This window comes from Carassius gibelio, chromosome B14 (genome assembly GCF_023724105.1).
Source record: "Carassius gibelio isolate Cgi1373 ecotype wild population from Czech Republic chromosome B14, carGib1.2-hapl.c, whole genome shotgun sequence".
NCBI lineage: Eukaryota > Metazoa > Chordata > Actinopteri > Cypriniformes > Cyprinidae > Carassius > Carassius gibelio.
Window position 1 is genome coordinate 19,308,415 of NC_068409.1, and position 288,358 is coordinate 19,596,772.

The 288,358-nt window shown below is 36.6% G+C and overlaps 6 protein-coding genes, 1 long non-coding RNA gene and 1 pseudogene across 14 annotated transcripts in view; 5 read left to right on the forward strand and 3 right to left on the reverse strand.

Moving 5' to 3' along the window:
- Positions 1 to 32,656: 32,656 nt before the first annotated feature.
- Positions 32,657 to 34,416, reverse strand: LOC127971840 (neurogenin-1). The gene is made up of 2 exons (XM_052575091.1): positions 34,012 to 34,416; positions 32,657 to 33,902 (listed from the first exon to the last, which is right to left on the reverse strand). Exon 2 carries the CDS (start codon positions 33,890 to 33,892, stop codon positions 33,266 to 33,268), a length of 627 nt encoding a protein of 208 aa, XP_052431051.1. The 5' UTR covers positions 33,893 to 33,902; positions 34,012 to 34,416; the 3' UTR covers positions 32,657 to 33,265.
- Positions 34,417 to 44,731: 10,315 nt separating this feature from the next.
- Positions 44,732 to 47,122, forward strand: polr2g (RNA polymerase II subunit G). The gene is made up of 8 exons (XM_052573629.1): positions 44,732 to 44,891; positions 45,287 to 45,396; positions 45,473 to 45,632; positions 45,733 to 45,783; positions 45,863 to 45,928; positions 46,008 to 46,079; positions 46,184 to 46,217; positions 46,403 to 47,122. Exons 1-8 carry the CDS (start codon positions 44,880 to 44,882, stop codon positions 46,414 to 46,416), a joined length of 519 nt encoding a protein of 172 aa, XP_052429589.1. The 5' UTR covers positions 44,732 to 44,879; the 3' UTR covers positions 46,417 to 47,122.
- A 930-nt stretch (positions 47,123 to 48,052) lies between these two features.
- eef1g (eukaryotic translation elongation factor 1 gamma) lies at positions 48,053 to 55,248 on the forward strand. 2 transcript variants are annotated; one of them, XM_052574784.1, is made up of 11 exons: positions 48,197 to 48,272; positions 48,721 to 48,761; positions 48,836 to 48,994; positions 49,084 to 49,147; positions 50,020 to 50,162; positions 50,245 to 50,388; positions 52,021 to 52,150; positions 52,864 to 53,083; positions 53,173 to 53,345; positions 53,541 to 53,665; positions 54,956 to 55,248. In XM_052574784.1, the coding sequence occupies exons 1-11, from the start codon at positions 48,209 to 48,211 to the stop codon at positions 55,112 to 55,114; spliced, it is 1,422 nt and encodes a 473-aa protein (XP_052430744.1). In that variant the 5' UTR covers positions 48,197 to 48,208; the 3' UTR covers positions 55,115 to 55,248. The 2 variants fall into 2 exon arrangements, with proteins under 2 accessions (XP_052430745.1, XP_052430744.1); XM_052574785.1 differs by lacking the exons at positions 48,197 to 48,272; positions 48,721 to 48,761 and adding an exon at positions 48,053 to 48,181.
- Positions 55,249 to 71,331: 16,083 nt separating this feature from the next.
- On the forward strand, positions 71,332 to 102,615 carry ahnak (AHNAK nucleoprotein). Its single transcript, XM_052574702.1, has 11 exons — positions 71,332 to 71,615; positions 79,119 to 79,167; positions 82,076 to 82,137; positions 82,438 to 82,594; positions 82,842 to 83,047; positions 83,206 to 88,194; positions 88,303 to 88,942; positions 89,075 to 89,971; positions 90,128 to 93,090; positions 93,226 to 94,479; positions 94,588 to 102,615. The coding sequence occupies exons 4-11, from the start codon at positions 82,438 to 82,440 to the stop codon at positions 102,613 to 102,615; spliced, it is 19,134 nt and encodes a 6,377-aa protein (XP_052430662.1). The 5' UTR covers positions 71,332 to 71,615; positions 79,119 to 79,167; positions 82,076 to 82,137.
- Positions 102,616 to 103,907: 1,292 nt separating this feature from the next.
- On the forward strand, positions 103,908 to 138,373 carry LOC127971585 (kelch-like protein 4). Of its 4 annotated transcripts, XM_052574698.1 has the most exons (12): positions 105,187 to 106,761; positions 106,863 to 107,540; positions 122,160 to 122,327; positions 123,502 to 123,638; positions 123,849 to 124,045; positions 127,622 to 127,834; positions 127,987 to 128,158; positions 129,223 to 129,447; positions 132,798 to 132,960; positions 135,727 to 135,939; positions 136,594 to 136,765; positions 138,066 to 138,373. In XM_052574698.1, exons 2-12 carry the CDS (start codon positions 107,122 to 107,124, stop codon positions 138,123 to 138,125), a joined length of 2,139 nt encoding a protein of 712 aa, XP_052430658.1. In that variant the 5' UTR covers positions 105,187 to 106,761; positions 106,863 to 107,121; the 3' UTR covers positions 138,126 to 138,373. The 4 variants fall into 4 exon arrangements, with proteins under 4 accessions (XP_052430661.1, XP_052430658.1, XP_052430659.1 ...); XM_052574701.1 differs by lacking the exons at positions 105,187 to 106,761; positions 106,863 to 107,540 and adding an exon at positions 103,908 to 104,146; XM_052574699.1 differs by having other exon boundaries at positions 105,187 to 107,540.
- On the forward strand, positions 130,789 to 130,905 carry LOC127972000 (uncharacterized; annotated as a pseudogene).
- Positions 135,819 to 197,083, reverse strand: LOC127971588 (uncharacterized). Its single transcript, XR_008156876.1, has 3 exons — positions 196,494 to 197,083; positions 194,024 to 194,107; positions 135,819 to 135,961 (listed from the first exon to the last, which is right to left on the reverse strand). It is a non-coding gene; the product is annotated as an uncharacterized LOC127971588 (long non-coding RNA).
- Positions 197,084 to 215,729: 18,646 nt separating this feature from the next.
- LOC127971387 (protocadherin-11 X-linked-like) overlaps positions 215,730 to 288,358 on the reverse strand; it is a 189,182-nt gene continuing 116,553 nt past the window's right edge. For all 4 annotated transcript variants that reach the window (XM_052574369.1, XM_052574368.1, XM_052574371.1 and 1 more), the window contains 2 exons: positions 282,034 to 282,235; positions 215,730 to 220,411 (listed from right to left, as the gene is read on the reverse strand). In XM_052574369.1, coding sequence (XP_052430329.1) covers positions 220,014 to 220,411; positions 282,034 to 282,235 — 600 coding nt within the window. In that variant the 3' untranslated portion in view covers positions 215,730 to 220,013. The remainder of the gene's footprint in view (positions 220,412 to 282,033; positions 282,236 to 288,358) is intronic.

The following is a 288,358-nucleotide window of genomic DNA, read 5'->3' on the forward strand; positions in this document are numbered from 1 at the left end:
ATATTAATAGGCTTTGGGTGTGGTGAAGGAGTAAAACAGGATTATGTTTGGTTATGAGCCTGGCTGAGGATCAGTCAATCAAAAGTGTCTTCTTTAAGAGTAATCTTATTATCCATGCTTTCACCTCCGAAGTCACCTTGTCATGGAGATGCCTCTCATTTCCTTTAAGATAATCTCTCTCTTTATGTCCAAATCAGTCAAATATGGGGTTATTTGTAGCAATTATCTGTTCCCTTTAGGTAAATGGAAAAAAATGTATTGTCATCATGATGTCTGATGATATGGATTCGATTGTGTACTTCATAAATGGCTTATGTAAAAGGTTTTGAAGGTCATTTTCCTGCATAACTAAAAGCTGAAGCTGGGTTTTCATGAAGCTGGGAGACACTGAGCTCTTTTATGAGATACTAACAATTAAATGTCACCAATTTCATGGACTACTCAATCTTTGTGATATTTGAATGTTCCTCTATAAATCAAATGCCTGACAAAGATTTGGCAATATCAGGCACTTTCCATGACCTCTGATTTTATTTATTTCTACCATTAGAAACACAAATCTCATGTATTTGTTACAAGAATTATTAGGTATGGTTTACTAAATTATTGCCATAACTCATTTTGGTAACATTTTATTTTAAAGACCAATTGTCACTATTAACTAGCATGCATATTTAAGCATATTGCCTGTTTGTTAGCACATTTTAATGCATTATTCTGCATGACCATATTGTAGATCCCTTTATCCTGAATTTAACAACTACCCTACTAAGCATTAATAAGCAGCGAATTAGATATTGATGCAAAAGTCATAGTTAATAGTGAGAATTTGACCTTAAAATAAAGTGTGACCCTTATTTTATCAATAACTACAGACCATTATTTGGTCTAAAACTAGTTCACCAATATTGAGTAAGCTTAATTTATGCTTCATTTGCAATCACATTTAATTTTATTTAATTTTTTATTTAATTTAATTTAATTTTATTTCTTTCTATCTTTACAAATATTAATATTTTGTCTATATTGATATATATTTTCCTGTTATTGGTCTTACTAAATCACACAAAGCAGGGTTCTTAACTATATTTAAACATGTCCCAAAGATGGTAAACCTTTTTGAGGTTGATGATCAACATTTATTGTTACATCTGAAGGCTACCTCTTTCATCTGTTGAAGTTAATTTTTTTATTATTATTATTTTATTATTATTCCTGGAGCTATTTTGTGTTGTGTTTGTGGAAGTATTTATATATTATGCATGTTAAGCTTTGACAGTGTTTTCTAGCGTTGCTTTTCTAATGTTGCCTCTTCCAAATGTGAAAATCAATTTTTATTTTTTATTTTTTTAGTGAGCATTCAGCAGGTTGGGAGTGGGAGCTCTTGTTTGAGATGCTTTGTACTTTGGGGGTCTTTTCTAGGGAAGAAGGGACAGCAAAGACAAGCCCCGACAAGAGCTTAGGGGATTAAGTTCATTCTCACTGCCAATTCGTCACCTTCCCTGTGCCCTCTGCTAGGGCTCTCAATGTGCTGCAGTGTTTTGTGGTGGCTGATTCACTTCAGTGAACAATTATAAGAAACCTCAGCTCCTCCAAAAGCAGGAGGAAAAATATCCTCAGGGTTTTAGTCCTTCATCGAGTACAAGAGGACAAAAAAAGCTCTAAATCATGAAGTTGTATGCAAGCTGCTCGGGCCGCAAGCCCAACAATGTTGAAGTCTAGAAGATCCTTAGTGAGCCTTTGTTCCAACGTGTCACTTCTGTACTTCCTTCTGTACAAAAAAGCTGATTATATGAGGATTTGTTGTCAATCTAATGCTCATGTGACCGAGAAATCACGGTAATATCTCTATATCTAGATGCAATGAAGTCGAACCGTTCGAATGCTCGACTAGTCTCAACTTTTCAAGCGTTTCTTTCTCTTTGAAAGCTAATGTTGAGATGATGGACAGTTGTGGAGTGATGGCACGGCTCGGTCTTCTTGCACTGGGGACCCTCTTGTGAGCAAACACTTATTGTTGAGTCTGTCTGTGTATGAGTACCCCACTCTGAAAGGATTCATTGAGTCCATGGATGAGTAACCTCGGGCCGCTCGTTCTTCAAAAGGATCCTCTAGTGTGTCTTTGAAAGCAGACTCCTTCAGTGTGAATCTGAAGGGGGACTCTACACCCATTTAACAGTGTTTTTGGAGTAAGCTTCACACTCGGGGTGTATGACCCAATAGAGAGGTAGAAGCTAGAAAAAGGTGAAAAAACCGCAGGCTTACCGCAGAACAGGATCTCGTTTCAGTCTCGAGGACGTGCTCCCTGTTTCCGAGCCCCAGGACAATTGGGTGTAATTGGGACTTTTGTCTGAGTAGCATTGCATCAAATACAAGGGAGCCTCTCGGATGACCGCCATTATAGTTGTCCTTTGGCCTGGCAATTAGGATTTAAATCAGATGGTCACAAACCAAACCCTTAACACTCGTTTAATATGACCCTGGAGTACAGTCGGACTGATTTTGGGCGACACTAGTAATCAAAACAACAAAATACAATGGAGTCTATAAGTCTTAGTGGGGACATAGATGCAGACAACAATAATTACACAGTGATTAGCCTATGTAAAACCAACAACATACTGCAGCAGTTTTAAAGATGTTTTCTTTGGATTGTTTGACTACTCCAAAGAGAAAATAGCAAAATAGAACTAATATGTAATTAATTTGTTTCCTGCTAGCTAACTTTCCAAAAATCTGTCTCTAACTCTAACTTTTTTCCAATGTTGATCTAGACAAGTACATGGAAACTATTCAAAGTTACAAATGAAATATCTATGAACATATTCACATGAGGTAACCGGTTTACTGCTTTCTAGTGAAAACACTCCTTTAATATGACAAGCTGCACCTCAGAATGCATGTCAGTTGGAAACATTGAGCATTATGAACGAGTTTGTAGCTTAAAGGGGACATCAGATGCAAAATTCACTTTTACATGATGTTTGAACTTAAATGTGTGTTGGCACTGTGTGTACACAACCACCCTATGATAATAAAAATCCACCCAATGTTTTTTTAAATCCCCACAAATCATAAGCACTTTCACAGATCAAGTCATTCACAGGTTCTTGGCAGAGTGAGCTTTACTCAGGCCCCTCCCACGATTGTTGAATGACACCTCCGTTTTAGCATAGACCCGCCCTGAGTGAGAACTAAACAGTTTTCAAAGCCGGAGCAGATGTAGACAAGATCATAGCTGCTAAATATGCAGTGTATTACATTTGTTTTTGAAGGGAATGCGCCCCTCAATCTACCTAAATGCATCTATGCTCGCATGAATCATTCTTGATCCAGATTCACCAAGAAGAAGTTCTTTTTTTATTATTAATTGTTGCAATTCGCCTTTCCTAATAATGTCTTAGTTAGCAGTTCTGTGCCTAAAAGTTAACAGTCTGAGAGAACTGCTTGCCACCCCACGGAAGAGAGGGGCGGGGTTAGCAGAGCTCATTAGCATTTAAAGGAACATGCAATCTAAGGGCTCTGGGAAATGTTGTTTTTGAAAATGTAAAAAGGGTAATATTTTACACTGCCATTGAGACATTTTAACCAAGGTATGTTACAGACTTTTCATTAAGACCCTAAAGAATCATACCAACTTGTGGAAAATGGCCATACGATTTTGTAAATATAGACTTATCTTAAAAAAAAAAGAAGCAAACAAACAAACAAAAATAAAAACCTTGGAATTATCCTGGCACCTATTGGTGTGGATGTAGCATTGTGCAAAAGTTTTCAGATACCAGGGACGCTGTAGAAAAAAACAATAATGTCAGAAATAATGATTGACTTCTGTGAGTAAAAGTGTCTGATAAGGTATTCATGAAATAAATGAAGCAGTACTTCATGTGATAGCAATATGGCAGAAGACCTGGATGTCAATTAAAACTTTTATTAGGGTTCTGACTGACTACTCATTATCTCACATGATTTTTTTTGGCAAACCATTTGATGATAACAAATACAGAATGCACATAACAATAATGCAATTTAGGAAGTCAATGTAACATGTATAAAGCAGGGGTGAAACTACACTTTTCACTCCACTCATTTTCATTCATATGCATGCAAATTATGGTAAAAATGCAAGTTCTTGTGAAGAAGTGTCAGAATTTGCTTTGTTTCAAAGTTCAAGTTTGGTGGTAGTTCGGTAAAGACATGTGACCAATAGAAAATTAATACGGCACGACACAACCTATTTTTCTTTTCTTAAATATTTTATCATAAGTTACTAGTAAGTTTCAAAAAATAATTACAAAGAAACTGCAAGTAACACATTTAATTAAACATGAAATAGTATTTTGTTGTAAAAGTCTTTATAAACAAGATACATTTTCATAATAAAAAAAAAAAAAAAAAAAACAAGCCTTAGAGCGTGATGTCATATCATCACAATTTCTTGTGCAACTGCACGTCAACAATCAAATAAGTGAATTTGTTCACTAATCATATGTGGAGGTATCAGAGCACCTACACATTCTTCATGATCACGTCATGTGTGCACGCTAATGAGTACAATTCGTCTTTAGTTATTCGAAGACCGAACCTCCCCAACAAAACAATTGCATCCTGTTAGTTGCCCCAGTTATTTAAAACAACTTGAGCTTGTTTAGATGCGCCCGAGTTATGCAAATCTGCATGCGGATGGCATTGTTGCACACATATATCCCTGGAGGGATGAGCCTGTAAACACCACGCCGGCATTCTTCCCTCGGCCCGAATTTCCCCCTCAGCACCCAGTCGATAAATAAAGGCAACGTTAAAGGGGTCTAATCCCGGGGATGACCCCGCTTTGTCACGTCACCTCTCCAGAGCTGAAGGGGGGACGGGTGGGGAGAAAAATGGGCAAAAACGCTCCACATTAAATCCACAACAGTGCACGTCTAAGCTGTCACCTCTGTAAATGACCTCAGGCCTCGAATGGGGAAGACAGCAGAAAAGGACACACTTTATAACTCGGGCTCAATTCAGCCCCGAAGGCCCCACCTCTTATTTTGGCTGCACAAAGTGTTGTTGCCGGCTTCTCCGTACATTAATCTTCAACCCCCCGCTCGCCCCCCACCCTCTCCACTTGGACGGCTCCCTCTATTGTAGCCCGGCTCATTGTAATGTGAGCCTGACTTCATCTCTATGCACCGGCAGGCAGGACTGTCTTTTCCTCTGTCCTGCTCTCCCCCCTCCTTCGCCTCGTACCCCTGCCTTAATTGCCTCGGACCACCAGTATGTTGCGGCTGCAGATGTCTCTCTCCTTAATTTGCGTAGAGAGCACAATCAGCCCCATCTGCTGCAGTTTTTCCTTTCCACCGGCAGCCCCCCTCCCTGAAGAAATCACCTCTGCTCTCCCTTAAGTCTCTGCGGTAAGCCCCCCCTACCCCAGAGCCAAAAAAAGCCACAACTCCTACTCCTCCTAAAGAAAACCTTGTCAGTGGGGCTGGGATTGAAAGCCTATCAAAAAGCTATAGAAGAGTGCTTTGCTTCGGAAGGGCACAATCGAGGGTTGGTGTGAAATGAGGGCCCCCTACCAGTTTACTTTTTTTCCAGCGCTGCTCCCTGTCAGGCCTCTGAAAGAGACTCGGGCTGCAGAATCGGGGACAGATGGGAGGACTTTAGGGAGGAATAATCAGAACGCGCCATGGCCGATAAAGGTAGTGCGTAGCGCCGTTGTTTATACAAAACAAAATAAAGTACACAAGCATAAATCCTCTCAATGGGCCGTGTGACACTCGGCCAAAGGCGAGCGGGCAGGCGGGCTTTGGGGCGAACGGCCTCCCCCTGGACTTGCGTCGATTCTGCGTTGTAGGGGAGCAAATGCAGATGGCGTGTAACAAGGTGGGCTTTTCATTTTTTCATTCTTTCAGAGTTGACATATTAAAAAGTTGTCAAAGAGAATGCAAAAGTAGACAGACAGGGCAATTACTCTTAAAGTGACAGATGAACAGAACAGGGATTTTGACTGACATCTCCACTCCCGAATGCCCACAGATTGCATTGGAATGGACACTGAGAGTTGGGAATGATTGATGGTGTATTGGAAGAGAAGGAAACTCCCTTTTTTGTGCATTTTCATAATTTCCAGAGACGACTTTTGTTGTGTCAAACAAAGCTCTTTCTATTTTTTTTTTACTCAGCTAAAATCAGCGTGTGAGGTGAGCGGAGCCTCTGTCACCCGTGCAAACCCTTATTATGGAGGGTTCAATGAGCATTTGTGTCAGTTCATGTGTGCAAATGATTCTCTTTTCTTCGTTTTATTTAAACTCTAATTCAAAAGATATTGAGGACGTTTGTACTAATTCTTGCAGATGACCGGTTTGAATCAATCTGTCTGAGGTCTCGGGGAGTTCTGACTGTGGAATTATGTACAGATGGATCATTTGTATGTAAAACAAACTTGTTGCACAGCACATAGACACAAAGCAGTTCCTGAAATCATGTGTGTCAAATGTATGCATTCTAATTTAATAACTCATATAAGTAACACTTTATTCGATAGTCCACCTTAGACATTTTACTTTAAGTTTGCAACTACTTATTCTGCTAACCCTAACCGAACAGTCTACTAATAGTCTACTATGAGTTAGTTGACATGTAGTTGCAAGGTTACTTACAGTCAGTTGAATGTAAAGGGTCAGCATTACTTACAAATCATAGTCCATTACTGAGTTAAAATTTCAAGATAAAAATGATTGCATTTCACATTTTAGGTAACATACTACTTAGGTAACAGACTACTTTTTGATTGCTTTTAGATTGCTTTTCACCTAACATGTTTATCACATTGAATTAAATAGGATAATCTTGTGCCACATTGATATGAAAATACAAAGACGTTCTGAATGTATATAAGCGATAGGCAAATTTTGAAAGGAAAATTTAAAAGATGAAATCTATATAATCAATAAATTATGAATACGTTATTGCTATTGTGTGAGTAATATGTATGTAATAAGCTAAAAAATATTTGTAATGCAATCTGAGTACTTAATGTTTGCAATTTTATTGTGTAATCCACGTTACATTTAATCAGTAACTAAAGCTGGACTATATATGAATATATATATATATATGTATATACACCTCAAACATTTACCAATTTTACACACTTCAGGAACATTATGTTCAAGTAAAATTGTCGTTTCTTAGTCAGTTTGTTCTCAGTTAGATGGTTTTGTGTAAAGGTGAATAGCTTTTTATTTCTCTGCCATCTGTGGAGGGTTTTCATTTGCATCTGTTTCATTGTTTCAAAGATCAGCTTCTTTTCCACATTTGAAGATTTTCGAAAGCTTTGTTAAAACTTGGCAAATTAGCTTTGCAATGGTTTTAAAATGTTTACAACTTGCTGTATTTGCAATTCTAAATCAGCCTTAATATGTCCAGATGTCTTCACATACCATTAGCTATTTTTAGCTGCACTTCAAGCATGCCAGTGCATATGCCTATCTGTGCTCACATGATTTCTTCCTGGCACTCATGTTTGTGATTTTCACCACTCTGGCACCAGCACCAGCTGGCACAGCATAGTCCCCTGACATTGGTTCGGTAATGTAATTAACAAATAAAGGACTCATAACTATATACTAGCCACATTCTCAACCCCCACAGGTAGCATCGTAATCTCTTTAAATGGTGATATGATAGAAGGAGTGATATGATAGAAGCTGCCTAAAGCAAGACTAATGACATTTGTGCTTGTTCCTCAACTTGCTAAGAGCTGAATGCAGTTTTGATGAAATATAATCCATGAAAAAAATGCAATTCATATGAACCTGTAGCCTGTCTACATACAGGGACCCCAAAGTATTTAGACACTTAAGACATAAATCTTACATTAAACTTCATGATGTTTTGTTTTGTTATATAGGCCTACTACTATTAAAAATCCCTTCTCAACAAAGCTGCATTTATTTATTCATTTATTATTTATTCCTGACAAATTTATATGCAATTGTGAACAAAGGTGTATTTTTAAGCATCATTGCTCCATTCTTCAGTGTCACATGATTTTTCAGAAATCATTCTAATATGCTGATTTGCTGCTCAAGAAACATTTCTGATTATTATCAATGTTGGAAACTTAAGCGGTGCTTAATACTTTTTGTAAAAACCATAATACTTTTTTTTTCAGGATTCTTTGATGAATAAAAACATTCTCAAGAGCAGCATTTTTTTTTTTAATTGAAACATTTTGTTAAATTAAGAACTGCACCTTTGGTTACTCCTGTAAGATCTTGAGGAGAACTGACTTCATACCAGGGTTATTATTGTTAACTAAAATTAAAACTTTGAAAAACATGTTTATGAACTGAAGCTGAGGCTAAATAAACTGGAAAATTTAAACAAAGTTAGAAATATTAGCCTGGCACCTAACTAAAATACATTCAAGTAAAATTAAAATGTAACATACAGTATACAATTGAATTCAAAAATATGAATGAAAACTATTGTGTATAAATAATAGAAAAATACAACGACTTCACATCCAATAAAAATGAGCTAAAGTCCAGTTGATCAAAGATGAGCCACTTAATTGTCGAGTCAGTTTTGCAGAGGAAACTTAGTTTGTTTAATGCAATGACATTAAAAACTACTTTGTATATGGTTCAGATAAAAGCCTCTTATTTCTAAATGGTCTAAGGATCATGATAAGCAGTTTTTGAGCTGTATTCCTCCAGGTGCTCCTGTCAGGGGAGTACAGTGCTAATTGTGCAGCTTTCCACGCTGGAGCCCGCGTGTCAGTCGACGTCTGGCGAGGGACAGCGGGGACATGCAGCACTTATAGGTGCGAGTGGCACTGGCGCTCATAATAGAGGCTCAGGCCTCGGTCTGTGAACCCCCTACAGAGCCCGCTTCGCTGTGAAGCACCGCCTTTAGTTTGCCATTTATTTACCTTGCTTACCCAAGCCATAGTGGTGAGAACAATGAGGTCTAGATCAACAGCTCCTTGAATGGCTGCGGCTTCTTTATCCTTTGCCTCTGAACACTGGTTACCTCCGAAAGCCAGTGATTAAGATCCCAACGGGCTATCTGCAGTTCAAAAGCACAAAGAAACTCCACTTATCCAATAAAGAGTCCCACACTCTGCATCCCTATATAGCTTGTTGCTGTTAAATATGGTACTGTGAGTCTTTACACACTTCAGGCACAATTGTTATGTTCAACTTTGGATGCTTTTTCATTTTATTATACCATCTAAAACTATGAAAATCCCATCACAAAAAGTGGCATGATATTAATTTTATATTTATCTATACCACAGTTCTGGTATACTAAATATGCCTGGTAACACTTTACTGAAAGCCTTTATGTATAATGCATTTTTAAGGGTTATTAAATGATATAATGCATTATAATTATTCATAATGTTTGTTGTGATAGATTATACCTTGTCGTAAATAGTTACAACTGAATTTAAAATGCATAGTGTAACAATGAATTGAAAGTGTTCTAATGTAGCCTATTAACTGTGGTTACAATTATTCGTGAGATTGTACTAATACATTATAAAGTGCATTACAAACATAATGTTATGCATAGTGTTCCTGTAGCTCAAGTGGTAGAGCATTGCGTTATCAAGGTTGTGGGTTCGATTCCCTGGGAACACATGATCTTTAAACATTGATAGCCTGAATGCACTGTAAGTTGCTTTGGATAAAAGCATCTGCTAAATGCATAAATTTAATTTAATTTAATAATGAATGCATTCAAACCATTTTTATAATGCATCATGCATAAAGGATTAAAGTAAAGTGTTACCACATTTTTTTCTCACCCCAAGTGTCAGTGAAAATTCATAAATGATAAAATATATAATTTCCTTCATACAATGCATAGCCAATAATTTGAAATATACATGATGGAAATTTTTTTTAATAATGTATACAATTTTAAATAATTTAACATATATTATAATATATTTTAAAATGTTATTTATTCATGTTATTCAAAATGTGTATGTGTGTGTGTGTTTGTGTGTGTGTGTGTGTGTGTGTGTGTGTGTGTGTGTGTGTGTGTGTGTGTGTGTTTATATATATAAAATGATCTATTGTGTACCGAATGCTGCCATTGTGTTCTACAGTTATTATTGCTCTCCACAAAGTTTGTTAATGCAGCACAAGTTTGTTTCTGTGATATTTGACGGCTGAATATTGGATTTTGGTTTGGCTGCATGGGGTAAAGGGAGGTTTGGGAACCGGCGGTCTCAACCAGCTGCATGGCAAAACGCCGCCCATTCCCTGCTCAACAACAAAAGATGAAAGCGTGTCCTGCTGGGTGGCAAAGACACCAGGTGACTAGAGCAACCTGAAGGGTGAAGCCCAATGTTCCCTAATGCAGAAAAAAGCTGGGTCCCATTCTATGGCCGCCATTTAAGCATCCTGCAAAGGGGAGTTGTTTCCCCAGCTTTTTAAACATGTCCACATAATCCTTTCCCTCTCTAAAGACACAATAGAATGGCAAGAAGCTGGCACCACTGAAGACTTCCATAATAAAACCAAGCATTCTGGACCAATGCACACAGCTCGGGTTTCACAGGGGGAACCGGGATCTGCTCTACACACAGAAACATCCTCCTTTCCAGTGTTGATTTTATCGATCTGTCCAGTGACAAAACTGTATATGAAGTAAAAAAGGAAAATTTAAATATCTGATTTTTTACATTTTAATATTAAAATATAATATAGTATATATTTTTTTATATAATATGGTATTACAAAAACCAGCATTTGATTCAGTGGAAAATATTTGTAGTACAGCACTAGTCAGATTTTATTCCAAGATTCTACCGTAATAATTGTTAAAATATTTAACTATTCTTAATGCAAGTATTTTTTATGTCTCAAAAATATTAATAATAAATTACAAAAATAAACGTTAAATAAAAAGTTAAAATATCATGCATAATATGAATAACACTGTTTATAAAATTACATAAAAGCTTAGTTTCTTTTTTGCTTTTTCACTTTTTCTTTTAAGTTTGACATGCTGAAAACAAAATAATTATTTTTTTGTATTCTATCATTAATAGTGCTCATGAGAATAATAATTTAAAAAACTACTTATACAATCTAATCTGATATTACTAATGTATAAAAATGACATGCTATACCCATAATACTGAGCTAACAACAACTGCTTAAAATAAACAGCCAGTAAAAGTGAGTCGTCCAAAGCTTCATATTTTGGATGATTTTTGTCTTTTACGACTGGTCCCACAGTGTGGAAGTTCCAGAAATCCCCACAATATTCCAGAAAATTCCAGAAACTTCTAGAACATTCTCATCCTTGCAAAAGCAAAATATCTATGAAAACACGCGGAATTAGTACAAAAACTGATATGTACTAAACCAATGTTTCATTTTCTTTTTTGCTATATTGTGTAATAAATATAATTAAATTTTCATTATCACACATGTATTGTGTTTGCTTACACTATGAATTATAATAGGCTCTTAAATATTTTAAAAATGTCTATAATAAAGATTGCCAGTGACCTTTTTTCATTTTTCTTTGGCATTCCAGTTTTGAATTCCTCATTGCTTCTAGCATTGAATCTTTGAACTTAATTCAAATCCACATGAGATAAAAAAAAAAAAAAAACGAGAACTTTTTCAGACATGACATAACCAATATTGGTGTTTCCATGGCATCAGAATTGTTTGCAGGTTGTGTTTACACAGTGCTCCAAATAATGGCTTCAGAAGCTCACACAATAATCTCGACTTGCAAAAGGAGTTCACAATTGTTACCGATCATGACACTATATCCTTTTCTCCATTCTATATTTATTTTCTTGCATGTCCACATATTGACCATGCTGTCTCTAGGACTTTATAATAAATACCATTTTTTAAGGTGTTATGATTAAACATACTTCAAAAATAAAAAGCACTAGTACAAGTCAAAGATATGATAGGAGGTAAATTGAAATAAACATATAAGCAAAACGATAAGTTACAAAAATTTGACAGAACAAGAAACACCGGCTTCACAAACAAACATTAATTTAAACTTTAATTTAAATTAAATTAATTATATTCTATGTGGAATATATTCTAGTAGATTAGAAGTAGATAAATTCAGCCCTCAGGGGAAATAAGAAAAGAACCGACTGTAATTTAATAAGCAAAGAGATTCATCACATTTACAGATATTATTTTACCTGGTGTCAGTATAATGCTCATATTATCATCACTTTAATTGTTTTTAATATTTATTTTAAGTTGGCATTTATTGTTGCTAATTGATATATTTAACAGCTGATGCATTAGAGGTGGCATTTATATTCTTAAGGGAAAACCATTTAAAAGTTGTTATTTTTTTATGGTATTTTCTTCAATTGCAGGGTGGATTTTTTTTTTTTTTTTCATATCAGAAATAGGCCCTTACACTCTTAAAAAAAATAAAGGTTCTTTATTGGCATTAATGGTTCAATGAAGAACATATAACCTTTCAGTTACATTTCAGGTTCTTTGAAGTGAAAAAAGCTTGATTTATAAATGCTAACACTAAAAAATTCTATGAAGAACTAAAAAAGAGGTCTTCAATGGCAACATCCACAGTTTTGGAACATCATTTAACAAGAGTGTGAGGTATGAGATGCACATTCTCTCTCTCTCTTTATTTTTTTCATTTACAGTTTTAACCAAGACACTTTGAACTGAAAAGATATACTGATCAGTGCAATAGAGAGCTGTCAACATACAGTAAGTTGTTGTTGTGCACTTTATATAAAACTACACAGCAAACCTTCATCTTGTCATTATGTCACAGCAGAAGTGATGACTCCCGAGCATTACCCTGTGAATGAGAGGTGGCAGGTCTAGTTAGGTTGTGAAGGGTATTTGGTAGCATGTTAATCATTCTCGTGACAGAGCACTGGCCAGAACCCATCAAAAGCCTGAGTGTCAGGTCCTCAGGGCGAGTGATGGATCTCACCCCTCTCTGAGCCTCCAGAGGAGTGATCCGCAGTCTCCTCTGGCTTTACAATAATGAGGACAGGAAGCTCAGTTTGCAAAAGAAGTGCTACGTCAAGAGTGGAGTGGGTTCCTCAGTGCTGAATAAGAAAAAGCGAGGGCACGATTGATCAGCAGCTTTATTGATCATCGCTCCCACTGCTCTCCCAATCTGGAGGTGGAAGCGGGACAGCTGAGGCGTCGCACGAGTGTCTCACCCCAGGTCCTGTCCTCGCTTTGCATTATTCCTCTGACAGGAGGATTGAGAACGCTCTTTAGTATGCACTGGAAATAGTAGGGCTGAACAAACATTACAACATAAACTGTATGAAATAAAACCAGGAATACAGGGTCGGACAAAGTAATACAAACATTTAATTGTCTGTATGTTCTCTTTACTCTTGTGTTACATAATTATTTAATTGAATAGCTTGATAAGCAAATAAATAAATATACATAGACATTGTTTTGGCTATATTTATAGGCTCTCTTTATTTATAGTATGGTCACATATTGAATCTCATATCAATGGTGAAATATTTAAATTGGTCTAAAATACATCACTTTGCTTCTTAGAAGTCATGCAGTTTGTAACAACTAGAAAAATGCTTATTTTTTATCAAAACGCTCCTCTTATTGACATGATGTCACTGACATCGACACAAACATAGTTAGCTTAAGTGATTGTAAACAGTCTAATATGTCAAAGCAGAACTGTGCATAAAGTCAAACACAGCTGACAGCAACAATTTATCATCAAACTAAGTGAAGGCTACACATGAAACTCACCTAGAACAATGCCTTCTAGCGGAATTCTAAAATAAAAAAATAGCATGATTTTCTTGGTGTATAAGTCATAAAATATATAATTTATCTATAAAAAGAAGGATTATTGACATTCACTTTTTTTGAAGGGCATTTATTTTCATGCATGTTCATCAAATGTGAGGCTCACAGCATTTTTCTGGTTGGTCCTTTTCTGACATTTCTTTGAAACATTCAATAGATTTTGTAACATTTTGAATGTCAGCATACAGACCCTGATTATTCAGCCTTTTTTGGCCTGTCCTTAGGAATCACCAGACATCTGTTAACTAGTGTAACTAATCTTGAATATATACATTTCATGTGAATTTCTTACATTAAACTTCTTACATTAAACTTTTTCATGTGACACTACACTTATTTTGTTCCCACCTTGTACGTATGTGTCTGTTTTTAATGCAGTTAAAGACTATATAAATTCAATTTATGTTTGACATAAAAATATTTTCTTGGTCTACACAAGAAAAAAAATATATAAAACAAACATCAATCACAGATACGTTTGAAGACCTGAGGCTTTATTTGTATTCTGTTTAAAGTTTGAACTCGAAGGTCCAGTGTGACGAATCCCCTGAACCGCGACAAAGAGAACTCGTCTTGCCCATGATATGTGGTCTCAATTCATTTTCCACTTTTTTAACTGTGGAAAACAGAGGTGCCTTTCCAATTTTACCATGTACCATTTACCCCTTGCTTCATGTGGCCTTTCGCCCTGATCTCTCCCTCCCCTCCTTAGTCCTTCCAGCATCACAGACCTTGCAATAATTGCCGATTTCTAACTTCCCCTGGAACTAATGTGATAAAATCTAAGAAAAAGACAAGGTAGACAAAGAGAAAGATGTAGCCCTGGGCAGGACGGCTAGCAAAGGTCTACGCCAAGGCAACAAGTGCCTTTGGGACCTAATGGGATTTTCAGGGGCTTGCATTGATCTCCTGCATGCCCATTCACAGAGTCTTTTGGCAGCCGGACGGCACACTTCAGCCCCCCAGCTCTCCCTGGTGCGCACCGAGAGGCCCCCCGTGCAAAAGCAGATCAGCCGCTCTCTGAGGTCACAGCTACAGGTGATACTAATGGACAGAGGATCTGTTATTAGTGTTCTGCATACGGCACAACTCACAGATTACACTGGGCATGGAAGAATTAGATCTCTTAAAGGGATAGTTCACCTAAAAATGTAACATGCTGTTAATTTACCCTTAGGCCATACATGGATGTAAGTGACTTTTTATCTTCAGTAGAACATTAACTAAGAATTTTAGTCATGTTTGAGAATATCAGGGAACTCAAAATGAATTCATGTGGCTCCAGATGATGTATTGAGGTCCTATGAAATGAAACTATCAGACTGTGCAACAAACTGAACACTATATAAATCATTATTACCTGCAATTAAAAGCCTAATGCAACTGTAAATCCAAATCTTCTCTGCAAACTTCGTTTCTGATTCAAATAACTGATTCATCTGTTCATTAACATAATCTTACACAGTGATGTAACGTGTAGTACAGAGGTGGCCCTGAAACACAGATTATTTGATTAGTCATTAGAATTACGCTAAAAATTGCATTCTTTGAAATATAGCATATGCTTTGAAATGCTCTGAAAATTCACAATTAAACAGTGCGATTGACTGATGCAAACATTTAACGAAATTAAAATGCAATGAAGAAATGTCTTCAGAGTGGTGGTATTCACATTTGAACAGAGCAATTACCTCAAGCCAAGTCTTGAATGTTACCATAACAAGAGCGCCAACACTTGTTCATTCATCAGTCTTGCCACGTCTGTTGTTACAGCATGTACTGTATATAGACAAGTGGGTTCATTCTTTGCAGCGAGGGCTTCCTTTGTATCTCTGACGGCCACAGAGAGAGCTTCAGGGCTTGATCTGAGGGTGGGCAGAGTCGCCGGGGACGGGAGGGGGAAGGGAAGGGGGCCAGCAGCTCTGTCAGAAAAATCTTCAAGTGGCAAAGCTTTTCAAAGCTTTTGGATGCCCCTCTGACCTCACTGTGGACATGCTTAGCCCTTCAAGGAAATGGAGAGGGATCTAGGGCGTTCTGTATTGTCGTCCGAGGGAAGCAGGGTTCAGACTCGCATGACTGCCATTCCCCAAGGAGCGGTCGGGGTGAAGACCCGGCTCAAAGGTGAACCAGGGGAGTTGTCATCGGACACATGGGAGAAGCCGAGCAGCAGAAAGATTTAATGTCCGCAAGGCGACCTTCTTGTTTTGCGAGGCTGTAATACACAGCGCCTATTCTCTCTTTGTTTTACTTTTCCTTGTACAACTGTGTCGTCCCTCTATATCCTTCTCTTATAGCAACAAAAAGACTTTCAGTGAATTGAAGCTGTATTTTCAAGCTTGTAGGTCAATGGAAAATATGGAACATAGAAGATTCAAGTTAAATTTATTTGGTAGTACTTTTCAAAGCAGCTTTATTGAAGGTCATACTCTGTAATGCCTCAATGTCTAAGGATTCAGCTCTTGTTTTGGATGTTTATTCTAAAATGTATCGGCATCTCAGCTCATCTATGGCTCCACTGAGAATCTTATAGAACCTTTCCATTCCACAAAAGGTGCTTAAGATCTTTAAGATGTTCCTCACATGAAGAGAAATTGTTCTTCTGTAATTCTGTGGTGCTAATTATTAATGTATTATTTATTTTCATTTGGCATCAATATTTTGGTAAATAGGTAAGGTACATTTTAGAACTTCTATCATTAATTATGAAACATTTGTTTAGTACAGATAAGCTTTTCTACTAATTGTGATTTTTTTTTTTTTTTTTTTTTTTTTTTTTCCTTTTGCAAGAATGGGAACATTCTAGATGTTTCTGAAACATTCTCAAATATTCTGTAATCTAGAGCTTTTTGGAACTTTATTTTATATTTCTTATGTTATAAAACTTTATTTCAACACTTTTATATTGTAAAACTTTATAAATAAATGAATGAATGACAGATTAGATTGTCAACATTTTAAACAAAACCTTTATAAAAATTTCACTCAGAAATTGCCAGTAAATTTTATGAATAACTGGCAAGTAACACACCAAATTAAATGTGAAATTGAAAGTGTAAAGATTGAAATGATATTTTATTTTACAAAAATACTCCAATAATCTTTGTTTAAAATTACTAAAATAATTTACAGTCTAAATGTTTATTATTATTATTATTATTATTATTATTATTATACTGAAATAATTTTGGTGTCTTCAATGTTCACTAGTAAATTTAACAAAGAATAACAAAGAATTGGCAAGTAACACATTAAATTAGGCAACACATTTTTAATTAAAAAGCTAAAATGATAATAGTACTCTTTTAAAACCTTTTTGCAATTTTTTAATATATATATATTAAATTAATTTTTTTTTGTATAATCTCAATTTCACCCCATGTCAAATAAAATGCTGTTAGCTTGTTGAGTTGCTCTGCTGTGAATTTTCTCTCTTCTCTGCGGTTTGAGGAAAGATCATGGTTGAAGCAGGTGTTACACACTTCTCTTTTATCAGCCAAATCAAACAGCCACAATCCCCAAAACCAGCCGCAACACAGCAACAAATGTGCAACAGTTGGCTATTTCCAACTTTAAACTCAACAGCAAGGTGAAGAGTTAAAGTTGTGCTCCGTCTTCTTTGATTTAACCCTTGCTTTGAGATACTGCCCAGTCTGGGTTCATCCCTGGCACGCCAATAGCTACACACAAAATGCAATTAAAAGAGGCTGCCTTCTCATTCTCCGTTCCAGACACTTTCACTCAGAGCTTAATCCATCCCCCAGCTTTAAGACCCTTGTGTGATCTGGGACACACGGTTCCCATTCACACCGCTTCATCCTGCTCTTTTGTGTTCTTAATCGTTCCTCAGTATTAAGCAGCCTTGGCAGCCCAATCCCCTTACTAACACACAGCCCTGGTGCTTTGTTAGGTCCAGCACATCACCCCCATCCTCTGAGCTGCGTGCTGCCCCTCTCCTGCCTGAGAGGCTCTCCTTCACTCCGCATGGCTTATCCCATGTCCCTTCACGTGCCCGTTGTGTACCCGCAGACACAGAGAAAGAGGCGACAAATAGCAAAATCTTCTTCATTGTTGTTAGTTCCTCAAAATCCTCTCATGCACTCGCAGATATGCTTAATGTTGCACCTGAGCATCATATCTGTGTTGTTTTCTTTGCAGTCGCAATATTGATTGCATCCAATGAATTATATTGAAAACATTGCAAACATCGTTTGTCAGATTAAAAAAAACAAAAAAACGTTCAGAGTGAATTGTGTAACTACCACAGAAATACTGTTCATTTTGTACAGCAACATTCATGTTATTTAAAAATGATGTAGAAATTAATACTTATTTAGCAATAAACCGCATGACTGGATGAAATAAGTGAATAAAAAACTAAAATGAAAATAAAATACATATTTGATAATGGAAAACACACATTTGGTGTGGAAAATATTTATTTAATATTTTTGAAAGAAATCTCTAATGCTCACTTGATTAATTTGATTATAAATAAAATAATTTATATTGAGAATTGGTTTTATTTGAATATATTTTCAAATGTAATTTATTCCCATGATTTATTCAGTGTTACAAGGCCCCCTTAGAATATAATCTAATATATGTGATAACTAAAATTGTGTGGAAACTGTAGTTTCTATTCTTTTTGCTCTTTATTCTTTTTTTCTATTCTGTACTTTTTACCTTTCCATTCTGGACTAAGTGTCTTATATAACTTTAAGTTAAAAAGAACAGAATTTAATTAAATAAATAAAAATTACTGTCACCTTTGGAAAAAAAAAATCAATTTTATGCATCTTTGTGGAATACAATTAGTAATTATCATTATTATTATTTTTATTTTTTTAATATACTAAAATCTTAATAAACTTTTGAATGGTATTGTAAATATTTCAGTGTATGGTATAATTCAAAGTGAACAACTGAAATTCATTTTTTTTTATCATGCATTTACACACCGGTGGATCAGACTTGTTTAAGAATACTGTGATTAAAAACACACATTTTTTTGCAAATCAGACATCTGTAAAGCATAATATCCTTTTCTCGCTTTATCGTGAAAGCCTGCGCGACATAAGTATAATTTTCAGGTCTGATTTAGTTTCGAAGCACTTTTATTCCTGAGTGCCATTAACCTCAACGAGCGAGAAAAACAGCATAGAAGATTGTAAAGCCATTAAAAGAATATTTTCGCCTCTCTTTGTTTTTATTCCCTCTGTCGCTCTCCAAGTGCTCCTCCACACAACTCTCAGCCACACAAACAAATGCTAATCAGTCCCAAAACTTTACATAATGTAACTCGGACCCCTATTTTAGAACTGGGTTGAATGGCTCTTAAAGGGGGCCTAATTAATCTAAGTATAGAGGCAATAGGCCCTCTTGGAATTTTTTCCCTTCTTTCTCTGTGCAGAAAGAAAGAAAGGGATCAGGCCTCCCCTTTCTGTCCAGAGAGGAGTCCGCCTCATTCAGCCATTTATGTTAACATTACTGAATGTTATACCCCGTGGGTGAGCAGAATCAATCACTCCGACTCTGTCCTCGTTGCTTTTTAACTGTTGTAAAATGTGCAGCGGTGCAAAGGCGTCCAAAGATATATAGCAATATTCGCAGTGGTTGTGGCCTGCACGTTTTCAGCAGCTAAGAAAGCCTGGTGCTAGAGTTGTCAGGTGCTGGGGCGACCGGAGAGAACAATGGGAGAAGAGAAGCAGAAGGCTGGAGATGAATGCTTTTGGTAAATCAGTAATAGAGCTAAAGGGCATAGCCTGTGGGGAATTTGCTGGCTTATAAAAGAGCTTTAAGAGGCCTTCATTCATATGGACCCAAAGAGATTTGAATTGCCCCCTTCACAATCACTTGAAAGGCAGAGCTCAGGGTGTTCCGAAACAAAGTGGAAATCACGCTGCCTTTCAATGGCTCTAATAAGCTTTTAACTATTTTACATTATAGCGTTACCCTCTTCATCTCCTCTCCACGAGGCATTGTTTTGCCATGTAGCAGGCCAACTTAAACGTCTGATTTATACTTTTCGTCACGGTGCATTTAAACGAAGAAAAAAATTCTCAAACCAGACGCGCGGTTCATGTGAATGGGGGTGATTCAGCTTGATTTTATAAGGTAGAAAATGGGCTTCATTATTTAACCGACTGCTGGAAAAGAAAAAAATACAAGAGGCTTCAGTTGTCTAGATGTCGTGAATTGTTTTCGTGACATTTCGTTTCGCACAGTGCATATTCGCTGTGATATCTACAGGCCTTTCCGATAAAATCAAGCTCGCGTATGTGCATTCGGTCACAGAAAAGCCTCTCTATGGATATCAAGCGGCCCAAAGGCCATGAGTCACAGACAGCATCTCTGTTGCCATGGTGGTTTTTATTGCCCTGGAAATTGCTCCTCTCCACAGTCTGCAGGGGTCATGGGTTCAGCCGGAGACTGCTGCACCTTCAACTTCTGCACACCGCAGCAGGGCATGATGGGAGGAGAGCCGCAGAGACGCACAGCCAGAGTCCTCGCCCTCTGGATGACACTCTGAAATTTGGGGATCCCTCGGCTGTGTGGACATTAAGAATTTCATGGTAATTGTTGAAGACAAGGAGGAGGGCTTGACCTCCGCTGGCCTTATTGAGTTCTCATAAAAAGCCCATAGCCTGGGCCCATTGATGCCCTCAGACAGTAAAAAAACAAGATTGGTCTTCTGAGAGGAGTCGTGATGTGGACCTAGCGGATTAGAGCATGACAAAAACACTTTTACATTTATTTTAATACTGACTCACATGCCTATACTTATCTTTTTAGTTTTGGAGCTCTTTCCATATGTATGTTTGTGAATGTTTATGTACATCTGTATAAGTCGTTTCGTAAAGCACCTTCGTAAAGCATAATGTGGAGATTGTAGTCTTTTCATAATATCACTAAACACCATTATGATTTGATTAGCTGCCTATCAAGATTGTGAAATGATTTAATTGGCTGCTTTGAAAGGACACTTCGTGGATCGGATCCTTCAGTCATCAATATTCAGCATTCCTCAGGGACCCCTTGTATTCTCTCTGCATTTTCAGACACATGGTTGAATGTTTTCATCTGATTTCAAAATTCAGCTTTGCATCAAAGGAATCAATTACATTTTAAAATATAATAATATGAATAAATTCAACTTATTATCATTAATAAATAAATAATACATAAAATGTAATAATAGTTTAAATTGTAATAATTTTTCACAGTCTTGCAGTTTTGATTGTATTCTAATCAAATAAATGCCTCTGGTGAACATAAGATTATTATTATTAGTAGTAGTAGTTTTAAAGAGGACCGCATTTCATTTTTTTTTTTAATTGGATCCACAAGCACATACACTAATTAAACATAACCATATGTCTTTATTTATTAACAGATATTATATGAGGGAATATAAAAGATAGTCAAGTTGAAAATATTTATAAATATATATATATTTTTTGCATATATGTTATTTTAAAGTTCCATAAAAAAAATCATATTGTTGACATAGATATTCAGCATTCCTCAGGGACCCCTTGTATTTTGTCAAAAATCTCAAAAACATTGTTTACATGTATATATCATTTGATTTCAAAATCAAATTAAATGAAAAATGAAAAATGTGAAAAATGCTTGAAACCATAAGTATGTATTGTGTTTAGCTCACAAAAAAAAGAAAAGAAAAGAAGAATTTCAAAAAAGTATTTTTTTTTTCATTTGTATAGTGTTATTTGTATATTGCTTTCCTAAACACGTGATGTCTTGTTGTTTTCAAATGTTCAAGTTATTTTCAAATTCTATATAGAAACTATATTATATTATGTATATATTATAATATATAAATATAATTATTATGGAGTGGGCTTAAAACCACCAGTTAGCAATATATACTATTTACGATGTATATGCATATGTTACATGATTTAATTCTGTAAGGATTGTAAGGAAAAAGGATAAATAGGTAACACTTTAGAACACAGGGAGTTTTCCCTGAACAAACTCCTAATTTGCTGCTTATTATAGTTAGTAAGGTAGTTGTTCAGTTTAGGATTAAGGGATCTAAAATGGTCCTTACTATACATCCAATATGCAGTGCTTTAACAGACATCCCAACCTGCAAAAAGTCATTTCAGGGAGGGAGGTATCCCGAAGAACCTCGTCCACTGCAACTTTAAACAGGTCTAAAGAGTTTGTTGTTTTCATGTAGCCTTGGCAACTAGCCTGAATAATATGCAGATGAAGTGAAACTTGTCAACTCACCTCAACATGCCTTTTGCAATCATTTAACCCGCCATGGGAAATGCTTGAGCAAGACTGTCATTATGTTTTACATCTATAAGGGGTACACACACTTTGGTGTAGTCTGCCGTAAAATGTGTTGTATACTTTTTTTTTTGTGGCACTCTCCCTCTGCCATGGTGCTCCTGTTTCTAGATAGACATAACTGATTAATTTTGTTCGGGAGAAGAGATAAAAGCCAGCCCACACTGACAATTGATTGGTTGATTTGCAGAAACAGGCCAATCAGGATGCTCTCTGTCTTACATGCTTTTCGCAAACACGCACATTAGCACACACACGCAAGGTCTCTCGCTCCCTCTCCCTCTCTGCCCTGCGCATGCGCGCTTTGGCTCGCTCGGTCTAGATTCCGGGAGATTTTAACTAATTTGCGGGTCTCAGGGAGCCGCTTTCAATATGCGGGAGACTCCCGGAACTTCCGGGAGACTTGGGATGTCTGCTTTAAGTGGGCCGGTATGCACCGGTACTCAGTACCGCCACTTCCAAATATAGCTCTTGAGCATACCGCCACCTCTCCGTGCGTCCAGAACGTGCTTTTAGCGTACCGGTACGCTCATTTGGACATCTGTTTTAATAGAGGTTTTAATCTTTTGCCTGCGCTGACGCTTTTCAGAGCGCCCTTCACAATGCCACGCTTCCTAATTCGTCCCACCGGGAGCAGAGACTACATTACCCATACACCCTTGAGTTTTACAAGTGAAAAGCGCATGCGTCGCTTTTGTTGCTGTCAGTGTCAACAACTCAATGTGGCCGGAGAGGGTGTGTGAAACGCGTACACTCAGACGCAAGCTAATGAAGTAATGCAGCTCTTTCTAAGGGTATTTTTTCAAAATCCTTTTGCACATTTTATTTATGTTCAGTAGTTCTTTCTAGCTCAAGCAAACCCACAAACTAATACAATGGATTTATTATTAAGGTTGCCTGTTGACTGCTGTATATAAAACCCCTTCAATATAGTTGTTGTTACCTCAGCAGGGTAGTCATCAAAAAAAAAATCGCTATAATAGAGTATAGGTGTTGTGCCCATTTTCGACCCCCTGCCGAATTACTACCTGCCTTGTTCAAGTTGCTACCGGATTGCCTAATCCTATCCTACCCTACCATTTGAGTCAGTTTGGGGATCGCAAATCATTTGAGTCAGTTTGGGAGTTCGGCGCGGGATCGCGAATCATTTGAGTCAGTTCGGGAGTTCGGAGCGGGTTCGCGAATCATTTGAATCAATTCGAGAGTTCGGAGCAGCTTCGCGGATCATTTGAATCAATTCGAGAGTTCGGAGCGGGTTCGCGAATCATTTGAGTGAGCTTGGGAGTTCAGAGCGGAATCGCGAATCATTTGAATCAGTTGTTGATCGCGAATCATTTGAGTCAGTTCGGGAGTTCGGAGCGGGTTCGCGAATCATTTGAGTCAGTTTGGAGATCGCAAATCATTTGAATCAATTCGGGAGTTCGGAGCAGCTTCGCGGATCATTTGAATCAGTTCGGGAGTTAGTAGCGGATTCGCGCATCATTTGAGTCAGTTCGGGAGTTCAAAGCGGGTTCGCGAATCATTTGAGTCAGATTTTTCTAAGAGTGTGTTGTCATAACGTTCACCTTGGATATTAAAAATGTTTCTTTTTTGAGACCCCAGGAGCCCAAATTCAGACCCAGAACAATAAAACCCACAGAAGAGGTGGGAGTTCAAAGGAGGAATCTTTATATTAAGAAACTGCAGGGAGAGGAAGAGTAGATATAAATCATGATCTGCAAGATTAACCACAATATGATGTGATCGACCACCTCAGAGAAAAACAGTGTTGAGCTGCTGCAAGAGCTTTTGAAGCACAGCAGCTGTGGTCAAAGATCTCTCGTGTGTTCTGATTGGTGGATGATGATGATTAGTGGATAAAGACTATAGCAATCAAATAGTGAGAGAGTGATCTGCTCACCTGGTTATGTTCGTGGATGTTTTGATGTGGAAAGCAGTTCGGAATGGAAATATTGATACTTATTTGTTAACAACTTACCTTTCAGTAAAGTTTGGGAGTACAAAGCGGGTTTGCAAATCATTTGAGTCATTTTGGGAGTTCGGAGTATGGAGTGTGAATCATTTGAACCAGTTTGGGAGTTCGGAGCGGGATCGCGAATCATTTGAGTCAGTTCAGGAGTTCGGAGTGGGGTCGCAAATCATTTGAATCAGTTCGGGAGTTCGGAGCGGCTTCGCGGATCATTTGAATCAGTTCGAGAGTTCTGTGCGGGTTCGCAAATCATTTGAATCAGTTCGGGAGTTCGGAGCGGCTTCGCAGATCATTTGAATCAGTTCGGGAGTTCGGAGCAGGTTCGCAAATCATTTGAATCAGTTCGGAAGTTCGGAGCGGGACCGCAAATCAGTTCGGGAGTTCGTAGCGGGTTCGCAAATCATTTGAGATTCTGAGATTGAGATTTAGTACTGCTTCAGACTCTGAGTATTAAAAGAACACGATCATAATCAGCTGACTTGCTAGCTGACATCCCACCAAGCCGGAATGATTTCGCTGGAGGTCAGACGCAAGCTAATGAAGAAATGCAGTAGCTCTTTCTAAGGGTATTTTTTCAAAATCCTTTTGCACATTTTATTTATGTTCAGTAGTTCTTTCTAGCTCAAGCAAATCCACAAATTAATAAAAGGATTTATTATTAAGGTCGCCTGTTGACTGCTTTATATAAAACCCCATCAATATAGTTGTTGTTACTTCAGGGGATGAGGGGAGTCATCAAAAAAAAAAAAAAAATGTATTGGCTATAATAGAGTACCGGCACCTCTTTTGGGCCACATAAAGCACTGCTATTATGCAAGTTAATAAGCAACTAGTTAAGAGTGAGAATTGGTCCTTAAGATAAAAAAAAGTCAAGTGCTTATAGAAGGCTATAACCTTGAATTTGAATTGTTTCCAGCTGGTATTATAGTCACCGGTTTGATACATGCTTGCTGAATGGCATCAGTCACAGCTGACAGGTGATATGATCAGAATAGCCTCTTACCACCAGATTGATTAATTGGATAGTTATCTGTGATTCCAGGTCAGCAGAGAGCAGAGTGAGACATCAGTCTTACCGTGGCATAGCGTTGGTGCAGGTGCAGGGTCATGGAGAGATTGAAGACGGGGGGAAAGGTTATCTTGCGTAGCACTGAGAGGGGAAAAATCACATCTGTTTATCCAAAGCTGTGGCTTGGATTGAATTTCCCTGATTTTTATCTGGAGTCTCGGAGGAGCTGCCTCTCCAGTGGGAGGGGGGTGAAAAAGCCATCTATTTGCAGGGAATCAAAGTTTGCGTTCCAGCAGCTGCATGGCTTCGCTTTTGATGGAAACTTTCCTGTCGCCGTGGGCTCGGGGGCATGGGTTGTTCCTCTGGCCCTTGAGGGAGATGGAGGGGGCAGGTGAGGTGCAGGTGACAGTGCGTGGCCATACCGGTGCGAGCTGCTCCTCCTCTAGCGGTGGCCACTCCAGTCTAATCAGACAGCACTTAACACAATCTGCAGCTCTTGTAACCTGCTGCCCTCCACTTTAAAGCCACTTTGAGATGCATCCGTTTCAAGCGCAGTGCTAGTGTATTGGCATATTATGATAACATCATGTGACTGATAGCTAAACGAGACTGCTATCGAAGTAAATTAATTGTTTTAAATTCATTAAAACAAATTCATTAGATTATATATGCTACCATTCAAATGTTTTGGGTCAGAATGAGTCAAAAACATTTTTGTTACTTTTTATCTTTTTTTTTCTATTTCAAATAAACCTTTGTAATCATTTTCACAGTATTGCAGTTTTATGGTATTTTGATAAAATAAATGCAGCCTTGGTGAACATTTTATGTTTTTAAAAAAGAGGTACACATTAAAGGAAGGATTAAATTGGATCCACAAATATTTATATGTATGTATAGTTAAGTCAAGTGGAAAAAAATAATGTAAACATTCTATTTTTGTATATATAAAGTTTGACACACACACTAACACATATATAAATAATAATATACTGTGTGTGTATATATATATATATATATATATATATATATATATATATATATATATATATATACAGTATATAATGGCAAAATAGACTATGTTTGACAGGTGCAATATGCCAGTGTGTCACCGGCCTAAGGTTTTCAAAAGGCATCACGCGAGTGTGAACATCACTACAACTAGGAAAAAAACAATATTGTAATTCAAACGCAGCTCCCGTCTGCATTTAAACAGACCTTTGCTCTTATTTCCGATTGGTCCAACGCTATAACGAAATCTGAGCAGGTCTAAAAACTAATATAAAATAATAATAATATATATATATATATATATATATATATATATATATATATATACATATAAAACATATGCACATGTACAGATATTACTATGGGGATTTTGTTATAAATGTATGTTCATCTAGAGAATGTACGTATGTGAAATATATGGCCTTATAGGTAACATATATGGCAATATAATTTTTGATATAGGAAGATCTGCTCCATATATTACATTTCCACAAGGGAGTCCACATTAAAAATTTAGAATTTGTCCTTTTAAACATGTAAATAATCAAAAATGCTTTAGGAACAAAATAACTTCCTGTTAAAGAAAAAGTCAATTTGTGACAAATGTCAACTCTTTTGTACAGATGATCCGATTGCTTCCAGTAAGGCTCAAAATGCACCGTAGAGTTTATATTATCACATGAAATGAGATTTGTCATATGGTCACACGTGAAAAAGTCTTCACAAAGGTACGAATGGGGATGTATGCATGCATGTGTGTTTAGAGGCTGAGGCAGAATGTAGGTGTGTGTTGGCGGCTTTCCATTACAAATGAAGACAAGATATCTTTACATACTGCAGGCAGCCACTTGGAACCGGCAGCCCTCGGGCAAGGGCCCTCTGTGTCTTTGTCTGCCTCTCGTTCTAAAGTGAACTCCTCAGGATGGCTTCTTCCTCGGGTTATGGGTGACATATGCCTAATCTACCATAGAGGAACATCTGCACTCGCTGCCTCAGTACAGGTGTATGTGCTTCTCAAATGACTGAACCAATGAGGCGACCACTGCGCCAATGCATTATGGTGTCGCCAAAGCACTAGATATACAAAATACAACCACTTTGCATTAGTGAGTGGTCACTTAAGACACAAGAGCCCAGGTGCTTTGAAAGTTCAGACGTATTTTTCAGCTGAACTCTTTGAAACCAAATTAGTAGTTTAGATTTGTGTATTTTCTGAATATCAATTTGGGCTTGATAAGATTTGTAGTCTCTTAATCTTGCAATGGCTGAAAAAATATAGTGAACATTTCTGAAGTATTATTGCATTTTAAAATAACTGTTTACTATTTGAATCTATCTTAAAATGTAATTTATTCCTGTGATGCAAAGCTGAATTTTCAGCATCATTACTCCAGTCTTCAGTGTCACCTGATTCTTCAGAAATGTTTCCAATAAGCTTATTTGATGCTCAAGAAAACATTTATTTTTAATATCAGTGGTGGAAACGATTGTGCTGCTTGGAAACCATTATACATATTTTGTGCATTATAGTTACATCTCTTTACTATCACTTTTGATCAATTTAATGCATCATTAAATAAAATATTATTTATTTCCAAATAAAACAAAACAAAAACGCAAAACAAAACAACGACTTTTTTTTTGGCTGAACATTTTAACATTTACCCTTCTGAAATTACATTTATTTAAATAATAGAATTTATTAATTTGTCCATCTTCTTTTAAAATATCTGTTTTGATGTACTCATATGTAATCTTAAATTTAAATCTAATAATACAGACAAAATACGAACCTCTTGATATACAGATGTTTACTTTGAAATTTAAACAAACAAACACAAATAAATAAATAAAATGATTTAGGGGCATAATAATACCTCACATTTCTTACAGTATGAATTGCACTTCTCAGTGTTTGTCAAAGCACCCGCTGAATTTGCTTTCTTCTGCATTTGCAAATCAAAGCGATGACCTGCTGGAATTAGCATCCCAAAAAAGCGAGTGTTGATTGAAGGAAAGGTTTGTATGCTTTAGGCTAAATTCACCATTATGATACATCCATGAGAAAGCAGCTTTTGCTCCTAGCAAGAAATAAAACACTAATGGACTCATTTCCACCTTCATAAAGTCCAGTGGAAAGCACAAAGAGAGGATGCTCAAAGTGTATGACAGGATGAGTCGAGCAGCCTGTGGCAGAATACAGTTGGCCGGGATTGAATCCTCTGAAGAAGGCCAAGAGGTCCTTTGACTTTTGACATTCCGGGCACTCGGTGGTTCCACTCCACGGACAAGAGAAGACAAAACAAAGGTTGAACCGTCGTAAAACTGACTGTAGGAGGATTCAGAGGGAGGGTCTGGAGAAGTGGGGCTTTAGTTCTAACAGACAAAGCATATAAAGTGGGTTTACAAATTGAGAACAATGTTCAGGAATTTACAGTGTGATCAATACTCTCCCATTGTGACCTCTGAAAGAAGCGAATGAAAGCCCTCTCTGATGGCTTTCTGTTGAGCTAAATTGTTTTAACTGGAATGTGGATGCATAAAATCTACCTGTTAATGTAACATTTACTCAAAATCTACAGTAAAATATAAAACATCAATTCCAGGATCTTCTTTGCTTTTCAGAGTACATGGCCAGAAAAAGCAGTTTTTGACACCTGTCTCCCGAATCAGACTTAAACTAATCCTCTATTTTCCAAACAAACCATTAGCTTCCCTAATGATCCCGTGCTGCTGTTCTCAGTGACTTCAGCTCCATCAGAGCACAGGGTGTGAAGGTTTCTGTTTAGGTGCTAAAGGGAAGGATTGCACTGATCTAAAGGTGAGTTTTGCAGAGGGCAGGACCATGCCATTTTCAGCACTCATCTGTTAATCTCTGTTTAGGAGAAGGCCCCAAACAGAATTAGTCACAGATCTCCAGGGTTCAGGAGAGCAGCCTACAACCCAAAACAAGCAATCAGGCCTGCCTGAGGAAAAGGAAGAATCCAAGCACTGCTTCTGGTCAAGCCTTTACATTCTGGCCATCTTAATAAACATTAAAAATGCCTAAAACTCTGCACATTGAGGCATTTCTTCCTTAAGCCTTATGAATAAACACCAATTGGTCTTCAAATATATAGGCCTATGTAAATGCATTTTAGTATTAAGTATTAAAATTTACAGATATCTTTATATTGCTTTATATTTATTTATTTCTTGATTTAAATATCTCCTCTCATCTCTTAAAATGTAGTTAATGACAAAGATTATATAATATAAATGGTTTAAGTTAACTTTATAAATGGGTCTAAAAAACAATGATTAGCTTAATGTACAATATGAAATAAGGATTAAAATTGAATAAAAATAAACTAATTTGAATTCAAATTAAAACAACTGAATAACTTATGTATATAATGGAACTTTATTAATAATATTATTTTAAGAGAGAGAGAGAAAGAGATCAGGGAGAATTATTATTCATAATAATATTTAAACAATATATACATATATATTTATTTTTTATTATTATTATCATTATTTGTATTTTTTGTAGTATCTTTTCAGAGCTAAAATTTCTTGATCTCCTTCATCTTATAGAATGCAATTCATTTGCAATTCTTTTTATTAAAAATATCACATTTCATGTAATCTAATATTTCCATCACGCTTTATGATATGATCATGATCTTTTTAGTTTTGGCTCCCTAGGCTGTCTCTAATCCCCTTCCCCTCTTTTCCACCTTCTGTTTGTCATTAACTGGCAGTTATAGTTTAATTGGCCCTTGCTTTGAGCTTTTTGTGCCTTCGTATGACTCTCTGGGGTCTCTGGTTAAGTTTCCACTGAAGAGCCTCGTCCATCTTCATGCTGATTCTTTCTCCTCCTGCTGTGGGGCGATTTTCTCCTCTTAGTGATGCTTCCTCTTGAGCTTTAGAGACAAGACAGATGCTGCACACTACTCTCCAAAATGTTGAAGTATTCTTTATAAACATCACAAGTAAAATGAAAGCATGAGTGTTCGTATTCAACAAACATATTAATGATGAACATACAATGAATGCAAAAACCCACTAACCAATGTATTTCATCTTTTCTATTGCAGCCTGGAAATTCTAGAAACGTGAAAGGTTCTCAAAATAGAAAAAAAGTCTCAGAGATGCAAGCAAATTTTATATTTTAATCTTCATTGTAAAACATTATCAAAATATCATACAATTTTGAATCTACAACCAGTCTTAAAAACTACTCAAAACATGATTAAAGTGAAAGAATTACATCCATTATCCTCTTTTACTTCACTGCATATGTGAAGGAATCTTGAGACGGAACCAGTTTTTCCCCCTTTCTTTATGTTCAGCTAAACTATAGCTCTACATCTTTTCAATCACTTTTCACTGAAGTGATACAAGTGATATTTCTGACAGAAGTGAGGTCAAGTATATGTACCTCCCAAGGCATAATGTCTGTCTCTGAAGGGCTGCGATATGTAGCTGTGTGCAAATAGCTGTACAAACATGAAGGCTGTTTTGATGTTTTTGTGATCGTTGACATGGGAGGCCATCTCCTTGGGAGGTGAGGGGTCTCCTGCCCTTGTGTGACCTGTGACCCGAGTGAGCCCTTCTGCACTGATACAGGCTTTCAGCCCTTAGGGAAGGGGGAGAGAGAGAATAGCACTCATCTGTATGAGTTATTCTTTTATCTTTGATATTCTCTGTGTTAAAAATGAAAAAATGTTCTAAAATACAAATATATGAACCGTCAACCAACTTAGCCATCAAGAAAATTTTAAATCACAGTTTTCACAGAAATTCCAAAATACTGGCACTTGCTAATATGATAATATGCCCTTCATATGTGTAGTTGTGGATGGTGTGTTAAAGAATATAATAAAGAAAGAAGAGACTGCAGGTGCATTTCTGAGGGCAGCAGTTTAAAGCTTATGCCGCTGTGATTGAGAACAAAGAGATGTAGTCATAATGTCAATGCAGACATAAATTGTGAAGGAAAAGGCGCTGTTCTTTGAAGTCCAGTGCTGATTATTACTTTTGTGAATGAGCTACACGACTCCGCGTGGATGTTTGATGTGCGGTGAAGGTCTGTAAAATGAACTTCTTGAGAGGGTGATAAAAAATCATGCCTGTGCCCCTTTTTCAAGTTTCAGCTGGCATGCGCCCTTCCCCGAGGCTTTCAGCACGCGCTATTATACTTGTCTATCCCCGACACGTGCAGATACAAGAGCCTTGGCTGGACCTCATGCGGAACTCCCAAATAGAGGATTTAACCTGAACCCTTTCAGAAACCAACTGATCCACACATACACAACGTGCACGGAATAAAAACTCTCAGGGAGCCAAATTGGATGTAGGATTGTCTGCATGAGTTCCAAAAATAAGCAGAATATATTTCTATAATTTGCAGAATTCTATAATAATTTGTATATCTATTTTTATTAAAAAAAGAAGTGCAATGGATTAAGGAATGTTCGTACATCTGATTACTATCTGAACTCACATATGATCGTAAATGAACTGGTGTTTTAGAAACTTCTATCATTGTTGACATTTTTAGAAAATGATGTAAAACTGCCCAAAGTGTGTGCTTGTTGACTTACTGTTATCAAACTGTATTTTATGAGAAAACAAATTTCATTAAATATAGGCTACAGTGTCATAAAACGGGATTTTTTTTTCAAATAAATAGTAGGCTATGAATTACCTTTTAACTGACTGATAAAATATTTATCAAGATAACAGTTATAATTTTAAGGTACGTTTAGGCTATATTTAAAATCCACTTACAGTATTAAGCACTAAGTATGAATCGGTTATTTTGAATCATTTGAAATATTTTATTTATTTATTTATAGCGTTGTTTTAGTGCCAATTTTTTTTGACACAGTGCCATTTTTTTGACACAGTTTTTGTGAACTCTAAGTCACAACGTGGCCTTCAATTATCCACCTGTGTTATTATTCATACATTAAAATTAACAAACAGACCTCAAATGGGTCGGTATCCTACATTTTCATTATATAATTTCATAAATTTTAATGAATTATGTTTCTTTTGTTATTATTATTATTATTATTATTATTATTATTATTATAAAGGCTGCAGAGTGGAACTTTGAAAGACCATTGACGTCACGTGCACTTGTAACAATAAAGATTTACAATGTGCACATCAGTTGACGTTTATATTTTTGAGATGACTAAAACTCATTTCGATGGTTTGATGTAATCAAGCGCAACCGTGTGTAAAATATGCATTAGCAGTTTGCTTGACAGATTAGATGATGCGTCGACTTTGTGTCTCCGATCTATACCCATGCACCTGCTGCATAACCGTTATTTTATTCGCTGTGACCCAGAGTGACGCTTCAGTGGATGTGCTCATTAATGATGTCCATTATGTTGTCAGACATTGCTATGAGTTGTTTATGCATCTCAGTCACATTAAAAAGAAAGAAAAAAAACAAGCACATAATTTTTTTTTGTAAAAAAACATTATATTTATTCGTACAAACACGTTTGCACCAGATTTATATTTTGAGGTAAATACATAATAGAATAAATCTCTTTATATACAATAAAAATACAATAGCATAGGAAAGCAACAGGTTAAATAAATAAAACAAAAAGAAAGTGGTGGGAAAGCAGTCGTAACTGTACTCTGCTTCGGATCAGCCAGACAGGAGAGGTTTCTTCGGGTCAAAATATATAATGAGTAAGGCCAGATCTTTGTCTTGTCCATTCAGTCTATTGTCACAGCGTTGAAACTGAATTTTCACGCTCGTTTTTCTGCTTTATCGCTCTACAAATTGTAATATTGACTTTTCACCTTGGACTGCAAAGGCCAATCTGTCTTGGTTTAAATTATCATTTTCTCTAACAGGCGTTTAAGGTCATGCTCCAAAGAATGCGCAAAAGTGCAAAGGTATCGGAAAAGGCATCAATATCGGTGACAAAACGTACAAAAATAAGAACATTCTCATCTGTGAACTGTCGTTAAGGCAAACAGTGAATACCTAATGTTGTGTGCTCTTGGTTCTATTAGAAAAGTAACAGCAAAGTCCTCTGATTTTACTCTACACGCTTCTGCACACTCTATACAGACATGATAAGAACGCTTTGAGTCACATTAATAGACGCCAGGCACGAAGTTGTGGTAGCTGTAAATTACATTAGTCTGCAAGTATCCAAAATCGTCCATGGCTGCGGGGCTGCCCGGGTCTGAATTGCAGTAAGACGGGGATGAAGACGAGGAGGATGCTTCGGATGGCCAGGAGCAAGAGTCCCCTCCGGGGCTGGGCGCATCTTTCATGCAGCTTAGTCCTGGCAGCAGCAGGGCAGGGTCTCTGGGCTTGCTCTGCCGCTGGTCTGCGATCCGGATGGTCTCGGAAAGCGCCCAGATGTAGTTGTGAGCAAAGCGCAGAGTCTCGATTTTGGTCAGCTTCGTGTCGTCGGGAAAGGCAGGCAGCACGCTTCTCAAGGCATCCAGGGCGTCATTGAGGTTGTGCATTCTGTTCCTCTCGCGGTCGTTGGCCTTCATCCGGCGGTTCTTCTTCACCACGTGCACTGTGGCTTCGTTCCTGGCGCGCCCCCTGCGCCTCTTTTTCTGCTGGAGCTCGGCTGGAGACGCAGGCGGCTTGCCGCAGGAGGACGCGGGGGACGCGGAGTGGAGGCTGCTGCGTGAGTCCTCATCATCCGTGTGCGTAAAGGAGTAGTCGCAGCTTGAGGTGTCCATGTCGGAGTAGACAGTCTCCATTATTAGTAACCTGGAGAAATAGCAAGATTCAAGTTAGGAATACGCGAAAAACAAGCTCAGAAATTATTCCAGGTTATCTGCGTGCAGCACTGAGGCTGCTTAATCCTGCCAATACACACCTTATGTGGACTGGGAGATGAAACTGGGTGCTCGAGGTCTTGCAGAGTCCTGCAGATAGTTTGTGTTGAAGTTTAAGGCACGCGTCTGTCTTGCTCTTACCCCTCAATCAGCTCGTGCGAGCTTGTGAGCTTGGCACACGACTGGCCTCACCTGCCTTATATACCCTGGTGAGACAATGGACGTACCCCCCTCGCTTTGGCATTTTTGTTAAGGATGAATGAATGGTTTGCATCAGGTCTGCCCCGTGCCGCACGACCATCTCATTAGCATAATTTATGCCCGTTGTTTGTTCGCCCTCTGAAGCGTGCCTGTAATCACCTCTGGCCAATCAGAGAGCCGGAGAGCTGGCCAGCCACGCGAGCAGAACTGTTGCTATCTGTCCAGCAAGCCCAGTTTAACTTAAATCTCTGGAGGAAAATGAAAAGAAATGACAACACAGAGTGGCCCGAGGATAGAAGACAAGTTTTTTATTTATTTATTTATTGCATTTTGTTCGCTAAGCAATACACATAATTATTTTGGTTTGATGCAATATTATAAATGTGACTTTTTAAAAACACATTGTTTATTCCACACAACTAAAACAAGGTCAAACGTGTTTATATTTTAATACTTCAACATACAAACTTTTTTTTATTCGTTTGCAAAAAGTGTACTTTACTCAGTGTTGCCTATGTTACCCAACCGTTTATGTCATTATGATATGTTAACATACCAACCTATTAGAGTTGATAAATCTTTTACAGAATATAACAGTTCTACCCACACAAATAAAACACTAACTATTTTATACTAAACAATACAACATGCTTGCAACATAAAATATGTACATAATATACAATGTATTAAGAACAGAAATGTAAAATGAAGTTAAGCTGGTTTGGGCAAAGCGTTCTGCAAATTTTAATATCTGTTCATAAAAAGAAACAAAAACCATAAACCATTCTATAATAAAAGGCATTATTTTAATGCACAATGTTTAACTTCTAAAACGTTTTCACGTTTTACAATACATTTATGTGTTTTTTATATATATAATACAACATTAATCTTTAAATTACATTATTTCCCCCTAAAATAACGTTTTCTGCTGTATATTTCCCTTTATTCCACCCTGCTCGCAGCGCGCATCTTGAGTAATAACTCACAAGGAGAAAGATGCAGTTCAGTCAAACTGCTTCACTGTGCCCAGTGCCTTAAGTTTTATTTAAAGACATCTTTATGAGACAGCCATACAATTGTTCATTAATTATTCCATTTATTCAATTGCAAGCAGCTCGCCCCTCTTTGGAAAAAAAAAATGAAGGGGCACTATTTAGAAATAGTTTGGGGAGAGACCTGCGGCGCCTTTCTCCGTGCGGTATTATGGCGATAGAGGCACAGTCATTTATAAATAATTACACAATGTTTAAAGTCTCCAGGCATGTATGATATATCAAAGCGATTATAAGGTGAATTGTTCTATTGTGCGCCTCTCCTCTCTCTTCTTTTCAGCTCTATACGTCTTGTCCCCCGTCCAAAATCTGCGCCTCTGAGCTTTTGTCACTCTTTTTCTCGGCCTGCGACACTCCAATAGCATTATTCTTATTCAAATAGTCCCAGCGTGAACAAAAACACCCCGCTTCTGAGGCACGTTTGTGCTTTCGCTGGCATCAAGTGAAGCACAAGTGACTAGATGCATCATTTTGGATGCATAAACTCACATGGACTCCTAAAACTTCTCAGAGACTCATCAGAACGTGCTTTGAATTTAAACAGTAAATTTAAATATGTATTTTTTATTCACATTTGTTATATGTAATGCATTATATCGGCGTGCTCTTTCTTGACCTGTTTACGCTTTTATGGCGAATGCATTGGTTTTAAAGCCCCTCTGATGGAGGTCCAGACTGGGGTGATGGGGGAGATCGATTTTACTATTACAACACCAACCTGTCAGTAATAACTTCAAAGAGGGAAAACAGCTTGGATGGCTATTTTGCTTCCAGTCAGAGCATTAGCGATCTGGTCTGGACCTGGCACTTATTGCTCTTATAAAGTCATAAAAAAGTTATTGTTTTACAATGTTACTTAACATTACTTATTTCCACAGAAGTGATGGATGTGTCAGGGTTTTTTTCCCCCCTCTCTAGAAAGTGGGCGGTGGGGAGGAAGAAGGGCTTCGCCCACAGCTGAGAGATGTTGCCAAGGAGATTTTGACAGGATTAGGCACAAGTGCACGAGACCTGATTGCATTTCAATGGCAGAAACACGTGAGAAAATGAAACAACTGAATTACTTAAAGAGGGTCTGATCTGGACCCCGAAACAATCGTGCACGCTGCACATTTGAAAAAGAAAGCAACGCAACGCACGCGGTTAAGGGTCTGCTGCGAGTAAATATGCGAGCTGAATAGACGTGATATATCAACGCACAATGGCTATTGCAACATTAAAAAGCGAACAGCATTAAAACGCGCAAGATTTGCATGGCAGGTGTGGAAAGGTGCATTGCTCTTGGATTGGCATGTGACGTGTGAGGCGCAGAACTCTCTTTATTCGCAGGGAGAATGGTCTTTTAGTTTATTTTATATCTGTTTATGCAATTCGAATTAAAATTCAATTTTGCATTCGGCCCAGCATTAATCCCCGGGTATTAACGCGATTACTGTTCGCAAAAGATCTTTGAGTCAGAAAGTCTGATAGAAGTTTTCACATGGTAATCCCCGGAATAATCCTTTCCCCTGGCGCTGAGGCAGGACCGGGGCCAGAGGACCTTTTCTCCTTCTTCAGAATTCAAGCAGGGCAGAATAGGGCCATTACTTTTGAATGATAATTAATTCCTTACTCCAGTGCTTCAATTGTACGGGGATACCACACCCCAAATAAGAAAATCACCCCCACGGCCTCGAGAAGGCCTTCAGAGACTGAACATAAATTCTAGGGTTACAAAATTTAAACATTCATACATCCAAATTTTCTCTTTTTTAAAATAACTTTTTTTTTAAATAACTGGTTAGCTACTGCATTTTGTGCTGTATTTGCAAGCAAAATTCTAAATTTGTCATATTTCATCAAAAATGTCTAAGTAAATATGCAGTGATTTTTAATATTAATTACTTTACAAAATTACTTTTTATATTTTATTAATTTAAAATGCATAAAATATTTGTAAACATCAAAAACAACATATTACATTATATTACATTATATTATATTGTATTATTTACAAAATGAATATTTGTAATTTATTCAATTTAAAATACATAAAAAAATTATTAAACAACATTAGGTATTAAATTATATCATTGATTTACGAAAGGAATTTTTGTGTTTTTATTTAAGTTAAAATAACAATAACATTAATTACATTTAACGTTATTATTATGATTTAGACGTTTAGAGTGGCATGTGTCCTTTGTCTGAAATGCATGTACACTCTTAAAAATAAATGGGCCTAAAAGGTTCTTCACAACGATGCCATAGGAGAACCATTTCTGGTTCCACAAAGAACCATTCAGTCAAAGGTTCTTTAAAGAACCATCTTTTTCTTGCCTTTTTTATAATCTGGAGAACCTGCTTTCTCCACAAAGAACTTTTTGTGAAACAGAAAGATTTTTCAGAGGTTAAAGTTTCTTTATGTAACCATATACATGAACCTATCTGTTTGCCAAATACACACACACACACACACACACACACACACACACACACACACACACACACACACACACACACAGATATATATATATATATATATATATATATATATATATATATATATATATATATATATATATATATATATATATATATAGTATTTATTTACAAGATTTCAGAACAGGTGCTATTATCAAAATGCAATGGAATCTCATTACAAGCGATGTGAATGTAAATTTTCGTCTCTCTTTGTGAGTCAGACACATAATGTACCAGTTCGTGAACCTAGTACTATCAATCAGATGTCCAAGTCTAAATACAAACCCTACGGTGGGGCATTCACTTGTCTTGGTGTGTTTGTGCAAGTGCATAATTTACCTCTAGTTTACCCTGCATCAGCGCTAACAATGAAAGCTGTGTCTCTAAAGACTTTATATTTGAAAGTAACCAGGGCAACTCTTCGGTAAAATGAGAAGAAGCTTTGCACAAGCTACATCAACGTAAAAAGGGAGGAAGTATACAGCCATTCCCTGACTAATGATAAGTTCATACACCTGACCTCACCAGACTGTTCCATGCATTTGACTTTTCACTTAGCAGACCGACTTTCTCTTTTTTTTTGCAACAAATATTAGGCCTATTTATTTACGCATACACATTTTTTAAGTACAATTTTTTGCTTTATTTATGTTTCTACATGTATTTCTCCTCAGAAACATAGGTTGAGTTGATGGCATCACTTGTAGGTGTTCAAATCAGCCATATGGTTTTGAGTGCAATAACTTGAATCTCTGGCCAACAATGGAGTAATTGAGAAGGGAAAGAAGTCTGAGCTTGACTCGACAAAGCTGCAAAAACTCCTTCTTTCACTCTAATGAAGCTGTTGTCTGGAGATTCTGTGTGGGGTTGGGAGGGTGGTGGTGGACGTGATTTGTCATACAATCTGAATCTTTAGGAGGGCTGGAGAAAGACCTCCTCTCCATATGTCTGCTTATTTTGCATCTGAAAGCTACCTTCGGCGAGAGCAGGGAGAGGGGGAAGGAGAGTAGTGCACTGAAGCTCAGGAACAGGGTTTTCTTTCCTTCAGATCAACACCGGAGAAACTACGGCTTTACTCTCAAAAAAACAAACAAAACAGAAATACATTTCAAAACAGTGTGTTGGTTGAAACAAGTGACAACTGTTGTAGGTTTGCTTAGAAATGTTTTGTTTCTTTCACATAGTTGTTAAAAAATGACAGCTAAAAACAATAATATCTTTAACTGGTTTCATTCAAGTCAAAAATATTATTTAATATCACTAAATCAACCTAAATGCATTATACCAACAAAACTACATTTTATGGGTTAAATCGAAGTCTAATTCAGTTGCAGGTCAACAATTTTTTTCACAGTGTATAATATTTTTTCTATGTTATAAAACAGTCACAGATAATTAAGGAGAAAAAAAGCAAATGAAAAAGGTATATGAGAGTTTTGCATTATGTACTTCTTTCCTTTGAAGGCAGAACTTACTTCTGTGTCGATTAAAATATAAATTATACTGTAAAAATATATATATACTTTTTAAAGTATATATGTATATTTTATATATTCATTTATGCATTATGTGTTTTCAAAGCAGAATATTTGTAAACATTTACAATAATTTGTTGATGTGTTTACAAAAGTGATAATTATATATTATATAAACAATTATATATTTCATGAAATAATAATATATATATATACACACACATATTGTTTTCTTTGGAATCTGAATTTACTTCTGTGTTGCAGAAAGTGATGAAATATACATATTTATTTGGCTCAGAAATTACTATACATTTTTACTGATTTGTTGTTGTGTCCATAAAAGTAATAATATAATAATATTCTAATAATATATTATATATATTTCATGGATTTATTTATTTAGTTAGTTTGCTGAAAATGTTGCATATAATCATATATTTTAATTAATCATATATTTTATTCATTTATTATTTATGCATATGTAGCTGTGGTTCTTTTAAATGCATAATTAATTTCTGTTCTGCCGAAAGTGATTTAATACAATGTCAGTCTTATTCTCAGAAATAAACATAAATATAATATGCTAAACTACATTTAATAGCCCAAAACACCTTTGCTGCTACTTTAAGCAACTTACAGAAAATTGCATTTCTAATGCTACATTTCACAGCACAGTTGTTATGTTTCTTTGTATTTGACTGATAATAGATACTCAGTCAGTCAAGCTTCACTGGAGAACAGGTGCAATATTACTTCTAATGCAGACCTCTTTATAATTTAGATTTTCAGCATGGACTTGTGCTTTTATATACAATTAATATGTGATATATAAGTATGCTTTCACAGAGCTTGTCCAAAATGACTTAATATCTGTAAAATATTTTCTGTGCATTAAGTGAATTATTTGAAACTGATGAATGACTATATGAGTTGATTTATAGGTATGGCAAAATTCCTCAGAAATAGAAAGAGGGACTATGAAGGCTTTGATTAATGAAGGCACCAGGAATGCCATGAACTTGTGACTGTGAGGACATCTGCAACCCTTTTATAATATCAAGGCTAATGCGATGAGTGCCAGCTCTCTGCAAGAATGTGATGTGGACAAAATGAAGAAATCCCCAAGGACCGTCTTGGATTTGGACTGTGTGCATGATGCAAACCCCATCCAGCGTGCTCAGATATTTGTGGACATCTGCCCATGCTCATCAACATGCATGGCTTTAGTCCTCGGCTATCTGACCTGCCTCTGCAACAATGGTGAGACAGTCTGATCTATAGCACTCCACTGCATTTGCTTTTATTTGCTTGTGAAAAGAAGCTTTTAAAATTTGCTTTTAAAGCTAAACAGCAACATAACTGCAAGGACACCTTTCAGAAATCTTTTCCTGGATTTGCACATATAAGCTTTATTTGTCACATGACATTTAGGCCAAGGGACCTCTTTACACGTCACACGTTTCGTTGCTGGCTTAGCCTTTTATGTTATAATGATCTTAAAGTATATATTAAAGTAATAATTACAGTTACATCTAGTATAATACTTTATTTATTTATTTTAACAAGTTTATTAATGTCAGTCTTTTTCTTAGTTTAGTTCTTTCCATACTACAACGAAACCAGTCATTAGTATTTCTTATTTTAATAAGGACATGGGAAAATGAAGAGCATGAAAAGCCAAAAATGTGTTGCTTGGCACAATTTCCGCACTAGTTTCATTTTGGAAGACAATTAACTCAAGTTTAAGGGTACATATATAATCCTTTCTACATCTAGAAACTGCGCATTCATATGAGGCATTCATATAAAACCAGACCCTAATCTGTTTGTCCCGTTAAAACAACTAAAAAGTTTCTACAATGGTCGTACAATGCGTAGCTTTGGAACTGCAGTGACCTCTTGTGGTCAAGTTCTGCCTTGCATTGTATGTGTAAGCGTTCAAAACAAGTCTTGAGATTTTAAGACAAAGTTTTGATTGAGTAAAAATCGAAACTAATTGGGAACAAAAATAATAATAATAATATTTATAATAATAATGTAATTAATGTTTATTTATTTATTATTATTATTATTATTTTATTTTTATTTTTTTAGATAATAGGCTTGAATAAAATATTCTATATTGCAATTCAGCAAACGTCACTATCATGTGTTTTAATATTTACATTCCACTTATATATTTATTTTTACATAATTCGTTGAACAGATTTAAAAATATTTAGTTAAAATAAATAATGATTTTAATAATAATAAAAAATAACACAATATTCAGTTGCGCCACATGGCAACATTTTAATAAAAAAAAGTATAAAAATTGTTAAATGTAGCATTAAATAAAATGTATGAAATAACGGACAGAAATATCAATTAAAGCGTTGACAAGCAAGAAGTAATATCCTTTCGGCCTTAACGCAGCCCAGGGGCGGCGTTAGGGGTGGGCTAAGGGGGCTGGAGCCCCGAATGTTTTCAGTAAAGCCCCGAATGTTTTTATTACCACCATGCCATCAATGAGTTTTCATGCCCAATAAAGTAATTTATATTAGAATTTAAATAAATAAATAAATATCTCTCGACTCAAGTCCACAGTGTCTGTAAATTTACCCAAGTAAGTACGCGTCGTCATTCACATCCGACGAAAACCGCCCACTGATTCTAGTGCTTTTAACTGACATGTAAACTGGCCAACCATCGATGAGCGTCTGTACGATCCAGCCAATGAAGTGAGATCTTTTGGAGTCAGGCGATTTGTTGGCGCGTAGTATTTTACTAAATCAATTTATTCGAAAATTAAAATGGATATTTCAAAATTAATCTTCTTCTTCTTAAAAAAAGGAAGTAAAAACCCCCAGCCAAAACACTTGAATGCCAAGATACAACAGCTTACTTCAGGTATCTGTAACTTTTATATTTATTTTTCGGTTTTAAATTGTGTCTGATTTAACGTCACATTTTGAACATCGAACAGTTAACGGTTGCGCAGCACAGTCTGTAGGACACACACACACACACACACACACACACACACACACACACACACACACACACACACACACACACACACACACACACACACACACACACACACACACACTTTTTTTTCTGAATGAATCATCCGTTTCTAACGAATCCATTGATTAAATGACTGACCGACTCACTCATTAAGGCAGTGGCATGCCGCCACCTAGTGGCAAAGTACCATTCTAATTTTTTTTTCATAATTTCATATTTCTGTAGCCTATTCCAAATTGTACATTTGATACATTAACCTTCTTATGATTATTTATGAAATTTGTAAGTGCTGTGTAAGTCCTCCTTCAAAAATATAAGCGTTATAGAGCCCTGCGTTTATAATTATACTTGGCTTTAAACACAGAGATAAAGTCCTTTGACCGGTATATCTTTATAGAGTAAGAGTATGTCAGTGCACTGCTTCATGTTTGCTTCTTATCCCTGTTCTACCAGGACGAGTGTAGCCAGTCAGGCTTGATTGGAAAATAAAATAAAACAGAGACAGAGACAAAAAAAAAAAAAAAAGTGAGATAGAGACACAACATCAGCATATGTGTCAGGATACAAGGGATAAACTTTAAATAAAATCTTTTAAATTTGTTTTTATTGTTTTTGTATATTTTAAACTAGGTTAATCTTTCTGATTTATTAAAATAAAAAGTCACATACATGGATCTCCACTAACCCTAGAACCATGCTTCTGACAACAAACTGTTAGAAGAAAGGGATCATTGGGGTTCTATATAGAACCATAGGGTTCTTTACTCAACTCCAAAGAACCTTTCATGCTAAAAAGGTTCTATAATGACAAAAAAATAACCCTTTTGGCACAAAGGGTTCATATCTTGAATTTTGTGATCATTCACATGCATTCATAAATTCATTTCAATACAACGAATAATGCAGTGAAAGAACGCACTCAAAATGCACACGCGCACTAGTATGACTTCATCATGTAACTTTAAATTAGCCTAGATGCATGCACTTTTTAGGCACGATATGTTTAGTTTTTGAATATACTTGATACTGTTAAAAGGCACATAATTAAAACAAAAAATACTAGTTCACATTTCACACCTAAACAAGCGTGGAAAATGTAATTATAGCTACTAAATTAGTTACAAATGCCTATCCATATACAGCTGATTTACGAACCCAAACTGACTCAAATGATTCGCGATCCCGCTATGAACTCCCGAACTGATTCAAATGATTCGCGATCCTCAAACTGACTCAAACGATTCGCGAACCCGCTACGAACTACCGAACTGACTCAAATGATTCGTGATCCTCAAAATGACTCAAATGATTCGCGATCCTGCTACGAACTCCCGAACTGACTCAAATGATTCGCGATCCCGCTCCAACTCCCAAACTGGAGTCAGATGACTCAAATGATTCGCGATCCCTCTACGCACTCCCGAACTGTTTCAAATAATTTGCGATCCCTAAACTGACTCAAATGATTCGCGATCCCGCTACGAACTCCCGAACTTATTCAAATGATTCGCGATCCCCAAATTGACTCAAATGATTCGCGATCCCGCTACGAACTCCCGAACTTATTCAAATGATTCGCGATCCCCAAATTGACTCAAATGATTCGCGATCCCGCTACTAACTCCCGAACTTATTCAAATGAATCGCGATCCCGCTAAGAACTCCCGAACTGACTCAAATGATTCGCGAACCCGCTACGAACTCCCGAACTGACTCAAAAAATTTGCGATCCCAATATACATAATGCTATAAAAGTGTGCACATTGAGAGAAATAAACAGCAGATGTTCATGTTAACAACTTCTTTAACTTGAGCAAACGCTGCTAATACACATACATGTTATAATAGTAAATAAAACAAAAAATGAATGTTTTAATGCTACTGATTAAAAATAAACGATCCAGTCGAAAGTCTCTGCTCATCATGATAGGACCTGGATCAGTGAGCTGCGTCTCGGGCCGATGACGTCACTTCCATGGAGGCATGTTGTACACGCCCCCGTCCATTGACTCCGCCCCCACGTCAAAAACGGTGCCACAAAGAGTGACGTGCAGAAAAGTGAAGCGCAAAGGAAAAATGGTATTGCAAGCTCAAACTAGACTGACACACAAAATAAAAGCAGCTGCAAATAAATTAATAGATATGACCATGTAAAATATGTATTGCAAAATCATTTCGTGCTGTTTAATTTGTTTTGCCATTCTTAATTTTTGTTTGCAAAAAGCAAATGTATTTTCCTCAATACTTTAAATAAAATGTTTTAAATTTGTTTTTATTGTTTTTGTATATTTTAAATAAGGTAAATCTTTCTGATTTATTAAAATAAAAAGTCACATACATGGATTTTTCTGGGCTAAGCCCTGGATCTCCACTCACACTAGAACCACCCCTGACGCAGCCTGAGAGAAAAACATTTAAATAATTAATCATGTTTATTGCTAGAACTTTACAAAATACGTTTTATTTATTTTTTTATTTTTTTTTTTTACATTTGAATAAAATAAATGGTTGTTTTATAAAATGAATATCTCAAGAAATGTTTTGTCTCTTCGAGGAAATTGACTTTTAATTTGAAAAATCAACCGGAAACACTCTTGTAGCTGGATGCATGCTTTTGAGTCTCGGCGCCTTAACACGCAGAAATTAATACCTGCCGCTTTTTTAAATTAAAATCGAGATATCTGGAAGATAAAAAACTTTTAAGAGATGTTTTATCACGTAAGTTCGTAATTGTTTCGATTTTACGTGTAAAAAAACACGTTTGTTTCTGTCATGTATAGTATGATGCTGTTTTGTCTCGGCTAACGTTACCTGCACACTCACTAGGATTAGAAAATATTGGATGTAACGTTATATGATATTTTTGTTATTTGATAAGAAAATACGAATCAGTCAATGTAACTGTTAACGTAAACAGATCCTATATACGTACATTAATGCATTAATTGCATTTACTTTTATGTGACTTTTATGTGTCATGATAGTTATGAATTTCTCTCTCTCAAATTTATATATATATATATATATATATATATATATATATATATATATATATATATATATATATATATATATAATATTTATTGTTGTTTTCGAAATATCCATCACAATAGATCTCTTTGGAGCATGAGATTCTCCTGCATCCACGATACTTTGGACCGAATCTTTTGAACACTGTCAAGCAGAAGCTGTTCACTGAGGTGGAGGGAACATGTACTGGGAAGTAAGTCTAACAGAAAGTACCAGATCATGGAATATTACGAAATATGAATCTCACATGTCTCTCTTTTGTTCCACAGGTATGGCTTTGTTATCGCAGTAACCACAATCGATAATATCGGAGCAGGTGTTATCCAGCCCGGCAGAGGTTTTGTGCTGTATCCCGTCAAATACAAAGCCATCGTGTTCCGCCCCTTTAAGGGAGAAGTTGTGGATGCTGTTGTCACACAGGTTAACAAAGTATGGTTCCATCTTATTTTCATTCTTAGTTCATGTAGAGCCTTACTTGCACAATGATGTTGAATGAATATAATGTTTTTCTCTCTTTCTTTATTCCCAGGTTGGACTCTTTACAGAAATTGGCCCCATGTCTTGTTTCATTTCTCGTCATGTAAGTTGTTTATATATGTAAATATATGTGTAAATCTCAGTCGTAATTGTTTTACATCTGTGTTTTCTGTTATATCTAGTCTATTCCCTCTGAGATGGAGTTTGACCCAAACTCAAATCCTCCGTGTTATAAGACAGTCGATGAGGTAGGATTCAATAAATCAGCTTTATGAAACGCTTCATTGAGGATAATTCTTCGAGCCCTCCATTTGTTTTCTTCAACAGGACATTGTGATCCAACAAGATGATGAAATTCGACTGAAGATTGTGGGAACTCGAGTGGACAAGAATGATATTGTAAATTACTGTCACTTTATTTATATTTAGACATTTTCAATTTGGATATAATTCTAAAGGTTATTTAATTATTCAAATATTTTTTTTTGTTTCTTTTTTATTAGTTTGCCATTGGATCTCTCATGGATGACTACCTGGGTATGTATCTCTTGTAATGAAAACATCTGTCACAGCTGTGTTTACAGTGCCATATCTTTATTGATTTATAATTTACAATAAACCTTGTACCTGTAATATCAAAAATATATCAAAACAGATTCTTTCCATTTTATTTCTAACTTATGTTGTACTATTGTCTAAGAGTTTTATTCTCATTCTTCTAGGTCTTGTGAGCTGATTCTTCTGCCAAGAATATAAGAAATATGATACTTGATGCTGTGGGGATCCTTAATAGTTTATGTATATACTGTAATTATTTTCCCATTGATTTGAAGTTGTGTTTTTGTCTCCCCCCTTTTTATTGTTATATTTTATAGTTAGTATATCCATAGTTTTCCCATGGCAAGAGTTCAGTTGTGGAGAAGCATCAAGTTAAATGGGAAGAGCATGTAGCTCTATGTGATGGAAAGGCTTTGAATTGTTTGATTTAAATCTCATCAGCCGGGATCTTCAGATATTGAAAGATCCTGTGAGCAAAAGCAATTCTCAAGCATGTTATGGAAAGTCAAAGGTATCATTCATCATATTTTATCATCTCTTTATTTTGCAAGGTCATTTTTAAACATATTTTTCTAAATGTCAGGCAGTCTGTTCTTGAATATATTTCTCTTTTGTAATACAGCACTCCTTGTCTCCGTCTGGTTTTCTTGTTTAAGTTATTGCTTGTTCTGTGATTAATACACACTGCAGTGAGCATTGCTGATTTTTGTAAATATTTTGATATCGGTACCCCACTCTGAACGATATTATTGCAACAGCTTTGAAGGGAACATTTTTGTAATTCAAACTTTCTTTCATGATAGTCACACAGTGGCTGCCTACTGAAATATTTAAAGGAATAGTTCACCCCATTAAATTAATAAAATAATATTTACTTACCCTCAGGCTTTTCAAGATGAATGTTTTTTCTTGGAAACAGAATTTGGATAAATTTAGCATTACACTTGCTCTCCAGTGGATCCAAGAGCAATCACCAAGATGCCTAATGAGTAAGTCATAGGCTGCTTTGAGTCTGAATATAAACTGGTCCTCTGGGAAGGCCTTTATAAATATCAGAGCAACTGCATTTACTTCCCTTAAAAAGGACATTTACAGGCTTGTAAGGAGTTGCATAGTGTCTATGCCAAGATCAACTTTTTTTTTCATGTTTTGATTTTATTAGAAAATTTGAAGGATTATATTATTTTTTACAGGCTCATGTGATATGGCTATGCTCTTATTGATATGAAAAAGTAATTAAATCGGCCAAATATGTTTAATATATATATATTTTAATTCTAATCAGAATGGTAGGATATAGTCCTACCTATTAGATGATTTTTCACTTTTATAAAAATAACTTTACATTTTATTTCCTTACTTTCTCGGATTGGAATACTATGCAGTGAATAAGCTTTATAAACAAAACGTAGAATGAAAATATTCTATTCATTCATTCATTCATCCATCTATTAATTCTATTTATTCCAAAATGAGACTTCTGCCTGAATATCAAAAACTATAACGATGTTCCCTAAAAAAAAAAAAAAAAATGGTAATTTATAGTTTATAATTTGTAAACAAGTTAAAAATGAGTATATATTTCACAAAAGGTGTTACCAAAAAGGATCAAGAAAATTACAACTCATAATACATTCTAAAGAAATGCACAACGTGTCTTTCTTTTTTTAAGCTTCTTGCGTAATTCAAAAGAGATCCATATAATTTAATTTGGTTTATAAATATCTTTAAAATATTGCTTATATTTAGTTCATTTTCTCACAAGATTCAGATACTTTACAAACAAAATAAAAAATGTATAAAGAAGAAGAAGAAGAAAAAAAACACGTCCAGCTCTCACTTTTACGGCTTTATTACGAGTTATTTCTGCGACAGGCCTGGCCTATACGTCAGCACCGCGCGACCCGTTCCTCCTTTCTCTCGTCCTGAAGATGGCGGCAGGGGTGAGTAAGATGGGAGAAAACCCTCAGATGCCTTATATCAGCACATCTCCATCCACAATCACCTCATTATCACGGCAATCCGTGTATCTTTGTACGCGCTTGTTGAGCCGTATTGTTTTAAAGCCTCTATTGAAGCTGTTATGATGATTATTTTTGCTGTAGCTATTCCCCACACCCCTTTATAAGGTGGTCAGAGTGATGACGGACATAAGTGCCACGTTTCTCTTTCTTCCCCGTCCACGCCTTTAACTCTCCGCTTTAAACATTGTTTAGATGCCAGAGTGTCATGTAATGTGCAGTTTCACATTAAATACACGAAAGCGAAGCGCGTGTATCAGCAGCGCGAGATGGTAGAAAAGCATAGCGAGCTGAAGGCATTCATTGTGCGGCCGTCAAGGAAAAAAAAAATACATTTTTAAACTATTGATATCCAGTTCTGAAATCTATGGTTGATGTCAAACAGTTTACGAATAAATGTACTGAAACATTCAATGTTAGCTGTATATTTGTTTAACAAACCGTTAGGTAATTTATTTCAGGTAAAGTGCTGTGTAATGCTCTGAGAGTGGTCATAATGAAGGCACAGAGTCTGTGTTACGGATGACTAGCAGCATCAGTTTCAGCAGTGTGATCTCAAAGCTTTTGTTTCTGCAGACTCTCTACACATACCCAGAGAACTGGAGGGCCTTCAAGGCTCAGATCGCTGCCCAGTACAGCGGGGCTCGTCTGAAGATTGCCAGTGCCTCCCCTGCCTTCACCTTTGGGCAGACGAACCGATCCCCTGCTTTCCTCAGCAACTTTCCCTTGGGCAAGGTTAGTATTCTCCTGCCTTTTTTAAATTTTTATTGCACATGTGTTTTTGATGTAGAATGAATGAGTTAATGCTGTTCCTGTCTATTTAGGTTCCTGCTTACCAGGGTGATGATGGCTTCTGTCTGTTTGAGAGCAATGCCATTGCTCACTTCTGTAAGTATGCTTTATATGGCTTTTTTTGTACTTGGCCACTTCATGCATTTCATTTGATTGGATAGCGATTTGTTAAAAGGCCTCCATTTGCACTTACACAGAAATTTTTATCCTCAAATGAATATAAAACCATACATTTCTTAGCTCCTCTGATTTCAAAATTAAAGGCTGTAATAGGAGAGAGAGCATGCGTTCTGCAGTTTTGATGAAGACTGTGTGTTGAGCATTGGGATGCGAAACTTAATATTCAGTATTCCTGAACTGATCATAAATTCTATTGTTTTTAAATGAGGGTGTATAAAGACAGAAACTGATGTGAAAATCTTCTGTATGCCGACTGTAATGCATGCATTTGTAACTCGTATACCAGGAATTCAGATAGCTCATTGTCTTTTATTAGAAGTGTAAATATAAAAAGGCAGTCAAAATATGCATTTATTTGTTGGAAAATTAGAAACATTATTACTGCCATTTATTAATTGCATTTTTATGAAGCAAAATTTGCTGATAATTGCTTGCGCGCATGATTTGCAGAAATCAGCCAATGCCTACCACATGTTTTCAGAGAACGTGTATTATAATAATTTATGATCCATAAATATTTGTTTTATAGGCGTTTTTGCACTTATAAATATTGCATTTGAATTTAATATGACCTGCAGTTTTCCTTTTTGTGTGTGCATTGATTTTTTTTTATTTTATCAACCGTTATATGTTAACATTTTAAATGAGGTCTCGGGTCCTTTTCCCGATTAGAGGAAATCCCTGAAGTGGCCAAGTGCAAAGAGATGTATATATGAACTATTGTGATGCTTTAAAAATTGTTTAGTGTTTTATTGCACACAATTAATGCTGCTGTTTCCTCCTGACAGTGAGCAATGATGCCCTTCGTGGCAGCACGCCCCAGGCCAGTGCCCAGGTGCTGCAGTGGGTCAGTTTTGCTGACTCTGAGATCATCCCTCCAGCTAGTGCCTGGGTGTTCCCCACCTTGGGCATCATGCAGTTCAACAAACAGGTTAGCTTTGAATATATTTATGTAATGGGTTCATCTGTCAAGAGTTGTTTTTTTGTAAGTCTGCATGCTGTCTTGTTTGTAGGCCACAGAACAGGCTAAGGAAGAGGTGAAACGTGTCCTCGCTGTCCTCAATCAGCATTTAAACACCCGCACTTTCCTGGTTGGGGAGAGAATCAGTCTGGCCGACATCACTGTTGTCTGCTCTCTGCTCTGGCTTTACAAACAGGTGAGTCTGCAGGGGGCTATGAACCTGAGCGGTGACCAGGTTATATTAATTGGGGATGTGGATTCACAAAATAGGCCCATGTATATCTGATCTTGTCTTAGTACACCTGAAACCAGTTTTATAAAAGCTTTAGGCTAGTTTTAAGTTTTTTTTTTTTTTTTTGAGACTGTACATAATTATCTAAAATGTTTGTATTATGTAGACTAGTCTGATTACCCCATTGATAATTCTATGTAAATAAAACAGTCTTAACACAGAGTCTAAGTTTATGGAGCTGGCCTCTGATATTAGTGATTTTTTTATTTTTAGAATATATTTATTGAAAGTTTAAAGGGACAGTTCACCCAAAAATGAAAATGGTCATTACTTGCCTCATTTCATTCCAAATCTGTAAGACCGTCTTTTATCTTTGGAACACAAATTAAGATATTTTTGATGCATTCCAAGAACTTTCTGAGCCTCCCATAGACAGCAAGGATCCCAACATGATCAAGAAACTTAGTAAGGTCACTGGTAAAAGAATTCTTGTTGACATCAGAATATAATTTGTACGCAAAGAAAACTTTTTTTTTTTTTATGGGTGATGGGAGTTATTATGCGAATTCGGAGACAAATTATTGAAGTTGTTTTCTTTGAGCTCAAAAGGTATTCTCGTGGCTTCATAGAATTACAGTTGAACCACCATTGTCACATGTTGGGCTCTATAAAATCTGTTTTATTTTTACCTAAATTACATAAAGTACAAATTTTAATTCATTTAATCAGTTTAAAATTTTCAGGACTACCTTTACAGGTCTGTGTATGTGATATGGTGCTAGTTTTACTCATGAAGTGACTCTCAGTGCAGTTCTGGAGATGTTGTTCATGTGTTTACGTCCTCAATTTCCGTGAGCGTCGTGCGCTTTACTATTTGAGTGGTAAACAAGACCACATATCTGCACCATTCATTAACAGAGACGTGCAGAACATGCAGGATTCATATTTAAATCAACTTTTGCGGCTTAATATTTAAAAATACTATTGATGCATGTCGTGATTTGATTTTAGTTTTGCGATCTGTTTGATTAATTCAAAATATGACATTCTGTGACTTTCCGCATTAAACTGTAAATTGTTTCTATGACTGGATTCATCCATGTTTTCCGCGTCGTGGAAATCATAGGGCCCTACACATGGATTAATTTAATGATGTCCTCATGTTTCTGAGCCTTGATCGTGTTGGGATCCTTGCTGTCCATGTGAGGCTCAGAGAACTCTCAGAATTCATAAAAAATATCTTAATTTGTGTTCTGAAGATGAACTAAGATCTTATAGGTTTGGAACGACATGAGGGTGACTAATGACACAATTTTCATTATTGGGTGAACTAACCCTTTAAAACTGATTTCTTCCCATTTAAGCTTACTGAAGAGGCATGAAGATTCGATTTTAAATGGTCATGTCCTGTTATGAAGTTAAATTTTTTTTAAGGCAATAGTGTGTCTTAATAGTTTTTTTTTTTGAATGTCATTTGTTCGTCACTCATTGGCTTGTTGAACCGCTTTAATTTTCATTCATATGTTTATTTGGTCCTCAGTAATCTGTACAGGTTTGCTGTTTGCTGATGTCATATTGTGTCTTTTTGTCTTGTAGGTCCTTGAGCCTGCTTTCCGTCAGCCCTACCCCAATGTCACCCGCTGGTTTTCGACCTGTGTCAACCAGCCTCAGTTTAAGGCTGTTTTGGGCGAGGTCAAGCTCTGCGAGAAAATGGCTCAGTTTGACGGTATGTTTCTCAAATCTCCTTGTGGTGTAGTCTTTGTATTTCAGCTTGAGCTTGAATTAAAGAGGGCAGAAAATCATCTGGTATCAGGGTTATCAGCACCAATGATGTTTTCTAAATCCATAATACATAGGTCTTCCTAAAATTGTGACACAGCCTGAATAATGTTCTGCAGTGATTCACAGTATAAATAAAATATTAATAAACCCTATAAAATTGTATAATTGTGTACATTCTAAAAGCAACTTAGAAATTCATTTAGATTATTATCTTGCTTTTCCCTGTTACCCAGAAGAAAAAAGAAAAAAAACACTCATTTAAAATGTAGGCTTTTATGTTTTGTATAGGCTTTACATGAGTTATCTTATCAGTATTTGTAGTGCAACAGTCATGTCATATCCCTCTTTCCTCAATGCTTTTTCTTTGAGGGCTTTTTTCTCACGTTTTAACAAAGATTACGTGATATTGAAACCAGTAGACCCTTAAGCAAAATTAACCTGAAGCTCTACACACGGCTTTATTAAGGGAGGAGTTGAAGTGTGCATAGAAATGTGGTTTAATGGGGTTTTTTTGGCTTCAGAGAAGATAAAAACTTGCATAATGAAGCTCAAATAATATGCCTCATGTCTTCTAGAAGCATGAATAATAGGGCATTTTAATATCTTTCTCTTCATGGAGTGTAAGTGTGCTTTTATTTAACATCGTCGTTTCCTTAGCTAAGAAGTTTGCTGAGATGCAGCCGAAGAAGGAGGCTCCTGCCAAGAAGGAGAAAGCTGGTAAGGAAGGAGGCAAGCAGCAGCAACCGCAGCAGGAGAAAAAAGAGAAGAAAAAGGAGGAAAAGAAAGCCGCCCCTGCTGAGGAGGAGATGGACGAATGCGAGGCTGCATTGGCTTCTGAGCCGAAAGCCAAGGACCCATATGCTCACCTTCCTAAAAGGTACTTTTGACAGCTTCACTTTAGAAATAGCTGCTTTCTGAAAGTTTATTTGTGCTCTAATGAGTCTGCCTTTGTGCTCTTGTCACTAGTTCTTTTGTCATGGATGAGTTCAAGAGAAAATACTCCAATGAGGACACCCTGACCGTGGCGTTGCCTTACTTCTGGGATCACTTTGATCGCGAGGGCTTCTCCATCTGGTATGCCGAGTACCGCTTCCCTGAAGAGCTGACCATGTCCTTCATGAGCTGTAATCTTATCACCGGTACGGTCGGGTCACATTGACTTCTTGATTTCATTTTGTTTTATGTATCTCTCTCTAAACAAAGTGACAGAAGCGTTCTTACTTGTTCTCCCAAGTTTGTTCTTTTCAGTTCAGCATGAACTAGTTGCGCAAGAGTGTAGCATTGCATAGTTTTTTCCCCACAGTATTCAAGTACACTCTTGCTCTTTTTCTCAGGAATGTTCCAGCGACTCGACAAACTGCGTAAAAATGCCTTCGCCAGTGTCATCCTCTTCGGCGCGAACAATGACAGCTGCATCTCTGGAATCTGGGTCTTCAGAGGCCAGGAGCTTGCATTTACTGTGAGTGATTTACATGCATCCATAACCATGTATTTTGTCGCTGTATGTTTATAGATAGACTCGGGGGCAATCATCTTATATAAAATGTAAGATAAGATATTGCAATAGCTGCAGATGTCAGATTGTGTAGTGTTTCCCAATCAGTAGGACTTGTTCCTTTTCTTCAACAACAACCCAAAAGTGTTACTGGTTTGCTTTTAAAACCAAAGCTTCCTTTCCCTTTGAGACACCTGAGCTTTTGTTTCACAGGCTTTGACAGTCCCACAGGTGATTTTGTATCTGGTTTTGTGAAAAGTTTTACTATCCACATTGTTAACACTTAATTTTTTCAGAATGAACTGAATGTTAAAATCAAAGGTTCAATATTCATAATTGAAAACTGTCATTATTTTATAGTTTTATTGATGCAAAATCCGTTAATGTGTTTTAAAAAATATATAAATTCAATGCATCACATTGATGAGATCAGGTTTTACAACTGCCAGCCAGATTAGAAGCTTTTATTCCAAGGCGCATGTTGAAAACTGAACTCCAGTGCCTTGCATCATATTTGGGCAAAGCACAGAGTAAGTGGAACATTAGCTGCTTTGAGTTTTGGCCAAAAGTGACCAAATAATCTTTCCATCTCAACACAGCTGCAGTGATCGCACGGAGTAAACAACCTCAATATCTGAAGTCTTTCACATAATCTAGTGTTGGTAAATAAAAACCAGCACACCGCTGAAGCATATGTTCTCCGAGGAGGAAAACATTCCCTGTATCTTTTGTTGATGATGATTCCAATCAAAGGAGCCAATCTGAACGCATTCCTCTGACCATAAAAAAAAATCACCATCAAAATTTAAATAAAGGACGTGTTTTACTGTTTTGTGGTTAACATTGGGATTGTTTGGTTGCCAGACGGCGCCCTTAATGTCCAGTATGAAATATGGAAGCTGAAGCAAATCTAGTAGATTCACTGTTCGTAATAACTGCACCATGGGATAATCAGGCTAATTGACTGCTTTGGATTTGTCTGTTCATTTGCAAATGTGCTTCATTCAGTCTTGTGCAGTTACATCAAGTAGATGGTGAACTGTGTATATTTTGATATGGTTAGTTTGCTTGTTTTTATTAAAAGTTGACCGAGCAAATCAGTTGTCTTCAGCATGCAACCACAAACAAAATGTAACATTTCAAGTATAACTGGCATTGTTTCAAATAAAATTGTTGAGCAGGTTTTTTTTTTTTTTCAGCAAAAATGATTTAATGTTGTTTTTTTTTTTTTTTTTTTTTTCGTCTCTTTTACAGCTGAGTGAGGATTGGCAGATCGACTACGAGTCCTACACTTGGCGCAAGCTGGATGTGGACAGTGAGGAGTGCAAGACCATGGTGAAGGAGTACTTTGCATGGGAGGGGGAATTCAAGCATGTAGGCAAATCTTTCAACCAGGGCAAGATCTTCAAGTGAGAACATCTTGCACCTAGTATTTATCATCAATCAATGGACATGAAAATTGTTTGCGAATCCCATGTAAAGGCTTTGAGCTGTGTCTGAACGGAAGACTTGAGTTGAGAAAAATAAAACGTTTTTTTTTTCCACAACCCCACTTGTGTTGGTTTATTTGTGAGGAGTGTTTATATAAGAGACGATTCTGGTGTTGCTTTTACTCGCAAATCTTGTTTTTCTCAAATGCTTAAGCGTGTTTCACTTCACTAGCAGTTATAAAATGTTTTATAAATGGTTTATGGTGCGATTTTGCAAGCTTTGAACAAGGTTGAAAGTATAAAACGTGCTTTTAATTTGGTAGCGCTGGTTTTAATGTTCTCGGAAAGTCTTTTTCCACACTGCGTGATGCTCTCCTGGGATCTGAGATTGAGAAAGCTTATACATTTTGATGCTCTCCTTGAATCTGGAAGTCATTGAAACTCTGGAAACAAAATGGCTTCTCAGCCATTTAATTAAGAGAATGTTTGCCTATTTGGACTTCTGCATTTGGGAACAAAAATGGAAAGATTGCTAAAAACCACCAGAGGGCGCCTCAGGTCACGGATCGCATTTGATTTGATGCCCTAATAGGGACCTAACAAAGCCTGTGGAATGTTAAGCATAATTTTATTAAACTTTAGATAGGCTTTTTTCGTCTCTCTCTCTCTCTGAGATGTATCTGAAATACAAGTTTTAGCATTCTGCACCCTGAACTCTATGCAAAATACTTGGCATATTTAATTCCATTTCAGAGTTATGTGAACTTTCATGTATTTAATTATCTGTGCATGAAAGTACATTACATTTAAAGTCTTCGGGACATATAAAATCTGGCTCTTTACCACGGGTATTTATTTGCAAGCATCTATTGCCATAGGCTAGACTTTGTTGCGAAATTGCTGTAACTAAGGAAAATGATTGCGAGCATAAGCTGTTCAAACATGTCTATATGTTCTAATGCACCACTAGAATTGCAGTTTTTCTTTTTCTTGTGACAGGATGTGAAATTACTCATTCGCTATTGTCCTTGCACACACTTCTGTTGGCATAGAAGTATGCTGGGTTGTCATGTTAGTTGACACACCTGAAGTAAGACTGTATAAACTTCAGAAGAAAAAAAAAAAAGAGCCACACCTTACCCATGGGTGTAACTGGTAACTTATCCTTTTATTTAGTTTCCAACGCTTCAGTGATTTCATGTGCTTGAATCTGGTAACTAATCCTCTGTATTTCATATTTGAAAAAGGGAAGGAAAACAAGCTTGATCCGTGTGGGAGAGGTAAATAACATGGCCTGAAATTTGCTGTAGGTACATTAAACACACACATGGGGGAGCAACGTAATCATATCTAAGAGAGATTGATTGATCTTAAGTAAATATTTCAGCAAGTAGGTCTACTCTGAATACAAAAGATGTGATCACTTTAGTGCTGAAGAGTTGGAGTGATAAAATTCTTCAGGAGTGGTTCATCTGCTCAATGGGGAGCACTCACTCAGGGTGTGGCCTCGGCTCGAGCACAGCTGAATGCACTGCCCTCACTTAACCTTGTACAACTAGGAGTGTGTTAGCAGGACGTTGTCACACACTCATCGCTGATCCTATTGCATGCCTTTGAAGAGTACAGACATTGATTTCACCCACATGTTCTCAGATAAAAGCAGTTCTGTGGACATTTTGTATCTTGTGATGGATGCCTGATATTGCAACTCCCTGGAGTGTTTTGTTTTAAGCTGCATATATAGTTGCATATATAGTATCCACTGCCCATGAATTTTACAGACATTTGTAAAATCCTGTAACACAATGCAATGAATTTAAAATGTAGGTAAAAAAAACCTGTTAAAAATACATATTGTAAATATGGTTTAGGCTTGTTAGTATGAGTTAACTGAATTAGTTAACATGAAATAACAATGGAAAATACTTGTAAAGCATTTATTAATGTTAATTTTCAAAATACATGATAACATTTAAAAGTTGTATTAAATAGTATATATATATATATATATATATATATATATATATATATATATATATATATATAAAAGGTTTTCTTTGAAATCTTTCATATACTAACCTGAAGGAAACACGCTTGTGTTAAGTAATCTTTTTTGGATATGATTTTTATCGGGTTTTTTTTGTATTATATTTTTGTAAAATGCTTTTTATTTTATTTATTTTTATTCATTTATGCTGCCCTTTTGGCCAGGACTTCCTGGAAGAAGAGGTTTTATATCTTGATCAGACTAAAAAAAGCCTTTTTTTTTAAATAATGAATCACCGATAACACGAACAGTTCTATTTGACTCATGTTAAAGTGTATGTCAAAATATATATTTTAAATATATTTTAAAATGTGATTTATTCCTGGTGCAAAGCGGATTTTTCAGACTATAGTGTCATATGATCCTAATTTGCTGGTCAAGAAGCATATTAATATTTAAAACAACTATGCTTATGCAAATACTTTTATGAAAATTATTTGTTGTTTTGTTTCTTTAGAATTCTTTGTTGAACAGAACAGCACTGATCCTAAATGTAAACCTTCTGTAACATTACTGTCACTTTTGGTAAATTTAATGTGTCCTTGCTGAATAGGAGTATTAATCTAAAAACAATATTCTTTTTCATTATGATCACCTCTTTATTTGTAAACCTTTAATTCTGTCTTTTCAATAAATTACAAGTCTTACAAGTGAAAATAGGATCCGTGTTAGGAAACACGCAGAAACATGAGAGTGGGGAACTGGAATGTTTGCCAGAAAACCTCCTCTTCCTTTGTATTGGTTGAGAGTTTCTGGAGTCTGAAGGGTCAAACTAAACCAGATTGAAGAACAATACGTGCTGTAATGCCAACAGCAACTGCCAGCTCCCCCTAAAGTTCCCCAGCGCTGTTGCTCCCTCCCCGACTCTCACAACTCCTTCCGGATTGATTTTATTAGGCTACACCAAGTACATGTGACAGAATGCTACAGAAACCAAGAGGCACCCAAGGTCTTATTGTGCATCAAAAAAAAAAAAAAAAAAAAGCTTGGTATGCCGCTGTTTCACACATCTGGAACGAGTGAGGTCTAGCAGCGGTTAGGAAAGCAAACCGTGAAACACTCAGCCAGTGTTTGCAGAGTTTTTGAACATGCATCACAATGGTAACTCGAGAGCATTGTCCTGATACAACAGTAGTGCCATGGCAACAATGAGTCAGTACTGAAACCTCAATTTAAGATGAGGAACATAAGTACAGAAACCAGGCTGTGAAAGCGTATCATTGAAAGTGGTTTGTGCTACAGTGTGTTGATACGAGAATTTTCCCCTGGAGTCAGTCTCCATGCTTTTCTGCCAGGAAAAAATAACCACACCATCAGCCTCACCAGAACTCTGCATAGAACCTTATTCTTGCAACTCGATTTCATGCAAAACTACATCATAATGTAACGAAATGCATATGAGAAGGTGAAATACTGCTTTTAATTTGGATACATTATGACGTTTCTTAGTGTAGACAGGTATGTGTATGAGTTTTAATTGTGGCCTGCATATTTTTATCTCCTCTGCTGATGTGCAGAAGGAATTTTTGGCATTCCAGTGCAGGGGTTAAAGGTCAGAGTGCCAAAGGGAGGACTATGAATGTTGCTGTCAATCACTGAGAACCACACCCAAGGTTCATCAGTACTGTATCGGATGATTTCAACTTCTATAACATCCCTTTCAGAAGTTTTAAAATCGACCAACGCCTCTTAACGTGTTGGTTAAGAAAGTAACTGGATGATTTTCATGCAGGGCTTTGCAGAAATCAGAAGGGAGAGCCAAAACAGACAGCCCCTGCATTTTTTGACAAGAGACCCCATACATAACTCTGCAGGCTCAGATTACTATTGAGGGAGGTGGAGCGTAGACACTGGTTTCACCCAGAGCTCCTACAATGCTCAGAAATGTCATGCAAACTATAGACTATACTTTTATCATTTGTGTTTGATGCAGAAGGCTGAAGCTGGAACTGGGTTATTTTCCTGGAGGATTTGGCCGTGTTTATTTCAGGAAAAATGTGTAAATCACAGCAAAGTAGTTTTATTTTTATTTTTTCATATGCACGCTATATTTAAATGCTCAGTTACTGTACAGTATTATAAAGTATTATATAAGGATTACACAATAAATCCACTTTGTAGACCGTGTCATAATTCACACACGTCATGGAGTGAAGTCACAACAAAATATTTCATAGTATTTTTTTTTTATGCTTAAGCTAAATAAATATTAGTGGCCAAAAGCCTTTTTTTGCATCACAGATTATTTTATGAAAGTATATCTTTGTATTCAAGAACTTCTGAGAGTTTGTTCATCTGTTTTTCCCATTTGCTCTTTTTACACTGACTGTAACTTTATATAGATTAATACAATCTGATACAAAAAATATATTTATTAAAATAATATATACTGATAAATGTAACATTCACTTTAAAGGGTATGAAATGACTAGATGCTTGGTTGATGGATGTTGTGGAAAGCTGAAAATATGGATATTTAATTTTAAACATACTTTTTGTCACTTAATGTCATAAAACTACTTCGCTAAGTCAATAATAGTACTGATAGTGTCGTGTAAACAAACCGATTCAGCTTAGTGAGTCATTTAGACGATGGAACCACTTCAAACTGAAACTCGATTCACTTGCAAAAACCAGATCAAAAGCATGTCATTTTTGAATTTTGAAATTGCTTGAAATGATTTTTAAAAGCATGTAGTGATGGGTGAAATAGAGCTTTTTCGAAATTACCCATCAGTCAAACCATTACGTTGCTAAATGAATCACTGTTTTGAAGTAGGCCTACTCCAATCGGTTTGAGTATTGCAAATTATCTGATTCAGATCGTGACTTCGGAGTACGTAACACGAATCATTTAATTTACATCAGGAGTGCGTATCGTGAATCTTTAGATTCATATCGGAACTTAGGAGCTGGTTCACGAATCATTTCAGGAAAAGATGATACACGCTCTGAGTCGCAATCTGAAATTATGGTTCGCAAATCATTTGATTTATATTGATCCTCGGGTGCATATCAAGGATAATTTAATTCACAATCATTTGAATCAGATCTGAACTTCGAGGCATGTATCAAGTATAATTTAATTCACAATCACTTGATTCATATCGGAACCTCGGAGCGTCTATCGTGAATCACTTGATTTAGATCGCAACTTGGGATCGGGTTCACAAATCAGATCAGAACTTCGAAGCGCGTATCCCAAATCATTCAAATCAGATTGGGACTTTGGAGAGCAGATTGTTTGCGAATCATTTGATTTAAATCAGAACTTTGGGGCGAGTCTGCAAATCTTTTCATTTAAATAGGATCTTCGGAGTGGGCTTGTGTATCTTTTGATTCGGACTTGGAACTTCGGAGCAGGTTTGTGAATCTTGATCCAGTTCGACACTTCGAAGCACATAAATCATCCATTAAAGGGATACTCCACCCCAAAATGAAAATGTTGTAATTAATCACTTGGGTTACTCATTAACCCACTCGGTTAGTGACCAATGACAAAGGGGTTTAGGAATGACATGGGGGTAAGTGATTCATGACAAAATTTTCATTTTGGGGTGGAGTATTCCTTTAAGGCAGTGCAGTTAAAAGAAAAGAAAATGTAAATAAAGAAATAAAATATACCTAGATTCAAATCCCAATAGCATTGACCATGGTTATAGCTATTATAGTAAAAGTGCAGTAACCATGTTTTTTTTGGCTGAATTATTCTTTGAAGGATATGCTCACATGTAACAGAATATATAACCTAAACGAAGCTCTCTTTATGAATTTTGAATATAGCTATGAGATGACATGAATATGGTCAAAGGTCTATCATAAATGCAAAAATGTTGGTGTGGTTTTATTAATTTTACATTGACATTTATTTATTTATTAAAGTATTTATTAATGTATTCTAAACCCTAAGATGTTCTTTTTATTTAAATTTTTGATTTTGAGTACCAACATTTCATTGTAATCTCAGAAGGGTAAATTATAAAAAGAATGAATCATAAAAAATGTATTTTATTTCATATGAAGTTTTTACATCCCCTTGGTTCTCAGTATTGTGTGTTGCCATGCAGTGACTGTTTTTTTTTTTTTTTTGTAATAGTCTTGGTTTCCTGGTACGGTCTGCATGTGGAGTTTTTTGTCTTCCTTTTTCATGGCCTTATGTTGTTGAGATACAGCTTTGCCACTAAAGAGACTCAAAAGACTGCAAACCATCACTGATGCTCAAAGATGCAACAGGATTTTAAATGGTAATGTGTGTTAAATTATTATTTTGTCTTATGAAATATGCTTAATGTCTGTTATGCAGCTTATTTTGTGCTTTGCTAAATTAAAGTAGAATTAAAAATATGCTAAGGATCTTACAAATTATGCAAGGGCTGTGTAAAATTATAAGCACTGTAGTTCATAAAATGATAAATGATAAAATCATATAACTGCCTTTAGGTGTTAATTTATGATATTGCTCAGTTATTATATAGCAGCCTTTTATATGTGTTAAATTGTTTTATTGCTGCAGTAGAGTCTGAGCCCTCATAACTGCCGGTGCTGTTGTCTGCATCACACTCTCATTTACAGGCATGCAGCATATCAGACGTTTCATAGGTGAAATAACATGGACCTCAGAGGAATCTGTGGTTCTCACACTCACCTTTGATGTGTCTACCATCCGTCTACAATATGCGGTGTATATTTTGGGATTGACAAGGTTAAACATGTTTGTTTTAGCTGGTTTAAAACGGCAATAACCATGAAACCACAGGACCACATTCTTGTGTGCCATTAGGAATATATATTATGTTATGGTACACATGTATTGTAAGGTAAGATAACCTCCCTTGTGAAACAAAAACATATGGGAATATACTAGAAAATAAAATATAATGCAATATATTAATGTATTTTCCTACATGTGACCTTGGACCACAAAACCGAAATTAAGATATATAAGTTATCTGAAAGCTGAATAAATAAGCTATAAATAAGCATTGATGTGGTTTATTCAGACAATATTTGAAAATCTGGAATCTGAGCGTGCAAAATAATCAAAATACTGAGAAAATTGCTTTTGAAGTTGTCCAAATGAATTCTAAGCAATGCACTAATTAAAAATTAGGTTTTGATATATTTACAGTAGGAAATTTACAACATATCTTTATGGAACATGATCTTTACTTAATAAACTAATGATTTTTGGCATAAATGAAAAATGTGCCTCATGTAATATACAAGTACAAATACATGTATGTATCACAATACATTACACATATCTTCCTATGTAAATGCGAACATAAACAGTACATATATGTTCAAATATATTTATATTGAGTTTTCTTTTTAAAGTGGCAAATCCTTATGTATTATTCAGTATATTGTAATATGTTAACACAAGATTTAATCCAGTATATTTTTTTTATATTTTTTAATATATAGGGAAATATATTTTCTGTGTGTAAGCTTAAACCCTTGTGTTAAAAATATATGAATTAATAAAGCAGTATGATTTTATTTTATTTGTTTAAAAATATTAATTCTTTAGCACATTAGTTATTTTGTAACTTTGTACTATGTAGTCATATACAGATCAAATAATTCAGTAACGCTTGATTGTATATTTGCCTGTATTTCTGTTCATTTTTCCTAAAATCTTTAATTAACAGTAAAAATGGTGTTTAATTAAAATAACTGTAAATTGTATATTAATGTGTGAATATTAAATGTTAGTAAATCTTATTATACACTCCCACCAAAAAAAAAAAAAAAAAAAAAAGAAGAAAAAAGGTACAAGCACTGGAGTCGTACTTATTAAACTCAAAACGGTACATTTTTGTTCTGTGACACAAAATATATAGTACCCAAAGTGTATATTAGTGCATATAAATACCTTTCAAAAGGGTCACGCTCGAGTACAGCTTTGTACCTTTTTTCTGAGTGTATATAAGTAAATAATTCTATAAACTGCTGGTTTATTTCTCAATCATCTCAATACCAGGCTTTTGTTATAAGACCTACTGTTAATGTACACATTGTTCTGCTGAGAAAAGCTTGCTTGTCATTCCTGTATTAACTTGAGCATGAGTTTTGAAACTCGCCCGTGGAAGACTGCGCTGTTGAAACGCTTCACAACTATGAGAGGAATGTAATAATGGTTGCCTACTGCGTCTAAAAACAAGACAAAATGGTATACAGTGAAGTTAACATAAAGAGTGCTGCCATGGGGCCGAAATAATGTGGATCATGTCTCCCAGTCAATAATTATAGCGCTCATTAAATAAAATGAACAAAAGCATATCACTGTGGGACTGAGTGTCTCACCGTATGACACAGAAATGCATGTTGTGAAAAGTTTAAACAGCCTTACTGTGGATCTCATAACAACGTATCCCGCTTCTAAAAGCATCTATTTGTCGTTTAGCTTAAATATTAAAAGGAAATGAAACTGTAGATCAATAGATATGTGGATTTTTATTTTTAGCTGGAGCAGCTTTGAGGCACTTTTGCAACCTGTGTGGCTAGAGGTGTGAAACAAGCCGCACTGGTTTTTAAACACAAACCAGTGTTAAAGCGTTACGGAGGCACGTTTAGCAGAAATAAAATCACTTTCAGACTTTTTCGCCTGTGCTTACACCACATTGTGACTCTGCTAGCTGCACAGCAACGCAACATGTTACTACTTTTCAAACATTTTGACATGCCATATTTATATACACACCGGGGATCGCCATGGAAACATCACTTCAATAACCTTCCCCCTTGCTTATTATGTTGCCATGGCAGACATCCCAGAATAGTCCTTTTCAGTTTGTCCCTCCCTCGTGTTTATGACTCACGACCTGCAGGGGAAACCACAATTCAGTCTGTATCTCATGATGTTCCTCCCCTACATTTGCTCTAGAGATTTAGTACTGGATCTCAAAGAGGGGAACTCCATGAAAACACAAAAAATGTGGCTATGGAGACCGCGGTGATCAAAACCATGCGAAAGGGGGATGGGGCTAGATTTGTTCTACTCAAGAGAGTTTGTAGTATTGCATAAAAGCATATACAAATCTGTAACTAAAACTACAAATTATCAGCCATTTGGCCTTGTCACATAATTATTGTTTCAGAATGTCTGTTCTCATACAGTACTCATGCAAAAATGCCCCAATCCTTCGTACTAACAGATGTGCCAACTGTAATAATAATAATTGCTGTCTTCAGAAGTAGCCTACATACACAGGTAGCCCACACCCTTGCTGTGCAACAAGCCCTCCCACAAAGAACAGGATGGACCTATTGAAAACTCAAAACTTGGTCTTTGTTTGGTGGTGTACTCTAGATACAATAACCAATACGTCTGTTATGCCTCAGCAGCGCTGAAAAACACCTGGCACCTATGTGTGTGGAGTCAACAGTATCTAAATTAATATGCACACCTGTATGTTGAAAGGGATGCGTCTTTTGAAGTAGCGCATGCAGATTATTTTCAGCGGAGTGAATTTATATATATATTTTTGTCTGACATTTATAGCTTTCGATAATAGCTTAATAATGTGAGAAAATATACTTAATAAAATAATAATAAAATAAAAATTATATATATATATATATATATATATATATATATATATATATATATATATATATATATATATATATATATCATACAAATGTTTTTAATTAATTTTTTTATTTAATTGTTTAATTGTTAAGTCATATTAAAATGTCAGATATTTTAAAAGTAAATTTCAATTAATTTCAGATTTTTAAAAACATTTTAAATATCTGTAGGTAGTTATCTAAAAATGCAAGATTGCAGATGTTTTAAAAAATGTCTATAAATACAAATGATTGTAGATAATATTATTGTAGGATCAAATCAATTGCAGATATTAAAAAAATATATTGTAAATATTTGTAATTCTTTTTAAATGGCAGATATTTAAAATACATTTTATAAATTAATTTAAAATTGGTTGCAAATATTAAAAAAACATGGAAAATATAAAAATTTAAATAAAATAGATAATTAAAAAGATAATTTAAATTTAAATAAAAAATATGAATATATATATATATATATATATATATATATATATATATATATATATATATATATATATATATATATATATATATATATATATATATATATATATATATATATACTGAAGAATATATATATTAGCAATGATTAATTAAATAATTAAATTAAATAATGATCATTATTATTACTATTAATTAATTACAAATATTTAAAATACATTTTTTTAAATAAATATATTACATAAAATACACCCATAAAATCCTTTACCTATTAATTTCACTGTATCTTCTAATCATGTTTTCTAATTCTACCATCTGCGTTTGGGGAACCAAAACTACCCATCAACTGATCAGTTGTGAAAATTTTTATATTTTCTAACAATGCAACTTTTATTGCTTGGCTGGGCAGGACTATGATTTGTGGCCATAGTGCGGCTGTGGTGAGCATCAATGACAGCTTTCAGGCTTTATATCAGAGAGTATGGGTACTCCCTTCAGTAAACTAGCTGTTCTCTGATTTACAAGTAAAAACACAAGCAAGAGTGTTCATTTGAGATCACTTTGTTCTGCTCTGTGTTCTTTAAACTTCAAATAAAGTGGCTCCTCTTATCCTCCAGAGTTGAATCCCAGGACACACCCAATAAATTCATCCTCTCTGCCCCTCCTTGTTCTTTTCCCTTCCTTCGCTTCTCGGTATAGGGCTGCTGCGTGCATTGTAGTCATAGGGGATGACTCACCCTGACACACCAACACTGACTGCTGTTATTCACACTAGTTCATACAGGCAGACACACCTATGAACCACTCACCAGGAAACACCCGTTCCCACATATCCTAGTATTCAACTATTGAGATATTTTTCAGGACTACTCCAGCAACGTTGGGTAACTCGCTTTATCCAAATGAAAAGCATGAGATCCTCTCGTTTAGGTCACGGTGACTAATCTCTCAAATATGCATTTGCCTCAAACTGCAGAGCTTTGGCCATTTCATGTCTTTTTTTTTGTCTCACATGGTTTTGAGCTCTGCAGAAAAGCATGACTGTTTTGTTCCTTGACATTCTTCGCCTGTTTGTGATCCAAAAGTTTTTATTGCATTGGGGAGACAACACTCCTACACCGATGATAGAAAACACTGGAACTTTTGCACACAGTTCCAGTCGTTTCTCGACTCAAACGTTTTGTGTATTCTTCTGGTTACAGCACATTCAAGATGGTTTTTAAATACTGATTCCTGCAACTTAATTCTTGTGTATTACCACTTATTTACTCAAAGCAGCACGAGCCCCTCCCTTTGTTCCTTCACTGGGCAGACAGTATAACTCCTTTCTGGTTTGGAGATTTCATCTTCTGCTTACCATTACACAGCCCTGAATATGGGTGTGACACGTGGATTTGTTCGCAAGTGCCTCAGGGTTCTCTCTCTATGCCTGTCTTTCTGTCTTTCCGTCTGTCTGTTTGCCTCAAAACCGACCGACCCCCCCCCACCCCCACCCAGAACCACATGTGCACACCTACGCTGTTTACCTGCATTTCTGGCGTGAGCAATATCTGAGGCAGCTGAAATAGTTACTTAAATGAAGTAACCACAGATGTCTTACTCAATCAAATTCGAATTAGACCTTGTGAAACCTATTTTGTGAGATTAGGGCAGGTTAAAACGAAGCAGAACTATTGTAAAGAGAGCAGAGAGAGGGTTGTGGAGGAACATGTGAGATGATTTGAGAAAAGCAGATTTTTGATGGGAATGATTGATTGATTGATTGATTGATTTTGTCGCTGCAAGGTAAAACCTGCAGCAATAGAAGGCCTTGCAGTACACATAACAGAGAGAACTGAAAAAAGTGTCAGTGGCACGGTATATAGATGGAAAGTCTGTTGAGTTTTCCGGGTCTTCCAGGTATCTCATCAGCCATGCAAATCCTGTGAAGTTCAGTTGCTTCAGGTTAGGTACTTCACTTTTCTCCTAGGTTTACTTTTTATCTAAAAATTCCATACATTTTAAATGGCTAAAATGTATTTTACATATATGCTTTTTGTTTTAAACCGCAAAGGCCAATGAAATATATTTTAGAAAAAGAAAAAATATATATTTAGTTTCAACATTCATATTACAAAAAATATTTAAAAATGCATCTCGGAGTAAACAAAATAAATTTTGTGAAAAGCTATTTTTTTAATATATTGTAATTTTGTCTTTTTTTAGAACATTGTAAAGGTATTTTTATTAAAATATGTTATAAAAGTGAAAAAAAGTCAAGTGACATACAGCCAAGTATGGTGACCCTCAGATACTCAGAATTCGTGCACAATGAGCACACACCCGCAGTGGACAGCCATTTATGCTGGGGCACCTGGGGAGCAGTTGGGGGTAAATTCACATGTGTTATTGAAGTGTTCAATTTTATTGGATTGAAATATGCAGAGGGCAAAATATATATTTATTATGCATTTAAAAATATATTTGTATATTTCAAATACATATCACAAATATGCAAAAAATATATTGGTTGAAAATATATTTACATAAATATGTTTTGAAACATATTTTAGCAAATATATTATCTGCATTGTTTTTTATTTAAAAATATACAATTGTGCTGTATGGTTGTGCAGTGGGTGTGCATATATATACAAACACACACACACACACACACACACACACACACACACACACACACACACACACACACAGAGACATACATACATAATAGATGAAGGGAATCCATCTTCAAAAGTTTATGCTCTGAATTGCACATTATTGCTTCTGTGAACTGTCACAAGTTTGCCTAATTAATTTTAATTGAATACTAGGTTTGTAATGTTCAGTCTTTATTATTTGAGTTAATTAGGTTCATTATTCTATTTATTACATGTATTTTGTTTGTCATTATGACCGTCTGTAATTTGTGTCGGGTTTCTTACTAATAGTTTTTCTTACTTATCAATCATAATATTAAATGTGCTAAATAGGAAGAGTTGATAATACATATTCAAATAATTTCAACTGTAGGATTTTAAGAGAGAAAGAGATGAAGGTCCGCATTATTGTAGCAAATTCCTGTGACATTATTCTTGCTTTCTTGACAACAGGGTTCTGACTCATGATTATATAACCTTGTAGAAAAAAATACAGATTGTATTTTAGCGTACCAGTGTTATATTGTCATTTAGGCCTTGTATGTTTCTTTCAATTCCTTTTCCAAACAGCAAACTGAATTATGATTAGAGAAGGGAGAACTGTCTGATCTGTTTGATTAGATGTCTTTGTACCTTGATTTAAATGAAATAAAATAAACAAATTATTTATTGCAATGTTAACCTTTTAGCAAAAAATATGCACAAACATCATTTGGCAAAATAAATAATACATAACTAAATAAAATAATAATAAACAATTTTAAAAAGCAGATTTGCACTATAGCATTTTGAACAGATATTAGCAAGAAAAATATTTTACAATTCTAGAATAAGCATTTATTGGAAAAAGCCAATTTGTCTAAAAAAAGTATTTCTAAAATTACTGAAAAAAATATGGGCAAATTAAAATAGTTAAACTTAACATCTGATCGCATATTATTTAAATCGTGAGTAACATCAAACATTTTACATGTAGAAAACGAAATGTAAATGGTTTAAGATTAGAATACTCAACACCTAACAAGCTTTGAAATATTCTTGATCATGTTTTATATATATATATATATATATACATTACAAACCAAAAGTTTGGACACACTTTCTCATTCAAAGAGTTTTCTTTATTTTCATGACTATATAAATTGTAGAGCCACACTGAAGGCATCAAGGGCTATTTGACCAAGAAGGAGAGAGATGGGGTGCTGCGCCAGATGACCTGGCCTCCACAGTTACCCGACCTGAACCCAAATCGAGATGGTTTAGGGGTGAGCTGGACCGCAGACAGAAGGCAAAAGATCCAACAAGTGCTAAGCATCTCTCGGGGAACTCCTTCAAGACTGTTGGAAGACCATTTCAGGTGACTACCTCTTGAAGCTCATCAAGAGAATGCCAAGAGTGTGCAAAGCAGTAATCAAAGCAAAAGGTGGCTACTTTGAAGAACCAATATGACATATTTTCAGTTGTTTCACACTTTTTTGTTATGTATATAATTACATATATAATTCCACATGTGTTAATTCATAGTTTTGATGCCTTCAGTGTGAATCTACAATTTTCATAGTCATGAAAACTCTTTGAATGAGAAGGTGTGTCCAAACTTTTGGTTTGTACTGTATGTGTGTGTGTATATATATATATATATATATATATATATAAAACAATTGATCCAGTCATTCAGCTGCAGTGATCAATCCAATGGTCTCAAAGTGAGAATGAAACTCTCCTCAGAGATTTACACTGGATTTTCTATTATGAAAATGGTATGGAAATGATGCCGGACTAGCTCAAAGCCAGCACTATTTCCATGTTTACAGACACAATGAACACATTATCAAAGACAAAAGGCACTTTTTCAAATGTCTACAAATATTTGACATTTGTCATTAAAAATAAATCTTATAAAACAGGCTTAGCAAAATGCCTTACATAAACTCTCATAAACAAGTCCTTATACATTAATTCAAGCTTTTTTTTAATCAGAAGAACATGAAGGCTTACTGCATGCACTGTATATGGAGGAACTGCTCTCAGTGCTGTATTTACATAAGTAAATTGCACATGTAAGTTGTGCAAAATGGCATAAAGTGACCAAACATACCAAACGTATATACACATTGCACACTACAGTAAGCACAAGCATTATAAAACATATGACAGCTCAGTATGCATACACAGGACATTGTGGAAATGAGAATATTAACAAAACAGAATGTGATATGAAGGCTAGTTATCACATGGGATAGTCACAAGAGCGATATCTCAGCAACCATAAGATTTAAGGTCAAATTACACAAAAACATGTTTTTAATTTCTTTCTTTCTTCTTCTTCTTTTTTTTTTTAGAAGGGGATTAATGTTATTTGTACATCAAGTTCAGGGGTGTCCAAACTTTGGGAGGGCCACTGTCCTGCAGAGTTCAGCTACAACTTGCCTCGGCACACCTGCCTTGAACTTTCTAGTATGCCTAATATAAGAGCTAATATAAGTAGCTGGTTCAGGATGGAGCTAAATTCTGCAGGACAGTGGCCCTCCATGAGAATTTTCCTAAATTCTATTCTGCAAATTAAAATTTCATGTTTTTGCTGTATCTGTAATAATGCTTATTTTGCTACATGATGGTGAATGTGAATGTGCTAGACCATTGATTCGTTAGCTGATAAAGTCAAATAACAATAACGAGGCCATCAGTAAATTGTTAAACGATTTGTGCAACAAACACATGAGTTTATGATCACGATAATACATAAATTAATCAATCAATAAAAATAATATTATATATAAAAAAACCTACATTTTGGAATATCAAGCAGCATAACGAACTGAGTTTGCACAGGTAAAATAACGAAGTGATCAAGTTAACGACACCGGAAGCCCGCACATTATAAATAAAAATGACCACGCCCACTTTTACATTACAAATAAAGTGGACTGAGCAAACAAGTGAGCACCATAAAACCAAACATTAATAAACACTCAAAGATATAATGAAAACTATTTTTTCCTCCTTACTAAGATAATACGATCATGTGCCACTTAATCACATGATACTTTATTTTATGCATTAGTTTGCAAGATCGATGTCACACTTTAGTAGGCAGCCTTCTGTAAATTTAAATCAATTTCTGTACAGGTACGTAGGCTGCCTTAACATCATGACTGTTTCGTGACAAAAACTATTTCCATCATAAAGTAGAAAAAATAATATAAAATCACAGAACACGCCTTTTATAGGTTCATAAATACACTTAACAAACTGTCTCAATAAAGATGTGACAATTTGCACCAACCTGATAATTAAATTGGCTCTTGTCCTAAAAGCACAGTTCAACCTTTTAGTTAAAATCTGTTTCCAATCTACATTCACGTGCTTTATCGCTGTGTTAAACATACATGTCACTCAAACAGTGGGTGGGCTGGGCTAAAATGATAATGGACCACTCCTTGCTCCACCGTTACCCCCGCCTTCTTCTCCAGAGAAGTACTCCACAGCCCAAGCCCAAATTCTGCCATTCTCCATAGCCCGGAGTTACAAGCACACTGAGAAAACCCAGCACGAATGTGAGAGGAAAAGAGAGACAGAGAGAGCAAGTGACAAAGTAACTAATAAAACCAGAAAAAAAATAAATAAAGTGAGGCTTCGCGCCTCGAGAAAGAACAAGAGTATACACGAGTACGTTCAAGTTTAGTTTAGAAAGCGTGGTGGAAAACTTTTCTGGGCTGTGGCAGAAAGCTGTGGACCGCGGAAGATGCCAGAGCAAAGGTGTTGAACTTTAACAGGTACGTTTGTAGCTATATATCTCTTGAAGTTACTTAGTAATGCAGTTTTGGCGTGCGATGCGCACGTTTAAAAAGTAGGTTATTTTTCCAAAGTACTTCTCCAGAGACTGCTTCTTGACTTAGTATATGCTCAACTAGGTATAATAACGTTATATAATCGCTTTTTTTTGCTTTATTGTGTCAGCTCACAATACAAACTGTATAGTTGGACATGAAGAGGGTTGGGTGGGTGTGTTTCTCTATCTGCGCATCTGTTGCGCACGTTTTTTCCCCAACTATACTAAAGTTTGTCATTGTTAAGAATCAAGCGTTTAGTTTCTTAAACTTGACTTACTAAATCACTCTGAAGAAACAGGATTCACAATTAAGGCAAATTTTCTGGGGTTTTGCATGTCATGCAAAAGATACACCCAAGTTAAAACAGTGCAACGTGGATAAGAAGGTAGCCTGACTTTGGTTGCATGACTTTGCCCACGCTGTAAAATAAAATAATATAGTTGGTTGAAAAGAAAGCTATCTACTCATATTTTATTTATGTATTATTATGATTATTTTTGTATATATATATATAAAATTATATACAGTGAATAAAACTCGTGTCACGTTTGCGTAGATTTATGTTTTTCCCCTTGAAAATGAGCATTATCCTGCCATACCAAATCTGGTCATAGCTCAAGATTTTTGGACAACGTCATCACATATTCTACACTGTGGGTGAATTGTTTTCTCATATTTCACTCTTTTTATATATATATATATATATATATATATATATATATATATATATATATATATATATATATATAATGTTAATTTATTGGAATCATTCATGTTAGCCTTATAAAATGTGATGGTTGGTTTTAATTTAGTTTGCAAGTCTTTTAACTTTTTGCCTTGATTTTCTTAACCTGGAGCCCCAGCCAGGGTGTGGGTAGTGAGTAAGAGGGGTGAAGGGAGGAGGGGGTAATGGAATGTAGTGGTTTGGAAAGACTTACTAATTGAAACCAGGTTTGAAGCGCACAGGGAGAAAGTAAGGCTTGCTATTGAGAAGAAAGAACGAGGTGTTTTATTCACGCCAGACTGCGGCATGACTTTAGATATGGAGCTGTTTTGCAGTAGGATGACAGAAATTTTGTTAAAGAATAAGAGAATGAAAGGTATAGATAAAGCGTAAGGAGGACAGCAAGGGGGGAGTTGCAGATAAGCGCTGATAGTTTGGAGATGTGTATGGATTGTTGACATCCAAAAAATCAGTTTTGCAGTTTATCTGATCTAAGCTATCTTTTGAAAACATTTGTGAGCACATTTTTCATCAGAGGAACATTCGGAGCCCATCCCCCTTTGTCCTGCCACACCCAAATCTTTCTTCTGTAATTTCAAGACCGATGAATCTATAGCAGACTAAAGCAGTCGAACAGTAATAATGTACAGTTTTAAAGTTGTGCTAGAGCAACTTCAAAAATAAAGTTAATTTGAATTATATATATATATATATATATATATATTTATTTATTTTTTATTTTTTTTTTATTTTTTTCTGTATGTGTTCTCGTATTCATGTTTAGCAATTTCTTTCTACCTTGGTAGTATTTGAAGGTTACAGTGTGTTTAGTTTAAAACAGAACAGAGTGCTGCTTGCTTATCTTGATTGTTTTAGGAATTGAATGTTAAATATAAACAAAGTTTTAGAGTCCGTCTGTCATTTTCTGCTGCAGGATTGTCCTGGAAGTTTACAGCGGAGGCAAAACTTTCTCCTCCTCTGTGTTGATAAGTCTGGTTAGTGTGTACTCTATAGGACCATCTATTCTAGTGTGAAACGGAAAGAGCCTGGACTTGTGCACACTTCCTTTGTCATTTCCTTAAAAGCTTGTCGAGGACTTGCGGTGACAATGCCAAGGGGAGGAGTGGCAGGCTTTTGTAGCGGAGCGGTTCACTTGCTGTTTGTTCACTTTCTCACATCTCAAATCTTTTTGATAGTTTTTTCTGTAAGGGCACCGAATGAAAGAAATCAGTTCTCCGTGAAATTGTGATGATGATTCATCAGAGATAAGTTGTCAGCACGGTGCCTCACAGGATGTCGGGATCATTTGAAGAGTTTTGAAGTATGAAGCCTGAACTTGTATTATCTTAGTACATGTCTTCCTGTTCAGGCAGACCCTGGAGTTCTCATCATTCCATGGTTGAGAAATACTGTCTTGAAGCTAAAACAGAGACATTGGACAATACACTATCTGTTTGCCAATATGGCTCTGAGTCAGAGTCAGGCATTCATATTTCATCATTTTCCATATTGACAGAGTTGTGTTGTAAGAGTTTGGCACACGTGCTTTAATCATTATTTTTTTTATTATTGTAATTGTTGGCATTTCCAATTGCCATTTACTGACTTTTTTATTTTTATTTATTTTTATTTTTTTATTTTTTTATAAATAAGCCTACTTATTATTATTATTATCATTATTATTATTATTATTATTATTATTATTTAAAATATTTTTATGTTTTTGTATTATCGCAATGTTGAAATTAATATATTATTTATTCTGCTTTTTGGACCTCAGATGTACGTGTGCCTATGACTCATGGTAAACTGTACTTCCATTATATTTATGCAATTCAATTTAGATTACTATATTACATTTGTTGTCAGCCTTGAAATAGAAGATACTGTCTGCGTTTCATTAAAGTTTAGTATCCCATGACAGTAAGATGGTTAGGATTCAGTGTCTTTTCAAGGCTGTTTGTTTTTGGCTTGACTTTGATGCTTCAATTATGTATGAGTCCTCTTGTTTTCAGATGGTTACTTTTAGAAATGACGTGCTTCATATTCACAAAACATAATTTAATGAAGCAGCAAGTAAATGGGTTATATTGTAGCCAAGGCGAAATACATGCACCAACTTGCGTGACATGTTATTTCCTGTTAGCCACACCTGGCTTTGCTGCATGATATAATGGATTAAATGTTGATTTAGGTTTATTGTGTACTTTTAATTGACCAAGTACATTATGCAAGTTTGTTTACTGCTAACTAATATTACATATCAATGAATAACAGTAAAGATATGCACTGCAGTGACACTTGATATGTTTTCTTGGTTCCAGTGAGTGATGTAAGAGCAGCTTGTGGATGATGAAAGTTGCACACCTATTTAAAAATGTACTTTTTAAGACAAAGTACATTGCATGACTGTAGTTTACTAGTTCTAATGCATTTCAAAGTGTGCTGTAAGGCGATTTAATGATCGGCATGTCTTGACGTCGAATAAGTGTTTGACTACAGCTCATACTACATCACGCCATTTCAGTAATGTAGGTATGCACATTTACTTGTTTACAACACACCAAGGATAGTGACTGCAGAGGTTAGATGGTTCCATGTGCAATCTACGTGAGTTTGTTTCTAGTTGAATTATAGATAAGCAGAGAGATTGTTTCGGACTTATTTGGACGTTTCAAACACATGCCTTTTCACTTCTACAAAGAACTTGGTAGTGGTGACACAGACCTAACTATAAAACCAGCTGATGGAAAATGAAATATAACGCACTCCGAGCTGGTAAGAGAACCACCTTGCCATCAGTCATTGCTGTGTATTTGATTGCTGACTCATATCCTCTGACTCGGTTTGAAAAATCCTGTTAACAGGATAATCAAACAAGTCAGAATAGACAAAAACGTGACTCAGACTCAAGTGAAAGCCTTTAGCTAATATACATGTATCTATATGTATACGTTTAAGACTTGATTATGTTATTTAATGCAGTTCACCACAGCAGGTTTTTATGGTTTTATCTTTGACTTCTGTTTGTTCCTCTTAATAGGTGATATTTCCACAAAAGATTGAAAGCGTACGTCTTTGCACGAGAGTTTGGTCACTTGTGGTTTTGAATTGAGCGCATGTGGAAGTAAAAGTGGAACTTTTAACCATATGGTAATTATCCGTTTTCATGTATCAGCTCTCGCTTTGTCAGAAATGAATACTGAGCATTTAATGAAGAAATATGACTTGCACTTGTTGCATTAAAATTTGTATCCTGTAATTTGCTTTGGAAAAACGTGTCTGCTAAAGAGCGAGCAACCAAGCAACTCCTGTAGGCAAAGCCAAAGGCCACAATTTATGTTATTGCATTGTGCAATGGCTGACTATGTGTGTGTGTCTCTTATTAAACATTACAACCCTTTAATGGAAAAAGTGTGGCATGAAACGCTTACAGTGGCTTTTCTATAATTAGTGGTCTGGTTGTTTGCCCAACAATTCTATCACTTATCTAACCCGCAACGTTGCTGAATCTTTATAAATGTAGATTCATGGTTGTGCAATATCTCCCATTTACAATGGAGCACTAAGAGCTTTTAAACTTTTTTTTATGACCTGTTTTGCTGTGCATTAATCAGTGTCATGAGGCGTTCCTATTAGTGTTTACAAAATGTGGAAATCTGCTTGGTTTAAAAAAAAAAATTAAATGACCCTTCTACATTGGCTGTTAGTTAAAAACCATGAAAGAATCCCCTGTTTTTGTACCCAGCTCAGACCCACTGGGTGATTTGAGTGGTTGGGTAGAGAGTAGGACATTGCTTTGGAGTTAGTCACTGCAGGAGAGGCTGGGCTCTCTTCCAGTTGGCCTGACGGCTCTATCAAGGAATGCGTGTGACTGGAGGCCTGGGTGGGGCTCGCAGCTCACTGTGCGATATGTGCGGGCTGAGAGATGGTGTGTGTGTAGTTTCTCATTGTACGAAGGGCGTGTCCCCTGCTTAGGATTTGCGTTTTTCTGCCGTCTGTGTTGTGCCATAAACTCTGCTCCTTTTAGAGTTGCACAGTTGTTGCCAAATGACCTCTGCCAGATGGAAGCGTTGCGGTGTCGTCTAACACATTTTTAGTCCTGTGATTGTGGTCACATTTTGTTCTAGTCTTTTTCATGCCTAACAATACGAGCTATATATAAGTGTATATATTCTTTGAAACTGAATTTTTTGTCCTTTTTTTTTTTTTTACTTTAACTCTTTCTGAAATATAACTTGCGCAATAAGTTGTAAATAATTATCGCTGATCGTGTTTGTAACATGCAGTTTTGCTCGGCTGGCTCCACCTTTAGTGAGGTGACAGCAAACTTGATACAACTAAGTACAGGGCTCGTAGATGTCACCCGGTTTGAGTGTACACAGCTGCTCTGCCAAATGTTGTTCTTTGCAAACAGTGTGACAGCCTCGTCCAGACTGGCCTTTATCAGAGCAAGCCCATGACTATTTCAGTCACAGCTCAGAAATAACCATCCGTTAATGAAACAACAGGGTAGTGAGAGGTTCTAGCAGTGGTTTCCAAATAAGACGTTGGAAGGAGAATTTTTTTTTTCTACCTATGCTACTCCACAAACCTGTGAAGAGCGGTTTACTTTAAAATAGCTGGTCATTCTCAAGATGTATTGTAACTCCCCAGATGAATGCTTTTGTAAATATTTAGAGCAAAGGTTTGCCCATCCTTTTTGAATGGGACAGAGAGGTACTTTAAGTTTTAAGTTGGGATAAATATACAGTGTCCTTGGGGCAACCTTAAATGATTACTTACTACAGTTGTTTTCTAAACGGTGTCCATAACAGTGGAATAGTACTGAAGAGAACTGATATCAGGGCAGGCCCCCGCAAGCATGTACCTGTCTGAGCTGATTCCAGCATTTGTTTGCAGTGCTAGTGTTACATTAGGACTTTTCATGCTTTTCTGCTGTAGGGGAAACCTCTCAATTTCAAGTAATCATATCTGTGATTTGACCCAAGTCGTAGGGTTTTATTACATTTACATTTATGCATTTAGTAGACACTTTAATCCAAAGCAACTTACAGTGCATTCAGTCTAAATTTGTTTTTTTTTTTAGCAGTATGTGTGTTCCCTGGGAATTGAACCCTTTTGCGCTGATAACGCAATGCTCTACCACTGAGCCACATTATTATCATTCTGAGTTATATTAGTGTCAACGAAACCACATTTCATTGCTCTTTGTCACAGTGTTCACAAAAATGCACATGTATCTTGTCCTGTCATGCATCGTTGCTATAAATGCCTGAAAGACATGTTTATGAAACTAAACAAATTCCCAACATTTCTCTAGCCTGGACTGAAAGGCTTTAAACAGATATCTCTTTGTCCTCTGCATCCTCCATGCAGAAATTTTCAAACGCTAAATTGGACGAGAAGCCACGGGACAGCTTCAAAGGCCATGGAGTGTGAAGGACAATTCAACACTTCACAAATTTAAAGAATGTGCATGAGAGCTAATGGCGCTTGCTCTTTAAACTTTTTCAGTTGCGAGAGTATTATTATATTAGGTGTTTTCGTACAAAGTCATTTGACTTAGTCTTGACGAAAGCCTCACAGCTTATGAGTTGGAACAATTGAAACTTATAATTTTGAGTAACTAGAAAGTACATTATTAGCGCAAATAGTTCTTGATAGAGAGTAGTTGTTTCCCACCTGAGTTGACCATCTAAAACTTTTTATTAAATGAAACAATAATGGACTGAGGAAGATAAGGGTAGAAAATGAAGTTTGATAATTTGGTCCGGGTGAAATTAAATGAGTGAAATCACTGCGTAGTTTAGCCTCCAGTGTCTTCAGCTATAACCTTGTGACTTGAGGAGCTTTTAGGCGATCAAATGAGGATTTGCACATGATGTTTGCTTTCCTGTGAGAGACACTTACTTGAACTTTATTTTAAGTGACAGTTTCATGCCATTGGCATGGTTATTATGAATGGCTTCATTCCTCTTAGGTTTTTAGTTTACGGTCATCTTGAATTACTTCTTAACAATAAGCACAGCAAACAAATGCCTAGATGAGAGTGTAAGAGTTTGACTCACTCATATGCATGTGTAAGGCAACAAAAACATTTCAAACACCGTAATATCTGACAGTGACTAGCAATTTCACTCTGTCTGTAGCTGCTCAAAAAGATTCCCAGTGTTTAGAGCACAGGGTGGATTTGCAGCCATGTGAAGCTGAGTTTATTTTGAGGGAGTGATGCTGTTAATAGTATTTAACAGTAATTAGTTATCAAACTTGATATTTAAACACAAAGGTAATTGTGAATTTCAGTTGTCAGACTAGTCAGATAATAATTCAACAGCAACATCCAGAGTAAACGTTTAAGCTTGTGCAGACACGTGTACACTTCTGTCTTTGGTTCGTGCAAAGGAAAACTCCCCGTCCTGTGCGCTCGTATTGTAACTGTTTCAGCCACTGTCGCCCTCTTAGGGCAAACCAAAGTATAAATCCAACTAGGGTGGGGCTGCATTTTTAAAGGAAATAAGTTCAGTCTGATCCACTAGCTTAAGGTCTCAAAACCATGCGAGCAAAACTATTATTATTATTAGACTTTTTGCTTTAAAAGATAAAAGTGTGATACTTGAGTTGAATGCACATTTTGTAATTGATGGTTTTGGCATCTGTCTATTGATGAATATTTACTGATATTACATCTGATTTCCCTCTCCTTTCTTGCTTTCTTTCAGAATATAGAGGAAGACGGGAGAGAGTTTCAGCATTAGCCTTGGAAATTCAGTAGGTTCCCTTATCTATTAGTTTATGACATGCATAACACATTTGCTTTGACAATGGATTGACTGAAAGCATAAGCAGTTACACCCACTTGTCATTCAGCAAGAATTGGTGGGTGTATGCTATATAACCTAATAATGATTAATATGCAACAAGTTGCAGCTTGTAATGGTTTCCCTCCACTTTTCAGGTCCTCTTGGTCCTTTTTTTTTTTTTACTAATGTGATTAAAATATGTGGGATTTCCTTTTTTTCTAGTTTTATTTAAATCTTACACTCTCCAGTATGATGCTCTTTGTTGCTAGACCTCAAAGTTTGATTTGCTTAAAAGGTCCCGATTTCAATTCAAGAGTTCACAAAGATGTGTTCTATTTCAGTGCTGAAGTCTTATGATCGTACAAACACTGGAGATATTTTGAAGCGTCTGCTTACATGGATCATAACAGATCATATGATTTTGGGTACGAGCCATCTGCTTTAAGCAAGTACCCTACAGTAATGCTCTGATAGTGACATGGTTTATACTCTTGTGAAAGCTAAAGGATATATCACTTATTCAAAGAAAGATAATCTGTGCTACACTTGGTGTCAGAGTTGTTTTGAACCCAGTCTCTGTGGTTAACAGAAAGTAAGGGTGGGAAATGAATGTGTTGGGCAAAGTTAATGTGACTCTACAGCCTCTTTGGTCCATGATAGTTACATGTTTCAAAGACACATCTGCCTTTTATCCTTTTTTTATTTTTCATTTTTTCTTACCCTCCTACTCCATTTGCTTCTCCAAAAGCGCACTCTGAGGAATCTGTCAGATTTGTGACAACAGCCACTGTGCAAATAGTACCGTGGACTATATAGGTTTAAAAAAATGTATAGTGGTAGAGGAATGTTGATAGAGAGGGAGTGGCATCATGTTAAGAGGCAGGAGACAGACCAGGCTGGGAGAGAAATAATAAGCTTTTGCACTGCTTGCTAGGGAGTTCTTAAGTACACAGCAATGTAGGTTTTCCCCTTTTCCTTTTGTAAATATCAGCTTTAGCCAACAATAATAAGGCACTCTTTAGGCTTGGGTTTCACAGCTTTCATGTCCCATGTGTAGCATTTCTACCCCTGTGGACTTTCACTGGTTTCACTGAAATTACATTGATGTCTTAATGTCTATTAAATGAAAAATATTGTGCATTATTCTGTTGCATGTGATGCTGACCAATCCTCTTTAAAGCATTTAGAATTTGTTAACAGTCACATAATCAATGTAGATTTAATATGAAACTAACCTTTGTCTAATTCCAGTTACAGCAACAGTAAATATTAAATTATTGTAATTGTATTACAATAATTTAATTGTATTGTTTTCTCCTTAGTGTTGTTTATAATGTTAAAATTGTCTATTATTTAAATATATAACAGCCTCTAATAGTGCTTTAGTATAAATAGAATATGTTGTGTTCAAGTCAAACGGAGGGAAGCACTCACTTACAGTGCATTCAGACTACACATTATTTTACCAGTATCAAAACACAGAGTGTGTATATTTTTAAATGCATATCTTGATCTTGCATTTATCTGTTCAACTTTGTTAGTGTTTAGATACTTGCATATAGATGAACTCAAAACTAATAGACTGACTAAAAGGAACTTTACCAATTTATTTACATCTCTGCAATTCCTTGATAGCTGCTGAAATAATTTTTATAGAAAAAAAATAGATTTAACTTTATTTATCATTAGCTTCATGAATTGTTGAGTTGCACCTAAGACTTTAATGTTTGCAATGTGGTTTTCTCATTTTATTTTGAGTGTGTACATTCCTTCAGTAATCCACTAAGGTCAGGGTCAGGCTTATTTTAGAAGCGAGTATACTTACTATTTTTAATCAAGGGAGCATTTGGATTTCCTGAATAACGCATACATCCCACCAATTCATGATCACATGAGACAAAGCTTTTTCCATTTGCATTTCTTAGACTCTGTATGGCATTCTGGAATACTTTATTCTGACAGATCAGTCATGTTATCGAGCAAACAGATATTTTTGTGTAATGAGGGTTGAGCTATATTTTTGGCTGTTGTCCATGTCAACATAATGAGACTACTACTCTTATCTTACTTGGCAACAAAGTGGGACTTGGGACAAATTGACTAGACAGCACTTGACTTGAGTTCTGCTTAGATTTTGGTATAGCAAGACATTGATTTATTTATTTGTATTTTTTTTCTTTCTTTGTCATTGGCAAATGTTTCCATAATTAAAATAAACTAGTGCAACACATTTGCCAATGTGTAGTGAAATATGAATGTAGGTGTTTTCATATCCAAGAGGTCCTGTGTAATTACTGGGGGGATGATTGTGAGTGGGTGATATCTCTGAAACAAAGAACTTTCTGTGTTGAAAGCTGCAATGGCAGGCCCATGTCAGCTAAAAAAAAAAAGCTAAGCTCTGAAGAAATATTCATCAAGGAAAGACCTCCCAGCTCTTCAGGCAACAGTCTGATTTTAATTTCATGGGCATCAGATTTTTAGATAATTAGATACGTTTAATCTCTGTGTTAAACTGAGCTTAATGCATGTAGTGACAGGTTATTACTCTTGATTTAAAGCTTTCTCTCCTCACGCGGCTTAGTGCTTTGTTTTGATGCTAAAGAAAACCATGGTATAAAGATAACTCCGTTCTTGCTAGAAAGATGTAGTTAAACCACTGTTTAAACCCCAAACAGAAATCATGCTTGTTTACTTTCACTTTGTTGGAGACTATATTGCCATCTGGTGGTCCCAATTTGACTCATTTACCGTTGTTCAAAAAAACAACAAAAAATATTATTATTATTATAATATTTATGTATGAACATACTGTTAAACCTATCTGTGAAAGGTTAATCTGAATGCAAGACACTAACTGTCTTTTTCTTTTTTTTAAGGAAAGAACAAGGGCTGACACGGTCCACACTAGGGGACAGGTGAAGAAGTAACACATTTAGAGGTATACAGAATGAAAAGTTAGATGTGATTTAGCTGTGATGTTATAAGCTATATGCAATTTACAGCAAAGCACCGCAATTTTCATTTTATTTTTTAAAAATGTTTTTACATTTTTCAGTTACTGAAAATGCTAAGCACTTTTTTAACTGTTTAACTGGTAATTTCTCTTCAGAAAAAAAACTTATGATCATTCAGCTTGAAACTTTATAATTGTCACCATTGTGTAATTATTTAACTTGATTTACTCTTTCATTTGTGTATTTTATCGTTTTATTTTATAAATTTCTCATTTATTTATAAGATGGCTGATGAGCAGGACACAAGGGAAGTGCTTTTCCCACAGTGGACGGGCACTGATAAGCTTGGTCTCACCATAGAACAAAAAGGTCAAGGAGAGATTTTTGTCAAAGAGGTGAAAGATGAGTCCCCTGCTGCTCATACTGGAAAAGTATATGAAGGTATGAAGTAAAAAAAAACCTGCAGGTTGTAATGTAATGTGCAAACATTTATAAAATTCGAAATTTTTAAATACTGAACATTTCTCAAATGTTTTGATTCTCTGAAAAACATTTCTCACACCATTTTGGTGTTTTTAAAAGATTTTTTAATGAACTAATGATCATGTAGGTCTTCCAGATATAATTTATCTATTGTAATTCATTTAGTTTGAATTTACCATATACTGTTTTTTTTTTTTTGTCACAGGTGACCAAATTGTGGGGGCCACCATTTACTTTGATAACATGAGCTCAGAAGAAACGGCTGAATTATTAAAGACTCTAAATCGACATAAGGTTGGACTAAAATTACAAAATAAGTCTGGAGACAGGTCGCCTTGCCGTTCTCCAATGGGGACATTGTCACGGGAAGGACGTGGAGGGTTAGGAGGTTCTAGTTCAGACATTCTTCTGGTAAGGTGGCCTCGTAAATTGTAGATGTTAGTATGATCAGTACTTCAGTATTTAACAAACTACATTTAACTGAAATATTTTACACATATCTCTCTTACATATTTTTTTTTTTAAACAGAAATGACATGTTATTATTTGTAATATTCTATTTCCTGTAGAGTGGGGATGACGAAGACTACAAGAGAATCTACACTAAGAAGATTAAACCTAGGCTAAAGTCAGAGGATCTTGCTGAGGGTGTTGATGTGCGCACAGAACGTCACAGCAGCACAAGCAGTGATGGTTGCACCATTACTACAATCACTCGTCGAATAACTACCTACACTGTAGACGTGCCTGGGGAGACTAGTCAGCAGATTGATCACTCAAGCCCTGAGTTCAAATTTCAGGTCTTGCAGCATGAGCAGTCGGAGGGGGATTCTACTCAAATTAGATTACCACATAGTAGCCTTGTTAGTGGTGCACATGGAGGTATACAAATGGGGGACATAACTCTTAGCGGTCCCCATGTCACTGGCTCCACTGTGAAGCACTCTAGCACAGAATCTGGAAAAGCAACAAGTGAATTAGATGGTAGTGGTAAAGAGATTATAATTAATGTGTCAGACACTGGACTGTCAGGTGGTAGAGGACAGAAGGGGATAGAACATTTTGGAAGGACTGAAGCTTCTGCAGGTAGTAGTGATCTCTCTGGCAGAGTAACCATGGGGTTAGACAAAGACATGAGAAATATTTCTTCTCCATTGGAAACTGGTTTTAAAGCTTCAAGTATGATGGGAGGAACTGAGGTTCCTACAGTAAAGGGCCCTGTTCTGAATACTCGTGTTTCAGGTTTTTCCATTAGTGGAGATACAGGGGGCAGTATTGGCAGGGAATCTTTATCTGAAGTGCGTAAGGATGGGTCTGCTGATAAAACCAAATTGTCTAAAGTTACCATAGATGTGCAAAGGCCCAAGGAAGTTCAAAATGTGGAAGAGAATTTTAACAATCAAAATCTTAAAGATATTAGTCAGAGAGGTTTCAGCATAACTGGGAATCAAGAAATGTCAGCTAGGGTTCAGGAACCTGATACAGTAGTATGTCTACCCAAAGCTGATGTAAAAATCACACAACCAGATATGGATGTCAGGGGTCTAGAGCTTCACTTCAAAGGACATGAGCCTACAGTCAAAGATGTCAAATTTGATGCGCCATCAATCACTGGTCAAATTTCTATGCCAGATATAGATTTAAATCTCAAAGGACAAAAAATGAATGATGTAAATCTTGCTAAAGCCAAAATGGAGATTAAAGCACCAGATGTGGAAATCAAGAGTCCAGAGTTTAATGTTGAGAAATCTGAAGTAAGAGTCAGATATCCCGAAATCAAGATACCACCAGTCTCCGGTTCTAGGATTGCAGTGTCTGACGAGAACTTAAATGTAAAAGGGTCAACATTGAATGCACCAGATGTTGACATCAAAGCTTCTGAGGTTGATATTGGAGGACCTGAGGGAAAAATCAAGGGCCCCAAATTCACAATGCCGTCGATCTCTGGTCCAAAAATTTCTATGCCAGACGTTGACTTAAATCTGAAAGGTCCTAAACTGAAAGGCGATGTTGACGTGTCCTTTCCAAAAGTGGAAGGAGATATTAAAGCACCAAAAGTTGAAATTAAAGGCCCAGAAATGGAAGTATCTGAGGATGGATTTAAGATACCAAAGATCAAAATGCCATCATTCGGAATGAAGGGTACAAAACTGGAAGGTCCAGATGTAGATGTGAAAATCTCTAAAACTGATATTGACATTAAGGCACCAAATGTGGACATCAAAGCTCCAGAGGTTGACATTGAAGGACCTGAGGGAAAAATCAAGGGCCCCAAATTCAAGATACCATCAGTCTCTGGTCCAAATATTTCTATGCCAGATGTCGACTTCAGTCTGAAAGGTCCAAAACTGAAAGGTGATGTTGACGTGTCTGTTCCCAAAGTGGAAGGAGATATTAAAGCACCAAAAGTGGAAATTGAAGGCCCAGAAATTGAAGGACCTGAGGGTGGTTTTAAGATGCCAAAGATCAAAATGCCAACATTTGGAATGAAGGGTCCAAAACTGGAGGGTCCAGATCTTGATGTGAAAATCCCTAAAGGCGATATTGACATTAAGGCACCAAATGTGGACATCAAAGCTCCAGAGGTTGACATTGAAGGACCTGAGGGAAAAATCAAGGGCCCCAAAGTCAAGATACCATCAGTCTCTGGTCCAAAGATTTCTATGCCAGATGTTGACTTCAATCTTAAAGGTCCAAAACTTAAAGGTGATGTTGACGTGTCTGTGCCCAAAGTGGAAGGAGACATTAAAGCACCAAAAGTGGAAATTGAAGGCCCAGAAATTGAAGGACCTGACGGTGGTTTTAAGATGCCAAAGATCAAAATGCCAACATTTGGAATGAAGGTTCCAAAACTGGAGGGTCCAGATGTTGATGTGAAAATCCCTAAAGGCGATATTGACATTAAGGCACCAAATGTGGACATCAAAGCTCCAGAGGTTGACATTGAAGGACCTGAGGGAAAAATCAAGGGCCCCAAAGTCAAGATACCATCAGTCTCTGGTCCAAAGATTTCTATGCCAGATGTTGACTTCAATCTGAAAGGTCCAAAACTTAAAGGTGATGTTGACGTGTCTGTGCCCAAAGTGGAAGGAGATATTAAAGCACCAAAAGTGGAAATTGAAGGCCCAGAAATTGAAGGACCTGAGGGTGGTTTTAAGATGCCAAAGATCAAAATGCCAACATTTGGAATGAAGGGTCCAAAACTGGAGGGTCCAGATGTTGATGTGAAAATCTCTAAAACTGATATTGACATTAAGGCACCAAATGTGGACATCAAAGCTCCAGAGGTTGACATTGAAGGACCTGAGGGAAAAATCAAGGGCCCCAAATTCAAGATACCATCTGTCTCTGGTCCAAAGATTTCTATGCCAGATGTCGACTTCAATCTGAAAGGTCCAAAACTGAAAGGTGATGTTGACGTGTCCGTTCCCAAAGTGGAAGGAGATATTAAAGCACAAAAAGTGGAAATTGAAGGCCCAGAAATTGAAGGACCTGAGGGTGGTTTTAAGATGCCAAAGATCAAAATGCCAACATTTGGAATGAAGGGTCCAAAACTGGAGGGTCCAGATGTTGATGTGAAAATCCCTAAAGGCAATATTGACATTAAGGCACCAAATGTGGACATCAAAGCTCCAGAGGTTGACATTGAAGGACCTGAGGGAAAAATCAAGGGCCCCAAAGTCAAGATACCATCAGTCTCTGGTCCAAAGATTTCTATGCCAGATGTTGACTTCAATCTGAAAGGTCCAAAACTTAAAGGTGATGTTGACGTGTCTGTGCCCAAAGTGGAAGGAGATATTAAAGCACCAAAAGTGGAAATTGAAGGCCCAGAAATTAAAGGACCTGAGGGTGGTTTTAAGATGCCAAAGATCAAAATGCCAACATTTGGAATGAAGGGTCCAAAACTGGAGGGTCCAGATGTTGATGTGAAAATCCCTAAAACTGATATTGACATTAATGCACCAAATGTGGACATCAAAGCTCCAGAGGTTGACATTGAAGGACCTGAGGGAAAAATCAAGGGCCCCAAAGTCAAGATACCATCAGTCTCTGGTCCAAAGATTTCTATGCCAGATGTTGACTTCAATCTGAAAGGTCCAAAACTTAAAGGTGATGTTGACGTGTCTGTGCCCAAAGTGGAAGGAGATATTAAAGCACCAAAAGTGGAAATTGAAGGCCCAGATATTGAAGGACCTGAGGGTGGTTTTAAGATGCCAAAGATCAAAATGCCAACATTTGGAATGAAGGGTCCAAAACTGGAGGGTCCAGATGTTGATGTGAAAATCCCTAAAACTGATATTGACATTAAGGCACCAGATGTGGACATCAAAGCCCCAGAGGTGGACCTTGAAGGACCTGAGGGAAAAATCAAGGGCCCCAAATTCAAGATTCCATCTGTCTCTGGTCCAAAAATTTCTATGCCAGATGTTGACTTCAATCTGAAAGGTCCAAAACTGAAAGGTGATGTTGACGTGTCTGTTCCCAAAGTGGAAGGAGATATTAAAGCACGAAAAGTGGAAATTGAAGGCCCAGAAATTGAAGGACCTGAGGGTGGTTTTAAGATGCCAAAGATCAAAATGCCATCATTCGGAATGAAGGGTCCAAAACTGGAGGGTCCAGATGTTGATGTGAAAATCCCTAAAGGCGATATTGACATTAAGGCACCAAATGTGGACATCAAAGCTCCAGAGGTTGACATTGAAGGACCTGAGGGAAAAATCAAGGGCCCCAAATTCAAGATGCCGTCGATCTCTGCTCCAAAGATTTCTATGCCAGATGTTGACTTCAATCTGAAAGGTCCAAAACTGAAAGGTGATGTTGACATTTCCGTTCCCAAAGTGGAAGGAGATATTAAAGCACCAAAAGTGGAAATTGAAGGCCCAGAAATTGAAGGACCTGAGGGTGGTTTTAAGATGCCAAAGATCAAAATGCCTTCATTCGGAATGAAGGGTCCAAAACTGGAGGGTCCAGATGTTGATGTAAAAATCCCTAAAACTGATATTGACATTAAGGCACCAGATGTGGACATCAAAGCTCCAGAGGTGGACCTTGAAGGACCTGAGGGAAAAATCAAGGGCCCCAAATTCAAGATTCCATCTGTCTCTGGTCCAAAGATTTCTATGCCAGATGTGGACTTTAATCTGAAAGGTCCAAAACTGAAAGGTGATGTTGACATGTCCATTCCCAAAGTGGAAGGTGATATTAAAACACCAAAAGTTGAAATTGAAGGCCCTGAAATTGAAGGACCTGAGGGTGGTTTTAAGATGCCAAAGATTAAAATGCCATCATTCGGAATGAAGGGTCCAAAACTGGAGGGTCCAGATGTTGATGTGAAAATCCCTAAACCTAATATTGACATTAAGGCACCAGATGTAGACATCAAAGCTCCAGAGGTTGATATTGAAGGACCTGAGGGAAAAATCAAGGGCCCCAAATTCAAGATGCCATCGATCTCTGGCCCAAATATATCTATGCCAGATGTTGACTTCAACTTGAAAGGTCCAAAACTGAAAGGTGATGTTGACATGTCTGCTCCAAAAGTGGCAGGAGATATTAAAGCACCAAAAGTGGAAATTGAAGGCCCAGAAATTGAAGGACCTGAGGGTGGTTTTAAGATGCCAAAGATCAAAATGCCATCATTCGGAATGAAGGGTCCAAAATTGGAGGGTCCAGATGTTGATGTGAAAATCCCTAAAGCCGATATTGATATTAAGGCACCAGATGTGGACATCAAAGCTCTGGAGGTAGACCTTGAAGGACCTGAGGGAAAAATCAAGGGCCCCAAATTCAAGATGCCGTCGATCTCTGCTCCAAAGATTTCTATGCCAGATGTTGACTTCAATCTGAAAGGTCCAAAACTGAAAGGTGATGTTGACGTGTCCATTCCCAAAGTGGAAGGAGATATTAAAGCACCAAAAGTGGAAATTGAAGGCCCAGAAATTGAAGGACCTGAGGGTGGTTTTAAGATGCCAAAGATCAAAATGCCATCATTCGGAATGAAGGGTCCAAAACTGGAGGGTCCAGATGTTGATGTGAAAATCCCTAAAGCCGATATTGACATTAAGGCACCAGATGTGGACATCAAAGCTCCAGAGGTTGATATTGAAGGACCTGAGGGAAAAATCAAGGTCCCCAAATTCAAGATGCCATCGATCTCTGGCCCAAATATATCTATGCCAGATGTTGACTTCAACTTGAAAGGTCCAAAACTGAAAGGTGATGTTGACATGTCTGCTCCAAAAGTGAAAGGAGATATTAAAGCACCAAAAGTGGAAATTGAAGGCCCAGACATTGAAGGACCTGAGGGTGGTTTTAAGATGCCAAAGATCAAAATGCCATCATTCGGAATGAAGGGTCCAAAATTGGAGGGTCCAGATGTTGATTTGAAAATCCCTAAAGCCGATATTGATATTAAGGCACCAGATGTGGACATCAAAGCTCTGGAGGTAGACCTTGAAGGACCTGAGGGAAAAATCAAGGGCCCCAAATTCAAGATGCCGTCGATCTCTGCTCCAAAGATTTCTATGCCAGATGTTGACTTCAATCTGAAAGGTCCAAAACTGAAAGGTGATGTTGACGTGTCCATTCCCAAAGTGGAAGGAGATATTAAAGCACCAAAAGTGGAAATTGAAGGCCCAGAAATTGAAGGACCTGAGGGTGGTTTTAAGATGCCAAAGATCAAAATGCCATCATTCGGAATGAAGGGTCCAAAACTGGAGGGTCCAGATGTTGATGTGAAAATCCCTAAAGCCGATATTGACATTAAGGCACCAGATGTGGACATCAAAGCTCCAGAGTTTGACATTGAAAGACCTGAAGGAAAAATCAAAGGCTCCAAATTCAAGATGCCATCAATCTCTGGCCCAAATATTTCTATGCCAGACATTGACTTCAATCTGAAAGGTCCAAAACTGAAAGGTGATGTTGACGTGTCCATTCCCAAAGTGGCAGGAGATATTAAAGCACCAAAAGTGGAAATTGAAGGCCCTGAAATTGAAGGACCTGAGGGTGGTTTTAAGATGCCAAAGATCAAAATGCCATCATTCGGAATGAAGGGTCCAAAACTGGAGGGTCCAGATGTTGATGTGAAAATCCCTAAAGCCGATATTGACATTAAGGCACCAGATGTGGACATCAAAGCTCCAGAGGTTGACATTGAAGGACCTGAGGGAAAAATCAAGGGCCCCAAATTCAAGATGCCATCGATCTCTGGCCCAAATATATCTATGCCAGATGTTGACTTCAACTTGAAAGGTCCAAAACTGAAAGGTGATGTTGACATGTCTGCTCCAAAAGTGAAAGGAGATATTAAAGCACCAAAAGTGGAAATTGAAGGCCCAGAAATTGAAGGACCTGAGGGTGGTTTTAAGATGCCAAAGTTCAAAATGCCAACATTTGGAATGAAGGGTCCAAAACTAGAGGGTCCAGATGTTGATGTGAAAATCCCTAAAGCCGATATTGACATTAATGCACCAGATGTGGACATCAAAGCTCCAGAGGTTGACATTGAAGGACCTGAGGGAAAAATCAAGGGCCCCAAATTCAAGATGCCATCGATCTCTGGCCCAAATATATCTATGCCAGATGTTGACTTCAACTTGAAAGGTCCAAAACTGAAAGGTGATGTTGACATGTCTGCTCCAAAAGTGAAAGGAGATATTAAAGCACCAAAAGTGGAAATTGAAGGCCCAGAAATTGAAGGACCTGAGGGTGGTTTTAAGATGCCAAAGTTCAAAATGCCATCATTTGGAATGAAGGGTCCAAAACTAGAGGGTCCAGATGTTGATGTGAAAATTCCTAAAGCCGATATTGACATTAAGGCACCAGATGTGGACATCAAAGCTCCAGAGGTTGACATTGAAGGACCTGAGGGAAAAATCAAGGGCCCCAAATTCAAGATGCCATCGATCTCTGGCCCAAATGTTTCTATGCCAGACATTGACTTCAATCTGAAAGGTCCAAAACTGAAAGGTGATGTTGACATGTCTGCTCCAAAAGTGGCAGGAGATATTAAAGCACCAAAAGTGGAAATTGAAGGCCCAGAATTGGAAGGTCCTGAGGGTGGTTTTAAGATGCCTAAGATCAAAATGCCATCATTCGGAATGAAGGGTCCAAAATTGGAGGGTCCAGATGTTGATGTGAAAATCCCTAAACCTGATATTGACATTAAAGCACCAGATGTGGACATCAAAGCTCCAGAGGTTGACATTGAAGGACCTGAGGGAAAAATCAAGGGCCCCAAATTCAAGATGCCATCGATCTCTGGCCCAAATATATCTATGCCAGATGTTGACTTCAACTTGAAAGGTCCAAAACTGAAAGGTGATGTTGACATGTCTGCTCCAAAAGTGAAAGGAGATATTAAAGCACCAAAAGTGGAAATTGAAGGCCCAGAAATTGAAGGACCTGAGGGTGGTTTTAAGATGCCAAAGTTCAAAATGCCATCATTTGGAATGAAGGGTCCAAAACTAGAGGGTCCAGATGTTGATGTGAAAATTCCTAAAGCCGATATTGACATTAAGGCACCAAATGTGGACATCAAAGCTCCAGAGGTTGACATTGAAGGACCTGAGGGAAAAATCAAGGGCCCCAAATTCAAGATGCCATCGATCTCTGGCCCAAATGTTTCTATGCCAGACATTGACTTCAATCTGAAAGGTCCAAAACTGAAAGGTGATGTTGACATGTCTGCTCCAAAAGTGGCAGGAGATATTAAAGCACCAAAAGTGGAAATTGAAGGCCCAGAATTGGAAGGACCTGAGGGTGGTTTTAAGATGCCTAAGATCAAAATGCCATCATTCGGAATGAAGGGTCCAAAATTGGAGGGTCCAGATGTTGATGTGAAAATCCCTAAACCTGATATTGACATTAAAGCACCAGATGTGGACATCAAAGCTCCAGAGGTTGACATTGAAGGACCTGAGGGAAAAATCAAGGGCCCCAAATTCAAGATGCCATCGATCTCTGGCCCAAATATATCTATGCCAGATGTTGACTTCAACTTGAAAGGTCCAAAACTGAAAGGTGATGTTGACATGTCTGCTCCAAAAGTGAAAGGAGATATTAAAGCACCAAAAGTGGAAATTGAAGGCCCAGAAATTGAAGGACCTGAGGGTGGTTTTAAGATGCCAAAGTTCAAAATGCCATCATTTGGAATGAAGGGTCCAAAACTAGAGGGTCCAGATGTTGATGTGAAAATTCCTAAAGCCGATATTGACATTAAGGCACCAAATGTGGACATCAAAGCTCCAGAGGTTGACATTGAAGGACCTGAGGGAAAAATCAAGGGCCCCAAATTCAAGATGCCATCGATCTCTGGCCCAAATGTTTCTATGCCAGACATTGACTTCAATCTGAAAGGTCCAAAACTGAAAAGTGATATTAAAACACCAAAAGTGGAAATTGAAGGCCCAGAATTTGAAGGACCTGAGGGTGGTTTTAAGATGCCTAAGATCAAAATGCCATCATTCGGAATGAAGGGTCCAAAATTGGAGGGTCCAGATGTTGATGTGAAAATCCCTAAAGCCGATATTGACTTTAAGGCACCAGATGTGGACATCAAAGCTCCAGAGGTTGACATTGAAGGACCTGAGGGAAAAATCAAGGGCCCCAAATTCAAGATGCCATCGATCTCTGGCCCAAATATCTCTATGCCAGATGTTGACTTCAACTTGAAAGGTCCAAAACTGAAAGGTGATGTTGACATGTCTGCTCCAAAAGTGAAAGGAGATATTAAAGCACCAAAAGTGGAAATTGAAGGCCCAGAAATTGAAGGACCTGAGGGTGGTTTTAAGATGCCAAAGTTCAAAATGCCATCATTTGGAATGAAGGGTCCAAAACTAGAGGGTCCAGATGTTGATGTGAAAATCCCTAAAGCCGATATTGACATTAAGGCACCAGATGTGGACATCAAAGCTCCAGAGGTTGACATTGAAGGACCTGAGGGAAAAATCAAGGGCCCCAAATTCAAGATGCCATCGATCTCTGGCCCAAATATATCTATGCCAGATGTTGACTTCAACTTGAAAGGTCCAAAACTGAAAGGTGATGTTGACATGTCTGCTCCAAAAGTGAAAGGAGATATTAAAACACCAAAAGTGGAAATTGAAGGCCCAGAATTTGAAGGACCTGAGGGTGGTTTTAAGATGCCTAAGATCAAAATGCCATCATTCGGAATGAAGGGTCCAAAATTGGAGGGTCCAGATGTTGATGTGAAAATCCCTAAAGCCGATATTGACATTAAGGCACCAGATGTGGACATCAAAGCTCCAGAGGTTGACATTGAAGGACCTGAGGGAAAAATCAAGGGCCCCAAATTCAAGATGCCATCGATCTCTGGCCCAAATATCTCTATGCCAGATGTTGACTTCAACTTGAAAGGTCCAAAACTTAAAGGTGATGTTGACATGTCTGCTCCAAAAGTGAAAGGAGATATTAAAGCACCAAAAGTGGAAATTGAAGGCCCAGAAATTGAAGGACCTGAGGGTGGTTTTAAGATGCCAAAGTTCAAAATGCCATCATTTGGAATGAAGGGTCCAAAACTAGAGGGTCCAGATGTTGATATGAAAATCCCTAAAGCCGATATTGACATTAAGGCACCAGATGTGGACATCAAAGCTCCAGAGGTTGACATTGAAGGACCTGAGGGAAAAATCAAGGGTCCCAAATTCAAGATGCCATCGATCTCTGGCCCAAATATATCTATGCCAGATGTTGACTTCAACTTGAAAGGTCCAAAACTGAAAGGTGATGTTGACATGTCTGCTCCAAAAGTGAAAGGAGATATTAAAACACCAAAAGTGGAAATTGAAGGCCCAGAATTTGAAGGACCTGAGGGTGGTTTTAAGATGCCTAAGATTAAAATGCCATCATTCGGAATGAAGGGTCCAAAATTGGAGGGTCCAGATGTTGATGTGAAATTCCCTAAACCTGATATTGACATTAAGGCACCAGATGTGGACATCAAAGCTCCAGAGGTTGATATTGAAGGACCTGAAGGAAAAATCAAGGGCCCCAAATTCAAGATGCCATCGATCTCTGGCCCAAATATATCTATGCCAGATGTTGACTTCAACTTGAAAGGTCCAAAACTGAAAGGTGATGTTGACATGTCTGCTCCAAAAGTGAAAGGAGATATTAAAGCACCAAAAGTGGAAATTGAAGGCCCAGAAATTGAAGGACCTGAGGGTGGTTTTAAGATGCCAAAGTTCAAAATGCCATCATTTGGAATGAAGGGTCCAAAACTAGAGGGTCCAGATGTTGATGTGAAAATCCCTAAAGCCGATATTGACATTAAGGCACCAGATGTGGACATCAAAGCTCCAGAGGTTGACATTGAAGGACCTGAGGGAAAAATCAAGGGCCCCAAATTCAAGATGCCATCGATCTCTGGCCCAAATATATCTATGCCAGATGTTGACTTCAACTTGAAAGGTCCAAAACTGAAAGGTGATGTTGACATGTCTGCTCCAAAAGTGAAAGGAGATATTAAAGCACCAAAAGTGGAAATTGAAGGCCCAGAAATTGAAGGACCTGAGGGTGGTTTTAAGATGCCAAAGTTCAAAATGCCATCATTTGGAATGAAGGGTCCAAAACTAGAGGGTCCAGATGTTGATGTGAAAATCCCTAAAGCCGATATTGACATTAAGGCACCAGATGTGGACATCAAAGCTCCAGAGATTGACATTGAAGGACCTGAGGGAAAAATCAAGGGCCCCAAATTCAAGATGCCATCGATCTCTGGCCCAAATATTTCAATGCCAGACATTGACTTCAATCTGAAAGGTCCAAAACTGAAAGGTGATGTTGACATGTCTGCTCCAAAAGTGGCAGGAGATATTAAAGCACCAAAAGTGGAAATTGAAGGCCCAGAATTTGAAGGACCTGAGGGTGGTTTTAAGATGCCTAAGATCAAAATGCCATCATTCGGAATGAAGGGTCCAAAATTGGAGGGTCCAGATGTTGATGTGAAAATCCCTAAAGCCGATATTGACATTAAGGCACCAGATGTGGACATCAAAGCTCCAGAGGTTGACATTGAAGGACCTGAGGGAAAAATCAAGGGCCCCAAATTCAAGATGCCATCGATCTCTGGCCCAAATATCTCTATGCCAGATGTTGACTTCAACTTGAAAGGTCCAAAACTGAAAGGTGATGTTGACATGTCTGCTCCAAAAGTGAAAGGAGATATTAAAGCACCAAAAGTGGAAATTGAAGGCCCAGAAATTGAAGGACCTGAGGGTGGTTTTAAGATGCCAAAGTTCAAAATGCCATCATTTGGAATGAAGGGTCCAAAACTAGAGGGTCCAGATGTTGATGTGAAAATCCCTAAAGCCGATATTGACATTAAGGCACCAGATGTGGACATCAAAGCTCCAGAGGTTGACATTGAAGGACCTGAGGGAAAAATCAAGGGCCCCAAATTCAAGATGCCATCGATCTCTGGCCCAAATATATCTATGCCAGATGTTGACTTCAACTTGAAAGGTCCAAAACTGAAAGGTGATGTTGACATGTCTGCTCCAAAAGTGAAAGGAGATATTAAAGCACCAAAAGTGGAAATTGAAGGCCCAGAATTTGAAGGACCTGAGGGTGGTTTTAAGATGCCTAAGATCAAAATGCCATCATTTGGAATGAAGGGTCCAAAATTGGAGGGTCCAGATGTTGATGTGAAAATCCCTGAAGCCAATATTGACATTAAGGCACCAGATGTGGACATCAAAGCTCCAGAGGTTGACATTGAAGGACCTGAGGGAAAAATCAAGGGCCCCAAATTCAAGATGCCATCGCTCTCTGGCCCAAATATATCTATGCCAGATGTTGACTTCAACTTGAAAGGTCCAAAACTGAAAGGTGATGTTGACATGTCTGCTCCAAAAGTGAAAGGAGATATTAAAGCACCAAAAGTGGAAATTGAAGGCCCAGAATTGGAAGGACCTGAGGGTGGTTTTAAGATGCCAAAGTTCAAAATGCCATCATTTGGAATGAAGAGTCCAAAACTAGAGGCTCCAGATGTTGATGTGAAAATCCCTAAAGCCGATATTGACATTAAGGCACCAGATGTGGACATCAAAGCTCCAGAGGTTGACATTGAAGGACCTGAGGGAAAAATCAAGGGCCCCAAATTCAAGATGCCATCGCTCTCTGGCCCAAATATATCTATGCCAGATGTTGACTTCAACTTGAAAGGTCCAAAACTGAAAGGTGATGTTGACATGTCTGCTCCAAAAGTGAAAGGAGATATTAAAGCACCAAACGTGGAAATTGAAGGCCCAGAAATTGAAGGACCTGAGGGTGGTTTTAAGATGCCAAAGTTCAAAATGCCATCATTTGGAATGAAGGGTCCAAAACTAGAGGGTCCAGATGTTGATGTGAAAATCCCTAAAGCCGATATCGACATTAAGGCACCAGATGTGGACATCAAAGCTCCAGAGATTGACATTGAAGGACCTGAGGGAAAAATCAAGGGCCCCAAATTCAAGATGCCATCGATCTCTGGCCCAAATATTTCTATGCCAGACATTGACTTCAATCTGAAAAGTCCAAAACTGAAAGGTGATGTTGACATGTCTGCTCCAAAAGTGGCAGGAGATATTAAAGCACCAAAAGTGGAAATTGAAGGCCCAGAAATTGAAGGACCTGAGGGTGGTTTTAAGATGCCAAAGTTCAAAATGCCATCATTTGGAATGAAGGGTCCAAAACTAGAGGGTCCAGATGTTGATGTGAAAATCCCTAAAGCCGATATTGACATAAAGGCACCAGATGTGGACATCAAAGCTCCAGAGGTTGACATTGAAGGACCTGAGGGAAAAATCAAGGGCCCCAAATTCAAGATGCCATCGATCTCTGGCCCAAATATTTCTATGCCAGACATTGACTTCAATCTGAAAAGTCCAAAACTGAAAGGTGATGTTGACATGTCTGCTCCAAAAGTGAAAGGAGATATTAAAGCACCAAAAGTGGAAATTGAAGGCCCAGAATTTGAAGGACCTGATGGTGGTTTTAAGATGCCAAAGATCAAAATGCCATCATTCGGAATGAAGGGTCCAAAATTGGAGGGTCCAGATGTTGATGTGAAAATCCCTAAAGCCGATATTGACATTAAGGCACCAGATGTGGACATCAGAGCTCCAGAGATTGACATTGAAGGACCTGAGGGAAAAATCAAGGGCCCCAAATTCAAGATGCCATCGATCTCTGGCCCAAATATTTCTATGCCAGACATTGACTTCAATCTGAAAAGTCCAAAACTGAAAGGTGATGTTGACATGTCTGCTCCAAAAGTGGCAGGAGATATTAAAGCACCAAAAGTGGAAATTGAAGGCCCAGAATTTGAAGGACCTGATGGTGGTTTTAAGATGCCAAAGATCAAAATGCCATCATTCGGAATGAAGGGTCCAAAATTGGAGGGTCCAGATGTTGATGTGAAAATCCCTAAAGCCGATATTGACATTAAGGCACCAGATGTGGACATCAAAGCTCCAGAGGTTGACATTGAAGGACCTGAGGGAAAAATCAAGGGCCCCAAATTCAAGATGCCATCGATCTCTGGCCCAAATATTTCTATGCCAGACATTGACTTCAACTTGAAAGGTCCAAAACTGAAAGGTGATGTTGACATGACGGCTCCAAAAGTGAAAGGAGATATTAAAGCACCAAAAGTGGAAATTGAAGGCCCAGAAATTGAAGGACCTGAGGGTGGTTTTAAGATGCCAAAGATCAAAATGCCATCTTTCGGAATGAAGGGTCCAAAACTGGAGGGTCCAGATGTTGATGTGAAAATCCCTAAAACTGATATTGACATTAAGGCACCAGATGTGGACATCAAAGCTCCAGAGGTTGACATTGAAGGACCTGAGGGAAAAATCAAGGGCCCCAAATTCAAGATGCCATCGATCTCTGGCCCAAATATTTCTATGCCAGACATTGACTTTAATTTGAAAGGTCCAAAACTGAAAGGTGATCTTGACATGTCCGTTCCAAAAGTGTCAGGAGATATTAAAGCACCAAAAGTGGAAATTGAAGGCCCAGAAATTGAAGGACCTGAGGGTGGTTTTAAGATGCCAAAGATCAAAATGCCATCATTCGGAATGAAAGGTACAAAACTGGAGGGTCCAGATGTTGATGTGAAAATCCCTAAAGCCGATATTGACATTAAGGCACCAGATATGGACATCAAAGCTCCAGGGCTTGACATTGAAGGACCTGAGGGAAAAATCAAGGGCCCCAAATTCAAGATGCCATCAATCTCTGGTCCAAATATTTCTATGCCAGATGTTGATTTCAATCTGAAAGGACCAAAACTGAAAGGTGATGTTGATGTGTCTGTTCCAAAACTGGAAGGAGAAATTAAAGCCCCAGATGTGAATATTAAGGGTCCAGAACTTGATATCGAATTACCAGAAGGAAAGATCAAGGGCCCCAAAGTCAAGATGCCATCAATATCTGGTCCTGAAGGTCCAAATGTTGAGGTTAATTTTCCAGAAACAAATGTCAAGAAGTCTAAATTCAAAATGCCCAAGTTTGGATTTAAAGGGCCGAAGATTGAAGCACCTGATGTTGATGTCAAATTTCCGAAAGGATCTAAAGTGAAAGGTCAAGCGGGTGTCAGTTTGGAAGGTGATGTAAATATGCCAAAAGTGGAAGTTGATTCTTCAAGTATAGAAGTTAAAAGTCCAGAGGGAGGATTCAAGATGCCAAGATTTAAAATGCCAAAGTTCGGTTTTAAGTCACCCAAAGGAGAAATTGATGTCAGTGTACCTAGTGGTGACATTGGTTTAAAATCATCTGAAATTGACATCAAGACTCCTGATCTTGATGTTGAGGGACAAATCAAGGGCACCAAATTCAAAATGCCATCGATCTCTGGCCCAAATATTTCTATGCCAGATGTAGACTTCAACTTGAAAAGTCCAAAAGTCAAGGGTGATATTGATGTTTCTGGACCCAATATTGCAGGTGACATAAAGGCTCCAAAAGTGGACTTTGAAGGACCTGATGTTCAGATAGAGGGCCCAGAAGGTGGCATCAAAATGCCTAAAATCAAAATGCCAACATTTGGGCTCAAAGGTCCTAAAGTGGAGGGCCCAGATGTTGACATCAATTTCCCCAAAGCAGATGTTGATATTAAAGGACCTGAAATTGACATCAAAACTCCAGATCTTGACATTGAAGGACCTGAGGGCAAAATAAAAGGTCCCAAGTATAAAATGCCTTCCGTATCCGGTCCAAAAATCTCTATGCCAGATGTAGATTTCAACTTGAAAAGTCCAAAAGTCAAGGGTGATATGGATCTTTCTGTACCAAAGATTTCAGGGGATGTAAAGGCACCAAAAATAGACATTGAATGTCCTGATGTTGATTTTGAGGGCCCAGAAGGTGGCTTCAAGATGCCTAAAATGAAAATGCCATCATTTGGACTCAAAGGTCCTAAAGTGGAGGGCCCAGATGTTGACATCAATCTCCCCAAAGCAGATGTTAACATTAAAGGACCTGAAATTGACATTAAAGCTCCTGATCTTGACATCGAGGGACCGGAGGGCAAAATCAAAGGTCCCAAGTTTAAAATGCCTTCCATATCAGTTCCAAAAATGTCTATGCCAGAGGTCAACTTAAAAGGCCCCCAAATAAAAGGTGATATGGATGTTTCAGTACCTAAGATTTCAGGAGACATAAAGGCACCAAAAGTGGACATTGAATGTCCTGATGTAGATATTGAGGGCCCAGAAGGTGGCTTCAAGATGCCTAAAATGAAAATGCCATCATTTGGACTCAAAGGTCCTAAAGTGGAGGGCCCAGATGTTGACATCAATCTCCCCAAAGCAGATGTTAACATTAAAGGACCTGAAATTGACATTAAAGCTCCTGATCTTGACATCGAGGGACCGGAGGGCAAAATCAAAGGTCCCAAGTTTAAAATGCCTTCCATATCAGTTCCAAAAATGTCTATGCCAGAGGTCAACTTAAAAGGTCCCCAAATAAAAGGTGATATGGATGTTTCAGTACCTAAGATTTCAGGGGACATAAAGGCACCAAAAGTGGACATTGAATGTCCTGATGTAGATATTGAGGGCCCAGACGGTGGCTTCAAGATGCCTAAAATGAAAATGCCATCATTTGGACTCAAAGGTCCTAAAGTGGAGGGCCCAGATGTTGACATCAATCTCCCCAAAGCAGATGTTAACATTAAAGGACCTGAAATTGACATTAAAGCTCCTGATCTTGACATCGAGGGACCGGAGGGCAAAATCAAAGGTCCCAAGTTTAAAATGCCTTCCATATCAGTTCCAAAAATGTCTATGCCAGAGGTCAACTTAAAAGGCCCCCAAATAAAAGGTGATATGGATGTTTCAGTACCTAAGATTTCAGGGGACATAAAGGCACCAAAAGTGGACCTTGAAGGTCCTGATGTTGATATTGAGGGCCCAGAAGGTGGCTTTAAGATGCCTAAAATGAAAATGCCATCATTTGGACTCAAAGGTTCTAAAGTGGAGGGCCCAGATGTTGACATCAATCTCCCCAAAGCAGATGTTGACATTAAAGGACCTGAATTTGACATTAAAGCTCCTGATCTTGACATCGGGGGACCGGAGGGAAAAATCAAAGGTCCCAAGTTTAAAATGCCTTCCATGTCCGTTCCAAAAATGTCTATGCCAGAGGTCAACTTAAAAGGCCCCAAAATAAAAGGTGATATGGATGTTTCAGTACCTAAGATTTCAGGCGACATAAAGGCACCAAAAGTGGACATTGAAGGTCCTGATGTTGATATTGAGGGCCCAGAAGGTGGCTTCAAGATGCCTAAAATCAAAATGCCATCATTTGGATTCAAAGGTCCTACTGTGGAGGGCACAGATGTTGACATCAATCTCCCCAAAGCAGATGTTGACATTAAAGGACCTGAAATTGACATTAAAGCTCCCGATATTGACATTGAGGGACCTGAGGGCAAAATCAAAGGTCCTAAGTTTAAAATGCCTACCATATCGGGTGCAAAAATGTCTATGCCAGATGTCAACTTAAAAGGCCCCAAAGTCAAGGGTGATGTGGATGTTTCAGGTGACATAAAGAGACCAAAAGTGGACTTTGAAGGTCCTGATGTTGAAATTGAGGGCCCAGAAGGTGGCATCAAGATGCCTAAAATCAAAATGCCATCATTTGGTCTCAAAGGTCCTAAAGTGGAGGGCCCAGATGTTGACATCAATCTCCCCAAAGCAGATGTTGACATTAAAGGACCTGAAATTGATATTAAAGCTCCTGATCTTGACATTGAAGGACCTGAGGGTGGTTCAAAACATGTTAAGTTCCCAAAATTCAAAGGTCCCAACTTTGGAATGAAGCCTTCAGATGGCAATCTTTCAATACCTGAAAAAGATATAGGGGCAAGTATTGATGTCAAAAGCCCTGATGTCAACATCAGTGGACCAGATGCAAATATGAAGGTGCCAAAAATGAAGAAATCTAAATTCTCGCTTGGAGTTAAGAGCCCAAAATTAGATGCAGATATTCCTGATGCTGGTGGTAGTGTAGAAGGACCTGATATGAACATAAATGTGAAAGGAAAGAAAGGTAAATTCAAATTGGCCAAAGGGAAGGGGAAGATTGAAACCATCAAGGTGGAGGCAAATGAACCTGACTTACAGATGAAGTCAACCAAAGTAAAGAAACCTCTTTTTGGAAGGTTACATTTTCCTGATGTGGAATTTGACATCAAATCTTCAAAGGCTAAAGGTAGTTCATCTGCCTCTGGAACTATAAAATCATCTGCTGATTTGCCTTCTGCCAGCCTTAAAACTGATATTCAGACACCAGATGCTAGTTTGGACAGTCCTGATTTCAAAACAAAAGGAGGAAAAATCAAAATGCCCAAAGTTGGCATCTCTGGCTCTGAAATAAAAACTCCTGAACTGGTTGTTAGAGATGCAGCTTTAGAGGTTCCAGAAAAGACCTTTCAATCCCCAGATTTCAGTGTAGCAGGATCAGACATTAATGGAAAAGGCAAGGCTAAATTTGACATAGGAGGAAAAATACAGGATGTTGAGTTGAGAGGGCCTACTGTAAATGTCCATGGTGGTGCATTAGATGCTGATTTAAGTCTCACAGAGCAAAAAGGAGTAAAAGGGAGCATTGAAATACCAGGCTTTAATGTAAGAGGACAAAAGGGAGAGACTGCAAGTGGGTTAGACATGAAGCCAGATGCATCATTATCTGGTGTGATGGAGTACCAAGAAGGTAATGTAACCTTTCCTAAAATCAAAGTACCAAAGTTTGGTGTTGCATTGCCTAAAGTAGATGGAGGTGAGATGAGAGTTGATGTAGGTTCAAGTGAATTGGCTACAGGTTCTCAAGTTTCTTCCCAAAGTCTGGAAATGGAGAACACTGATATGAAAAGCAGTGGTGGAAAAGTGAAAGTCAAAATGCCAAAATTATTTGTCAAATCTAAATCCAAAGTTGGCAGTGCAGCTGATCTTACTGTTGAGGGAGAAGGTGTTGATGTTACAAGTAAAGGTGGTGCAAAGGTGTCTAAAGAGTTGAGCCTTAGTTCTGGGGAATTGACAAGTGGCAAGTTAGCAGTAGAGGGAAGCTCTGGGTTTAAAGTTTCACCAAAGAGTAAATCTGCCTCCCTTGACCTCTTCAAAAAAACACATCACTCATCTTCTGTAAGTGACGAGGGAGGTTTAGCTTCCCCTGTTTCTGCTGAAGGCCACTTACAGGCAGAGGGTGGCAACATTTCAGGTGATGTTGGAGAAAAGGCCAAAGGAAAAAAAGGAAAGTTGAAGTTTGCTACAATTGGAGGTTTTAGCTCAAAAAGTAAAGGTTCATATGAAGTGACAGATGAAAGTGAGGTTATGATTGAGGGTGCTGGTGTAGTTGCTCAGACTTCAAAGAAGTCCAGAATGTCATCATCATCCAGCAGTGATAGTGGTACAAAAGGCAGTTTTCGATTTCCACAACTCGAATTAGCTATGTCACCAAAGAAATAGTTTTTACACTAGTATCTATACACAGTACACACACACACACACACACACACACACACTTTTGTCAGTCTAGATGACTGTGTAAATCTGCCTTTCATTTAAACAATAGTGCACTGCCATATTGACTTTCTTCACTTGCCACATATGTTCTTTACAGGCATTGGTGTGTGTGTGTCTAATATATATATATACTTTTTTTCCCTTCTCTGAATCACAATTTAACTGTAAATAAGAGAAATCTGTTATGTAATTCTAATTTTGTTTTGTAGATAGGAAGTTCAAATCCAATCCAACAATGTGTGTAGTTAATATAAAAAATTTGTCATCTGACAACTTGTTCTATTTTTGTACTTTAGAAAGTTTTGGAACTATGTTGTCCTTTCTAAAATTGCATGGACACATTTAAATGCAAGAGTGATTTTAGTTAGATTTAAGAGGTTTTTAAAAATTCAGCTTCACTTACATTAGTAGTGCTGTATCATATGTCATCATTGCATATGATTAACTAATTTGAGCAGTGATAAACCAGATCTCAGTGAGCACGATTAAGTTTAAGGGCTGTACAAACTGTAAATAATTTGAGTCAAAACCAATACATGGGATAACATAATTGTGTGTCTCAAATATTATGGCAGTTCAGATATTATGGAATTTACACAGAGATTATAATCTTCTAAAGTATTTATATCTAAGACTGTCTTTTTCAATGATTGCTTGAATATCTTTAAAATGCACAACAAAAAAGCAGTTGGCAAAAGCTGTGACTTGCTTTGATTTTTAAATGGTTTCTAAGGTATTTTTCTTGATTATATCATCCACATTTCTTTACATCCGGATGACTCTCTCTCTTCCTCTCACTCAGTTTATGAAATGCTGTGCTGTAATGTGGTGATATAACTACAGGAATGCTAATGCCAATGGTAAAACATTAATATTTTGAAAAGGCATAAATTGTGCATTTGCCCTTGTAAATAATGGGACATTTAGGCTGCAAGTTTCTAACTTTTTTTCCCCCTTGTATCACTTGCAAAAAAATAAATAAAGTGTACAATTATCAATACATATGTGCTGAATGTGACTCATTTTCATCAAAGTATGAAAAATGTACATGATTGTTCATATCCTCTGTATTGTAATGCAAAACCACACAGGACAGTTTTGTTGCAACATTAACTTGAATATTAATATCAACATCCTCCTTAAAACAAGGTTGCATTTTTTCAAATGTGTTGAATCTGGCCGTTATGCTTTCAGCTTTCTTTGAATACTTTTGATAGGAGCCAACTCCAAGAAAACAGGAAATGGCTTTCCTGTCCCGATTCTTCAAACCAGTACCAAGGAAGGAAATGATCAGGAAATTCCTTTGAGGGAGGAACGTGTGGTTTGTTTTGTATGCAAATATTTGTTAGCAGAACTGGGGTGAGAAAGAAAAGAGGCCATCTATTTTATGGTTAGCTTGAAACCTATGACAAGCGACTTATAAGCTGAGAGGAATACAGGCAAGCACCCATATTTTTCCTATTCAGTTTGAAAGGTAAGACATAAATGCTTGTCTTTTACTATGCTACTCACATTACAAGGGACTGAGTGGATAAGGGTTTATTTCTTTTGTCTTTGAACATGTTTGATTCTGAGAGTCTTGTGCTGTTTTATACGTACACATTCCAAACTTTTTAATGTAATGATATCCTTATGATTTCTGGTCACTCCAAGTTTGTCAATATTATTTTATAGAATTTATTATAAGTAAACTGTTTTCCAGTTTGTATGCCTAGCTGTCAAGTCAATGCCATGAAAAGAGGCTTTGAAAGGAGGTAAAATGACACGTACTACAGTTATAATAATAGAGTCAAATCTGCATTAACACCGGAAAATAACCAGTGCATTAAGAGAATGGGTTTGGAGTATTGTTCCTTCATGATTAATGATTATTTATGTGTTCTGCAGGTAGGAAGAATCTCTCTTTATCTGGTAGGGCAGATGTTTGTGAATAAAACAGGAGCAGCAGTCTAAGCTGACATCTCTTGTATCAAAGAGACTTGAACAGATGGTGTCCTTGACTCTGACAGGAGTAATAGGCTAGAGTGTGCTTTTATTTCAGTTCATACTGGTGTTTACTGGTTTTGCACCTAAATATTCACCTATATATGTCTTATGCCTCAAAATCCTTTTCAGAGGATATATATATACTGCGTGTGTGTGTGTGCGTAGTTAAAGACAAAAATCTGATTTGACTTTTCTATAGTTTTGAAATAGATTTACATATAAAGTGTAAAATGTTGGACATACCTGAGAAAGTATGTTATACAAAAATAAGTACATCTAAGCTTGAAAATTAAAATGGTTTACTTTTTGTGCCCTTATATTTGGTACTAATATAAATCTTTGATCATACTCAATTTATTGATATATTAAGCTTTTTAAATTGTTTTGAGCGATATGAATACTGATAGTAAGTTTTAAAGCAAAAATATATATATATATATGTCCAACATTTTAAACTTTATATGTAAAACTATTTCAAAACTATAGAAAAGTCAAATTAGATTTTTATATATACACATTCAAGCCTGTTATTCAACTTGTCTGCCACGATGACTGGAAACTGGATGACAGTCAATTTTGTTTTCTATTCAGAGCAACTAGCAATGGCTGAATTTGACAAATTTGTTGTAGCATTTTGAGCATTTCACAAAATCAATTTGGTACCACTATACAAACAAATAGTAGACATTTTTCAAGTCTTGTAAACGAGAGAACTAATTCTTATGAATAATTCCTCATTAAAGTGACATGACATTCAGCCAAGTATGGTGACCCATAGAATTTGTGCTCTGTTTTTATTAACCCATCCAAAGTGCACACAGAGCAGCTGGGGGTTCAGTGCCTTGGTCAAGGGCATCACAGTCGTGGTATTGCCAGCACGAGACTCGAACCCACAACCTTAGGGTTGGGAATCATACTCTCTAACCACTAGGTCACAACTTCCCCATTGAAATACAGGATATAGGATACAGGGTGCAAAATATTTCACAAATTGTTCAAATATTCTTATAACAATGTTCTGAAACTAAGCATAATTGCTATATAAATAAAAAACAAAACAGCAATATATTAAATATGTAAATTGAACATATTGAAAAAAATATTGTAATGAACATTGATTTTGGTACATATCACCTTAAAACAAGACCTGTGGCTCTCTCTTTTAATTTTATTTTTAATGTTTTGATTTGCAAATTTTTCAGAGCCTCAAACCCCATCTGCCACTCTAAGAAATAAAGCAAAGGGAACTTCTCAGCATAACAGATACCATATAAAGCATTATGGGATGGTATCCATATTCATAATAGCAAAAGGACAGCCAACTGAATGCAATGCACATGATCTTGGGATACAAACAGACAATGAGCAATATGACATTGCAGCGCATCTAGATCTACCATTTCTAACAGTCTACAAGATAAACAAAATCACTCAGATAATAATAATAATAATTAGTTAATGTGATCACATACCAACATCAACAAATATAAGTATTGTGATAAATATTTGTCCCTCCATATTTACAGTTTAAGGGGGATTTTTTCAGTTTGCGTAAAAAAAATAAAAATGTTGTGACCATCAACGAACATATTTCTCGTAAGTTAATGTATTCAGAGATCAAAGAATGTTTTGGATATATAAATGGAAGATGTATGCATGCATTCTTACCACAATTTTACAGCACAGTCTCATACTAACAAACATTACATAAGATGAAATACTAACTGGTGAAGTCAAAACAGTAAAACACTTTGGTGTTTATCTGTCACTACGGCTTGAGACAGACCGGGAGAGAATATTTTTTCTGCATGGTTTCCTTCGCTGAGAGGATGAGACTGTCTCCCTGGGGATCCCATCAGATGGGGGGACTGTGCAAGGAGACATGTCTATGTGCATGCGTGAAGAGTGAGAGAGAGCTAGAGCGAGGGAAAGAGCATGTGTGTGCACACAGAAAGGAAAGGGGCAGAGTGTGAGTGCGAGCACAGATGATGCTGCTTGTGGAAGGAGATGGTGTTGGTTTTGGCTTTCCTACCCGGGCTAGACGATTTTCCCTACTAAGATTTGACCTCTGCGTCCTGTCAGTTTGGCACCTCAGCTTCCCGGGTAAGAGCTGTTCATTATCTGCGACTGGAATCAAAGCAGGATGCTGTAAGCATTCCTAATTTTCTGTGTTGTGTGTGTGTGTGTGTGTGTCGTATGTGCAGAGAGACACAGAACGACAAAAGGAAGTGAGGAGGGTGGTACAGGCAGAGGATATCATGTGTGTGCTATAACTAAGGACAAGGAGCAGACAGAGTTGGAGAAGAGGGGGAATAAGACACAAGGCAGAAGCTGCAGACACCGTCCTTTTATTAGCCAGAACCGGCAACAAAGACAAAAGAGGTGAAGCCTCTGAAGCCGAGACTCAGCCTCGTTATTCCTCTGATTCCATGTGCCACTGGCATTGCATCGAGGGCGAATAGGATGTCTGTGTCTGGAAAAAAGGAGTTTGACGTGAAGCAGATCCTCAGGCTCCGCTGGCGCTGGTTCAGCCACAACACTCAGACCTCAGCTGGGAATGGGGGCTACATCCAACAGGAAGGTTTCGACCACCGGGGAACACCGGTCCGGCTGAAGAGTCACTCCCGGGACAGAGGAGGATTCCGCAAGAACAACAGCCCTGTGCACAGCATTCTGGCACCGAACCCTGGACCCACGCCTGTTTATGTCAGACCAGGCGATCAATCATGGAACCAGCAAAACATCATCCAGCACCTTCAAGTCAGCGAGGAGCTTCCCAAGAGCAACTCACCTTGCGGTGCCAGGAAGGAAGATGCGAAGAGCAGCCATGAGGATTTGAAGAGCAATCCGGAGGAACCCTGTGAGGAGGAAGCCACAGACAGGTAAAAAAAGAAAAGAAAAAAAAGCTTAGTGCAGAAATAGAACCGTATAACCATATGTGTGAAGAGGTGCCTGCTGCTGTCAGCTAACACATGCAGGGTGCAAGCGACTAAGTTCTGTCTGTAAATGGAAAACTTGCCGTTTTTAGATGAAAATCCTATTTTTGCCCTTCATGCAGTAATGAAAACAGACAGTACTGTGCCAAGAGATGAGCGAGGTGTTATTTTGGCACGGAGTGGATTTACGTTAAGCCCCAGGGAGCATCAGGATTGAATACAAGTACAGTATTTAACTGTCATTTTATTCAGGCTCATTACACTAGTGAAATTCACTCAGAAATGACAGTTTGTGTTATTTTCATTGGTTGTGTTGCTAGTACTCAGGGCCGCCGCTTACACGTCGCTTTGGTCTTCGGAGAGTATCATTTTTCAATCAACTCCACCATTGCAGCTGCCACCACTGCTCACCTGGGAATAGTTCATTCACATGGCACATGGGTTGTAGAAGCACAGCTCTGAAATACCCACAGATAAATTATTCATCAAGCAGACATCTCAGAAAACACAGAGGCGTCTGGATATAGCCGGCAGTATAACACATTCTGTGAGCCGTGAGGTGGTTTTAGCAGCCTGCATTTTCATAACCTGAAGCAGGAATATTTCACGGCATGTTAATGCATGCATCCTCTGACTTATAAATGCTACAGAGAGGATACCATTACATCACAGACCATTGGCGCAAGGGCTATAAATTTGGGAAGGGCAACAGGATGAATTATCTTTAGTGGGGATGATATTTACGCAGTTCGAGAGAGAGAGGACATTTAATTTGCTTGCTACAATCGATCGAAATTTATGAGATTATAAAGCCCTACTTCCACAGATGCTTTCAATTCACATCTTAAATACTGATTGTTTAGCAGAGATAGGTCTTGTTTTTTTTTTTCTCTGAGTGGCTCTTTCTAGCATAATGTCACCGTAAGGCAGGAAGTAAACATCTTCTCCGATAAGGAAGTGGCAAGACTGACCCACGCTAAAAGATGATGTCATGGGAGATAAAAGCAAAACCTCACACAAAAAATGCGCCACATGAATAGTCCATCATGTTCTATACTGGATTAACTTTTATAGTCTTTTATGAATATACAAGCCCCTATGCATATGCACATAAAACTATAACTGTCCATCAAATGCTTTTGTGTTTAGACAGAATTAATATTGAATTTAAATAAGCCTTGATTAAGAATAACATATTTGTAGTGTATCAAGTAGTGATTCAAATATGTAAATCAAATTAATTGCATGATATGTTGATTAATCACATATATTAATATAGCTGAGAAAAGCATTCTAATGATAATTTAAATGCTTTATATTATTGTTTTCCAATACCTTTTAAAATATGATCATAGCATTTCCAGTATTTTTAGTTAACAATTTATGCATGCATAGACTATCACTATCAGTTATGTCCTGTTTTTCCCCTTCATTTGCAATATAGGATTTTTTTTAACATGTAAACACCCTGTGTGAATGGATTTTTATTTATTCAGTCTTGCTTGTCCCGGCAAGGAGCATTGCCTGAAGTTGCAACTAGGGCTGGACTGATCGCAGACTCACAAACACGTGCAATGCATGGCTTGAGGGGCATTAAAAACACTACATCGTACTATATTCACATAGTTAGCCATGGGTTTGTGGCACCCAATGAATCTCTGCTATATCCTCTGCTATAGGCACATCTCCCATGGATATTTATGAGTCTATAAATATTTTAGAGCATGTGCGGTGTTGCATTTTTTTTTGGCCTTTTATCTTTTAAAAGTATGGTAATAGAATCAATTCAGGTCAAATACAATAAATAAATTAGGTAAATCTGGCAAAAATATTCCTTCTTGAGCCATCTTCACATCAGTCTTATCTGAATGGCTTATAAATGCATGACATGAACTCTCAAACTTCAAGTTTTGACCCTTTAAAAGCTTATGTTAATTGCTTTGCTGGTCTGAAAGCTTTTCTTAGTGTTAATAGCCGTATCCACTGATTGATATGGTATTGTGAAGTTAAGTAACATGACTTCATTCTTCATCTAACATGGAAAAAGCTCTATTTTCATTCATTCATGACATTAGTAGACAAATAGCTAATTTAGTCTTATACACTAGAAACTCATTCATAACCCCTGAAAATGAACTGCTGTGTTTTCATGAGTGCCACAGTGAGGCTATGATGCATTGTGTTATGAATACTTAATCAGAGATCTAGATAGAAACAAAAGAGATTTGATCCCTAAATACTCTCCCATCATGTGCTTTAAATCATCATACCTCAGAGCCTCTAGGTATACAATAAATACATCTCCTGTTACATTTGTTTGTTATTCTGTGTTTTTCTTCCCCGTCCTTTTATCACTTTTCATTTAAAATGCGTAAATAAAGCATAAATTTCCCTTACAGCTCAGTGTAATGGAAATGAGGCCTTTAATGTGCCTCTAGACTAGGGATTTTGTTGTGCATCTCTGTGTGTGAGTTAATAGTGAGTTCAGACCAAGTTCCTCAATGCACATTTTTACCCAAAGGGCAAAAAATAACTGTTCATTGGTTATGCATTTTATTGCCCTGTGTGACATTCATCAGTGAAGGAGAGCTAACTGAAGAGGAGGTTGTAATGCATTAGAGTGCAATTATAAAGCAGAAAAAGAGAACATGTATATAAAATGAGCTGGATATGAATTTTAGGACACATTTGGCCTTAGGAGTTGTTTTGAAAATGCAGAATCAGAATGCTCATCCTCTTGCGGTTCATTATGGGTGAACTATATAGGACTTAACTTCTATCATCTATCAACACAATCATTTAAATACAAAATGTTCCATACTTATCGTCCCCCCATCCGTTTCCTCTCCTCTCCACACTAGCTAGCACTGCTAATAAAAATGATGAAAAAGCTAGGAAAGACTTTGCATTGACATAAATGTCTCACAACACGATGCACAATTATGTTACCTTTAAAAATGTATTAAAATAAAACACATTACTATGAAATGTGTCAAACATGTCATGTTTAATAGTGTATGCTGTATAAGCTATATTCATCTGATATAGTACTCGTGGATTTCATTAGCAGTGAAACGTCAAATCACTGGAACCTCAAAACCATGTGAGGCAGCCAAGGCAGTAATGAATAAAATATTTTAGGGAAGAAATTAATCTGGATTCAGCCTGGAAGCTGTATCACTGTGGGAATTGATGAAAACTGCTGAATACTATGTTTAGAATGTTTCTGTCGATTTTCTGTAATATTGAGGCTTCAGACCTGCTCGTCATAAATAATTCAAGGGATTGATGAAATATCCATCTCTTTTAGGGCTATTTTTTCAAACAGAAAGCGAGATGAAGAGGCATATAATATATGCTGAAATTAGAGAGGTCATGGTGATTTTGTAATGATGAACTGAACCAGTAAGATCATGTTAGTGGAGGGCATGCTGACACTTCAAGCAGAAATCTCTTAAATGGATTGTTTTTCAATAAATTTTACCTCAAAAACTGGATAAATGTGAACACGAACTCTACTGTTCTATTTAAACATGCACTCATACCAGTATCTTACTAAATCTAACATGCAGAATCTTTAGGTGGGCTCTGAAACTACGCCTATTCACTATAATAGACACTCAATTCAAGTAAATTCATATTTATGTGAAACGTCTGTTTCTGATATTTTCAAAAGGCAGAGCAGAGAGAAAGAAAGAGCAATGTTTGGTGTCCTACATGTCCCTGCAGGCGTAAAGGGCTCAGGGCCATGTCTGTGATCTGTGTTACCATTTCTTCAACTAGTCTGACAAGCTGACAGCATGCTGGCTTGCAAAGGGTCATGGGGTGTTCAACTACAACTACAACACTGTTATGTGCAAATTAAAGTTCATATCAAGCATTCTTACGAAAATATCACCAGGTCAACCTAACACGACTGTATAGTGCCATAACGACAAAATAACAGCAATGAAATAAGTAGAAAATCATCTTTAGGCAGTTTTTAATTCACCACGACGGCAGACTTGATAACATGTTTGATGAAATGCTAATGACCATTCCCTAAAGTTTTGAAAGCGTTGTCTTGAATGCACTGTAATTATTTCATGAAATCTGGTGAAAGGCTAAGAGAGTTCAAAATGAGTATTGTCTAAACACACTGTAATTACTCGCTGGAAGTAGTTTTGCTGAAGGATTTTTGGAAATTCTTTGCAGTTTCCGTAGCTGTACACAGAGAAGCCATATACTACTATACAAATGGATGTATGTTGGAATTATGTTGTGTTTTAGATAAGATATATTTAAATACATTTAGATTAAAATGTTTATAGCCCTTGATCATTGTTTCTCTGTTAATTAATTAGTGCACATAAAAATAATGATTTACTAGTAGGTGTCTTTCAAATAACCACACACAGTACTATATTTACCTGGATTGCATGCCATTTTAACATATTTAAGCTCTCAAATGCTGTCGTATCAGAAAAATGCATTCTAAAAAATAGTATCAGTGCATTGCTAGCTGAGCAGTCCTTGTGAAAAAAGACCATCCCTTTCTGTTGATGAAACGCTGTCTATAAGAGGAATTTTGGCCGTGACCCTTTAATAAGGAAACAGCAGAGACTCGAGTCAGCAGCCGTTATGTTGAATGATATCTCAATTGCCTTGGAAAATAATGACACCATCTTGTCCCAGGATGAGTAGAGCTTCATTTCAGGGAGAGATTTATGGTATCTTCATATAGCATTGACAGGGCAAGAGACATTGAAGAGGTTGAGGAATGGAAATGTAGTGTGAGAGGAGGAAAATACGCAAGAGGCGAGTTCACTGTTGAATGTGTTGTGGAAGAAATGATTGCAGCTGGTTTAAAGTATTAAAATAACTGAAGTTTAAAGAGATGGAGCAAATAACTATTGAACACTATTTCTAACAAACATTGTATTGAAATGGGCTTTTTCGAAAGATTGCTTTATAGTCTTTATAAATCAAGATTTTGGTTCAAAGCTGGTTGCTTACTAATTAATCAGTGAATTATGTTTTTATGTTTTCAAAAGAAAGCATCGCACAAAAGCCATGGAAATATCTAAACTTCACAGGGGCTTTTATAAAAACTTTAATAAAAGGCAGCAGCAAAAAAAAAAAAAAAAAAAGAAAAAGTAAAATTTTATTTTATTTTCAAAGAGTGCCAGCAAGTCAACACATAAAGATTTATAGTTCAAGACGGCAGCAGTCTGTTAATCCAAAAGGCAGAAAGCTCAGTAGCCTTTATAATTAGTTTCATATCACATTAATATGACTATCTAAAAAAAACATCTGCTTTACAGTAAACAATCGGTAGTGTTTATAAATGTCTAAATCACTATAATGCATATACAATGTGTTTGTACATATCCGTTTACAGTATTTATTTTTAAAACGCAATATATTTTTCACAGTTAAAAGTGACACTCACTTCTGTATTTCTGCAGTAGAATGTTTTTTTTTTGTCTTTCAATGCATCTATTAGCATAATTATTGATAATTAAGGATTTGTTGTCATTTGAGATCAATACATTATAGCCAGGCAATAAATTATGCTAACAGTGTTCCGCATTCAATCAAATTATAATTCAGCTTTTCAACATGTCTATTAGCCTCAGCATAATTGGTAGATGTTCATAATTTGCATCTTCTGAGAATAGGATATTAGAAAAAAATGCACACTTAGCAAACATCTGGCTTCATTTTCCTACTGAATATGATGGGGAAAAACAGATTCATTTTACAATATAACGGATTCATGCATACTGTATATTTTAACAAGCCAATTTAAATAGTGTACAAAGCCACTCTGTCAAATCACTCTTAAAGGCATGTGAGTTTCCTGCGTGCTGAGCCGCAGCTTTTCCTTTGAGGTTAAGAATACAGCACTGGTGTAGCGTATTGGAATTTTCTGCACAGTTTTTGTAACCCTTGAGGCAAGCACTATTTACCTTGCAGATGGTTAGCAAGGTAAATAGGTGATGAGACACTGAAGGGGGGATCGTACTCTGAAGATAATGAAAAAAGTGCAATACTTATGATAATAAGCAGGGTCTGACCTGGAGGTTCTATAGCACTTTGAAAAAACATGCTTTCATCTTTGCACCTGTTCAGCTTCTGAAGAGCTGTGTGTGGTTACGTTTACAAATGTCCTCTCTAACTTTATCTTTGTACTGAATTGTAGCTAAAATGGTCTCACATGAAAGACAGAAAAGAGAAACAACCCTAAAAGCAAAAACTAAAATTCTTAACATATATATTGTGTTTTCGTGAATAGGACCAGTTCTCTGCAAAGGACAATAAATAAAACAATGATCAAAGTAAAATGTTTTAATGCACTTCACCATGTTTTAACTACCACATGGAGAGGGTAATAACACTGAATATTAAGACATATTGATACACTAGGTAATTGTGCTTCCATTGTTTCCGCAAGAGGTATGTTTATATTCAGTGCAATCTAATTAAAGGCTCTGAAGATCTGTGACCTGTATTGCTGCTCATAATGTTTTTTGTTGTTGTCTCATTAATAATGCATTCACAGAAGTTGTTTGCAGAATGTGGATTATTAAAAGCCAATTTCAGGCAATTAACCTTTATCTTAAAAACGCAATGGATCATCAGCTGACAATGTTTTGACACTGAATGGGTGCGGGGATATTAATGACTAGTAAAGCTCAGTCTAAGAATCAACATGTTAAAAAAAAGACACCTTCTTTTGGCATTACCCACTTATTCAAATGTATAAGGCTAAAACTGAATGAAAATCTCAGGTAGTAAATCGATTGATACATCCTTTCTAACTTCAGGCATTAAAGGGATAGTTCACCAAGAAATAAAAATGTGATGTTTATCTGCTTACCCCCAGGGCATCCAAGATATGTGACTGACTGAGATTTTTAAAACAAACCATTGCAGTCTATCAGTTATAATGGAGGTGAATGGGAATCATGGCTAAAACACATTTCTTACACAGAGCGATCGTTTTGTGTCTTTACACATCAATGTATCGTTACGAGCTGCAGGGTTTAATTTGGCTTTGTTTGTGGAAGTTTTTTTTTTTTTGTATGTTTTAGCCGTGATTTCCATTCACATCCGTTATAAGACTGACAGACTGCAAGGTTTTTTTGTTTTTTTTAAAATCTTTTTTTGTGTTCTACTGAAGAAACAAAGTCACCTACATCTTGGATGCCCTGGGGGTAAGCAGATAAACATCACATTTTTATTTTTGGGTGAACTATCCCTTTAACTTTGGGGAAGGAACCAGCCACACCTTCGATCTATTCAGTCTGGGTTGAAAGTATGCTGACTTTTTGACAAGTGGAATTCATAAATACTGTAGGTAGGCATGTTGAGGCAATAAGTTATTTTGATTGCTATACAACAGCAGCAATATTATGTGTTCACAGCCACAAAGGCCAATAACCGTTCAATAGGCCTAGTCTTCATGGCTTTTCTTGTTAAAGAGTTTCGGATGGCTTATAGCAATAAATGTAGATAGGATCATTATTACAACAAAATTATAAGAAGCCCATAGACTGTGGCTGCCCCCTGTGATATTTCTGTCATTATTTTAGGTAGGCTACCTACCTTAGGAAAATAAGGGAAGATTATCATTGTAGCAAAATAAACTCTGGCAGGTAGCTATCGCTTTCAATTTATTTATTATTATTATTTTTTTTGCAATAGGCTAATTATGTATGGACCAATGTAAAAAAAAAAAAAAAAAAAAAAAAAAAAAAAAAAAAACACCTTAAGGGGTGAAAGGTAGTCTTCACAGAAATAACTTTTGTCACCGTTTCTGATGCTGTTGTCAATAGGGGGACAGATTTCATACGCTTAAACCTTTGAATGCAAAACGTGCTAAATATACATTTTACTTTTACTGAGCTCGTATTTTAATTAGCTCCGTCTTGACGCGCACGCGCGCACCGACGCCCCTTTCATTGAAGTTTCCGAAACGTCGATTCGGCGTCAGGATGAGCATTTATGCAAAATGGAAATACTCGCGATAATTTCAAACATTTTCAGGTAAGTAGGCCTACACCAGTAATGCAAACTGTCACAAATGCATTGAACAACACGCATCTGACAGGAGGGCCAGTCGCGCATGTTTATGATTTAGTTTGAAGCATTATATTACATCACGTGTCTAAAACAACGTGTTTCGTGTACTGTTCCAGGCTGCAGCAGCTCATATCGAGTCCTCTGTGTTCGCAATATTAATATATATCAGTATAAACGGTAGGCTGCTGTCGCCTACAATTTTTAAATCAGAAATCAATCTGCACATGGATCGATTTAACAAAACTGTAGGCTGTGCGTTTGATACACGTGACGAACCGAAAAATACGTGTACCTTTAAACACCTGCTTAGAATAACATTATTTGTGTTTATTTATTTTCAATTCAGTAAATTCCTCTTTCTTTCATTCCAGTTCAAATTACATTTATACTTAATGTGGACAGTATAATTCAAATAGAAACTAACAAATAATCTAATGATTAAATTCTTAATTGTGTCTAAACATGAATTCTAATGTTATAATAATTGAAATAATGCAAAATAATAATACATGCAAAATTTACAAAATTTGCATGTAAAATGAAAATCCCTTGAAATTTTCATTTTATTTACTCATACTCATGCCCATTTTGACAAATGACTTAAGGAACACTTTCTGAATGCAGACGGTTGGATATTTATCTCTTAAACAGACATGCTCTTTGATTGCTGGAACTGAGCTATCGAACGGAAAGAAAATAGTTCCTTCAACACTAATCTTGGGGCTTACATGAATAAAGATCTAACCAAAAATGAGGTTGAGCCCCCACTGTACTCAGTACATCAGACTTAGAGGACAGTGGGTGAAAATGCTGGAGGAAGGAAGCCCCAGTTAAGCTGTCTGGAGATAAAGATGATTTCTACTCACGGCTTTGAGCGAGCACAGATAGCTGTAATCCTCTTTTAGAAGTGAGGTTCATTCATCTTCACTTAGTTTATTGTTATGGAATTGTCTGCTAGACACACAAAGACATATTATTAGGATTCTAAATGTATAAACATGCCAGGTGCTTTAATAGATATGCAAGGCATTTAAGGTCAGAAAATAAAACGCCTTGCAAACATTGGCCTGGTATTTTATTACATTTGTCTCAGTATCCTGATGGTGCTGTTTATGTTTGTAGTACTTGAAATATTGACAAGAATTAGATTAGACTCAAAAGCAGATTTGTTTACATTGACAATGTGGAAAAAAAAAAATCATTTACAACGAAATTTTGAAAAAGGCAAGCACCTTTCAAAATGGACGAAAACCCCACAGACACACAGAACTTGTTCAGTTATTCAGTTTTGAGCACGAAAGCGCTGTTGTGGAGTTTCAACATAATGTGTGCGCTGTGCATCATTGAATAAGAAAGCATACTTCAGAAATCGAGAAAGAGGCATTGATGTGCTGTTCTATGAGGAATATGATCCTGCCAAATAAAATCGCTTAGGGCTGCTACAGTATGTTTGCAACCAGCTAGCAGCTTTTTCTCGAAAGGTCAACCAATGCGCATTAAGCATGTGAGCAAAGATGCTCATACATAATTTATTATAACATCCTTGAAAAATCTTTTAAGAAATGTTTCTAGAAATGCTTTCTATCAATTTGTATTCATATTTGATTGGCAACTGCACCACTAAAATCGAGAAGACATAAATATTTTTATGCCATTTTTGTTGATTGTATTGATCAGAACACTTAACATATGCAGAGCTAGTGCACTTTAACAAATAGCATTTTTAAATAATAATAAAAAAAACTATCTGAAGCAGATGCACTGATAATATTAAGCATCTGTTTCGGAAAGGGAATGATGTGTTTAAAATCTGGTGAAGCTCTTTGCGGTGCTCCACATATAACATGCTCTCTCTGTGTCAGGCTCTTGACATAGCTTTTGAAGAGTCTTTTGGCAGGCTCTTGTCAAGAAATGCTCAGGTAACTGCAACAACTGCCCACTTTTTATTGATCTGCGTGAACAGAGTGATACAGCTCAAGTTCAATAACTGCTCAGATGCTGTACTGATACGGAGATATGATGAGTTATGTAATGCACCAGATAACACAACAAATAGATTTCTATAAAAGTCCTCCGAGTATGAAATATGTCATGCAGCAGTTTCAACCGTTGAGCTTTTTATTCTTTCTGTTCACAGTGCATAACGATATGAAGATTTATTTAACCAGAAGCAGTACTCGACCAGCAACAACGAATAAAAGAGAGAGATATAATGGAAAATAAAATGGATAAACATCAAAACAATTAATAATAAAACTGCATAAATTTACGAAAACAAACATTTACAGCAATGTTAACGCACACACATATATGAAATGTGTAGGAAACTCTTGTTAGATGTTATTCAGGGGTTACAAAAATGTTTTATTTGCTGTGCATCATGTTTTAGGTGCACTGTGGCTCTTAAAGACCCTTTATATAAAAAGCCAATTTCACAGGCAGAAAGAAAACTTTCAGTAAATTTACAACCTTTCAGAAAGTGATACAGAAGCAATTTGGTTCTTCGATACTGGTAGACATAAAAGTCCTCTCAGCATTCCTTTGAGCAAAAGTAATGCATCTAGGTTTTACAGCCCTTCTTATGTTGGCTTATTTCTTATTCAATACACCAAGCTCTGTGCCAAAATGTAGTTATAATGTCAGTGAGATAAATCACCCATCTATTTAGCATAAAAAAACAACTTTATAATGACCAGAAGGAGTCTGGGACTGGTCGTCTTTGCTGTCCACACAATCTAAACACTGTTTAATGTCTAAATGTCTTGCAGCTGCTAGTGTGTCCCTTTTAATTCACAAAAACAAGTTGGCATAATGGAAAGAAAGTAATGTAAATTGAATGTCTTCTTTAACACTTGATTGTCTTGTGTATCATCAGCAGACACTTGCTTTAAAACCAATAACCACCACTCTTTATTTAATTCATTTAGGTCATATACAGTACCATTATCACAAAACAATAAAAAGGAAGCATGCAAACATTTAAAAGGAATAGTTCACCCCAAAAATTTGTTGAAACTGTCCTCACCCTCAGGCCACCCAAAATGTAGATAGTTTGTTTCATCATCAGAATGGATTTGGAGAAATTTAGCATTAAATCACTTTGTCACCAATGGATCCTTTGAGGTGAACGGGTGCCGTCAGAATGAGTGTCCACAATAATCCACAAGTAATCATGTACAATAGTCGTAAACAGTTCTTATCAAGTCAGTGGATTTTGATGTCCGAGGACAACAGGGGATGGACTTTTTAACTTGAAGAAGCGTTATTATGGTGTGGCTAGAAGTGATGATTTTAGGTAAAAAATGTTAACGATGGATTTGTTTACTACAAACTTCCAACTTTTCGCTTTACAAGACTTAAATTTATGGATTTTAGTGGGTGCAGATTTCTTGTGGATTATTGTTTTTAACTGCTGTTTGGACTAGGGCTGCGCGATTAATTGAAATGCAGTCTAAATCGTGATTCGACGGAAACTGTGATTTTCATGCATATCACCAGAGGGCGCCCTCGCGCTTAAAATCTAAATATATTTCTGCAGCTGAATAAACAGAAGATTTAACTGTTTTCAATGATTCAACGTGGCTAATAAACACAACTATGACAATATATGGTTTATCTGCGTTCTTCTTATTTTATATTAAATGAAAGTATATTTATAATGCAGTGCCATTATCAACGCTTAGAATATTATGAATTATGTTGTGTGCCTTCTGTGTAAGAAGTCACATCATCTCACAGAAGGATTTATTTTAAACACTCGACTGACGTTATGAAGTGAACGGAGTAAAAATTTGATCAAATGTGGTATTTTCACGTGCTCTCAGATGGAACAACATTTACTACACTGAGCCATAGTTCACTGAAAAGCTTCGCAAACCGCTTTCATTATCGCAAATTATTTCTTCGATTTCATAATCATGCAATAAAATCGTCTACAGTTTTTTTGCGTAACTTTTCAGTGAACTACGGCTCTTTGTAGTAAATACTGCTCCATCTCAAAGCAGGTGATGATGATTTACTGCTTATTACAGAACCAGCTTTAACCAAACACCCATGACAATCACATTCAATTAATCATGCAGGCTTTTGGACTCTCATTCTGACGGCACCCATTCACTGCAGCGGATCTATTGGTAAGCAAGTGATGCAGTGCTGCATTTCTATAAATTCTTCTTGATGAAGAAACAAGCATTACATCTTGGATGCCCTGAGGCTGACTTAAGTTTCAGCAAATTATTTTTTTTTGGGGTGAACTGTTTCTTTAAGCATACTGGATGCTCTATATGTAAAGCAGGCTATTTGATATGATCAGTCAGCCAGACAACCTGAGTTTGGCTTTGCATGTGGCATTAGATCAGAGCAACCCCAGGACAATTTTAAACTTTTAGAAGTCCACCCCCCACGGCTTGTAAATATCAGTGTGATCACCAACCCCTGACAGCTGACCAGAGAGAGATAAAGATAACGTATTCCGTATGAGAGTCACCTTGCTCATCAAGCCAACTCACGTCAAGCCAGCTCCATCATCCTAAATGCACCAACTGACTACTTATCACATGTAGTCTGCTATAAAGAGAGAGTAGAAGCATGTACTCTGGAATTAATGTGATTTATATGGCTGTATGCTTAAAAAAAAAAAACTAGCTTATATGATAGAGCATGTCTGCTTTAAAGTAGAGGACACAAGGGCAAAATTCTGCTTTATGTGTCCCTCTAAGGACAGAGTCACAAAACCATTGATCCAGTGAGCACAGCTTCCAGTGGGATTTACTCTTAATTAAAACTTTTACGAGATCATAACTTTTTATCAGGTGGTTAATATTCATTCCCAACTTTATGGCTTTGCAACTCTTGTTGAAAGATGAAGTGGACAATAGGACGTGTGGATATTAAAATGATTGTAATGGTCATGCTTTGTTTTTGTCATGCAAATCTTTGTTGACGGCGGTCAACAAACCATAGAGTTTTTTTTTTAAATGCCCTTCTCTATAGCATATATTTCAGACAATGCACAGCTCTACAGTACGTCCCTATGGCAGCTAGACTTTTTATACAGTGTTGTGGACTGGTTAAATGTCAGCCATGGATATGTTCTGTGAAGGACAGCAAAATAAAGGGTTTAGATTGTTTGCTGCGAGTCAGAGGGATTATTCAGATGCAGCACAATGGCTTGTAATCTAGCGGTCTGCAGGGAGAGCAGCTCAGAATTTACATTATCAAGACTCTATGAAGAGAACAGATCCCCACAAAGTCCTGTGCCTCCAAAAGAATAAATAAATAAATAAATAAATAAAAACAGCAAAGTTTGTGCAAGTGGTAATCTGCCCCTTTGGAAAACTCTGGCTTTCAATCCACTTATTTACGGAGTTTAGCTCTAATGGTTTCAATTTTAGCTCTCACAAGTGTGAAGGAAGATATACACAGAATGACTAATGTCCAATTGGGAGAGAGAAGAAGTGTTTTTATTACTTCTGCACAATGTATAATTCATGCATACAGAAAACTGCATCCCACAACATGGTGACAGTCGTTGCCAGAGCTTGTTTTGTGGGTGCAAACTCCATAAATTGGTCCAAGCCAGCAAATAGAATTAAAATTGCAAAAGTAACCGTGATAGAGCAGATTTAGTTGTGATATCATGCATCACAATCATTGTTTAAAAAGGATGCAAATGGGTTTCTTTCATCATGACACGAACAGCATGCATGTTACCAAGTAATTATAATTTTTGTTTTTATATTCGGCAGAGGAAATTGATGGAAAATGTCACAAAATTGTTCATGACATATTTATTAAGTTTGCTGAAGCTAAGTGCTTTTTCAGAACAATATTACAAATTTATATTAGAAAGCTTCGCCTGTTTAATTTCTCATGGGTAAACCAGTTGAAGTGCCGCCGTAGGAGACAATAGTAAGCCAAATAATCCATTAAATCTGTATTTCCAAATAATACAAACCTTTACCATACACATATTTAAGGAATGTGTACACAAATAATAAAAATAATCACCAAAATGTACATTCTGTCATTATTTGAACAGCTTCATTTCTCAATTTCAACCTGCAAGCTATTCTATTCTCAAGAGGCTTTTTGTTTTTGGGCTCCAAAGCATCACCCATTGCTTGGACCAAAGAAAGCAATTCATATTGGTTTGGAATGATATGAGGAAAGTAAATGACAGAATTAGTATTTTTAGCTGACCTGTCTCTGAGTAAACAGTAGTTAGGTTTAGAACAATGTTCTGTAAACACCACAGTGTCCGTGACTCATGCTTTGCTGCAACACAAACACATTTTCACCAACATGACCTGTCACTCTGTGGAGCCTCAGGCCTGATGGGTCAATTGAAGAGAAAATAAAAGATAAAGTCACAGGTGGACACAACAGCCTTTGCAGGTGTTGGTTAAGTCACCCGCATAGATCAAACCGTCATATCAAACTGACAGAAGCACACATCGCTCGGTCCCAGCTCAACTCCGCTCTTCCTCTTTCCCACAGGTTGGCTTTGAGCAGTTTCTCTAGGATGAGCTCCAACTGCTCAGATGAGTTTTTCCAGGCCACAAACCATGCAGAACAGACCTTTCGAAAGATGGAGACCTATCTTCAGCACAAGCAGCTGTGTGATGTACTTTTGATAGCTGGAGATCACAAGATCCCCGCACACAGGTGAGCCTCTGTCGAATCAAGTCTTCCTACTTTCAAATGTCCTACTTTCTCTTGCGAAAACAGACAGATCAACAGTGCAGAAGGGAACGCTGCTTTAAATGCAGTGCAGTAATTCTTCTCGACTGAGAAGAGATTGAATTCACATTTATCATCTTAGACAGAATCAAACTATTCGACAGCTACTTAAAACTTAATCCTAGTATTAAAGCTTTCAATTTACTCTTAGTTAACTTTAGAGGAATAGTTCACCTGGCTTTCTTTTACAGAACATGAAAATTAACATTTTGAATAAAGGACTGTTTGGGGTTTTTTATGAAATAAATTTGGACTGGAGCTTTTGAACACCAAAAAAAAAGTGTTGCTTATGATTCATATGCTATATTCTTATATAGCCATCCGAAGTTGGCTTTCTGTGTAAAACTAAATTGTGAAAAAAAAAAAAAAGAAATTATTATTTACTCAGCCTTGTGTTGTTTCAAACCTTTTTTAATGTGTTTTGGTTGAGTGAACTTTCACTGTGTAGATAAAAAGAATGAAAGATGAATTATGATATTCTGTCTATTTCTCGCACAATAATACGGCTTCAGAAAAGTAAAAAAAAATATAGCACACAAGGACCATGTTCATTTACACTTTTTGATGCTTCTGCATTATTTTTGAAGCTTGAAAGATCAGGGCCAGTTCATTTAAAATTCATGGAAAAGGGCAATGAGCACATTGTTCAAAAAGAAAAAAGAAAAATCTTTGGGTTTGAAGCAACATTAAAGTGAAAACCGAATGTTCTTTCTGTGTGAACTTCTTTAAGGACAGATATGCAAATGGTAGTATCAAGAAGTGTCGAAACTGTGCTGCATGCTCCATTTCAAACTACGGAGCATGTTGAACTTTCTTCAAGGACTCTAAAACAGTGTTTATTTAAAGCAATCTCTCGGCCGCTGAGTGTTTTGATGCTATTCTGTTGAAAAATTCTCTGTAGCCAAATCTGAGCTGCGTGTCCCAGTTTGACACTGAGCTCAATCAACATCATCCCAGAGCTGCATGAAACAACCTGGTGAAAATAGCTGCGTCTTTTTTTAGGGAGGAATTTTCTACGAAGACTGCTCTCGAGAAGTCGTTTGAGCTGATCTCGAAGTATGCAGTCACATATATAAACCACTTGCGCCATTTTTTGCAGACTTGTCCTGAGCGCAGTTTCAGACTACTTTGCTGCCATGTTCACCAATGATGTGAGGGAGGCAAAACAAGAGGAAATTAAAATGGAGGGTGTTGATCCTGAGGCGTTGCGAGCGCTGGTTCATTTCGCATATACTGGTGAGTATCTGCATTACACTTGCAGACTATTTCAATGTGCTATTTGCAGCAGAAGTGTCACATTCGCCTGTTTTTTTGTCAGTGCCAGCAAAACACTAGTTTACAAACCCAAACTAACCGTTTTAACATTCATCAATCTACACTGGTTAAACATAACATTTTGTTCCTAGAATAATTCTGAAAAGTTTCCATTTTTCTCCAAATGTACAGGAGTCCTGGAGCTAAAAGAGGAGACGATTGAAAGTCTTTTAGCTGCTGCTTGTCTCCTCCAGCTCTCACAAGTTATTCAGGTCTGCTGTAACTTTCTGATGAAACAACTGCACCCGTCCAACTGCCTGGGGATCCGTTCGTTTGCTGATGCTCAGGGATGCATGGATCTTTTGAACGTTGCTCACAACTACACTATGGTAAGACCTGCAATAAAATGGCTAAACATAGTGCTAACATTTGTCCGGACTGCTAGTTGCTGACTTTCCATAGTCATTTCCACTGCAGTAACGGAAGAAGTACAATTAAATGATGGGAGTTGAATGACTGTGGTGTTGTAGAATCCTAATGATTATGTGTCTGCATTACAGTAATCCCTTGTATATTTACAGATTAACTATTGCATCGTCTACAGTACTGTGCTGGCGATGTTCCCAGCATGCAGTCTGGCATAAATAAATTATGTGGTGGCGTTGTTGTACTATTTGCTGGTTGATATTGCTATTATTGTTTTGGCTTTTAAAATGATGCTTGTTGATTGCCAGTCTCATTGGGATTTAGTGTGTTGATATCTAATACTGAAGGTTCACCAGCGATAACATTCAGTCTTGGGATATATAGATTACATTTCTGTTATGGTAGAAAATGTCATAGCTTGCTCTGATTTCAATACAATAATGTAAAACATGACAAGTAATAATTTACTCACTGGCATGTTTTCTTGAAGCCCATATGACTGACTTTTTCTGTGGAACACGAGGAGAAATTTATAGCAGAACATCTGAGCTTCTCTTTTCCATACAAAGAAAATAAACTGTGATCAGGTCTATTAAGCAAGATTTTGAGGAAATCACAGACTAAAATGTATATGATTTCAGAGTGCATTAGACATATGGACTGCTTTTAGAAACCTTTTTTTTATTAAATATATATATATTTTTTCTATTTTCAAGATTGACTGCTCGCTCATTGATACACAGATAGCAGCGTGAACATTCTTCATAACATTTCCTTTTCTATAGACTAATAAATTCATAAGGGTTTTAAACAATATTAGATTAGTAAATCATGACCTTGCTTTCTTTTTGTTCATTAAAACTAATAACTTTCAACTTTTTTTTCCTGCATATTAAAAAAGCCACAGGTTTTAAAGCCTTGTCTGACATAAAGAATTCCAAGCATAAAATGATATGATGTGACATTTTGTATCTCAGCATGTGATCAGTTGCACAGAGCTCTTTGATGTGTGAGAAATCTAGCAAACGTAGCCTTGGTTAAATAATGGCAATATATTAAGTATTCTCAGGAGCCCAAGGATTCACAGAACACATTTGCTTGATAGACATTTCTCTGCCCAAGTACGGAAACAACTTCGGAAGATAGCCGCTATCTCCTGAAGGACATCTGCACAGGCTGTTTACAAAGGCTTTTCCAGAGCAGAGAGGTTAATCTAATCAGAGGACACAAGCAGGACAATTTCCTGTTCGGTCGCTTTGGTAATGAACTCAGCGTTAACAGAGCTTCCTGGTTGGCTCGCCGTGGTGTTCAGATTAAAAACTTCTATTTTGATAAGTGTGTTTTTCCTTGTTTCTGTCTAATCCTCATGTCAGTTTTTCTTTTTTGGTGAGAAGCTGCATACTTGCGTAGGTTAATGTCTTAGTTCAAGATGTCTATGACCTGGAGCATGCCAGAAGTCTAGGTATTTTCTTTTGAATCTAGAAGGCAGATGAGACAATGCTTAGATAAATGACTGACAACACAAACACTGCTCTAGGTCACATTTCTCCTCATGAATACATTAGCTTTTGCACAAGCCATTAAATTCGCACATCTTCCCTCACTATTTAATCCATTTAGATCTTACTGAGCCTTGTGCATCTCACACTAATATTGCTGCAGGACCTGTTACTTGCTGTTCAGTTAATGCCCTCCCCTAAAATATATGCCCACGAGAGGCTTCTAAATGAATGTTTGCAGTGGAACAGAATTAATGTATTCAATTAATTGCCAGGGTGCTTGTGATGGTAATTGCGAATAATGAATCTATATCAATGTCACCAGAAGAAGTAGAGTTTAAATCTATATTGAGGAGGGGCTGAAAATCAATGCATGGTACTCATTTAATTATTTGTGTCTGAGCTAAGCTCCAAAAGCCCATGCACGGCTTTAGTAGAGATGCTGCTGTTTAGATCTGATTAATGATCAATAGGATGTTTACTGCCCTTATTTGCAACTGAATCAATGGGGATTACTTCTGATGCACAAAGGAAACTCTAGAAGTGATATAAGTAATGAACAAGCTTGTTAGAGAGATTTCCGGCATGCTCTTCACATGCTACAAGTGGAACTTTGCAAAATGCTCTTATCAGAGAGCAACCTCGGATGTCCTTGTGGATGCGTTGGAGCAGATCATTATATCGCTGAGATGGATGGAGAACAAGACCTCTGTGTTTTTTACAGTTATTAGATTCTCCATAATGGGTTATTCAAAACAAGATGATATATTCAGTGTCAGGGCCATGTGCTTGTTATATCGTGCTGTATCAAATACTGTTGCGGGTCCAAACCTCTAGGCCATTTCAAGTGAAAATGTTATCTCTGCAGCCATTATATTGAGCAATATCCATTTATAGCACACCTTTAAACTAAGCTTTGGCATGTCTACAGTCTGTAGATGCACAGTGATATTTTAATGATTTAGAAAAGATGGATCACTGTCTGGCCAGCTGAGATTTTTATATGGAGATAAAGGTTATACTGTATATGGTGACCATACATCCTCTCTTTCTCTAACATGTCCTGGCTGGGGTTTCTAAATTTCCTTATATATATATATATATATTTTTTTTTTTTTCTGTTGACATGATCTCTACAGTCCTTACACATTTTATGTACATTTTTTGCATTGCTTTGACTTCTTCCTACCTTTACACACCAGATAATTAAGCCAATTTAGAATTCCTGACCAGGACATGACTGGGAAAAAACCTGGCTAACATAGTCATGTGCAGTTTTTTAGTAGCATTACAGCACATTGTAAGTGTCTTTAATCACTGTTTGTAGTTTGGATGGGAATTGGCCCTGGAAACTGTGAATTGTAGTCAGACTTAGTCAATAATTACTTACCCTCAGGCCATTCCAAACCCTTAAGAACTTGAACGAAACATTGTGTTCGTTGAACATAGATGAAGATATTTTTTATAAAATCCGAGAGCTTTCTGACCCTGCATAGACAGCAACGCAACTGACACATTCACGGCAGGAAGGTAGTAATAAGACATCATTGGTTCAACCATAATGTTATGAAGCTACTGTATGAGAATACTTTTTGAATCCTGATACTCTCATCAACATGCATCGAAGACTGACACACAAGAAAAGCAATAAATAAATTTGTTATTTTTGTTTTCCTTGCGCACAAAAGGTGTTCTGGTGTTGAAATGGTCAGTTGTGTTGCTGTCTATGCAGAAAGCTCTCGAATTTCATCAAAAATATCTATTTGTTTCACGTTGGTTTGAAGGTTTGGAACGACATGGGGGTGAGTAATTAATGACAGAATTGTAATTTTGGGGTGAATTATACCTTTAACAACTGGAATGCTATTTTGTGCACATTGAGAAATCATTTATATATTCAAATTAATAAACTATAACTGATATTTCCATATATATATATATATATATATATTTTAGTGTGCATTTTAGTATTTGCAGTTAATGTCTCATTACATTGCAGCACTCAGATTTATAACTAAACAAAATTGCTTAATATTTCAGGAACACTTTCTAGAGGTCATTCAGAATCAGGAGTTCCTCTTGCTGCCCACAACGGAAATTATCAAGCTTTTGGCCAGCGATGACATCAACGTTCCAGATGAAGAAACGATTTTCCAAGCCCTGATGATGTGGGTTCGCTATGATGTGCAGCACCGACAGCGGGATCTGGGAGTGTTGCTGGCATATATACGACTTCCCCTTTTACCGCCACAGGTTTGTCAATAGCATTCATATAAGACTCTTGGTCATTTTGTTACAATTTAATGCAATCACTGAAAAATTTCCTGCTCATCTAATTCTCTAACATGGCACTCTTTAGTTCCTTCTTCTGTTGGATGTTAATGCAATGCATGTTTTTTTTTAAGCTTCTTGCTGATTTGGAAAACAATAAGATGTTTTCAGAAGACCTGGAATGCCAGAAGCTCCTGATGGAAGCCATGAAGTACCATCTTTTGCCAGAACGCCGTCCCATGCTACAGAGCCCAAGAACCAAACCACGGAAATCCACTGTTGGATCGCTTTATGCTGTTGGACAGGGTTCGTACTGATACTTTAAAATTGAATTTTTGGGTTTTCAAGGACAACAGAGATAGCACTTATCAAACAATATCTTTATTACATTTCAAATTCTAGAAAAGGTAAATGGATAAATAAAAACTTTGTGCTGTTACAATTAAATTTAAAATTAATTATGCTGCTTAATTTCAGTTTTAGGGCTCTGATGATTAATTGTCTTTTTTGGGGGCTTTGACATACTTTTTGAATGTTTCATTCACTAAATAATTGTGATGAATTTTAATAAATTTTGCAGTGTGAGATTACAGTTACCCCTTTAAATATTAATGTATTCAGTAAATAACTGAAACGATCACAACAAACTGGCCAATCATAGAAAAGGCCATAAATTTATCATAACAGTCCAGAATGCATTTCATTTATAAAGAAAAACACATCTTATAATTTCCACATTATGTAATCATTATCAGCTTTAACAAGCTCATTGTTTTTGCCTAAAATTAATACAAGTTAGCTGACAGCATGATTTCTTTTATTCTGAACTGTTTATTTCTGAAAATAATATTACTTTGTCACCTCTTAAGTGTAGTGTAGACACATGCGTTTTCTGTAAACATGCAATTTAAATAAATGTGAATAAATAAGCTATGAAAAAAAATAAGATAAGTGTATAATTCAGCAAAATCTTGGGTGTATAGTATTTTGAAACAGTCTAAAGATGTTAATACAATTTGTATTTGTATTGTTATAAAATACATTGCACAACGCACACACAGACATTTGGACCATAAGATAGATACAACAGAATTAGAAATGGACAGCCCCGGCAGAGGGAGGATGAGTTTCCGCCAGCTTTAATTTAACGACGTTCTTGGAAAAAAAATTAAACACTATTTTCATATATATTGTTTTTAACTTTTCAAGTACCTTTTCATAAAGGCTGTGGACCATTATTTCTAATACTTTTCTTATAGCAGTACCTCTTACTGCCATAAAAATACATATTGTACAGTAAAATTGCTATTAGCATAGCAGCATGCAACTGTTTAACTAACAATAACTCAAGAGTCTTTGTCTACTTTTAGGTTCTACAGCAATAGAGAAATATGACCTTCGCACAAACAGATGGATCCAAGTTGGCAGCATGAATGGGCGAAGACTTCAGTTCGGTGTGGCAGTGATCGATAACAAGCTCTACGTGGTTGGAGGAAGGGATGGACTCAAGACCTCTAACATGGTGGAGTGCTACAACCCAGTCACTAAAGTGTGGTCCACCATGCCACCAATGTCAACCCACAGACACGGATTAGGTGTGTTTTATGAATGCTTCAGATATTTGTGTAATCTTATTACACAGCTTGTGTGAATAATTGTTACATAGTAATGTTTAGTAATTAAATTTGCTTCATTCTGTGTCACTGCATAAATGTGACAAATATGGCATAAATGTAGCCTACTAAATAAACAACATCAGCACATAACTTTGAAAGTCTAATTAGTCACAAACAAAAATGACAGTTAACATATCAGTCATTTATAAACATTCAAAAATAAAAACAAATTCAAAATTAGCTCGATCGAACTTTTATAATGTCCATATTTCATATATTTTAAATGTATTTTAATGAATACTTTAAGCATTAGGTTTGTTGATGTTATTAAAGATATTTATAAGGCTTTGCTCTTTAATATTAAATATGCTATGTTCAATTATTAGCTGAAAGAAATACATTGCTAATTAGCTGGTGAAGAAGAAGAAATGCTACTATTATGAGGGCATAGTTTATGAATGAATATTTATTTGGCTAATCGGCTTTACTGTCTAGGCTACCATGTCATGTCTGCACGACTCAATTAATATTCACAATGATTTTGGTTTCATTGAAATTCACACGGCGCGTTTTGGTTCAACAACAGGTAGACGGAAAGGACCAGATCACAGACATGCATTTGTATATATATTTTGATATGTAAAGATAAAATATCATAAAATATTTTGACTCTTGCCACGCTTTTAGAAGCAGTTCACGGCGCAAGACTCTGAAAAGCAGCTGAACGCGAATGAACAGAAAGGCGCATCAGCAGATTAGCCCGAGGAAATTTAAGAACATGTCTCATCAACTGAGTTTATCAAAAGAAGTCAATCACAGTCTGAAACCTAATTAGTGTATAAAGTTTGGTGCGTTAGGGAGATATGTTATTTTGTGCCTTACTTTAATGCAATAATAATTGTTACATTTCACATCAAAGCTCCAAAGCTTGTAAAAAAAAAAAGTTTTAAATGAAGTCATTACTGTATTATTGTAGCTTGAGTAGTTTTTTTTACCAAAAGCATGTGATCTCTGACAGAATTTTTTTTTTTTTTTCAAAACCATGAAAGTTTTACATGAAAAACAAATGCCGTTATAATATTTTTAAAATGCCACCACCTTAAGTCAGGTTTAGTGACTGGATGCTTTTAAAATACTAATGCATAAGACTTAGAGATTTTGAAACCTCCTTTTTGTATCTTGTATCTTGTTTTGAAATACTACAAAATGTTGTGTCCTTCAATTGAAAAAATTTTATATTTCAAAATTGTTAACAGTTTCTAATTGGCTTAGTTAGCCATGCCCTAACTAAAATAGATCAAACAATCTTAAAGAGATAGTTCCGGCAGCCATATCACCCTGGAGCCCAAGACCGGTTGCCCACTGAAGCTAATCAGGGCTGAGCCTGGTCAGTACCTGGATGGGAGACCTCCTGGGAAAACTAGGTTGCTGCTGGAAGGGGTACTAGTGAGGCCAGCAGGGGGTGCTCACCCTGTGGTCTGTGTGGCTCCTAGCGCCCCAGTGTAGTGATGGGGACACTATACTGTCAATAAGCACCGTCCTTCGGATGAGACGTTAAACGAGGTCCTGACTCTCTGTGGCCATTAAAAATCCCATGATGTCTTTCGAAAAGAGTAGAGGTGTGATTTTGCATTCTGGCGCACTATGCCTGCCTATCACATCATCCAGGTGGATGCTGCACACTGGTGGTGGATGAGGAGATACCCCCAGACTATGTAAAGAGCTTTGAGGGCCTAGAAAAGCGCTATATAAATGTAATGAATTATTATTATTATTATAGTTCACCCAAAAATGAAAATTCAGGAATTTACTCCATTGAACACAAAAGATATTTTGCAGAATGCTGGTAACCAGTCAGTTGATGGTAGCCATCTGCTTGTTAAGTCTAATGTCATGCATCGCCACTTCAAGGTCCAAATACTCTATCAGTCAGATGACATAACAAATTATTGTACACTCACAATGTGGTGAAATGCTACCAATAATTATAATCCTAACCTTTATCTCCATAACGAAATCCCATATGGAAAGACAATGATTCATCAAAATATTTTTGCTTGGGATGTTGTTACCACCGAGACTTGTTATACACTGTTGGGGCATTAAATGTGTAATATAAATAAACAGGGATGGATGGCTGTTCAGATAGTGTTCTCAAGTGAAATGAGTAGAGGCTTGGACCCAGAAACAGCTTTCCTTACATTACAACATGCGATTTTGCTTTTTATGGGATATAGAAACAAAAAATACAGTGGAAGTCACAGACTACCGTCAACTGTTTGGTTCCCAGAATTCTGCAAAATATCATGTTTTTTTGTTCAACAGAGAAAGGAGACTTGTATAGGTTTTGGAACAATTTCATTTAATAGACTCCAAGTTCGTGAATATTGTCAATTTGTATGTAAAAGATGTTATGATACATTTTTAGTCCATGTTTGTGCTGTGTTCTCATTGCATTTGCAAAACCACCATGTGCCGCACAACATGTGGTGCTGTTTAGCATGTTTCCCAAAGATGCATTGTGTACAAAGAAAATTAGTAATTGTGTTGTAATTGTAACTGTGTTGCCTTTCATGACAAAGAGTTTCACTTGTTCCAGTTAATAATGTAGGCACCAAATCTACTAACTTAAATTCAGTAGAAAATTGAATTTTATTCATTATAAAACAAAGGGAAAACTTGCTGTGCATCTATTTTGATGAACACAAAGGCAAACCATTTGGGGCATAATAGAAATTGTGTGGCTCAAGTGCCTCAAGAAATAACAAATAAAATAAATGGATGGTCAAACATTAAAGCAAGTGTGTATAAATTAACAAAGGCAATCTGGGCTGCACATAAAAATGTGTATTAAAAATATGGCAGGTAATTTAAGCTCACAGATAAAATACACTGTACAATAATCCCGTAAAACTGATACTCAAAGGTTGCTCACTGAGACCTATAAAGTGCACTCTATCACAACCAAAATGTCGGTCAAGAGACGATTTATATATCAGGACCCCAAAAGCGACAGCCAGAGATTTATAACAGAAACACAAAGAGACCCTTACTGTAAAGGGAGCAGCGAGACGCAGCTTGAATACTTAATGCTTACCACAGCATCCTTAGAGTCGCACCAGGGAAATAGATACTGATATCTGCTAAAAAAAAAAGAAAAGCTCTTGAAATGGATTCCATCACATTACCATTTAAAATTTTGACATTTGCCAATTTCACCACATCACAAAGACGAACACTTGCTATTGAATTGTGCATTTGTCTGATGTATGGCATGCAGCGTCAATGGCCGAAGCCAGTCTTCATTTTTGCTTTATTTGTTGGAAAAGGGATCGCTGTGCTGGAGGGGCCCATGTATGCAGTGGGAGGCCATGACGGATGGAGCTATTTGAATACGGTAGAAAGGTGGGACCCCCAGGCGAGGCAGTGGAATTATGTGGCCAGTATGTCCACTCCACGCAGCACCGTCGGAGTCACTGCTCTCAATGGAAAGTAAGGAATTCATTATCTCTCATTATATTGTGTACCATTGTTGAGCTACGATAGAATTTGAAAACATTTACATGTATTAAGCTTTTATTCATAACGACATACAAAAGAGGAACAAAGCAATTTGTCAGTAAACTGCTGGAAATCGCTCTACAGCCTGAACTCATTTAGTATATGTAAAATATGCAAATTACTCCCTGCCTCCACTCTTATCATAATTGAGTGTAGAAAAAATAAACGCTGTTCCTTACACTTCAGTAGAACTGAAAATCTAGAAGAACTAAAGACCCGCAGTGAAAATAAAGTAGATGTCCGTCTGATGTTTTTAATGATTAAATCTAAACCATGTTCAGATTCATCAGTTAACACCACTGCTGAGCATTTTCTCCGTAAAACTGCAGTGAACCAAAGATAGTGTACCCATTCCCGTTCATATCTCTATCATTTCATGATTGATAACACAGTCAAGCCAAATGCTAATAATATTACTTAGTTATGAGCCTGACGTTATACATCAGCTACATCAGCTTGTAGATGACCCTGTCCTCTTCTTCTTCCGAATCAGTTTCTGGTTCAAACACATATTACTGAATTCAGAGTGTAAAAAGACTTCTCTATCAGTAGTGGTATGTGCAGTGTGCTGTGGCTGATGGCTTTTCTCCATGGATCGTCCTCATGATGAGGTCTGAATTAGGTACTGGATCCAATATACAGCGTAACCCTGTACAGCCAGACGGGAGTTAATAGGCTCTGAGACCAAAACCCTCTGGAGTCTTTTACATGAAGTCACTTGAGTGGCAGGCGAGCTGCTGTTAGCTCTGTCCAAGAAAACGGAGGCTGGGTTTGAATCTAGCTGAACATTGACTGATGACTCATGGGGCTTTTCTGTAACCAGGTCAAAAACAAACCCTTCAAGCTACCTCTAGAGTCCAGTGTCCTACTTCTCCAAGTGATTAATTGATTGGTCTTTTCACCAAGACATATCATAGGTATCTTTTCGAAGTTCTGTAGGACAGGGTTTGTCAGCCTCTTCTGCCCCAGAGACCCCTCGCCAAGGTTTTAGCAGAATCTGAGGACCCCATAATATAAAAATGCTTGGAATTCTTGATATAAATCTTATTTATTGATTAACATTATTGTGTTATGCTAAACCCTAGTTTCTCAGTTAACTACCTTTTTTCCTTAGCCATGTCCAAGTGTCTTGACATCGATGTATTCCAGCCCTACCGAGAGAGATTTACTTTAGTTTATGTCTAGGCGATAAATCGATAACAATATTTATAGCGATATCATTTTCATTAATAAAATGATAACTGTTCGATAAAGGAAAACTCAGCAAGCTGTAGAATTTACTGTAGTAACAATAACTACACCATGGTGTTGTGGCAGAAATGTGGGATATTCATATTGAATTTTATTATTTTATTATTTATTATTAATATAGACATTAAAGGAGTAATGGAATGTAATTCCAGTATTTTTACGATTAAACTGTAGTGTTTGTGCATTTAAATACTACATCCGTTTAGACTACTGTTTTGCATACACATACTATAGAAAGCATACTGTATATTGTAGTTAAATTAGTACCATGGTATTGAGGTGTAAGTATGGTTCTAATTGGTTATCATGATCTAAATGTATGCTACTATGGAAAACCAATGGTTTAAAAAAACACCTTAAACAGTCTGAATATTTAGATTGCACCATATAAAAATGAGATTGTTAAAAAAAAAAACTTTGTTACTATTTTTGATAGTGAACATAAATGTACATGTGCATCCTAACTCAAGTTACCACTACTGTCATCTGAAAGCTGCTGTCAAATGTTAATTTAAAGCATGCCCTTTATGGTGATAATTATCAATATTGTCAGATATGAAAAAGTTTATGATGCTAAATCTTTTGTTTAATGGTGTTTTCATGCCCCTATAAAATCAATCAGATCATAGGAGTTATTTCTTTTGACCACAATCTTTGGAAACACATTTTGGATATTGTTAAGATTTTATATACTGTATATTTCTGCAGTATTTCTTGGACCTCAAGTTTTTCCACAAGTAATTAATTTTTGTTATATTATTCTCTTTTCAGGTAAGACATTTTTTAGTTTTAAACTCAAACAATAAAAAAATAAATAAAAATGAATAAAAAAAATGAACTGTCTAAATTAAATTTATTCTGTTAAACACATTTTAGTGTTTTTTTCTGCTATTTTAGTATATATTTTATAAATGGAAGTAGTTAACAAATTTACCACCATATTGCTAAATCTACAGTAATTGAGTGAAACAATCGAACAAGAAAAAATAACTGGAACAGATATTTCTAAATCGTTGACTGGCTTGTGAAATGTGAGTGGTGCATATAGGATCTCAATGCAATTTTCTTAACTTCAGTGTGGCCTTGCACATGTCATAGATGTCAAGCATATCAGAAGACCAAGTTACAACATTCTGCTTAAAGATCCCAACATAAAATGCCCAAATAAATTGTTCAAAATAAGACCACAAATTAAAAAAAAAAAATGAAGTACAGTACATTTTGATTTCATGTCTCTTTATAAATAATGCCTCTTAACAAATATGCATGACGCAGTAGGGCAATAATGCTCTATAATTGAATGTAAACTCATTCAGGGCTGGCCAAAGCTAGTTTTCTCAGCAGCCATCCTGGCAATGACCCCTGCCAAAATAATAATGTACTTGTGTATACACAATATGGAAGTAAAATAAGTCGTGAAAAGCTAAAACCTTTACGTCTTTACAGATTGTTTGCTGTTGGTGGTCGTGATGGAAGCTCCTGTCTGCGATCGATGGAATGTTTTGATCCTCACACCAATAAATGGAGTATGTGTGCACCCATGTCAAAGAGGAGGGGAGGAGTGGGCGTGGCCACATATAACAGTTTCTTGTATGCAGTCGGAGGACATGATGCACCAGCTTCAAACCATTCCTCACGTCTCTCTGACTGTGTGGAGAGGTAAACTGTTACGGCTCAGCATCTGGGAAGAAAAATCCAACACTTAATCATAACCACAACAACACCCCACAAAAGCAGACAGAGTCTTAGCACATAGTTATGGGTGCCAAGTACTAGTAATTTGCATTCTTATCGGCAAATCTGGACACACATTATTCCATTGTGAAACTGTTAGCCACAGTAATTCAGTAATCTGGTGTTAGATGCCCCCTGCTGGTGATGATCTGAAACACAGCCTAAAGTTTGTAATAATTAAAATTTAAAGCTCACCAAGACCACATCTATCAAAAAACAAAAAAACAATTCTCGCAATAAAAGGTGACCGTCTAGCTGTAAGTACTTGAGGGAAAAGGCTAAATGAATAATAACTGAAATACAAAGAAGAAATAGCAATCCTAATTGATGAACAACAGCCATCAGAACCTTTTTCAGCTCATTACTCTGTTATTACTCTGCACACTGAAAGCAGAATAGATTTCATTGTGAGGTATGATAATCATAGTCCTTGTGCTTTCAAAGCATTTACACACTGTCTGCTTTTTAACCTCTCTATGCAATTATCTCGCATTTTATCCAGTGGCGTGTATTGAAAGTGCTAGCACAGGTTTATACGGTTTTGTTCTGTCTCTCATACGTTCTGTTCTGAATTTACAGGTATGACCCCAAAACAGACACGTGGACCACAGTGTCCTCTCTGAGCGTCCCCCGGGACGCAGTGGGGGTGTGTCTGCTGGGAGACAGGTTATATGCGGTCGGAGGATATGACGGTCAGACCTACTTAAACAGTGTCGAGTCCTATGATGCACAGAACAATGAATGGACAGAGGTGAGTCCATCTTCAAATCAGGCTGCCTTTAAAGAAGTGCTTCCACACTTTTGGCTCCGAGGGTCTCATTGTCCACAACAATGTTCAAACGCCCCATGGGCTTTCCTGTTGTTTGTGATCAGAATTATGGATAAGAAGAATTAGATCTTTTTTTAGATGTTTCTATGCACAATTTCTACCTCATTAAATATATTTGAGCTTGTCATGACTATACATTCTTTATAGAAATGCCCATGGAGTTTTAAATTAATTTACAATTCCATTCTAGAAATCATACTTTAAAATTTTTTCTTACTTACTATCCTACTACTTCCTACTACTATTCATGTGTTTACACCGCAATTAAAATGACATAAATTACACAATGAGATTAATGGTCAAATATAATATTTTGAAAACAGAAATGTGAAATGATTAGGAATTTTAAATCTTTTTAACTATGCAACTAAAACCACTAATAGGTGGTGACTCAATACCTTACTCACCATTTGAGTCATTTGATTCATTCAAAAGGACTGATTCATAAAGAAAATTAAGCAAGTGACTAATGCCTTTATGAATGGGTAATTCAATCATGTGCTCAACCAATATTTCCAAAAACTAAATTCCATTCAGGAATGCTAATAGGAGTCCCCCAGCCTCCCCTCACTTCAAACCCTGATTTTAAGTAATCTTGATGCCCTTAGTGGGCCCTGCACTAAAACCACTGCTTAAGATATATTTGGTGATCAATCAATCAATCAATAAAAAAACCAAAAAATTAGGTTACTGTTACAATACAGCTAAATGGGGCCAGTTTTTTTGGGGAAGATTTTAAATTGTGAAGTATATATATATTTTTTTTTATAAATACAGCTCAAATAATACACAAGTGTTAATACAAGTAGTAAAGTTGCTCTGATAATTTTTATTATTTTTTTAAATGGAATTTAAGATTTTTGATGTTACGTTGTCTTGGCATCAAAAGATAATTCCATGTAACTTTACTCAGGAAAGGTTAGTGAGGTTTGGATGATGTACGTCTATGAACAGGAAGTGCAAGCATTTCCTGCCATTCATTTGTTTTCCACCGTGTCACAATGGCATTGAACACCATGAGGTTAACCGCTCTTTCCTCAGCCTGAGTTACAAACTCTCTATTCAAGTCTAGTTTGCCTCCTGTCTCAGCTTCCCATGGCTCCGTCTTGCTCTCTCTTTCGTAAGATTACCTGTTCGTCTGAGTGTGACTGAGAGAGCTGCGGAGGAGGGAATTTGCTGCGGTTGGACACTGGTCATTAACCCCTGTCTCTTGTTATTCTAGGAGGTCCCTCTAAACATCGGGAGGGCAGGGGCATGTGTGGTGGTGGTGAAACTGCCTTGAAGGCTCAAGAGTCTGAACTGTGACCTCAAGAAGAGGCAACACTTGGAATGCTCTTTTCATGTAGTACACAAAGCTCATCAAAGCTACCGTCAACACTGGATTCATCTCAACAGATTTAGACAGCTGTGTGTGCTCAGATATTCAGCACTATTACAGACTGGAATAAAAAGGGAAAAAAAATGATGCGTATAAGATTTTACTTGATTATAGGAGACATTTTATATTAAAAGAATACTTTTGAAAATGTATCCAAACAGAATTTGTGTTACAATTTTTTCATTTTAATATTTACATGGTGTTAACCTCATCGCATTTTTGACATTATTATATATTTTAACTATATGAAAATCAAATGTAATTTTAAAATCAGCAGCATACTTGTTTACTTGTGCAGTTTTGTGGGAAATGTATTTTGATCTTAGATAAATGATTTTAAAAGACACTGTGAATACTTCCAGCTATACGCTTGCAACAGAACACTTCTGGTTTACCTAAAATGTATGTGGACACACTCATGCAGTTCTCATCTGAATACATTTTTTTTGGTCTGAGACTAGCTTGAGCACAAACTTATTTTAAGAAACTGTCTCTGAAGTAGAAAAAAAAGGAAAACAAAAAAAGTTATTAGCACGTATCAGTAAGTCATTAATACAAGGTTTACAGTAGGAAATATATTATATCATATTGATATTTCACCTTTATGTAAAAGTTTTGTAATTTGTATTGTACATAGTTCCTGGTCCTGTGTAATTTATTCTCATATTGTACTGGCATGCTTCTTCTATGTTTGAATGCCATTTATTAAATATTTTAAAAAGACCCTGTGAAATCACCTGATGAATTAAGTTTTGTGTTGACAAATTATATGAACCAGAAATTAAGGTGGGATATATCAAAGGGATCATCCCCTTTATTCATATCGATAGGCTTTAGTTTTTTCTATAAGTCTGTAACATATTTTGTTTAAAAACAGAGTTCATGATTCTCCAGTGATTCAGAATAAACAGCCAAATGAAAATGACATGTAATTTGCTAGTAGTGTTGACAAAAAGTTGAAAAATTTAAATTTAAATTTTACATTTATTCATTTAGAAGACACTTTTATCCAAAGCAACTTACAGTGCATTCAGGCATCAATTTTTACATATGATGTGTTCCCGGGGAATTGAACCCCCAATATTGCTATATATATATAAATTTGAATTAATCTTTTTTTTTGTTTTTTTGTTGATTGACTGATTCAATGACTTATTCAAAATATTCACGTGTTCCATATTAAATGAATCTCTTGAATGAATGATTCAAGGCTTATTACATTTTGTAATTCACTTGTCGCCACCTACTGTTGTTCTGATGTAATAATACAATCTTTATTTAAAGTGCCACGTTACTTTTTCAAAATATTTGAATGCAAAATAAACTATTATATTTGTTATATGTTTCAAAGGGTCTTTAACCAAGATGTCAAAGTCAGTCATTAAAACTGTTATCCGGATTCTTGCTTTGTGATGTACTGATATTAATTTGCCATACACATGTTTTATTTGACTTAACTGGAATGTAACATGCTGATCAAGAATAAGTTTACTAGTGTAACACATTTGTAATACAGAAATGCTTTCATTGAATTTTTCATTGTTTTATATCGCATGCTAAAGAAACTTAGAAATAAAAAAGCTATTCTTTTCCCTGAGTATTTATGTGTCTTACATTCTGAACAGGCACCACATGTTCATGCATATGCTGTTTCAAGCCCCTTATTTAATTTTTTAATACTCCAGTGTCCTCCAGTGGTTGTCTCTTGTACAGCATTGGATGCATATTGCCTCTACAAAACTAATAACTAATTCCATTTGAAAATACAAATACTGCCATTGACTCAAGTTACTTAGCATCACTTGTCATAGGCAATAAAATCAACATGTTACCAACGTGGCTAATTTGTTTATGCTAAAAAAATTATGGATTAGAAGTCAAAATATAACCATAACAGTAAGATTACTACAGCGGTCAATAAATCCAGTACATGAGGAGAATCATTATTCTACATGAAGGACATGACTGAATCGATATGAAATGAAAAGAGGCAATAGCACTTCAATCAAACAGAGCCAGAGACCGGTTCAAGTCGAGAAAGACCATGAATTGTTGCAGTGTAACCTTTAAAAAATTAATGTGTTATTTGCTGATAGTCTGAAATGTCACAAGATGAAAGTGATGCGAAAGGACAGACCGATGTCCAACGCCAGATTGTATCTGATAAAATGGATAGATTGCAATTATAGTCTTTGTTCTCCAACAGAGCAAGAGCAAAACAAAGACTGAGCATTTCAAAGGGAATAAAAATTGATTATTAATGCAGCTCAATTGCCGCAGCACATCAGAAGATGTGTGGAGAGGGAGTGCAAAGGGGCAGAAAGACTGCAGGTGTTGCATCAGTCCCACCAGATGTTGGAAATGGCAATATCTGAAAAGCCTGAAAGAAATGACCTGACCTCCAGTTCATGGCCTCATGGAAAGCTGTTTCTGCTTCATCCACGCTGGAGCTGAGAAATCAATGCCAAGACCTCTGAATGAAGGAAATATATACCCACTCTAGCTTCAGTTTTCATCTTATTAGCATTGAAGAAATGTATAATTATAATAAATTAAGCTTTAGCTTTCTGAAATCACAAAACTTCATAATGATCTGACACAAAATGTTCAGCACGCATTCATTTCATCTTGCAATAAAACTGCAAGTGTGATTTTGTTGGACATTACATAAAAGTAATCTACGCTCCTGTCGATATCATCCGGACCATCAAATTACTTTGCATACTGATTGCAGAGCTCAAATAAGAATTCAATAGAAACACGACAGCCTGGACTCCATCCAGTAAAAGTTGCTGCAGACCTTGCAATGACTTACAGTGAGACAGACTAAACCCGGCTCTGAAGAACATGGCTTTACATTTTGATGTGTATGCATAATTTGTGTGTTTACAGCAGATGGTGCTGTTGCACTTTTAGTCCCATTAGAAAAAAGAAAAGAAAAAACTGAAGTAATAATTAAAAAGGCCAGTTGTCTATCCCTGCTATGAACAATTAATGTCAACTTGCATCAACTAGGTCAAGGGCAAGTAATTGAGATAATAATGCTGCATAATTATTAGGCCAGGCTGATGAAATATAAAGAAATTATATATGTAAAAAAAAAGTCTGTGAATGGATAATGAATTAAAGGACAGTCATGATGCTTTGAATTCCAACTATTCAGCAAAAAAAGTAAATTCTGTCATTATTTACCCACACGTTGTTCAAAACTTGTCTGCTGGAAAACCCGGAAACTATGACAAAAATAAAATAAAAATAAGAAAAATGTCTAAAAGTGATAACTTGAAAACTGGTCTGGTTTTCACACAACATCCTGTTTTTTTTTGTCTTTTAGTGACTGGTATGAAACTTGAGAGAAAGATACTAATAGTTCTGATGAGGAGATTAATAACCTATTGGAACAGCAGATGTATATTTGTTCAGTGTGTAGTGATTGTATGTCAAAATACTTTTTTTCCTAACATTTGAATATTACATTCTGTCTCTACAATAAATACTACAACTCTTCGACAACAAAAATAACTTGGGAGGTTATTTATATGCTGGAAGCTCACTGCAAACAGAATATACAAATAAAGCAACAATACAGTGTATATGATACTGTGTAGGCCTGCATATGAAAAAAGATAGTAATTGCTGTCAGAAATGTCAGAAGTGATATGGCAAGAGAGGGAAGAGACAGAGACGGAAGAACTGCTGTGCCAAAGTCGCCTCATTTGAAAATGTCTTAATTGCTATTCATACGTTCTCAAAGGTATTTTCTGCCAGAAAATGACACGCAGCATAAGAGGCAAACGGGATGTTCGTCAGATGTTTGGAGCTTGAAATGGGAGGTAGAGACTTTGTCTAAGAGGCTGAAATGATGCACTGATTGTCATTCATTTTAACAAGATATGACTGAAGCTTGTTGATCTGCACGTTCCTCCCAGAGAAGAAGAAATGAACCCATCCGTCGCTTGCTTGTACCGGCTTTGTGCCGTCTTTGAAATTATGCATGGTAGGCCTGTCCACTGACTTCAGAAGATATAGACCCTGTCTTTTCATTGTCAGAATATACATTTTCGTTCTTCTCCCTCAAAGGCCGTCTTCTGATGTGAGGTAGACTGCTGCCAACTCGCCCGAGAGCCCAGATTCAACGTTTGTGGATTTTTCACCGGAATGAATGCAATTAGACTGCTTTGTGGGTGTAAACTGTCCCTAAGCATAAACTACGACACAGTGCAATCTATCATTTTAATGGGCTTCAACTTCCAAGGGAGACATTCTGTAATTCAGCGTCTACACACACTGAGTCACTATTACAAACACAAGAGGGCTGAACCTCCAAATACGAATGCCAATTTCCCAGACAAGCTCGTAAGTGAACTTTTAACAGAGGTGTGAATGACAAGCATATCAAAATTACCTGCAGGAAACCTCGTGTTTAAATCGCAGTGGACTTTGTTTTGGGAGGCATTTCTAATCATCTGTAACATATGAACCAGGGAAGAATGGGAACACAGAACTAATCACACTTCAGCGAGGAGTGCACAGAGAAAAGAAATACATCAACCTTGTCTTGACAAAATCATCTTCATCCGAACTGAAATACTGATTGTCTTTTAATGTCCTCTCAGGAGCTCAAGCAAAGAGAAAATAGTGCAAAAACGAAGAGTGAAGATGTGAAATACAAAAGAGAAAAGTCTATCAAACATAAGTTTAACACCCTAAACACTTCTAAGAACTTTGGCAACGCTAGTAAATAATACGCTGCAGTTACATCAGAAATGCTCCCCAGGCTGTGTCATGATTATTAATTAAACACCCTTCTAAATTCATCTGTCGTCTGACTCCAGTTTTAGGAACAGTGGCAAGACAAATACAATACATCTCACATTTTCAGAGCAAACTCAAAATAAATAGCTTGAAAAGGAGTTTTACATTAACTTACTCTTAAAGGAACAGTACACCCAAAAAATGAAAATTCTGTCAGCATTTGATGTTCTTTACTGTATGGTGTTCTTTCTTCTGTGGAACACAAAAGGAGATATTATGAAGAATGTACAAGTCATTTTTTCATGCTATTGAAATTAACAGTGACTGGAGATTCAAGTTTTCAAAAAGGATGCAAAATCACCATGAAATGATTAAAACACATTTTAAAATGTGATCCATACAACTCATGTGCTACATTGCTAAAGTAATGTTTTTGATCAGATTTACAAGATTCAACTGTTATTAGGGCTAAAACATTGACATTATTGATGGTCAAAAAATTCAAAATTGTCGAAAAAAAGTTGGTTGCAGACCTAATTGTTATTCACTGTTAATCTTCTCCTCCAGTGAGTGAATGATTTTAAACTGAGAATAATTTTGATCAGGCTTTGTAAACCAGATTTGGTCACGAAACTCTCATAAATGCACCAAGGAGAGCTATGGATGTCAATACTTTCTGTGAAAAACAACTTTAACGCAGTCTACTCTTGACTCTGTGTTATTTCATGCCTTTAGAAGAATTTAAATATAGTCCATGAATTACTTCCATCATGATTTTATAGTGCCTTCGCAGCCTTTCTGAAGCTTGAAAGCATATATTCATTATAAGTACAGGAAAAAAGAGGACATATCGGACAGAAGCGTAGATTACTTTTATATAATGTACATCCTGCAAAAAAACTTAAAAAAATAAAATAACAAAAAACAGTTACAGTAAGCAAGATTAGTCATACGGATTTGGAATAACATCATGGTGAGTAAATAATGAAAAAATTAAAATGAACTTTTAAAAACATTTTTGTTAAGGACACTGAAGGTTAAACAAAGCCAGAAGTAAATACTAATTAAATCTCAAAAAAATGATTGAATCTGTTGATAGATCAACATGTGAAAGCCCTTGGGCAGTTCTTTCACTCCACACAGCTGCAAAAAGTTGAGAGACCTTAATCACCACCAGTTTAGGCAAAAAGTAGGCATTCTACTGAGCCCTCATTGTTAGCTGCTTTTGTTGGTGAAGATGAACTACCCATGACAATTAAAGTTCCAGGCCATTACTTTGCTGAATAAACGGTTACCCGCAATGCTTAACTGTTCTAAAAAGACCTCAGGCAGGGTTAGTCTAGTTCCTTGTCAATTCCCAGAGATATTCCGTTACTCTGAGTTATTTTCCACTAAGTGTGGAAATGCCTCAATAACAGGGCGCTGTGTTCAACAAGGTACCAAAACGGCTCAGTAAACAGAAAGATCATTATCACTCTTATCTAACATAATTTAATCATAAATCATATCAAGCCACAGGACCACACCACTTTATAGTCCCACTGGTATTTCGGTAGAATCGCACCAAACTTCATAAGCACAGTACAGTGTAGCTACACCTGCGCATTCAGATGCAAAGCAGGTCCCTTACAGTTATTCACTGTAGTCAATGGCCCAAAATATTCAGAGGATAATCACAGAAAGCAGGCCAGAGGTGGCAGTGCTTAACCTTTGGGTCGTAGTCTATAGCTGCCAGCCAAGGGACACGAGTACTGCAGCACACCGAGTTAATTTAATCACTTTTGGATCGCTTTGTAACTGGGTACCACTGTGGGAAACTGCTTCACAGCGTGTAAGCCCAAAGCTCATACGCACTGCCAGCAGGCCTGCCCACGGCAGCACATACTGCACCTGAGTCTGGATTTCAGCCTATCGCTGTTAACAACTTCAAAAGATTAATCTGATCTTACCGCATACCTACATTTCACAGGAGCACAATGGTGCTTTGCATAAGTTGACATACTGTAGTGTAGCCTTCAGCTTGAAAAGTTGAGAAGGTAGATTCTCTTTAAACTCATCCTCGGAGCGTCTTTCCCAACCTGCCTTTTTTAGTGCATTGTACAAGCTTTACATCACTGTGTGGATATTCAAAGATAGAAGTGGTAAAGTTCAGTGACTTTTGTTGAGGCAGTCCATTCAGTGGGTTTTCACTATGTAAAGGTTCTCCATAATGTAAAACAAGAAATTCAGCTAAGAAGTGATCCGCTTTCACATACACCATTCCTGGAGTTTAGCAAAACATATCGGAACTGTCCACTGTTAGGCATTAAAAATAGACTTTATATTTTACTAAACTTTACAAGCATCTAAGCATTCCTAAATCAAGAATGCTTGAGAAGCAACATTAAATGTTTAGCCTTAATAAAATAACTACAATATAATAATTGTACCGAATATTATAAACACTAATTGGAAATCAAATAGTATTATACATATTTTTACAATTAAAAAGACATTTTCCATAAAGACATTTTCAAAAGCATAACTAACATTGAAAGTCAGGTTGAGACTTCATGCTTTCCTAATTCGGTGTGAACTGACTATAATAAATAAATAAATAAATAAATAAATAAATAAATAAATAAATAAATAAAATGCTTAAATGCTCAAAAAATTACTTTGTTTTGAGCATCTTTTATAATAAAAAAAAAAAAAAAAAAAATGTGGGGTCTCAGGGATCTGTAATGTAAAACAGTAGTCAGTTAAGTGTCTATATAGAAACAGCACTGAAAGTGTGTGGAGAAATAATGCAGCTTATGAAAACAGACAGCAAGTCTTTTATTTTGTATGTCCTGACTCTGTATTCAGAAAGCAGACGGTTTTCTTGACTGAATGTTCTAACAGCAGCACACATGCACGTCCTTGAAAGAAAACTCTCCACCGTGGTTCACACATGACCTTCATACAACATCTCACTGCTTGAGTCTCCGTCGACCTTAACCCATTCATCGCCCTTGGCAAAACACAAACATGTACACACATTAATCTTTTGCCCCACACAAAATAGAATTTTCTCGCAGCCCTTTGACTTAGACTGAGACAAACTCTTTCAATGCACAGAAAGTCTGCAGAACCTTCAACAAGGGCAACAAATCACTCCAAGATTATATTCAGCCAGGCTCCTGAACAAGGTGAATGTAGACAGTGTGAAAGATTTCTGGTATAAAAAGCTTGATGAAGGAATGATTATTACAGACTCAATGGCACTTGCCTCTGACCTTCTTTGTTATTACAGTCTTGGGGTTTGACTTCAGAGAGCCCCACACGGCAGTTCATGTCTAGACAGTCAATCATGGGTCTTTTAATGAAATTAGTCATTTTTCTTTTATCACTTCATCACAATTATGTGGACACAGGCGTGAATTTTTAATAATTTCTGTAATTTTGTTTGAGTGGATGGTACAATTCTTGTCCCTGGGTGCTTTACTAACCTCTAAATGTAAAAACAGTCAATTAATTTAGAAATATTACGAGATATATTTATATTTTTTAAATTTCTTTAAAGTAAATATTAAAAACAAATGTGACGCTGGACCATAAGTCCTACGTCGCTGGGGTATATTTGTAGCAATTGGCAAAAATACATTGTATGGGTCAAAATTCTAAGTTTTTCTTATATGCCAAAACTCATTAGCATATTAGGTAATATATTTAGTAAATTTCCTACTGTAAATATATCAAAACTTATTTTTTCATTAGTAATATGCATTGCTAAGAACTTCATTTGGACAACTTTAAAAGTGGAAAACATTGCAATATTTTTTTAATTTCTGCGATATATTGCGATATGAAAAAAAAATGCCAGGAATAAAGGATAGAATTCATCATTTTAGAGTTGGGGGATTATTTTGTTGGGAAGTGCAACGGTGTAGAAAATGTACAATAATTTTTACAAAAGTTTAAATTATTATTATAATTTTTAACATGCGCTAACGAAATTTCATTTGACCTGCCACAGTCAGTAAACAAATAAAATAAAAAAGTTATTGTTTTGACTCATTTAGATACCACAGCAGTAACTACTAACTAATATAAAGCTGAGACTTTATTAATAACGAGTAAACAGTAATAAAATAACAAATAAACAAACTACAAGCAATAGCACAAATAAACACAGTTCAGACACTAAGGAATATTCAGTGGTTCACGTTTTTCAGGTTGGTCTTATAATAGCTTTCAAGCACAGATATTAAATAATCAAAAGTAAAATAACAATGCATAGTCTTCACTGTATAAATTGACAGGAACACGTACTGTACAGGCTACTCTCCCTTTACAAGCAAATGATACATATTCCATTGCTCTCTTAACTGTTTATGTTGTCTGAAAACATAACTGACTGTTCTCAGATGCTGATCCACTAAATGTATTCATGAACTACATGCATTTTAACATGCATTTATTTAATTAAATCACAGCTTGCACAATGTGACAGTTGCATTAAGCCACAACACAATATTAATTCCATTTCGATACATTGTGCAGCCCTGCAATGTATAAACAATCAAGTTATAGCTGAAGTCCCTGTGCTTGACCAGAGGATATTCTGATAGTCTGCTTATATCCTACAATGGTGGCATGTTCATTTTAAAGTTGCAGAGCTCTAAAGGTACTGCATAACAGTAATGGCCCTTAAGTTGTTCTGAAATCCATTTAATTTAGGGGAAATTAAAGAGATTTGCACTTATCAGTATAATAGGAAAGGTTTACTCAGGGGGCCCTATAACTTACTGGACTGCATGCTATATAATGAACTGAAAAACTATGCTCAGAATAAAAGAGAAAGCATTAGAAGATGCAATTAAACTCTGTGGAGTTAATAGGTATGATGCCGTGAAGAGGGATGAATTGAAAGGCATGCTGTGTCTGCCAGTGAGGGATTTCTTGCCAATGCCTTTGAGCTTTTCAGTCACAGTCCTGTCACAGGGAGTTGAGCAAGAGAAACCAGCAGCCTCTATGTCAGAAAAGCCACTTTCATTGTGTTTCAAGCTCTAACACTCTCCCAAAACATGCCCTTCACAGTGTTTTCAAGGGAAATAAGCACCTGGATCATGCATTGCCACTTGGAGGATGGGCTACATAAAAGCTAAATCTCCAGTGTGGCATGTTAAGCTCTGATAATCTGCCGCAGCGCACACAAGAAACACCACCGCATAACCAGGCATCACCGTGACACGACACCTGGTCGGAATTTCAGATGACTACGTTCGGTTCGGTGCAAAGCAGGAATTCACCGACAGACCGATGTCTTCTCCGTTCCGGTTAAAAATCATCCCTGTTGACACAGCCAACTCATGTCATTAATATCACATTCAAAGGCATTGCAGCAATGTGAGTCATGCCAATGCCAAGAATGTCCTCCAGAAGCGTGCATAAATTACTTTCAATGGCTTGCGCTGGGTTGGTCGGCAAGCGGTCCATCTGCGCTCGTAACAGCCGAGGCTCCCTGCAACAACAAATCGGAAGGCAAGGCTTTCTTCCAGCATGCTCCCATAAGCTTAATAATGTGCCATGCGGAGAATGATGTAACATAAAGACACAGCAAGATGTGCTGCAGCTCAGAAGGATGCACTCAAAGGAGCTGATTACTGTGGATCATCTTGAATGCAACAAGCGGCCAAATCTCCAGCGAGACTCTAAATAGTGTTTGACGATGGTCACAGAAACAAGAGAGGGTTTAAAAACACTCGCAACTGCGCTGAGTGTGATCATTACAGCAGCTCCATAAGGCAAACCAATGGCAATGAAAGTTTTGTTGTTGTTGTTGCGGTTTTAACTCAAGTTGTCAAGGCTACTTTAGAACTCTGTGAAATAAGCCTCTTTAAATCACATCTTTCTGAGTCATTCGTGTTTAGATCTATATAAATAGCTGTATTATATATACTTGGTGTGCTAATTGGGAGCAAGCTGCCATTTTAATTCACATCATTCATCACATATTAAGATATATCTGTTCTCTTTAGACTCTAACAAGAGCCGGTCTTTGAGGGAGTTGGCCATGTGACTGGATATTTGCCTTCCACAAGATGGCAACATTGACTCATCTTGCTGCTTTTTATAGTGCGCTAGTCTCTCAGGCAGCCCAAGCCTGAAGAACCCTGTGATTTTATGTTGCTATTCCACCTGCTGTGAGCAGGAAGAAAAAGCGTTTGGTTGTTCTTTTCACTTCAGGCTGCCAATATTTGCTAAGTTATTCCGATTCCATTAGAGAAACAAAACGCTGCTTTAGCTGGCCGTCGTAGAATACAAGTTTATCACAGAATGTGACCGCTTGAATCTCCCGAGTATCTAGATAACTAAATTGTCAGGCATAAAGATCTAAAATGAAATCAGTTGTACATTTGTTCCCTGCATGCTTCTCCAATCAATATTGAGGCAAGAATAAAATTTGCTTTGAAAAAGTGAAGGACAGTATTAAACATGAATATTGCATGCTTGAACTACGCAGGCTTCCCATAAATCATAAAACAGTTCTGTGTTGGAAAGGCTTTCTTCTTTTTTTCAGCACATGTAGTTTTAGATCAAAATCCCCCCCCCCAGTCTGGCTATAAAGTTAATATTTATTAATTTCACAATTTGCTTTTAATTCTGCTTCTGTAGATCTCAAAAGTGCCGAGTTAATAATTCATACAAATTTAGCTCGCACCTCTGCTTTAAAAATATTGATCAACGCAAACTCCTTGAAGTCGGCCCGAGGCGAACTTTAACAGCATCTGGATCTACCTGTGGTAGGGAAATTTAACATAGATGAACGTCTAAATTATTCACACAAAAATGAAGGAAAGAAATACATTTATACAATCCTTGAAGCTATGAAAGATCTGGAGACTTTAATAGACAGCGCTGCAATCTGCCACGAAACTTTGCACATTTACAGAGCGCAATTAATGCTTCAAATATCAGGCTCCTCCCACACAATCTGTTAAACACACTTAAATATACGACTCCTCCCACATATCTTTGTGTGTATTTCGTACTAATCTTTTTCAGTGCCATTTTAGAGAATTTCTTCTTTGACGAGTGAATCATCGTCATGCACAGAGCTCATATTATCAAGCTTAACAAAGGTTATGCAGAGGTATTATTCCCTCTGTGTGATAAAAGATGTGCTACCTTATGCCATGGACACCACAGAGGAGGTCTTTAGATAAAAAGGCTTTTACACACAGTGGTGAATAGAGACTAGAGCTCTAGAGGGCTTTGAGGAATGATGCTGTACTATCACCGCATTAAAATGTTAAGATTTTATGTAGCTGCATCTACACTTGTTACGAGTAAACAGAAACAGAGAGCCTTCTGAAAAGTATGATACAAGCAAGGTAGAGATTTGCAGCACTGTTGCCTTTCAACACCCAAGCTAAATAATTAACATTATTCGTAAACCACTTACTGCTTTATCAAACGTTGATGATTTGTGCATGTGTCGCAGAAAATGCTGCCAAGATCCTTTATCACGTGGCATTATATTTCATTATCTTTGGCCTCTCCGGACCAAAGGCAAAGAGAGGACGGCGAGGCATTTCGTTTTATACTCCAACTCGCAACCTCCAGATGTTCACCTCTAAAACATTTCCACAGATTCAGGTAGAGCTTAATGACCCGAAAATCGCCTGGAGTTCGGGTAATGAAGAGCAAGCCCCGTTCGCTTTTAATTGGGACTTTGAATTGAGATTGCTAGGTAATGTGCTCCATGCATCACAAGTTTAAAAGAACAAAAATCTGCCTACAGATATTTTGTTTGTATGAAGCGCAGACCTCCGTGAACCGCACTTCATATAATTGTAAGGGGAGCTGGGCTGTGTCAAAAAGGTGAGTTAGCCGAGACCACACATCAGCTGCAAAATGTCATCCGGACTCTGTAATTATTCGGGGCTCTAAAATTAGACATCAAGATTCTGGTGACAAGGACAGAGCACTAAGGGCCCTTTGGGTGAGAGTATGAAACACAATGCCCTTTGAGTCAAGCTTGTTATTCCTTTGACTATTGACTGCTTTTTTGAAAACGCTGTCAGCAGGAGCTGAACGGTTTGATCACACTTCTTTTGAACCCATTTCTTACACAGACTATTAGTATGATTGCTTTTTGTCTAAACGATAGTCCATTTGTTATTTCTCAAAATGGTACAAAATCACTCGGGTCTGGGGTAAATTAGTGTTCAGTCATCACAAGAAACTGAAACGCCGTTTATCAAACGAAGCATCCAACGACCTTGGGTGTCCTCAACCCATTCGTCAGGCCTCCATAGAAATAACGATTGTTCCCCTACAGCATAAACACATAATGCTGGATAGAGTGGGTTTCGCTTGCTAGTTAAGGGGTTTGCGTGACAGGCAGCTGGTGACAACCTCAAGCCCAGATGCTGCTGCCCCACCTCTGCTCAGCTGTCCACAGTGGAGCCGGCTTTGAACAGCCTATTACCTCCACACAGCACCAGGGAAGGCAATCAGCACCACTGGAGAACTTCTCTTGGACCAGATGGTGAGAAAGATGAATCGCACCATTATATTCGAGCCCAATAATTCTTCAGTTGAAACTAATTAAGCCTTACCTCCCTTCAATCACCAAACAAACCTCAATAAGTTTAGAAGTTCTGATGCTTCTGTAAAGCTTTTGACCTTAGCCCTTTGCAACACTGGATTGTTAAAGAAAGTGTTTCATCTGTGTATTCATAAAGCACATCTACAGTGGTTTCTAGACGGGGATATTCATCTCATTCACAATTTTTGAACTTGACCTTAAATTTGAATCAACCGAAATTTTCAATCAGTTTCCTCCAGTGTCTCAAGCGTTTCTTAAAGGGATAGTTCACCCAAAATAAAAATGCACTCAGTCTTATGTTAGTAGTCACAGTAGATGTTCTTGTAATACATGCAACCCAGACTTATTGGGAAACCGTGCCTTTTGTGACATTTCTGGAAACTTATATTACACAGTTTTTTTTTTTTTTTTAATACACTTACCCACTTTCGAGACCCCTTCAAAAAGAATTGTCTAGTAAGTCAAAAATAACAAATTAAAATCATATTTGATCTTGTGGCTGTAAGACACATATAAACAACATATAAATAGATATGAAAATATTTTAATTTCAAACCAAAATATTTAAATTTCAAACCAATCATGCTTGAGAGAATCAGGTTTCATGTTTTGTTTTCATGTTGTCCTATTCGGACAATGATTTGTTCTTTGACAGATGGGATTTGGCTTATATTCAAGGGATGTCGCTGATACCAAACCAAATAAAAAATTGATCATAAAAACTTCAAAGCAAGCGGCAACCAGATTGAAAATGCAGAACAGAAACTGTCATAACAAGCCTTTAACATAACTGACCATTAAACAAGAGAAAGTGTTTCCCTTTACTCGAAAGCATGTAAAAGAACACCTTTTTTGGCAGACAACACTGCTGTTATTGTGCTTTTTTTCTTCATTTCTGGAGCTTAACCGGCTCTGGTCACCATTTACTTTCATTGTATGAAAGCGAGCAGTGTGACTGTTCTGAAAACATCTCCTTTGTTCTGCAGTTTCCATAAAAGTTGGAAAAACACAAGGGCGAGTAAATGATGAGGATATTTATTTCTGGGTGAACTAACCCTTTTAATAACAACAACACTTAAAATATTGCAAAGAAACTCTGTTGAACCTGGACTGCTTTACAATCTGTCATATCCTAATTAGAGCCAAGAGAAAATGGCTTCTTCACACTCTCAGTTAGGTAGTAGCTGTTCTCGAAGCACCCACGCTTGTAACATTCACAGCTATTGCCAACATAGGACTGGGTAAAGATAAAGACTGCTCAGTTAATTGAATCTAACACAGAACTGTAGGCAGTTTCCAAAGTACTAAACACCACGATATTTGTTTATGTAAGCACACAGTGAAGTAACAAGAAGTTCATCCCACAATCCTCGACGTACTGGCAGCATTGAACCGAGCGTACGACAAGACGAAGGTAGTGGCTAGCTTTCCAAAAAAGCAAGATTTCAGGCATTAAGGCCTTCTTGAATATGTTACAATAAAATGTCACATGTTCTGTGGTGTGTGAAGTACAAGACACAGCAGTGACGCACTTCTTCAGCTGGATGTCAGACACATGGCTTGACCTTTCTCCAGCATGGATGTTATAATGGGCAGCAAACAAAGGATGGCCGACCATACCTGAGCCATTTCCAATTCTCCTGGCAAAGCAATGCAATGAGAAAGTGAAGTATTAAAACCCTCAAAAACTGTTGCAAATATAGCCATGAGCACTAATAATAGAACAATCACTCTTAAGTGCGTAAGGGGGTAAATACATTCGCATGGAACTGGGAGTAAAATATCCTTAAAGTCCTTATCATCCATTCAATCTGGTTAATCTTCCCTGCTATAAAGAGAGGTAAAACACATGCTGATGGTTTGACTGTACTGCCGCTGGGTATAAATCAACACTGGCAAAAGGACAACAGTAATCACATTCACCTAATCTCCCATGACAGATTCAGGACATGCTTTTCATTATAGCAAAAGTGGATAACTGAGCAATAAGCACTGTTTCAGAGTTTACTCAAATCCTGCTCAAACTAACAAAGAGATTCTTGTTCCTGAGCGGTTGATGACGCACTGTATTTTCTCAGGGTTCAGACAAAGAGAAGGTGCTGAATTTTTACTACTTTCTCATACACCTTTCTTTTTAATCTTATAGATTTAGTTTCTCTGCAGCTATACTGTTTGTCCAAATAATGAGCTAAATAAAAGATAGCTTTTGTATCCCCTTATATAGTTTACTTGATTGTCACAGAACTAACTGTTATTGGAAAAATATTGATTTATTTTATTAAAATAAAAAAATGTTTGGCAATAGACGTTAAAGGAATAGTTCAACCAAAAGTTAAAATTTGATGAAAATTATTAGGGTTGCAAAAAGGTAGAACATTTTTGGAAGCTTTCCAAAAGATTCTTAAAATTACCCAAATTTTCTTTAAGATTCCAAAAAAAAAAAAAAAAAAAAATCCCGGAAACTTTCCAAAATTTCTAAAAACTTAATTTAGCTTCCCATCACTTGCTTACCAATGAATCATCTGCAGTGAATGGGTGCCGTCAGAAAGTCTTTTTTATCAGAAGTCCTAACAGCTGATAAAAACATCACAATATTCCATAAGTGATCCATACCACTACAGTCCATCAATTTATGTCTTGTGAAGTGAAAAGCTGTGTTTGTAAGAAACAAATACATTATTAAGACGTTTTAACTTTAAGTCCAAAAAGCATACTCCATTAAAAAAGTCCATCACTTGTTGTCTCCTCACATCAAAATCCACCAACATATTTGTTTTAAACTGTTTTGAATGGCTTTCTAATCTAAAAGGTTCTTGGTCTGTGCATATTTCTCTCCTGATTCAGACAAGACTCTAAAGTAAAAAAAAAAAAAAAAAAAAAAAAGGTTTTAAATATTGATTTGATTCCTACAAATATGACGCTTTTTGCTCGAAAAGATGTTAACTGATAGATCTCTCCTGTGGATTACTGTGATGATTTATTAGCTTGGGCTCTCATTCTGACGGCACCCATTCACTGCAGAGAATCCACTGATGGGCAAGTGATGTAATGCTAAATTTCTCCAAATCTGTTCTGGTGATCAAACTCATCTGAATTTTGGATGGCCTCATTTTCATTTTAAGGTCATTTTTGTCTCTTAAATTAATTTTAAAATAAATATAATGTAAACAAATATCTATATTTAGGATATGGTCACAATAGGACTACAGAACTTTAGCATCTTTTCCTTTTGTAACATAAACAGCTTAGTGCATTTTTAGTAATCTGAAATAAACCTTGTAAGTTTGTAATCATCGATTTCTTAAGACATTAATGTAGTATGGCATTCTGAATAATGCTTCTTTCATTTTCTGAATAAATCTAAAAGATTTATTAATTTTTTTTCCATATTGTCATCCAGTGTGATAAACATGCAAAATTCATAATCACACACCCTATGGCTTTTATGACAGGCACTGGCTTATAAAGTTATGTTTATGGTCAGTATAACGTATTACGTTCATTCTTCAGTAGCGTGCAGCATAGCCATATTTGAAAGTCAAGCTTGTGTTGAATAGATTTACAATAAATACTGTATGTCACAAGCAGCTAGGGGAGTGTGGGAATGATTCATATAAATTGTGGCAAGTGGTGGCACAGCTGAAGAACTGGCACCAACATAGGGTAATGTCTGAAAGCATATTTTACAGTGGCCTGTCATTTCCTTATAGCCTTTAAAACAAGTCAAATCCATGCTTATGACAGCTGGAGCCTGCTGGCCGAGTCAAAATCCTGCCCATCCACACAATGAGCTGAGGACAAAACAGTTATAGTGATAATGCAGTGCTAACAAAATGCATTTTCAGGACCATTAAAAAAAATCAATTGCCACAATTTACAAATAATTGCGCTTAAACACTTTAGCAGTGCAACTTATCTTGCACTGCTGTCATCCTCACTTAGCTGAAGGTCTATGCATTACCAAAGTTTCAGTACAAAAACAATACAAGCTGTATTTGAAGTTAAATGTAAATGTTATCTATTATTTAAATCAGTGATTTGTTTGTGTATTATAATACTAGTGGATTCTGTAGAATTAAGTCCTGAGGAGACGTCAATTCTAATGACTTCCTCTGATGGTGCCTGTTGAAGATAAGGATGTTTTCATTTCGGAAGCAAAACATGGATTTCTTATTAACTTCTACTATAATCTCATTCGGAAATGACAGTCGGTTTGACTTAAGTGTGCTTCCAGCATGTCTTAAAAAAGTGAATTCTTGCTCATGGCTGATTTACAATTTGAAATTCATAGTGTCAAGTCCAATTTACCCCCGTGTTTATAGCCTCCCTTATGTTTTTATAATGGCAGTGTGATTATAACAACAGCATAATAAACAAGCATATTAAAACTTGTTGCAGGAAGGAGATAAATAAACAGTGAGGTATGTGAGGTGTAAACCATGTGAGCGTCCTTTACTGCATGCTCAAGACAGGAATACTACTGCAGAATATAATTACATGGCTGTAACTAATAATTACGGAAGCCGCATTGTATCTAATCTATAAATTCTATAACAGCCTTAAGAAAAGAAAATCAAACCGGTGTCTTGGAATATGTTTCTGATTAGGTCAGGGAATTAATTTCAGTTGCACACAGTGCCACACGCTCTAACCTCTGGGGAAAGTAGTGCTAATGACACTAGCCGATGTGATTATTTTTCTTGCAGCAGAGTATACCTCTAATCATTAAGCCCACTACAAACCATCTCAAATTAATCTCTTGGACAGGTGGCTAAACTTATGATGGGGTCCGGTTGCATTCTCTCAAGGGAAATTCTTGTAACAAAAGTACTTCCCACAAACATACAAAGTTTCAGCCGTGGGATATTATACATTTGGCAAGAATATGTAACCCTATGCTTGATAATTAAGAAAAGCAGCCTTGTGGAGAATCAAACCCATGCTCAAATTCAGGACGGCACAGTTGCAAGTTTGCTTTTATACAACAATTCGACAAACCCAAAGCTATGAATTTTAAACAACTTGCATTTTAGACACAATATTGCCACTTTGCCTATTTTTTCTCTGCCAAACAAAGTCAAAGCAATTGTTGCGTCTGCAAGAGAAATACACTTGCTGAATGAATCAGTGTTTTGAACGAATTGGTTGTCAATGACTTGTTCATAAACATACTTGCTATTCGCCATATTTCTGATTGAATCTGTTAAATTAATGATTAAATTCCTCACTCATAAAGAGTCATTTGTTTTCATTCTCAAACTAATTTGTGTTTTGAATGAATCAATTGAATAAATGATTCATATTTAATTGAATTAATGTTTTAAATGACTCAATGACTGGCGTAACAATGTTACTTCCAAAGAAAAAGAAAAAAAGAAGATGAAGAAAAAAAACAACAACAAAATTTACCTGGTCTCATTTCATAAATGTACCTGGGTGCACTTTTTAGCGAGATGCGAAAAACATACCAATAAGTACATATCACTGCAGTTTCCAAAATAAATGAACACTAGAGGCAGTAAAACTTTGACACCTTTTATTCCTTTTCACAATTTACAGAGTTTAAATTATTAAAGCATTATTTTCGCACAATAGGGTTAGGGTTGGGTTTGGTGTAGGGCATATTTCCAACATGATAGAGCATTATCTTTTAGCAATATTTGAATACTGAACCACCGCAATACGTACCAGATATATAATACAGATACATAATAAAAGCACAGCATTATGTACCTATATCAACATAATAAAAACGTGCCAGGGTTCACGAATTGAACCAGTGTTTTAGCGCCACCCAGTGGACATTTCTCTTTGAAACAGCGGTGAAACATGCAGCGAGGTTTTGGTGAAGTGAATTTTGCTGTTATTTGGCCGTTATTAGTATTAGGCCTATAATCACATGGAGATTTTCAGAAACTTTTAAAATATTTTAAAAATTATTTGAATCATTGAAGTAAAAAAAAAATAAAAAAAATATGTTTGTACAATAATATTTTATATGTTTTTCCATGTTTCAAACAAAAAAGTAAAAACTTGTTTTTTTTTAATGTAAATTGTACCACATTTTCAAATTAGAGCAAAATCTATAAATAAAAATAATATAAATATAAATAAGTAATAACAAAAACTTGAGTGTCTATTCTGTGCACAATTTATGTGCTGCATATTCAGACATTTCAGTTCATTCATTGCATATCTTTAGAAGACTTGAACTTGAAATGATCTTCACCAAATGCACATCTATGAGTGAGAAGTTTTGAAACTGGAAATGTGCTTTGCTGGATCAGACCTGCTTCTACTTGCCAACCTCTCAGACATCAATTTCTGTTACATTTATACATCTTTGTGTTGCTGCCACCATTAGTCTAGCTAAAGTACTGTTATATCACAAATTACAAAGCAGTGCCAGGGAGAATGAGTTTACTCACCTTCTTCAAAACAGCTTTGTCATCTCCTACTCTGAAGTGCCTAATAATCTCTTGGCAGAAAGCACAGTATGAGGGTCTTACAATTCCAGTGTTACTAAATGAAATGACAGCAGGATACAGTGAAAGCTTGCAGTATAATGGTCATTTGATCAAAAGGAATAGAGAATATATCTGTCGAATAGTGTGCAGCAAATAACATTCTCCCTTTATTCCCTCCAAACAACCGCTTCGTTATGAAGTGTGAAAATCAACATGACGGCTAACAACTTTGTACAATCATTCGAGATATTTTTATGCATACAATACACTGTGTTTGAAAGCACAAGAGAAACAGAACTTTTTGTACTCCGAAATGTCCTATTTATTTATTTATTTTGTAAGGCCAAGTAAATGTCCCAACATGTTTGGCTGCTCTCTCTCCCCAAGACTAAATGAGCTTCAAAAATTCATAGAATATTGATCAGCTGGCAAAGTCAAACACGATATCTAAGATCACAAAGACTTGGGGCGAGATGCACTATCAGCTAGAAATAGTTGTGTCACACAGAGTACATAAGAGAGCTTCAAACGAGACACGGATGAGGCCAAGTCAATGTCTGCTATCAGGCCTGATTTGGAAGGTCATCTGTAGGTTGGTTAAATGACGGAAAAAACAAGAACTCCCTGGCTGACCTGTGTCGAGATGCCAACTTTTCTGACTTACATTTAAAATCATTAATTTTACTAGCCAAAAGAGAGACAATCAGACTAATTCTGCGCAGGTTTAGTGTTGCTTCTGTAAATAGGCATTTTCACTTTAATCATTTGCTGTGTTTTACAACTCTGTTAGGTGAATTGCTTATTTTTGGCATGTCATGACACATTTGTTACCTTCTTTAAGCTGTGGGACTCGCAATCTGCTTGATTTGTTCCTTAACATCATGCTCTGTCTTGAACGGCGGCTCTATAATTTTGCACAGATTTCCTCAGTAAAAAAAAAAAATGGGTGCAGTGGCAAAATAAATAAATCTTGCAGAATGGATCAGAAATGATTTGTGTCACTTTCAAGCAGTGGAAATACACAATTGGCTGTAGATTACAACACTCCATATGTTATCAGCAACTGTGCGAAATGCAAGTCGTTGGATGCATGCAAAACACACAATCAATGCAAAAGTCATTCATGAATCAGCTAGGCACTTCCAAGAGGGTGTAATTTCCATTTCAATATGTGATTGCAAAGGCAGTTGAGTGAATTGGATGGTTATTTTGTCTGTTCCATGTAATAGTTGACTTTCGTCTCCAGATCAATTGTTAGGGAATAAAGATTTCAGAATCCTAGACTTGAGCCAAAAATGCTGCAGTGGAAGTAGTTTAGTTTTGTCATAGTAAAGAAGGGCCCAATAATATATTAATTGATCAGATACAGAAGAATCAGAATCAGAAAGAGCTTTATTGCCAAGTATGTTTGCGCATACAAGGAATTTGTTTTAGTGACATAAGCTTCCAGTACACAGAGACACCAACACACAGACACAAAAAAAAAAAAAAAAAAAAAAAAAAAAAATTGTAGCCAAATAAATAAGTGTATAAACAATTGTGCTATAAATGATAATGGGATAGGATTGAAAAAGATGCAGGGATGTACTAGGATGGAGGGGTAACAAATAAATATAAGGATGTTGCACTTTTGTTTGCATAAGTGGGGAACATTTAACTGTTCATGAGGTAGATTGCCTGGGGGAAGAAACTGTTCTTGTGCCTTGCTGTTCTGGTATTTGCGGCTCTGATGCGCCGGCCAGATGGCAAAAGTTCAAAAATGGGGTGACTTGGATGTGAGGGATCCAGAGTGATTTTATGAGCCCTTTTCCTCACTCTGGATGTATACAGTTCTTGAAGGGTGGGCAGGGGAGCACCAATAATCCTTTCAGCAGTCAGAACAGTTCTCTGTAGTCTTCTGATGTCTGATTTTGTTGCTGAACCAAACCAGACAGTTATAGAAGTACACAGGACAGACTCAATGACGGCTGAGTAGAACTGTTTCAGCAGCTCCTGTGGCAAGTTAAACTTCCTCAGCTGGCGAAGGAAGTACAACCTTTGTTGGGCCTTTTTTACAATGGAGTCAATGTGATTGTCCCACTTCAGGTCCTGAGAGATGGTGGTTCCCAGGAATCTGAATGACTCCACTGCAGTCACAGTGCTGTTCATGATGGTGAGTGGGGAAAGTGCAGGGGGGTTTCTCCTGAAGTCCACGGTCATCTCCACTGTTTTGAGCGTGTTCAGCTCCAGGTTGTTAAGACTGCACCAGACAGCCAGCTGCTCAACCTCTTGTCTGTAAGCAGACTCATCACCGTCCTGGATGAGGCCGATGACTGTAGTGTCATCTGCAAACTTCAGGAGCTTGACAGAGGGGTCTTTAGAGGTGCAGTCGTTGGTGTAAAGGGAGAAGAGCAGAGGGGAGAGAACACATCCCTGAGGGGCGCCAGTGTTGGTGGAGCAGCTGTTTGATGTGAATTTCCCCAGTCTCACTAACTGTTGCCTATCTGTCAGAAAGCTGGTGATCCACCGACAGATAGAGCTAGGAACAGAGAGCTGGGTCAGTTTGGTCTGGAGGGTTGTTGGGATGATGGTGTTGAAAGCCGAACTAAAGTCCACAAACAGGATCCTCACATAAGTCCCTGTTTTGTCCAGATGTTGCAGGATGAAGTGCAATCACATGTTGATTGCATCATCCAAGGACCTGTTTGCTCGGTAAGCAAACTGCAGGGGGTCCAGTAAGGGTCCAGTGATGTCCTTCAGATAACCCAGAACCAGTTTTTCAAACGACTTCATGACGAAAATCCGGTAAAAGATCTTGTGGTGTGTTCTGCCGAATGTTCAACAGTTCATCCCTGGTGAAACTGATAGTGTTTGTTAAACAAAAAACAGGAAAAACTAACAAAAACAGTACAAACACTGGAGAGCCAAGCACTGAAGCAGCCATGCGCGGCGCCATCGAGTAAAGAAGAAGAATTGAAGTTTAGAAGTTTATTCAACTAATTGCAAACATTTTGTATATAGTTTCATATTCTATATACAGAATCATAAATGGTTTTTATTTTCAATTTTGCTAAATTATTGTAAATGAATTTTAATTTGAGACCAGACCAAAGGCTAATAAAAAAGTAATAGTGTTTAATATATACGCTTCAATATATAATAGCCTTCAACTTATAAAAACATAAGATTGTCTATTCTGCACACAGATTATGTGCAGTGCATTATAGGAATAGTTGCATGCATTCCATCAATTAAAGTATTGTGAAGTGAAAACTTGCACGTTTAAAATAAACAGAAACCAACAATAAAGCATGTTAACTTCAAACTATTGCTTTCTGCTAAAATAGTAGAGGAGAGTCCTCGATCCATAATGTTGCTTCCTCCACCAATTTGAATCAGGAGAGAAATATGCACAGATCACGCACTGCTTCGATGTTGGAGCTACCAGGGATGGACTTTTTCACTGGAGGAATTGTCATTATGGATTATTGACTGGTATTTTGGACAGAAGTGACCATTTAAAATGAAAACGTCTTAATGACGATTCATTTTTTTAAATACAAACACGCAACTTTTCACTTCACAAGACATTAATTGATGGATTATTGTGATGTTTTTAATCAGCTGTTTGGATTATATTGAATTATATTGAATTCTAACGGCACCCATTCACTGCAGAGGTGAGCAAGCCCTGAGGGTGAGTAAATTTTCAGAAAAAAAAAAAAAATGAAATAAATTAATTGTGGGAACTATATCAGTTCAACTCAGTACACTAAAAAAGCACAAGCATTTAAATAAAATAAACTAAAAACCAAACGGAAAGACATATTTGATTTTTAAAATATCAAACAATGCATATGGATGAAGCTAGCCTCCAAAAGACGGGCAAAACTGTGCTCTCAAACCACTGTTCTCTGGGGAACATGAGCCTTCTGTCTTTCATGCCACACATGCACAGAGGCAAAGAGAATATTTGCATGCAAAGAACAACTCAGGGCTCTTGAAATGTTTAAAACTTTCCCTTGATGTGCACGATACAACTATTGTCCCGTTGGAAAGAACCAAAGGTGTACCTTTGTCATACTGCTGTCAGAGCACAATGAAGGAAAGGACTGTTTGATTTGGCTGTAGTGTTTATGCAAAGGAACAGGTTTCTCTGAAGAGGCTTTTATCGGATTCCCTATAGCAGACGGAGATGAGAGACATGACTTATTTGAGGACTGCTTCCAGTGCATAAGAAAGCAAAGAGGAGGGGCAGTTGACAGGGCAATGCCAGCCCAATTAAATATTACTCATTAGATATTCACCACGAGTTGAGTAACTGTCACCGCTACACAAAAAGAAAGCCTGCAGACAAACTTGCCGCTGATGCTCGGTGTAACTCCAGGTTTAAAAAAAAAGTTGGTCAAGAAGACGCTCTTCGCTTTATCAACTCACGCCAGCGTGCAAAGTTTTAAATCTGCACAAGTAAGGGCATCTTCGAGTGAATTCAAGACAATGGGTCTTCGAGCAATTATTTTTATGTGTTTTCTGACACGCTTAGACATTCAAAGACAGCCAATGATGTGATATTAAGAGTACGTTATTTAGCAGCTGAGGGACTTTTGAGCGTGAACGAGGCCTGGCGACAATACCATGGCAAAGGCTGTGCTGTCTCTTCCATTTAATTTTCCAATCCACTTCCTCCACGTAGTTAGGAGAAGTGAGTTTTGTTCTGGTTTGATACACAGAATAATGAGAGGTACTAAGAGCTTGTTGAAATTGTTCTTTGGTAATGCATTCTGAAGTCTCCGAATGATGAAAATTTCTGCTATCTTCTCATACTGTGTTTAATATATTCCAGAGCTCCTGACTTCTGCTCTCTTTCAACTTTTTAAATCACCGCAGTCTAACTAGTATGAGAGATTTTACCATAAAATCCTTTTGAAGGCACGGGTGCGGGATGTGAATGTCTTGAGCTGGATATTTGAGCCTTGCATTGGTCTGTTATTTGGGAGTAATAAGTTGCCACATTATTGCAAGCAGAAATTATATTTCTGGGATGTAAAATATTATGAATGTGACATGCGGTGTGATGCGGATGGAATAATATAACAAGTATTCCATGCACAATGTGTTTCATGAGAACATGGCGCAGTTTAACCTTGCAGGTTTTTATGTAGAACGTCTTTCTCATTTGTACTGAATGATTTACTGGAGATTTCAGGAATACAATTCATTTGCAATTATGAAAGTATAAACATAGCTTCACAACAGTACAATAAGAAATAAAACAAAAACAAACAAACAAAAAAAGCTGTTATTCAAATAAAGCTTAAAACATCCGTCAACATGAAATGGTGGCTATAATTATAAATACGTATTTGATGAAAAGACATTGAAAAGATCTTTTATGAAACTCTGGTGCCTTTATGTTTTGGGGGGATGGTTTTAATTAAATCAACTTACAGCTTTCATTTTGTGTTGTTGTAAGAAAGTCACGTTAAACCCACTCATTATGAAAAGTTTATTCTGAAAAACAATAACTTTTGCACTTTCGCTATTTTACAATAGACTTTTATTTATTGTTTTTTAAACTGGTTTACCCTTGTCTCACACCAATAACCAAACAGAATAAAAGATATAAAAAAGATCACATATTGAACGTAGACATATACGATCATCTAAAATAATAAAATAATAATAATATAATTTTAATAGTTGTATGAATTTTTTTCTTCTTTTACACAAATTACCAAATATTAAAAATATCATTTCCATCACAGAATGACATTCAATCCAATATATCAGTTGAAATCAGGTGGAAATATTTAATAAAATTACTGAATTCTCATTTGATGGGTGTATGTCCACTCACTGAATAAACTAGTGAGAATTAATTTATTTTCTAAACACCTACCATGTTTTTTTGAACCTAAAAAAGACAACCACCTCTTTTTTAACTTTTTTTTTTAAGAATAATGTTCACTCATTCCTATCAGCTTGATACAGTTAGCCACTTTATCTGCTTTCCCAGCACCCCAGGCTGTGTGCACTTGTTTCACAGAGCCCCGTCTAAGCTTTGAATTCTAGAATTGTGTTTGCACCTTGATGTCTGATTGGATCTTTACAAATGCATGTATATGCAAATGCTGCAATATCAGTCTTTGCTCCAGGCAAAATAAATAGACAGTGGTTGCATCCTAAGAAACATTGTGCCAACTATGTTCTGGCTGTGAGAGCGGCGCTCGCTGAAAGTTAAATCTCTTTACTTCTCCAGCTGACATGTCAGACTGTACATTGTGTATTTTCTCTGAAGGGAAAATCGATAATGTGTGTCAATTTCATCAAACATATATCCACAAGAGCCTACAACTTATTCACTGTGATTCAGCGAGGAGAGCAAGGTTGAGGAGAGCAAGACATATTTCTTAAACAGCATCTTGAAAATGGTTCCATGTATCACGCAGTAGCTCTAGACTACTCTAGTTTAGAAGCATGTGTGATTTTAAGCATAATCTGGGAAGAAAAACAAGGGTTAACATGAACAATACTGAGATGAGAATGTTACTTGTATTGTGAATATTTCTGATTGTTAGGAAAAGTAAAAACAAACTGCTAAGGTGAATTTCATAACACTGTATACGGCTCATTTCCTCTTTTAAAAGCCCTTATCAGAAATTCTTGTTAACTCAAGTTTTGTTGACAACAAGCAGAACTCTGTAGTAATTGAAGCAACATGCTGAGTGATCAAAGCTGTGCAGAAGCATTTAAATTTTATTGCATACAGAGAAATATATATAATATATATATATAAAAATCACAATACAACTCTCTACATTGCAGTTAAGACATACAGTCAAGCCACAAAGCTCTGTGATCTTGGCACAAATGCAAATACTTATAATGAGACTGATTACTGAAACTTCCTGTTGTAGACTTTTCACTAAGAATGAAGTAGGACTGCTGACAGCATTGTTTATTTGCACACTCTCTGCATTGTTTTAACCCGATTCACTAAAAGAATTATGCAAATCACGTAACTCCATGAACAATGCCTGCAATCAAGCACTTTTCACAAGTAGAGTTTAAATAATTAGAATTAGTACACTGTTGTGACAGCGTATGAATGGAAATTCAATATTTTATTAAACACAACAAGAGTTATGGTGCTGGTGGTGCACTGAGACACTTCCCTACTGTACATAGTAGGCGAAAAGCAGTAGCCTTTATGTGAAATGAGCGGTATGTCTAAATGCATAGCGTTCATAAAACAGTAGACGAAAAGTACAGGATGACTTATTACTTCTGCTGAGATTCTGAAATGCAATGACTCCAATCTGATTCCCATGAGGCCATCTGAAAAAGTGCAGCAAAGCGACTGACACCGACTGTATAGCAACATGATGGATGTATTATGGCCCGATTCATATCACATATGTTCATACTACATATAACATTTTCAGGGGTGTGTAAGAGTTTTGCGGGCCCCTAAGCATGCGATCCCCCCATGTTAGAAGTTGTGTATTTTTGGGGGTGGCGGTGGGATGGATGCGAAGGGTTTGGGTGGTGAGGTTGCTGCTAAATGTTCAAATACTTGGCTAGTGCTTGCTGTAGCAAGTAGAAACCCTTCACCTTCCCCAGCTCCACCTGCATGGATCTGCTACGGGGTAATTTCATGTATGTTATATACCCTATTTTTCAGACTATAAGTCACACTTTTTTTCATAGTTTGCTGGTCCTGCGACTTATAGTCAGGTGCGACTTATTTATCAAAATTAATTTGACATGAACCGAGAGAAATGAACCAAGAGAAAACATTACCGTCTACAGTCGTGAGAGGGCGCTCTAATGCTGCTGAGTGCTTCTGCAGTCGATCACTGAGCAGCATATAGCGCCCTCTCGTGGCTGTAGACGGTAATGTTTTCTCTTGGTTCTTGGTTCTACATGAATGCGACTTATAGTCCAGTGCGACTTCTATATGTTTTTTTTCCTCATCATGACATATTTTTGGACTGATGCGACTTATACTCAGGTGCGACTTATAGTCCGAAAAATACGGTAAAGGGTTATTTCACATATATGTGCTGCAGAAGTATTTCTTACATTCTCACAGCAGCATGTGTGTAGATGTATTTGCAGTCTTGGTACTTGCTCTGCTGCAGCAGAAGTAGCATAGTAGTTATATTCTGCCAAGACCAGACACATGTACATTACCATGCTAAACTTTCTGAGGGTTTACAAGACAGAAGTTAGTTTCAAGCAAAATCTCCACACCGTGTGCACTTTCAGCCACAAATAATAGCAGTGTCCCAATTAAGGGGGAGTTCAAGTGCAAACTATCTATAAAACCAAGTCAATATTTGAACCAATCGAAAGTGTTCTTAAAGTTTTTTAACATTGTCATATGTATCATCATATTTTCGAGCAAGTTAAAACTTGCAAGTGTTTCTCAGCATTTGTTCTTAAAAACAATCCTGTGTTGGCGCAAAGTGATTAGCTGAAAACAAAATACAAAATACACTGGCCAATAGCACTACTGCTTGTGAATTAATCCCACCCACCAGCTGGCAAAAGCTTCTGTTTAGTCTCAAAGCATTTTTTTTTCATACAAACTGCTCTATTTATTTTTCTCACAATGTCTCTGATTCAGCAAAATAATCTTGTGCTATATTGCAAGTGGTTTGCGAATAAAACAACATTTTGTGCTTCTGTAATTCTACATAGTGCATGCTACATGTAAAAACATTTAATATACTTCACATTACTGCAACGCTCCAATCCTGCAGATTGCGTTTTTTTTAAATTCAGCTAATCGATTGGTTGCTCAGGCAGTTCCAGCTTTGGAATGCTGCGAAATTTACATGTACTTATTTTTATTAAAGGACGTTAATGGAACCAAAAAAAATGTAGTTGTGGCTGGCCCTTATGGCAGGGAAGTTTTGCACTAAAATACTGCCACAAAAACAATGCATCTTCTTTGTGAATTCATCCCTCAAATCAGCACATCCAAGAAACAGAAAAGCACGATTTGCAATCTGAGTTGCCCTTTACACAGAGCTTGCTCAGTGAGTACAGGGAAGGCTGATCTGTAAGATCTTCAAGCATTTGTCACAGACGTCGCTCGCGTTCAAAGCAGCAATGATTATTCCGTAGCACGTGCTATTAATCTACCTTGATGTGATAATTTGTTTCCGCTCTGTTTGGGGTTTATAAGTGAACTTTGCCTCCGCAGGGTGGCTGAGCAGCTCATGACAACCAGACGAACAAGAGGCAGCAGCTTTCCATTCACTTTCTGTCAAAACAATAGCGCCGTTAACAAAGCAAAGGGGCCTTCATGCATAGTGCGACAGCATTGCTTTTGACAAGTTGAGGAAAATTATTTGATTGATGAACAAAGTCATTTCCCACTTGTAATTAATACTAGTACGCGTGAAGTCCTTTTGAGAGCAGGCGGCGATATTGTATTAATTCAGGGTTTCAGAAGAGGATGGGAATCCCACCAGACAGAGGGGGCAGGATCTCATTTATCAAAGCACACTCTAAATATCCATGACATTATTAATGGATTCTTTGTTAAAATGAGGCAAAATGATTAAAGAGGTAGAGGAGGAATTATATCTGTTTGTACTTCACAATTTCCACTCATGTCTGGAGTCATGTTCAACACATCTTCATGCCCCTTGCTTTCCACATCATTTTCTAACCATTATAGAGCTATTTTACCCCCCTGTCCAATGGCAAAGAATAGAGATATAATGGCCCAAATTGTATTCGTGATGATACAGTTGACCTGATTCAATTTACGTGACTAAATCTGACTCTCTCTCTCTCTCTGTCTCTCTCTCTCGCTCATATACACACAGTATGTGTTGCAAACTAGTTCAACAACTTAACTTTTTCAATTACGGCTCTCCTACACAAGGAGCTGAAATAAGATTGAACTGATTTTTCATCCTCAAGGACACTTCTATTTTCGATACAGATGTTTGTAGCTCTGCCGTGTGTCAGAACTCTTACAATAAAGACATTTTATCTTTATATAAGATATACATCAACAGAGAATTTGACTTCAGAAACCTTGGAAACCTTAAGAACGGTAGTATCTTGTAAGGATAGATAGATCGATAGACAGATGATAGAGCATTTCAAATTAGTTGCATACAAACTTAAATATAGTACACAATACATCCCAATTATGTGTGAATGTCTTTTTAATCTTCTTAAACCATACCTTAACATGGACAAAGAATCACATTTTATCCACCTTTTGTCAATGGTTCCAGGTCTTTTCAGCATGAAATCATCGCCTATAGTACTGTATAATTTTGATGGCTTTGCACAAGCCAGGTTGGTGCTTATGAATCATTGATTATACATCATTTTAGTATGCCGCACTGCAGACGCCATATTGGGTTCAAATGGAGGAAAGGCAACCTGAAGTCCCTGATCAATATGAGCAAACCTGGGCGAAAGCTGTCAGGTCTAGGCGAAGGACTCCCTTCTGCTCCTCTGGGCTAAGGAGTAACCTTTTCAAAAGCAAGGTGATGAAGAAGCTCATCATTTTTAATGAGGAATTAGCGATCCATCGAGAAAAAAAAAAAAAAAAAAAGATTATCAAAGGAGCAGCGAGGAGATGGAACAAGTGTCTGACTGATGCATCCGACTCATCATTTAAGTCAAAACGTATGCTTCCACTTTGAAGAAACTGCAAAAGTGTCAAGTGATGCATTAAAGGATTATATTAATTTGAATGTTTTATTTCTAAGAAACACATAGTCGGTTTTGCATTTTGAACAAGATTGGAAGGATAAGGCAATTTAGTCTCGAGGTAATCAAATTGCCACCTACTATGAAACCTCAGAAGCTAAAACAGATGAGGACCTATTAAATTCACCCCCCCGTCATGCCTAAAAGAATATATAAACCGATCCGAGGAAACAGATATGTTATTTAATTTGACTGAATGCATCCCGTCTCATATTGCACTGTATCTTTCATAAGAAAATGACAAATTGCTGTAATTGACAGAAACAGATTCATGGTTAATTAAAAATATAATTACATGCACTTAAGCCATTTAGAGTAAGATGAATGTGACATCATTAGGCACACTTTGAAAACCAGATGTTCGTTTAATCAGTTTATACTGGCGACACAGTACAATAGATCGAGACATCCGAGCAGTAAAGCTACCTCCAATCCTACAATGTGCAATCAACTTCACCAACAAAAATGGCCAGTTTCTGCTTTGGAAATACATAAATTGATGTGTCGCTTCATATCTGCCTTGCTCACTTGCACTACTCTATTGCTAATACAAAGGTAGACAGCAAATCCACTTATTTGAGGAAAAGTGATAAAGAAAATGCTTTGCCTTTCAAATTCAACCTATATTTGCTGACATACACGACAGCAGTTACTTTCGACTTGCTTTTATTTGTCAAGGCAGCAGAGCGTCCGCCGCCTGTCCTCCGACATGTGTCTCTGCTGGATGCTAATAATTATGGGTGCGTTTTTCCCTTCCTCAATTAGCACCTGCTGTTTAATTTATAAGGATGATTTAACAACTGCACCAAAGTATGAGTCCGACCATAAATTGAACTGCTTGCCATGGAGAAAAACAAGGACACGCAGTTGTTGTTGTTGGAAACAAACAACAACTTTCCCCTCTTGCCGTAGGCGGTGTGGCCAAGTTCAAAACATGGAGGTCATTTATCTTCACCCATTAGGTTAGTGTTTAAATGGCAAGCCTAAGTGCCTCCGTGCTGGAACATGGAATTCTGGCGGGAAAAGCTAGCTGCAGTCTATGCAAATATCCCGCTGGGATTAATAAAAATATGATTACCTCTCGGTTTTCTTAACAGATAACACAGGCCGTGCTATAGTGTGCTACTAAAGATCCATTATCAATTCATTTACATGCTGCAGAAGTCTTACTAACGTTCTATTTCTGTAGTTTTCCACTTCTCCATGCTTTAGCTGCCGCCTCTGAGCTCTCTCACACCTGTGTTATTCTTCTCGCACGGCTTTATTTCCTTCATACTTTTATGTTAAGTCCTAATGACAGGTCCCCATTTCCTCTCTTTCACTTTTACACTGGCAGCCGCATCAATAGAGCAGATCTGTGATGTGGTATTGATGTAGCCTGCGGTTTTGAAAAGGACTCGCTTATTAGTAAAAAAATTCATGAACGTATTCAAGGAATATTCTGGGTTCGGTACAAGTCAAACCCAGTTAACAGAATTTGTGGGGTAATGTTGATTATCATAAAAACCTATTTCCACTTGTCCCTCCTTTTCTTTGAATAGAAGAGCAAACATCTGGGTTACAGACTCACATTGGAAGTGAATGGAGCCTAACTAGACACCGTTCCTTAGAAAATGCTAGTAAACTTCACTAATAGTTACAAAAACATGAAATATACGTAGAACTACTGAAATATGATTTTTTCCTGAACTCCTCAAATTGTTTATTACTTTTTTATTTACAGTGTGTTAACATTATTAAGATTTTAGTGTGGAAGTAAATCACTTGCTAATATTTCCGCATAGTTATTTATTTTTTAACTGTGAAATGCAACACAAGCCCTAAAACAGTGAAAATAATGAATTAAACGATTTCAGGGCCCAAATAACACAATTTTCTTTTTTATGAGAAGCATTCATGTGAGCACTTTTATCAAATTATATACTTCACATTCCTGAACTTAAATCCTGCAAAACTGGCCCCATTAACTTTGAATGCAAGTGCCTGTATTGTTTTTAATTAATTAAATTAATTTTGTGTGGGTGTGTATTGCTGTATTGAACTCAAAACAAAAATTATGATGTCGTTAATTAAGCCTTTGTTTAATAAATTTAAATGTGTTTGTGAATAATTAATGTACTTAGATATATTTGTACCTACAATAAGTCTGTAAATCGTATCATTATTAAATACAAGTACATGGGATTTGAGTGCAGTGATGGTGGCTATTTTGGATCAAACACAACTCTAATCGAGACTCTTCACGAATGTGTCTTTTCTCATCTCATCTGTAGTCAAAGGTGCAAGAACATTTGTCGCAGCACTGTTACACTTCTTACATTACCAGGTGAACTTCAGCTTATAAAGTTGTCCAATTAAGGTTGCTTAGTCTGTGCAACCAGCTTCAGTCTGAAAGGAAGAAATAAGGAAAAATATTTTCTTGAACTGTAGAATTTGGATTTTCATTAACAACATCATAAAACGTTCACAAACACACAAAAATAATAAGGGACATCATGCTTTAATTGTTTATTTTTAGAGGAAACCAATGGCAGACCTGGCTCACTTTGCTTACCTATGCAAGATAAGACATGACTAATTAAAAATAAATAAACTGCACAGTTTATTAGTTCATTAAACACATAAGATATGTCTTCGATAAGTCTAGTGGCACAGTGTTTGATTAGCAAGTAAGGAGACCCGAGTTCAAATTATGGTCTAATATACAATTATCATTATTATTTTAGAATAATGTAAAACCTATATAAAAATACAACGGAATTAAATATTTCTAAAAACACATTATCAAATTTTATATAAAAATAATAAAAAAAAGAAAACTGTAACTCCCATGACAGGTGGTGATAACATGCCTTTTTATTATATAGAAATGAACAGCTTTATTCTGTGTCAAGTATCAAGTAAAATGAGCAGGGAGCAAGGGTAGATGATGACAAAATGTTCCGTTTTTTGAAAGCAATGATCTGTAGAAAATGAGACTGGATTGGGCTGACCTAATTTACACATGTGAATGGGTGATTTCTGACACCGAGTTCTAGACAAACATGCATTTAAAATCCATTTGGATGAAAATTCTTAGGGCGCACACGCTTCTTCAGTTCCAGTGGACATGACGCTGCTTCTGCAAAAGCTTATAAGCATTAGATTGCATCGAACTGTGCATGAATCATAATTCACAGTTAAAATGCATGATATTCCCAGGCTTTTGATTTCTCCTTACATTCGACAATGTAAAGACACCATACATTGTGATTATTATTTTCCCAAGATCTGTGTCTTTGATGTGACTAACTTGGTCTTGCAACCACAGCAACATCTAATTGCTTGATCTGATTCCCCACCTAAGATTTCTTGCTTCTGTGGCGTTGCAATCAAAGTCATATGAAGAGACTGCAAATAAGTCAATAAAAGAAAAAACTAATTTAAATTAATATGTTTTGATGTTGCTACGCTGGCTTGGCTTCCATTTAAAAAAACTCTGTCGCAGGTCATGGGTCTGCATCAGGATGGATGGGGGGATATTGTCCTGGGCCCACTGACAAGAGAAGCCCGCTAAGGGCTGGACTATTTTTTCCTACTTTTCACTGTGCTGGGAGTGGAATTTAAGCAAAGGCCTTGTCCCTTGTGCATGTAAACCGTTGATCAAGCACAAGCAAGCAGGGATGAGCCAGTTCCGATTGATGACTAGACTATTGATTGGACATGAAAAATCCCTACGGTTGTTTCTTAAGTTAAGCTAAGCAAGTCTTACAAACACATCCACAACTCTGAAGATATTAAAAGAGACTCTCATACACTGGGGGCCTTTTGGTATTCACATTAGGCCCTTAGAACTTGTTTTCGGCATTTAAATGCCCAGAAAACATATAACTTCAACCAACATTTCTTTCATTCGACTTTGCATCAGACATTCAATTATGTTGTCCTAACTAACAAATTCATTTCTCATGCAGCGCATCATTCATAATAGATTATTACGTCGACATTGCATTATTGTTACATTGATAATCACTTTACACGCTTAATGCAGTTTCTCAAGTAATAACCTACCGTGTCAATTAATGCACCTCACAGATTAAAAATGTATTATAATCCAAGTTATTGTGTAACTTCAGCAAAGAAAACAAGTCTATTTGTGGTGTTTATTACATTGAGCATAATGCAAAATTCAACAGGCTGCATTTCTGAGTAGGTTTCAATCACTGCTGATGATGCTTTTCACAATACACCACATTCCTATTTGAATTATATTGATGAAAAAAGTCTCCACCGTACTACTTTAAATGCACTGTATCATATGCTGAGTAGCAACTTTCAAAGGGAATGTTTTGCCAGCAGTATTTACTCAATCTCAGATCATTTTTGATCTTTCCGGACGAAAAGGTAAGTGAGTGACCATCACTAGGTGGCAATATAGTGACACAGGAAAAATGAATCGTGTGCTTCCTGCAGTCTGTATGCATGTCTAGAGAGCAGCTATTTTTTTCCAGACCGTCTACAACATCTCCACTAATTTTCTTAATTTAATCTGAGGCATTTCAAAATCGTTTGTTAGACCACTTGACAGGTTCCTCAAAATGATGAAGGGTGCATTCACACGCATATATAAATAGCATGCATAACTTACATAAATGCTTGTGCAATGTGTAATTTTTGTCCATTTAACTGTAATACCTCTAATAGATCTTGCTGATTGATGTGTTGAATTTCTAACTATTCAATAACTACATGCAAATAAACCAATCAATATAGAGAAATAAATATACCAACGTCTTTCACTCAGACAAAATATCTAAATTGTTAATTCCTGTTCGCATCTTTTAAGATCTCGCCATGGACAGCTGGTCTAGGACAAGCATGACGTTCTCACACACCAAGCTTTTCCAATGTCTCACAAAGCTCGTCTGCTGTCTACAGCATGGGGAACAGTGACAGGCCTGAGTAAGAGAGCTGAACTGGCAAGGCATGTCAGACCTTGCAGTGATTTCTCAGAGAGCTGTTTCACATTAGCATTAAAGTGGTCCTTAACAAAAAGGAACAAACAGTCTGAAAAACAGCTACTTGAAAAATGCATTAGTTGCTGTAAAATGTATTTTGACTTAGTGGATGGAAGGAAAAAAAGGTAAAAGGGATGTGAATTTGATTTAACAAAGTTGTTAGTTCTGATTTATTAAAAATGCAGCAGTAAATCAGCCAAGTGTCTGAAGTTCGAGATTCTAAAGAGAATGGAGACAAGGGCAAGAAATTGCTACATTATAAAAAAAAAAAAAATGCATACACAGCAATGTCACTGTGCCACGCACACTTGCGGCATTAGAACTAAAGCCCCTTTGTGATCGGTGTATGGATGTCAATGTTGACAAGTGCCGCAGACAGAAAACCCTTTCCCTGAGGGAATATGCAAGCTAGGCACTATCATAAAGTGATCTGGCATAAAGCAAAATAAAGGGGTTGTGGGGGTTATCTGGAACACTTCCTCTGCTGCTCGCATCGTCTCATGTACTGTTTCACAGATGGCACCTCTGTGATGTCTGAAGAGTAAAGCGTCCTCTCCCTATGCTTTGGTTGGAGGCTGCCGGTGCCTTTTAACATATCTGTGCTACTTTACCCCTTCACACACCACGGGATAATACATTCTCTAGAATGAAAACAAGTAAAGCACATCAAAGTGCTTTAATAATGCAAATCCCACGGGACACTTTGTCCTATACAAAAAGAGCTCGCAAAATATGAGGTGGCAGTAGAAGTTACATATCAGTGAACTACAAGGCTGGAGGAGCTCAAAAACTTGGTTTCTTCTACAGAAGGTCTTCAAGCATTAATCAAAATACTGTTATTAAAAGCATACATCATATACATCATACATCCACAAACACCCACACGCATACATATACATAAACACTGATTTTTCTTCAAAACATTTCACAAAATAGGTTGGTTAGGGTTGAGTAAGTAGATATTAATAATAATAGAAAAATTGTGTAGTGCTAGGGCAGCTGTGTGAGATTTGACTACACATGTTTTCATTGATCATGATGACATTTCTGATGTCATATCTGAAAGAAATTAATTATTTTATTCAGCAAAGATACATTATATTGATCAAAAGTGACAGTCGAGACATTTATAATGTTAGAAAAGATTTAGATTTCAAATGAATGCTATTCCTCTGAACTTTCTATTCATGTCATAATCCTAAGAAAAAAAAAAAAAAAAAAAACTATCATGGCTTCCAACATTTTTAAACACTGATAAATATTTCCTGAGCATCAAATCAACATACAGCACTGTAAAAAATTTATTAGAGTAGTTACATTTTCCCTGAAAGTAATATTTCACTCTTTTTACTTCAAAATGTTGCATTTAATTCAATAATTACTTGATTCTTTGTGAAATTTACTAGCCGTTTTTGAATGAAAACTGTTTCTGTGACAATCTTTTTCAGTGTAGAATGTTATATAACATAAAAAAAAAATATCCTTTTTGTTTAATAATATTTCTCAGTGTTACTGCTGTTACTGTGTTTATGGTCTAAATAAATGGAGCCTTATATATAATTCTGGCAAATTAATTAATATAAATGCTACATTAATTTAGACAACTAACTCTTTGAAATAATTAATAATTTAAGGACAGAAGGCAGCAAATCCAATAAAGTAAAATCAAACAAAATAAATGACAAGCCGGTTAATCTGTTCACACCACTGGTTTTACAAGCCGGGAACTTTTAAATCCAGAGAAGCCGAATGAAGAGAAAGAGGGTTTAGAATAAAGAGAAAAGGGGAAATGAAATCAGCGGGGCATCAGTGGCACAAGCCTTTCCTTAAAAACGGGAACGAGAGAGCTACTGATGCAAAGACAGAGCTTGTACTTGAATGATTGAGGTTATGCAGGTGACCTCATAAACTAAAATCCATGGCAGCCTCCCAAGGTGAACGCTGAATTATGCTGTCATTAAAGGACAGGCCCTGGCAGCCAAGGTTAGTATGTAAAACATAATCATCTTCTTCCCTCTACCAGTCCGTCATTAGTTGTTCTTATCAAGCAGAATTTATCACACCTTCAGCTAGCTCTGCTATCACAAAGCGAGATGCCGCTGGAAATTGGATTCCAGCAAAGCCGCCGAAATTGGATTCGCACATACCAGCCATATTAAGCCCAGTCATGTTAGGTTAAAAAATGATGTCTGATGAGAGAATTATTCTGTCTTGGAGTATCAACAACTTAAAACCTGATTTCTGATCAACACTTAGCTTGAACCGTGGGGCACCCTCCCATCAAATCATGAATATTTGCACGCCCGACGCTCCTCACCCAATGAATTACACTGCTGGAGTGAATACAATCCTGTCTGCGTCATATATGGAAAAATGTCAGGAGCTTACAAAGTTGATTTCATGTTACAAGTAATGCAAGAGGGAATGTGGCTCTCAGTCCCAGCCACTAAACGCACTTGTCCTTCATTGATCTTCCCTGCTGACTGCACTGGCGGCACACTGCTGCTTTTCTCTGTTCCAAAGGCTTGCAAATGTGCTAATGGTATTGCCAAACCTAAATCTGCAGTGACTGGGAATGTGCCATCATGTTAAGCAATAATTCTTGCTGAGGCTTTTCAGAGGTCACACAGTATGTGAGAAAATATTACACATAAGACTCCTGCAACACTCTTTATATCATACGGCAATTAGGAAGCATGCAAGACGTATGTAATAAATGCTATATACGTTTAAAAATGTGCTATATTTTCTTACCGTAGATAGTGATAGTGAGTATTTTTGCACATGCCAAACCTTGGTGATAAAAAATAAAAAAATAAACAAATACAATAAATAAATAAAGATGTCAAGATTGACTTGTCTTTTACTGTGAGTTCTTTATATGTCACTGAGCATGTGAATATAATACAGCCTAGCAGATACAGCATTGCCCTTTGAAGACAAACTTTATGGAAGTAAATGGGTAGCAAAATTCATTTTGAAATGTTATATGCAAAAAAATTATAATGCAATATATAAAATGGCAATGTATTTCTGGTTTTAAAAGTTCATTTTCCCATACACATGTGCAACATTTGAAACAAAATGGAAAAGAAAATTCAGTTATATACTTTACATTTGCCATTTTCTACACTAGTTTTAATGTCAATTTAAAACATATTTTAACACTTTATAAGTGTTATAAAATAAAATAAAACTGTATTACCCAAATTGATTAGATATGTTTAACATGTCCAATAAAATACTGCAGCAAAAGTATAATTTAAATGCCATTTTTCCTAAATACATTTAGACAAATGGGTAGAGCATGTTTGTGATTGCATTTTCATTGTGATACTAGCAAAATGCCATGTGAATTTCCAAATGTATTCTGAGCCAAATGTGCAGCAAAAGGGTAGCAAAATGGTTATTTAAATATCTTTTATTTTTCTTTAATGCATTGACACTTACACTTAAACGTTGCGATTGAATTTTCATTAAATACCCTACGATAATGTATTTTAAGTCAATGTGGATTTGATAATGCATTCTGAGGCGATCACACCCCCACCCTGTCAATCATCATATAAAGTGGGGCGAAGCAAAAAGACGCATAACTGGTCAATATTCCCACTTAACCAAATGCTTTTAACCTGCCTCAACATCTCTCAAGGTTTTACACTTTGATCGAAGCACATAAGCAAACAGACAGTGCAGTTCTACTTATTAACTTGCAACCTTACAGTGTGGCTACATTGCTACATCCAGTGGAGACAGCATCATTTTCTACAATATTATTTGATCTGAATGTTCCAACAGGGAAAATCCATTGACGGCTATAATAGTTCCAGTCTTCCTATATATACATAGTCATTAGGGCCACCCCACTTGAAAGATAAAAATGAATCTCTCAAGAAGAGAAGTGAACAATACTCCATGAGTCATGCGCAAAATGCATTTTTCATTCAATGTGCTGAATGTACTGAAAACCCTCTATATAACTACTCAGGGGTGAGTGAGTGGTATTAACAGAGTTTTACAGTAGTGGTTTTAATCCACCTAAGGAACATTGTCACATGAACATGATCTGCATACTTGATGGATGTTTCTATCATGAAGTGAAATTTAAATCTCTTCCATAACTTTATTACTTATGACTGCTCTTTTAATGCCAGTGGATCACAACTTTTTCCTGGAGCTCCTCAACACTGCACATATTGAATATTGAACACTTGAACTTTTTAATGTAGGTTTGGATTGACGATGACTGACAGACAATGTCGGTTGCATCTGGAGTAGACAAGGTGTAAGTATTCTTTAGTTGTTTTCCTTTATAATTTACCCCATGCCCCAAACCCCAAACTCTTCCCACCCCCTGCTCGACCACACCCCTGCCAATGTCATTGTACAATTTCATTGTAGACATCGTCTGATGCCAAATTTGTAGACCTCCCCCAATCCTAGTTTAAATCATAGTGTTAGTGCTAAACATCACACTTATGTTTCACAAAAAAGGCAACAAATTATTTCCATTTTAAAGCATGAGCATCCCGCTTTATGTGTTGCAAAGCAAAACAGCGATACCACAACTATATAACAGTCCAACAAGTAAAGAAAAAGAGTGAGTGTCCCGAAGACCCTTTTTAGTGTGAAACTCAAAAATCGCCATTACTAATCAGAAAATATTACATTATAACTACTGAGAAGTTATAAGCCTAACAAGATGGCAGCATAATAGTGTGATACCACTTTCATAAACCGTTCAACCAACAAAACGTTTTCATTAACTTACATTTTAGACACAACAACCACAGTTACTTTGTGTCATTTTGCTCAACCATTGAAAACAGCTCAAAATAAATTTACAGCAGAAATGCCACAACCAAATTGGTTGAGTAGAGAATTAATGGCCTCCTTCATAAAGACAGTCACCTATTTAAATCTTGAATTAACAAATCAGTTTAGTGAATGATTCAAATGACTTATCAAAGACTTGTTTTGGTCGATTTAGTTCCTGAACAAGTTTTTAATGGAATGATTTAATGACTCATCATAAAGACTAAAGACCCGCATTTCTGAAAGAATTTGTGCAAATAATTCAATAGCTATGTTTCCATCCACCTATTTTTCTATGCATTTTGGAGTATTGCATAAAAAAATAAAAAATATAAAAAAACACTGGATGGACATGCCAAGATGTGGATAAATTCTAAAAATTTGCATAAGAAACTTATGCACACATTTGAGTAGGATAAAAGTTTTACCCAATAACAAAAAATCCACAAACTAATTAGGAAACACATTTACCAAATAAATTCCTACATTCACATCGAAAAAGTCATGTGACTTTGCACTATGAGATGGGATAACTTGACTAGCTGTGGACGGATCTCATTCACAGCATCTATATGTTGTTATGGTCTTGTATCTGTTGTCAAAGTATTTCTGAATAATTGTGTTACACGAACGACTGCGTTCTCAAACTTTCTCAAATGTTCAATGCGATATTCCAGTTTTGCGCACAAGTTTGAATAATTCAAATGACTCATTGCTTCTATCAGTGCGACTGATCAAATGGGTTTGAATGACTGATTAAAATAACGCACTTGTAAAGCCAGTCACTTGTTGCCACCTATTTGCATAACAATGTAAACAGCAAAATCCCTATCACTAATACACACACTGACACTCTGACTAAAGCAAACAAAAAGTCCCAGTGCTTCACAGAACTCCTGGAACGCAACTTGAAGAATCAGATTAAAAGGACATTTGTACAACTGTGTAAAAACAGAATCCATACAGAAAGAAGTCACTGGAATTCCTAGCATTTAACAAACTCTGCAGGAAACAACTGATGGCATTATTTTATTAATGATTTAGTGCTGAACTTTGCATTGTGCTGACACCTGGGATGTAATGGCTAAGCTGTGAATTAAGTCCCAAATCCCTTTGATTCCTCAAAGCTGCCTGCACATCACCATAACAGATTTTTGCAGGGAGAGCCAACGCTCAAGCCGTACTTTCTAAGAGTCCGGCTACTTGTTATAATCCTGTATAATGGAAAGTGGAATGTCACCTTGTCTTGAAGGTACGAGATAGCCTTCTGTAAAAATGTCATTTAGCTCAAGTGCAGATCACATTTAATTAGAAGAGGGGATTTAAATTGCCATGCATCAACCACTGCGGATGTCTGAACGGGGGAGAAAACAGGCTTTGGGCCAGATTCCATGAGCTTCTCACAACCCATCAAAATCCCCTGTGCCATAGAGGTCAACAAGCCAACGCCGAGTCGTCTTAATTAATGATGACCAAAGCATAAGAGAGAGCAGAATGGTAATGTTCAGCCCAAAGAAACCTGATGAAAAGGACAAGGATGCATTCCATAAGGAAACAAAAGCACCCTCTATTTATCTCATAAAGTCACGCTGTATCTCTGCAGGTTCCTATGTCAATACATTCTTCACACCCTTCACTGCCTTACTCGAAACACTTCTGTTGATCAATTCAGAGTTCAAGGGGGGTGTTGGGGTGTTTTCAAGGCATCTGTCAAAAAGTGGCAGCTAATTTCTTGATGCTTGTTAACCCGTCAGAAATGGTGCATATTTTTATCACTTTAATACCACCTTTTGTTGTAAAGTAATTCGGCTTTCATTAAGTTCCACGGCACAATCAATAACAGCTACACAGGTGTCAAAGTCAGTTAGCACACATCTGCTTTCTGCATGATGCGCAAAAACATTCACAGTACTATCTCTTTCACAACGGACTAGACAAAGAAAATGTTTGTTTCAAAATTGGATTACACTGGTGAAAGATTTATCTGATTATGCAAATACAAAAACACGACGTCTTGAACCCAAAAACCCTTAAATCGAGAGCTGGAATTAAAAAGCACATCTAAATATCCTGCTGGGCCCGGCTATCCAAGATCCACTTTACTCTCAGTGCACGCTGAAGGACATTTCAAACGTATAATAATACTGAAGACTGACTCACTGGCAAGCATCTTAAGATTGCAAACATTTTGAATGGATGAAAAATAGAACCAATATGTTATCAGAAGCACTGATTTATCTCAACAACTTATTCAAGAGTTGTACTACTATTATATTTAGGCATCTCCTCAGTTTATTTAGATGAAACGTGATTAAATAAGGTCATCTCTAAACTCGTACTAAGCGCTATCTATTGGCTTTGATGCAAGGGGCGGTTTACTCACAAACCACATAGCTTTTTTCATTAGCTTTATTTGTCAATGCTGTGTCAATTATTACAGCCCTCTTCTGCAGGTCTACAGTGCGTTAGTGGCTGGAGTCTTGCCAATTTAACCACACTGATTTTCAGCATGGATTTTAACAGGGGAACAAAAATGGAGAATAATGAATAGCATCTTTGCAGGTTAGTGACAAGCTGAATGGATGTGTTTGGTCCTGAACCGTGTTGCTTTTGTTAACAGTAAGCTGTTGTTCTGATAGAGATAAGATGCAATGTATGTGTCATTAACTAGAAACCTAAACTTTCTTCATCCATCATGTTTGGTGCATTATTATAACATATATTTCTAATTTAAAATGATAAGCTATGTTTGGAAAAAGTTAAAGAGCTGATATGCAAGCACATAAAATGAATGCGTCACATTGCTTGGCAACAGTAACTATCTGACAGTCAGGTTAATTAAGTGTTTTACTGAAGGAAAAATGTGTGATTGTGATTATTATTGTTAATAAATTTGATTTAGACTTTTTATCATTGTGTGTTTTAAAGGGATAGATCAACCAAATAAATAAAGAAATTAATAAGTTATTTCATTTATGTACCCTCTTGTTGTTCCAAACCTGTATAATTTTTTTCATTTTTGTGATACAAAAGATGATATTATAAAGCACACTGAAAAAAAGAACACTAAACCCTATTGATGTTTACATTACAAAAAATATATTTTTTACAACAACACAACTAAATTAATATTTTACTCAAAATTAAAATTCTGTCATCACTTACTCCGTTCTTTCAGTGCCATCATAAATATAATTTTCTTTGTTTCAGGAAACACAAAAGATTAGTTTAAAAAGAATTAAAAAGGAAAACAAAAATCAGTAAATTTGTCTTTCATGCTATAATCAAAGTCTTCTGAAACTATACAATAGATTTGATCTATTTGATATACATCGTTCACTGATTTAATGCAATTAATTTCACCAAATTATACTGTATACAAATATACATGTACATAAATATGAATCTGAGAGCTGCAGCAGAGGGAAAATGATTTGGGATAGGTTTGGAAAGAAATTAGGGTGAGTAAACACGGATAGAATTTTCATTTTTGGGTGAACTAATCCTATAATGCTTTTGCCATGTGTAGACTTCCTCTCTGAGGGCCTTATTTTGATACGAGCATGAGCTCAATCATTCTGGAGCATTAAAAGACATTACTAATAGAGAACAAGTAAAAACGACACTGATTTTAAAAAGCAATCTGTGCCAGAACCTGTAAGACATGATAAGTTTCATATGAAATGCATTTTTTCTTATTTTGTTGAAGTCTCTTGTCCCTCTCTGTAAATGGAGGTAACATTGTTCCTTGGAAATAAAAATTGCTCAAGCAGCCAATTTCCTTCAAAATGATGAGTCACTCAGCAATCAGAGTGAAGAGCTCCAACAAATGAGTACAAGTAATACTGTTAGTGATTGCGAGTTCTGTCACCTCACTCATTCAGTGGCCTCAAGGCAAGAAAGAGCAAGGATTTTTTTATGTAGCTATACATTGTTGAATTGATAAGGCATTGCAGTAGTTTGTTGGGTTCATGTCAATCATTCATAAGCATCAGGAAATTACATACTTTACCTGTTTGACATAAACTGAATATTTCTTCCTTTATGCTGTCATAAAGTTACACTTTTAATCTGTTCATTTCAATACCACGACTTTATTGGTTTTGGTTTGTTTGTTTTATTCAATTATGCTGCGTGTTAATGGAACAGTTCATCCAAAAATCAACATTTGAAAATCTACTCACCCTCAGGCCATCCAAGATATAGAAGAGTTTGTTTCTTCATCGCAACAGATCTGGAGAAATTTAGCAGTACTATACCTGTACGTCACTTGCTCAGCAATGTATCCTCTGCAGTGAATAGAATACATGAAGCACGTGATTCTTATGATGCACAACATCTAAATGTAGGGCAAGAAGTGAAAAGCAGAATGGATGAGATGGAGGAAAGTATTTATTGTACTGGTTTAGACACTATTATAAGAAAAAGGTTTTAACAAAATCACAACATATGTTGGACCTGATCATTATGCTATAAAGAGGAGCGAATTTTCTACATAACTGAAATTATAATCTGCCATCAAACTGATAAGCAACTTTTCCTCCAGTGCCTGGTTTCATGAAGAACCTTAAGTTATTTATGAGACTTAAAAGTGGGATTTCCTCTTACCTAATGCGGAAAACTTAAGGATGATCTCTTAATTGGTTCTTTTAGGTAAGGGAAACCGCTTCGTGTTTCACAAAAGCAACCCAATTTTTGACATTACAAAATTGTTGTCGCCATGGAGAGATTATTTGTTAACACATACATTGGCAAGTTTTCACAGAAATCTAAATAGTATGAATAAGGAAAAAGAAAACTGAACATGACAGAGAGGAACCAGACGAGATAGTGCACAATATTGAACATTCTATCATTAATGAACCCACTCAAGACTTTCATTCAACTTTCATTTGAACTTTGAAGATAATACATGTTTTTTATAGACTAATAATTTCTTCCATTCACTGAAATACATAAAATGTAATCTATATGACTCATAAATTATTCAGAAACATATTAATATGGCTTTTTTGGAAGCTCACACATACAGTACATGCAAGTTCACTGCTACCAATGACCATTTAAGATAAGTCTTGGATTGAACCTGCTCACTTCATGTAACAGTAAAGTGAAGTTTCCCAAACCATATGTAATATGCATTATGTAACCTGGCATAGACATTCTTCTCCAGAAAACAAATCTAAGCATATAAAAGTATGGAGGCATATTTTTTGTTAGTGGTTGCATGTGTACGTTTTTTGTTTTTTAACTCTTGACAAAGTGGCCACAAAAGCATTATCCGACTCCACTTCTCCCAACTGCAGACGTAGGTTTGCAAGCCACTTTTTCCTGCATTTTTCAGTCAATTTCTTTCATTTTCCCCCTTATCAACACCAACTTTTTGTACTCGATAAAAGCTCCTTGTGGTTTTTCGGTTTGATCAATATTAGACACCAGAAACGATGCATAGACATAGACATTTAATAGTGCTTCATGTGTGGAAATCACTTCCTGCCCTCTTGACGTCATGGGCAATCAAACTATTGATGCTGTCAGAGTCTCAACAGCTGATAAAAACATCACAACAAAACAAGATATCCAATCGACTAACTATTCCTTGAACCATTTAAGTAAAAAAAAAAAAAAAAAAAAAAAAAAAAACACGTTTTAGACTGTTAGATCTACCTGGGAAGTTGCAGTACTTTTTTATTTTGTCGTTTATGTGTTTTAAAATAACCTTGTAGCAAGCGGTGTTCTGTAAGGAATGGATTAAGCTTGTTCTTGAAGACTCAGACAAGCTCAAATAAGTGACAGCGTTGCACATATCGTATGTTTATCCCATCTGACATGTACAGTTCAGTACATAGAGTTCTCTCTAAATGAGCCGATCATCTGAATCAGGTGTGTTAAATAAGACATACACACGAAATGTGGAGTGCTGTGGGTCCCCATGCAGGGCCGGACTGAAAACCACTTCAACAGGGTATGGTCAGTGTAAAAGTTGCCATGGCAACTAACAACTCAAGACACCTTTCAGAACAGGAAGACAGGGCCAGGAACACGTCTGGTTTTGAAAATTGATTGCCGTGCTTGAATAATCTTACAGCCTTGCAAAGACTTTCTTTCTAATGTTCTCAGGCCTTGGCTTCTTTAAGAAATGACCTGTTTTTAACAGATGAATACATACAGCAATGTGAGGCTTCATTGTTTGAATAGTCAGTCTGATATAAATGTAATGTCAATGTCTAATAATTTGTGCATCAATGCCAATGAATCGTGGGCCATTGTAGACTGCAGAATTTGTTCGTGTAGCCATACAGAAAAAGAGAAAAGCAGCACAGGCAATGTCTTTTGAACTTCGACCTGTTCATTGGACCAATTCTGAATGCCACATCATATTTGCCCACATTTTGCCTTAAGGAATAAGAAGTGTGGAGATTTTCTTCTGTGAATATAAGAATTCACTGCTGCTGAACGATGCAATAAAGTTTCACAGGGTTGAACTGAATGTCTCATAATATCTGCGTTTAATTGCATAAGATCAAGATTTTCCACATTATAAAGCCAAACAGAGTTAGGCGATGTTTTAACTGTGAAAACGGTTCTTTCAAGACCATTAGATATGCAGGTTATATCACTCAATTCTGTCTCCACCTTAGCATGAAAGCATGCCCCTGTATCTGTATGTGCGATTGCGTGACTCTAGTAATGTACCCAAAGTGGTTCATACACGCGCACACACACACACACACGCGCACACACACAGTGCTCGTTTACTCTTTGTTTGTTCTTGCATGTTCATTACTTTGATTTTAAGAACAAGTATTGCTTTTGTAAAAATGACATTGAAATGACAGAACAACAGCAAGTTTTTCATGTTTAGAGCTCAAGGGATATTGAAACGGGAAAATAAAAATAGTTATATTATAAACTGCATAACCACATATTTAGATTTTATTTCTTCATAAATCTAAATGTATGAAGATCCAACTTGCTTTCAATATTTTCTTACATTTATTTAATTTATTTTGTAATGCCTCTAAACTACTGAAATTATTAGAAAGCCTGGAGTGACCTTATATTGGTTTATGAAAAATGTTTTTGTTTATTATTTATTGTCTCCCTTTAGTTATTTGCTTATGTTATCAGTCTTGGTGAGTTGTTTGTCTTAATGCCTTGACATCTCATTTATTTTCTGAAAGTTATGGAATTAAAAAAAAAAAAAGTTTATCATCTTGAAATGGAATATTAAGATGAATGTTAGCATTAACACATTGCCATTATTATATGACAGAGTATAGTCTTAAAGCCTTACTGGTTGCCTGATTTTCATTTAATCTATTACAGTGATGCTTCATTGCATACACTTTATGATCTCATTTTGTTTTATAGTACATGAATTGTTCCTCTCCGGTGATATTTTCATTTATTGTGACTATTAAGAAATAAAATGACCAAGGTTTAATACGCAACCCTGTGCTATATTTTTACACACAGCAAAATAGATTTAGCATGCCAGAAGTCTTTTAAACTATTAAAGCCGAACTTCAAGATTTTAGTTGTCATTAATGCAGTACTCAGAGCCATAAAAAAAATGCAGGCTAAAACAAGACTGTGTCTCACAAACCAAAAGCTATTGTGCTGCTCAGCAGAGTCCCGTTGCACACTGTGTGAGGAGTATAATCTAAGTGCAGTCCTGAGAAAAGAAAAATTGATCACTCTTTTGTGTCTCTTCTACATTCGCTTCCTAAACCGAGTGCTACACTCTTCTCCTAAATTTATCTGTCACCTCCTCGAGTGCACCTAAAATAACTCCAGCACATTCTTAACCATGAAGGACAGAAAGTGCATAATTCTGTCTGCCGTGGACAACAAAGAGAAGCAATAAAGCTTTAATGTTAATGTTTTCTACTACTGTGTTTTATACGGGAAAGGAGAATCACAGGAAAGGCTAAATCACAAAGCAGATTCTGCCTATTATCTCAGCTGTGTTATATAAAACACCTCCAAAATTATATATATGAAAACTTATTTGTATACCACCACCCATATATATATATATATTTTTTTTTTTTTCTAGGGGTATTAGTATGAAAATACAGTTAATTCTGCTTTGCCTACTGCTTGTTTTCCGGACCACGTTTGATTACTCTTCTGCTGATGCTACTGCGGCAATACTTAACATACTACTGTACATTTCATATTTAGATTTATTTATTTTGCAGATACTTTATTCCAAAGAGACTCACAAATGAGGAATTCAAAAAGCGATACATCATAAAGGGGCAAATAATCATGAGAGGTAATACAAAGTTTCAGATTAAGGAAACTAGGAAAACAGAGATACATTCTTTCCATCCATTTCCATCCAAGGCATGCAATACTGGATCAATCGGGCTGATATAGGCCCATATCCCTAAAACATACAGCACTATGAAACTGCTAAAATAAAAGTTAGAAGTTAGACTACAACTTAAGAACTTAGCTTTTGGGTATGCTTCTGATAAAGTGCATTAAAAGCAGCTCTTGGCTGGCCTAATGATCCCCTGATGGAGCAACTGACCGTCTGATGCTTCACTTTGAAACGTTCATCCTTGGCATTTGTCACAGGCAGAGGTTCCACTTTTGAAATATTGTGCTGGCAGTAGGAGACACCAAATTATTATATTGCCTACCATTCTCGAAGCTGACTAGCACAGAATTCAATTTGGTTGTTTAATCGTAAACATGCTGGCAAATTATAGACTGTTTCTAGAAATATGCAACTTTGATCTGTCAGATAGATCTGTCTGTACGACAGCCGTGGTCGACCTCTTAGGGTTTCTAGATGTACTGTAAATGATGACAAATAATGATTAGACACTGACTGGCTTCACAGCCCCAGACAATGCAGTTATTTACTTGGAATACAAAGCTAGAGCTTATTTAAAGCAATAGAAATCTTTGAAAAAGTGTTTTTGCCATGGACCATGTTTATATCACCACTTACAAACAGATTCGGTAATATTTTAACAAACAGCTAAATCGGAGCTGAATTTTGAAAAACTATCCATTGCAATAACGGTGTGGCTGTTTTCCCCATTTAAATGAGCACAACTGGTTATTTAGTATCGGTCGTAAATGTAAATAGTGGACATTCTTTGAATCATCTCCCTAATCAATCGAATTAATTGGGTGATTTTCAACCTGTTAATATATTGTTCAAGGCATACTCATTTTTAGTACATCTTTTATAGCCTCGGGCAAAACTCAGTTACTTTGATCCCCGGCAAGCCTTTGCATAAAGGATCATAAGGAATTGTGCCATTAGGGTGATGGGAACTGCTGCTTTTATCAAATACATCAAAGTTCAGTTGGTGCCTATTAAACATACATGTTTGTTTCTCTGGACACACAAAATAGGGCTATATCTGAAAGGACAGTTTTCTTATAATGAACTATATTTGGCCATATACATGGATGTCTCAGTTAATCCTCATAAATCATCTCTACTGTCAGTGTACTAGTGTCAGGCAAGGTTAGACAGAAGCAAGAGATTATTATCTGTTGTTATAATTTGGGCCAGACAGTTACTTTTAAAAGTAAGAAATGGGAATAACTTCAACCTGATACTACATTGTAAATTTAAAAGTAATGCATTACTTTACTAGATACTTAAAAAAGTAGTCTGATTCTGTAACTTATGTTACTTGTAATGCATTACCTCCAACACTGGTTTGGGGTTAAACTCCTTTCACACTAAGGTTATAGTTTAGTATCTATCATTTTATGCCATATGAACATCAAATACTGTATATTTACTGAAAACTCAAATGTAACAAGATTAAAAATAATAATTGTTAAATATGATCAAATAACAATAATTGTATTGGATAATTTAAATAAAAAAAAAAATATATATATGTTTATATAATCATTTAATTTGATACTCAATAATAATAATAATTAGTATTATTATTATTATTATTTTTTCAATATAAACTTTTTTAAACCTCAATTTCTAAATAAGCATTTAATGCAGGACACTAAAAAAATAAAATTTTTATTTCAAGGTAGACTTGAATGTAAAAAAAAGAAAAAAGAAAAAAAGAATAATCAGAATAAAAGTAATGATTAGAACTCTCATTAAAAACTGGATTCACATCATTTAATTTGTTATATAAAGGTTATGGTATTTCAAGAGACTTTTAATAAATGAATGTAAGTTTCAAAATTAAAGGCCATTTTTTTTTATAAATGCACTTGAAAACTATTGCATGAGACTATGCTCTTTTGTGCTTAAAACTGTCTATTTCTGAGAAGTCTTTGCTAATGTACAGTACTTGAAGAAACTTGCATTTCAGTTTAGTGTTCTTATGTTTATTGATTTAATATACTGCATAAAATGCGAAGACATGGTAAAAACACATGCACAAAAAACGAATGCACATGAAGCAAAAAAAAAAAAAAAAAAAAAAAAAGAAATAAGCAATTGCTTTTCCCACACAGAAACCATTTATGTATGGATGGTTTTTGATATTCACAGCGGCACTCAAAAAACACTAGAACTGTTGACCCAACACCAACAGAGATGCCCTGTGAAACGACACGTGGCCCCAGCAACTCACTGGAGTTTGTGCGTCTGCGCTCTAATTATCCTGGCAGCTGTGCACAAAACAGATCTCCATGAATTAATCCTCTATCACCTGGCCTGCCTATATTCCCCTCATATGTGATATCACTTAAGGGTCTTTGATCATCCACACATTTCTCTGTGTACACTGCAGATCCAAACAAGAGAAAGCCCCCCAGATGAAATGCTGCTTTGTGTTTGTTTTCGCCTGGTCCTGGAGGATCACATCGCTTCTGAAGACTCTGTCGCTTTCGGCAACAACATCTGCCTTGTGAGCGCGGGCAAGTCCCTTCAGAGCAGAAATGCCATTTAACAAGACGTGAGGGATTTGAGTCAATGAGTGCTCAATGTGGTGAACTTCATCACAGCAATGAATCTCTCCAAAGAGCTTATGTGATGGCCCTTTTCTCTGCTTGCTAGTGTGCTTTCCTAATGGTGGGGTGACTAACAACAGAAACACTCTGCTTTTATGTCAGACTGCTCAAACTGGTCTGGCTGTTTTAGCTCAAACTACAGCATGCACACACAAAAAACAACTGTGCAAAACTCACTTGGTCATTATAGGTTTTGTTTGTACTAACAACTTTCAGCAACACAAGCCACAGCTCTATTGCAATCTCATTTTTCAGGTTAGAGTGTTTTTTTATTATTATTATAAAAAAAATAGTTGATGGCTTTTTTTAAGCAAAGTTTTAAGGTTTGCATGATTTTGTGAGTGTTTTGTCATTAATCATGCATATTCAGCAAGTACTTATTTGTCCATACGTTAATAGAAAACACTAAATATCATTATTAATTATTGATAAATAATAATAGGACAAACACACAGAATCTACTTCAATTTAATTTTTTAATTATAATTAACTGTTAAGTAATTTTGCATGAAAAAAAGACTTTTTTTAAAGTTCTTTTTTGTACAATTTTGTATTTTATTTAATTACAGAAATTTATATTTTTACAAAGTTGCATTAAATGACCCAGAAATGACAGTAAATATACTATAATATTACAAAACATTCTACTTCAAATATATGCTGTTCTTCTAATCTTTCTGTTCTTCAAAGAATCCTAAAAAGAAATGATAACAGTTTACACAAAAATATGAAGCAGAACAATTGATTCCAACATTGATCATAAGGAGAATTAATGTTTTTGGAATATCACAGCACTGGTGAGCAGAAGAGACTTTAAAAAACAAAAGTGTAGCGTAACTACTTTACTTATATATATATATATATATATATATATCTAAAACACAACTGCCTTAAAATACAGCATGTTGTAGTTTGTTAATCAACAGTAAACAGAATGTTTGTATATTGTGTTTCTTTCAAAAAACACTAGGTTTTACTTGGATTGCTTAGTCGTACAGGAAGGAACACCTGCTTTACCAGCGATAGCAGGCCTTAGAATCAGTCTTGCTGTCTTCTGTCCAGTGCCCAGGAGAGCTGGGGATGAAGTGTACACTAGCACGTGTAATTACAAGCTCTGCAAACCATGTGAGTACACTACTAAACACGACTCATGAAAGCCTGTCCTCCTGCATGACATCAAAACCATACACGTCACAAGAGGGACTAGGAGACCTTCCTCAACTTAATGAGCCCCTTGACAGTCCTAACCTCATTTTTGTTAAATTGCCTAATTAAAAAGACATTTACGACACAAATAAAACCAGTGTGCATTAAACGAATACCGCTTCAGCAGATATACCTTTTTTTAAACAGAATAAATCCACTCTTTAGACTTCATTTCACAATAAATAGCAACCGGAGAGGACACTAACCATTGCAGTGGTCTAACAAATAATATAAGACAACAAGTGTGTAAAGGATCACACTGAATTCATGTTAAAGAGTCCTTTAAAAAATGTGTTCGGGTTGATCTATGGTGTGCTTGGGTACTGTTTTAGTTCATTATTTAAATATATATTTTACCTGTTCAAGTTTGATATAAAAGTCTGGCAAATATATCCGATGGCTTTTAAAGCTTGACTTAGTAAATCTTGTTCCAGCGTTTAGGGACTTGTTTTGTTACGGTTTCAATCAACATGTGTAGTCTCGATCATGTTAATTAAACTAGAAATGGCAGGAATATTGTGAACTTTTTTTCTCACTTCTCTTCTCCATTGTATGATCTGTTAGCAAGAGACAATTTGCATTATGTGGCATTAGTGAAGGGATTAGGGAACATGATTTATGCCGGCAAGACATTCTTCATTTTCGCAAATGAGTTTCCATTCCCAGTTGAACAATGGAGCACTGTCTGACCCTCCCTTAATCTCAGTGAACAAAAAGGGCTGGCTAAACCATAACTTTGGGACCTTGTTATTCAGACCGTGATTAAACCAGTGCTCCTAAATTAACATTAAGTTGGATCTCTATTAATTTTTTGTATTATCAGTGTTAATCACAAGTTAGCAGCCAATCAACGAGCAATGACTGAAAAAAAAAAAAAAAAAGAGAGAGACTGCTTTCTGGTGCATAGGTATCTGCTGTTTCAAATGGACATGCCTGATTGCTAATTTACTTAAAAAAAATAATTATAATAATATACAAAAGCAGTAAATTACTGCAGGTACCCAGGCAATTATCCTTTCAGAATATACTGTGTCCTCAAACAATACAGAATTACTTAGGCCTTGCCACCAACTATCTGCATAAAATAAAAATATATAAAAGGTAATTCATGCAATTATTTTGACCTTCATACCTTTTCTATTTAGATTGCGAATAGTCTCACACAGTCAGATCTTTCACTAAATCACAAAAAGAAAGGTATTTTGCATATTGCAGCTTATTCTGGCCACAAACTGTTTCCATGTGGGTGCCTTTATCTAAAATAAATGTACAAAAATAATTTACTGGCATTAAAATAATAATAAAATGTGAGTAATGATACAGCGGTTTATCAAACAGTTGTATAGAAAACATAAGAAAAACAACGTTTATTAGACTCTATAATCAAATTTTCTGCCCATTCAGTACAGACTATTTCCCAGACTTAAGACATAATTTAGAAATCTTTCTCTGCGACTATCCTGTTAAATAGACATTAAGTGCTACAAACTCAATTCTGAATATTTTATACCAGATTTTATGCCATTACTTTAACAAATGCAGGGATTTGTTACTTTTAAACTGTTAAATAAATACATAAAAATGTGGTGCAATGATAAAATGAGTAATTAACTGATCTCTGTATAAGGATATTACAGTAACACTTTAAAGGACCTATTCTCACTATTAACGAACATGCGTATTGCTTACATATTGGCTGTTTAATAATATTTGTAATGCACAAATGGATGCCTTATTCTGCATGAGTTAGGAGTTATATTCTGTATTAATTAAGAATAAATTAAAATCATAGTTAATAGTGAGAATTGTACCTTTAAAATAAAGTGTGACCAATTATATATGCATATATACATTTTTCTCCCTATGTTTTAAATTGGCAACTTGTATATCGTCTGAATGTCCCATGCGTAAATAAGGCTCAGTCATTCATGAGCTCAAAACTCATAATTATGATATCTCCAACTCTACTTTAATGGCACATGAGGCCCAAATGCTGCAAAAATTCAGCCAGTCAGATTAGAGCTATCCCTACTGCCTTCGGACAGATTCGATCCCATATTTCCCACATCAGCACCAGGGCTCAATGTCGTACATATGCCAACCCCCAGGCCAGAGCTCTGACAACACCCACTGACTTAAAAAAGGTAATGTCTTTTGGTGAGTAAATTGCTTCGAGCTGAGAGCAAATGAAGATGTTTGAAGACGTTCCCGTGTTGTTACTGCCGGTTTGTTAGGTGTAATCAATGAGAGAGGATAGGTGTGAGGAGAAGGCAGAGTGACTGGCAAGGCCCTGACTGCACTGGCCAGGTGCAGAGTGAGTAGGGACCTCCCTGTTAACACATGGCACACCACTCAGCCAGGGAGATTAATGGGTCTGACTGCATGGCAGCGGAGCGGCCAGGGATCAGGGAGTGTAATTGCGCTGGGGCAAGTATGGACATGGACAGCTGCGCATAGCAGGAGCCAATCACACCTCGTCATCCCTGCCATACCTCCAGTTGTTCACCCCAGGTAAGAGTATCCCATTCCGAGCCGTGATAGGATACCAAGGATTCTAGGTGAGCGAAAAGGTGTTTTAACTTCTATCACAAAAGCAATTCCATGTAATAAAAGTTCTATTTTGGTTAAATGATTGCAGAAGCACTTTTGCGGGTGCAGGTCGCGTGTTAAGACTTTGAGAGAATCTGTTTCTACCAGGTATCAGAAACTTCAGCAAAAGCTATGCTATGTTTTTATATTAGACAACTGCACATCAGTGTAGAATATGGGGGGACACTGTCTACAGAAGTTTGTTAATATTTATGCACAATAGTGCGCTTGTGTACATGAAAACTACAGACTATATTTATTGTACAAAGACTTGGCATACAAAATAAATCTCATTATAGATATGAGAGATATTCACAATGAATATCTCGTATCTATAATCATAAAATAGCATTTCTGCTTTTCCAAAGCAAATTTAACACCCTGCTCATAACAATCTGCCTCTTGCTCTGCATAAACTGTTTTGACACCCACATGCTCGTATAATTTCACCGAAGCCCTTGTTCCAGCGACAGATGTTTAAGACAATGTAAATTCAATGGTGACATTGAGATGGTACTTTGCTATTCAAATGAGCTCCATCTCCTTCAGCGATAAACGGTCCCTGTATTGGTTGGAAATATCAGTGTCTCTATAAACAGCTGTGACCCCACGCAGGAAGTCAGGCATCCCACTTCCTGTGGCAAGCTGTGCCGCTGGCTCTCCTGGCCAGAGATGGCTTTCTAATTGGTGTCCTCTCACCTCTTTATACTGAGATGCTCCTGTTTGACAGTTCTTGGCAGCAGGATGAATGTCCTTGAAGAACAAAAAAGTCGAATCCCAAACCTGTAAAAGTAAAGCACTTTACCTTCAAGGTTTTTCAAAAGAGAAAAGGCATGAGAAACAATACCCGGCGCCTTCTTCAAAGAGGTGAAAGTTTGCTACAGAATCTTAAATGTGCAAGGAAAGTTAAAAATGTACTGTCCCGTTTCAGTCTAGAAGTCTGTGCTTAATAATTTACTGATAAAAGGCCTTACACTGAATTCAGCTCCTTTCTGATAACTTTTAAGAAAGGGAAATACTGGAACTTTAGTACTAAGCTGAGTAATGCGGTATATTCCTTATATTTTTACTAAAATAATGTTCATCAATAATGCATGCTTTCCTAACAAGCAGTCTGTCTGAGCAGTGGTTTTTTTTGAAGCAGGGAGGCAAAGTTCTCACATTCAATATAAATTAATATTTTCACTTAGTGTGTACACAATTTCTAAGTATAGAATGTTAAAGTCCTATTTTGTGCTGGCTTTGCTTTAAAATTAAATTATTATAATCTTAATTCAGGTGAAGAAGTCTGACAGCAATCAGTTATGAGTGCTAATGTAACACCATGTCTACGGCGAACGTGACAGCTGTCGTGCTGCAACAGCTAAAGAGGACGTGATAAAGTGACCTTTGAAAATATTTAGAAATTTTTGTCTATATGTCATAAATAGAGAGCAGCACCAGTTTTCTGTTAGATATTCGTCAGACGTTTTCCTCTTTTGTTTTATACGCCATCTCTATATTTCTGTTGTCACCCGGCTCGGCTAATGTCCGTCCTGTTCTATCTCCTCCACATAATGAATAGACACGCCCCTTACTGCTGATTGGCTAGAAGTTTGTTTTGGTAATATTATTATGTATCAAAAATAATATTAGCTGTAAACACAAAGCATGACAGCTCTGAAGATAATTAAAGATATAGTTCTAAATATTGTTCTCAATATTAAAGAATAGCAGTTCATGCCACAGCTGTAACGTTAAAGGCACAGGGAAACAATATTGTTAGAATCACTGTCAAATTTTTTTCAAGCTGATGAATGATACAAATATTGACAATCAATCAAATTCCATCCTGCTGTAACGAGCTCAAGAATTTAAAGTGGCAGATGAGTGTGCGCTTAGAATAAACAGACGATATCATTCACTGGTGTTGCCGGCCGGTAATATTGTTATTTTATTATATTATTGTTATGTTTATAGTACTGTGCTTGGCGAACTTACTGTATATAGCCTATACAGTACATCCACAACAATTCTGAAACCAGACAACAATATTATTTGTATGACCATCACATTTAAAAAAAAAAAAAAAAGGTCTAAATCCTTAGTCTAGGGCAGTAAAAAAAATTATATTAATAATAATTCTCTCTTGCACTGCAACTTTCCCTTTCCTTCATTTTCCCCAATATCTTTTTTTACTTCTCACTTCACCAGCAGGTCTACTGTTATTAACAGAACTGTGACCACTTTGTTGAAAACAACCATCTCATTTCAGTTTGTTAGCACAGAATGTTATTTAGCTTAAAATGACTTAAGTACAGTGTCAGTATGAACAGTATGATTTGTAATGTTGTTGTTTTTTTTTTTAAGTACTATGTGCTCTCCAAGCCTGCATTTATTTAATCCAAACTAGTACAGCAAGAGCGGTGATGCTGTGAAATATTTTTACTATTTAAAATATCGGTTTTCGATTGGAATATATTTAAAAATTTAATTCATTCATGTTATCAAAAAGCTGAATCTTCAGCATTATTACTCCAGTCTTCAGTGTCACATGATCCTTCAGAAATAATTCTATGCTAATTTGCTTTTCAAGAAACAGGTTTTTATTATTATTATCATCATCATCAATATTTAAAACAGTTGAGTACATCAGAATTCTCTGATGAATGAATAGAAAGATTCAAAGATCAGCCTAGAACTACGTTCACCATGCGCTTTTCTGAAAATAACTGCACACCTTAGAACTTTCATCAGCCAATCAGATTCAAGCATTCAATGCCCCGTAGTAGTATAAATGTTTAATATATTTATTGAAGATTAGCAAGCGGGAATCTTTTTCCTGCAAAGTACTACCTGCAGTAATAGGACCAAATAGAAAAACTGCATACATATTCAATTACTGGAAAATAGTGCATGGGTGAAAAAAAATAAAAAATAAAATAGAAGTATTTTTGTAATAGACAAGTGAACCTTGAGCTCTAAATCATGACCTCTTGGCTGGACTATGGTAATGCACTGCTAGGCAGTTGTCCTGCATCCTCAATGAACAAGCCAGGTACAGTAATCCAAAATGCACGGCTAGAGTCATTACCAGGTCAAGAAAATATTATCATATTAACCCAATTATAGAGTCTCTGCACTGGCTACCTATTAAGTTCCAAATCGGTTACAAAATAGTATTACTTACCAATAAGGCCCTTTAATGGGTTAGCTCCATGCGTACTTAACTAGTCTTCTACCATGCTGCAATCAATCATGCTCCCTAAGGTCACTGTAACAGAGACAGTGGTGTGCCAACTGCCACCCCGGCTCTGGACATACCGGCCCATGGAGGCATGAAAAAAAATGAAGTGACGTGCTGATGAAGTCAAAAAGTTGTTGTTTTTTCCAAAATATGAAAAACAAAGATTTTACAAAATGACATTTACAGTGTTACTCCAAAAGTATCAAAAGATAAAAAAAAAAAAAAAAAAAACACTGTACAAAGCTTAAATGTACAAACAAAAATTTGGCCTATATCAAGAACTTGACCCAAAACTCAAGCAAGCAACTTCACCAACTCACTCTATGAGTTCCCTTTACAAGACTGAGAGAAACTCTTAAAAAGTATAATCACCTCCCACTTGGACTAAACCATTAAGTTATTGATGGTAACAAATCAGTTCTAGAAAGACGAAACAAATAAATAGCAATTTAACCGTAACAAAGGCATAACTATTATAACCAAAAAATATACAAAAATATACAACCATTTCAAACAACACAAACTAAATTCATTATTACTGTTTACCAAAGAATCAAACAAACACCAATCTCCCCCTCCGGCATGAGACCAATTAAGTGTGCCTTCTACTGGCGGGAAACGGGTATTTAAAAATGGTGGCAATGTGGTGCCTGGGTTTCTTTTGTTTGTTATGAGGAAATGTTCCAGTACGTAAGTGGATGATTGAAAACAATAAACATTTAACATGTTTATTTATATACAAACATTTGTTTGTATTCTCAACAATACACAAATTAACATAATAAAATTAATGTCTCACAAAGTGTTAAACTAAAAAAAAAAAAATGGCGAGAACAGGATCAACACCTATACAATACACAATCAATGACACACGCACACCTGGTGTTAACAGATCTTACATTGCGCAAAACAAATATGTGTTGTTGTATGAAAAGTGAATGTATGACCAGTGTGTTGTGTTCTCAGTCCAGTATCATAATCAAAGTCTCTTGTCACAGTGCACCACTGTGACAGTCACAAAATGCTGGACTTTTGGTAGTACCTAGTATAGCAAAGTCATCTAAAGGAGGTAGAGCTTTTTCAAATTTGGCTCCCAAACTCTGGAATTGCCTTCTTGATAACGTCTGGGGTTCAGACACACTCTCTCTGTTTATATCTAGATTAAAGACAAATGTCTTTGGCCCAGTGTTTAAATAATGCATCTCATAATCTTGAACTGCAGTTATATCTGATCAAATACACGTGATTATTCTTTAGCTTGGGTTAAACAAATTAATTTTGCTTGGCTGGAGCAGCAGCTAGGCTAATTATGTCTCTATTGGTTTCTCTGTTTGTGCCATGGGATTGACTTCCCGTGGTAACTAGAATTTACACAAGCTCCAGTCTGGATCCAGAACACAAGAAAAGAGATGATGGTGACCCTCAGAGGACCTCAGATGATGCTAACCCTGAAACAGCTAAGGAACTGACAAATATTGCTATAAGTTTGATTACATCATGTAATCATTGCAGTTAAAAGTGTTCATCGTCTGACACATTAACTGACACATTCACTGATAAGCTACTACTAAATATATTGTAGAAATGTAATTTTCTGTAAAAGCTGCTTTGCAATGATTTGTATCGTGAAAAGTCCTGTACAAATAAACTTGAATTCAACTGAATTGAACGTTTTTGTTTTGTGTCATGGGCGGAGAAATGCTCTAAGGTATTGAAGTTGAGAGGAGGCTCTTGGGTATGAAGAACTTACATGTCACAGGCATGCAAAAGCCTAGATAAATAATTCATTTGACCCAGGCAAAGGCTATTTTAATAGGTCATCATATAGCTTCATAAACAATGAGAGAGCTGACAGCAAGCAGGTCAAGTGTTGTCCTCAAAACCTTGTTTTTTGAAAGGGTTAGCTTGGCAGCAGCTGTTCAAGCAAGCAGGGAAGTGACCTGCTCAGTAAACCATAAATAAGTCAGGAGAATATGCAGTGACTTTGTAGAAACGGGTGTTGTTTACATTTCACCTTGATTTGTGAATTTCAGATATCACAACTTGAATGTGTACCGCATGATTATAATGACTTGAACCATCCCTGCATCCGAAACCCATTTCCGCTGCATAAGAAAAACAATCATGCTTTGGTAAATCATTATTATGGCTTTTATCTTACAATTATGACTCATAATTTATACTTGTTTCTCATAATTATGACTTTTTATGTCATCATTTGGGTGTTTTTTAATCTCATAATTTCATAACTATGACTTGCTATGTGACTATTCAGATTTTATCTCATAATTACAACTTTTTCATCTCAACTACCAAAGCAGTTTTTTATCTTATGTGGTGGAAATGGGCATCTATATAGGACTGTAGTATTGTGTGCAAAAACCAGAAGTCAAATGAATTGTACTTGTTACATGTTCTTGAAATTAAATTAAATAATTACAGTATGTAGTATACTGCAATATTCGGGCATTACAGCAAATTATATAATGTAAAAAAAAATATTGTGCTGCATTGTTCATATTATAATAAACAAAACTCATAACATTACAGTTCGTAATGAGTTAGTTCGGGAGTCTCCGAGCGCGAATCATTTGAGTCTGTTCGGGAGTTCGGAGCGGGTTCGCGAATCATTTGACTCAGTTTGGGGATCGCGAATCATTTGAGTCAGTTCGGGAGCTCGGAGCGGGATCGCGAATCATTTGAGTCAGTTCGGGATTTCGGAGCGGTTTCGCGAATCATTTGAGTCAGTTTGGGGATCGCGAATCATTTGAATCAGTTCGGGAGTTCGGAGCGGGTTCGCGAATCATTTGAATAAGTTAAGGAGTTTAAAGCGGGTTCGCGAATCATTTGAGTCAGTTCGGGAGCTCGGAGCGGGATCGCGAATCATTTGAGTCAGTTTGGGGATCGCGAATCATTTGAGTCAGTTTTGGAGTTCAGAGCGGGCTCGCGAATCAGTTTGGAAGTTCGGAGCGTGAATCATTTGAGTCAGTTCGGGAGTTTGTAGCTGGTTCGCAAATCATCTTAGTCAGTTTGTGGTTCGCTAATCATTTCAGCCATTTCGTGACAATAATATATATAACAATATATATATATATATATATATATATATATATATATATATATATATATATATATATATATATATATATATATGATACATTGTTTATATTATAATAAGTAAATTGGTTAGATATTTATTTTTATATTTATATTTTTATATTTATTTACTTATGGGACTTTTTACTTTTTACTTATATAGGCCTTTATAGGACGATGGCAAGATGGTGAATGCTTTCAAGATGCAGCTGAAAGTCTGAGTTCAAGTATTTTCTTTAATCTTTATTTTTTATTTTTTGTATTCTGAGCTGTAAACCATCTGTTTATCTGAATCACCAGATTTCCCTCTGAGAAAGTCCACCTGCAGTACATTGTCTCACCTGTTTGACACTTTTGCATGGTGGGCGCTGGCGTCCGATGATTGCTTCAGCCTTGGTTTTTGCAGGAGTCTCTTCAGGAATGGAGCAATCTGTTTATTCTCAGTAGAGCACTTTTTTAATGAAAAGCATAGCACTGCTGCATAAGGTGTTTGGCAAAGCCTCATTGTGCGGTTGCCAGAAGTTGCATTATGCTCCATTTTTATACTTAAACAGTATTTTCTTGGCAATGACTTGGCTGACAGCATTGAGTCAAATGTACACTCACATCAAATATGTCAAGTTCACAAAAAAAAGTGTATGATTTTTATACTAATAGATCACTTACTGTGTGCTTCTCTACAAGACTGCCAATAAATTAAAGCCAACCTTAAGAAAAAAGGTGATACAAAAATTAAAATCATTGTTATTATAATATAACTTATAAGCTGGCCTGTCAATCGATTAAATGTAATCAAATTAATAACACACAATATGGAGATGAATAAATCACAAGTAATCAAATATACCTGAATTTGCTTAGAAGAGCATTGACATTTATATGATACAAAGACATTAAGTTAAGTCATCGACATTATGCACACTTAAAGGGTTAGTTCACCCAAAAATGAAAATTTTGTCATCAATTACCGTTCAAAACCCGTAAGACATTTATTCATCATTGGAACACAAACTTCTAACACTTATTGGATGGGATTTTGTCATAAAGAGTATCTGTTCTTTATATTAGCAGAACCCTGAGGCCGGATTTGCACATGTACAGTAAAAATAGGCCTCAGACTGATTGCCACAGCCATAAAATGGGTAAATTCTGCCATTAAACTGACAAATGTGAATCAATTTTATTTCTATATTGACTGATGTGTGGGTGAGTAAAGCCACCTCTTTCTATTAAGACAAATCATTAGCAATCCTTCTTGACATGTGACATTATTTGCCATTGGAGCTTCTTCAGACATTCAGCAGGACAGTATGCATTCAGGAGTACAGTAAAAATTGACAGTTTTATTATTCTTGACAGGCACACAAATTACTTTTAATAAAGCTGAATTCTCAGCCAGTCTGACGTATTGTTAACTACCCCCGCAGAGGAGAGGGTAAGAGAATATCACTTGGTGATTTTTAGTCAGAGAATACTTAAACCAAGATAATTCATTTTGTTGTGAGCCAGGCTGACTGTCAGGAAGCAGACTTTGACAAGGAAACCGACTCTGACCTTCAATTAGACTCCCGAATGATAATGCTGTGGGGAGAAAGTGGAAAGTAGAAAAAGCGTTAGTGGAAAAATCAATAGCTCATTTTCTCCTTTTTTGTATAGGGATTTTGATGTTTGCCGAGATAAAGGCTGACAAGACTTAGGAATGGAGTGTCAAATGAACTTGAAAAGCAGATAAATTGTCACTGTCGCATGGAACTTTATACGTTTTGTCCACGATTTGTAATTATGTGCAGCATTTTGCAAATGTTTTACAGAGGTCCATCAGCGAGGAAAAATATTCAAAAAATGTTTTTTTTAAGGTAGAGTGTGACTGAATTAAATACAGCTACACTCTCAGAGGAAAAGGTACATAAGCTGTCACTGGGGCGGTAGCTTTTCTAAAGGAACAACTTTGTGCTTAAACAGTCAATATTGGTACATTACCTGAAAGGTACATATTAGTACCCAAAGTCTACATATTAGTACCCAAAGTGTACATATTATTACCCAAAGTCTGCATATCAGTACCCAAAGTCTACATATTAGTACCCAAAGTGTACATATTATTACCCAAAGTCTGCATATCAGTACCCAAAGTCTACATATTAGTACCCAAAGTGTACATATTATTACCCAAAGTCTGCATATTAGTACCCAAAGTCTACATATTAGTACCCAAAGTGTACATATTATTACCCAAAGTCTGCATATCAGTACCCAAAGTCTACATATTAGTACCCAAAGTGTACATATTATTACCCAAAGTCTGCATATTAGTACCCAAAGTGTACATATTAGTACCCAAAGTGTACATATTATTACCCAAAGTCTGCATATTAGTACCCAAAGTCTACATATTAGTACCCAAAGTGTACATATTATTACCCAAAGTCTGCATATCAGTACCCAAAGTCTACATATTAGTACCCAAAGTGTACATATTATTACCCAAAGTCTGCATATTAGTACCCAAAGTGTACATATTAGTACCCAAAGTGTACATATTATTACCCAAAGTCTACATATCAGTATCCAAAGTGTACATATTAATACCTTAAATGTACAAAAGTGTACAATGCTCCAGTGACAGCTTTTGTACCTTTTTTTCCTAGTGTGTATTTTTTGTTAAAATAACTCATTTATTTAAATTATGTATTTCTGTTAAAGAACCGTAATCTGTCTCAGCTGTAAGATTTAGAGCTGGTAGCTTCTATTGTGACAGAATGTACTGCTATTGTTTAATAAATTATTTATTTTTTGTTTCTTTGTTTGTTTTTGCATTTGAGACTACATGATCTGTGTCTATACTAAATGGAGAAAAAGCATGACAAGTAGCCCTGGTCTCCTCTATACATTTACTTGTTAGCCAATGCGAAACACAAAAAGGTTCAGTAAGTAGAACTTCTGTAGAATGTTTTTGTTGTATTTCTGGATCATAATTCCTATCAGAAATGCTGTGCAATTGCAGAAACTACTGGCACAGATCTTTAAAGTCAGGAGTCCATATTGTGTGTGTATGTAAAGAGATGGAGTCTCTCAAGCATGTCTTCCCCATCTCCCTCATGTGTCTGTCTCTTATACTCTTCTGACAGTCCTGTTTCCTGCTATATGAATCTCCCCAAGAGAGCGGGTGAAGAACGCTGCGTGTGTGTCTGTGTGTGCGTGTTTATGAAAGAGAAAAAAAATCCTCACCAGCACTCGGCATGTACAATTGCAGGACATATAAACACGTAAATGGTCCTGCAATCACAGCTTACTTTGCCCACGGCAATCAATTTCTCTTTATCTTCATACAACCCAGTTATATATTTCTTTTTTTTTTACCTAGTTTCTCTATAAGCTCACTGTCTGAAGAGAGAAAAATTGCTGAAGAAAGAGGGAGGGGTTAAGATACACTTAAATCAAACTCTCCTTCTTTCCTAATGGTGAAGTAGAGCTAACACTAGCAGCGTTTGATCTGAGACATTGATGACATAAAGATTAGACGACTCTACAGATGCCACAGTCCCTAAGCAGGCTGCTGGGACTCTAATGAGTCCTGAACCGTGTGAATGTTAAGTGGCATGTGTAAGGTCCCAGGGTACAGTTGTTTGCAGTCAAAGGAATAGAGCTGAACTCCCTAAACACCTGCTCCATGACAGTTGTGCACCTCCCATCCAACTGGAGGAAGCTGTCTTGTGTGTTGCCAGATCCGCAGCGAGCAGGTTGCACTGCATCTTAAAATAAAACAACAACATGAAGCACCACAACAACATGGAAAATTAATCAGCCGCTACAAGGCTGTGAATTTCAATGAAAAGCCTGGGAAGAGTTTGATGCCGCTGCAGATGAAGACGGCGGAGGAACGGCCCACTTTACAAACAATGGTCCATTCCTGTGGGGTCTAAAAAAATTAAAAAATAAAATAAAAAAGAAACCGATGATGGTCAGGAGTTGATTGGTGGAAACTTTTGAGAAGAGGTGGATCCAGGTCATATTTTGTACTTGTGACTTATATAACTCACTGTCATGTACAACACTTATGTTCTACAAATGAGATGTGGCTGGGACTGTCAAGTTGTTTTCTTACCTCAGCTTTTTCTCCCCTCGTCTGCGTTTGATCTGAGACAATCTTATATAATCAAATGGATGCAATGCTATTGAAATTATGGTCAATTAAGCTCTATACTACTTTGTTAAATGCTTAAAAAATGTGATACTAATTGATATTTTAATTGTTATGTTTTACATAGAATTCTGGAATCACATTACAAAGTATTGTATAACAAAATAATATTAAATTGGAGATTTTCAAATGATGACAAAATTAATGTTAATAGATAGTGCACCCCAAAATGCTAATTATCCGTAATTATTTTCAACCCGATCTCACTGCAATTCTTACATTTTTCACAAGGTGGCTTATTCGTATGAATTCGTACGACCACACTCGTACAAATTCATACGATTGTTGCCAAATCGTACGTATTTTACGATTTGCACAATTCATATGAATTTGTACGAATGACCTACACCTAACCCCGCCCCTAAACCTAGCCGTCACTGGGGTCGTATAAAATCACGAGTGAGGTCGTACAAATTCGTACGAATAAGCCACCTCGTAAAATACGTATGAATTGGTCGTGAGATAGCATTGTCATTTACTCACCCTAATGCTGTTCATGTATTTTTTTATTCTATGGATCACAAAAGAAGATATTTAGAAAAAATATGTATTTGTAACAAAACAGTTGCAGTTTCCATAAATGTATTTTTACTATTTTATTTATTTATTTAGTTAGTTAGGTTTTAGGTGATATATTCCTTTAATGTACAATTTATTGACTGCCAAAAAAAAAAAACACACGCAAAAATAAAATAATGTAAACTCAACCAAAATTAATATTTTGCATTAACTGGTTTTATTCAAGATAAAATTATATTTAACATAATTTAATCAACCTAAATGCAGTAATAGATACTTAAAGAAAGTAATTTTTACATAGATATTTAATAAAAGTAATTTGAACTCAGCAATTGTTAATAAATCTATTTAGTAAATTAACTGAAATGACAGGTAAGGTAAAACACTGAATTAAAACTGAATTACTGAAATACTGAAAAACTTAAATAGTATTTTTTGTGTAAAATGTATGCCAATAACTTTTTAAAAGTGTACCAACAAAAATATGTATCATTTATAATCCTCTTCATGGTAACAGTTGCTAGGTTACCACTACGTTTACAGTGTCTTGTGGTACTGATATATCATGCATCATTAAAAAAAGAAGCAGAAAAAAAAAAAAAATGACAAGACTTACTAATCTAAAACCTTTAATAACTATTTGTTCAACAATAATTAAATAAACAAAGAAGTAAACAATTAAATAAAACAAACCAATCAATCCCAGATTGCACTGCACAATCACACAACAAACATCAATTAAAAGTTTGGAACATTGTTTTCTTTTAGACAGATTTTTGGTGCTTAACAATAACCTTCTCAAAATCTCATGTCTCCCACCTTTGGGATTTTGTTTTCTTCTCTGACAACCGTCCTCACTCTAGTCTGACATCAGGCCCATGAAATCCCAGCTGGGATATGGTTTTGTTCGAGCAAACAATGCAGACATCAGAGTTTAGGTGCCCCAATTACCCTAATTCACCTTCCATAAAAGTATCTAAGTTCTACAACATGAAATACTCTTAACATCTTTTCTGTCATCCGTGATTTTTATGGCTGGTTTTGTACCATGATCAATAGTCTTCGACAGATCTGTCTGGCATCCGAGAGGAATGCATTTACTGTGGCTCTCATGAGGGAAATCTCTGTCAGCAGATATATCTTTGAATTTGTGCTTCACAGCTGTGACACATGCCAAAACAGCAACAGAAATATGACTATGGCTTGGAAGGGAGGTGTCAGTTATTGAATGACCTCTTATATATTGGTGGAAAAGAATGAGATGTCACAGCAAGCAGTGGTAATAGACTGGAATACATTAAATAATGGGGAGGATCCATTGAGCTGGAACCAATCTGCGCTTTCTTGAAGGTTCGGGACCACCAAAACCAGACTGCATGCTGGGAATCTTGATTGTGTGTTAGCGATCTGGAATGCAGGAGCAGACGGCACGATAAATGACATCAGCTAGCTCTGAGACTCATTTCAATAAGACGCTATCAGTACAACACAGAGGAACAATAAAAATCAACTCCAGAAATTCAATCAGTGCAGAATAAATGTAATGCCATTTATTTATTTATTTTTCATACCTTGTTGACATCTCATGTTACTTGTGCAAGCAGAGAAAAACACTTAAATGTATATTAGGAAACATTTTTAGATTTAAAAAAATATATAAATATTTTTTTTATGTAATGATAAGCACATAATATCACATCAGTCACAAAGCAACTCATTTAGAAATGCAAATGGCATTTTATTATTTTTGGCAGTAAGTCAGAGGAAAAAGACTGATACTTTTATACATTTTCCAACAATCATTTCCTCCTGGATTTCATAGATTCCTCTCATGGATAAAGAGATGATTTTATTTATAGGTTCTTTACCATTTGTAATATTAGTTTATGTATAGTTAATGTATTAACAATGCATTTGAGATTAATACTACTAATATTATAAACTGATTAAAAATGTATTACTAAACTTTCAACTTCACATTTATAAAACATATTTAAAAACAGCTATGGTTGACCCATAGTTAAAACAGTATGTCAAAGTAGTATTTTTAGCTATATAATAATAATAATAATAATAATAATAATAATAATAATAATAATAATAATAATAATAATAATTATTATTATTATTATTATTATTATTATTTCCAATCCCAATGAAAATATTATTTCCAGTTACAACAACAATAATATGTACTACTACTACGACTACTACTACTATTTCCATTTTCCAAATTAAATTAGTATTTCTAATAATTAATTAATAATAATAATAATAATAATAATAATAATAATAATAATAATAATAATAATAATAATAATAATAATAATAATAATAATAATAATAGTTGTTGTTATTTCCAGTCTTTCCAATGAAAGCATTATTTCCAGTTACAACAACAACAACAACAACAATAATAATAATAATAATTATTATTATTATTTAATTTTCATCCCCGTCTCATTTTCAAAAAAGGTTTTCATCCTGATCGGAGTTTGAACATGAAAAGGCTGCGTTCTCAGTGTGATCCAGTTGATTGATTCTATAATAGGACGCTCTGACACATTCAGCCATGACTTCATCATTGAAGAAACATTACTCCCTTATCTCAGTGTCTTATGAGGATTTCTTTGACATTTCAAAGGCTTTTGTCCAAGTACACCTCACAAGTCAACTAAAACAACAAATCTCGACGCATCAGGATGAAACAGGGCTGAACGCTGCCTAGATCTGCTGTTTTGTTCTCCTTGGGATTGCTTCTTCTCCCTACTGATCCAAATAGTCAGCTTTGGGAGACAATGGCACACAGGCACATGTGTTGCCAGGGAACAATAATAGAAAACTCTATTCCAAGTTCAAAGGAGCTCAAGTTTGATATACTGTAGTAGTTTTCTGAAGGACTACACTCTATTTGCAGATATTGTAACACATATTTCATGGACTGACAGGATGGTGGAGAGCGCCTAAAGCTCTCGGCTGGTAATCAGAGGTTGCTGGCTCTCTACTGAACGTTATTTGGGTGGGGGACCAAGCAAATGTCTGCTGCAGATTTCACAGAGTTTGTTTCTTTAGAGAGGAGAACTTTTACTCAGTCTGTAAAACAAATGCATTTTTGCTTCAAAGTAATAAATGCATTCTTGCTCCACGGTAATGTTTTGACATCAGCTATTTCAAGCTTGATGGTCCATATATGAGTTTGTAGTCATGACTACCACTAATGCCAGGTGTAGCACTTAGTGTGTTTACATGTACAGCAAAGCGGTCAAAAATGAGCTAATTATAAAATATATATGTTTTTGACGTCAAGGCGCAAACAGACATGCACTGGCTGAATAAGCTGGCAGAATGACATTAAAGGTGTTTGGAGTGAAGTCACGGTAATGAGCAAACATCTATTTGTTGGTTTAGCTTAATAAAACATTTTGCTTATATGACCTTTGCTTTACCTTTGCTTTACCAAGAAGTTAAGGCATTTAGATATAGCTGACTTTGTCAGATTATTGTTCATAATTAAGCTGCGTGCATGAATGTAAACATACTTATCAAATAAATGTTTGTTCAGTGTATTTCGAGAAAAAAACAATTTTTAAAAAAAATATTTTCCCACATTAATATCTTCTCAGATTTCATAGATTTCTCATAGAAAATGATCTTATTTATCTGCTATTTTCCATTTGCAACAAATTATATGGTGATTTTTTTATCAATACTATTTATAATATAAACTGATACATTATTATTATTATTTTTTGACACCAAATGTTTGATTTAGTTATTATAATAGTATTCAACTTCATATTTATTAAAAAAATTATATACTATATTTCTAAATAAGAATTATTATTATTATTATTAATAATAATAATCATAATAATCATTTTCACCATATAATAATAATAATAATAATAATATTACCAGTCTCAGAATTAATTATTATTATAATTATGCTTAATTAAATAACATGCATCCATATAAACACACTCAAAAAAGTGTTTCAAAATAATTATATTCATATTATATTGATTTCCTGTTTATAATAACAACTGCATGCAAATTAGCATACAATTTATATATAAATATATATATATATATATATATATATATATATATATATATATATATATATATATATATATATATATATATATATATATATATATATATATATATATATATATATATATATATATATATATTTGTTTTGTATTTTTTAAGAAAAGTGTATAAGCTATTGGTTGTGATTCTGCAGTTTTGTTGGATAGGGGTCTATTTCAGTTGTTAAACTTGTTTACAAGACTCTACAATCATTGTGCTTTTGTATGTGTGTCCTTGGACTTTCTGAGGCGGCAGGTTGAGAAAGAAACTCTGGCTGAGGAAAGCGTCTCCGATCGTCAATTACAAACTGTCTAGGCGATTTTACAATAAACTCTGTTCAACAGTTATCAAAAACCTTTGCCAACAACACATTAGCACAATAGCAATATTGGGTAGAGTCAACGCTGACAAAAAATCCTATTGTATCGCAATTGAAAATGAGTCCTACTGGTGACTCCCTTGTTGATTTTCCTCAAGAAGCGACAGTTCGCACTCCATCTGGACGCGTTTCTGAGCCAGCCAGATTTTGGGAACTCGGAGGGAGGAACTGACGATCCAAAAATGACTCCGGGCAAAGACATGATTAGTCAGACGTGAATATTAAACAATGCTCAGGGACGAGCGCAATCTTTTTTATGACCCTCCCACGAGCCATCGAGGCCAATATTTGGCATGATGAATATCACAGGTAATGAACTTTTCACACCCCTGAATTAAGTTCTATTGTGCATCAGATGATACAATTAATGCACGCTTTAGTGGAACAATTTAGATCTAATTTCCCATTCATTATAATTAAGAGGCAGCCTCATTGCCATTGTGGTATTCGTTTTATTGCCACCGGTCTCCTTGTTTATTAATTTCTTTCATGGTGATCTAATATTGAAGAATCGTCTCAGTACATCAGCAAAAGCAATTATTCCCTCTCTGATACCACCTCTCTGTTGCTCTGAGGCTCTCTGCTGTTCTCTTGCTCTTAAGCACTAATTCAATTTACCTGCCGGTGTGAAATGTTGAATCGAAAGTTTGCGCACTTCAACCGGCATCCGATACATATGTTGAGAAAAGTAATTATTCTGAATTTTTCGTGAGCCGTTTTCTTCTTTTTCCCAGTCGCCGCTGTGAGGAGCGATCTGTGTGCGCTCTTCACCGTGCTTCTACAAGATGAATCATTCTGGCTTGATGCTATTTTCTCAGCAGCATGCAATGAGCCCATCATTCAGAGGGAGCATCGTCTACATAGTGCCATGGCAACAAGCCACAGGCCTGCACGGCAACTTATGTGCTTCACAAAGGTTATACAAGAGGGTCATCCTCCTTTAGGGCCATGGAGAGAGAGAGAGAGAGAGAGAGTGCTGCAATATCACAGCTATCTACCTTTCCCCCTTTTTCCTTCTTAACTCTCCTGCCAAATGAATTATTCTAAGACTGGCATGAGAATGTTTTGAAAATACTTTCTGGAGGTCATCGAGCATATTGTGGTCGGGACATGAGAGAGCATCAGGATAATATAATAAGATTATAAGGACGTGCATACTGATTTACATTACAGGCATTTACCTCAGCAGCGTCTTGCACCATTCACAATTCAGCTGCGATGCCTTTTAAATTTCTCTTCTCTTCTCTTCTCTTCTCTTCTCTTCTCTTCTCTTCTCTTCTCTTCTCTTCTCTTCTCTTCTCTTCTCTTCTCTTCTCTTCTCTTATTTGTGTTCCTACAGTAAGTACACTAATTATCATTCAGGCACAAAATCCACACCATCCAACCCTGTGCCTTAGTCAGCAATTAAAAGAAACTGCAGATGTTTTCATCCATTTCCACCGTTAGTTGCATGCTATTGCTATGTACAGCTGTACTTCGACTATCTCGGAAATTTGAAGACGCTGCGAGAACATGAACATGAATATAGAGTGTCCTTGTATATATTATTCATAATTCACTTACCAATGCACTTTATGAAAAGATAAAACCCTGCATGGCTATTATCTGTCTCCAGACGGCTAGATGATAGCGTTTGCATGTTCAGCTTTTGGAAATGCAGAGTTATAATGACATTTAGCAGTCGACATTGTCTTAATGATGTCTTTATTCACAATCTATCATGATTCAGTTGATACTACAGCAAAAATAACCATAAAAAGGCAGTTGTGCCAATGTGCTAAAACAAAGAAACAAAAAAACATAAGGTATATCCATTTACATTTCATCTGCATATCGCTGCCAATGGCAGTGCAGTCTCAGAAACCCTCCAATCAGCGCCGTCACAAAGAGCTGCGCAGTCTGTAATTAGGGGAAATGTACGGCTCATTATCCCGTTGGCCAATTAGCATTATTTAAATCAGTCATTGCAATCGTCAGTCATTAATCAGCACGTACTGAGGACTTTCCGTCAAGCCTTTCAGCTCACATAGAGCAGATTTTTGTGGCCTTTATTGTCTACATCACACAATCACCTGACCCGGTCCAGAGCTCGGTTCCCGTGAATAGAGGCGACTAAAGCTAATTTCTCATTGTTCCATCGGCTAGACTAAAAGTCTGGCTTTGAAAGCCTCCTTTATCTGAGAAAGGGTCTTTGTTTGCAATGCTTCCAGAATTTGTGAAATCATGAGTGGATTAAAGTTCCAAAGCGGGTTTGAGTAATGAACAGGAAAGATAAACCAATTATTCATTTTCTTGACAGCGTGAAATCTATAAAGAAGCGATTAGAGACTTTTGAAAGTTTCTGCACCTCGCACTGGTTTTATGTCAACTAATTTTTTCTCGCCATTCCAAAATAACACCTAGTTTTCATTATCACCATCAATAATTGAAATAGATTTTTCCTCCTTTTACTGCTGACTCTGTGTGTGCCGTTACGAAGCCTGATCTATAATGACTGACAAAATAGCAAGACACTTTGTAAATTTGCAATTTATAAAACTAATACAGTACATGGATGATTATAGATCCAATCTAGAAAGGCTTTAAAATATGTGATAAACCTCAAATATAGCAATGTATAGGCTAGTTGCTGGTTCCGCCCAGATCTTAGAAAAAAGGTACAAAAGCTGTCACTAGCCAGTGCCTTTTCATAAGGTACATATTGGTTGCATATCAGTAGTTTAAAAGTACATATTAGTATCCACATGTTTTGAATAGGTAGTGTCCCAGTGACAGCTTTTGTACCTTTTTTGAGAATTTGCACATATATCACCACTTTTACTCATCATTGGGGGATCGGCGCCGCCAAAGTCTTAGAATCAAATAATAGCAATACTGTACCTATCATTTAAGAAAATCAAATCTTTTCACCTGAAGTTGCATGTACTTCAAAATCACTGTGATCATGATGAGCTCGTGCTACTTTTTGGTCACAGTGTGCTCTTTTATTTCTTATGGAAAAATGAATTGGCCTATGGCAAGACGGAGGAAATTGAATCCCGTGTGTGAAGCACGAGAGACTGGACAACATAATAGTATTACAGTATCAGGGCAAGAGCCAATGGGCATTGAGCCTAATGATTGAATTAGTTTGACCTGATTATTATTTTTTTTTTTTAGGAAATACAGAAGAAATCTAGTTGGACAGGAGCAGGTACACTGTGTTTACCATCTAAGGGTTGATGCTACAATGAATCAACATCAATAAAACATTTGAGAGAGAATGAGTGAATTGCATTTGCTTGTAGAAATGACTGGTATTTTTAAAAAGGAAATAAACAGTAACTTACAGGTATGTAGTGAATTTACATGGACAGCTTGTGGGTTTGTGGAGCCTAGATGACATCGTGTAAATTGATCCCACTGGTATAAAGCAAATTCAAACTTTGAACCTAACATGACAAGCCATTTATTTTTTTAAAGAGAAAACACTAAACACAAGCACACTATACAAGGGTAGTTAAAACATAATACTGACACATACATTTTGAAACATTGCATTTTTAGATTAAAATACCTGACATTTGGAATGATTAAGACTAGAACATTATGAACGTCATTACTGCCACTTTTGATCAAATTAATGTATCATTACTGAATAAAAGATTCTTTAAAAAAAGAAATTGCACACCACTGATAAAAATAAGAAATATTTGTTGTGAATCAACTCCGTATTTTAGAATGATTTCTGAATGATCATGTGACATTCAGCTTTGATCATAGTAATAAATTACATTTTAACATATATTACAATAGAAAAGTTATTTGGAAAAAAAAAAATAAAAGTTAGTGTTCCTCTAGCTCAATTGGTAGAGCATTGCCTTAGGTTGGGGGTTTGATTCCCCGGGAACACATGGTAGGTAAAAATTGATAGCCTGAATGCACTGTAAGTTGCTTTGGATAAAAGCATCTTCTAAATGCATACATTTAATTTTTTATTTAATTTAATTTTAAACTGATGCAGTAATATTTCACAATATTACTGTTATTACATATTTCAGTGTGATTGAGTGTCATGTAGTCTCATACTACTCAACAATGAACACAAATTCATTTTGGTTGATTTAATTTGTATGAGTGTTCCTAAAAAAAATTGTATGCATGGGGTAATTATGATAAATGCATATGTCTTCAACTACCTGACACCTATCTAACTAATATTTCACACATGAAGCCAATCAGGATCTACTGATATATATATATATATATATATATATATATATATATATATATATATATATATAAACCTCTGCTCTGATATCAATTTATATAAAGGCTTCAGAATCACATTTGTATGAATCTAATCATTTGACATTCAGGGAAGTCAGGTCCTGTATCATCGTGAAAATGAAAATATCATTGAGCTCCGACTTGTGTTTAATACATTACTATATGGCTTCTTTTTTGTATGCCTCATGCTAAATGAAAGTGTACTACTGACATGATTCAGTCTTAACTAAAGGCAATAAAACACATACATTTTTATCACCACCTTAAAAGGAACCTCACCGTATGTGTAAAAATCCTTTCCCTCATACTGTATTGCTCGAAGACCGAATCGGAGGGTTCGATTTGAAAATTCATGAAAATAGTTGTGAGCATACAAAGTTCAGAGCGGATGTCTCTGAAGCAATCTCTTCAATTATGAATTATTCACCAGATATTTTTCCAAAGGTCATCTTATAGTAATTAGTATCCTGCTGAAGACTAAACAGCCTCAAGGTACCTGATGGCCAGTTTAATTACAATTTAAAATGAGCGTGCTGTTTGACACCCTCTATATGTTCAACCACGGCCTCTGCAGATGGTGCTTTGAAAACCAAGTGCGTCTCCACTAAAGAAACATATTTGCAAAGTTAACAAGTGTTCTTGAAGCCAGATACGAATGAACAATAAGAAGGTGTGAGTCGCTTGCAAATGGCCACTTCGGTCCATTTCCCATTCGGCGCATTGAGGCATTTTTTTGCATCACAGTGGTCTGTTTCGTAGCGTATTGTATTTGCAGCTATTGAAAGGGACAAATTACAAATGGCTTGCTCTGTGATTCAATAGTAACTTTGTTATTACTTTTTCACAGAGCTAGGTTTAAAGTCTCACTCGCTCTTGTCTTCTCCTATTGTATTTGCCTCTGATTCGAAAGCTATTGCTGGATTTAAACGCTGGGTCAACACGGCAATGAGACATAAGCCAAACTGCAGCACTGCCTTCAGCAACCCACTTGAGCAAAAGGAAAAAGCTTTGAGCCGGAGATCTTCAGCGGTGATGTGATGACCCCATCTAGAGATACTCTGTCTGTACACTTAAGCCCTCTCTCGCCAGCCACAGTGTCACTGTGTAGTAACCTCAAATCTAGCAACTCGTTTAGCTTCCGCGCTCAGATCGTCACATCCACTGGGACTTACCTGGAAACTCTGGTGGGCTTTAGCCGCTAAAGCAGTGTGGGCTGTCGTGGTGAAGTCTCTATCTACAGGTAAAGAACAAAACGGCCGTGAGGAAAGTGGTTGAAGTCTAGCAGTCCCCCGTTTGAGCTGCTACAACAAAACTGGGTTGATTAGCTCTATGCTAGCCAGTCATGTCTCATTCATCTAATAAAATGGCCATGGGGAATAATTCTGGGAAAGTGTGGAAGGGCTCGCTGCATGTGTGACTGCAAGACCCCAGCCGTACCCTTTTGCCCATTACCTTTTCTCATGTTCCCCCATGCATATCAACCCATTGTCACAGCCACTTAGTGTCTCCACATGCACTCTGTGGCCACACACTCCAAAAATGCTAGTTTTATAGGTTCTGGATTTTACACTAAAGCACTGGCATGACTTTGCTTAAAATTTTTCTTAAAGGGGCAGATCAACACAAAATGAAAATTCTAAATACAGTATCATTCTAAACAATCAAACAAACAAACAAACATTCTAAATATGTATGGTCTTTTCTTACTTGGGATATGTTTTTTTTTTTTTTTTTTTTTGAAAGTCAATGGGAACCAAAAGTGTCAAGTTCCAGAATGGACATAAAGGTAGAGTGAAATTAATGAATACACAAATTACAACAACTACACGCACTCTAATTGTCAGCTAACATAAATCCTCATTAGTTTTCGAGGTTCATCGGACCAAACGTCATAGTGCTTGAGGATTTAGTTGCCATAACTGCTCTCTTTTTTATATTGTTAATAAATGTTTGAGTTTGATAACTATAAAGATAACTACATTGATAAATATTACTAGTGTCATAATACTCCATTTATTACAAGCAGGGTAGAGTTTTGGCATCTGCCACTTTAAATTAGATTGGCTCTTACTTTTAAATTCTGATTGGCTGTCAGTTTAGTGCTCATTAGCTGAAAAAAAAATATATTAATAATGATAATGTTTAAAGATAATGTTTCTCTGTGTGGTAATTGTTAAAGTTGTGGTCTGGACTCTGCTATTCTTTTAAATTTAAAACATTTTTGTAAAAATGTATATTTATTTCTATCATTATATTTATCGCTCTTTGTGTAAACAGGTCTTTAGAATATAATTCAGTAAAACTATTAAAAACAAGTTTTGGTAATTGATACAACGATTAAATAAAATATGTTAAATAATAAAAAATAAAAAATAAAAATAAAAATAAAAAAAATAAATATATATATATATATATATATATGATTCAAACATAATAAAATAATAACAATATAATAGAAAAACTAAAATAACATGAACGTTCCTCAAAAATATCTTATTCTGTGTTTTGCAGAAGAAAGACATAAGTGTGTGTGTAAATTATGACCATGTTCATTTTGGAGTGAACTGTTGCTTTAAATTGTTCCATTTGTATTCTGTTAAATGATCATTTGTTTACCTGCTACTTAATCTGCATTGCGGTCTGGAAGCCCAGTATTTCCTCTGACTAACGAGGGAAAGGAAGGATAATTGAGCTCACCCCTATATGAAAGCTCACACTCATATACACATATAGTACGTGCTCGTCAAGCATCAAAAATGTAAAGCCAGCAGAAAAAGAGTGCAGCTAGGCAGTTCAGCAAAAAGTTCAGGAACTTATAGTGCTGTAGGTAGACCCTTTTGCTTGGATAATCTTTATTCATTTTCTTTTTAAGGCTCCTTTCTTGCTCCCAACTCCGTCTTGGGCCTGGTCCAAAGCTGCAGTCCTGGCACATTTGCAGAGCACATAATGGTGGTTATATGCCCAGACTTACCAATTATTCTTTAGTCCACCTAGGTGGCCTCTTCTCTTTCTAACTAAAATCTCTCAGGTGTGTTTCCTCCGACTGAATCAATGCCTCTAACAGCTGTATAACTGCTATTGTCTGTACAGACAGACTTAATCAAGAGTTCCCTCCGCCTTGCTTTTCCACAAATAGACGTTTCGTATGCATATTGCTTGCTTTCTCTAATGGAAGCCGGTCCTAACTATGTTTCTTTCTTGTTAGTATTGTTAGTATTCTCCTCCACCACCTGCTTTTTTATCAAGGCTTTGGAGTCTATAAGAGAAAAATAGGATTCAAGTGTTTTCGAAATGATAGGACACACAACAGAGCATCTAAAGATACACAATATTTAATGGTTCAAGAAAAAAATTCAAGACGAGAAAAAACATTACACCAAATGTAAATGAGCATGTCTTCTTTTTTAACCTCTAGGAGTATTTTACAGGGGTATGATATCAAGATATACTTCAGTTGTTCAACAGTGTCCACTGCTTGACTGCTGCCACATATGAAAGCTCACCTCTAAAGAAAGAAATAATTGTGAAATACAGCAAATGATGTTTAAATTACAAGCAGGTGTAATATATCAGCAGTTTTATATTCTTTTCAGATTCTATACAAGATACATAGTGTGTACATACATTATCCAGACACTGCTGTGCCAGTATACATACATGCACACACACAAACTCAAGCGCACACATATAATAATATACAGTATGCATATGTTTTGAATACATTACAACAGAGATTGTCCTCATTTTTCATGATTTTTGTCTTTTATCAACTATTTTCAGTAAGTATAAACCACTTTTCCTTTTCTTTACACACACAGTAAGCTAAAATTTGTTTTCCAGGGTTACTGCTAAGCATATCTATGTACACTTTGCGTTTTTTTTTCTTGTTTTCTTTTTTTTTTGTACGGGAAAGATGAGAATTTATTTGATTTGTGTAATGTCGTGTTGGGCACTCCAAGTGTGTTGCCATTCTAGTCCTTCATACTAACTATGACAAAACCTGAGGAGATGACCGTACGACAGCACAAGCTACTGAATCGTGTCAGAACAAGGGTTTACTGCTACAGAACACAATCAGCCAGCGGAGGTCAACTGGAAACACATGCAAATGCCTGACTACAGAGATGATCTGCCATAATATTTTCCTGAAAAAAAAAAAAAAGTAAAAAAAAAATCTATCAGAGAAAAGAAACACCTCATTATCAAGGTTGCTTACATGATACATCAGGGAACAAACTTTTTAGAAAAGTACAAAAGTGCTAGAGGGGAGAATAACCATGCATATTGAGACCTTTTATGCATTTATCACAAATGTTCATTCATTCCCACACAATGTTTGTCTTTTTTACTCGATAGACCTTTGGCACTAATAGAATTGCTCCACTACTCAAAAATAGCTGTTTCAGATTTCAGCAAATGTTTATTTTTAAGCATTTTAAAGTCAACATGAAATAGCATTTGCAACACATTTATCTTCTGTAATTGTGTCAAAATGAGAGAAAAAAAAATGCTTTAATTTATTAATCAGGATATGATTGGACCAGGTGAGTGTTGCTCTTTTTTTATTAATCAAAAGAAAACAGAGAACTTGCTGCACATCCCTGCATTGGACCATGAAATGGCTAGATATTAATGTTTTTATCATTATTGCCTGGCGCTGCCAAATTAAAGTAAGTTGATTGAGAGGCATGTGATTAGATTAAATTTAATTAAAACATAGATGCACATTTTTTTTCTTTAAATAAAAGTGTGTACAGATGAATCACTCACAGAACCCCCCGTGACATGAATTAAGAAAGTAATGTTTGATTTCATGTTGACTTTAAGCATGTAAAACCTCTAAATCCAGAAATATGAAATATATTTCATATGTATTGTGAACCTCTACAGCCCTTATCTTCAAAAACTATTGTTTTTAATTATTGGAATTTTTTTAAACTCTCAGAAGCAGAGATTTTCAAGCAGTGTTAAGCAATACAGACACTACGGCTGATGTTAGTATTTCAGACCTTGTTTTTCGAGCGTTTCTGATCTATTGTATAGATTAGGAGAGTTTGAGTTGAGTCACTATCCTTACACTCGATACTCTCACACCGTCCCAGCTTGCAGACGTGCAAAAGCTGGAGCGCAAAGGCCAAGCCACTGCTTCCTTCCCTTAATAGAGTACCACACCGCAATTATTCCTCTTAATCAAGAGTGTTGGACAGATCTTAAACTGTTGTTGGGGGAACAGCTGCTGGAGTGATTGTCAGTTCTCTCGCATCAAAGAGCAACACACACACTCCAACACGTCTCACTATGACACATTTCCGTGCTGGCACGTACACTATTTTATAGTGAAGTAATTTTTTGGATCACTGACCCAAATATTTTTGTGTCATCAGTATGTACTAAGGAGAAGTGTTGGCGAATTAAATTTGTGCTGATTTCTCAACCCGCACAGCCTCTTTGCGGGATTACTTGATGTCTCTGTTTGAATAAACTGGACCAAAATATGACACGATTGTAAGCAAACTTCTACTTCACTTAGCAGTCATTACATCCACACAATACACATTTTAAGGCTGTTTCTTTGACATCATTGTATATAAATCTCGCAAATGCTTAATTTTTTACGCAAGTTTAAAAAGAAGTGCGCATCATACAAGCACACGCACACACACATACAAAAGGTAGCCAATTATGCCATTCTAGAGCAGCGTTCTGCTTCTATAGCAGTTACGGTGATTACTGATCAAAGTAATTATACTATTGGGAGATTCTTGTAATTGGTTGCACAGCACTTATTACGGTGCATAAATTTTATATATACTTGATATGGAAGTGCGAAAAAACAAAGGATGCCTTTTTAGCCATGTCTGTGCCTCTGCTAATGAGATAATGTTGAAAATAAGCGGGTTTCTTTTAATGGCAGAGAAAGGGTGTCAGATGCACGGAAACTACCAACATGCTGAACATCAGAGGACGGCTCTGAGCTCACCAGGGAGAAAAGAACTAACGTCAAAGTTTAAGAAGAAAAGAGTCCCCTAATATATAAAAGTTACTACTTTTTGCAGAAAGGCTTAGCTGCATGTGTAGTCTTGGCAGAGTAAGCAGCACATTCAGGGGCATGGAACTACATCTCTTCAGCAGAATAAAACTGACTTTAGGCGGCAATTCAGCTGGAAAACGACAGACCGAAGCCGGAGCCGAAAGAAATACTGCGGTCACCCAGCGCTCACACATTACACTTAACCTTATTGACTATGCTTACATGTGTTGTAATATTCTGAAATGCGGTTCTTAACTCAGAGCCTAATTTTTATTGTTTTGTTTACAAGCGTGTCTGCGTTCATGTGCAAAGCACAACGAAATAACCACCGGCTTTGCTGTTAGTGAGCGCCAATTAAACTCGCCAAGACCACTAGCTGCAGACACATGTTCATATGAATTTAAAATTAGACCAGATAATGTGCGGAATATGCACACACTTTCTTTGAATAACAAGAACATGGCGTTTACTTTTTTCATAACTAGATAGGAATATCAGCGAGCATGTAAACGAATGCAATGATTTCCTCCAGCAGCACAGACTTAAAAGTAATTTGCTATAATCCTGTCCCTTTTGATCAACAGTAAAGCTTATTTCATTTGCCACTAAGATACATTTCACACCACTTTTTTTTTGTGTGTTTTTTTGTTATGCTTATTTTCACTTGAGGAGCTACTTTGGTCTATATCTACCATTTGTCTACTGTACATGTTTCAGTTTCACAGAGGATATCGAAAGCTAGCGTCCTTTGCTTTAACTTCCCCTTACGCCGTGCCGGGAAAGGGTTGACACATGCTAATAACGATCAGAACCCGTCAGCTTTTCCATTTCAATCACTCTCATTATGCAGTACTCTGAGGCCTACCCTCGCTTCTACAGCTGATGCTCGTGCAGGAAGGCGGAAGAGCCCCCACCCGCAGACGTCTGGGGGCTGGACGTGGCAGAAAAGCTGGCTAGAGGGATGACCTTGATTGGATCCTCTTTCTTGCTGCAGTGTCTCTCAAGTGTGTTGTAGAATTGGGGCCGGTTGCTCCCTTTGTCCAGATCATCTTTGGGCACTGACCTGCCAAGGGTGTGACGCCCATCTGCCTTGGTCCCACGCGCCCAGCTTTGTTGAAAACCAAAGGAGGGCAGAGTGGCGGAGCCGGACGTCTGGAATTGGGTCAGCGCTGGCGGCATCCAGCAGCTGTCAGAATGACCCAGGATCAGACATTCCTGGGTACAGGTCTCGGAGGCCTCGGCGAGAGCTTTCTGCAGGTTCACTTCAATAGCTGTGGATGATGAAATGACAAATGCGGAGGCTCAGTCAAGAGGTGAACACGGAAGACAAAATAAATCATACTTTCTCATATTGCTAAGGCACTTGGAGACAATACAAAGTTGGCACTCTCAAAAGGTGACCTGTAAATGTCAGCTTCTGAGAGGAATGAAAGGCAGGGATAAATGTTTAATTCATCTGGTAATGAGAAAAACAACACCAGTTCTTTTAATTTAAATGGTATTCCCATGGTCCTAAGTGTTTACCTACAATATGCACTGAATTCCCTGTGGCTTAATTAAATCTTTAAAAAAAGTCTCTGTTGTTTGTGTCTGAGATTGGCTTTTTACATATTAAAGAATTAATGAATGGTTCCAAAACCGTTGTTTATTTTAATCGCAGTCACCATGGCACACCTTTCTTCTGCTGATGTCTCCCACTTAAATCAAGTCAATTAAGACAAATCAAACGGAAACGCAGCAATTCTTCCTCCTTTGCCTACTTGTTAGCGCAGCTGACACGTACAGTAAACGTGCTACAGTAGCTGCGAGCAACAGAACGTGATTTGCTCAAAGGAAAGAGAACCGTAAACTACAGGACTCCAACTTTCTAATCTCATTAAACTTACTCTGACATCACATGCGATATGTGCCAAGAAAAAGGCTGTCAACTCTAATAATTAGAATGTAAAACAGTGATTGTGGAGGCAGGCTGGAGCCCTACAGCGGCGTATGTATATCTTAACCCGCCAGGAACAGGAGAGCCCTGTCTGAACATCACTTTGTTCATGCTGGTCCCCCCTCCAAGCTGTCCTCTAGAAATAATTTAGAATATTTGCATAAGTAAAGATGTTAGATATAATTGAAAGGGACTACGTCTGGTTCCCTTGCATTACATGCTTGGGTTATTTTTATTTTTACCACCAGGAGCCAATATAGTTATTGCTTTTTTATGTTTAGTATTTTAATATCATGGAGAGGGACATCAAAATATTCTGAATTGCAGAAATACAGAATAAATATTTAAACATTTACCCAAAGTAAATGGCATTGCATTCTGTACGTTAGATCAATTCATGTATTTCCTAGGAATCAAATCCATGGCCTTGCCATTGCTAGCACCATGATTTAATTTCTGTGCAGAAGACATCCATACATAAATATTATATATTAGCTGGTATGGCCCGCTGCATGTAAGCCATCCGCCATATTTGAACTGTCAAAACAAGTTTTTTAACACTTGAGAACACTCTTACAAATGTTATTGATCATCAGAGAAGACTGCCATATACCTATGGTTTTCAGAACCATAGGCTGCATAATGTTGTTGAAAATTGATTGGTTTGTTAAAGTGAGTATTAAGCAGAATCTGAATTGTTCACTGTTCCAAGATGGTGGATGTGCTGGCATGTCTGGAGCACTCGAATGAGAGATCTACCTATATAAATATCTATGGGTTTATAGTTTGTACTTGAACAAATCCAAGAAATGTTGGTTCCAATTAAACTTCATTCAATACTGGAAAACATCAATAAAAACAGTTCTTTGTTATTAAAAAATACTACCTTACTCAACATTTGTTTGTGCTATGCATTTTCATGGTTATTAAGTATAATGCCATTAGCTTAGCAACATGCTAATGTAAAACCCCATTGAAATCAATCCAGACTTCTTTACTCAAACAGAGTTGGTGCCTATCTAGAGCATTCCAGATAATTAAATATGATGGATAAAAGCTTACATAAAAGGTATATAAAAGACATATACTTCAACTTCAGTATTAACATGAAATCTTAGCATATTCGTACAGCTCAATGCACAGCCTGTCAAAATCTACTCTCCTTACAAAAAAGAAACCATGTTATTTTGGCGCACTGATTACTATTTGTATAACCAGTTTTACTGCAAATACCATGGTTAAAGTATGTTTAGTGTAGCAAGACCACGGTTAATTTGTGCTTTCCATGGATTAACTATACTATCCATGGTTTTTTGGTTTTATTTGTATTAAGTTGTAGTTATTTTTGTAAGGATCATTCTTTCATCCAATGTCTGTGCTATTTCTCTTCAGAAGTCATGAGAGCTTTGTACATGATTAAACTAGAGTTTACAGGTAGATTTGACCACTTCCTACTTGAATATATCATCTGCGGGAATGCAGAGATCCAGTTTGTAAGCTTTATCTGATGCAATTTTCAAGATGACAGCAAACAAGAAGGATAGAGAGCTGGTTCATGTTAACGTTATGGCTAATGCTAACACTGCTGCCATAGATATGTTTTGGGAGAAAGACTAAAGGCCATTGTATGGCGGAGGTGCCTCACGTGATCTAAGTCAGTAACTGCACTTTTTCCAATAATAATTGATACACACCCTCTCATCTCCAAATTGTAAGACGATTTCTGATTGTTCCATCTATTCAACGTCTTTTTCGACTAAAAAACACCAGGCAGTGTTGCCACCTTTTGGATGAACTAATAAATCCAAATACACAATTCAAGGAGCAAATGCAAGCTGAATGTACAAAGTATGCATGGTGAGAAAAAAAATTGGGTTGAATGTGTACTGTGCTAAAGACAATATTTACCCCATGTGCACTGTATATGCATAAAAACCACTGTGTATTGTGGACTTCGGACAGCTTATTCGATTTTGGAATAGAGCTATAGTATGCTCTTGTTTTACATGCCAGTTTGCCTTAATACTGGAGAATTAGACATAATAGCACAAATATAAAAGCTTTAAACAGAAAGAGAGGATAGAGTGAAAGAGATGTGGCCACATGCTCCCGGTCTTACTCTGCTATAGTCTGCCTCAGAGCATCAGTGCATAAATCAGTGGAGCGATAAACGTGTCACCTTTCAGAGGGTCACTAACTTCATTAAGGAAAAATGATGCTGCTCACTCACTCACTGAGCAAGCAGAATGAGTCCTGGCCAGGTCGCTCTCGGAGGCTGCTGTAAATCACCCCAGAGCTGCTTTGGAAATTGGAGGTGTCTTTCAGAGCCATTGTTCTTTTGAGGGGCCGAGCGCATCACGCCACGCTAGACAGATTCATGCGCGCAGGCAGACACATGTCTGGCCTTAACACATTCACTGAGAAGTGCTTGAGACACCTTTAGTGCATTTGCACAGCGGGTCCGTGTGTGTGTGTGTGTGGGTATGAAGCCAATCAGCACAAGCAGTGGAGAGTATGTGCGCAATTACATTATGTGTAAAAGGTATTTTGAAGCCACGCTGCTTTCCAGCATGCAGAGGCACAGCACGAACTGTCAGTGGCGCTATGTCAACAGCCAGGAGAGCTACTATTTTTTGCATGTGATATTTCACATTAAACAGCTCCAAAGATGTAGTCCGTATCAGTTTCTCCTCTACAGGGACTAGTACTGCTTGACTGATGTGGGTGACAGCGCTGAATGCTTTCGTCAGCCCGAGGCAGCGGCTCACTCTGATGCTGTTTAAGTGCTTTTTGTATTCAGGGGGAATCGCTACTCTCCTGTCGAGCTTTTAAAAAAGAATCAGACCCCACGTGCTCCGGTCGGCACATATATAGATGTGTCGGAAAACCTCGTGTAAGGGGGTAAGAGACGGTATTGTTAGTTTCACCTCTCGCAGAAAAAAAAATGGAATGTTGTGTGAGGTAATGATATTTACATTATCGAAAAACATAGGCTTAAAAATGCCAAGCCTATTTACTCTGAGAGTAATATGGCTTCTAATAACGGCTCGCATTTAAAGCAAATTGTCTGCAGATTGAAACATTTCGCAAAATGGCCAGTGGTTATTGATTGAAGTCCCGGGCTGATTCACACTTGTAATTACAGCGGTGCGAACGCTTGAAGATATTTTCAATCTTCCCCTGCAAACATTGTCTAATGCTGTCGTCAGAGATTGGTAATTGGATTGCTCCCCTATGACAAACTACATAGGTCTCGTCTTTTGTTCCAAAACCTGAGCTTTATTTTCCAAACTAAAACAAAAGAAAAGCGTTTCAATCCTTAAAGGGATAGTTCACCCACCTATGAATGAATCATCATTTACTCACGCTCAAATTGCTCTAAATCTCCACAAATTTCGTTCTTCTGCTGAACACAAAAGAAGATATGTCAAAGAATGTTGGAGACCAAAGAGGTCAAGGTCCCTATAGACTTCCATAGTATTTTTATTTATTTTTTAATACTATGGAAGTCAAAGCGGATAATTTGAATATATTTTGAAGAAAGTTGGCAAACAAATATTAAAATATGTTATATTATGTTCAACACATAAAAGAATCTCAGTCAGGTTTGGAACAACTTGAAGTAAATGGTGACAGAATGCTAATTTGTTTCATTGAAATAGCCCTTTGAGCTATTAGCTGTACTGTTTACAAAACAAAACAAAAAACAAAACAAGGCTTTTTCCAAAAAAAAAAAAAACCTCTTCATGTGTATGTGCGTATATATATATATATATATATATATATATATATATATATATATATATATATATATATATATATATATATATATATATAAACAAACAATACAAAAATTAACATGCATTTCAAAACCTGAGTTTAATTTCCCAAACTAAAACAAAAGAAAAGTGTGTCAATCCTTTTAAAACCTATTAGCATAATAGAGAGTGAAAACTGAAAAGGAATTTCTGTTGAATTTGTTAAATAAGAAATCTCACTGTCTACACTATACCAGGTTGTTTGACAATAAATGCTGTTGTGGAAAGAAAATCAACATCTTTTAACATATAAAATGAACTTACATGTGTCTGGACTATAGTGACATTTACATAGACAAGCTATCTGACAGTATGGGATCGTCCTGGTCAGGAAGTGCTATGAAACGGTGCTCGTAGCACACAGACATGCTGAAGTAAGACAATAAACACGGATGACAATTTGTGACAGGGCTGTTAAGCAAAGCAGCACGACCTGAATATATCTTGATGGGATGTACATCAAGGACGCCACAGAGATGATTACTCAAGTCATTATGTTAGCATGTGCAAACCCATTACTACCAATTAGAAGGCTAATTGCATAAATACAGAACATCATCTCTCCCCGCTCTCTTTCTCTCCTGACTAAACATTATCTGGTTGACTGTAGAGCTTAAGAAAAACAGGCTCTGTACCACCTACAGCACATTTATGCATGGAGCAGGGAGCTTTATGTTACATGAGACAATTCAGCCTTGAATTTTATTGAATGACATATAATTTTATTTGAAAAAAAATGTGATCGGGGATTCAGTGCACAAATAAAAGTTTCACGAGAGACCATGGCAAAGATTTAGGGTTGTGCTTTTTTTTTTCCTAATATGCAAATGATCAAGTAATGAGTCTTCACGAAGTTCACTGAGCCAAAACATAACCCACCAAGGGGGAACACTGTGGCATATTTGATCAAAGTTTAGTATCTTTTCAGCCATGTATGGAAATTTTACATGTATTTAATTGGTGCACTTCATATGAGCACGGTTAGAACCCTTGGGACAGGAGAAGAGCATGACAAGAGAAAATATCCAAAATAAATTAAGGATATGATTATATTTTCTTCAGCTGGCAACCTTAAGGATAGCTAAACTTTCTTGCAAATAAAAACTAAACTAAATGAAATGAATGAAGAAAAATAAAATAAAAAAACGTTACTCTATTTCAACTTTTTAGTCTTGGAAAGCTCTCTGTTTGTGTGCGTGCATACTGTATGTAAAAAAATAGTCCCCCCCCCCCATTACACATTAGTTAGAAAGTGTTAAAAACTGAAGAATAACATTAATTTTAAAATGTCACATTAGAGAGGTTAGATTGAACACTTTCATTCATGACAGTTGTTTTTGGGATGGATGGATGGACAGATAGATAAATAAAAAAAATAAAAAAAAATAAAAAAAATACACGTTCACTCATGTAATCAGTTTAGACAAAACAAAACAAACTAAACAAACAAAAATCACTAACTAACCAAATAAGTACTTGCTTTGAATTCAAGATCATTTTGAAATATAGTTTTAAAATACTTGTAACTGAGATCCAATGAGCATCTGTGCTTCAAAAAGAACATCTCACTGTCTGTGATGGAGGTAATATATTCAGTGTCACAAACTGAGCTGATTTATCTGATTTGTGAACTAGAAATACTACTCAATTTAAAATATTTCTCAAGATTTTTTTTTTTTTTATTCTAAAATCTCCGGTTTGCTTCCTTCTTCAGTTAGATTTTAAATGCCAAGTTTTCAATATGGTCACAGTCCTCTGGACCCTTCTGTACATGCATGCAATACAGATTAAACAAAGGGCACAAGCTTCAAACAAATCCCAGGCTGTCAAACAAAATGAAATTTGAAAGATAATAATTGAGTTTGTAATTACATGGACTTTATCATTTCATTACACACCGACTCTGACTCTGCATCTAGATTGGCAAATGGATGGTCATTAATAATAATGGAGCTATTTAACCCCATGGGTGTTTCACAAGGGGAAAGATGCCATTTTTCACTCAACTGCTGGACACAACCATCAGGTGAAATAAGAGGCCCACTTTTCATTCTCATGAATCAGGGAAAGGCCACTTACTGCAGGCTAGATGCATTTCATCACCAGCTCCACTCCAGCACCACTCTCGTATTTCATCGCTGCTTATGAGTGATTTACACTTTTACTTTTGCAGAGGAGAGCCGTATGATTTCATGCTGCTCTTAGCTATTATATATTCATGAAGTCCCAAATGTACAAATGTACAGTGGGATGTAAACTGTGACATGCATCGCACAAATAAATTACAACTGGAGGCCAGGGGCATGCAACACTCCAGCAACTGCAATATGTTAAGGAAATTCCGGGCTCTGTGGAGCCAGACAACATATTTTATACACTTACGGGAGCTTTTCAGCATCTTCACGAGTCCTACTTTCTGCAACTAAAGGTTACCCTTTAAATGAATCTTAATGATGACTTTGTAACATGTTATAATGGATTTAGTTTACAAATGTATTGAATTAAGAAACTAGTAGACTATGCACAATCATATATGAAAAAATGGTCACACTTTATTTTAACATTCAATTCTTGCTATTAACTATAACTTTTGCCTCAATAAACTCCCAATTTCCTGCTAATTAATAGTTAATAATACAGTTGTTAAGTTTAGGATTAAGGAATTTAAAATATGGTCATGAAGAATAAGGCATTAATATGTACTTTATAAAAACTAACAATTACTGCCAAAATTGGTCCTTAAATAAATATACCAAGAATATATAGAAATATGCACAGATTAAGCACCATCAAGCACAAGAAATTAATGATGGACTAAAATATTGTGGATTACTGTGATGTTTTTATTAGCTTTTTGGACTCTCATTCTGACGGCACCCACTCTTTCTTAGCAAATATTCATATGTGTGATTAATTGTGATTAATTTGATTGATAAATCAGCATATGCAATTCGTTTCTTTACTAATATCTTTACTAATTTAGTATAATTATTGACTCGAATGAATAAAAAAATAAAAAAATATATATAGAGAGTGTTGTGGAAATCTATATATCGTCTATGATGAAGAATGCCCTTGCTGAGATTAAATGACCGATTGACAAACAGCATGACAGTTTCAGGGGAAAGTTGTAATTCACGATTGCTCTGGGGTCCAGCACATAATGGGGTGTTTTTTGAATAATGGCCCCCTGAATACATAAAGTACACATCCCGCCATCTGTTAGTCGGCAGTAAAAAAAAAAAAAAAAAAAAAAAAAACTTCAGGGCAACACATGTGCTGTTTCCTGTATTTGAATAAAAATCTGGCACAGATGATTTCTCCTCATGAAAAAGAGCATTTTACAAAGAAAAGCATGCGCTTTATGCCTGGCAAATGTTCAGACTTTCAGACAGTATCTTCTCAATTTGCTACTTGTTTATCTTCTTTCACACCTGCACCACAGACACTGCTTACAACACGAGAGTGCTCTCATACAGATACATTCAGAACAACAACACTGACCTGTCTGTGTTACTGACGAGACATTTTTCTATTTAATTAGACAATTACTAAGTTTGTTTACACACTGCATTCACAGTGATTATATAGTTCTGATAGGCTACAGATGAATCAAGTCTTATAAATCATTACCAAATAATGTGCATTTATTTAATTGACTTAAACAAATTTTTATTTAGCTTTTCAAACCAGATCTCATTGACTCAATCCTTATGAAATGGAAACCGCTGTGGCAGTACAAGGATGTGCTATGTTTCACAAGCTAACTGGTATAAAATATGCCTGTCCTCCCAAAAGGGCGGAGTCGACTGACGGCACCTCAACACATTTTTAATCAAGGTGCATATTTCACAGTGCAGCAATGAGAAAAGTTGGCCTTGCATTTCTAGCAGTCACAACAGGCCTCATTCACTAATCATTGCACATAAATGTTCTTATGTGCAAAAATATTCCAGGTGCATGCATGCATAAATGTGTTACTTTCGTTCTAACAGTGATAAAATGAGTGAGCGTGTGCATGAATATGATAATTAGCATAATACAAGCACAAACCATCTCCATATAAGGGCTTTACAAACAGCCTCTCCAGTACAGCGATTCGTCACACGCTACCAATCTACCAGTGCTCTAAAAATGTGCTTTTGTCTGAGTTAGAAGCTTTTGAAACTCTATAATAGGTGTAAGACAAGAATGATTTGGACTCTTTATGGTTGTCAAACTTTAGTGGAATGTTTCTGTGATAAATAGACTGTGCTATAGGACACCCGTGTGAACTTAAGGGGAACTGACTTCATCCATCCACTAAAAATCACCTCGGGACCACTTGGTTTAAACTAATAGCAAAAATGGCTGGAATATAAGGTAGTTATTTATTTTTATTTTTTTTTGTAAAGAGCACACATGGTTTCAGTGTACATACAGCATTTTTAAAGTGTGACCTATAGCTGTCTGTGTCCATACAATGAAATATATTATGCTTGGATGAAAAAAAAAAGGTAAATTAATTTGAAATGTTTCTACATGTTTTGTAAATTTGAGTTCTTTTATATATGTGCAACTTTAGATGTGCATTTATTGTAATGTGAATATACTTAAGTTCATTTTTAAATAAAAGTTGTTATCATATTTCTAATCTGGTCATTTGCAGTAGCAGCTTGAGTGTTGGTGTAAGTCTTTGGTCATTTCAGGGGGGAAAACTGTCCTATTAATAGCATATAAGAATGATTTCTGAAAGATCATGTGACACAGATGAATGGAGTAACGATGTTGAAAATTATAATTTAAATATAATAGTTCATGTAGCTATAGTGTAATAATTTTAGTGTTCCTGTAGCTCAACTGGTAGAGCGTTGCGTTTGCAAGTAAGCTAGCGCATGGTTGGGGGTTCGATTCCCCGGGAACACATGATAGGTAAAAATTGATAGCCTGAATGCATTGTAAGTTGCTTTGGATAAAAGCATCTGCTAAATGCATAAATTTAATTTTATTTAAATATATTTCAATAGATAAGTGCTATTTTAAATGGTAATAATATTTCACAGTACTACTGTTTTGCAGTACATTTTGATCAAATAAATGCAGCCTTGGTAAGCATTTAAGACTTCTTTCAAAACATTAAAACATCACATTTTTGAACGGTCGTGTATGTCACTGATTGCCCAGATATATTAAACTTCTTCAAGTCTACTTCCTCTTTTCCTCGCTCGCACACCGCCTCTCCAGCCCACTTCACTCTCCTCTCTATCCATGCTGTGTTTGACCCAATGCAACGGAAAGTAATTGCGGGCAGAAAATAACATTTAATGATTACTTCATCCCCGAGTCCTGAGGAGAGAGAAGTCACAGGCAGGTAATTTCAACAAAAGAGGGAGACCTTTTTTTTTCCCCGACACACCATTTTCAGACAACAAAGAATATTATTGACTTGGCTGAGATTAAAACAGCAAAACAAATAAAAGAACAAAATCAAGGACAAAATGACCACAGAAAGAGCTTGTCCCCCAAAACACGGCGGGTCAAACTCTCTCCGTCGTCTTTTCTTTTGTTAGTGTTGATTAAAAACAAGCCGCCGATAAAAGAATCCATTTGGTGTCTGATCTGGAAATAAAAAAATAAAAAAATAAAAAATAAGCAAATCTCCACACTGCCACTCACACGCTCGAAGAATAAGATGCTGCCGTATTATCTTTCCAAACATCCCTCTCTCCATGTGTTTTAAGGTGAGAAAGGAAATTGAGCCTCTTTTTTTTTGACTTGACTTGACTTTTTCTCTTTTTTTCTACCTCTCCCATGGTCTTGATTGTCTGGTGTGGTCCTACCTCTCCTCTCGTCTGCTGTGTTCAGGCCTCTCCTCCATTAGAAAGACAAGAGGAGGGGGTTTTAGCATCAACACAATCAGCACTGCCCAAACACACAGCATGGGCTGAACAGAAGAGAGGTGCAAACACCATAACAATCAGCAATCAGCACTGATCATGATAATAACATAGAGAGCGCTACAAGATCCATGCTGCGCTCTCCCTCCCCGCCAGCAGGACTTATTGTGTACATGGGTCAGCATGTGAAGAGAAGCAATACATTCAGTCACAATCTGAAATCTGGAAAAACACACATACAAAAATAAATGGTAAAATGCCCAATGATGACTGCTTATGTGTTTGTGACAACTTACAATATGCCAGATCGAAATCTAAGGTTAAAATATGTCTTTGTGTAAGTTCGTCATATTTATCACCTTTTATTTTACCATATTAATGACATTTGCTCTTCATGACTTCACTGTAAATAGTTCTGCCAATAGTTGATGAAATTAATACTTTATATGCATATATCTATATATACAAGTTAAAAGAACACTATTTATTCAAAACATTTTTTTTTCTAAAAATATAAGTCTTTACTATACTTTTACCATCGCTTTTTATTCTTTTACTATTATTATTTGTATTTTTTATTTTAACTGGTTTAAAACATCCTTGCAGGAAAAAAAACATGAATTAATTTCTAAATAAAAAAAGAAAAGAAAAGAAACATTAATAAAACTCCAGAACAAACTTTTGAATGGTCTCTTATATTGTTACAAAAGATTTCTATATATTAAAAAGAAAATGCTGCTTTTTTAAATTTTTTATTCATCAAAGAACCCACAAAAAGTATCACAGGTTTCAAATAAATGAATTACTTAAGCAGCAAAAACAACATTGATAATAAATCAGCATATTAGAATGATTTCTGCAGGATAATGTGACAATGAAAACTGGAGTATTGATGCTGAAAATTCAGCTTTGCATCACAGTAATAAAATACATACAAAAATATATTAACATAGAATAATGCTATTTTAAATTGCAATCATACTTCACAATATTCGTTTTTAATTTTATAATTTATAATTATATATTTTATTTCTGTATTGCTGATCAAATGCAGCCTTGATGATGAGCATATGAAACATTTCACATCTTACTGATTCCAAACTTTTGAACAGCAGTGATCGTTTATTATATTGTATTATTTATTGTGTCATTATCTTTATTGACTTGTATACATTTATTGTACTGTCCTTTTAATACAAGAAAGATGGAAAGAAAGAAAGAAAGAAAGAAAGAAAGAAAGAAAGAAAGAAAGAAAGAAAGAAAGAAAGAAAGAATGATATAGACACACAAACCTCCACTCTGGACAAAAAAGCAAAGTAAATGCCAAATTTACATACGTGGAGAAATCTGCCAGTAAAGTGAAATGTTCAATGGACAACACTTTTTGAAATGTAAAAGGAAGGAAACAATTTCTTTGGGGTAAAATATCCGCCTTGTATACAGAGCCGGTGCTCTTATGAAGAGATAACAAAGATGGATGAAGCAATATGTGTGAGAGATTACGGAAAGCTTTGGAGGTAAGGGCAGAGACAGAGCCACGCACTGCCTCCTCCAAAACTCACTCGCCATTCATATCAGTTTGTAAAGCTGGGATGTTCTCCATGGTGGCTGATTTGAACTCCGTTACCATTGCTAGTCCTCAAAATATGTTTTTAGGCTTGCCGAGGACATCTGCAGATAGGCTACCAGGCATTCCGTTAGGGATCAAATATGAGGAAAATAACATTAAAGATCCAAAACTGGTTTACACGGCAAATTCACGCGGAGCAGGTGTACGTTTGCACCGCCACAGAAGCATCATATTCAAGAACACCAGTGGGCAACAGTCTTTACTATCAAATAAATTCCTTTGGGATGGGAGGGAATAAACTATGCCTCCGGATCTGCAATATATCTGTTAGTCACCAGAGATTTGTTCTTTTCCCCTCAGCAATATATTTTGGTAACTGCCTCTATGGTCAGACAGATAGTGAGTACATGGCATCAGAGGTGGGCCATCTTTCAAGCCTTTACTGGCAGGACAGAAGGCCAGCTGCCACGCTCAGTCCATTGTCTCGCAAAATAAATGTACCTGCAAACGATGGAAGCGTTAACAATGGCAGTCCCAAGAAGTGGAGGTGGTTAATTAGCTGCTAGGAATATTTAATAAACAACCTTCAGGGTCTCTTTGTGTACGTGATATATGCCTCGGAGCGATGCGCTTTCTATTCAACATCTGATTCAAGGAAGGGCCTCGTCCAATTCTCTGAGAAAGAGCTAAGAATAGCTTGAGTGCTGTGTGGGGCGTCCATTTGAGGTGCTTCGAGCAGTTCCCAACACCGAGGGGGTGTTGTCTGAGCTACTGTTTTATAGCTCTGATGGATCTACGAATTATTTGGCATCGCCGCTGTAAAAAACAGAAAGCTTAGTGACTCGCTTTGTGACAGCAGCCTGCGATTTATTAAAGACACCTCAAGGGGTATGATGATTTCAATAAATCACATTTTCAAAAATGAAAAAAGTTCTTAAGCTGCTCTAAAATGTTCACATTTCTGCTTCCCTTGTTCTCTGCAAAAGAAGCCATTTTTCTCACTTTCTTGTAAACAGAGAGGCAGCCGCATCCCTGCTCCTGCTCCTGACCCGGGACTCTTCGCCTGCCTCTGCTCCGCAGGGAACAGAAAGTCTTTCAGGCATCAAGGGGACATTCCATCAGTTTTGGAATATTTGAATATTTTGTGCCGTTGTCATTATAACCTCTTGCATTTTCTTTCCGTAGTCCAGAGGTATAGCGGCACGTCAGAAGTCCAACAGTGGGCCTAGAAAACTTTTGGAAATAGTAAATCTAATATCATTGGCAGGTAAACTCTTTCCTTGGTTGAAAAAAAAAAATGTACTACCTCAGATTTATTAATAGTTAAACGTATGTTAATGAATCCCAGACAGAGTGTGCATATACATACTCATTCAAAATTCATAACATCCGCCAACAAATTACAACTATTTGGATTGCGTGTACAGAAGTGTTGTGGAATCTTCAGGAGTCTCTTTTCAGGTTTGGCTCCAGTATTATGCATATATGCAAAAGAGACTAATTGGCCTTATGCCTAACACAAACATTATTCATTTAAAGTGTTCTTGCAGACAAATACTAGATTAAAACGACTACTGTTTTTGATAATCTTTCTATGATTTAATTGGTTAACTCATTTTGTTATTGTGTGTTTTATGGTAAATGGTGTTATTAAAATGCAATGCATCATTAGTTTGCCTAACAATTTGAAAATATAAATACTTTCAATGAATCTGAAAAAAATATTTCAGAATAGATTTATGAACAATTCACACAAAAATGCTTGCTTCATGAATGAGGTCCAGTGATGGAGACAGATTTGAAGAGGTTGTGTTCTCAAGATATGTGTATATTTAATAAAAGTTAGGTTGGAGCAAATTAACACATTTGTTTGGAGCAAAATCAATAATTACCCCCTCCCCCAGATGTTTGTTTTCCATAAATCTTTTACAAATTAAAACATGATAAAACATGCTTGCTTGCTAAGTTGTATAAGAAAGTGTTCTGTTAAGCAAGTACAATTGAATGTTTAAATATGAATGCATTATGAGCGAGCATAAATCAAATTCCATGACATTTCAACAGTTAAAAGGTATATCCACTAATGACCAGTTAAGCATTATATAAAGTAATGATGCTTCACTGTAAAGCACCACCACAGATATTAATATTTCACAACAGTATGGCATTATTCAGTTGCAACTGCACAATGCTGCTGTGTTGAGATGAACGCGCTGTATGTATGGCTTCATAAGAATATATTTAGAGTGCCCATACAGCAGACAGTTCCAGGGCTCCTCTTCCAAAGACATGTTTTTCCTCCACTCTCTTCCCCTCCACTCCACTGTCTACCTGTCAAACGCCTGTCACCAGCACTTCGGCTCAGCCCAGAATATAGAAGAGACGTGTGTTAGACCAGCAGCCCATTCCTCACAAGCAATCACACGATCTGCAGCGAGTATATTAAGATCCTTATTTCTCAAATATGCCATAAAATCGTAGTTTTTACATCGCGTCTCAGAATATTTATTATCAGCCAATCCTACAAACAAACTCATATACATTTACGCACATGCATACTAGAGAGATCCACAAAGAGAGTTAAGGAGCAGAGCAAGATATCAAAAACTCATTTTGCATTTGGAGGCAAGTAATTTTAAAACGCAACATCCAGGCATGAATTTGGGTCAAAGTGGGGTATAATAATATGTAATCGGTTATTGTTCACCTCAGAGCTAAAATAAATGTATGTATGTGTTTATTTACAGTTATACTAGAGTAACTAAGTTACGATAATGAGTATTTAAGAAGGAAAGGATGCGGTTTTTGGCTTTTATGTACACGGGAAGATCTTAGTTCATAAAAAAGTCAACTGTTTAACTAAACCATGTACAGACCCAAAGCTGCCAGGCTTATAGAACAGAAAAGATGCTGTTTGATGCTTTCCGTTTGTTGTTTAGGTCCGAGGCAATAAGGGGAAATGAGGAAGAAAAAAGAATCGAATACATGAAGTCATTTCACTTACTAATGCACATGAAAACCACTATTATTCCTCTAAAGCTTCTCAGCATTCCTCTTTGTTTATGTGCAGGATTAACCGAATCGCAGGACAAATGTTAAAGCACTCTGACATGGCTTTGGCCATTTCCCATGATGTTTATCGCGGCGGGCCGAAGAGAGTTTGCCCCTCGAAAGGCCGAAACATGAAATATAAATACAGTATGGCGATCAATACGTAAGCAAACTCAAAAGAGCCAGGTACACATGGGTCCAGGCCTCAAAGGAAGCCAACACAGCACGATTCTGGAAAAAGACACCCAGTCATGATGAAGGCAGCTCAGAAGGACAAGACTTCCAGAGAGTGTAAGGAATAGAAAATAGCCAGAGGGTTGTGTTCAATAGACTGCCCGAAACCTATTGACCTTATTGCCCTGAGTTTTTGTGTCCTGCCTGAGGCAACCGTTATCAAACATTAACACCGAACGTACTGGATTGTGTCTCTATCCGGCCCTAGATAAGCCCTGGTCATTTGTCCTGCAGTGCCAGAGCGGGTGTCGTCGGGTTCTAGGTATTTTCCTCTCCTCAGATAACCCTTTGTCTGTCACATTTTATGCTTGGCATCTCTTACAGCTGTAATGTCAGGACCCATTAGCGTGTCTCGGTGATGGCATGGAAAGACAGAAACTCCATACTCCAAATGTCATATGCTTTTGTCATCATGTTGTGAAGCCGGGGATGAGGCTTAGTGTCGCCGCTTGTCATCAAAGCCCATTCGGTGACCCACTCGCCGCCTATACAGAAACCCACATCATATGTATGATAATGATGCTTCCTCGCGAAACCAATAGTGTTCGAGGAGCGGGCTTTACGGAGGACGGAGGCCTTTAGATTACGTTCATTATTTCGTGGGATTTGTGATTCTGGTTTGAGGATAGAGAGCGCAGGCTTTAATTTGAAGCTAAGATTAGTTGCCATTGGTCAGCACGAAGGTTCACACAGCGTAATATTCCAAGGTGATCCCTTCATAATTTCTCACGTTCCTGATCCGTGCTCTCCACTCTAATATTTCATAATTAGGTGAACCCATCAGGTAGACAATTTCATTTTCAATTAAAACTCTTCGCCCCTTGTGACCTTGAGCGTAACAGGGGAGAGCTGCATATAGACAGCTGCTTGGTATGGACCGGTCTGGGCTCCATTTAAAAATACTTTTTAATTTAGGTTGAACCCCTCAGCATCTAAATGGGAATGCTTGTTCACCTTCATGGAGGCTGGGGAAGTAAATGAATGTGGACAGAATAATATGTTAACATGATTTCTGAAAAATGCTGACATGATTTGGCCTCGAGATGTATTGGTGGACTCGGCTGTTTGGATAGAGTCACGTATCACAGACTGAAAAAAAAATGGGACTGATGTATGTGCACCATGTATAATTATACATGTATGGTTGTACATTAAAAAAATAAATAAATAAATCATGTCTTACAATATGCATGCATTTCAAATATATATATTTTTTTGCATGTGTATTGAAAACATTCATTTATGGATAAAAAACAGTGCATATAAAGGAATGAACTGTCTCTTATATGCTACTTATTTGTTTAGTTTCTGCACTTTATTTATTATTTTAATTAATGACTTAATTAACGAATTTAAATGGTGCACATTAGGTTAATTAAGTTTGGGATCAGAACGATTTTTTATGTGCGTTAAAGGAGTTTGTTATGCTCATCAAAGCTGCAATTATTTGATCAAAAATACAAGAAAAATTTAGTATTGTGAAATATTATTTAATAATGTTTTTCTATTTTAATATGCATTAAAATCTAATTGATTCCTGTGATGCAAGGCTGTATTTTCAGCATCATTACTCCAGTCTTCAGTGTCACATAATCCATAAGAAATCATTCTACTATGCAGATTTATTATCAGTGCTGGAAAATGTTGTGCTGCTTAATTTTTTTTATTGGAACCTGTGATACTCTTTTCATGATTATTTGATGAAGAAAAAGTAAAAAAAAAGATTATTTATTTAAAATAGAAAACTTTTTTTTTTAACAACATACACTACCGTTCAAAATTTTGGCTTCAGAAAATTTTTATTCTTTCTTTTTTTTTTTGAGAAAAAGACGCAAGGATGCTTTAAATTGATAAGACGTGATAGATAAAGATGTATATTTTTTAGAAAATATTTATATTTCATTTTAAATGATTCAACTCTCTCGTTTGCTCTTTATTTGTTTATTTTAATGAATGACTTAATTTAAGTGCAACTATAAAGCACTACTGGTTAAAGTTGATTGTGGGTTGTAAACAAATACAACATTGTTGAGTGGAACAGCAATTTAATGAATTCACCCTATACAGAAAAACTGTTCGCTATACACAGACATGTGAATTAATCCGTTAATACATTTATTATAATTATTATAATATTTTCTGAATAAATACTGCAAATAATAAACTCTCTCATTTGATCTTTATCTGTTTATTTTTTTGTTCTTTATTTGTTATTGTAATTAATGACTTCATTTAACTGCAGTGCTCTACTGGTGCCCATTAGGTCTGGTTAAAGTTGATTGCAGGTTGTAAATAAATACCACATAGTAAAGTGGTACAATAATTTAGCTAAATTCACCCCACACAGCTTTGCCACAGTAGCCTTTAGCATGGCTCAGACATGAATACGTTTTTGCATAATGCCACAAATAGATAATATATAACTGGTGCGCAATCAAAGAATCCATGAACTCGATGTGGTGCCAATCAGCTGAATGTTTATTCAGCAAGCTCCTGCTTTTCATTTGGAAATCAGCAGAGATGTCGCAGTGAATCATCAGTCAATTGCTCTGAGATGATAGAAAAAGTTGATTTCTGATGATTCCCTGATTCACCCTGCATGTGCCGAATACGCTGTCAGGAATCGCTGGAGCCACATCCAAAAATAGCCTATTATGGGCTCTAAAACAGTCAGTCTTCATGGGCCAACAAACTAGGAAAATCCAAGCAATATACAGTTCCATACATCAACAGAGAAATGCAATACATACATATACATATATACATATCTAAATTAAACACACACACACAGACACACACACACAAAAAAATATATTTTTTAGATTCATAGTGTTTTGGTGTGATGTGCCATAGAGATACTATATGAAAGCACAGTATAACAACATAGAACCACTCTGTTCTGCGGCGATTGTATCACACAGAGAGAACAAATGACAAAAAGAGTGCTATCTAAATGTAGTAATTGACTATCTGAAAATCTTTACCTTACCACCTTCAATCAATACAACACTCACAGATAAGAGTTTTCATTTTCGATTCCCCAGCTCAGCAATAACATGAAATGATGTGGTTGCAAACAGATAGTGACATTAATTTTGCACAAGCCTTTTCTGTGGTCACAACGTCCATCTCTGTACAGTCTAGTATATTCCATATTGAACACTAAATTATAGTAATTCGGTTTATTGTACGCAAGAATCACATAATCAAATACGCTGGCCATTAAGAGCACAGCGCTCTCCTCCGCAGCGGTTTGAAAATGGTACGCTGTATACATGTTACCAAGATGAATTCATTGAGTTTGACATTTTTACTCCTTCCTGCCTATTTCCCCTTTCCTGTGCTGCATCATCAGAGTCTTAAACCTGCTACGGCTGGTTCATGACCAGAATAATGGACTGAAATCACTAGCTGAAAGCACAAATGATCATTTCTCTGGAAATGTGTTAATGTGAATTCATGTGAAACATAGCGGTGTAAAGTCATAATAGACATTTTGCACCCTAGAAATGTCAAGAACAAAGACGACAGGGATGACAAAACATGGATCCTCTGTGGAGGTGCAATATTGAATATTCCTTCCAGTTTTTTTTTTTTTTTTTATTGGATATGCCCCAGCTCAGACTGTCAGGAAATGAACTCTGGGTAACTAGCAGCGGAAATGCCAAGCAGTGTCATTACAGATGAGAGAGGAAGAGAGAGAGAAAGAAAAAAAGAAAGAAAGAAAGAAAGAAAGAAAGAAAGAAAGAAAGAAAGAAAGAAAGAAAGAAAAAAGAAAGCTGCCATCACAGTTAAAAGGAAGGAAAGAAAGGAATAAAGAAAGAAAGAAAAAAAGAAAGCTGCCATCACAGTTAAAAGGAAGGAAAGAAAAAGAAAGAAAGAAAGAAAGAAATGAAGAAAGAAAGAAAAAAAAGAAAGCTGCCATCACAGTTAAAAGGAAGGAAAGAAAAAGAAAGAAAGAAAGAAAGAAAGAAAGAAAGAAAGAAAGAAAGAAAGAAAGTAAGAAAAAAGGAAAGCTGCCATCACAGTTAAAAGGAAGGAAAGAAAAAGAAAGAAATGAAGAAAGAAAGAAAAAAAGAAAGCTGCCGTCACAGTTAAAAGGAAGGAAGGAAAGAAAGAAAGAAAGGAAGAAAGCTGCCATCACAGTTAAAATGAAGGAAAGAAAGAAATAAAGAAAGAAAGAAAGCTGCCATCAAAGATAAAAGTAAGGAAAGAAAGAACGAAAGAAAGAAAGAAAAAAAGAAAGCTGCCATCACAGATAAAAGGAAGGAAAGAAAGAAAGAAAGAAAGAACGAAAGAATGAAAGAAAAAAAGAAAGATGCCATCACAGATAAAAGGAAGGAAAGAAAGAAAGAAATAAATTAAAAAGATTATAGAAGAAGGGAAGGAAGGGAGTAAATAGAAAGAAAGAAAAAAAGAAAGAAAGAAAGAAAGAAAGGAAGAAAAAGAAAGTATGGAAGAAAGAAAGAAGGAAACAAAATAAAAGATCAAAACAAACAAACAAAAAAAACATTAAAGATGACAACAAAGAAAAAAACTTGAAAATAAAGAAAAAATAATGAAATAACTGTCATTATACTGAAGAAAGGAATGAAAAAAGACAGAAAGACATGTCATTGCAGATGGAAGGAAGAGAAACATTATATTAATATCACATTCCCTTCTTTAAGAGGGACCCTTTGTTTCTTTTGTGATGTACAGTGTTTGGTTGAAGGCAGCTGCTCATCTCAAAGCACGGTTCTGCTTGACTGGTGTAGGTTGACTACACTCTATCCATCTCTCTGCCAAGCTGCAAACTAATTTACTAATTTGCTTGTGGCTGACCTGGGTCATTTTTATTTATGATCCATTAGTGAAATATATTCAGACATCAAACCCCACATTAAGGGAATGATGGAGAATCACATAGCCAAGTAGTGGAGAAAGCCCTCGCTACACCCAAACGTTTGAAGGAGGAAGGCATGGTGACAGGCACCCTTTAAAGTTAAAAGCAGAGGCCGCATGATTTGAAACAGGAGCGCGCCGGGAGAGGAGCTCGCAGACGTCTCATTTATAAACTGGACTGTGTTTCATACAAGGCACAGTAAAGTAGGACAATTACCATTTATAGTGGTTGCACGCCCTTTGCAGTTTTTCCCCTTGCCTTTTTATTTGAAAAATACTATACATTTTGCTATGGCCTAAAATATTGAGTGAGGGGACACCGGTGAGCTGGTGTTTGGGGTATTGAACTTTGTAAATGGGCGCAGATTGCTCCAATGCTTCAAGTGTCAGCTCCTTATAAGTTGCGAGCAAAGTAAAGTCAAGTCATTAAAAAGCGCTCCAACAAGAGTTTCATCTTCATTTATATCGAATGCTGCAGTTGATGTTTTAAGTGATGGCCAAAGTCTGCGCTGATTTATGGAGCATCTGTTAGATCATCAATCATCACAGCCAGAAGTTAATGAAAATAAAACTGACAAATAATGCACAAACAAAATTAGCCTCTGAATCTGCGAATTCGCTGGGCGAGGCGCGAATGAACCCCGTGTACAAGGCTCACGGGGGGCTGACGGAGAACAGGTTTAGATGGAAGGTCACCGGAAGAAAAATCACGGGGCCCGTCTTAACTATAAATAGAAAGTAAACCATGGCCATGGGCTATGAAGCAGCACGAACGCGTGATATTATTAATTTCACTGAATATTTCAGCAGCATGTCGGGTTCTTTTTGAAGAGCTAAAGAAGCTTCTGAAGTGAATAATTCTTCTTTTCGTTCAAGAATTTTCTTATTGCCTGCTTGTGTCAATACAACTTCGTGTGAGGTGTTTCTTGCTGTCTGCAAAGCTGTGATAAGTGTCTTATTCCAAATGAATAGCAATTCACCACAGCGGTCTGTGTACATACGTTCACTTCAAATTGTTAATTAATTCATGTCCTCTTCTATTTGCCTTTGATGTTTTTTTCTCCGTTTTAAATGAGAATCCAAAATGAGGCGAACAATAGACGAGTGTGCTGGCTTTCTCTCTCGAGCAGGCTTGTGTATTTATGGTTGAGGCGTGCAGAAATGAAATAAAGCAAATCAGTAAGGTTTAAATAATTAAGAAAGTCCTGAGAATATCACTATTTGGACACAAGCTAACCAATGTGTTGCAGGGCCATTTATAATATACATATTCTGCAGTCATATGGGGAAACAACAGCTAGTTTTGAATGAATGTTTCTCATGATCCTTCAGAAATCATTCTAAAATGCTGATTGGCTGCATGTGTAATGCATCTTTCCTAAAATGTCTTTCTGACCCCAAACTTTTGAATGGCAGCACGTATGTAGATAGCTATGTGTATATATAGATAGTGTCCGATACGCTTTCCTACACTGTAAAAAATTTCCTGTAGAAATTACAGTAACTTACTGGCAGCAGTTTGCCAGTAACTTACTGTAAATTAAACTTACAGTAAAAATACTGTATTCATATTTACAGTACCATTTAACTTGCTGTAAATGCATTTGCAGTAATATATTTTTTTACTGTAAAACACAATTGTTTTTTTTCTCCTTTTATATATTTTAATACAATAAAATATTACTTTACACTGTGAAATTTACTGTAATTGGTTCACTTTTATTATGTATTGTAAAACTTTACAAATTATTGTATTTCAACAGGTCTCATGTCTCAGTAGTAAAAACTATAAAAAGAAACAAAAGACTGTTTAACTTCTTTTATTGGTTATAAATTGTAATACTTGAAATAACATTTTAATATTCTTGCAGATTGTACTTTCAGTTTTCCAAAAACTTGAATACATTTCATTTATACATAAAAGTTTCATATTAAGAGCATTTTAAAACAACAGACATGAACAGATTCAGTCATAAGAACAATCTTAAAAATTTACAAATTCAGAAAACTCCTGTGTAGAATGTATTTGCTCTTAGTAGCTTAATAGTTTTGCCAGCTGAAATCCAGAAACTCCTTAAAGGGATAGTTCACCCAAAAATCAGAATTAGGTCATTAATAACTTACCCTCATGTCGTTCCAAACCCGTGAGACTTCCGTTTATCTTCAGAACACAGTTTAAGATATTTTAGATTTAGTCAGAGAGCTCTCAGTCCCTCCATTGAAACTGTGTGTACGGTCTACTGTCCATGTCCAGAAAGGTAAGAAAAACATCATCAAAGTAGTCCATGTGACATCACAGAGTCGGTTAGAATTTTTTGAAGCGTCGAAAATACATTTTGGTCCAAAAATTGCAAGAAACTACGACTTTATTCAGCATTGTCTTCTCTTCCGGGTCTGTTGTGAGACAGTTCAAAACAAAGCAGTTTGTGATATCCAGTTCATGAATCATTCGATGTAACCAGATCTTCTTGAACCAGTTCACCAAATCAAACTGAATCATTTTATACTGTTCGCGTCTCCAATACGCATTAATTCACAAATTACTTAAGCTGTTAACTTTTTTTATGTGGCTGACTCGTGAACGAGTCGGTCTATTGTTCGTTATCTGGCTCGGCTCGGTGTTCATCTTCAGTTCTCTCCTCACAGCAGTTCAGTCAGTGTACTTTTTGAGTAAATGAATTACTCCGGGATATTGGTTTGTTTGAACTCAGAAGTGTCAGCCACATTAAAAAAAGTTAACAGTTTAAGTAATTTGTGGATTAATGCGTATTGGAGATGCGAACAGTTTAAAATGATTCAGTTCGATTTGGTGAACTGGTTCAAAAGGATCCAATTACATGGAGTGATTCGTTCGCGAACCGGATATCACGAACTGCTTTGTTTTGAACTCTCTCTCACAACAGACACGGAAGAGAAGACAATGCTGAATAAAGTTGTAGTCTTTGCTATTTTTGGACAAAAACGTATTTTCGATGCTTCAAAAAATTCTAACTGACCCTCTGATGTCACATGGACTACTTTGATGTTTTTCTTACCTTTCTGGACATGGACAGCAGACCGAACACACAGCTTCAATGGAGGGACAGAGGAGATAAATGGAGGTCTCACGGGTTTGGAACGACATGAGGGTGAGTTATTAATGGGTGAATTAATTTTTCGGGTGAACTATCCCTTTAATGAAGGAGGATACATGAGGGTTCAGACCAGAGTTCTTCCTTTGCACCATCTTCCCACTTCTTTTGATGACGTGGAACTTTGAGGAGCACTTGCTGTTGTCAGGGTTAACATTTAACCTTTACATAACAGAAAAAAAAGTTAGATCATTTGATGTGAAAAATGTCTAACAAAACAACCAAATATTCACAACACAACCAAATACAGAAATGCACTGCAAATGGCACAGAACACAATGGAAATATTTCCAGGGGACCCAATATGTGACGAACCCGGATGGAGAATGTTTAGTACTCAACGTCTACTTTTGTTTTCTTGCAAAAAATACAGAGATTACATATTTATGACATACAACTTTATATGCAATATAAAAAATGTAAAAAGAACATGAGGGTGAGATATTAATCTATACATTAGTAACATTGTAAAAAAAATTGTAATGTTATGTTTAAATTAGTTTCATAGGTAAGAAATGTAAGGTAATGTAGGGTCCAAAGATGAAACAGCTAATTTTAAAGTTGAGACACACACAGATAAAGCATATTACGAAAACTTTTTTGTATAAAATATATTTATTTGCAACAGTTATTTTAACAGCAATAATAAGACATTTATGTCCTAAGTACAGCTATTAAGCTGATAGACACCATGCTGCTTTGTCACGAGAACATCCCAGGTTAAAATAATGAGGAAATTACGTTGGCTAAATCCGTAATCGCCCCCTTAACACTCATTCACTCATTTCTACATTAGTCCACTAATACGGTTCACTTGAAGCTGTGAATGAATTCGGACAGCCGTTGATCGCGCATTGGATGTACACAGTCGGGTTCGTCACTTACTGGGGTCCCCTGAAAACATTTCCATTATGTTCTGTGCCATTTGCGGCGCATTTTCGCGAACGAGATTATGTTATTCTCCCGATGCTGATGTACAGAACAAATGTTACATTTGAAGTAGACATTTTTCTCTTGGTTGTTTAGTTTCCTTAACTTTATGTGTTTAAGGTAACGTTAAATGTGAGACTGAGGGGCGGAGAGGCTTTGGAAAGTGTATGGGCATTCAGGAACTGCACACGAAAACCTTAAATTCGCCGTGTTTTTATGCCCTTTGTCATGATTAATAAAGGCGTATAATGTCTCCACAGAGACGCCAGTGTTTGCTCACGACACGAACATTGCGGGTTTTACTCTAGCACTACAAGCATGACGTGCATTTATATGGGGTAATCAGTTAACAGCAAGCGATAATAGCGGGAAAAAATCCGACTGACTTTAAGCTAAATCCACGAAAGCTTTGTTGTTCGGCTAACAGTTGACATGAACACTCACCAGCTCCTGGAGTGGTCAAACCCAAGGCAGAGACCCGTTATTGTCCATATTTTGACGGTGAAACGTTCAGAAAAGGGAAAGAAAGGAAAGAAATATGAATGTTTGCACAGTGTCACCACAACTCTCTCTAGCTCTCTTCACAGTATAAATGTGAGGTGACTGCGCGCCGTTCAGTGGCAGCGTTTTTTTATTTATATTTTTGTTTTAGTTAAACCAAAGATATAATATATTTAAAGTAAAAGAAGTAATATTTGTACCCACCTTTGCATCTGACTGGTTCTTTTTGCATCTGTGGCTCTTGTTTTCTTCTTTCTCCAAGTGGGAAATAAAACTTGATCTGTGATTGGTCAGGTTTCGCGCTCATTTTTTCTTTACTGTATTTAGATTTACAGTAAATTAAAAATACTGTAATTTAGTGTCGCCAAGAGGGTATTCCCCAAAATGTAACTTTAAAATACAGTAATATGCTGTATAACTGTCCTACAGTAAAATACAGTTCATTTTACAGTTAAATACTGTTAAATTTACAGACATTTCTAACAGTGTAGCAAGGATGTGGGCTCTCTCCTCTTCACAGCCTGTGAAAGGCGAAGGCCTGTTGATAGCGCGCTCGCAGCTCTTTGATCAGTGCGCATCTATTCCACGCCCTGCTGAGCCCCTCTAGCCAGTTCTCAGTTTGATCAATGAAGATGAGTTTCTCTCCCTAATGAAATCTGCACTGGATCATGGCTTTGTCAATGACCACCACGAAAGGTCAGGCCATAAAGAGTTTTCCTCCTGGAGAAAAAGGCATTGCCGTAATGAGTTTACATTACATGAAATCTGACACAAGAAACTCTATGACAAGTTATACCTTCAGTTTTAATTAGGTCAATAACTTAATATAGTCTGGGTTAGAAAATCTCTAGGCTAATTGAAATTGACCCCTGAACTAGTCAAGTCGTTACCACCTGTGCCAAAACACAGCAGGGCTGAGCAGCACGGAGCTACTTTACAACACACAACAGGCCAGGGTCAGACACTAGAGAAATGAGCACCACAACAATTATGAATCCATGTTTATCTTACAATTTTCATTTACTTGTTTTCTTGTGCTCTCTCTTCAATTGCCCATTGGCTTGCAGGGCGGCCGTTTAAAAAGCAATTAAATGTTGACCCAAGGAGTGCAAGTCTTCCTTAAAATGGAAAATCGGTCATGTTTTTTAAAGACTCAGATACATTTAATATTCTAACCCAAATACAAAGGTCTCAAAAATAATACGCACCATCAAGCAAAAGTAAATTTACAATCAGGAAGGTTTTTTTTTTGTTACTAAGGATTGAATGCACTAAAAAAATGTGCCATTTAGCACATGGTATTTCAACAAAAAAAAAAATGCATCTTATTCACCATCCACTCACAATTCATCATTACTTCAGAATTAAATTAAGCATAGTACAAACTATTTAGCAAAAGTGGCTGGTTTTTAGAATGTGCTGTACTCACAATGTGACATCACAGTTAGGGATGTACTGATACAGATATTTTGTAGGATATTGAAACCCAATAATTAATAATATTTGAAAGCTGATAACCAGTACATTGCCAGCTAGAAAATAAATAAATCATAATAATTGAGATGTTTGTGTTTAAAATGATGGCAAACCTCAGTTTTCTGACTTTATTAATATGTTTTTAATAATTCTTGTGCCACAATTATTTAACAAAAAGTAGATCTTCTATGTAAAGCTAGAATAAATAAATTTTATGTCTTTAGCCAAGTTACTCTTATAAAAGTAAAAAACTTGAAATTTACATATAAAAAAAAGATGAATGGGGAAAAACAAAAACAAAAACAAAAACAAACAAACAAACAAACAAACAAAAACAAACAACAACAACAACAAAACGGAGTAAGAATTGTATTTTATATGATTGTAACAACAGGTGGACCAACCATAAATACAGTGTGATGCTATTATTGTTGTTTATGGAGATCGACTGATCACTGCAGTTCTCCAGTGATGAAGAGTGCTGTTATAAGCTGACATACATTCATTTCAAAGCGCTGATTCAGGTGTCTGGGCTTTAGTGGAGGAGCAATATTGTAAAATCCCAGCATAACGTACTAGTGTACATCGTGGTGGCACTCAGAACCGAACCACTTGGTGGAGAACTGCACTACAAATTTTGTATTTAAGAAGTATGCACCAAAATTGCTCATTTCCTTCAGTTAATGTGACACTACAATGATGCAAACAGCGTGTGCGAATAACGTCATCAGCGGACGCAATTCATTCTCCCCTGAGTAGATCGCAAAACGAAAAGATTTCTACAGATTTGCTAAAGAATCTTCTTTTAACATCCGCGAGCATACGCCAGGAGTATCTCTTCCGCCTCTGGCATTTTTGATTCTCTCAACATTAATATTTGATTACTGTAGGCAAGAAATATTACAACACACAGGGAACAAAAAGGAAGCATCTCTCCCTGCCGAAGCTGGATATCAGCAAGGAAGTGTCAAGAAATAACCTGCACATCGGAACAGATGCATGGGGTATTGTATACCGAATTTTCTTCCCCAGATCCATGATGTCTAATGCAATATTCTCCTCTACTCCACTTGGAACAGCTGGCACATTGTGTAAGGGATCATTTTGCACATCCAAGAAAAGCCTCAAACTGTTAACACATTGATGCTGCTCAACACATCTGAAAAGCTCCAGCCCAAAGCATCCAGCAGTGCTTCATCACATCCCATGACCTTTCAACACACTCTAAAGAGCTCTAGATCTCTGCAAGGTTCAGATGCATTGACAAGCCAGTGTGTTTTATGCAGTAATAGGGTCCCGATTGTATGAAGCATTCATTGCTGGAGAGAAGAAGCCGGACTCCTGCGGTCTCGTGTTAATGTGAGATTTTGTATCTGCAGGGTTTTAGAGACATGGGAAAAGCAAAGGACGAAAAAGCTGTGGTCTTTCTGTTGCATTCAGACGAAAGCAAAAGCTTTTGATCGATACAACAGTGACTTGACGTACAGAAAACATGGATCATTCTTTATTACGTGGCCTTGAAAGTGATCACACAAGTAATCTGTATCACAATTACACCGATGTTTATGGCGCTTCAAGTTACTTTAGCTTCTTTTCTCTCTCTCTAGAATGTGGAAATGCATCTGTCCTCTTCTTGTTGGCCAGTAGAGGGCAGATGAAATCCCTAAAAGATCCAGTGATTACCAAAGGCACTGCTTTGAACAAAATCCAACCCATTTATTCATGATGTGGAGAAAGAGAAGTCATTGTATCTTCAAAAAACTGAACATATGACTCCACGGCCACCTTTTTAAAGAATACGGTCAAAAGCTCTTGCTTAATTACAGTGTGAGGGGAGAGAAGAACAAGAATGGATCCTGAAAACATGCCGTGCGCCCCACAGACGGTAATTTATATGTGCCAGTGAAAGAACACGTCACAGCTCCCCTTTGCAATGTAATTACCTGATAATTATGTGCTATTTCGACATGTGACAATGCATAGATTGTGTGGATGTGCCCGAATACAGCATGTTATCAGTCACATGGTCTGTGAGTGCCATTCGATAATGGGAGGACAGGCTCTCCTGTGACAGGTGAAAAAGGTGGCATAAAGCTGTGAGGTTGTAAGACATCCATTTAAAGTGCTGTGTAGGTTACACTACACAGGGCTGTTTGTTTCTCGGGCTCCACCACGCTCTGGTGCTGGATGTGACAGCGTGGCCCATGGACGGACCTGGATTAATGGCTTGTGACAGCTTCGCCAGCCAGAATATGAAGTGACATCTTGCTGCCATTATGTAAGTGGAAACAGCTGTTCTTTCAGGAGAGGTTTCGCCTGGTTAGGGTCTTCAGCGCACCGGGGAGCAGACTTCACATCCCCCACCCCTCCAAAAACATTAATATAAATTATTTTGAATTGTGGTTACCTTGAGGTCCCCCTATGTAAATCAAATAAAAAAGAATGCACTAGTGTACTAGTGTTACTTCTGTATTGTTGCTGTTGTATATCTACTGTACAACAGCTGCTTATATGCATGTCACATATTGTATACATTTTTAATATATACTAAAGTAGCACAATTATTATTTTTCTTCTAAATAAATCAGTACTTTTATTCAGTAAGGATGCATTAAAATGTTCAAACATGGCAGAAAAAAGATTTCTATTTCAAATAAATGCTGTCCTAAAACATATAAAACAAATTACAGCCAAACTTCTCAACAGTGATATTAATTTAATCAGTAATAAAGGGATCAAATATTACAGCAGAAGCATTTATGATGTTTCAAAATATTCTTTAATTTCGTTAAAGAAAAAAAAAAATATATATACTAAGCAGCAAAACTGTCTTCAATGTCTATAATAATCAGAAATGTTTTTGAGCAGCAAATCAGCATATTAAAACGATTTCTGTAGCTTTGCACCACAGAAAGAAATTATTTTGTAAATATATTAAAAGACAAAACAGATTATTTAAACGGTAATAGCTTCCATCACTGATAACAAATCAGCATAGTAGAACGATTTCTGAACGATCATGTGACACTGGAGTTATAATGCTGAAAATTCAGCTTTGCATCACAGGAATCAATGAGATTTTAATGTATATTAAAAGAGACACATTATTTTACATCATAATAATATTTTACTATATATATATATATATATATATATATGTGTGTGTGTGTGTGTGTGTGTGTGTGTGTGTGAAATATTATCATTTGCCCTTTAATTGAAAGTGCAAGAAACTGCAGGGGATCGTGATATCACACAAACCAGATTCAGATCTTTAATGTGTCATGGGCACGTGGAACATCTACTCTATGAAGCATGGCTCTGCTGCCATTGTTTGGATTTTGCAGATACATTTCTCCATACATCTTCTTACAGACACACCTTTGTGCCTTTATAGGACAAAGAACTACAAAACGCAGGAAGTGCTGCCTTACAATTACACCCTCTCAGTATTTGTACATGTGCTTTGTGCAATGACTACTATCACACAATTAATTGTCTTTATAAGGGATCCAGTGACTGCGAGGACAAACAGAGACAGTGCAAAATTATACTCGAGTACAGAGGCGAGTGGTGTCTGCAATTAGATACGGCATCTTTCCTCACCATTGACGCACAAGAGCAGCTTTGATGCAAAACAATCAGAATTAGATGCTCTATTGTGATGCTTTCATGTTTTGACGGTAAACGTACATGGCGAAAAGAACAGAAAAAAAAAACAGCCTCTTGCCCAAATAAAGACAATAGGCTGTTTTGCATCTTCTTGCAATGTGTATTACAAGGGCTTTACGTCTATTGTATTTGGGTCATTCATGTGAGGAGAATTGAAAGCTTCTGTGAGGAGTCACAAATTCCTATTTTTAGTGAGGATGAACAACCGAGAGCGGTAATGATCACTCTCCATTCAAGCCTTTGCTTTTGTTCTCTCAAACAGCGTTCAGGGGAATGAGTGAGCTTCATCAGTGTGCTTGTTGCATTGAGAATGTACCATTGTATAAAGCAATCTGGCGGTGAGAAGGAATCAGAGCTCTGCAACACACACTCTCTCACACACACACATGCACACAAACTCATAAAACCCAAATCATATGCACAGCAATACATGCATGGACATGTAAACATAATGTAGCATATCTTAGGTAACGGACCGATAATATATACAAGACAAGCTCAGCAATGGGATTCTGCTCTAGTCGATGAATAATTTCTCATCAGGATTCTGAAATACTGTGTGCATCCTAGAGTTCAGTGTCCTTGCTTAGGATTCAGCAGATGGAACCAGGGGATGGAGGTTATCAGGCATCTCATCTCCCCCTGGACTGTAATTCAGTGGTGACAATGTGCTATGGACCCTAAAGGCTGGCCATCTGCTGAAGTTTTCCCTCTCCTAAGGTGAGAAAGACAGACCTCAACCTGGAAGTTCCAAAACACATGCTTAGGCACACGCTCGCATGAACATGAACATGAACACATGCACGCACGCACACTGATATTTCTATATGGGAACATTCCATATTTGTAATGGTTTTTCAACTGTTAAATCCAGTACAGACAGACAGACAGACAGACACACACACACACACACACACACCCACCCACAAACACACACACACACATGCATGCATTATAAAGAGCACTGGGTGGAGTGGCCTTAAAATAACACTATGATACCTATATTATGTTACTAAATCGAAAGCTGCACACTTTTTTGTTTTAGAATGTAGTAATTTTATTATTATAAGCATGAGTTCACTATAAATAAAAGCTCATTATTTGTTGAGTAATGTTGTTTTTCGAAATTTTATTTTAACAATTTTGCTCAACAATCATCGATATCGGGTCATGTAAAAATAATTTAAAGCGACCGTTTTCTGATGCTTTGATGGTTGAGAAACATTTGTAATTATTATTAATGTTGAAAACAGTTGTGTATATATATATATATATATATGTGTGTGTGTGTGTGTGTGTATATATATATATATATATATATATATATATATATATATATATATATGTATATGTGAACTAATGCTGAAGACAATATGTGACATTATAAAGTGCTTTTGTGAGGTCTGATATAATTTTAAATATGCAGACTGATCATAGTTCAATAAGCAGTTCAGTGATTGATTGTGCAATATAATCGTTGTTAATAAATGGTAATTTGGTTAATAAATGAAAAGGAGTCTCATAATTTGCAGTTGAATGACAGAATGTTAAATGACTATAATTACTCACTTTATCTGCAGAAATCACAGAAACCTTCTATTTAACAGAGGTACCAGTAATATTGGTCAATATCAAAAACAAAATAAGTGTTATTGCCCACTTCCACCAATAAGAGCTGAATCTTCAGAAAATGGTGAACTGACACCCTGAGGGATCCTTAAAACCTTCAAAAATGTAATGAAAGCTGACATTGGTCACGCTCGGCAAAGAGTGTCAGATGACAGAAACTCTGCAATGTTTGGACAAGATTAATTGCACCAATTGAGAAAATAGCAGGGCATTTGTACGGAAAGAAACATTTGCTGTGAAACAGATACCAATCAGGATGCCATCAGATAGCTGAAAATACAACAAGCATAATAGAAAGAAGGAAAGAAAGAAAGAAAGAAAGAAAAAAAGAAAGAAAGAAAGAAAGAAAAAAAGAAAGAAAGAAAGAAAGAAAGAAAGAAAGAAAGAAAGAAAGAAAGAAAGAAAGAAAGAAAGAAAAATGCCAAGGATCAGATTTTCTGATGCTAACCTCCAAACAAAAAAGACAGGAAGTCATCACTCCCTATAGTCTATTGGCAGAGATTTATCTCACCTATGACTCACTGTCTCCAGGTATCCCGCTTCACCTCAGACCTAATTTTGGGAGGGATTTGTCATAGTTTGAAGCTCACTTGAAATGGATGTATAAAAATGGTCTGCTGTGATGTTCTCCTTTGGAGGTAATACAGCAATACATGAGCAAATCTCACCTTGTCAAGTAATAACATGACAGCATAGTCAGAGGAAAATAATCTAAGCAGAAGTATAAATCACTTGTGCTAAATAACATTCAGACTACAGTTTTGCCTGCAGCACACTTGATTGATTGAAATTGATAAAGTCGCTTCCTGATTTTTGTTCTATACGCCATAATATTGCACTGTTGCATTTGCGCTCTGCCTCTCTATCCTTCATTCTGGAATTGTTTTCTCTAAACTTCACTCCACAATAATCACAGCTACGCGAACTACAACGATGGCTTCGGGAAGCTTTTGTGACAAAACACGACTCTTATGTACTGTGTGAAGAAAATAGGAACACCCTCCATCTCACATCACGCTAAACAGAAGCGAGCGACGATGAGAGCAGAAATGATCAATGATTTGGGGTCACCAAACGTATAAAGAACTCGACATAAAACCTACTTTAGTGTTGCGCTTAAAACAACAGCTAAATATACATCAGTAGACTGCAGCAGAGTGTTGTTTCTGCTCGGTTTCTGATGATACGTGGGGTACGCAGCCACGTTCTGTTCTCCAAAAACAGAAAAAAAGACAGACTAAACGTTGTTTACAAATACACGCTGACAGGTTGGATGATGTTGCGTTGTTCTGTCACGTCAAAGACCGACGATGACATTTTAAAATATAGAAATGATGATTAAAATAAATAAATAAATAAAAATGATCGTAAGAAATGACCATTTAGTTGAATATATGACCTTCACTGACACAGAAAAAAAATAACTGGACATACTATTGCGATGTTTCCTCCTATTACAGCTTAATATGTCAAAAGTGCAGTAAAATAGCCATTCGAATCAATTGCAAAAAGCCCAGACAGGATAATGGGGTGAGACTATCATAATACTGTTGATAATGAAATGAACATAATGTCAAGCCAACCACAATCATTTACCCTGGGCTTAGGAAACACAACCTTGGGGGAACATGGTTGAAATAATTAGGTCTCTGACAAACCCTGTCACTGTTACACTGTTGGATAGTTATTTTGGATGCCTCTCAAATAAATAATTATATATCAACAACAAAAAGTTCCCTTTTAACGCGCTTTGGAACATTGTTCCGCTGTTGCGTGACATGTGCCCCTGAATCTTTGCCTCCGTGCATCTTCTATTTTCATGCAGGATGAGACAAATAAAATCCCCAGAAATCGAGGCCCTTGAAATGGCCTGTGGCTTTGAAAAACAAGCTGAGGGTGGAGGCAGTCACAACGCAGGCTTCCTCCATTAATAGCAGAAACAGACATGAGCAGGATGGCATGCATTACCAAACGAGACAATTAAAGAGTCATGACTTGAGAAAAGATGGAAAAGAGTCTCTGCAACACAGACAGACAGCTTGAAGTGATGCGAATTACATTTATGTCTTGTCCATCAATTTATTCTTCATTTTAATGGATAAATAGCCATCCATTAGTCTGTGATATCATCTTGGAAAGCCCAATCTGAAGAACAGCAATTGCTTTGGGAGATAATGTGAGCGTAACAAAAGAAAAAATCCATGTTTCCACAGCCGCTCTGACTTGTGAAGATTTTAACCAGTCAAACTCTTTCGCAGGCAAACTGAGGTCACGAATCGACTGGAAGTGACACCTCGATCAGCATTTATTTCTAAACACAAAACAACATTCCCAGTAAATTTGCTGACAATGAACAAAGCGTTTAAACTTAGAAACCCCCTCAGATGCTGAGAGGCACACACTGTAATTTTTAGTTATTAAGAATTCGCACAAGTACTGTAATTAGTGTGTGAAAGACAACAGTCAACTCCGTGAGCGCTAATGCAGTCAAAAGGTTTGAGTGAAAACACTACAAACATAATCTTCAGATAATAACTTATTATTTCAGTATTATATGAATAAGATCAATGAGATTTGTATGTTTTCATTCATTAAATGGGGCATTTATATGTGATTAACCTCCATTAGCAAAGAAAAGAAATGGAGTGTGTAGATGAAAGCACATATTGGGAGGTTGCTTGCATTTGTGTGAAAGTTGGACAACAATGCCCATGCATAATCTTCTAGCTGCCTGTAGCAGTCAGACGAGAGCCAGCTGGTTCTGAATCAGAGCTAAACCATGTCCTGTGAGCGACTGGAGGATTTTTTTCAGCGTACACAGATACAAGTCCCACCATAGGTGCCGCATTTATGAAACTGAAAAGGATTGCAAGAAATATTGTACTGCTACAGACAGATAATAGCACTCATTTAATATTTATCATGCAACAAGAAGTCTTTTCAAATAAGGTCACATTGTCTGACATTGACATCATGAGTAGGATTAGCTGGAATGAATCTGAAGCAGCTACATTAGGAGCTTGCAGAGTTTTTGATTCCCAGATACACTGTATTTTATTTGTTTGTTTTTTTTTAGGTTTTTTAGTAGGTTTTCCAAGAAAATACCATTTCAGTCTTTCTAAATCCAAATTTTTACTATTACCATTGTTTTAATTAATTTAATTTAATGTGTTATTTGAATTATTTGTGACTGTTTTTGAAATCTATGAGCATAGGACATATGAAGAACAAAGCTGAAGACTCTTCAGAAAAAAAAGAAACCGATGTGTAGTTATGGCTGAATTGGTTGCACGCCCTGATTTTGCTGAGTTAAATGTGTTCCTAGGTAAACATATTTTGTTGACCCTGGAACAAAATTTTACTCCAAAAATATATTCTTGATCACGTCCCTACACCTAAACCTAACCCTAACCATGAGTAATCCCTAAAATCAGAGGAAATGATAGATGAATGACACTGATGTACAAGCACCAAACAGTAATTATAAGCGTAAACTTCACAAAATCTATAAACTGGTTCTTCAAATCTGATTGGTTAATCACAATGTTGTTCCAGGGACAACAAAGTTGTTGTCCCAGGAACATGTCTCGCTTGGTAAAATCAGGTTCTGCAAATTGGCTGATCGAAAATCAGCAAGACACTGGTAAATAAAATGGGATTAAACACTTAAAGGGTATTTGTGTTATTTGACATTTAATAATTAAATGTTTGCACCATATTCTGAGTTTACATTTCACTGTGTTTATTAATTTTGAGAAATATTGAAATTATGGGATAAAGTAACTGGCATTTTTTTTTTTTTAATTCTGATATTTTCTAGTCAATTTAAAAATGAATGCAATACTTTACCAGTTACTTGAAAAAAGAAATCTGGTTACGTAACTTGCGTTACTTGTAATGTGTTACCCCCAACATTGATGATCTCAAATCGAAATCGAATTAGTCAAATCGAATTAGTCAAATAAGCAGATAAACATATTATAAGACTCATACCATTTCAGTCCTTCTTCAAAATGTCAATGTTTAATTTGTGTTTAATTCATTAAGGTGTTATTTGCAATAAAAAAAATAAATAAAAAATAAATAAAAAAACAGAAAGATGCAATTCCGCACACTATCAATCCTTGAAAAATATTTAAGTAAAATATTGAAATATTGAAGGATTGATAGGGTGTGGATTGCAGCTTTTTATATTTTGAACTTGACCTTTATTCCTACACACCAATGATAATTAATAATTGGAATGTATTGGTATGCCATGATTTGTTCAAAATATTTTCAAAATATAAAGCATGCTTCTTTTTTTTTCCTAGACCCCATAGCATCTTCCTGGTGGTCTATAAAAAAACCTATAGCCAGCATCATTCTCTACTTTTAATTTCATTATTTTAAACGACCAAATCAACACGCTAATCCTTTCGCAGCACATTCTTTAGGGCCAAACCGAATGCATTGTTTCAGTTCAGCTGGATGATGCAATCAGATAATGTAGCAATATATCACTGACATCACAGCTATCAAAGCCATGCATTTGGCAGGTTATACTCCAATCAATCATGTCAGGATGGCTTTGTGGAAAGCCTGCTTAAGCCCAGCAAGTGTAGGTGTGCAGGAGAACATTATTAAAGGCAAGGATCAGAGCGCGCACACACGCCAAGTAACAGTCAAAACTTGGTCACGGTACAGAACAGTTAAGGTCAGTGAACAAGCCCAGCAATTTTCTTGATAGGCTTTTAAAGCCATGCTCAATCTACCTGAACAATTGTCGGAAAACTTCTCTGATGTGAGGTAAACTGCAGTGCATCAAGGCTGTTTCGAGATGTTAGTGTCCAAGGTCGAATTAATAATGACCGTTTGCATGTCGGTTTATAATGATGGCTTGAAATAATGCTTTGTACTAACACAACATACATTATTTTTTACTGTTGAGCTTGTTAGGCAGAAGCAGGAAAGAAGATGAAGACGACAAAGAACAAAAGTGGAAACTTGGAGCAAAGAATCTGCTCCTTATTTTCAAAGAAAATTTGTGGGCCGTCTAACACAACGGCACCATTAACAACTACAAATATTGATGCCCCATGGGTCCTTCCAGTTATTTCTCAGCTCCTCAGTTTATACCCCTAATTAACCGTTTTTTTTTTTTTTTTTTTAAGTACTGGCTCCTATAATCGCTAGTATTGTAAGTTTGGTGTGAATTTGGCTATCTTTATTTTGGCTGCCTGCAGAGTGTGGTGCTTTAATGATGAAAGGAGAATGGCTTCAAAGAGATTAGCTCATCAGCTGATGCCAATAGACGAACAATGCGGCACCATATTTCTGCTCCGGCATTGTGTATCTGAATACAGAGCTTTCTGTAATTTGATTATATTGGACCTTCCGCTTCAGTCCTTTCAGTAGGAAAAACAAAGACTTGGACAGCGACATCTATAATGTGAATATTAACGAAACCTAAAAGATACATTTACTGCAAAATATACAGTATGTTTCCTAATCCGTATTTTTGTTTTGTTTTCCAGTTTGATGTGATAGGTTTACCCCACAAGTAAAATTACTTTACATATCAAGACTGAATTTCTGTTATTTTTCTTACTAGATTGGCAAATATAGTTTATTGTTTTAAGTAAAAGTCAACTGCGTTTAGAGAAGTTAACACAGGAAAAACATTTGATAATTTGGGGAATGTATATAACGTTTCCTGAGAAGCAAACTTACTAACGTTCTTGATTATCTGATTTCAGAGAATATATCCTGAATGTATGTGTATCATTATTTCATAAATTTACTTTTTCTTGTTTTAAAAGTAGTCAAGTTTGGCTTAAAAATATTATTTGCATGCGGAAGATATGGATTGTATGGTTTATGCTTTAAAACCTATTTGCAAAACTGTTTAAAGTATTAAGTAATTTCAGAAAATAACACTTGAATAAAATGTATTTCTCTATTTCTCAAACTGGCCAAACTGGAGATTTATTCTTAAAACATATTTATTCATCTTTAAAGAATAAATCTCTATAAACAAAATTTTGTGAAGTTTGTGGAAGTGAGACAACAAGAAACACTTATTTGCCAATTCAGTAAGAAAACAAAGTTCAATCAAAACGGATTCTCTAAAAAAAAAAAAAAAACCTTATTATCACACACAACCATGCTTCTCAATTTAACGAGACAAAAAAAAAAAAAATATTTACATATATACAGATTAATAACTTTGGCATTTATGACCTGTTTTCACAAAACAACACTTAAAGTGAAAGCATTGGTGGAAAGAGGTCATTAAAAATAAATAATTAATTAAAAAAGAAAGCCCTATCCTCGTGATCACTTTGTGTTGGAGCGGCACACTACGATGGATGAACTGCTCTGCTGGAGGTCAGCAGCGAGCAGCAGGACGTATAGTTTTTAGACACAAATGTGCAGCTAGGTCCCTCGTTCCACACAACCCCTCCCTGAACTCGTGTCTCGGAGCTTGTTAAAAAGGCCCAGTCATGTGGTGTGTTATTTTAACGGCTGTTCCCATAGATTGGCCTCAGTGGCATCATGAAAGCCCGTAACGGCAGATTCATCACTCTCATTGTTCACAGAGGGCATGATGGCCCAATACGAGCGCCTTGTAGGTGTGCGAAAGTCACTCGCGATGAAATCTGTCAACACAACGGATGTCTCGTCTCCATCCTCTGCCATATGCCTTTTATCTCCCGTAGGACTTGATGAGACTGCGCTGGCCTTTGACAGTCTTTAGAAATTACTAGCGAGAGCTGACATTTGATTTGTGCTTGCCCTGCTGTGCTCAAGCAGAACTATAACTAATCGGTGATTGATGGCACCAAAACTACAATGACACATAACGCCGCTATAAAACGACAGTATACTGTATGGCTTTTTCACTCTGCCATTTCTTTAATAACCTCTTTTAACTATCGGGTGGTCATTAGCATTTGACAAGAATTATGCATTCAAGGTTCAACCCTCAGGACAACTGTGCATCGTAATTTACTGTGACTGAACTTTATTATGAGGAACGCCATCTACAAATCTTAACTAAGTGTGTGTTTTCCTAGAAAAATACATGAAAAGCAACTGAAAGTGTCACAGTATTTTATCAAGCGAGGCATTTCTAGCTAATCCGAATGGCTGAGGCAATATGTATTCAGTCAATATATAAAAATGCATATTGTAACAGTGTAGCTTAACTATTTTATATGCCGTATTCCATAGGGGATAGGAAAATATGCTTTGCGTATTGTAAAAATGAATGCATTTTCATCTGGTTTTCTAGGACTGTAAGGGATATCAAGTTTCAATTCAGAACAAATTGTCTTTTATAAGTGCAGATGCAATGTATCCATACTAATATATAGCTGAGAGCCACATCTTAGAATGCTAATTTTGCCGGACACGACAGAGATCGAAATGGATTTCTTTGTACGGATGCCCTCATATAGTACCTATGCAAAACGATCACATTACTAAATCACACTAATGTAATAAGACACTTCATAAAGTAATTTGCGAATTGATACAAAACTTTCCATTTTAACCCTTTAGAGTCACAGCAGGCCCACTTTGAGTCATCTCTACACTGTAAACCCGAAAAACGTTGCCAAAAATCTGAGGTAATCAGTTGCATCAAACATTTTGAGTAAACATTTTCTACTTGTACATTTTAATTGCTTTCACCTTGAAATACTGTACTTGAGTGAGATAAATTATCTAAATTAGCTAAATTATCCTGTATCATATCATGTTAACTAAACAAACATTTTTAGTATTGTGAACTTGGCTAGCTTTAACTAGCTAATACAACAACCATGAAACTTGCACATAAAACAACAACAACAACAAAAAAAAACTTACATAGTTACTTTTTTATAATTTGTGCTCCCTTTCGAGTGCCATGGTAAGGCATGCTGGGAAATATAAATCCCAGCCCAATTTCAGTAAAAATTTAAGATGAAAAAAGTTCATAAAACTCAAACAGATTACTTAAAATGTGTCAGTTTTGTGAACTCAAAAGAAAAGGAAAGTTCTAAATATTATATAAAAAAGTAAATTTGTTAAATTTAAGTTTGCCCTCCTCAAACCAATTAATTTGAGCATTATGGTTCCTGGTGAGTAAAAAAACTCACGCTTGGTTGCCAATTTTTGTCTTTTCAGTATGTCCATATGCCCAGTGGAATCAAAATAGGAAGCATGATATCATAGAATGGATGAACTCTTATTTTTCCTCCCGTCTTTCTCCTTCACAGACGTCACGTTCAAAGGCAAGCCAAAATCCATGTAAGAAGTTTTGTCTCCACACAATTTCTAATCTTGACAGGTGGAGGATTCGGAAAATGGATTGAGTCTGGATTTGGAAGGGAGGTGTGTCAGGCTGTCTCATTCTATTTTTTTTTCCTCCCCTCTCAGCTCTGCACCAATGTCATATTGATGAGCTCGGCACAAACTCAAATTGCATGTCTTCTTTAAACATTTAACCAGCAAAGCGAGCGATCATACTCTTTACTGAAATCCTGCTCAAATCCAAATGCAAATCCCACTGCAATGAATAGATCACAGAGAAAGGATTTCACAAGCGCCATACAAAGAATCATCACTTTTAAGATTGCTACACACACTTTGAGTAGAGTTTGAGAATGTTTCTTTAAGTTGATTATTATATTACTTCTTCAGAATATGAGCCTTTAAACATGTTTGGGTACTGTGTGGATGAAAAGCATCGTGATCACTGTGGGAAGGCAAATGGGTTTGCTTTTCTGTGCTGTACTAAAAGGAACCGTACATTCAGACAATTATCCCAAACTCCTGCCCTAATACACCCCTGCATTGACTTATCCATGGGAGCGATGCAGAACAAATCAGTTTCTCTCTCTGTAAGTGCTGGTTTCACTGAATTATTGGCATTGTTGCTTATGGTGACTAATAATTATAATTTGTCTTAATTTTATAGACAGGAGCCAGTTAATTGTGCTGTATTTCTTCAGAATTTTATAGTCACATTGGTCACTTTTTGGACATAATTAAAGATATTTAATTTTTTACAGTCTTTTTTTTATTTACTCTGTAAGACTCTATAAGATTTTAAAATGTTTTTTAAAAGAAGACTCTTATGCTCATCAAGGTTACCAGTTTAAAAAATATAGCAACAATATTATTACAATAGTTAAATAATTTAATATAGGCATTATTAATAATTTTAAATCAGTGTTCAGTACTTTTAAAATATCAAAAGAAAAATATTAAATTTATCTTCAACTATAAGTTTATCTTATATATAAGCATCTTATTTTATATAATTGATCATAAATATAAATCTTCCGTAACATTAGAAATGTATTTACAGTCACTTTTGATCAATGTAATACATCCTTCACAAAACAAAACAAAACAAAAAACACCTACTGAAGTTTCTGATGTTTTATAATTAATTACACAAGCATGAGAAGCAGTTTATGTAATATTCATTCAATGATTTACTCCTCTGCCAGAACAATGAATAAATGAATAATCTTCATTTCGTGCTTTTCTTCAGCAAATATTGCTACATGCAATTAAATGTGATTAATATGATTAATTAAACCACGTATTATAATAAAGTAATGACTTTGATTAAAATTTTTTATTGATTGACAGCATTACTATTTGCATACCAATGCATGTCAGTCCAGTCACTTGCGTACCTTGCTGAGAGGTTTGCATTTACAATTCTAAACTGCCTTTACAGGGCCCTTTTGCTTTCACAATGAAAAGAGATATGGAAACCCATGTCTCTTCTGTGCCAGTCAAAACCCATCCTCTTCAATGTCCTGAAAGGACACAGCTTAGAAGAGATAATCAAGGAATATATAAAGGAATCTCTCCTGCCCCAAGCCAACCATCAGCCATTTTATGAATTCATCCGCACCCTTCACAGGGACTTAGCATTATATCTTAAATGCATTCAAGAGATAATCAAATGAATGAAGGAGAGATATGTTTTACCAAACTATTTAACACATTTTATTTATTTAAAATTTCATAGTATTTATTTAAAATGTCATTTATTTTATTTTATTTCCAAAATGATATGTCCAAAGCATATCTGGTTTAAAATACTTTTTTCCAGTGTCTTGTTACTTGTGTGTTCACTGTGCAACATTGCAAACCATAACCATGTAACAAGCCTATAAAACAACAATATATTTGGGTGCATTATTGTGCTCCGGACAAAATCTGCACGCTATTCCGAAGTATCTACACACGATGGAAAATTAGCTTTGGGAAGTTTGAGCCCACAGAACTGCATTTATTGGCAGACAGGTAATTGCTCTAATGGGCCGTTTCCAGGCGATTAAGAGTCACCTTTTGTGTTTTATTTTTATTGGAAAAAGAAAGCAAGGGAATCTGACCCAGAGCGGTGCATGAATAATTTTGGCACGTAAATCATGTCCTTTCATGAAATTAGGACATCGTTAAAGAAAAGGAGGGGTCGGAAGCGCTGCATTACTGCAGCTGGAAGCCTAGAAATACCCATGCGTATTAGAAGAGGCGGTGATCACACTCCAAATGTATTTAGGCACAATCCACTCGAGATGGGCTAAATGCCACGCTTGATGCTATATCTTAACTTAATGCTTTGTCAATATTTATTCGCCGCCGTGACGATGGTGAGGTTCTGTAGCTGCGTGTGGTCTTCAGCCTCCTTTAAGGATCGGCTCTCCTGTGGCACATATGTCAATTTGTCTGGTGATTTATGATGTTGACTAACTGAGCTGGTATCACCTAACTCATTCGGAGAGAGGCCGTACAGTACTTGGCAGGCGTCCACTTTGTAATGGGAAAAGCAGTAGGCAAGCATAACCCTCATGAGGCAGCAAGGAAAGATGAGAAAATAAGTGGGTCAAGCACTAGGCACAAGGGCACGAGGATGGAACAGAACCTGTGAAATCAATGCGGCTTTCTTCAAGAGACGCTTTTGTGGGATATTGAACATTACAAAATGTGTAGAAGAGCAGTGGCTGACAGCGACAAGGTGATATGCTTTTATATTTAGCTTTGATTATTTCATTCTCTGGTGATGGCAGTCATTTAAACACATAACAGCCGACGAGGTTCATATTGTCTCCCCTGCCTCGCTAGTCTTCTCCAGCCCTGGAGCGTGCGGAGCAATCAGGGAGTCTCACTGTGTGTAGACTTTGGCGACACCGGGCACAAAGCTGCGAGCGAGGAGTATCCCGTGATATCCCATGCACTTTTACACCACATTCCCGCTTTGTTTAATGACGCCACGGCGAACGAACATTTGCAGCTTTAATGGAAAACATTTCCCGAGACGAAATCCGACGCCAAAGCGGCTCTGCTGTGTATTTGGCACAGTTACCTGAGGAACCCACCGACCGGCGGATATCTCGCCTCGCTGACAAAATGTCACTGTTTCAAACCACATCAGAGACGCAGCGTGCTTCTCCCTCGACTTGAAATCATTTATTTATTGCATTCTGGCCGTGAGCACAATGCCACTGCTATTCTTCCAGCTTAAATGTACTTGCAGCAGCGCTTTAAACATTTCACTGCTTACTACAGGTGTGTTTTCCCAAAGATAAGCCGTTTTGCTTTAGGTTAACTGTGTTATCTGCCTTACATTGCTGTGTTAGGTTTATCTGGAGTTAGCACTTCCTCTGTTGCCTTGAGGTCTCCCACAGGCAAGAGAGAGGATGTCTGGCTCATCAACTGTTTTCTCATTACGCTTCTTTTTAGTAACAATGCAACACAAAGGCAAATTATTGAGCCCAATGAACATCCTATGAATCCATGAAATGATACAGAGGCATTTTAAAGAAACGTTCAGAGGGAATGAGACCAGTTTGATGCTTTCTAGGCGGACTAGGTACGAGACATTTCTGATGCAACCAATAACACCAAGGGTAATTCGCTATGAATTCATTATTTGTGTCCAACTTTCAAATATTTTGATGCCAATGGCTCCCAACAGGATATAAATGTTTTGTAACATTTGAAATGTCTTTACTGTCAGTTCTGATCAATTCAATGCATTATTGTGGATTGAAAGTTTTAAATTAAATATCAGTATTTAAAGCTGCAGTTGGTAACTTTTGTAAATATATATTTTTTACATGTGTTAAACCTGTCGTTATGTCCTGACAGTAGAATATGAGACAGATAATCTGTGAAAAAATCAAGCTCCTCTGGCTCCTCCCAGTGTCCTATTGCCATTTGCAGAAAGTCATGCGCTCCCGGTAAAAAACAACCAATCAGAGCTGCGGTCTGTAACTTTGTTTGTGTTCAAAATGTAGAAAAATGTATATAATAAGCGAGTACACCATGAATCCATTTTCCAAACTGTGTTTTTAGCTTGTCCTGAATCACTAGGGTGCACCTATAATAAGTGTTTATATTCGGACTATTTTAGATTGCTTCAGGGGTACCACGGCGGAGTAACCCAGTACCTTTGCGATTCTTCATAGACATAAACAGAGAGAAGTAGTTCTGGCTACAATGTTCTTCCGCAAGACGCAAGCAGTTCTGTTTATTAACCGCTAGAGTTTCAAAAGTTCCCTACTGCAGCTTTAAGTTAGTATGTTTATGCACCTAGTACTATATGTGTAAGGTAGTAAGTTTGTGTATTCAGTATGTGTATGCATAATGAATAAATGAATAAACAAAAATGTTATAGACAAAATACTTTCTAAGCTTCAATAATTGGCTATTAAATGTTTCAAAATGTAAATAAAGCCAAATTATAACATTTTTTATTTATTTATTTAATTATTATAATTTTTTATTATATTGCTGTTAGATGTGCTGCATATAGCAAGTAATTTGTCATATTACATAGTAATTTCTACTTATTTTTAGACGTTCCTTCCCCCAAGCGCTCAAGTTTGAAAGTTACTAGGCTAAAGGAATTGAACAAATCAGGGATCACCACAATGGGGTGAATATAATCTGTGCCATGAATGTTAAGTAATTTCGTCCCTATGTGTTTGATGGCCAATTCAACAACTGTCATGTATGATCTTCTCAATCCTCAATATACAGTATGATATTGGTACACAATTCTATACAAACAGACTATCAAATGGAATAGTAGGTCATCTATGATAGAATGGCTGGTAAAAAAAAAAAAAAAACATGGTTAGTACTAAAAAGTACACGAACATGATGTATTCAGATGAAGAAACTATAGCAATCATAGTTTTATTATTGTGTGTGAAATTAGACTAGAGGCACTGCTTTTCCAAGGCCATATGGGCTGCAGCACAGCCAGGGGTCCGTCATTAATGTAAAGATATGAGATGAAAACATGCAACAAATGAAGAAAATGGAAAAGCGAATGAAAAGATCCAGAAATCTAATTTCCGTATGTACGGTTAACCAACTGAGAGCAATACAGAGCAATTGACGGACATTTCGCAATTGCTGTTTCTGTAGAAGCAGGGAGAAAAAAAGAAGTGCTAGAAGGAGACGGTTTCCAAGCCCTCTTGCATGATTTTAGTAAATGGTTTAATTTGATATAAATCATCGTCGAGCTAGATGGGGGAATATCTCATTTACAAATTGTGTCCTCGTTTGTTAGTGGCACGGCACCTCAATTACCCGCCAAGCAGCTTTTTATTTATTCATGCGCACAAAGTCATGTATTCATGAGGATTAAGCAGAGACTCTCACAGAGACTGGCAGCCACAGACGGCATATTTTAACAGAAGGGGAAAATCTGACACAGATTAAACCATAAGTAGATGGGGGAGAATGGAGGACCCGTGGCTTTGTGCATCCATAGGTCAGTACTTGGTCAGTTTCCCAAACAGCGCCGTTCTGAGAAATCATCCTCGGTATGAAAAGACTTAGGGCACAAACTTCAAAGAACGGTTCATGCAAAAATGAAAATTCGGACATCATTTACTCATCCTCTTGTTGTCCTAGACCTCTTTTCTCTATCAATCCCTAGACTGCTTTCTTTCTTCTGTGAAACCCACAAGGTGATTTTGTTTTATATCCCCAACTCTCTGGAAAGGGCACAGAGAGTTTCCAAATGACAATAAAACAGTGATTCTCAAACTTTACGACTTGAAGGCCATTCCACTGACCAATATTCAATCACTATATTCAAAACATATTTTCAATATTTTCATTGGAATTATAACAAAGCTGCTTGTTTTATTAAACAAAAACGAATATTGATATATTAAATGGATTGGCCTTGATTACATTTTTTTTTTTTTTTTTTGTGATTCCAGAAGTTTTAAGAACTCTATGTTATTTAGTAATAATAATACTAATGATAATAATAATAATAATAATAATAATAATAATAATAATAACACTAGCTATTTAGCAGTGTTGTAGTCGAGACCGGCTCATTCGAGTCCGAGTCCAGATCGAGTCCAGAGATGGTCGAGTCCGAGTCAAGACCGAGACCAGAGAGATTGGGTCTGAGACAAGACCTAAAGAAATCTTCAAGAGTATGTAAAATGTATGATGGAAACAATAAAGGGTAAAAGGGCCACATAGTATGTGGTGTAAAGGTAATTTTACTAGAATTATGAATTGTTACTTGTCAATATTAAGTGCCCATTTTCACATAACATCGTTGTACCACTATACACATCCATATAACCTTTCTAGTACACATAACATTACTGTATGACTCTTTATTGTAATTCTACATAACACTTCTAGTACAAGTAACATTACTGTACCACTATACCTGTAAATGTTCAACTGTAACAGCTTTTACATAACTTTTAACCCTGAAGCTTAACTAATGACTAATATCCTGAAAATGTTTTTGGATTATGTGCACTTTAGATGTTGTGAAGATTAAAGATGGGCATAATTACTTTTCAAAAAATTAAGTGAGGAGACCATCCTGCTACCCAACCGAGCACGATGTGGTCTCATGATCAATCCACAAAGACTAAAAACTCTCTCTATTGGTGCAGAGGAAGCGGTGACTGACAAAAGTTACCATTTCATCACTTTCTGTAACAGCAACGGATAATCTAATGCTAATTTCACTGGATGGTGGGTTTTAATGCAGGGTAAAATACACACTAGTCGAAGTTTTTTTAGTTACGGAGGGCATACACACAAGAGCCGACTGACTGTCCAGGAAAATTTCATGCAAAAGTGTGTATGTGCCAGGGGAAGAAAGCTGGTTGAAATGCCATATAAGTTCAATGCCTTCTGTCAGACATTTTTTGGGGGGGAGATGTTTAGTGTTGAGACAGTCAGTCTGTGTCTGTATTCATTATATAATTTAATTAAACAATATTTGTTTTTTTTCTGTCACCATTTTGTCCTACTTTGTAAAAATAACATAGTTGAGAGAAATAATGTAGCAATGTGGCTTTCTGGAAAGCGGGATCACTACAGGCGGATGGCAGGAGGGTAACTTAGGCCGGTCACACACTGGCTGCGTGGCGTCTCTGCTGCGTGCCAGAAGCGTGGTGGCTGCTTCGCATTTTCTGTGTCTTTACACACCAGAAGCGTGTCTGACGCAGCGCTGGCGCGCTGCTTCTGCTATAGATGACATAGAGAGAGGCCGCCGAAAAACCAGGCTCTTGCAAAATAGAGTATGTTTGACAGGTGCAATATTTGAAAATCGATAATTATTTATTTATTTTTTTAAATTACATTTATATCTGAATTTATGCCAACCTATAGACTTTCAAATATCAAAATGTCATGAATTAATATGTATTTGTGTACATAATGACACAAGTGACATATAAACATATTTTCCTAGTTTATTTTGCCTGGAAACGCTTCCAACACGCGCGTGTTCGCGTGAAAAATAGGCGTCGGTTCTATTTCTAGCATGCACGCATTTTCCGCGCGGCTCGAGCTGCGCCTGGGATGCGCGTCTCACGCAGGCAGTCTGCAAGCTCTAACCTGTTAACATGGGAGCCGAATTAAAAACAGACACGCCACGCAGTTGAGACGCTTGCGCCATGCATCCAGTGTGTCGCTGGCCTAACGTCTCATGTCACAAGAAAATCACCAGTCATTGGATGTATCAATCATACATCAATTTAAAGAAACATTAACATACAGTAATAATCATGAAATATTTTGATTGGGACTCGAGTGGACTCGGGCATAAGTCCGATTCCTAATATGTTCGAGTCCGAGTCAATACCGAGTCAAAATGCACACGAGTCCATGACAAGACCGAGACCATTAAAATACGGTCTCGAGACCGAGTCCAAGACCGAGTCCGAGTCTCGAGTACTCAACACTGCTATTTAGAATAAATAAATAAATAAATAAATACATACATAAATAAGTTTACATCTTGGTTTTATATATTGTAATTTAGAGTAAAGTTGGATTAATTTAATATAAAATAATGTATTAATTTAAATACTTTTTAGACATCCTTGACAGGTTGTTAAGACCCCTGGCCCCCAGCCTCCTGATTAGTAAGAACTGCATTAAAGGACCATAAAACAAACATAAAAGTAGTACTTATAACAGTGAGCATTACAATAAATTATTTTCCGAATCCAACTTTGAATGAAAAATCCGTAGAAATATAAGTTGTTGTTTTTTTTCCAGTGATTTGTTAATGAATGGTTTTAACAATGTGTAAAAGGTTAACAGTTAACTGAAGGGGAAGATTACAGTTGAACAACAATGTATATCATCACATGGCCTAAAATAAAGCTCAAAAGTCACTTGTTTGATTATTTTTATAATTTCTTTTTTAATGTTTCTTCTGCATCCTTTTAAATCTCGAAAGTTGTTCCCCTTTCACTATTCCTGTGTGGAAAAGAATGGCTATAACATAACTCTAAAATTCTCCTTTTGTGTTCCACAGAAGAAAATAAGTCATATACATGAAGGTGAGTAAACGATGACAGAATGGATGAACTACCCCTTTAAGAGAGAGGATATTATGTGTGAGGGCAAAAAAAAGTACATCGGAATAGGAATGCATCAGCGTTATGCCAGTCTAATGAATTCCTGCTGTATCGTACACCAACAGAAGAGGGGGAGGTGATGTAGTGACATTGTGTAGGAGAATATGGAGAGTGAATTGGTGTAGCTATTTGTGTGACTGATTTTTATAATAAACCACATGACCGCATTAAAACATACAGTGTGGCTCGAAATGTGCCACAGGACAAACACTCATTCTGGTAACCTGAAAGCGAGGAACACTTCCTGGCTCACACTCCTCATCAGGAAATTCTGGGTATTCTTTTTCCAGCTCGTACTCACAGCCACATTAGACACATTTATCAGGATTCGCCAACACCATTATGACAGGCCTTATCAAATTATCTGTCGGCACAACTGGCTGTGAGTGAAGAATTAGAAACACTAACTTCACTGAGGAATGCAATTTGCTTGGATACAGCGTGTCGAATGCTCGCGAGCGTGGCGCCGGGCCCAGCGGAGCGTTAACAGAACGGTCGCTGCATCCTGATTGGCTGTCTGTTGGGACAGATGTCCCCATGTCGCTCCGACTCGAGAGGTGGATGTCCCTGCAAGCCATGACAGATGCTCTGAAAGGTAAAACAGATGGATGTGACTCGGGGAGCGTGCGGCTATGGGCAGTTAAGTTGAGGAATAATGGGAATAATCATTTTAAAAAGCGAAAGGCTGCTCGTCACCGAGCGAGGAAGGGGTCCGTGTCCACGCATACCCAGGCTCCCCGGCAAAAAGGGAGAGACACGACACTCCTGAGAATGATTAAAAGCGTCTCCCACCTGCAATCAGATGCTCTGCTACCCAGTATTTCTCAGACAGGGGAAGAACAGGTGTGCACCATCACACCGGGATCCAAATATGCGATCCAGTTCCCAAGCTCAAGACTGTTTACCGGTGTTGTTAAGAAATGGAGTGTAAAATGCCTAATTAGATACACCTTGTACACCGTGTTTGTTAAGAATTATGAATTCAAAATACCTTTGGCATAATGAAATGCCTACTCGCGATCTTAATGGGACGATTAGTCACAGGATAGGCCAGTTTGAAAAACGTGTGCTTTGATTTAGCGCTAAGCAGAAGCATAACGCGGCGTAATGCGTCTTGCTGAAAAATCAGCCCTGCTCGGCGGCTGAAGACGTCGTATTGCCGATATGAATCTCAGCTGGCTTGTGTTTTTCGCTCCTTTAGGTTCTCTCATTATTAACTTATGAAACCCTCTTCACGGCCGAGTTTAAAAATGAGATGGCAATATGGAGCGGACACATTTCTCTGAAAATAAGGGCCCGGGCTTTCATTGGATAAACAAGGGGCCTGCTTTATGGGCACTACCTGCGGGTTGCCATTGGAGACACGGTGTCGCTACAAAGACATGCATAATTAACTGAAACTGTAGAGTGTGGAGGTGTAAAAGAGATCTACGAGCTGTAGTGCATCAAGGCGTCTATTATCAGTGGAGCATATCTCGTCATTAGAATGCAAATCTACAATTTCAAGGACAAAACCCTCATCAGCTGGTGCAATAGGCCTCTGCTGTCCTCACGCCTGGCTCTCTCGTCATACCTTCGCTTGCAACAGCGCTTCGGTGCTTAGTACGCCGTGCCTCGTTTGGAGTTGCATTTTTACACTGACAGCAGGTCTGATCATCAATTATTTTAGCTCACTGGCTCTAAAATGGGCATATCCCCTGGTGTGACACTTGCAGCTTTGACCAAGGGCATGAGAGAGAGTGAGAGAGTTAACCCAGAAGAGCAGTGCACCTGCATGCACAGTGACATCAGGCATCAAAGTGGCAGAGGCGAACGGCCATGCCGCAAGACAACATCTGCCTCCCGCTGTGACCAACTAGTTAAGCCAGCTACACAATCAAGGACACACACCCTCTGTTCAAACCGCTGCAGACCTGTTTTAGAAATCACACCAGAAGTTTCACGGTTTTAAAAGAAACTGAAAGTTAAAACGCAACACTAAAACCAAGGAAAGTGGTTTAGCATTTTACTACATGCAGTGGAAACACTATGAAATTAAAACTAAATTTGAATTATAAATTACATGAATTACATGTTTTTGGAAGTTTAACGTATGATTTGCCATAAAAAAAAAAAAAAAAAAAAATATATATATATATATATATATATATATATATATATATATATATATATATATATATATATATATATATATATATATATATATATATATATATATATAATCTATTTTTTTTACATTATACATTTCGTAAGTAAATACAATGAATCACCATAAAACCTTATTAATATATGAAAGGAAAGCTAAAAAGAATAATAATAAAAACTAAAATATAAAACTAAAAAACAAAACTAAAAATTAAATAACAATTTGAAAACTCAATTTTGGACTTTGATACTGTAATCTACTCTATTTTACTCTATTTTACTCTAGATTATTTTTTAAGTAGGCTGGTAAAGTATATTAATAATATGTAAATAATCATAAACTAAATAAATAGGCATGTGATGCTTGAAAGGTGCATGTACGTGTGTATTTATTATTATTAGTATTTTTTTTTTTTTTTTTTTTTTACAGAAAAGTTTAAAATTCTGACTTAGATGTAAAGCATGTGTTTTACCACAACAGCAAATCTTGATTAAATCTTGGGTGTTTGTACCCATGGTAGCATGATGAAACTTAATCAGAGAACACAAGCAAGGTCTATCTTGCTTTAACTAGAGAGCGGTGACATGGTAAATAAAGATTTATACACAGTATCTGGTTCAACATGGATAATTTTGCATGTCGTGACAGATGCTGAACAGCTGAAACCCCTGGGAGTCAGGACCGCCTGGAATGAGAGCAAATCAATGCAACCAAGCAGGTGCGCAGAAGAATCAGGGCACAGGGACACTCGTGGCTGGTCGCCTCGGCAGTAAGAGGTGCACTTCGGTGGCCACCTTGACGCAGACGGCGCAAAGTGGCAGGCAACTGCTTGACCCTCCTGGTGCTCCACTGCCTGGAGGTCCCACAGATGCTCGGTAGCAGCAGCATGGCCTGCGAACTTGACCATGGCAAATGTGATGAACGCACCAGCTCTTCTGCACACAGGCTACGCCTCTGCCAGGCCTCCATGTTTAGTGTCAAGCCCTCAAAATCTCCTGTCATATTTTGTTAGCCCAAACACTTCCTGCCAGGGCAAGTCTAATCCATCCTCCGTGTGTCCCAAATGAAATCCTTTTACCTCCACTCAGCAAAGCTCCCTTGTTCCCACACTCCATCTGTCTGTGTTACTGGCCCTGAGCTCTTTCTGAAGTCATCCATTTGTTTGAGAATACCAATTTATCAACGAATCAGCGCTCGCATTGATCACCGGACCACAGGGTGCCACGAGTAATCCGGTTCCTGCATGCACACGCACACGTGCCTAGATTACATCCTACTGACCTGTGTGAAGATAAAGGACTGGGAGCTAAAAACGATGACTTATTCACATTCGATCGGTCTCATATTAGCAGCGTTTCACTCTCCTTGCTGATAAATTGGAAAAGGAGTGAGCTACGTTTTAAGGTTTTTTCTCAATATGTCAATCCTAAATAGCCCAGATGCCTCATAGATCAAACACCCTAGTTTACAGATGAATTTAGACATCATTACATCAATATGCAATGCACGATTTGCACTAATATTAATCTAAAGTGGCTTCAGCGGTATATTAACGAGACACCAAAAAATGACACGGGTTTATAAAATTACTAAAAATACAACCTCTTAAGATGCCGAGTCTGTTTAGCTTTAAAAGAATATATTGACGCTCGGTTATTTTGGTCAATAATCCTATCTGAGGCCCATCTTTATCCTTGGCACTGTCTGCATATGAAAAATGAGAAAGAGGTGAGGACATGCATTTTAATCAATTCGCCGTGGCATATTTTAGAGACCCACTTCTCTGTGCAGACACAACTGTCTTAACATTAAACGCTGGTAAGTAATAGGGCATAATTTGTGTTCAAATGTCATATATAAATAATATGAAATCGGCCTAATTTGAGCTCTTTAAGCAAATTGTCCTCAAATGGAAAAAAATAAAAAAGACTGCTATTAGCGTTGCTACACGAATAAATGAAGTGAATACAAATTAAGATTAAGCGGAATAAAAAAAACTATAATGTGCTTAAATTTAATTGTGCAACATAATGCAACCATTTTTAAAGCTCATAGCTAGTCTCCTTGTGACAGTTTTGAGATTTTTAGGAGTTACTGTTTGCATAAGAGACAAGCATTCTCGTTGAAGCTATTGGTAACAAATAGCATTTAATAAAACATCAACATATCAATTTTTCAGTGGCTCTCTGTGTTTTCCTGTTGCATGTGAATGAGGAAGCAGGCTGTTAGTACCTATCCCTCGCACCATGTCGAATCAAGCAGGCTGGATTCTGTAGATGTCAAGGAGGCGAGTGTTTCTGAAGGATGATGGACTTCTAACAAAATGCGTTTGATTGATGGAACTGGAGTCTGCAGTCTGGTTCTGTTCACAAAGTGATTCAAGAGCATGCAAAATTGATGTGTATCCAAGACATATATCCTGGCATTTTAATGCTTTGATAATGAGCTGCTCTACATATTTCTCAAGCAACCATACATGAAAGTGCCCATGAAATCATGACATTTGGGAAAAAAATTTAATCAAAATGTCATGAACAGAAGTGTTCTGGTCACGACTGTTCACGGATGAATAAACAAACAATGATTTTCTTTTCTGATTCATTTCTGATTCCGCGAGTTGTATAGAAATCCACAGACGTCTAAGATGAATCTGTCTGGTTTAACAGAAATTTGGAATTTAGTGGACAATAACAATCCTATCAAGAGTTGAGGTTACTTTGAAAGTGAGGTCTAACCTTCAGAAAGAAATCTTCACTATCAAACTTCAGCACCTGTCAATGCTGCTAGCGTGTGGATTACTTCTATTGAAGAGAGTGCATGCATATTTAATTATCTTTTACTTTGCGAATCTGTAATTCTTTCTTCTTGTTTTTTTTTTTTAAGAACAGGTGATTTCGATTTTCAGAAACACATTACTTGTCAGAAAAATGAGACACATCGCCTTGATAGCCAGTTGTTAGCTAGTGCTTTTGAGCTGGGTGTTTGAAGTTCCCCCACAGAGTTCAGAATACTTCATCCAGAGATGCAATCAAACGTGACAGCTATTGATCCATCCTCCAAATCAGACATGAGACTTACTGAACATGTTAACAAGCACCGAATCGCTGTTTTAATTGTCAGAGCCTTTGAAATCCCAGTCAGAGAGTTCTGCGGTGGGTTTTCATTCAGAACTCACGTTCATACAGAAAACACTTCAAATGAGTCTCCAAATAACGTCCTGAAGGACATATTCTTAGTGACTCTTGGATTGAAGGCTGTTATGGATATTTTATCGGCAAAAGGTATCTGCTCCTCATTAAAAAGTTATTTAATCCCCTTCACAAATATTAATTAAAAAGCTAATCTGATGATTTCAAACCAATAAAAGCTTATAGAAATTCACTCTGTGTACTCAAACCAGCAGGATATTCTGAAGACATAGACTGAACTAACACATAGAACAGCAATATTTGGAATATTTGAATAAATTTGGTTCATTTTGGTGCGACTCCTGATTCATATCATCCCCTGTATGTGGATCAGAATGAGTGTATGAAAGCAAAACTATTATTCATCTTTCTCAATTATAACCCTTTTCTAATACATATTCAAATTTTAAGTTGAATCCTATAAGTGAACACTTCTTATGCACAAACACAGATTAACAATGAACAACAGTATTTTTGAATTAACATTAAAAAGAAGTTCTATAAAGGTATAAATGTATTAATTTATAAAATTTTTGCCTCCGATCCCCTAAACACAGCTGCTTAACACACTGTTCTGGAGCTTTCTTGTATGACACATTCCTAACTCTTCAAGGGAAACAAAGGAGATTTTAGTGCTTTGACTTGACTTTCCAGATCAATACATTGTCTCCCCAAGACAACTGTCGATGGCATTTGAAGTAGACTAAACACAGGTTCCCCTCAATATCAGCTCAAAGAGTCAACTCTTTCCTAAAACCCTCTTGGCTATGACAGATAAACAGATGAAACCAATCAAATCCCACCTGACCAGGGCCAGACATGAAACAGGCAAAGACAGAAAATGCAAAAAGGGCAAAACTGGCATGAGAATACAAAAAAATGTGTACATACATACTGCCGCCAGATGCATTTAACTTGGTTTTAATGTGGCAGCTGGAAACAGGTTCCAAAACCCTGCAGCACAAAATCAGTTATTTGTTTAGCTCGAGAGAAGCCAACTTTGCAAATATGGTTTGGTTCAAGTGACCGTCCCAATATGATTACTGGTATCCCGTGGAAGGTGTTTAACAAGCATGCAAGAAAAAAAAAAAAAAAAAAAAAAAACGCTTTTTCATTTGTTTTTATTCCTTTTAAATTCAAGCCGGGCTGAGGATGAGCTGACTTGCTCCGATGGTTGAGATACAGAGATTGCTTTGATGCAGTTGTGTCAAATTACAATTCCAAGTGAGATATTACGCTTAAATCTGTCAGAATATTGCTATTATGATGAAAAGGGACAATGGCTACAACTGCTTGTATTTCAGGATGTCTCAACATCAACCAGTCACCGACATATGTGTTTTCATCTGAAGCACAGATATTATTTCACAATGTCATTGTTTTTTTTTTTTTTACACTAAAACCTGACATGATATATCAAAGTCGAAACAAAAGCAACGATGAACATTTTCAGTCATGCAGCCTTTTTTCTTGTTGGCAATTAGCAAATATTTTCTGTTTTGCACCTATAAAAAGTCACAATTTGGAGTAAAATGTTTCCAGGGAGGATTCTGATTGGCAAATGGAAAACAAAATGTAGTGTAATTAAACTACACATTCATTACTGATAACTGAATAAAATAATAGGCAGCCTGATTTAATGAAAATGCATTTTACGCAGCGTCCCTTCACTTATGCTCTGCTTATAACATTGTTTTACATGCTCCGCTTGAGATTATCCAAAAAGGCCAGGCTAGCATCTGTTAAACTACTAACTGCAATAACAGCTATGCTCTGCCAAAGTGAAAGAGAGAGAGAGAGAGAGAATATTTAATATCTTAGGCTAAACCAACTCCGTGCATGTTTCAGTTCTAAACACTGCGCTAGAAAACAATAACAAAAAATGCCTATGAATGCACTTAGGGAAAGCATACATTAAAGCTCTTACTCTGAAAGTGTATGGGCATTGTTAAAACTGTAATCTTATTATATTTAGGATGAATAAAATGGATTGGTTTATTTGAGTTTATTTTTTATACATAAAGATTAGATGTTAGAAATGCAAGACATAAGCTGGTCACGTGAGGCCATATGCTAGACATCAGGAAATCTCTCCATGACTAACACTTTACTAATGATGTGGCAGAAACATGCTTTTAGCTGCTAAAATGCAGATTAAATCAGTTATACTGCATGAGGAAATTGTTGCATTCAAAAGCAAAATGGACTTCATTGCCCATTATAAGCTATATTTACCTTCATTATTCTACATATATGATTCAAGATGAAACTTTCTGTAAATTCACTTAAAAGCAAATCCCATGAATGTAGCATTACAACAGTATCCATTCAGAATTTTTCATTATATATATTTTTTTACATTTCTGAAAACATATTTTAAAATTTTTTTTTAATGAATGTAAGGAAAAAATAAAGCTATATCATTATTTTACACTACCATTAGAATTATTACATTATTCAAGAAGGAAGAATTAAATTTCAGTAAACACATTTATGTTAGACTGTTTCTATTTTAAATGATGCTCTTAAAAAAAAAAAAAAAAAAAAAATATATATATATATATATATATATATATATATATATATTCATCATAAAATCCTGAAAACAAACAAAGCATAAATGTTTCTTGGGCAGCAAATCAGCATATCAGAATGATTTCTGACGGATCATGTGACTGTGACAGTGAAGACTGGAGCAATGCATCACATAAATACATTACATTTTACAATATATTCAAATAGAAAAGTTATTATAAACTGAAATAATAATATTTCACAATATTACAGTTTTTAAGCATTAAAAATAAGAATTATTGGTAATGAGAATCTCATTGTAGTTAAGCATTAGAGATTTTTAGAGAAAAAAAAAAAAAATCCTTGACCAGTAATGCACATGCAGTGTGTTGCTTCATGATAAGACCACATGACCAAATAGATCTTGGTAGCCTACACTATCACACATTTTGACTTAAACTGTATCACGTCTAAGCACAGATAACGCCCTTCCAAAACAGCAATATTAAATAGCGCGATGCAAAAAATAAAAAATAAAATAAATATTTAAAAAAAAACACCTGTGGCCATATGACACGTAATGCAATTGCTACCAGTTTTCCACCAGTCCAATGTCTGCGAGGGTTATTAAGGATGTAAATCAAAACAGCCACAATGCTGCATGAGTATAGCTCTATAAATAACCCTTATGTAATTAATCTGACTTATTTGGAAGGAAATAATGTGACTCATTCAATCACGAAGCACACCATTACGGCAAATTAGCTTTGTAGTGCGTAACACTCACCTCCTTACAAAGACTAGACTCAACACTTTCAAGGCAAAGCTTAATATAATTGTATTTTACACACTGCGTGTCCAAAGGATTCGTTGAAACTGAACAAAATTAATAAATAAATGCTAAAGTTTGTTTGCTTGTTTGCTTAACAAACACGTAACCAACCTGGATTCCATGGCGACGCTGATCCCAAACATACAATTTAATGCATAATACTGTTTGATGTTAAGTACAAAGGGTTGGCCGCCTGAAGGGACAGCGGAGATTTAAAAAATGTTAATTGCATGAGAAGTTCCCTTTTCCCTCTGCCAGCTGTTCGGGAGGAGGGAAGCACAGGGTGGTGGCAGAGAGACAACAGCGTCCATGCTAATTCAGCAACAGCAAAACACAGTCTTCAGCCAATCGGCCAGAGGCCGTGGCAAATGTGAGCCGCTCAGAGCACAGTGTGGCAAAAATGAGCAAACTGTATTAGTGTCCATCTGATAAAGAAAGCCCGAGGAGGCAAGGCAAAAAGGAGCCATAAAACGAACAGCCTCCTGCCTCATAAATAACACTAACATAAATGTCACATGAACTTTATTTCGAAAGCAGGCGGTCTAATAAAGACGCTGTTTTAAAAAAGTCGTATCCTCTGCTTTTCCACTCGCTATTACTCAAGCCACGATGACATGCCAGATCTTTCCTGGCCACCTAAACCCACGTCACCTTTTCCCTGGGTCTGCCACCGGTACTCTCTGTTCTTTCTCTCAATCCCCCTTTCGTCTTGCTCTCTCTCTCTCTCTCTTGTTCTCACTCTTTTCAAATTGAGACGACAAGATAAGCGATTGCCACAGCTACAGCTGCCTGCTGCTCATTGATAAAACCATATCTAATCCGTCTTGGGCTCCCTACGCCTCCGATGCACTCCTCTCACAGTCTCAGAGTCTGTCAACTATCTCTCTTTTTGAACTCTCAACCACGGCGTCAGCTTTTATCAGTGAACTTTTGGGCTAGGAAATGCCACATTGGGGGTCCCATCACGCTCGAGGAGATGACGTCAGCCTTTTCTCTGCCGTTTGACGCCATCTCCAACCGCTCTTGTGCTGCTGATTATAAATAAATGACATGATTTTTTTTTTATCAATCTGGCTTTTGCACAACAGCAAATAATCTTGGGATAAAAGTGCATGATGTATTTTTCATTTTAAGCAGCGCCGGATTGCTCATGTTTATTCATGAGGCTGTCAGCTTGGAAGCTCTCAGGTTTTTTCAGCTTGTGCTTTGACAATAGAATAAATGATAGATTTTGTGTACAAAGAATGGTTTGCTGGAACGGATGAAGTTGAAGTGAAAAGAAACAGTGCGATAAGATGACTGACTTCAGAATTCCCTCTCGGATTTCTCGTATATCATTTGCTGTTTGTTGTAACTGAATTACCCGAGAGCTATTTAGCTTCCAGATAGAAGGGAAAATAAATATATTACCCCCAAAATTTGAAAAGGTGTCCACTTTGCCAATTAACCCAGTTCCCAAATGACACAAACGACATGCTCCCATTTACAAGGCTGATTTTATGAAGCCTGAGACGCATCCATCGCAGAATATTAATGAGCAACAGAGCAATCACTTAGCATATGCAAATGACTGCTAGTGTTATAGTTTGTTCCTTTCTACAAGATGATGCACAAGAACGGCCCATTACCAAGCCTGTTGTTATCTTCAGGGTATGAAAAATAGTACACAAAAAATGACAAGGTCAGATATGGAATTATTAGTGTTTGGACTTTGGTGTCATCCAGTGCATGACAGGAATATTACATTATGAAATACTAATTGGCACATAATACTCATCCTCATGTTGCTCCACACTCATAACACTTCTGTTTTTTTAAGAAATATGAGAGATTTCTGATCAACACAAATACACCAAATATAGCAATTCAAAGCTCAGATGTGATTGCTTGAAGTGCAAGAACAAATCTCATAGTTTTTCGTTTTGTTTTTTTGTACACACTTTAGCTTCCGTTGCCAATATTTTATTTACACTACCGTATTTTTCAGACTATAAGTCGCACCTGAGTATAAGTCGCATCAGTCCAAAAATATGTCATGATGAGGAAAAAAACATATATAAGTCGCACTGGACTATAAGTCACATTTATTTAGAACCAAGAGAAAACATTACCGTCTACAGCCACGAGAGGGCGCTCTATGTTTTCAGTGGTAGACTATAGGAGCACTCAGCGCCCTCTCACGGCTGGAGACGGTAATGTTTTCTCTTGGTTCATTTCTCTCGGTTCATGTCAAATTAATTTTGACAAATTAGTCGCACCTGACGATACGTCACAGGACCAGCCAAACTATGAAAAGAGTGCGACTTATAGTCCGGAAAATATGGTATATATTTGCGTTGATCAGTGTTGTTTACATATTATGAATAAAAACACAAATTAAACTTGTTAATAACATAAAAGGATAATATTTTTTTCAGAAGACTTTGATTAATCTCCTTGATCCATGATTTGATTTTGCGATCTCTTTATGAACTTTATGAACGTGTTTGTGGAATGGCTTTCAGTGGAGGGACAGAAATCATTTAATGTTTCAAAGATGAATGAAATGACACGAGGGTGAGTAAATGATGACAGAATTATAATTTCTGGGAGAACTAACCCTTGAAAACACTTAGGGATGTCCAGTTCATCTGATTCATCTTCAACAGCTCAGGGATCAGTTCAACAGTTCAGTGATTTTATTTGAGTCATCACTCAAAACTCTTCCCAAAACTCAAACGAAACTTAAACTGTGCAAGTCTTTTCACATCATCCTTCTGCAGTGAAACAAACATTTAGTTAAGCAGGGCTGTTTATTGTCTTGTTTTTAATTCACTTGCACAAATTACATTGTTGTTTAGTTTTATTAGCTTAGTGTTTAGTGTAAATTTACACTTAATTCTTTTAATTATATCGCCCAAATATACTTAATTTTTTTTGTGCCAGACAAATACTGCTCATTTGAAAATTATTATATATTCAGATAATTAAATAATTGATAAAAAGTATGTCTCTTTATATATACAGTACACACAAACACAACTACACACACACAAAGTATACATATACATATATATATATACACCTTATTTTTACAATGTAAAAATACAGTCAAAGCATTTTATATGGAGATATGTGTTTGCATGCATAGAAAAATAATACTGGGATTTAAATGCATGGATACAGCTCGGTTTGAGAGAACATGTTGCATTATCAGAGACAGCAGGTCGGTTCAACAACAGCTAATCTAAGAGCAAAGACTGGCCATCATGTGTATGTTAATAGCTTGGCAGGAGTAGAGCTGAAGAAATGCATTCATTCTTACACAACACTGTGAGTGTCACAGCTCTGCTGCAGTGCATTTGAGCTTCAGTCAGAGACGCTACTGTCTCATTTATGGACCAGACACAGAGAATATCTGCAGGTGTATGCAAGCCAATTTATTTCACTCCCGTGCTTTTTTTTTTTTTTCAAACTTGTGTTGCCTCAAACAACATGAATAACGCTATGGTAATTCAGCCATATTATTGATGTATAAGCTAGAAAGAGATGAAGAGATCTGTGCTGATCACAGTCCCCCCACAGTTTCCTCATGATGATGCAGAAATGAACCCTGGAATCAAAGGACCCACCAGCCACACCGGACCGTCCTACAAAATTTCAGATACTAGGGCTTTCACATCCCCGGGTTACGGCGAGAATCAAACACAAGGACTGCTTTATATGCTGCATGATGAAGAAGATCTACCAAGCTTACATTCACAAACACCAGTCGGTCATACTAATGGCCGTGCAATATAGAGTAGCCTGGCAGTAAATACTAACTAGCGCTTTTGCGCCTCATTAAACAATAACTACTTGAGCAAATAAACACCCACCCTAAACAAGCATTATTTGCTACGCAAAGCACTATTGCAGAGGGCAGCATAATGTTCACTTAGCAGCAATGTGCCCTACATACTGTGGGCTATTGTGATCTTGCACCAGCGAAGACTGAGAAACAATCCAAATCAAATATATCTAGGGAAGAAATTTTTGATTTCTTGGATCAGATCTAAATGAATAGACAGCACTTGAACGGAGATGTCCATTGATTTGAAGCATGAAACTCGTTGTGTGGAAATACACAGTGCTGATTTTTTTTTTTTTTTCAAATAAATACTGTTCTTTAGTATCTTTTATTCATAAATAAAAATAAAAAAAACTTTTTTCACAAACCTTTTAAAACATATTCAAATTTAAAGCAATAATTTAAAACTGTAATAATATTCCAGAATATTACTGTTATCACTTTTTTCGATCAAATAAATGCTTCCTTGGTGAGCATAACACTTGTTTATTGAATATATATATATATATATATATATATATATATATATATATATATATATATATATATATACCACAATTTTTTTAACAATAGTGTATAAATCAAATTGCTAGAAAGATATATAAAGAATGACTAAATCTGTTTAAATGTGATATAAAAACATTGCTCAGCAGTTTATCAGGCTTGGCTACATGGAGGCCGTCACGGTCGTGTCCTCTGCCTTTTGCCCGCGCTGCTGCTGTAAATGTGCTGGTAAAGGACAGCGGTCAGTACTTACTGGACTCGGGGTCAGAGTTCCCGTCCCCCTCAGTGCGGCTGTTGGGTGAGGTCTGTTCATAGTACTCTTCCTGAGGGAAGCCCAAGGGCAGAGGCTGGGTCGTGCTGGCACCGCTGTTGGGCTCCTGCTCTCCAAGCCCACTGTCACTGCAGCTCTCCTGGGAGCCGTCCGGGAGGTGAAAGGTCACGCGGCGTTGCGTCTGCTAAAATACACACACAAACACACAATAGTCAAGCTGAGCAGGCAGTGGCTTCAGGCTTTCAGAAAGAAACAGGGGACTTCATTTTGAATATTTTTTCGCAGTTCTGGACCTGCAGCTGTATGTGTTCTAAAATAAAAATAAAAATATCCAAGATGTCTTATTTTAACACTACAAAAAGTTAACAGATACATGTTACCTTAAAGGTAAAGTGTATAATATTGTCATCATTAGTGTCGAACTAGAAGCTAATATATATTATATATCATAATATATGTATATATATCATTCAGCAGAATAATCAAAATCACATAAAATATGAGTATTCAAAATTAACAAAACAGTCAGAGAGAATCAGTCAGTTTTCAAATTAAATTAATGCAATTAAATTAAATAAATAATTTTTTTTACTCAAATAAAACATCTGATTGAGCACATGAAGCACCGTTTTTTCGACTAGCTGGAAAAAACACTTTGAGAGTGGAGTGTGCTGCATGGTGCCAGAGTTATTATATTGCCAAGTATCATCGGAAGGAATAAACAAAATCACATGAACATAAACTTCAGTTATGAGATGACTGTCAGCAAGAATGGCAAAGTATCATTTGATCCATTTTAATAAAATGGTTTGCGTCACTAGTTGAGCCACCGGTTCTCCTCTGCTGCTGAATATGGGAGACTCGGTTTCTCCCTCTAAGCATTGTGTTTCTGATTGATAGAAACTGTCCACAGTCATGCAAACTAGTGATTCTTTTTCACAAGGCTCCACAGCTTTCGACCCACTGGCCCAATTTAGTCAGTGGAGGAGGATGTGGATCAAGTAGCTTTAACCAGGCAAATCTAGGAACACTATGTAGATTTTCTTGTTCAAAAGAGGAGAACTTCGGGGCTGAGACTGGTATGTAAGGTGACCTTTTGCTTTCTTTTAATTTGCTGGCGGTAAGAAGATGGCCACAGGCAAGCGCAGCCTTTACTGGAGTACTTATAAAACAGAGCGCCTTTATCTTCTTCTTCATCTAATATCACATTAGACTCTAACATGCCAATATCAATTTATTTGCTTTTTCATATTTATGCCAAGGATAGCCAGTGACATTATTATAGCCAAAATGAAAGGCAAAGCAATTGCATTCACAAAGCCAAATTTGCTGCAAAGAATAAAAGCCATGATACTGAGATACTGATGTGATTGTGTTTGTTTTTATAGCTCTGAGTATTTCATTTATATGAGTATTCATATTTGACTGGAAATAAAAGATATCTAAAGTTTTATCCTTGCACATGCATCAGTATCAAATACGCTTTCTATTAAAACTCCAGTTTTGAATTAAAAACAAAAATAAATGCACAACATATTTTCTTATGTTCTTAAAGCATTGCACAAAGAAATCAAGAATCAAAAGTTAATCATTAGCACATGCTCATGAGCTCTAGGGAATTTAAACCAGCCCCGTTCGAATACTTCTCTTCTGTCACTATGATACACAAATAAAGGCCTTATTGTGATATTTGTGAAAGCAAAGAAAAGGAATAGCTGTGTGTAAAACAAACAAACAAAGAAAGAAACAAAAAAACCTTGGCACTAATAAAGAGCATGTGTTTCCAAAAGCAAATACACATCTCCAAACCACTTCCCATTTCATTTAAGGACTATTGGTGGATTGACAAAAGGAAATCCTTACAGTTGGCATGCTGAATGCAAAGCTGTGAAAGTTCATTATAGTTTGTGTTTCTGCCACCACAGAAGCATATTCAAATCTGAGAAATAAACAGAACGTTGTCAAGAATATCAACTATGGTAATAACCATTCCTCAGAAGTTATGTACATGGTTTGTTGAAACATCTTTTTTATTTAATTTTTTTGGTTAAAACTTAAATACATTATAAAGGAATATGGTACACACCAACGCTATCTCACGACCAATTCGTACGTATTTTACGAGGTGGCTTATTCGTACGAATTTGTACGACCTCACTCGTACGATTTTATACAACCCCAGTGACGGTTAGGTTTAGGGGCGGGGTTAGGTGTAGGTCATTCGTACAAATTCATACGAATTGTGCAACTCGTAAAATACGTACGATTTGGCAACAATCGTATGAAACTGTACGAGTGTGGTCGTACGAATTCGTAAGAAATAAGCCACCTTGTGAAAAATTTACGAATTGCCGTGAGATTGGGTTGGACACACTTTATTTAAAGGTTCAATTCTTACTATTAACAAACCATTAACCATGACTTTTGCTGTTTATTAATAGTTAGTAATGTAGAATATGGTCATGCAGAATATATTCTTTGTAAGTACTAATAAACAGTCAATATGTTAATAATAGGCATCCTATTAAGAAACTAGTTAATAGTGAGAATTAAAGCGTTCCCAGAATTTGTTTGCCCTCAATAGTTAATTTAAAACGGCCCTATGGATCGACAAATAAAAAAAGACAAAATATTCCATTTAGCCATCATAAAAGCTGCATGGATATAAGAATAATCAAATGATGATTAAAACAATTTTATATGTAGTATATCACATCACGCCACGGGCAAACTCAAATGTAAAAACTGTCTAAAGTGATATTACTTAACTTCATGTTATCAATTAGCTTAAAAAAACATGAAACTTATTTAGCATTTACAAATGACAGTCAGAGTGATGAAGATCTAAAACTGCTGTGAAATGTTCTCTAGTTCTATAGTTGTACTGTCATCAGCTCTCTGGGGTCTTCTGAGGTTAATTTCTGGCTTTAATTATGGGGTTAGTCAGTGTGCTTTCACAACTCTGCTGCAGAAAGCAGCTTCTGACCTCTGAGTGTGATGTTAGGTGCTTCATCTCTGATCCGAGCTGACAGAACAACAGATTGTCGCTGGGGAATTACGCTATCTATAATTCAGAGGCCATGTAGTCACAATAAGGCATAAACTGAACTTTTCATGATCCTGTTTAACATAAACCATACATTAGCGAGCTTGATTTGCATCTGTAAAACGGTTTATTTGCTGCTTTTGAAATGTAAAGTAACATGCATATGATCACCAAACATGTCTTGTACATGTCTTGTCTCCTTATTTTGAAAAAAAAAAAAGGCTAGCTGGATTCATTAGATGCCCGCAGTCCAAACACAACTGGTCTGAATCTTGAATAAGTTATCAGTAACTGCATATTAGACGTCAAAAGCTATTTTATCTGCTCTTATTTCATTTTCTCTCTTTTTACTGAATACTTAATCAGGATCTGATTTGAATCATCATAATGCCCCTTAAGGGAAATTCATTGCAATTTAGTTGACAACAGTCAGCTCTCCAGAAATGTGCACAAATATCACTTTAATGCTTTTAATTGCTATGCTTATTCCAAATCTACAGTCATAATTGATTAAATACAGCTGTCAAGGACATTTCAGGAGAATTTACAGCCACAAATCTCCACTCTCTATTAGAAGTCTAAATGGACCGCAAAAAGCAAATGAAAAACACTTAAATGTTAACTTTGCGTTTTTTAAAGACATTGCATTTCTGAATACTTTCAATGTAGACCACATATTTGTAGCTACATCGTAAATGTATGTTTTTGAATGTCTGAATACACTTTAAAAAGTTTTCAAATCTAAACCATAAATCATTTTACCTATTTAGACATTTCCACAAGTTTATTTTTATTTAATTTTTTTTGTAAACTGAATCCAAATGGGACAAATATCTAATTCATGGTGACACTTTAGTTAAGAGACTAACTTTTACTATTAACTAGTCGAAGCACATACTGTATTAATGTTTTATTCTGCATTACCATATTTTAAATCACTTATTTCCAAACTGAACAACTACCTTAATAACTATTAATAAGCAGAAAATTAGGAGTTTACTGATGCAATAGTATTAGTTAATAGTGAAAAAAAAAAATCATAATTCTATAAACACTTAAAGGAGTTGTAAATTTTGGTAGATGTAAAAGGATTTATGTGAAATTTTTGGATACTGCACGTTTTAATGTCTGTCTTAACATACGCAAACGTCTGTGTGTCATCTTCCTGTCTCCACACGGGTTAAGGTGTGTACGTATTGTGAAACATTATCACTTGTTTAAAGACCCATGCCAAAAATCCATAAAACAAACACAAGCTGCTAGAGGAGATACCAAGACCAAACAAAGCCTGTCCAACAGGATAAAACATCGCCATCAAAAGTATGTGCATAGAGATAAAAAAAGAGGAGAAATAAGCCAAGTTCTGTAACAAGCCATCTCCTGCCAAAGCCCCTCGCCGGTGGCGACCCAGACAATGTGCAGATGGGGCTGGATTGCTCACTGAGAGAATTAGATGGTGCTTATATTAACATGAAGAAGAGGGAAGAAGAACATCAGCCGCTCTGCTCCAGAGGGAAGTCACAGATCGGTGCACTGCCATGTCCTTTCTTCCAAGCAAAGTCACAACATCACTGTTATTCAGAAAGAAGCCAGGTATCTGTGGACCACCAAGCTCATTTGGAGTAACAAACTGTCGCTGTTTGGGATTTACAAGCCAAAGCTGCACATCTATATAGAGGGTTAATAGAAGCTATAAAAACAAGCTGTGAAAAACCTAATTCCCTCTGCATTGTTTAACAAACAGGATCTCAGGTGCTGCGATTTTCAGACGGAAAAGAGATTTATCCACATACTGGGTATGTAAAATGCAGTTTTGATATAGCAGACATTTGCTTACTTTGAAGAATATAACTAAAAAGCGAAAGAAAAATGTACTTCTGCTAAAAATATATTTAATAGTATAATATGATTAAACAGTTTATTTGTCAGGGACAATGCAGCTACATACATAGTTATCACAGTCAGAGCCATAACAATATGTGTAGATGCGTTGCATAAGGTTTCTAGCCAATAGGCTAATTTGCAACATTGAACAGTAAAGACTTAAAAAAAAACAAAAAAAAAAGGAAAGAAAGAAAGAAAAAAGAAAAATTCAAGTAAGTGCTGTTCCTTTTTTACTTTGAACTTTTTATTAATCAAAGAAAATTGTTTAATTATTAATCAAAATAAAGAACAGCACAACTGATTTTAATATTCATAACAAAACAATATTAATTAGAATAATTTAAATAATTTCTGAAGGATTTAGTAAAATAGAATGAGTGTTTTTTTTATTTTATCTCATAGCATCACTGTTTATACTGTATGTATTATGAAATCAATGCAGATAAGTGAACATAAAACAACTTCTTTAAAAACATAATACAAGAAAAAAATAAAAATTAAACACTAATGTTTTCACACACACACACACACACACACGCACACACACACACACACACACACACACACACACACACACACACACACACACACACACACACACACACAAACACATGAATTGGTTCTCTAAAAGCTATGTGTGTTAATATATTTTAATATATACCCTGGCTACTCATCTTTGGAAGGGTGGGCTAGTAACAATTCCATGAATAGGCTAACAAATATGTGAGCGCTCACGTGGAGTGACCCAATGAGCTGCTGCAGTTGCTTCCCATCATCCCGGCTCTGCAGATGCAGGCAGGGGTGATCTCCAACAGAGAAATACCGTGAAATAGCATTATGGTTAATTTTCTCGTTTGCTGCTGCTCATGAACCAGTAAGGCACCAACAGCAATCTCTCCAGATCTGCGCACAAGCTCAGCCCAGAAACATGAGCCGCCTCTCCTCATTTTCACTCACTCTCTGCAAATAAACTGCACATTCAAGAGCTGAACACACTGACATGCTTGATTTTGAGACTGGGGAGATGTTGTTTTAACCCTTTGCTTTGACCAAAGTTCTACAAAACCACAAAAGCAACCAAATGAATCATTAGACGAGCTCTAAACCAAACCACATGTGTTTTTACAAAATGAATAAATGAGTTACGTTCTAAAAAAATACAAATGCAAAAAAGACAAACGACCAGCGAGTGCAAAGGTCAGCGACAGATTTGTATGTTCTCATCAGCTGAAGGTGAAAACGCTTTGTCTTACCTCTCTTTTTGTTGCCAAAGGGCTCAGTGAAGTATGTGAGTAATGACATTGAATTTAGAACAACGGAGATTAGTTTTAAGAACATTGCTTTCATGGTACCGCCGCTCACAGGGACAGCAGGTTA

What these genes read in the sequence shown, in the direction of transcription:
- LOC127971585 (XM_052574699.1), top strand. Translation starts at nt 107,122, where the DNA reads ATGTCTGTGTCTGGAAAAAAGGAGTTTGACGTGAAGCAGATCCTCAGG. An exon ending in GTCACTGCTCTCAATGGAAA is followed by an intron (nt 132,961 to 135,726) that starts GTAAGGAATTCA and finishes ACGTCTTTACAG; the next exon opens with ATTGTTTGCTGTTGGTGGTC. An exon ending in CTCTCTGACTGTGTGGAGAG is followed by an intron (nt 135,940 to 136,593) that starts GTAAACTGTTAC and finishes CTGAATTTACAG; the next exon opens with GTATGACCCCAAAACAGACA.
- eef1g (XM_052574784.1), top strand. Translation starts at nt 48,209, where the DNA reads ATGCCTTATATCAGCACATCTCCATCCACAATCACCTCATTATCACGG. An exon ending in GCAACTTTCCCTTGGGCAAG is followed by an intron (nt 48,995 to 49,083) that starts GTTAGTATTCTC and finishes CTGTCTATTTAG; the next exon opens with GTTCCTGCTTACCAGGGTGA. An exon ending in TCATGCAGTTCAACAAACAG is followed by an intron (nt 50,163 to 50,244) that starts GTTAGCTTTGAA and finishes TCTTGTTTGTAG; the next exon opens with GCCACAGAACAGGCTAAGGA.
- LOC127971840 (XM_052575091.1), bottom strand. Translation starts at nt 33,892, where the DNA reads ATGGAGACTGTCTACTCCGACATGGACACCTCAAGCTGCGACTACTCC.
- polr2g (XM_052573629.1), top strand. An exon ending in CTTGTTTCATTTCTCGTCAT is followed by an intron (nt 45,784 to 45,862) that starts GTAAGTTGTTTA and finishes TGTTATATCTAG; the next exon opens with TCTATTCCCTCTGAGATGGA. An exon ending in GTTATAAGACAGTCGATGAG is followed by an intron (nt 45,929 to 46,007) that starts GTAGGATTCAAT and finishes TTTCTTCAACAG; the next exon opens with GACATTGTGATCCAACAAGA.
- ahnak (XM_052574702.1), top strand. Translation starts at nt 82,438, where the DNA reads ATGGCTGATGAGCAGGACACAAGGGAAGTGCTTTTCCCACAGTGGACG. An exon ending in AAGTGGCAGGAGATATTAAA is followed by an intron (nt 88,195 to 88,302) that starts GCACCAAAAGTG and finishes CCAAAATTGGAG; the next exon opens with GGTCCAGATGTTGATGTGAA. An exon ending in TTAAAGCACCAAAAGTGGAA is followed by an intron (nt 93,091 to 93,225) that starts ATTGAAGGCCCA and finishes GCCGATATTGAC; the next exon opens with ATTAAGGCACCAGATGTGGA.